The sequence below is a fragment of the Chelon labrosus genome (assembly GCF_963514085.1).
Source record: "Chelon labrosus genome assembly, chromosome: 15".
NCBI classification, from domain to species: Eukaryota; Metazoa; Chordata; class Actinopteri; order Mugiliformes; family Mugilidae; genus Chelon; species Chelon labrosus.
In genome coordinates, this window is record NC_140348.1 from 17,119,784 (window position 1) to 17,366,429 (window position 246,646).

Sequence of the window (246,646 nt, forward strand, 5' to 3'; positions counted from 1 at the left end):
AAAGTAAATTACACACCCACAGTGGAGCCTTAGAGAATAAAAACACAGCCACAGAAGTCTGTGCTGCCGTTCACGGTCCTGAATCCACCTCAATGGGATTCCTCTTGACCGTGTTTCATATATGCTGTCATTTTTCATTAGATGTACTCTACATTACAATGTGCCATGAGAGTAAATGTTCTATATCTTTAATTGTTCCCCCTGTGCTCCGTCCAAAGGGTTTAATCACACTGCTCTTAGTCTATTCTGACATCTTTATTAAGCAGCCTCAAAAGAAGTTTGGCTCTGGTGTTGTGGAGTTTATGAAAAGTGGTTGTCCCTCACTTGTTTTCCCACGTTAGTTGCTTAATGAATGTATCTCAGGGTAATATCATTTAATTATAATAAAACAAAACAAGCGATGTGCGTACTAAACTTTTACAGGGTCCTTTGGTGCAATAAAATGTATGGCATTGTCTGTTGGTTTAGTAGAAAACAGTCTCCTAGAAATAGGTTGGAATAATAGATTAAGAGAGAATAAAAGATTTTATTTATTTATTTTTTTTACCTCCTGCCATTTAAATTATGGCTGAAGAAAGAGCTTTTCGGGGTTGAAGTGAAAAGTGAAAAGTGAATTAGTATCTTTAATAAATAGATGTTAAATGATAAAGTGAATATTAACATGAAACGTTCATATCTCCCAGGAAATGCCTCTCTCGTTACCTTGCCACGATATTGACTGGAATCCAAAAGTCATCTTCAGCACAGCATGCCGGCTGCTTTACTCACTCCCAAATTAGTTTTGAGCAGATGAGGCTGGTGAACGACCAATTCTAGCTCCACTTGACCTTTAGAGTTGTCTCTCTCCGCACTGATCAGAATCATAAAGACTGCAGGAGTGTGTGGGGTGGTGGTGGTGGGGTATGTTTCTTGTCGGTCTGGGTGAATGATTTATTGTTAAAATTAAAGAGCTTCTACTGCGAGTGAGAGCTCAGTTTTTGAGATGTTCTGATTCAATAAGAACTGAAGCTATTCTCTCATATGACCCATTGACACTGAGTTAAACATGTCTTACCCTAACCCTGTGGAATACCCATCAGCTGGTGTTCTCTTTACATCTGTATTCATATTTATAAGGAAATATTCCATTTTATAATTCTTGCTATCTTTTCTGTCCTTTTCTGTAATGCTATGCAGGTTCAAAGGACTCTGTATTGATCACAACTTCTCACGTGCGTCCCTTCGTCATTTCTATATTATATATTCTCAAATAGACTTTATTTTTCTGCTTGATAGGTTAAAACAAGTGGCATGGCCCTTACATTGCAATACAACGTGGCGAGGTCTGTTACCCTTTATAACCCGCAAGACACAACTCCGTTACTGAAACTATATCTTGGGTGTGATGGATTTTTGCAGCCCTCTACTGGTCAAAATGCAACATTACACATTTCACTGCAACGCCAACGTGAAATCTGACAATTTTCCTTCTCTCTCCTCATCCACACATCATATCTCAGTCTCTCTCTAAATTTGGGCTGATAACTCAATTTGAAATCACAAAATGTACACAAGTGTGATCCTTGCTGGAAGCGGGGAGATTAACACATCCTGGCTGCTAATTTCCAAAGCCACAAACCCACTAGTAGCCTGTTTCAATTTACAGTTTATGGTAAATGTAACTGTTTAATGAAGAGATTAAACAGCCAGTAATGATTTCAATGGCCTGTTCAGATGAGATGGACCTTTAGGGTTAATTCAGTTATTTGATTAGATTTAATTCTGTGTAAAACAGTTAACATGCTAAACAACATTCAGATTAAGCTTCATAAGTAAATGTCACAGAAAAAAACATTGGGATGTGCCCAGTTGACCGATGGCCTACTTTTACATACAATTTGGGGGACTTGAATTCTGTTCAAAAATCAACACTTCAGAGTTGCCTAATCTACATCTCTGTGTTTCTGTGTTGACTTAAATAGATGTTAGGTCTCTTTTTTATAAGGTAACATGAATGCACTATTGGTACACTTCATTTCAAGAGCCTTTGACGTTGTCCACGTTTACCTGGAACAAGCTGCCACCAAGAATTAAATAATTAAACAATATCTCTCTGCAGATACTACAGGTACCTGTATGTATGTGCACGTGCATGCATTCTGCACCTGAGTCTGTCTGAGATGGTGATGGTTGGTTGCATCTTGTGCCCAATGGGTGCGTGAAGACTCTGTTATCCAGGTCACAGTACATCCAAAAACAAAGCTGGACTTGGATGAGAGGTGAGACATCTTCAAGAAAACTCAAACAAGTAGCTTCATCTGCTCTAAGCTAGGGAGTTTAGTTTTATGCAAATACTGGAATTTGTTCACAACATGGGTGGTGTCTAGTTGTTAACTGAAATGTCTTCAAGAAAACTCAAACAAATCCAGTTGCCTTGGCTTTGTTCATGGATGCCTAAAATGTCGAATGAATTGTAAGTAATCTGTGGCACAATCCACCCGCCATATCCCGGGGTTCATGTCTGTACGGTTGATGTTATTCCTGGGCATGCGCGTTCTCATCCCCGGCATGAATCGCTGCCAACACCAGCCCCAGCGTCACGTGTGCAGCACGCCGTAGTCTCGTAATAACGTCAATGGCGGAAGGTTTCTGATCAGAGAGCAAGTGTGGAGAAACGGGAAGGTAGGGAAAGTTTTAGTGTTCAGCGAACTCTACGAAATAACGTCTTCCTGTCAAACATTAACGCTGTGACAGCTAGACCTCACATCGGTGCTCCATAACACGTATGAACATGCAGCGTACACATGAGACGCTTTTAAAATGAAACTTGATTATAGTTTGAGTGAAAGTGTAGCCGCAGTGTACAAAGCTGCCGCAGCCATAAGGTGTTTTATTACGGCTTATAATACTTTACTGGAAGCTAATTACCAGATACAAACTATAAAGAGCTACAATGCATTTTGATAGAGATAAAATTGGATGCAAGCAACTGATGTGGTAAGATATTTTTGCAGATCATTTGCAGAAGGCAAGCCACAACTGAATTTCATTCAAAGTGTAATAATCGGTTGATGACTGGCAGAAGCGTCCAGTTAATTTTAAGCTAGTTCTTCTTCTTGACAGCTGCTTAACCAGGAGTTTAACCTTGACTTTCAGTCAAAGGTGCAAGTAAGACCACATTTATTACTGTTGTTTGTTCTTCCTGAACTTTACTTCTGCCCATTTTTCTCTTTCACCTACACATTAAACGTAACAACAGTACTTATACACTGAATATGTGTTGGAAAAGCCATTAATGACCAACTTTTTATTGCAGTGAATTAAAGATGTCTGCAGTGTTGGTTGTGCATGGTGGTGCTTGGGCCATACCTAATGAACTGGCCAAGGCCTCTGTTGACGGAGTAAAAGCTGCGGCATGCGAAGGGTTTTCAGTGCTGACAAGAGGAGGAAGTGCACTGGACGCCGTGGAGGCAGCTGTGAGGGCTTTAGAGGACAACGCCGTGTTTAATGCAGGTAATTATTCTCCCCCACTTGTTGCCACACATTTACGGCCACTCATGATGGTGTTCTGGTATACCTCTGATCTGTAATCCAGTATCAGCTGGATAAAATTGAATTTAGCAGGTCATCGAAGCAACACCTCCAGATTTTCTCAATTAAACAGTCATTTTCGGCTTCTCAAAAGCAGCATAATTGATGTTCATTCCTTAGTAACAAAAGCCTTTTGATTGATTTTGTCCTTGTAGCTTTTAACAAACAAGAATAAATTAACATATCACATGAGTGAATGTGAATAGTCTGTTGTGTGTCATAAAAAAACAGCACAGCAAGTGCTTAATTAGCCTTGTGTTCATGTTGATGTATCCAGCATAGCCATGTGAACTGAAAAGGTTCGTTTAGGGTACTGCAGGACATAGACGCCGTAACCTAGGTACGTGACCTACGTATGTAGCCTACACCAGTGCAAGCCATTTATACTTGTCCACTCGTCAGTCTGTCTCGCTCTGTAATAAACACCACCAAAATGCTAGTCTATGCTGTGTCTATAATTGTTGCTCGTTCATTAGCAACAAAAGCCTTTTGATTGATTTTGTCCTTGTAGCTTTTAGCGAACAAGAATAAATTAACATATCACATGAGTGAATGTGAATAGTCTGTTGTGTGTCATAAAAAACAGCACCAGCAAGTGCTTAATTAGCGTTGTGTTCATGTTCAAGCCATTTATATTTGTCCACTCGTCAGTGTCTGTCTCGCTCTGTAATAAACACCACCAAAATGCTAGTCTATGCTGTGTCTTTTTTGCCTGTCGGGTCGTCGTGGTGCGTAGTTACATTTCTGGGGAGGTGCACGTCATCTACAACACTAGGGTGTGCGCAGGGTGTCACTGTAGCTACGCCGTCAATTTGACGCAGAAGCCTAAACCGCCTATTAGTTACCACATGTCAGTTTCAATGCAGCATAGAGTAAGTCAATAGATGGCAACAACAAATTTACATGACTAGCTTAAGGGAGACTTAAGGAAGACTTCTATAAGAACACTTAACTGGATATTAAATTAATGTTAAAAAGTCTTGAAGTACAGAACAGAGCTCCATTGTCTTGATTCACCATCTTCCTACTAGCTACCAGACAAAGTTTAATGCTTGGCTTACTTGCAGGTATGCCAGTAGGAACTATGAACCCTGGGACAAAATTTAACAAATAGGGTCTAGCCGTCATCCACGCCCACTCCAGCAACACAATCCACACTTAATACCAACACCACTGATTTCAAATAGGCTCTGGGCCATTAGCCTTGCAATGATGTCTAAAACCAATTTTTGAAATGCAGTGTTGGACTCATCCAGAACATCATTTGTTTCTCATACAAATATTTGTTATGATTATAAAGCACAAAAAGTCAGGTCACTTATTAAAAAAAAACAAAAAAACAACATTCTTTCAGGTTGGACTATGACATTTACACCCAAGCAGGATATCAGTGACAATCAGCTTTTCTGTGCCCTGTTGATTGATATTCTTTTACTCTGCTCTGCCTCCACCCTGTGGACTTTTGAGGATGTAGCAGGCAAAATAAAATGGAATAAATGGCAGCTATATGGCAGCAAAGTTGGAGGACAAACCAAGATTCAAAAATTCAAAGATTTTTATTGTCAATTCTCTATATTGTCAGGACAGAGTAGAGTCGAAAAGCGGTTTCTCTCTCACCTTAAACTAAGTATATATATATATATATATATATATATATATATATAAATAAACAGACACTCTAGAAGCAGCATGTTGAGGTGTACATGGACAGTAGTAAAAATGATACAGTAAGGTGCAGGAGTATGACATAACTTATAGTGAATGTATGAAAACGTATATGTTTTTATTTTTTGAGTTTGTGACATTTAATTTTAGGGCACGGGGCAACACTAAACGCTGACGGAGAAGTGGAGCTGGACGCCATCATCATGGACGGAAAGATGCTTGCCTGTGGAGCAGTGTCTTCAGTGAAGAACATTGCCAACCCCGTATCACTGGCACGGGCAGTGATGGAGAAGGTCTTTTTAAAAATACTTTGTTTTTGTCTGTTTTAAAAAATAAAACTTCTGTTGAATACTGAGGTTTAAAAAAATTACAGATATCAATTATTTTCCAAAATTCTTCAGTAGCATACAATTGTGTAATCATTTCACTAATTGTCTTGTAACTGTTCAGAAAAATTATTTAGTGTCGGTAGTGTCAAACGGAATTTAATACTTGGTGTACTGTTTCCCTACATTACTGTATGTGTTGTGAGTATACTTTCATACCTTACATTTGCTTGCTCTGGTCAATCTCAGACGTCCCACGTCATGCTGACGGGCCAAGGTGCAAACCTGTTTGCAGAGAGCATCGGCACTGCCACTGTTCCCACCGAGACGCTGGCGACTGAATACGAGAGGAGAGAATGGAAGAAGCACAAAAATTATTCTACCGGAGTGAAAGAAGATTTCAACTCTCAGTGGTATGTAGCTGCAGTGTTGTGAATGTTTATTTGGACAAAATCAGACAAAAACACAAACAGATGCTTTCATTAATGTTGGATCACTGTGACATTTCAGTGGCCTCTTGGATGAGTGGTGAAACCTCTTTAAGGAAGTTCAAACAAGTCCAGTTGCCTTTGTTTTAGCTTCGTTCTGGGGTTTTTAATGCTATTATATTCCAGTACAACTAACTATTTCTTGTTAAATACTGAATTTGAACAAACCAGAAGACTTTGTCAGCTACAGCAGCAACATAATGCATCAGGTTGCCTCAACAATAAATACTGTGCTCTTCCACATTATATCCTCCCTATTGTGTCTGCGAGTTTATTTGCATTTTAAGCTCTTATTTGGATAATATCGCCTGTTCCCATCCTAGGGCCCATGATACTGTTGGGGCGGTAGCTGTGGACTCTGCCGGTAATGTGGCGTGTGCGACGTCAACTGGAGGGATCAGGAATAAAATGGTGGGCAGAGTAGGAGACTCCCCGATCATTGGTATGGCTTTATTTACTTACTTACTTTGAAGAACTGCTGTTATTACACTGTGAATAATGCTGTCAGCTACCACTGAGAGTTAAATCATGATCACGATAACAAACAGCATAGGATCAAATTCATCTTTTATACTCTCTGCTCTTGTGTTTTACTAATCATGTTTTTGCAAGGGGTGGAAGAAGTATTCAAACCTTTTAACTAAATGAAAGTACTAGTACAACAGTTTAAAAATGAAAATTTGTTGGAAGAAACACTATGCTAACTACACACTGTTTGTTGTAAGACGTCAGAAGCCAAAAAGGTTGGAAACCACTGGTTTGGACTTTAATAATAGTTTTATCTTAAAAGATTTTATTTATATAATACATTATGTAAAATCATCATCTTAAAAATAACTAACGCTGCCAAATATAGGGCGGTAGAAAGTGGATTTTTTTTCCTGGAAACCATTGCTTGCTCTTGGGGCAAGTAGCATAAAATTGAAATGCTTTTTCTTGAGTTGGATTTCTGACTGTATTATGGCGCACACACGTGTGAGAATTGTTTTTTAATGTCCTTGTTCTCTCTCGCAAACAAGGCTGTGGAGGATTCGCAGACAACACAAGTGGTGCAGTTTCTTGTACCGGCCACGGAGAATCTATTCTTAAAGTCACACTGGCCAGACTGATTCTCTCACATATTGAACAAGGTAAAGTATCACAGTGTCAGTGTCTTTGCTACATACCAAGACAAGCCACATGAAAAAGAATTTACGCTACTTTTTTTTCACCAGATAAAGTTTGTCAGGTTTTGTGAAGTTTATTGTAATTGTAGTTTTGCTATGTTTCTACGCAGAATTAATGCAAGTGTACATTTGTGAAGGCACTGATTCTAAACATTGTATTTTTAAAGCATGTTTAGATTTGATCATTTGAATATTTGAATTACGGCTGCATTTACTGAATCTGTAGTGTGATGCACTGTGGAGTGTCATTAGTCAACTATATTCATATTTATTATTGCCCTTGCAGGCAAATCTGTAGCAGATGCTTCACAGTTGTCTCTGCAGCACATGGGAGATCGTGTTCGAGGAGCAGGAGGAGCGATTGTGGTTTCTCCGTCCGGGGAGTGGGCTGCCACATTTACCACCGAGCGAATGGCTTGGGCTGCTGTGGAAGGCAATGTGCTGTGGTACGGATTAGACCCAAACGAGAGACTGAAAGAGGAGTTGTCCCAATAATAGCGTTCTCACTTTTTACTGCATTTAGCAGTGTAATATAGAACTGTATTTCAGATGTTTTCTTCTAATTCATTTTGAATCTGTATTTGCTACTGTTAACTGTAGCTGAATTAAATTAGAAGTTCTTATCCGATGACAAAGCTACACACTGTACCTTTGTATGTCACAACGGTTATCGTACTTATAGTTAGCTTTAGCACAATTGACTTGTATTTCCTGTCCTATAATTGTTACATGTGAAAATATAGGGTGTCAAATTAATCATCTTAACTTTGGTCCTGTGTTCTAACAACATGGAGGCAACTGCATTAAATGTAGATTTCCTTTTTTAGATCCAAAATGCGGACCATACAATCACAACAAATGTGAACGTAATAAAAGATGTACTGTACATGTCTACATGTGTTGTTTCTCAAACTTGATGGCTCCATATGAACACCTTCTTTAGTCAGTGTTTTTCATTTTTAGTCCTGGTTTTCAGCTGAGCATGGTGGATTGCCATCAGCTGCTCTTGACAAGGCGGGAAAAAAAAGCAGCTGTCACCCACAGGGTTAAACAGATTTTAGTCATTATTGACACTCTATAAACAACAAGGTAGATTACCTGAAGTCTGTGAAACATAGCTGAGCTTTTTTTCACCTAAGGTTGCTCACTTTTGTAAAAAGGTGTTTGATTTTCAGTTCTCTTTTGAGCACCTCTTGTAAAATGGACTCCTAGGGGGCCATTAACATAAAAATAACCTTTGTCTTGAGCTTCCATTTCGCAAGCAGAATTGTTAGCCTCACTCAGTTCTTCGCAACAATGGCTACTCATCAGGAGACTATCATTGTATACAAACGGGTTTTGTAAATTACAATGAGCTCTAATGAAGATTTGCTCCAGCTAAGGTCGAGAAGCAGTGTTGAATGCCTGAATGATTTGTTTGAAGAACCAGAGACTGAAAAGGCTACCTAAATATTTCCTAGATATTTACTAGAAATGTTTTTATGCTATAATAGATGTATACAGTAAGTATTTGGGCACTAAAATCCTAAGACTAAAAGAAAGCAATCCTGAAAGATCATTTGTGACTTTGTGATTTTGACTTGATTTATGGTTTCTTGAATTGCAAATATCCTCTATATGTTATGGATCCTGCATATTTTTTTTAAACAAATTGCAAATATTATAACCACCTTTCACATGTTTCATCTTGGTATTTTTTTTAAATTGGGAATTAAAAATATTTTAACTTGAATGACTGGATGGCTAATCTTCAAGTTCTCGCTTCCATTGTTTGAAAACCTGACTCTTAAGACACTCGTTGCTTATTCGAGACAATCTGAAGTCTTGTTAACACAGCATGCAGAATAAAAGCATGTCACATATATGTGTGTAGTATCTCTACTATCAGCTGCCACGCTACCTGTAAACAACAGAAGCCACGTGACAAGCAGCGTTGCCTGTCAGGGGGCTTTGCAGCAGCGGGACGAAAGACGGCTGACTTAGAGGAAGTTGCTTGGAGCAGTTGTGCTAGTATGTAACCTTAAACGAACTGGCAGCAGCCTTGGGGTACGAGAGAGGTAAGGGCCATACATATATATATATATCTACGAACAATGGTTTGTAAACATTTAAACTGCAGGCGCAGGGACAGCTGTGTGTGTCATCACCTAACGTCCGTTAGCAGCACTCAGGCTGCAAACAAACTTGGTTTCTAGGGCCTGTGCTAAAGCGACTTAGCTAACCCGTCATACATATTTAGCATCGTCCTGTTTATTTAAATATGTGCACATTTTCAAAACGCATTTTAGATGTTTTTGGCACGAATGTTTAACGGTGCATGCACCATTTATGGGGACGGCGATGGACTTTATAACAGTGACGTATCTTGGGTGATAACTTCCTCTGTAAGTTACCGTTAGCTTGCTAGCATACGTGATAAGCGTTCTGCAACGGATGGCAGTTAGCCGTCTCGCAGCGCTAGCATGCTAACTAGCTAACAGCTCATTGGCAAAACACTCCCTCTGTAACGCCATGTTTCATATGGACATTAAGTCATACTAGAAGCTATTTAATAAACCATATAGAGTTACAGAACTGTTTACGACAGGGGTTATATTTTATTTTCGACCACTTACTGTTTAATTTTGGCCTTCTCCGGGATGTGTAGTCGTAGCCTTGCTTGATTTAAAAACATTGAACAGGGGGGGGGGGGGGGGGGTGCGTTATCGTTAGCTTCCCTCCCGACTTCAAGTTGGACACGGGGATAGTTTAGTTGTCTTGCACGCACTTAAATAGCCTCAAACTAATTGGACAAAAAAAAAAAAACCATGAATGGCCAACAGGAAATAGCCAAGATGCCAGGCGACGTTGGCTCAACGTAGCAGGACAGCAAACAGGGTGAAGTTTAAAACTGTCTGTCACTTTGTTCAACAGCTGCTATATTTATCTATTGTACAGTAGTGTGTTTAATTAAAGCATCACCCACAGCAGACATTATTTAACTACTTGCTTTCTTTATTATTAGTTGCTAGTAATTATATCGAGTTTTCTCTGGCACTTAATACTAATCCTCTTTAGTTTGCTGAGATTAGACCATAATGGCCCCCAGAGCCCAGTTTAGACAGAGAGCCAGTGCAGCTTGGTTTATGATCATGGTCCGTGATAGCAGTCTTAAGATAATGTTATATGTTTTTTTTTTCCCCCCTCAATTAAAAATTACTTATTTGACACGTGATATTCTGCCTGTGTGTTTATGCAGGAAGGCAGCGGCATTCATGGATATTGTGGACACCTTTAACCATTTAATACCCAGTGACCAGTTGGATGACTCTCTGGCGATAGGTCAGAATTTGGAGTGTGAAGCCAGTAATGAGTTTGGGACAGGAGTCAGGCCGGAAGATTCACTGAAGAACATGCTCAGTGACAAAGATCCCATGTTTGGAGCGTGTGCGAGCACTCAGCCTGGCTTCAATCTGCTGGACAGTGAAGACCCCACTTTTCCGACTGCTGACCCTGCAGGTATGTCCACAGACGAAAATAGCGTGCGAAAAAAAAATGCCTGAATGTTGATCAGTACTTAAAGGGCTGGGAAATGTGATGAAGGAAGTTTTAAATATGCGTCAACAGCTTGCAAGTGTAAATTATTCACCAACACATTTTCTCTGTACTAGTTATATTGCTTTTCTTATACCATTTTGGAGCATAACTATAAATGTGGCGCTTTCAAGCTGTTGTGACTGCCACATAGCTTGAACTACTAGTGTTTAAGATTGTTTTATAGCAGATTATTACTTGCTCCCTCACACACAAAGAGTAATTCATTTATTTTGCCTTTTGCAGCTTGCAAAAGTGGTTCAGCATCCACAAGCCCCAATAATGACGTGAAAGTTGCACAAATCACACAAGTCAAGAGGCCTGTTGGCAGGCCAAAAAAACAGCCACGCCCTTCAGAGTCTTCAGGTAAGTGGATTTTTATTTGTGTTTCCATTAGCACCCTGTAATATGTTCAATTTATAGACTTCAACACTTTTGTTTTTTTGCTTTCACTTGTTGCAACAGTACTTAGCGGCGGCTCTCAACCTACCGTGACGACCAACACCGTGACCCGAGGACGACCCGGAAGGAAACCAGGCACAAGGCTACGCAAGTCATTTCTTATTGAGAAAGGAGTTAAAGGTGCGCAACTGAAGAAAGAATTAACTCTGGGCGGGCGTATTAACATTGAAGACCTTGATGGGGGAGTGTGGCTGAAGCCTACAGTTATTTTGAGACGACTAACTGTCACAATCGGAGGATTCAAGATTGAGTTGCTTCCAGGACCCTCTTACGCAGAAAGTGATGAAGCAACCCAGTCTGCCGGCCCTGATGGTGGTTCGTCTTCTGGTGGGCACGTTGGTACCGCCATTTTGCCAGATGATGCTGTCAAAGTAGAGAATCCCGTGCCAGAGAATGTCGCAGAGATGGATGTAAATGAGAAGAGCTCTACAGACGACGCAGCCATTGGGTTGGGTCCTTATGTGAATCCTAATGATGTGCAGACCTCCAATGGGACATCAAAAACGAGCCCCTCCACACAAGAGACAAAACCTGACAGTCGGAGTATTTCTGGAAAGGAACAGCCAGTCGGTAAAGAAAAAGTCAGCATCAAACAGCCAGAGAGCAATGAGAATAACACAGCTACTGTTAGAAATAAGACTGAAGTCAAGGAAATGCAACAGAGTGTGGCCAAAGCACTGCCGAAACAAGGACTGGCATCAAATAAGAACAAGGACTTGGTGTCTTGTAAAACAAGCAACATCATTAAGGAGCACAAGATGCCCCAAAACATACCATCCAAAATCATCCAAAAAGGAGACCTGCTGAAAAAGAAATCTCTAAAGGAAAAGCAAGACATTACACCTTTAAAAAGGCCTGCAGACACCCAAAGTGAGCATGCTGCTAAAGTGCAGAAGATACAGGGCACAGGTGACATTAAAGTGAAGCCAAAATTGCCAAGTACGCCTGAAGTGAAGAAGATCCCGCCATCTGCCAACCGTGCTGGCGATCAGCAGACACAAGACAAACATACCAGTCCTCACAACAGCTCCAGAGTTGAGACCGCTCACCCGGCGCACGCTCATCCGGTCAATTGTTTAAAAACACTAGAAGAAATAGGGCAGGATAAATTGAAAGCGAAAAAGGTGGAAAAGATTCTTCAAAAACAGAAAAGTAAGAATGCAAGAAGCCTCTCTGTGGATGAGCCGCAGCTGTTTATTCCAGATAACGCTCCTGTTGTGAAGAAGGAAACTGCCGAGGAGCAACTTGCTAATAGCGAGCCTACGTGGGATGGAAACAACTGCTGCGGTCTGTGCAAAAAACACCACAATAACATGTAAGTGTTGCTCTTCACTTAATACAAACAAGTACTGCGCAATATAACAGTTTAATCACTGAGCAGGAATTGCAGTGTTGGTGCTTTTTCTGTTTGCCTGGTGTTGAAAGGCTAATTTGCAACACGTCTTTAATAAAATCTGTACTTTGTTTAGGTTCATGGTAGGCTGTGGTCGCTGCGACGACTGGTTCCACGGCGACTGCGTTGGTCTTGACCTGACGAAAGTGCGTGAAATGGAGGAGGAGGACCAGATGTACGTGTGCTTGAAGTGCTGTGAGGAGGAAAGCAAGAAGGTGGAGCCGGAGCCACCGAGTGCAGCTAAGCCGGAGGTTCAGGCAAAACCTGAAGTGCAGGATCAGAAGCCTCCTCCCAAGCCCCGTCCAGGACCCTCGCAGACACTCACATCAGGGGGCGTCAGACCAGTAAGAAAGGTAAGCGCTACCTCTGTGAGCGCTCATAATAAAACGTTCTGAATCTTATGAATGTGAATCTTTCATACACAAAGACTACCTTGTTATGTGTTTCCTCCAGCTAATACATCCTCTGATATTAATCATAGCCAGTGTTACCTCTATACAAGGGTTTGTTGTCTTTTTTTGCTTTTACTTTTTCTGTACAAGCACATGGGTGTGTGGTTAACAGGGTGCGCTCACCGAAGTTTAAAATTCACATCTCACTGTTTTGTTTGTACTTTCAGCTACGGAGTTTTGATAGGTCAAGTGTCATTTTTTTGGTGGTTGTCATATCTTTGACGGTTGTTCTTTTTAATGTTCTTTTTGCTCTTCCCTCCTAAATTAGGATTCGGATCGAAGGCAGTCCGCAGACGTCAGAGAAGCAGCTCATAAAACAGGTACTTTACTGACTGTGAATGTCAAATGAAGACAGTTTTCGTCTTGTTGTATGTGCAGCGCTTTGTGTTCAAAGCCAGGCTGGGTTCACAACAGATGAATATATAGTATACAACATATTATTGGTATTGAAATCTTTTACACCTTTTTACTGCCTATTCAGAAGAGACATGTGACAAAATTTCCATTACATATGTGTCTATACAGCCTCATAAGAGCCTCAAATAAGACAAGTAAAAGTGCTTGCGACAGGCGAGAATTTGGTGGTGCCACTTTCATATCCTCGAATATAACCTCTCCAAAATTGCCTACCAGCTCATTGTTGATATTTCAACAACACAAGAAATATCACCGTTTCAAAAACATGAGTGAGTGGGTGGTGGTTTCCTAAAATAGCTGCAAACAGTTCCTGTTGTGTTGCTTCAGTATAGGGAAATAAAATGTGGTCCACAAAAAAACAAATACCAGATTCCCCTCTGAAGTTTGAAGGAGAACACATGGTGACTGTTAGGTGCGTATAGGTTTTTCCAAAGTAATGCCATGTCTACTACAGCATTTAGAAGTCATAATACGCTGTGATGTTACTTTAAATAGGCATTTAGAAATCACAGTTTTTTAGTCGGTGAAACTAGTTTCCATATAGGGTGACTGGACTTGTTTTGCATTGTGGTATTGTTTGGTTTGTCTGTCCGTGGCTATTGTAGGGCCATGGTGGGTAGGGCTCAGTGTGAGCTAACAAAACATAGTGTAGTTACAGGTGATTACACAAATGAAGTTATGAATGAAAATATGTTTATGTTCATATTCCAGTCTTAAATACGAAGTAACAGCTAAAGTTTAAAATCACAGTTTATACGTTACTTTCTTGTATCACAACTAATGTATAATTTATATTTTGTTGTCCGTTGTGACTCACTATATGTTGTTATTCTGTCCACAAAGGTTCACACCTGAAACATGAGACAAAAAGTAGAACTCATTCTTCATCTTCAAAGAAACCTGTGTCTGTGGAGGCGATCAGGCGAAGTGTGCGTGATTCTCTGAAAGAAATCCTCATACAGAGGTGAGAATTTCACGAGGAAAAGTAATTGACAGTTGTGTGAATACTTATATTTACATGGATTTAATTTTTTACTAACAATTACACAAATGCGATGTGTTCCCCTCAGGTTGAAGGAGTCTGATTTGAACATCTCGGTGGAGAGGGCCTGTGAAGTTGCCAAGAAGACAGAGAGAGAGCTTTTTCATTTGTATAAAGACACTGACAACAAGTACAAGAACAAGTACAGGAGCTTAATGTTTAACCTGAAAGATACTAAAAATAATGTAAGTATCATTTTACATCAGTCACGGTCCAAATGTAGAGTTTTCCGTTTTAATATGAACATAGTTTCATTTGCTTTATTTATATTTTTTAGATACTCTTTAAAAGGGTTCTCAAAGGGGAGATTTCTCCTGGTAATCTAATTCGATTGAGTCCGGAGGAACTGGCCTCTAAGGAATTGGCAGCTTGGCGACAAAGAGAGAACAGACACGTAAGTTTTCTCATATTTTATTGGACATATTTAATAGTTTAGCAGTTAACCTGATGTTTTGCCATTTTACTAATCCCTTTTGTTGCATTTTGTCATGCAAAACTTTCAGCAGCCACCTAAAAAAAAAAAAATTATTTCCTCATTTTACAGACAATTGAGATGATTGAAAAAGAGCAAAGAGAGGTGGAGAGACGGCCGATCACCAAGATCACACACAAAGGGGAAATTGAAATTGAAAGCCAGGAACCAGTAAAAGCACCGGAGCCTATAGAGGTAGGACAACTATCACTATTAAGTGTAGTAAAAGAAAACAAAAAACAAGATGACTTCTGGTCTAATTTAGGTATTTTGTTTTTCCTGTTTTCAGCTTGAGCCTTCTCCCAAAGCTACAGAAGTCTCATCAGAACCTCCAATATCCCCAGAGAAGAAAGCAGAGATTACTAAAACAGAGAAAGACACTACAAGCCTACACAAATCTCACTTATTTGATCTACACTGCAAAATCTGTACAGGTAAATCCTGACATCAGCACATAAAATGATATTGGTCATTAAGCTCTGTTTTTATTGTACCTATGTCTTTAGTTACTGACTTGCGGTGTTACATTTTCTTGTATAAGGTCGTATGGCGCCCCCTGTGGAGGAGGCACCAACCAAAGTGGTCAAAGTTGCCACTACAGTTGTCCGGAGGCAGTCTTCCAAAACGGAGGAGACGAAGAGCACGCCGAAGCCTGCCGCCGACGATGATCTGCACCTTACTGTTTTAGAGGAGAGCTTCCGAAGCGCTCAGTCGGGTTATGAAGGAAGGTAAGCAGTTATCTCAAGCACGTGGTGACGTCCTGCTGTATGACAGGTGTCTGCATGCTTCCCTCATTGCTGCTGTATCTGTTCCAGGTCGGACCACACCGCTGGAAGAGAGGAAGAAGCTGCTTTCCTTTCCAACCTGAAGTCCCTGTGGCGAGGATTCATTCAAATGCACTCCGTGGCAAAACTTGTGACAAAAGCTTTTCCTGTCTCGGGCATTTTGGACAACTTGACTGAGGTAAGGTGGAAACGGAAGAATGTTTTTAAAGTGTGAATCGTTTTTGCAGTGTCCAGTTCAAGTATTTTCAAGCTACTATCCTCCCCCTGAGCTAAACACACACACAAAAGCACTTTGGCCCTTTTCACACTTGGCATTGAAATTAGTCTTGGGCCATCTAATTACAAGCAGACAGCTTTGAGTACAGGTGTGAATGCACCCAGGACGCATTAAACGTATTGATATCTGATTGCTCAGGCTACATTTGGAGGGGTCTAGGCTGCATATTATCATGTGCATACGAGTTCTGCTTCACTCACATTGCTCTACACAATAAGCCTTACAATGCAAACTACTTGGGATCCAAATGTGCGAATACTATATATGCTTTGATGTCTTTGTTTTCCAATAGGACCTTCCGGATAGCATTCAAGTTGGTGGTAGGATAAGTCCGCAGATAGTGTGGGACTACCTGGAGAAGATTCGAGCAACTGGAACAAAAGTGAGTTTTGTGCTGCTTTGCTTTTTAAAATCAAGTCAAATCCAATCACCCGCAATTGCGTCCAATTTTATGTGGACATGAAAAAAAACATAATACCAAAGCTGTGGTCAAACTTCTGGTACATTCATTTCTTTTGTCTTATTAAAGGAGGTGTGCCTGATTCGCTTCTCCCCTGAGACGGAGGAAGATGAGATCTCCTATACTCTTCTGTACGCCTACTTCAGCAGTCGCAGGCGTTTCGGGGTGGTGTCCAATAACCTGAAACAAGTTAAGGACATGTATCTCATTCCTTTGGGTGCCACGGAAAAAGTTCCACATCAGCTCGTTCCTTTTGATGGGCCAGGTAACACTAGACCTCTTTTTTCCTGGGCTAATTATTTTCTTCTGGCGAATTACACAAACATTACTCATCTTTCACACTTAATTACTCTTTCTGACAGGTTTAGAAAACAACCGTGGCAACCTTCTCCTCGGACTCATTATTCGCCAGAGGCCGAAAAGGGACTTCCTTCCTGTGGACGTGAACGAGTCTGCGAGGATTGTTCCCGAAATCAAGCCAATCACCATTTCCATAAAAGAAACCAGAGCAGCCGAGGAGGATGAGAAGTTTTTCCTCTCGTCCTTGACGGCTCCACATAAAAAAGAGAAGGAAAAAACACTTAAAACTACTGAAGATGTCGATGAGCCAATGACGGAGGCTTTTGAAGAACCCCCTGCACCAGAGGAGACCAACAGTCAGGAATCCCAAAAACCACTTCGCTTTCTTCCAGGTGTGCTCGTGGGCTGGGGTGGTGAATTACCACCTCTGCCAGATTTTGGCACATCACCACAAGACACCCAGAAGACGCAGCCTGCTCCGAAAACAGAAGCACCGACCGGAAACGTAAAAAGCCCGACAGCTGCAGCGCCACGAGATCGCTTTGTCATCAAGAAGAAAGAAGCTAAACCTGTTAAAGCTGAACCGGAGCCATCCGGCCCAGCTGATACACCTGCTGCTAACAACACGCTGAAAAAAGATGCTGCAGCAGCGATCCACAGTGCAGCAGTCTCGCTGAAAGATAAGCCTCCAGATGTATCGACTGAAGCGTTCCTGGCAAGCTTGTCAGCGGCTCCGAGCGGGACTGAAACTAGCAGCGCCGCCTCGACAAACAAAGGCGACGCTGGCCCTTTGTCTGAACCTGAGAAAGGAGCAACTGAAGGGAATTCCTCGCCGCAGTCGAAACCCCAGGCTGCTTCAGATCACACAAATGGCTCAAAACCTCCTTTAAGTGGAATATTGAAAAAATCTTCAGCATATTCCACTGTGAATGAAGATAAAACAACGGTGCTACAAAAGGATAAAGCCAGTCTCCCAGATCCTTCGAGTTCTAAACCCGCTCCCTCGTTGAGCAGCATTAGAAACAATCCAGTCGTACCATTTCACCAAGGTTATTTACAACTTTCTCAGGCCAAGCGCAAGCCTGAAGAGCAAAGCCAAACTGTGACTCAGTCATTACCCAGCAAAACGGATGATCCTGACACCGCCCAGGCCGGTGCTGTAGTAACTCAGGCACCTCCTACAGTCCAGGAACCTCAAGCAGAGTCTAACACCGAAGCCCCTGAGCCCCAACAGGACTCGGTAACGGCACCAGCTCTCCCAGCATACAACAGCGCAGCACCTTTGCCCTTGCAGCAGCAACAGCCTCAGGTACCTGGCAGCTGTGATTACCCAATCACCCCTGCTCCAAACACCTTCTCCACCCCAAACATCCAGGATCAGAATCATAGTATGCAATGGGCACAGGATAGCGCTTCACAGGCTCTCCCTGGAGTTCAATCGCAGTACCCCGAGAGTTACTCGGAGCCGCCCGGCCGACCCCCGTCCCTGGCCAAAGACTACAAGCGCATAGAGGAGCGATACAGCGACCCGTGGGAGAGGCCGCGCAACACCGAAGACCGAGATCACCAGGGGAGGCACAGCTACCACCGGGATTCGCATCACAGCAAGAAGAGCAGACACCACGACCGGGAGCGGGAGAAGAAGCACGACCGCGGCCAGGATGACAAGTACAGAGAGAAGGGCCGGCACCACGCACACTCAGACGACCGCTACGGCGAGAAGAGGAAAGACAGGCACCACAGCGATGACTACAGCAGCCGCCACAAGGACAGACACAGACACAGACGGGACTCTGATTACGAGAACGGACGGAGAAGTTCAAAAGACAGTTACTCATAATCCGGTTGTGTTTTTGTTTTTTTTAAAGCCCTAAAAAAAAGAGTTTGGGCTCTTTAAAAAAAAAAAAGGACTCTTCAGCTTCTTGGTCACATGGTACAAACCACTTTACCATTTTGTACACCGGTCTGCTTCTATATGCCATGTCTTTCATAGAAGTTGCATTTTAGGTTAGTGACAGTACAGCCAATATGAGATATCATTTCAGTGGAATTATGACTACTGCTTAATTTCTGTTCAGACCAAGAAAAAAAGCTCAACATTTTCACCTTTTTAACCTTTTATTGTATTTATCTTATTGAGCTGCTGTACTTCCTACAAATGGTTAACGTACAGTACATCACGGCTGTGGACCATTTGGTGAAAGATTTAAGTTCACAAACATTTGGCCTGAATGTAACACAGAAACTATTTAACTAAAGGACAAATCTAAACAGCAGCTTTGTTTTGTTTTTCCTTTTTTTTTTTTTTTTAAATTTCTGAAATAAATATTTTACAAACGTTAATGTACATTTTGGCTTGTAATATACTTTAGAGATGAAGTGTGCCTTTGCACCGTGTGTTTATGTACAGTTCGTAATAAAGCTAATCTTTTTTTATTGTTGATTATAAAAGGAAAAAAAAAAAGTCTCACATTTCTTTGTAAAAGTTTTATCTTGTGCTGTTACAATAAATGTTGACTGTAAAGTTATTTACAGAAATGGATGAGTCTGCGCAGGAATTGAAACAGATTTGAATTTTGTCCTTTTTTATTAATGAAAACTTTTAGATAGTTCATCTAATTTTGTTGGCAGCTGAATTACAGTGAAATCACTATGATCCATAAAAACCTAATGGAAATGGAGCTGGTAAAATACAGTTTACACACTTTTCTTTAACGTAACTACAGTCAAACATGGACAAATCTAACCCACCAAAATAAAACTGACCCCTAACTACTGGCTAGTTTATAACGTTACGTCACAACAAGGTAGGAATTGTCAGTGAATTTTCATTGCCATCAAAAATATTAAAACCCTCGCTATTTTTAAGAAGCTGAACCGGTTTCGTATCTCCAAACAAATACACGTTTCGGAGACTACCTTGGAACCCCTTTGAAAACAGCCCAGAGGTCACAGCCGCTACGTTCCTGTGTAATTCGAACCCTCCAAAATAAAACCGACCCCCGTAATTTAAGGCTACGTATCGCTCGAATGGGTCCACGTCTTCAGAAAGGATTCTCTTGTTGTTCAGGAACACCTTAATAACCGTGCTGTTAAGAGACACGGAAACATTATGCCACCTGTGGCAGCAGAGTGCGAGGCTTCTGAAAGTTAACGGGAGGGAAAGCCTTTCTCCGAGATTGATAGCGATTTTAAGATGACCCCTCTCGAGTCCGACCGCGAGGTAGTCGTCGTCGTCTTCGTGCTCGGCCTTTCCCATCCACATGATCAAACTGTCATTGGCGCTTGCGCGGAAGCTGAAGGAAACCTGCGTGTATTTTAAGTTTCTTGCGTTGTATCTCGGGTCCTGGTATTTAATGTAAGAGTTTCCAACGAACTTGAAAGTGTCTGTGGATATTTCTTTGTCGCAATACATCCCTCCCCAACCCAGAGGGCACATGCAGACGTATGAGTCGACGCCTGACGGAGCGCAGGAGGAGCCGTGCTTGCAGATGTTGTTCACGCAGTTGACAGACTGGTTGCACACAGAGCCGGTCCACAGCGGTGGGCACGTGCATGTGGAGGAGTCACCTCCTGTTGCCCTGCAGCGACCTCCATTGTGGCACACCTTGTACCCGCAGGCTGTCCCATCCCAGTCCCCTACGTTTGCCCCACTTACAGCTCCCATCTCTGTTAACTCAAACTCCTGACCGTTGACTATAAGCTCCCTCAGGCCACCGGTGAAGCTCATTGGCTCCCCTTCAGTCGCGTCCGTGGAGACCAAGCTCAGAGTGGACACTCCTCCGACGAAGACGTCCGTAGCAACGTCGAGGGTGGTCATGCCTTCACTCGCATTCTCCCTGACCTCCCTGCCATCCAGAATGAGGTAGCCTTGGTGACCAGTCCGGCCCGCCGTCACCGTGTGCCAGGTCCTGCCTCGCAGGTCCACCTTCTGAACAGACTGCAGGACGTGGGTGTAATCTCCTAGATTGTACCTCAGCTGGACAAACCCAGAGGTCAAGGACAGACAGAAGAAATCTCCTGCAGGAAGAAGATAAACACATTTTACTCCATTCATCTGTTATTTCCGTGGTTACGGAGCAACCTGTTCAGAGCAGCGTGTGTTTCTCAATCAGAGTTACAAGGACGGTACTGATTTTAAATGTAATGGTTAAACGGTCAAACACGAATCAAAACTCTAAACCTCTGACACCGATGTATTAAAAATAAAGGCTTAATTTTCTGCATGACTGAATGCTACAAGGTCCTGTGGGCCGGGAGCATTTCAGAGAGAGAATTCTTTTCCTCCTCTAAGCCTCTTAGGCATAGTTTATATGTTGAGTATTACTTACAGTAATTCACCTGAATATAACAACTTTCACAAAAGCCTAAGCTGTTTTTTTTCTGTGGTAGTAGAAATACAGAAAACAGATAAGAATACTGCTACTTAAAATCTGCCAGGGATGTAAAATAAAATACTGTCAATCTGGTGTTACCGATACAGAAATTCCTGGACTTCAAAGAATATTTATTTTTTCTTTGAATGTACAGAATTAAAAACTGAATAATATCACAGAGTGAACAAAGTTTAAATAATCAAATATGCTGTCACACTTTGGGAACAGTGATTAGTGTGTATAATGGAAACCGAGTGATATTCAGTGATCCTAGTTGTTTATACGTCAACACACAGAAGATACGCACAGTAAATGCAAAGTTGTCCCCCTAAATGTGGAATGTCCTCACCAGCTCTGGCACTGAGATGCTGTGCAGTGTAGACTAGGACGCCATCGGGTGACAGCGGCTGGAACTGCAGCTGCAAAACAGTCCTGTGCCTGATACTCATAGGTGGGAATGACATCCATGAGGACTGGTTGGCCGTGAAGAATGGGTCACTGATGGTCACGGCTGGATAAAAAAAAAATAATAATAATGTAGCAGTTAATTAAAAACACAAACTTATTAAAAATATTAACAAATATGCAACATGCAGTTGGGGTCCAGAAGTTCTACGGTGCAACCTTTCTCGCAGTACAGTCCCGCTGTCCCCAGGGGGCAGTAGCAGGTGTATCCATTTGGCAGGGGGATGCAGGTGGAGCCGAGGGCACACAGAGGAGGGGGGCTGTGCTCCACATCACACACAGACACGGTCTCAGAGCAGAGCGCTCCCTTCCATCCAAATGGGCACTGGCAACTGGGGGACGGACACAGTCAAACACTGTGCAACTCTAGTAAACACTTCAATGTACACTCAGCGGCCAGTTCATTAGGTACACAAGTGAAAATGAACGTGTTCCAGCGCCACAGTCCTGCACTGAATCTTCAATCGATTCATAGATAGACAGATGGATAGACAGATAGATCATCACACAGATACAAGGGGAATTACAGTCAGCAAAAGGGTCAAAAATAAAATAAAAGGACATGTTTCTATTATTTTGACAACCCTATTTTAGTGGGCGAGGCTAACTAAGCTAGGCTTTAGTGTTTAATTCCTTCCAGTTCAACAGCACCACAAACTACACCCTCCAAAATGATAAGACTGTTTAATTTCCAGTTTTCTTATGCTGTTTCAACATAAACTGAACATCAGAAAAAGTAATGAAGGGGGATTTAGTGCAGGACTGTTATATTGCAACGTATTCATTTTCACCTAATGAACTGGCAAGCGAGCGCACTTCCACTGTGCAGCTGATTTTCGGGCGTGCTGCTGAAGTCCCGCAGCGTGCACGTGCAGCACGGAGCCGCTCCGTGCTTTCCACGCCGGCATGTTTTATTCATGAGTGGGCTCATTACGAATAATCAGAAAACAAATGTAAATATTATGACTTACTACACGGACGAGCCGGAGTCCACACACGTCCCCCCGTTCCTGCAGCGAACATGAGCGCAGGGGGTGACTCCGCACTGACCCACGCTGCGCCCGAAGGCCGGGCGCAGACCCGCGGGCTGTCCCAGCGCCTGGAACTTTCTGTCCCTTCTCGTGCGAAACTGCACATCAAAAATGCACCCTGTCAAAAGAACACAAACATGTCAGAGGGCCACTTCTCTGGGAAGGGAATAAACAAGAGGAAATGTAAAATTCATTCTTCTTCTTCCTCTGTGGAAATCAAAGGTGCACCTATTGTGTTTTCAACTCAAATGAGGCCAATACGAAGGCAAACACCTCTCTCAGCGTTTGAAATTAATCTCTTTGATGCTTGTTTATTTCACCACGTGAAAGCACGGGGTTTCATATCAGGACACTTAAATCAGCCAGCCTTCATGAGATGTTAACTCTTTAATTTGTTGGAACAAATGCTCTCTCACATCTCGCATCCAAAGCCGCAAGAGGTTTCAAAATCCAAGTTCCCCCCCCCCTCCCCCCGTCATCACGCACCTCCCTCATCATATTTGCTTTTTGCTTCCCTAATTCAATTCTATCAAGACAATATTTGCTTTGGCCTGTACCTGCAGAGCGCGGGGCCTTCTATAAATATAAGGCCTCAAAGTCATCTGCACATGCACGCTCCCTTCCCTCTGCTGCATTAGTCACTGGCATAAACAGGATGCAGGGGAAATGTCATGCTCGCTCATGAATATTCATGGGGCGATGCTGTCTACTTGGCAGACTCAAGTGATGGCTGTGTTGGTGTTGCAAATGCGGAGCGGCGAAAAGCGAGGCAGATTCGCCGGGAAGATTAGAAAAGATGCTTATTTTGTGTTTTGTGTCTTCAGCTGCGCCTCACATCTTGGGAGAGAACCCGAGACACCTGAGGAACTAAGTCTAGCAATTATGCACGTCAGAGAAAAGACAAGACATGCAGGTAACACGCGGTAAATTTGTTTTGGGGAAAATATTTTCTTGGAAAACCTGCAAGACGTTTCAAAAGAAAATCAAAAAAAAAAATGTAAAAAATGAACGAGGTTTGAAAGAAAATTACCCGCAGCAAATAAATACGTCTGCATCAAAGCAGGTGATTTAGGACTTTTTAAAAGCTCGATGAACACAAACTTCCCCGTTTCTGGTTATTTGATCAACAGCTTAAACTGAGTAGCTGATTTCTTTGCCCTAGCAGACGCGCGAGCCTCCTCTCCCACCTCTCCACAGGGGAGTGTGGATCTGTTGATAACTGGGAGTGAAGTGCATTATCAGAGTGTTCACTGCCAGCCATCATGATTAGGGCTTGAGGAAGGTCACACAGATCTGATTAGACGCTCATGAGTTCTCATTACATCCTGAGTAGAAAGGTTATGGTTCCACCGGCGTCGCCTGGTTCAGGTAGTGCTCACCAATACAGGACACTATGACAGGCTCACGCAGCGTGGGCGAACTAATGCTCAGTCTGGGCTGATTTGATTTTTGGGGTTTTACTTGGTGAGCAGAGAAATGAATTATATGATGACAAATAAGCAAACGCGCAAAAAAAAATAAAATAAAAAATGCTCCGGTCCTTAAAGATAAAACGCTTTTGTTCACCTCAAATGGATCTGCCATGACATTTAGTATAACAAGCTTCACCGCTGTAGTGCAGAGGCTGCTGAACATGGTTATGATCATATTCATAGCTGTTTTCGACATTACCGTTACAGCAATTTTGCAGCGCAGCTCCGCGCATTAGCAAGCGCAGTGAATGCTCTCTAAAATACATTCTTACGCCGGGTCACCTGAGAGAAACCAGAAACGATGCTGATTACGGCCGAGATTATTTGGATAGCACCCTTGTTCCGAGTGACTTATCAGCGGTGGAATGGATTTGCACACAGTGCACTGTATGGGCCGTGAAGCAATTACAGGGCGCAGATACAATCAACCTCAAAGCTCTGTTCTGGCCTCGTACACGGTCCGAGCCTGTAACTCCCTTTTCATTACACACCTTTCCCTCTGCTTACAAAAAGACAGAGATCCTGGGAGGAAGTCCAAGCCCCAGTGCTCTTACTCCAGATAGCAGATGTAATAAAGCCGTCGCAGTCTTACCCTGAAAGCCATGACGGAACCTGGAGCCAAGTGGCAGCAGTTCAGGGGTGTACTCATTATATCCACCAACAAATAGCTGGTTGAAAACATTGAGGCCCACCAGAGGTCCTGGAGACAGTCCCGTCCTATTACGTTGCCCATCAACCTGAGGGAAACACAGGAAAATGTTAATATTTAAGCTGGAGCGTTACATCTGTACGCGTCAGTGTGGGGGGAGTATTTACTTAGCAGTCTACCGAAGGTGACAACATGTATGACCTTGCATTGATTACCGAGTTATTCAGCCCGCGTCCATTTATTAGCCATTGCCGCAACTCTACTCGTATGTTTTTCGCCTCTGAACAGACTCCTTTGAGGCGCGGAGTCGCCAGGGATCTCGGCCCTTGCTCTTTTTGACAGCATCTCACCGCCTGCAGATGAATTTCACCCAGACTTGGATGATGCAAACATCTTGTTTGTATGCGGTTATTGGACCCAAATGATCTGCTGGCATAAGAAATGTGCTCCGAGAAAACTTCAGAAGGCCACACGCCGGCCTCGACCACCCACAGTGGGCGAGGAAATTCTATAGCATTTGCACAATCTGTCGTCAGATGACAAGTTGACGGAAAAGATATTTTAAAGAATGGAAAACGTGATCTCTGAATGGCTTGTCGGGAGCTTGTCCTTCATCCTATATAGTTCCGCACTGATCTATTATTCCTTCATTACATGAAGTCATCTTTTTGTGCACACCGTCAGATCTCACAGTGCTTTGTGTTGTGCTGGTGCTTCATGTGTGCCGCACACACGTTAGATAAAGATGAGTCTGATCTAATCGAAAACAAAAAAAACAATGAAAGGGATCAAGATTGACCTGTGACCGTTACATCACACAGAACATGAGCTTAACCGAAGAGTTTTCTTCTCCGACGGTTTCGTGTGAAGTTTTCAGAGAAAAGGCTCAAGAAAAAGGGCTAAAAGTCCCCATCTAACGGCTAGCAGAGAGACATTTGCGTATTCACATTCATGTGTTTCCTGTAGATACAGAGCTCACGGGGCCTCATATTTCACTCCCATCGAAAAGCCCAGTCTACTCTGATTGGTCGTCTCCAACGGCTTGAGCAGGCAACGCCCATACATGTTTGAACCAAAAGCAGAAAGCCGGCAAAGATGAGAAGCAGGCGGACGGAGGAACATGCAAATTTAAGATTTCAAGTTTAACTGGATGTGAATTTAGTATACGCCCCCAAGTGCAGGATGAGTCATCAACATTTTTATATGGTTTTGTGGGTAAATTACAAACTCTAAAATACCATTTAATCCACTTATAAAATAACAACTTATGTAATTGCTGGGCCAGAAAGTGCTACGTAGGTGACATACGGTGCAAGATGAATATGAAAAAACTTAAGCGTCAATTTGCAAGGAGACTTTAAATTGTCACCCAACTGGAGTTTTACATCCGTCTTTACAATACAAAATAACGCTTCTCATCTTCAGATCACCTTCAGCCATCCTGTTTTCTTGGACCTTCCGAACGTGACAGTGTGGATGTTGATCTGACGGTCGAGCCGATCGCTGACTATGGTCGCTATTCCTGACCCGAGGTTGAATCTGTGCATGACCCTCCCGCCTCGCAGTCCTAAAACGAGGAAGTCATCGCCGTCATCTCCTGCAAAAAACAAGAAACAAACAAAAGAAACAAATGTCAGCCCTTAGTAGAGCAGACTCCATATAATATATAATAAAAAGCAGTTTTTGCTGAACGCTCCGAAGAACAAACTCAAAGAGAAAGGGCTCTGCTTTCAGTACAGTACATTCATTACAAACATTTTGAATGAATAATACATTTGTTTGCCTAAAGATTAATTTTGCGTTTGATGCAACGTTGTATGTTCCGTTTCTGCTCGTTTAATTCCGCGCGACTTGATCACAGCAATCAAATAATTAACTCCGCTACATTCCTTGATGGTGTTGATCAAAGATGCCCCCTCATCAAAGCAATCATCATGTGAATTGTTCATATTTCATCCATTCTTACATTGTGCCTTTGTACCATTCTTACAGCGCTGCTCACTCTTCTGACAAGCGCTTAATTATTCATATTGCTCGTTTTTTTTTTTGTTTTTTTTTTTACCTTGATGAGTTGTATGCTCAGGAGAAAACGAGAGCAGAAGCAAGATATTGTGTATTTTTCTTTTGCTGAAATATGCTGATGACAATGGCACAGCGGTTACCTGCTACCAAATATGACCCCGCAGAGAAGGAGATCCTAATTTAACGTGACGGCTGCTGACAGCATGGCAGTGCACGCCCACACCTCAAACTCTGTTTAATGCAATTTAACGCTTTTAAGATATGCCTGCCTCACATGTGCATGTTATGCTAGTCATGCCAAACATGGTCCTTTTGAAAATCAGGAACAACAACAGTTTAGCTGCAAATCAACTAATTGCTGGACTGCGGGAAAACTCATTATTAATGTCGCAAACTCTGCCAAGAAAGACAATCCTGAGGGAACACTCTTGATTAGAGGATCTCATAGAAGAGGGGAAATCTGTTAGATAGCACATTACCATACACAGCAGGTGAAACAAAGTGACACTAGCATTTCTTTTCAAACCCTTAATGGAGTTTGACGACTAAAATCCGACTAAGGAGACATCTGAGAGTGGGTTTTCATCCCTCCTCTGGACCGTGTGAATTATTTTAAATTGCCATGAGCGTGTGGTAGTAAGAAGAGAGCTCACCTTGTCCTTTATGTCCGGCAAACAGCATCAGATTGTCTTTGACGGCAGATGAGTGGTTCGCGAGAGTGAACTTCAGCTCGAACTCGTAGAAGAAGCTGAGGCTGGGGATGGAGGAGTAAGCCACGAAGGAGGTGTAGCCGAACTCGTCGCTCCCGCTGAATCTGGGACGGGTTATATTGATGGCTGCAAAACAAACACATTTACAAGATGGTGATTGTATGCACTGTATATATGGATTAGCTGCTGTAGACTCTGCTCTGTGTGGTGAAATCAAGAGGTCTGATTCGTCATCTGCCTCACAGGCAGCCAAAAGATGGCACTATTGCCCCGCACTACAGAGCAGGGGGCTGGTGGAATATTTTCTTTTCTGATGCTATTAGATGATGACCTGTTTTCAAATACCTCTTCAGTCCTATTCTATTTTCATTAGTAGCTGTTTAGGAAGGATTCTGACACGCAAGCTTCACTCCATACCCAGTGTTCACAAGGGTAGCACAATAATCCCAATAATATTCAATTACAATCTCAAGTTTACTTATTCAGAACGCATGGTTGATTCAGTAATGCTTTTGCTTGTATTCCATCTCTGCATACCCATCTCCTTGATTTTACACGGGGGACTCAATGTAAATTCGCCCACGCTCGTTGAAAATCATATGCGGCTATGTGTCTTTTTTTTTTTTCTTCCCTCCTTCCTTCACAGCAGCGAGGATTCAAACACAAAACTGCTCTTCTTCTACCGGGAACACCTTGCATATTCTTCTGCAGCCTCAGGCGATGGCTAAGAGGGGTTCAGAGCACCCCACCGCCGCGACTGCCCCCAGCTCTGTTTGGCTGCTAAATTATTAATAAAGCTGCAAATGCTTCTGTTATCATCTCCAGTCTGCTGCTAGAGCTGTATCGCCACGTTGAACGGCTACAGTGCTGCAGCTGAATCTTATTTTTTTTTTTTTTTTTCAACACTGCGCTGTGTTTGACTTGAGCTTACACGTGATGGTATTTTTTTTTTGCCCTGTGATAACAATACAGATCTGTGCATGCCATTCCCCACTGGTGCAGACTGCACAAATAAATCTACTGTATTAAACCTTCTCTAAATGACACTAAATATTTGGTCCATAAATATATAGCTCTACAGCACAGTGTTGCCTTTGGGCAACAGAAAGTTTTTTTTACGCCCCATGCCCAGTACATGTGAATTTAAATGATGCCAACCAATCAGATTGTTGGAAAAAGTATCAAGTGTCAAGCATGATTTGAAGGAGGGGCATCTTTTTCTGACACATGGTCACAGGAGGACATGGTGTGAGAAGAAGGTAAGAATATTTACCTTAATAATCATGTTTAAAATGACATAAACCGGAAAGAGAGGGTTTTTGTCAGGTTTGATGAAGTATTTTTTTATGTTGCATGTTCAGAAATTCAGCTTTTCTTTTGGTTGCATCAGGGCGACGTTGTGTGATAAGGGGTACTTCTTGAGGGAGACTTTGCTAACATGTTTTTGAATGTAATCATATATTATTTCATGTATTTTTGCACATAACTAGCTGTAAATGCAATAATATTTGTATATTTGTATTGAATTTTACTTATTTTCACACATTTTGACAGAAAAATGGACGTAAAATTGTGTGGGAGGACAGAACAGGATCGGCATGTTAGGGATATCTATCTGACCATGAGGACAGTGTCATAGACAGCAATGACAGTTGAGGAAGAGTGGAGAGGATAGAAAGGTTTGAGCAAAACAGAAAAATAGAGACATAATTTCATAAAGCAGGCAGCATAGCTACAGTTGTTCTGGTTGTATTTTAGCATTGAGAGCTTAGTTTTTATATATTTTTTTATAGATACTCAAGATACCAGTGACAGTGAAGATGATCAAGGAGATGATGACGACAATCCATCTGAAGATGACAGCAGTTCTTCGAAAACCCCTCGATGGAAAATATACTGTGGCACTGACTTCCAAGTGCAACCTGAATGGTTACATATTGCTCCATCGGCCTGTGAAATTCCGTATCCATACCAGTATTTCAAATCCTTTCTCTCTGACAACCTCCTTGATCTAATTGTTCATGAGTCAAACCTGTACAGCATCCAGTGCAATCCCGCAAAGCCGTTCAACCTTGCTGTTCGAGACCTTGAACGGTTCCTTGGCACGGTGCTGTACATGTCATTATTTGGTCCTCCAGCCACCCGCGTGTTTTGGAACCACAGCAGCCGCATTTCACATGTTGCTGATGTGATGCCTCTTGCTCGGCGGGAGGCCTTGGAAAGATTTCTCCATTTCAGCGACAACGGTTGCCAGCCCACAAGAGATATGGGTGATTATGACGAGCCGTACAAGATTCGGCCTTTCCTGAATCACGTCCTTGTGAAGCTGAAACAGCTTCCTACGCAAGAGACGCTGTGTGTGGATGAGCAAATGGTGTCATTTAAGGGCAAGAGCGAATTCAAGCATTGCCTACCCAGTAAACCAAGAAAATGAGGTTTCAAAATATCAGTCCTTGCCGGTTCAGATGGCGTGGCCACACAATTTTGAAGTTTACACCGGGAAAGCTGTCCATCCACCTGAGCTTCCAGATGTAGAGATGTAGGGGCAAGTGGGAATGTCGTACTGCGCCTTGCAGAGCCAATAGCAAAGAGCAAAAATTTCAAGCTGTTCTTTGACAAGTGGTTTAGTTCAGTCCCTCTGATGCTTGCACTGTCCCAGCAAGGCATTCACTCTCTTGGTACAGTGTGCTCTAAACGCTTGCCAGGCAGTTCCATGAAGTCAGATGCTGATCTGAAAAGATGTGGTCGTGGATCCTTTTAGGAAAAAACTACCAATGTTGGAGATACGTAAGCAGCTGCATGCAGTAAAATGGTATGACAACAGGTCAGTCACCCTCCTCAGTAGCTACGTAGGCGCTTACCCTGTCTCCCACAGATGGGACAGAAGCCAAAAGAGAAGAATCAAGGTCCCATGTCCGGCAGCTGTGTCCACATACAATCAACACATGTGAGGTGTCGACTTGCTGGATTCACTGATTGCACTGTATCGCATCGACATCACATCAAAAAAGTGGTACCACCGCCTGGTCTTTCATTTGACAGACATGGCAATGGTGACATGCTGGCTGCTCTACAGACGGGACTGCACAGATGACAAAGGACTGCAAGGGATGACAAAAAGCGGCCACATGTGCTTGTATGCATTCAAATCCCAATTTGAACAAAGTCTGTGCAAATCCAAAAAGGAAGGGTAAGCGAACCAGTGGTGAGGACAAGAGGAAGAAGCAGGGACCCACGGCTAACATTCCAAATCAGGATGTCCGCTTGGACAACACATCACACTGGCCAACAATGTGTGACAACAAGGGAAGATGCAGGGTTCCTGGGTGCACAGGAACACCGAAAGTGATGTGTAAAAAGTGTAATGTGCACCTCTGTTTCACAGCACAGAATAACTGCTTTCTGAAGTTTCACACTGAGTGACAGCGATGTCTAACATGAGAATAAATATGACATAACGATGGACTATACAAAGCCAACCCTGTATTGAGTTAGATATGTAAATATGTTTAAAGTGTTTTAAATTCTTTGCTTCCTGATTTGTTGACATGGTCCAAAGTGAATCAGTAAATGACTATGAATCATTTCCAGCATGTACCATCAAAATCTGTGCAGTAGAGGGATATAATTTCATCTGCATTTCTTGTCAAAACTGACTTATTTATTATAAATGTATTTTGAGTGCCTATTAACAGCTGTGCTTTTGAAAATAGTAATTATTATGCATTTTTATTTAAAAGTGATCCTTGCCATCTGACTGATTAAACAAACAAACAAACGGCTCTGCTTTAATTAACGAGAGTTTGTGCGACTTTTTTCAGCCTCGCTGCTGAAAAAGTGAACTTCCGGCGCCGCGGTTGGCAAAAACTTGATTGTTTTCTGAAGCCTTCCGGCAGTATTTTCGAACATGTGGAGGTTAAAGTACAAAAACACAAACAAATCAACACCGCTCCACGCAAAAACTCGACACATTTGTGCACGAGCTGTTGATTTTCTGCCTGCATCCTGTAATTTCTGGAATAAAACTCCCTAGTGCTAAATCAGAGGGGTGATGAGGATGCTCCATGTTTTCGGGGGAGACGGGACTCTTGGCCCGTAGAAAGGTTATCTCTCAGATACCTTTGGTTGTGTGCTAAATAAGATTTAATATGCAAAATCACAAAGGCACATAATGATTCCTGAGATGTTAGGTAGTAAATTAAATCTTCTGGTTTCTGTCACTCATTCTTTTCATAAAGCCATTTGAGGAGTCTATGTATTCAGAAACATGTCACTTGCAGCTGTACCACATACACAAATATATCAACATGAATGGGAAAAACAAATCTAGTTTACTTGTGTATAGTTATGTTTTCCCACTCATAGTTTGTATATCTTATAGACTGTCTACTTGAAATCCACCGTGTACGGATTTTAACGCCGCATTCTGTCAAATAATATTACGTGTTGTTTCTACATTGCCATGTATTTGTGTAATATGGTGCAAACCAACGTGAGCAGAAGGAAAACAGAGCGACAGCGCAGCACCCGGACTGTGAAATGAATCCTGACATAACGCGGCGTGTACACGGTGTGCATCTTAGCTGAAACGGAGAAGCCGGGAAGACAGCACGTCACCTGAGTTATGTACTGTATACAGCACGCCATTAGACTTTTTTTACTTTCAATCGCAGAACAACGAAAGGTTAACAAAAAAATTCACTAAATCAATACTGAGCTAAAGTGCTGACGCAGAGCAACCCCACACAATGTTTAAGCTGGAAACACTGACATCCTTGAAGAAGGACTGTAAAAGAAGAAAAATGCAAAGTAAAGGTTTAGGCTGGAAGTGAACCGCTGCAGCAAACATACACTGAAATATGATTGAAGAATTCCTAATTGTCCGCTGGTGACTACTACACAGCTGATAAATTCTCTGACACTTCAAACCTCGTGGTAACACTCAGCGACCATGGACTCCTCCGAGCGACCAACCGAGGATCTGAAAATGAAGCTAATTGATGCCTACAAAGCCGGGGGAGGCTATAAAAAGATATCAAAGCGCTTCCAGCCTGCAACTTCCACTGTCTGAAATGTCATTAAGAAATGGCAGTTAAAGGGAAGTGCAGAAGGCAAGGCAAGATCTGGGAGTGGAAGAAAACTTTCAGATAAAACTGCATGTGTCCTGCTCTACAAGACAACCCCCTCCCCCCACATGGCTGCAGGAAGGTTTAGCTGATACTGTGCAGCACTGATGCCTAAACAGGGTATATATGTTTCAAGTCAGCAAACCAACACCTGGATAAAAACAAGTGCTGCGGATAGATGAGCTCTTTGTCCTCAGTGACCAAAGGTATATACCTGAAGATAAAGGAGCAACACCTTACCTACCGTTAAGCTTAATATTTCAAATACTCTGCTTTGGGGTTTGCAGCACCCAGAGGCACGGGAAACTTTGCATGGATAAAAGGAACAATAGGTTCCATTAAATTCAGCTAATGCAGCTAATTCAAAAGAAAGTGAAAAATGAAAAGATGCTCGCTCCTACAACGAGACAATGATCGAAAGCAGACCTAAAAAACCCACCACGGACTACTTGAAGAAACAGAAGCTGAAGTTTTTGGGGTTTTTTTGTTATTTTTTGAACGGCCCTCGTAGTGCCCTGACTTGCAAAATCTGTGGGTAGACTTTTAAACATGCTGTGCGTGCAAGACAGCCTAAAAATATCTTTGAACTCGAAGTGAGCTGCGAGAAAGAGTATCTTCAAACAAAAACAGAAAGACTCTTAGCTTGCTCAGAGTAACCGGGCATTAAAATTTGATGAAAAGACTCATTTGTCTGTTTGGGGGAGAATTCAAACATCAACTAAATACGTAAAATGACCAGGGGCGCCCAAATGTTTGCAGACGATTACGATGCACAGACTGCATTGCATAGCTGTGTGCCTACAATCGGTTGTTTTTATTGTGTGACTATGTTAAATCAGCATTAAGATTTTTTTTCTTGCCCGTTTTTTTTTTCTTTACTTTTCTTTGTGCACTCAAGACTCTCAACGCATCCTTCCTTGACTGGAAGAATTTAACATTAAAATGATAATCACAGCCACTGGCTTTGTAATTTCCAAACAAGACTAACACTTAAGACAGACACCGTGACTGGATGTGAGAAAAATCTCTAAGAAGTTGCACTGTGCCGATAGCACTGTACATTTCACATGCAACGTGTCGTGTTTCATTGTTTTTTTTTTTCTCTGTTAATTCTAAACATGAATATTTCACAAGAGGTGTGGCCAACTTGTGTACAAAGGTAGGTCATTAATATTTCTGAGTGAAGACATCTTACACATTCATTAATGTTTCATGAGCTAGACTCTTGAGGCAATCCAGCATCACTTCCTACTCTTCCCTTTCCTTCATTTCCTGCCTGTGCACAGAACAATATTGAGTGCATGCAACCAAGAACTGAAAATATTCCATTTAGAAGAAACACATGTGTCCTGGTGAGTAAATAACATGAGCTTTTTCCCCAGTAGAGAAGAAAAAAAAAAAAAAAAAAAGACAACCAGGCTACTGTCAGTATTTTGCTAAGGGCACCACAAGAAGAAGTAAAGTGCTAGAAGTAAAAAAAAAAAAAAAAAAAAAGCCCCGGGAGGCGAGGGACCTTAGGAGTGATCAGTTTTGACTCTGATCTTATCTGATGTTGTCAGGATTAAAATTAAAATGTCAGCCATACACTTAGTGTGAAACTGGAAGGTTAGATTTCTCTGTTTGGCATGTGGGCGCTGAGATTCTGACAGCGGCTGTGGCATGGCTGAGCAACTTATATGCCAAGCACCCTGCTGCTGCTGCAGTCAGTTTAGTCAAGCAAAACCTTTTGTTTCTGAGGAACACAATGGTGTGTACCCGCTCCCCCCCCCCTTTTTTATGGCTTTGCTATTTGGAAAATAAGCACAAAAAATGGCATAAATGGAATTATAGAATAGAAGGTTACCATTTGCCATAATTTCTAGGTCGTCCTGCACCCATACAGTACTACAGTAAGACAAACTGTGGGGGGTTGTTTTAATTTTTCAATTGTAAACAAGACCATTTTACAGCCCTGTTAGCAGCTCTGGGAGTCTGTACTTACACAGCTGTGCTTTATACGTTTGCAGGCACTATATTCAATGTCTCACAGTAGGCTGTTGGCCATTGTTGTGCCATTGGTGAGCGTCTGTGGCCCTAGCTTTGGTGGTGCCTCCCGCATTGTTGGTACTAGTCGGACCCCTGTCGGCGACTATTTCGGTCGATTGAGTGCGAGTGTGCGAATCAGTGGCGGAGCCAGTACAAGAGAACAGAAGTGGCAAAAGTGAGAAAACAATACAACCTGAAAAAGGCACACATAGAAGGCTTTTCTTATTCCTCATCTAAACATCCCAACAGGTAGACATTTTCCCTAAATGGTCATCGGGAACATAGACTGTATATAAATATGGACACTAGGGATGTAATGGTATTTGTATTCGTCACGCAGTGTCACGGTACAGGCGTCACAGTTCGGTGCACGCATTCATACGATGAATACGTCAGAGTGAGTAGCCTATTAAAAAAAAAAAGAAAAAGTCGAGTCCTTCAATCCAGGTGACGGTAATGAGCCTAAAAGCTGCCAGCTAACGTCATCAGCCTATAGAAGAATAAAAACAAACGAAGATGGCCTGGCGCCATCTTACAAGTTAGGATTTGTGCAGTATGGCCCGAGAGCGGAGCCATGCGAAGCTGCGATAGCAATGACCTTGGCAACACTCCAGATTCACTCGACTTTTCCTTTTTTTTTTATACTACGTTCTGCTCTGTTGCCAACTGGCAGTCATCATGACATTACATCCTGTTTCTGTAGCGTCAAATAACTAACTAAAACAAAACTTAACCTAAAAAAATGGACACCTGAACTTGCATCAACATTATATTAACAATCTGAAATGACCGGCCCAAGTTCCATCCACTAACATGGAGGAGGTGGAGCTTATGACCTATACTGCAGCCAGTCACCAGGGGGAGCTCTACTTGCTTTGTTCCGCTGTCCATCTTTATACAGTCTATGATCTGGAATAAAAAACTGAACTGATTGGGCATGATTCAGGAGAAGCAAGCTATGCACAACAATTTGTAGCTTTTCTTATCAAATCCTTGTTCTACCAGTTTCTTCTTTTGAATGACAATCCAGATGACATGATACCAAGTGGGTGGCGCTATGGCATTATTTCATTTAGATGCAGAAAGTATGAGGTAATTGGCATGTCATTTTTGCGGTGTGTTCAAGTGCAAAGTTTTGACCAGGACTCCATTAGCTGGTGCCAGTTGTCAGGTGTTGGTTACGTGAGTTTGGGCCCTAAACACAATAGCATCTGCAAAAAAAAAAAATAGTGCAGAACACAAAGTATGATCATATGGTCAGCATTAAAAAGCAATCAGAAGAACGCCAATATAATTCCAAACCAGCCCAAATTTGGATCACCCAACCCAAACATATTTTTATCCACAAAATAAAATTCAAAAGCACCCAACTGAGTGTGAAACCTCCTGATCTGATAACACTGACCAGTTTAGGACACTTTTCATTTTATTTATTTTTTTACAGCTGTGGAATTGTCTGATAGAAATACAAAACTACGCATTTCATCATACATTTCTACAGTGTGCAGTAGCCTAAAATGAGTGACTACAGACAGGCAGATGTGACAGCAAGATATCTTATTATCATCACTGCTAAACACCCTGCTAAAGTACAGCGGAAGTCTTACCAAAGACATGAATATCTGAGTCATACTGCTGAAATTACAGTTATTGAGATATAAGATTTTATAGACTTAAAATGGCGTTTTAAAATTTGCTTTAAAGCAGCCACGAGTTTTGCCCTGATTATCTTACTCCTATGCTTGAGGAGGACGTTTCTGCCTTTTCAGCAGAATTTAGTTTCATTAATCCCTTCATTTAACAACCGACTCCAACTCCACCAAGTGCTCAAGGCTCTCATTCACCAACTGTTTGCAGATAAGTCTCTTAATAAAGCTGCTAAATCTGCACGGCATTGTTCTATGCAACACTTACGCTGGTCGCACAGCAGACCTTGCCTTCCGAAGGGGCAGAGGCAAACGGCCTCCAGTGGTGACTTCGGGATGCATGTGGCTCCGTGACTGCAGGGGCTGCGCTCGCAGGCGGTGAGCTGGCACAGCAGGCCTGTGTATAGCGGGGGGCACTCGCAGAACCAGTCCTCGGCATCACTAAATGTGTAGAGAAACATCATTAGGCCGAAGGTTAAAATGGACCATGACATGTCATGCTTGCGCAGCGGTGACCAGAACACACAGGGAGAGGAGTGAGGATAAAACAACCTACTCTGAAATGTATGAAAAGATGTTAAGAGTCTGACTATTTGCAATGTAGCAGATCTACTGGAACACAATTTGAGGGACTGCAGATAACGGTGGAGAAAAACATGAATCCTGTTATAGACTTATTCATTTCAGTAGGGGCAGATATTTCTTTGCGTGTCTTTTGGTAAATGTAAAAATGCTCACCTTGAAAAATAACAGCAGAAAGCAAAAGATTAGTAGCAAACTCAAAACCAGTTTATAAGTCCTACTCCCTCATTCTTTTACGTAAGCTTCCTATTTTGCAAGAAGAGAGGGGTGCTCTAGCATGTGAAGTGATATCCAGACAGGGACTTTGAATAAAATGCTCTAAAATGCACACAGCTCTGAAAGGTACAATCTCAGATGGGGGAAGCATTGGTGGGGTTTCAAATCCATAAATTAATAATGTGCTTTGAGAAGCAGCACTGCAGGATGTATTGCTCCATGAGAAAATGGCTTCTAAAAATGAAATATTTACATTCTGTCACCAAAGTTGAGCATTGTTACATATGACGGTGGTGAAATACAAGAAAAACACTGAAACTTCTGCCATGTGATTATTAACAGGCTGCTTCGAGTTCAAGATATTTTAAGGCACAGCTGCACACTGTCGCTGCCAATTGTGACTATTACTTTTAAGGGAACAGTCAAAGATGGAACACGTCATGTACCGAACAGAGCAGGGATTGTTATTTTTTATAGTCTTTGACAACCTACAGGAGGAAGAATCAAATATTTAATGACGCTGCACCTCCTGGTGCAGCCGTGTTGACTCTGTGCTTTGAGTGCTGCTAATTTGTCCCTTGCATTGTCACTTAGTGTTTGTGTTAAAATGTTGGTGACATACGAAATTGTGTGGCTTTTCCTCCAGAAGCTCCAGTTTCCTCCAACAGTCAAAAGAATTCCTTGAAGCGGAGATGGGTGTGAATATGTTGGTCTGTATTCACGTTTTCATTGGGATAAACTAGGAATGGAAGCTACATGACTCTGCACAGGAAAAGTGAGCACTGAAAGTAGAGACACACCTCAGCTAAGGTTGGACAAGCACATAAAAAAATAAAGAAATATAGCCTGGTGTAGTCAGGATTTCATTTGGATTTCATTATGGGGTGTGTTTCAGAGAATAGAGAAAAAAGACTCTGTTGGCAACTGGTTATTCCTACAATCAACCCCAGCTATTTTTTGTATGCAAATTCAACTAGATGGCACTCAGATGACGTGGATGGCTATACTGCTGTTATTCTTCTTTCCATCACTACATAAAGCCCAAATCCAAACGATGTGTTTGGCCTGGCAGACCTTTGTGGGACCATAATCAGTTCCCAATGGAGGGGTTCCAGACCAACTTTCCGCTAAAAAAAATTTGCCAAGTTGGAAGTTAGTCTGCATCTATTATTTATGCATGCTGGACTTCATCAATATAGAACATACAACGGTCAGGCATAACATTATGACCAAACTGTTGTGATTCATCAGAGAATGGACATGGGCCTTCTGAGGGTGTCCTGTGGTGTCTGGCTACAGAATGTTGTTAGTGGGGGGCTTTGGGTCTTATGGGTTTAGGGGAGGGGTCTCTGTGGATCAGGCTTGTTCCAGTGCATCCCACAGATACTGGATCAGTTTGGGATCTAGTGAATTTGGAGGCGAGGTCAACACCTTGTGCTGTTTATCATGTTTTTTTTAGTTGTTCCTAAACCGTTTTTGTGTGTGCCTGTGTCAGGCTGCATCCTGCTGGGGATGGCTGCTGCTATCAAGGAGTGTCATTGCTATGGGGTGGGGGTGCCTGATCTGGTCTAGGTGGGTGGCACATGTCTAAGAGACATCCACATGAATGCCAGGTTCAAACTTATGTACATAATTTACTCAGCTTTGACAATTTTATGAAATAATCCAACTTCACACTTACATTTAAGTGCATCTACCATCTAGCTTCACCCATTTTGAACATGCAATGGAAATGAACTAATTACCTATATAATCTCATATATCATTTGCATTCTCTTTTAAATGAGTATAATTCTGTGAGAACCCACAGAGAAGGGTACGCTTGGAATGTGTGATGGCTTCCTTGCATGTGCCATAACTGTCATGATAGACAAGACAAGACTTGATTAAACACTAGTAATCATCTCACGTGAAAAGCAACTCCATATATGGCATTGTTGAACCTTGCCCTTCTTGTATTTCAAATGTTTCTCTGTCCCCAAATAATGACAAATATAGTGTTTCTTATACGGTATAAGTAAATGTTAATTGTGGACTGGTTTGTGGCTCAGCTGTGGATTTATTTATTAACTTATTTAAGCCTTTTGTCATGAAGCAATATTAATGACATTTTACTGAATTTACTGGGGTAAACAAAAATTCCCATTCACTGAAAGCAGAAATCTTTGTCTCCCTGTGAATGTCCCATTTAGATCCCCAAAAGCATTTACGTAGATAAAGCATTAGAATGAAGATCCAGATCATGTTAAATGACTGTGAGGAGTAAACACAAGCAGCAAATCGTTCTGTCCACAAAAAGGTAACGTGTAGATAGAGCAGGGGAAAGAACACGGTTCGAAACACTTGAGTTTTAATTGGCCTAATCAAAAAACTTGATGTGTGGGGTGACAAAAGGTTATTTTAATTTGCCAGAGGCAATCACTTTGATTACAAAATTGTCGTAATGTTTGCAGACTAATTTGAATATGTTAATCACAAATGCATAGAGTCGGAGCCCGCCTTATCTCACGCCGTTCAAAAAAAAAAAGCCCACCGCCACAGCACGCACGCTGGATAAATTATTGAAGAACACATACATTTTTAATCTAATAAGTACCAGATAAAATGATGAATAATTGACCGGTTAGCTTATGATATCCCTGTCAGCTGGAACAATAAGCTGCACAGCCACATGCATTTCTCAGATTTCATTCCTTGTAAGTTATTTACAGAGCACTTCTTTTCAAGTGTTTGTTGGTATGCAAATATGCTTCTACAGTAAAACACTGATGAGGCTCTGCTGCCATGAAGTCTTCAGTTCTCAGGATGAAAGCATTTAGCCCCCTTCATCCTTTGTTAAAATGAAAAAGGACCACTGGGTTTAGCAGATATTATTTGTGGAGAAAAAAAAACAGCTTTCAATTTGCTTTCCAGCATTGTAAAGAGCCAATTGGACACTGTTATGCTACAGAAACTATAATTATTGGGAAGACGGCGGGAAAATCATTTGAAAAGCGACTAGTGCTTCACTCGGTTATTTGTCATTTAAAATTTATTGTCAGCAAAGGCAAGCGGTATTTATGCATGGCATTCACCTGACATACTCCAGCCAGAGTGAGCTTGTACGAGTGGACGGCTGTTCAATATCTCCCTGACCTCGTCCAGGCACCCTTGCAAGTACTGCCTTGGTGGTGAAGAAGAGTCTTTTGAAACATAGTGCTATAGAAACACACACAAAGATGGAACTTGAAATAAAATCCTTAAAGAAAAGAAGCATAAAGTGAGAGGGAACGTTTTTTCAGGGGATGAGGGAATATTTCAACAGTCCAGCCTAGAACATGCTGTGCTTTCTGTAACACTTTTGAAACTATACATTCACATGTTAACACTGTGCACTTTTCAAATAAGCCAGGGTATTTATTTTGACTTCATCTTGTACTTCTACTCCTCCCGATACACTCGCTGAACAGGAAAAAGCCTCATGTAAGACAGTCCTTTAATACACTGAATCCACTGCCTCAAGGTCTCAGAAAGTTGTGCAACAATAAAATTTCTTGGCATCTCTGTATTTTCACTAACAATTTAACCTGCAGGTACGTGTTGGATATGCAATAAAACACAGACACAGGACCCAGAGAATCATAAGGACCAGAGACAGCGGCCCTACTCGACAGTGTGTGCGCATTAACACCAGCAACAGCAACGGTAACCTGGTCGGCTCACAGTTTAGCGACAAACCGACTCCAGACCCATATTTCAAATGACAAACGGCTGAGTAAAAGCATTAACCTCCAGCTGGATACGGCTAATCATATAAACGGTAACACAGGGGTTTATGTATTTAACATGTGCATCAAACAAGCTGTGATTTACTGCGTGTGGTGGACCTGTGAGGGATGAACATGTGTATCAAATTAGTTCATGGTGCCTGATCCAGGTGGGATGGACTAAAACTTGCCCACTGACATGAAATTAACAGGAGAAATTGATTTTTTCATATGATCCCTATAGCTGAAAATCACAACATTTCTATAAAAGCTTCACGGAGGTCTAGCTGCACACAGAAACACACACATTTATTTAATTTCCATTGAATTTCCTCTAGTCTTTGATTGGTTGTATCAAGCGACAGGCTCAGGTCAAAAGTGAGTCAATCTCCATAGACTTCCTTTTAAAAAAACAGAAAAACTTCACAGCAGATTTACAGCACGGTATATTACAACGTAAAATATGAAAAATTTTGGGCGTGGCCACTATCGCTCCCCCCTCTTTGCCCATTTTTGAGCAGTCAGGTGCTGCCAAGATGGCGTCGACCTGAGCCACCACCCCGAGCTTCAAAACTGCCCCTTCAAGACACCTATGGGTTTCGCTCCCTGATAACCTGTTGAGTCTGATGCTGCTCTGGCACAGGTTTAATTCCAGCCTGTGTCCTTTGCTGCATGTCATAACCTTTCACACCCCCTATGATTTCCTTATGAGGCCAGAAAAATACTGAAAAATCAAAAAAAGAAAGCTACGGCTAATGTCACAGAGGATTCCTCCATCTTTATCTTCACTGTACGGTTTTTCCTAGGGCTTTTTGCAAGAATGGCCTCTGATTGTGTCTGACTTTTAACTGCTTTTGAACATAAACATATTTGTGGGAGTTTTATCTGAACTTAATAGAAAAAAGACTGAACAATTTGATGGTTAAATCCTAGGCTTTCAAACACAAACCAGCTGTAGAGTAAACGATCACCCTGTGGTTTAGCACACAAGCGTCTAGCAGACCTTATCAACCAGTTGTCTTTTTTTTTATTTTGAATAATAAATCATAGGTCCTGGAGCGGTTTTGGAGGAAGAGATTACTTGAGGATACTTTCACACTCATCCGGTTGAGATGTTACTAAAGTTTCCCTGAGACATCATCAATCCACAGAGAAGAGAGTCCTCATCACTGAAGCTGTTTTTCCTCATATAAGACACAGAAAGATGCACACATTTGTGTATTTTGTGTATCAGTCACATGCTCAAACCCTCTCCCGTCAGGCTCTTAAAACGATGAGAATCATTTTTTCTGACAGTTAGCATTTTTCAGACTGTCTTTTTGAGCTCATCACCCGTGACAGACGTAATTCTTGCAGACTTTCCTCGCTGCTTCATTTCGGCGGTAAAGACGTTATGTCCTCCGCGGCTGCAACACGTTACACAATCCTTCAAAAACTCCCGCAGGCCTAACTGGGCTAACAAATAACTTTTACTGCCAACTGCCTCGACAGAAACCCACTATAAACTGACTTCAAAACACTGGCTAACCTAGCAACATTAAGGCTAACACGTTCTGCAGAAGGGATTAATGACATGGTGCTCAAATATCAGACATACCCTCCCCCACTGTTTCAATCCTAATCCCTAGATAAAAAAAGAAAAATATGTGTCTGGTATTCTTTGTCATCAAATTCCATGGAATGAAATCCATCTGATCCTACTAATAAGTGTGTAGGCCTGCAAAGCCTCTGAGACCATGCGATGCATTTTTGTCAAACACACATTAATAAGCCACATCACTGCATTGTACGGCACAGTCTGCATAGCATCGTATATTGATATTAAATTATCTCCCACAAGCACAGTCTTCCTATTGTAAATACCTATTGCAGAAATAAATGTGTCCACAGATTAAAAAAAATAATTATTCCTGCTTTAGTAACATTTGCCAACACCACAGTACCCTGATGTTACAGGAAATTTCTGGGACGTTTTTCATATTAAACAACTTTTTTGCCCGTTTTAAAAGATTTACATCTGCTGCAGGACACAGTGAGCTTGGGGGTGAATGCCAAAGGCACGATAGGGATGTTGGAAATAGACTGATTAATACATTATTGTTTTTGGTTGGTTAATGCATTTAGTTGATAATAAAAACTATACTTACCACCTTGCGGCTTTACGCCTCCGCATACAAGTCGAGTCGCAGTTTGCAAGTCTGTCCAGACTTGTATAACACATGTAGTAGTGAAGTGAACATTTTGTATATTAATGACATCACTTAACTTTTGCATAAAAATTTGCCATAAGTCGTACGCGAATTCTTGACTTACGGCTAAAGACATGTTTAAATGAACGTTTCACTTTCACATGTTTCTTTATGGCTAAAATTTACTTTTGAACACCAATTTCCAATCAGTTTGTCCTCGAGTCCAAGCGGGCATTTGTGCCAAATTTGAAATAATTCCCTCAAGGCATTCCCCTGATATTAAGTTCAAAAGAATGAACCATATAGTCTTATAGAAGGATGAACAATCGGAAGCATAGTTTATCACATACGTGTCAAACATACGGCCTGGGGGCCAAAACCGGCCTGCCAGAGGGTCTAATCTGGCCCGTGGGATGAATTTGCGAAGTGCAAAAATTACATTGAAGACATTAACTGCAATTTTACCAATAAAAGTAACTGCTATTCCTAGGGTTCACACAGATTCATTAAGACTTGTGGACATAACACAACACTGAGACCTGGAACTAAAAATTGCATTTCTTTTTCTTGAGAAAATGCCCAATTGTTCATTAAATGTAAACATTTTAATAATGTACTTCTTTGCACTAAGACAAAGGGAAACATTTGGAGTTGTCGTCATTTATAGGTAAATACGCTATCATGTTATTGGTCCGGCCCCCTTGTCATCAAACTGGGCTGTATGTGGCCCCTGAACTAAAATGAGTTTGACACCCCTGATTTATCATATAGACAAAGACTAGCCTGAGCTCTTAAAAATCTCTTTACAGAAAAAGACACCATGGTAAAATCTCTTTTCTGTTTAGTTCCACTGGATCTCATTTGGTATCAGAGGTCGAACTGATAAAGAAAAAAAAAAAAAAAAAACAACAAACCAGAATGATGAAATGCAGACGAATTTCTTGCCACCATGTTTTTTTTTTTTTTCATATTGAGTTGTGCAATTGTTTCCATTTTAATAATTATGTAATTATTATCAGTTACTTCTAAGTATGTCAAGGTTACACCGAGGCTCGTTTTTAAACCAGCAAACGTCTCCATGTGTAAAAATAACTTTAAACATAAGTTCATTTGGCCAGAAAAAAACACCCTCATGCACTTGTTTTGAAAGTCCTCGTCCTCCAAAATTCAAAGACGCAAATGCAATAAACTCTGTAATGAGCAAGTATTCTGGGGAAATATTCTTCAGGGACTGCGATCGCACACAGGATGGTGTGCGATCGCGATGTTTGTTTCTGATGCTGAATTATAATAATTGTTTCTTGGACCTTGAGTTATTTTACAGGTACTTTGAAACAAGTATAGCAGGAACTCTGATTAAGATAAAGATGGTTTCACTTTCTTTGTGAAGAACTCTTGCCGGCAGTGAAATTGAGCATCGGGAGAATTCACAGTTAAGTGGTGGACTGAAGTTGGGAGAGCACAGTACAAGCAAGGCGCCGTCTCTACTGAAGCCAATTAGTAAAAAGATTTTTTTTGTCTGCACAAGTTCTGTTCTGAGTGAGAATATACTGTAAGTCTGCCCCATCTTCTCTAACAAAGTTAGTTCACACAAGATAACCATTCTCATAACCATTATCAAGTTAACTTGCGAACAAGTCCAACTTAAGAGACCTTGGTATTTGGGTAACAGGCAAGGATATAAGAGGAAGTTTGTATGGCAAATATGAAGCTACTGTTTGAAGCCTGATAGCTTAGTCAGTGGAGATTTAGTCATGCAGGTCATAGTGTGTCTGAATCAAAGCTAAAATAAAAGCAACTTGATTTGTTCAAGTTATTTTTGAAGACGTTTTGAAGTGGCAAGTCCAGTGGTCTTTGTTTTAGGCTTACCAGTTACATCCATCAGGCATAACTTTATGACCACTGACAGAAGAAGTGAATGACATTGGCCATCTTGTGACAATACAATGTTCAGCTGGGAAAATTTTGGACCTGGCATTCATGTGGATGTTGCTTAGACATGTAGCACCCACCTAGACCAGACCAGGCACCCCCACCTCATAGCAATGACACTCCTTGATGGCAGCAACCATCCCTAGCAGGATGTAGCCTGACACCGGTACACACACAAAAATGGTTTAGGAACAACTCAAAAAACATGATAAACAGCTAAAGGTGTTGACCTGACCTCCAAATTCACTAGATCCCAAACTGATCTCTGGGATGTACTGGAACCAGCCTGATCCACAACGGTCCCTCCCCTCAACCCATAGGACCCAAAGGTCCCCACTAACAACATCCTGTTGCCAGACACCACAGGCACCCCCTGAGAAGGCCCATGTCCATTCTCTGATGGGTGACAACTGTTTTTGAGGCACACAATATTAGGAAGGTGGTCATAATGTTATGCCTGATCGGTGTTTATCTAAAAAAACATGAATACAAGGGAAACTTGACGTGTAGAGTTTTTAAAGTGTTTCACCACTCATCCAAGTAACTTCTTCTGATCTAAATGACTGGAGGGGTTTAAATAGGAACATCTTTGGATGTTGCTCATCAGAAATCTTCATGATTAGTGTCCGTCAATGACCAGATACTTACCTATAGTTGGAAGAAATCGTTTCTCCAATGAATGGCAATCTAACAAACTCTTATCAGCCAGCGCCTACAGTCTCAAGGTGAGACGTCTTGGGGACTGATGAAGGAGACTCCCCATCAGTCTGTTAGAAATGAGGGAGCTACTTGGATGAGTGTTAAAATGTCTCCAGGAAAGTCCAGTTGTCCTTATTGTCAGCTTTTTTGTATAAACCGTGACCTGGATGACTGGAAACCTTCACAGCACCCACCAGAACTTTTAAATATCACAAAGTAGCATGCCATCTCTTATTGGTTTCATCTGCACTAAAAAAAAACAAGAACAAAAGAATTGTAAAAATACCAAGTTTTACAGGAGGAACTAATGCCTGGATGTAAATGTTTGTCTATTGACAAGTCTACACCAAATAAAAATGTTAAAATAATACATTGTTTACATGTAGTTTCTTTTAAAGTAGATGTAAAAGTTAACCTCCATGTGTATATAAAAAACAAAAAAATAGACAAAAAAGCTGAGTTTTACTGGGAGACTTTCTAGTTCCCATGCCCTAAACATAGACACCCTACAGGCTGCTACCACCTGCTCCCACAAAAGGTTCACTGCATGCCCAGACAGAGGCCTAAAGGGATGCCATCAGCATCAGCACCACAGCAGGAAATCCACAGTCAGAGACCAAAGCATCCAGGTGCAAGTCACTTCAAAACTGGTCACATGTACATCTGTACCTGGATAATAAATCTCTGACTGGATCGACACAGGTGTTCACATTTTCCCCTAATGGGATCTTCTTAGCTTTTTTTCTTGGGTTTGTCATTGAGTGTGTATGGTGCATACATCTTGAAAACTATTTCCCTTTTAACATTTCCACCTGCTGCGTGCGGTCGTTCTAATGACGTATGCGCAACCTGCCGCTGAGGTTTATAAATGACAGACACCAAGCATCACAGAGCTGGCACTCAAGAATAACAAGGCCACAGTCTTGAGGTGCAGATTGCCTGGCTTTTAACACTAGTGTCCCTTAAATACCTGATATGTATGTATCACTCACCAACCACTAGCCATTATCCTCTCAGCCATAATATCGATATTTCTACATGGCCAAATGAAGAGAGAAAAAAACACAGGAACAGTGCACAAATCACCCCAACTGAACCCGTGATAAAAATCCTATTATGTTGTGGCGGTGCAATCCAGGACAACTAACACAATGAACAAAGCTCTGTGAACTCGCAGTGACCCCGGCAAGCTGTGTGGTTCGAGAGGATACTGCAATAACGCATATTCATCACGCAGATAATTGCCAGGCCTACTCTGTCCCACATGACAAGCCAATGTGACCACAATGCCACTGGCTCCTAATTGGTATTCCTAGAGCTATTCATATTCCAATATTCATAGTGCCCTTTTTCATTTCCTGTTTAATAAATGCTACTGCTAATCGATAGTGTCATAGCACAATGAAGAAGACATTTAGAGCAGCTATTTTGCAGATTACCTCAGGTGAAAGAGCATCATGTGTGGTTAATGCATACTTAAAAAGACCAGCAAGATTGCTGGTAAGTGGGCTGTGATGGCAGCCTGATGTGCTGCACTCTATAAAGATGAAAGAAGAACAGATCTACATGTATTTAGAGTAGCATGAGAGACAGCGACCACTTTTCCAGGATAAAAAAAAAGAAAACAAAATCACATAATGTATTTTACTTTTCATTCTAAAATGAGTCAAAGGTGATTTAAAGGGGGAATAAAATACTTTTTGGCCACTGGAGGGCAGCACAAACAAGTTGTAAACAATACTGAAAGCTTGGTTGAGTGTTAACATTAATTGAAATTTAAAGGACGCAGACGAGGACAGTTTTTCTTTCCTTTATTCACCTCACTACCCACAATATACCACCCTGCATACAAAAGCTAAAAGGGGGCCGTGTTTTTCACGTAGAAAGGCAGAAAGTATGTCAACCTAACGATTATGGCGAATTATGTCGCCATAACCCTACAGACTAAAGTTAAATTGATTCGTAGTCTCTCTGTTTTTGTTTTCATGGTCGCCTGCTGTTTGCTAACTTCATCTGTGTAGTGTTGGATAGGTAGAGCACAACATGTTTTTTTAGAGCTTCTCCACAGAAAAAAGCTGATCGTTCCGGCGGGAAATTATGTCGGTAAAGTGTAAAGATTAAAACTGAGTGCTGAAAAAAAAAACAAAGAAATAAAGCGAGATGCTCAACCGCTCCTCACAGCTGAGATAAATTACAAGAATAGTTTTTTGGCCAGTTTGTCTCTACGAGTGACCCCTTTCACCTTTAACTGCATTTTACATTTAGATAAAAGTTCCTCCAGTGGAAACAACGGCAGGACTGGATGGCTCTTTAAATGTTATATAATGTCAGACCATCAGCAGGAGTGAGAAAGGACTGAGCAGGGAGCTGAAGAAAAACCAAGACATGGCCAACATTTGGCTGACCTCTCTTAATGTGCTGACTCCTCACAGAAGTGCTGCTGTCCTGAGGGAGAGCAGGAGCCATCACGGTAAAGACAGCACTTTCCTTTTCACCTGAACTTCTGTTGCTGCACATTTATTGTCTGTTGTGCATTTAACCGGGGTTTTGCTACAAACTCTGCTGAGAAATCAAAATACTCGTAAAATTAATCAGCCTGCAAAGCTGCAGCCTTTGTGAGTTTGTTTATAGTTAAATTAAAAAGGATCTGCTTTTCTGCAGAAATACACTACTGCGCTTCTGACTCTTTCCAAACTTCACCATTAACACTGAAATGTTGCATAATGCACCACGGCTAGGAGATAAATTTGAGAATTTTAAAATTGCAGATTCATTTCATCCCTATACGATTATGAAAACAAATCATTCATTGGAATTATTCATTAGAATTCTCCAAATCAAATTTTCACCCTGAGAGTCATTAATAATGAATTTATACTGCTTTTCTGCTGGTAACCAGTCCCAGCCCAATATTCCACAAGATACCTTTGAGTACCTCCACACTGAAATTAATCCAGTGCCGATAAGATAAGCTTGGCAACTAAATAGCTCTGCATTAAAAAAAAAGGTCAGTGCAAGGGAAAGGAGCTGCCAAACTGTCATTTCTAGCTGGGCTGAGAGCGTTAGTGAATGTTCAAAGCATGCACAGCCACAGTTCCATTTTTTTTGGAGATTGGAAAAAACAATTTAAACTGTTTCTACAATGGATAAACAGTCCTGCACACATCAAGTGTATCCAGTGCTTCTTTTGTTTGCTGCAGGCAGAATTGTACCACTAGTTCTGCAGCGGTACTGCAATTCACTTTATATCTGGATTCCTTTTGTGTGTGTGTGTGTGTGTGTGTGTTTTATTTTTTTAACAGCAGGAAAGTGTGTCTTTGTGACTTTTGAGTTCAAAGGTAGTTAAGTAATGTGTAATTAGGGTAAAGGTGACCTAGTACCTGACACAGGTTCCTCCGTTGCGACAGGGAAGGTGTTGGCAGACAGGCGGGTCACAGTTCTTGATGTTTCTCCCGCTCAGCGCCTCGCCCACCAGGTAAATCTCCTTTGAGTTGACCTGAAGTTCCCTGATACAACCAATGAATCTCCTCTCTCCTTTTGCACCCCTGTCATGCATTTCCCAGTGGGATGAAACATCCCCAAGAAATATCGGTCCAAAGGTTCCCTGCAGATAAAAAAAAAAAGAAAAAAGAAACGTTAGAAGGCCAGTGATCAGTCTTGTGGTTTGGTAAATCACACTGAATCCTACCCCGAGTACATGTCTCCCTTTAAGCTTTGCAGAAAATATAGTAATCTTGTTCAGTTTTTCACATTATTTTTGCATAAATTTACCACTTTGCATCACGTATTCTTTTATTTCTTTTTTTAAGTCATTTGCAAGGGAAGGTACTGGGAATGTGTGAAGCGGAGAATAATGGGTGTTGTCATTCAGCCATGAATTCATGATTGAGTGACTGAGCCCTAAAAGAAATGAACAACCACTGTCCTACAGGAACAAACCAGTACTCTTATTTCTCATGACTTCTCACACCAAATGATAATACACATCCGGACACACCGAGAGAGAGAATACAGTATCTATAAAACACTGCAAGCTTTCTTTGATGTGCGAGGTAATTGGGTAGAATTAATAAAGATAAATTCTGCGAACTCGCAGCTCATCCTACCATAACGGTCAATTTAACAAGTATAATTGTGTCTGCTGCCAATGTAGAGCTGCATAAATAACGCAGCGAAAATCTCATATTAGCATTAAATTACATATATTTGATTCCCTGCAGTGACCTCTGGTTATTCAAATGAATATTAAATACTACTTTCACTCGGTTTACATAACTGCCATACTTATGCCATACATGACTATTCATTTGGGAAAGACAAATTAACATTCACCACAGCTACCTTATACATTCTGTTAAGTGACATATTAACAGAATAGATTTTAAAATCGAACTCCCCTGCTTTATAGTGATTTTCTGTTAAATGCATAATTAGGTCAATCATTTATTGTACTTTGTGTAAATGAGCTCCTTTTACAATTTATAATTTGTTGTTAAATAATAATAAAAAATACTGATCCAGATCTGAAAAAAAATGTCTACTCTATTCCTATGGCTTCGCTTAAAGGGGAATTACCGTTTTCTACAACCTGGACCTTATTTCTGCCATAAAATACGATCGTTTACTCACCCATATAACTTTGGTGTCATTTGGAGTCGTTTGGACGATATTTAGACCCGCGTATATCCATATAGTGGGAGTGACTGGGGCACCGAAAAGCAGCCTCTAAATAACGCATTATCTGCTGCGAAACTCGTTCATTTCACCAATATTTTGTTATGATACGCTAGTGCTATTCCCTGTTGAGTCCAGAGTTACCGTAAATGCATATAAATGTGGATGAGTGATGTTAGCCTTCCTGTCGAGCAATTTTGAAGCTCAGTGTGGTGGCTCCATCCGCTGCCACCTTGGAAGTGCCTGCCTCCGCCTAAATACAATAGACACACGGCTAATACAATAAAATACACCTCCAAGCAGCTGTCACTAATGAGGATATCAGCTATAAAGACAAAATGTTTTTTTTTTGTTTTTTTAACTATGTTGTAAAAATGGTAAAAATGGTAAAAATGGGACTGACTCATTTTTGGAGTCAGCCTCAAGTGGTCATTTGAAGAACTGCAGTTTTTCTCAATTTCACGTTATCTTTATTTTCCAGCCCTGCAGGTCGTCACTTGCATGGAACTCGCACGTAAAAACCGTGAAGATGTCAGACTGCGCTGTATCTTATTCTTTACCGTATCATATCTGTCATAATGTAATCTGAGCAGCCATGTCAGAATTTATATGTCTTTAACGCCCCTCCAGTGTGACATCCGTCATGGCCGCATGCCGGCACCGGAGGAGAGGCGCTGAACAGCTGCAGAGGAGGTGTTCAGAGGAGAGACTGCAAGGTGCTAGACCACATAATCATCTGGGATGTTGGCCTAATGCGCGCTTTAAATGACATGGCTGCTGCACATTTGAAAGCCTATAAAAGACACGGATGACGGGGGGTTTGCGGGGACGCGTATGCAATATCACTGCAGAGTTAAGAGCCCTGCAAGTGTCTTTAACAAAACCGAAGTCTCAAATAAAACAAGCGGCCGCGGTCGGACACGTTTACAATGAGCTTAACTGTATTTGTATATGATACCGCTATGAGCCACTGAGGCTACTTGATGAGGGTGGGCTGATATGGAATGACTTTATGGTGCCTTCAAGTATGTTTACCATGTTTATGTGAAGAGTCCATTTGAAAGGCCCACTGATGTGATATTCATGGCTTCGTTAAGTGGACTCACTCAGCTCACAAGAGCCGTATGCTCATTTATGAATTTTATTTGAAGGCAGCACAGTGTGGCATCTATTTCATTATCATACGTCTAAATATTCGTCTTATGGGCATGTAGGTCATTTTGGATGAGTAACTCAACCATAAAAAGAAAACACACTGTCGCCTGGCAATATGTGAGATTTAAGACAAAATACTTCTAAAAACTCTCCTTCCTGTGATGTCTGATGGCTTCCAGTTAAAATTACTATGGGGGTTAAGCAGTAACGTTGCATTTCTGCGACATTAGTTAATGTACAAATTACATCCTTGGTTAACTTAAACATACACATATCAATTTGAATAATTCCACATTAGTATTTCAGAATCAGCTTATACACATAAACTTGCTCATTCATGTCCCAGTTTCTTCCCCACCTTATGGAGGTTTGCAGCTGTCTCTAGTTTATAAGCAGCACTGGAAGGGAAGTGCGCCGTGAACCCTGAGAGAGTTCAGTTGCGTGTATACGGACCGTATTGCCATGTTGGCGTCAATTAAAGAGGATAATTCAAAGAGAATCCATAGCTCGCTCATTACCCCGCAGCCCAGAGTGACCGGAGAACACTACCCACCAAGAAACATTACTTATAACTTAACATATACCAACTTTAATAATACATGTGGTCAGTGTTTCACCGAGAGCCTGATGAGGCTCAGCCGCCTAGACCGGAAACTGACAGTAGCTAACTGCATGATCTCTCTATGTTTCTGCAGCCAGGATAGACTTTAAGGAGCTTCAGCAGCTCAAGTTCTTCTTTTAGGAATGAAGTCATTTTATTTACGCAGTGCATCGCAAAATCACCCTATTTGCGTCCAAGGACAATTTTAACATTTTACTACAGATTCTATCCTAAGCAAGGCATCCTGCAAGATGCTTCTTTTATTGTTATGTACCAACAAATTTGATTTTATTCCCTTTCTTCTGCATATAATTTCAATAAATTTGCATTAATGCCAAACTTTTTACATGCCAGCTGTTTAATCTGGCTTTAATTTGATTGGTGTTAAGTGCTTTTGTCAAAAACACTTAATTCACGATAATAATCATACACGCCGGCAAAGGTTAACTAGCAGCCATCGTAGTAAAAATAGCCCTCGTGTAATGAATGTGTTACCAACAAAAAACACATCTTAGCGTCTCGAATTAGAAGACCATAAATCACGCTGAGGGAGTGGGGGGAGGAGGGCGTGTTGAGCCGGTGGGAAGGTTGAGCCCCTCTCCTCGTCTTTGAACGTGAAAAACAAAAAATTATTAATTTAATAACAAATATAGATGTTGTTCATCAAATTAATGAGCCAGAATGAAAAGACCTGCCTGTGATTAACAAGTGAAACCTAGCCTAACGCTACTTACATGCTTGCCAGTTCTGATCATCTACAGTAAGCACCGTAACAGGTGCACATGTTCTTAAAGGGTGCAAGGGCACTTCTGTTTTTTTTTGGTAATTTTTCTATTCATAAAGGACCTAATGTTACTTAAAAACAATGTTTTAGGCTTGCTCTGATAACATGTAGTTATCAAACAGCGCTGGTGATGTTGCTGTCATGAATTCTATAAGTCATTAATATGAATGATGACACTCCGTTGTTCAACGTTGCCGATGAGAAAAGGTCAATCCTTCTCAGGGACTGACCCCTTTGATTATCCTTTGAATAGGAAAACATTAGCGCCTAATAGCCATGTAAACACTTGATCCGATTGTTTCCCTCTGTGAGGAATGAGTACGCCATTTCAGACTGTGCCTGTCCCACGTGTGGTAAAAATCTAATGACGTGATGAGTTTCTGGGGGAGACAGAAACACGGCTGCAGCTAAACAACCAGTTGTTTTAATGAGAGTCTGAAAGGACGAACGTAGCTGGAATCGATGTGGGCAGCGACGTTGAAAATGTGGGTCAGCCTCAGTCTGCCTGTCATTAAAGTGTGTGGGGGGGGATTCTTCTCCTTCTGTTATATTTCAACACTTCACAGCGAGCAGAACCAATTTGCACATGTTATTAAAGTTCCATTCTGACTGACATTTTGGGGCATGTAAACATACACCAATCAGGCATAACATTAAGACCATCTGCCTCATATTGTGTAGGTCTCCCTTGTGTCTCCAAAACAGTTATGACTCATCAGAGAATGGACATGGGCCTTCTGAGGGTGTCCTGTGGTGTCTGGCAACACAATGTTGTTAGTGGGGGCCTTTGGGTCCAGATACTCAATCAGTTTGGGATCAAGGACTGTCATTACTATGGGGTGGGGGGTGCCTGGTATGGTGGGTCCTGGGTATAGGTGGGTGGTACATCCACACGAATGCCAGGTCCAAAAGTTTCCATGGTTCATGCTTTGCTGGATTGGTCAGTGGTTTTAATGTTGTGGCTGATCGGTGTATACATCTCATCAGATCATTTATTTATAGCATCCAAGTAAACAGTTAAGCTGGACTCTCTGATCAGAATGAGTTCAGCCAGGCGGATGAAATATTGCCAGTAAAAAGCAGTGATATTTTAGTTTAACTTCAAATTCACCTGAATCCAGAAAGGTTATTTAATAATGTACTAGCTACGTGCATAGAATGCCATTTAATTTAATCCAAACTGCAAACTGCAAAGTGACACTGAGTGAAGATGGCAGTAGCATAGCACACTGGAACAGTTCTCTGTGAAAACACACTGCAGGTAAATGAATTAGTTAATCCAGACATTAATTATGAATTAAAATATGATCATTTCTGATTGTGTACTCGTAAATGACCAAATCCTGTCACTTTTTAATTAACATTTTAAACCGTAGCGTAAAAGGACACACACAGAAAACACATGATTATGGGTTAGAAACGGACATCGAGGGGTTGATTTGACCGCAGGCGGGTCAGCGTACCTCTGACACGGGGGACGACACGGACTCCTCAAGACGCCGAGCTGTGCCATTATCTGCTGCTATTTCAATCACGCATGACCCTCCTTGTTTGCCAACAGGCAGATTGTATCTGTTAAGAGAGAGAAGACGGAAGGACCGGGGTTAGCAGGAGCGGGCGCTCCCCACAATATCTGATGGAATAAATCCAGCAAAGCATGAAAAATATTCTGATGGAGAGACAGACAGAGCAGTCGCAATAATGGAGCTGCTAATACGACCACTGAGGATATACCATAAGCTGACTATGTATGACTGGGTATACATTAAACACTTTTTTTTCTTTTAAGAGAACCTTTATGCACTGGTGCACTGAGCTTGAAGCGATGGTGCATCGTGCGTATCCCACACTATCACTTAAAAACCCCTGAGACACAACAAAAACAGAGAACATTTTCCACAGCTGGATTTAAATAAGTCCAGAAATAGGTTGCTGCTCGGCGCCGCAGAGATATTCTTTAAGTTGTTGTGTTTCTCAGCAAATGTGAAATTCACACAATAATGCAATAAGATGAACGGTGGACTCAGATAACCAGTCGTAACCAGTTTAATTTAAAAGATTAAGCAAGTAATAATAATAATAATAATCATGATGATAATAATAATAAAGAAACTAAGTAGTCATAAAAAAATAAATAAAACACGGTCATGGGTGTAAGTACTCATTGTGTCATTCACGATTAATTGATGATAAAAACGAGGGCACAAACTAGATATACATTATAACCCTAATGAGAAGGAAGACAATTTTATCATTTGACCCCCTGCGTCTCTCTGGGGAAATATACAATTGTACTAGTCATTAATGTTGCAGCCACAGTGTTAAGTAGCTGGTCTACTTGTGTCATATTCCGGCTCTGGCAAAGTCAAGTGATTCCCTCTCACCAATTCATCACCGGCTCCGTGCTGGCAATATACTATAGAAGCCCCTTTACAGGACTCTTTAGATTGTGCAAAACGCTGTGCAGTGCATGTAAACACAATTCAGCCGGAGAGCAATCTACACGATGCACTTTTCGTCGCTTTGCTTGCTCGCAAACACGCAAAACGAGTGACGCGTTTCAGCTGAACTGCTATTCTGATTCTGCACAATTCATTCATCCATTCCCTGTGATTGTATCAGTGTTGATGAGGGGGGGAAAAAAACTCAAATGTCTGCTTTAACGGCCAGATGGAAACAATCAGGGCAATCGCCCTCCTGCTAATTTGAAACAGCCTTCCAGGACACCTCCCCGAGGCAATCACACTCATACAACTTCAGGTAGGACTAATTACAGGTATGGAAATCATGAGAGTTGTTTTGTACACACTCGCACACCCACTGATAAATTAAGGCACGTTCGAGATTGCAAAACGTGAAAGGCAGCCTAATGTCCGGAAGAGACATCCATCACCATCCTCTCAGGGTGCCCGGTGTGCTTCTGAGGTCAGTCTCCCAACATTAGCATAACAGTACGTGATCAGCGAGTGATTTTGTTGCCACACTGTTTATCTCCACGTCGTATTAATATGACTACAGCCTAATCACAACTCTGAAACCACCCCCAATTTTGCAATCCACGTCTTTGTGCGGCAGCAATGAACTGCTGAGCGAGGTATGAAACGCCACAATGTCGTTACAGAACTCTCTGTTGCCGAGGGCATTTGTTGCACATTTTGTTGCTCGGTACAGTAGCTGTTTATTTGGGCTGCTAATGCTGCAAAAACTGTCCCCTATGAGACACGGAGAGCACGCTCACAAAGCAAACAGGATGATGTTACTTGATGAGCTCTTGTGAACACACCGAATGCTCCACTGGGTTAATTTGCATTTTCTAAAGAAAATATGACTATTTATAAACCAGTACTATAACTACTTTACTTGGTCTATTAGCAGGATAGCAAGGGATGTAGCCCACAGCTCCACATTATCGTCGCCGAACAAACAAAAAGCCACAATGGATTTTATTACCCAAACAAACATATGAATGAATGAGAAGAAAAAGGAGGCTCGGGTTTGTCTAAAGCCAAGATGAAACACTATGTGATTTCTTCTCGGGCTCCCCGTGCACCGTTCAACTGCCGGGTCTCATAGGACCAACAGCAGTCCCAACTTGAGGTAAACAAACAAAATCGTATGAATATTTCATTCTCCCCTAACACACAAAACCGCAATATGGCTGTGATCGTTTTTTTTTTGTTGTTTTTTTTTTACTTACTCAGTCATCATTTATGCATTCGTTCATCTGGCTAATGCTCTAATCATAAGTGATTTGTCATCTCTAACGTCCTCATTTAGACCATGTCTGGCGTGTGACTAATTCAGGGCAACTTGCGTTACGGCAACTTTCCCGAGGTTCGCCTCTGAAATATTACCCGCAATGTTAAGGGACCCTGCAAATACTTCCAGCGTCGCACCTTTGCGCCGAGGTATTTGTTAAACCTGAAGGTGGGGTGTTTGTCTTTGCAATCCTATCTGAGCGTGCCTCCTTCACAGTCCCCTGCAGAAAATTAATAATGAGGGAGGATCATCATTAAAATATTACTATTGCATAAAACATCTGAAAGTATTGGCAACAGATGGCAGTAAAACATCATGCACTGCACTGATGCCCTCGAAACAGTTCTCTCTGGCTGATAGGCAAGATGTAATGCCTTTTTTAATGGCTTATTATTCTAACCATATTTCAGATTCTTATAAAAAAGCAAATGATAATGCGGAGCATGTTAGTGGCGAATTCATAATTTGCGAGTCATTTAGTGATTTAGAGTCAAGAGTCTATTAGTTCTGGAAATAGAGACTATGCTCGATGGAGTTTAATATCTGTGAGCAGACAGAGCAACTGCCTCACACATATTTTATATATATATATAGAAAGAAGACAAGCACCACCTGTTACTTTGACTCTTATTAGCACAACAGGTTGTAGAGTAACAGATGTGACAGAGAAGATACTGCTTAATAATCATGAAATGTCACATCACACCCGCGACACAAGGCATCTATCTTGAGGTATCTGTTTGTTGGTTTTTACCGTAAGTGCAACGAGCCCCGTATCAGACCACAATCTACACCTCCACTCACTGTAGAGCCTGTTCTGGCTCTGGTGCAGTGACTTTCTCACACGCAGCACTGCAGCATTTGCTGCATAATTTGTGCTGTGACTGGCAAGCCTCAATTAATTTGGGTAGCCTGTGTTCTATCATTATATCTCCAGCAATACAATTAGACAGCGCACAGCAAGGCTCTCTGCATTGTGGGGCTTCACAAAAGAAACTCGGAGTGAGCCGGCAGGGCTGCTGGTTCCTTCTTCAATGAATCTTTTATGGGAGGGCTTGTCAATACAACGCTGAATACTGTTTAATTGATAAACATACCTCGCCTCAGATTTGGCACTGTGTCAAGAGGATGTGGATTTTATTTTTTTTTTTAAAAAAGCTCCGTATAAAGACTTTTTAACTAGGTGCACATATGGTGCAGCTCTTCCCTAAATATGCTTCCTCATTAATCTCCCAGAGATTAAAACCCTGTGGGAAAGTGCTAAAGATGGGTCCTGTCTACTGTTAGTGTGGAAAAAAAAGCAACCAATGGATGTTTACTAATTACGTTCATGAGCTGCAGAGGGATCACATTACCCATATCTTGGCTAAACATGAATTAATAGTGTACGGTATATGTTGTGAATGGCGCATTGTTACTGTATCTGTATGTCTTCTTCCAGACTTCTCTGTCTGCAACATTAAAGACCGTCTATCTTTTACCCTGGCAGCAAGCTCACATACAGATGGACAGTAAATGGCTCCCTCTATTCCCTATTAGCAAGAGTGTTCCTGGAAGAGTTCACAGAGGTGAACAGGTGTTTCTGAACTGAACTGGTCTTGAACTCAGAAAGCTGAGCTTCTTCTGTTTCTGTGACATTAACTCAAAGAGCTCCTGAAATGTGCTACTATTCTGAAATTCCTTTCACTGTATCTTCTCACTGCACAAGTCTGTTTTCTTTCTCTTACAGCAGTGGTTGCTAGGCGACATTTCACACCCACTCTTGCATTTTTTATTTTTTTTTTTTACATCAAAACTATTCAATGGTCAGTGAATATACAATTAAATACAAGTTGTACATGCAATGTGAGCAGCAGAGTGAGCAAACGTGAACATCATTTATTCATGTTTACATTTCATTACATTAGTGAGAAAAATACTTTAAATTACGAATGCATTAACTGTATCCTGCTGATCTGTGTTGTGGAAGGAACACATTGTTTTGGGAGGTTTGAGACTTAAGGCAGAGGAGGGTGAGGGAAACCTAGTGGTCGAGCTTAAAAATACGGGCTTTTACCAAGCAAGAAGGGTGTAAAATAAGGTGTATTACATGTATTAGAGAGGATGTTTATCAAAACCTATTAGTATTATCTAAGTCTACCACAAAGCGAAGGTTTCACCACAATATAAAAACCATTCAACAAGAGGAAGACCAGATTATAATTTGCCAAAAAAAACTCTAAACTCTAAAAGAGATAGATCAGTCATAGAGCACCATTCTATGGACAAAAGAAACAGTGCCACAATGACAAGAAGAAGAAATTAAGAATGTGGAGAAGGCTTGGAGTGGCTCATGATAGCATACGACATCATCTGTTAAAGGGGACGAGACAATGTGATGCATAAGCATGAATGTCTCCGATGGCCCTGGGCCTCAAGTGTTGGCTGGAATACACTGTCTGCTTCGGCTAAATGAAGCAAAGACGATTGGGAGGTGCCTGACAGCACAGACCAGCCCAGAACATTTTGAAGGTAAAAAAGTGGAGCATTCAGTCTCCTGATCTCAACCCGATCGAGCTGCATTTCACTTGCTGAAGACAAAAAAAGACTATGGCTGAAAGACCAGCAGACAAAAAACAGCTGAAGACAGCTGGAGCAAAGGTCTGGTAAAAGATCACAAAGGGGAAAAAAAAAAATACTGTTTTATAGCGAGTGGGTTCCAGATGACGTTTTACATGAGCCCCTGAAAATATAGGATTCCTCCAATTTGGATGTGGAATCCCTCAAATTAAAGCAGAGAGCCTGCACTTTAAACCGCATTCATTACGTAACTGTAACTTGAAAACAAGGCAGCTAAAATAAAAATAGAAAATTGTGCCAGTGCCCAAAAATGTATTAACGATCTCACAATTATCTCTTCAGATACCGAGTACGTTTCCGCTTAAATCACCGCGGCGCACTTTTGTTGAAACAGGGCGCTGATGTAAGTTCTTTTGACTTGGAGCGAGATCAAAATTTTTAAGAACGTAGGATAAGGAGCAATTGAAGTCTGAATAGTAATAATAATAAAAAAAAAGACATGAAACAATCCCGCAGTCCATCACTAAATGAGCATACGGGCAGGGCACTTTGGATCTTTTTCTTTCTGTGATCGACCGTAACAACGACATTTTCACAGCATCAAACAGAGACGTTCAGAAAATTGGGAGAAAATTGCTGATGTGATGGCCAGGTATTCGGGCACGGAAATAGAACATTAAGTGCATTTTAAACCAAAATAATGTGACGGTCTATAAAAAAAACAAAAAAAAAACATGAAAATGAACATCAAACCCCATGAGGTGCTGGACACAAAATCCTCTGTCATAAGAAAAAGATATTTCCAGTAAGATAGAGCCATACTTGAGACATCACTCCCATGCCTTTGAGTGGAGAGAGAAAGAGAAAAAAATAAATAAACACCCACAAAATTGGCATAAATTTGAATAATTTATAATAATATCTGCCAGGGACTCAGAGTTCACCTATGACAAGGGAAGAAATGTGATGCTGCAGAATGCTATGTGTCATCCTCGTTGATCTTTGACTGCGTATTGAATGGAAATGACTCCAGCAGTGAATGCCAAGCACAACGAGAGTCAACCAATAATGTGCGCGGCCTCACAAACGACATGGGGACCGTTTGGAGTCTGCCACTCTCTGATTTAATCGTAGCAGTATTGCCCCCACAAGGTCCCGGAGGAAAACTTACCGGCATCAAAAACCGAGCCAACAAAAAAACATGTCCTCCCCAAATGAAAAATGACACAGCTTCCCCCCCTCGCACACTCCCCTTTGTGAATTAATATGGCAGCGCAGTGCATTTCAGTAGTGGCCCTTTTTGTCTTGCCAACTTTTGCCAGTATTGGAGTGCTACAGCCTATTTGTGCTGCAAGTGAAAAAAATGCAATTAAGGCTTTCTAGAGAGGGGAAACACAATTTAAAGTCGCTGTGTTGCGCTAGTGTTTTGCGTGCTTCACATCTGCTATTAGACTCCTTGTCTGTTACACATTGCTTTGCTTGGAAACACAATGCAACCTAAAACCATAATGCTCGGGGAAATATGCATAACGACCGATAGTGCGCCTGAACAAATGTAAGTTATAATACCCCGCTTTCCAGCAGCCAACTCCTGCATTTTCAGACAAATTATAAAGTGGATGTAAATTAAGCTCCTCTCTGTACATTTTAAAGAAACGGTCGGCACAGCGTGTTTCATCTACGCGGCAGCCAACTTGGATCATTCCGATCGTTTTAGCGCTCCACAAACGGGAAGTGGGATTCACTCGGTTATGTTTTCTGTCAGCACAGGCTGCTAAACTGTTGATTAAATATTCACAATGCCTTTTATCCCTTTATAGGGGGTGATTAGCAAGAGGGAGCGGTGAAGCATTGTTGAACAGCATTACTCTGTAGCAGAGGGAATTTCAAACAGGGCTGGGTTAAAGGAACCAAAAATTCCTTGGTTTGTACACAATTTCTTTTTCTTTTTATAAATATAATAACTTGTGTGCACACTGTAGTGAAAGGAAAGCAGAGCCCTAGGCAGCAGTTATCAAAACGACAGTGCACAGTCCAACACGGATACTAAAAAAATAAAATAAAGTGGCAACTGAACGCCGAACTGGAATGTCACATCACCACTTTATGTCAACAATGCCGCATCAGTGAAATAGTGAGCCGGCTATGTGCAGGCTATTACATGAGCAAATAGGTGTGACTGTATTTGTATGAAAGGAGAAGGCGAGCTCTCCTTCTGACGATCATGTGTGTCAGCCCCGCAGCGCTCGGCATGACAGTAAGATTGGTGGCTTGAAGATGCGAGGGGGTGGAAGAGAGAGAAAAGAAAAGAGGGAGATTCAGAAAGTCTGTGTTACAGCGACATCAGGCAATTTGGATTTCCGCTGCTCGGTCATTGGAGCTTGGATTATTTACAGTTAAATACAACCGCCGCCCCGCTCTGCACAGGTGCTGACAACAGCAAGTTGAGGCGGCCGCATTCAGAGTTGCCAACTATCATCCAAGGAAAGCGGGTATTCGGCGCTCAAACACGACTAGGTGATGTCACGCGCTCATTTGCATATGAATAAAATTGCTGAACCGATCAAGAATAAATAGAGGCAGAGCCGAGCGGCTGGCCCTCTCTCATTTCTCCCACTGGCTCACTCTGCCCCACAGTGATGAGCTGTAAGCCTGTGTGTGCACTGCGGAGACAGAAGATCAGCTGCGCATGGGGATGCACTGTTGATCGGAAATATTGGGAAGAGACAAGCAAAGTAGTGAATGCGGGTGGATCAGGTTCAACATTTGGTACCAAATCTTTTGCCAAATGTTTACGAGTCGACTGTTTTTCTTTGATAAACCGAAGGCAACACTCGCTTGGCTTTTCAAGGAACCATTTGCAACCAAGGAGGCGTCTAAAAATGTTAACTGTAGTGATAAGCATGGTGAAATGACAAAGGCAATTTCTTTTAATAATTATTGTTATCTAACTAAGCTAAAAGCATTTAACTCCAGCTGAGTTATTGCTAAGCTATTCATGCACTATGCACCAGTTTCCTTGGGCACAATATAAAACCCATTCACACTGACCCGTTTACTGAATTATTTCCTTTAATCTGCTGTATTATCATGTCACACTGGATGATTTAGATAAATATCCTATTCTTAGTATGAACTAATACACCGATCAGCCATAACATTATGACCTAATATCCTAATATTGCGTAGGTCTCCCTTGTGCCTCCAAAACAGTCGTGACTTATCAGAGAATGGACATGGGCCTTCTGAGGGTGTCCTGTGGTGTCTGAACTTTGGGTCCTATGGGTTGAGTGAGTTAGGGTTACCTCTGTGGATCAGACTTGATCCAGTGCACGGATACTTGATCAGTTTGAGATCTAGTGAATATGGAGGCCAGGTCAACACCTTGTTCATGTTTTTTTGAGTTGCATGCAGGCTGCATCCTGCTGGGGATGGCTGCTGCCATCAAGGAGCGTCATTACTATAGGTCGGGGGTGCCTGGTCTGGTCTAGGTGGGTGCTACATGTCTAAGTAACATCCACACAAATGCCAGGTCCAAATGTTTCCCAGTAGAACATTGAATTGACACAAGATGGTCAATGTTATTTACTTCTTGCACTAAGCCGCACTTTATTTACATTTCTTCTTCTTTAAGTGTGTTATATATTTTTCATAAGTGTTTTATTTAAATGTTACGCTATTTATACGTGTACCTCTTAAGCCGGGAGTCTGCAAAATTTCCTTATGTTCTCATAATTACAATAAAGACTCTTGATTCTTGATCTCCTGTAAGCGGTTTTAATGTTGTGACAGATCAGTGTAAAGTGATCTTATTAAACATTTGAATATGCATTTTAAGTGTTTTAACAGGGTTAAATCTAAACCAAACTAGTCTTGTCCCATCATGTGTGCTTTATTTTGAAGTAGGGAACCATCACAGACCTTTGTGCGGTAGGACCTATACCTAGGCCGCAACAAGTCCTGAATTAGAAAATGACTGGGTCTGGCAAGATGTAAGGATTGTCCTTTGTGTCTAGCCAAGATTAGACGGTCTCAGCCACTTACAAGAAAATGCCCCACAACCATTTGGTGAAATGACCAATTTTCTCAGCAGACTGAACATCAAAGGTCAATGGATCTAGATCTCTGTGAGCATTATTTGTAAGTGATCTACAGATGACAGGAATGGTGACAGAAAATGAGAGCGTAATTATTTTAATGGTTTTTAAATGTCGAAAAACACGAAACAAATAGTTTGAGATAAAGTAGGCGTTAAGCAATAACACACATTAATAAAATATGTTTTAGAAATTTGTATGTCTCTGTGTACTTTCCTGCTGGGCGACATCTGGCTTTTATCACTCAGCGCGCCAAAACTGAAGCTGCCAGTCGACTGGACAGTTTGTTTTGCTTGGACACTTCGACACGAGTGTCAAGGACTTCACTCAGCCCAAAGTGCACAGAGATGCAGGGTATTAAAGTTGGAGCTTTCATTGCAAATCTGTATAATCAGCTCTCTGGTTAACATTAATGGGGTGAGGTAATGGACAGACAAGCTTTCAGAGGGTTTTATCAAAAAATGCCATATGACATCAAAAACTCCCACTGAACAAAATCAAAGCAGAGAGCACTAGATACAAATGTGCACAGTATTTTTTTTGGATTTTATCTCGTTGTGCTTGTTTCATAATGAATAGTAAGACTGCTGATGTGTTCAAAAGCTAGTATAAGGCTGGTATGTATGAAAGTGTATCTTTCCGCTGCTCTAGTACGCAGCAAAGTCTAAGCGCCTGTTGTATTTTCTATTTTACATGAAAACGAACGAATATCAGGGAACAGATAGGAAAAGTAGAAAAGGAATATCATACCGGATTGTTAACGGTGTCCATCTGTTATTATTGATGCTCTGGCCAACAGCTGCGCTCAAAACACGGCTGCCCCCGCAACCAAGTTTGGCGACAGGACGTCCGTCCTGAAGGAACACATGAAGGAACCGATCCCCAAAGTTCAGCTCCTGAGCTGAAACGGTAAGAAAACGTGATTGGTAAAGACTCTCTTTTACCAAATTCAATACATTATTAAAGCTGCAATACTTGTGACATCCTAAATTCGGAGACTGAGTCACCTGTGTGCGAGAGATTTGAAATAAAAAAAAAATAATCTACAAGAAGGTGCTGAGAAAGAGATAATGGTTTGACATTAGGAGCACAGTGTTATATAACTTTGGTAGCAGGGCGGTGGGTGGAGGGATACGTAGGATGTTTTCCTTTTGTTAGGAATGTGGCCACAAATTCCTCAATGGGCTTTTTTCATAGAAGATATGTTTGTTCTATTCAAGGGGCCACGAGCCAGTGAGCCAGAAAGCAAAGTAACTAAATGGAGTTCAGCCATAATGCATTTAATCTTTTTTCATCTGTGACATGTCCATCACGAAAAACATCTGTGATCTGTAAACCCCAATTCATCTTTCCTGCTTAGCAGCAATAACAGGTGCTATACATGATTCAGAGGGTGTTGTCTACAAGGCAGTACTCGTTGTGATCAATACCTGACAAATGAAGACCAGGGGAAAGATTCCTGTCAAACAAATGCACTTTCACAGCCAGTAGGTGTTAAAGAGCACCTAAATCACATTGCTGCAAACTCTATAATTAACAGAAACAGTGCAATGTTCCCTCCCCCAAGAATAAAGTCTAGTGAGGAACTGACTCACACCTGAGTCAATACTTTTCCTTCAAGGATTCGGCTTGGATGGACCAAATGACGTACAAGTCAATCGGTCTTAACAAAGTTAAAAGTAGCAACAATTAAAAAAAAAAACAAGACAAAAAAAAGAGAACTCATTTGAAAATGGTCTGGAGAATAATCATCAATTCTCACCGAGGGACAGAGGCACTTTGCACTGATTCTCAAACCTGCAAGGGGAAAAAATGGTTGAGGAGAGGAACTGATTAAAGATTAATCCTCCTGATCGCTGTTGCAGAGGCTGTTTAAGTAGACGCTGTAGGAAAATAAATGTGGGTCTCCTTGACCCTCACACCACCGGTGGAAACAGAGATGATGGACCAGGAAGTACCCTTTGGACCTTAGTGTCAGAAAGACCTCGATACACAAACCTACTCCTTTCAGAGTCCAGACTGTAATAAGCACTGTTCACCTGGGGCTGCTAGGATAACAGTCAGCTTTGTAAGTCATGTTATTGTTTAACGGAGGGCAGTGAGTTCTCTGCCAGAGGAGATAAAGACCAACATATGTGTCCCAAAATTCATAGGTTTCCAGTTGCTTTCTTGTAACTCACAAGGGAGTGAATGTTAGCCTAGGTAATGTTTGTCAGAGTCAGTGTCTAAAGTCTTTCCCATAGCCGGGAAGAGCCTTCGACCTCACCACATGCAATTCAGTGCATTCGGTTTGTTTTTTTTCCACTCTCAATGTATTTATTGCAAAACAGGCACATCAGCTCAGTCTCATATTGGAGGCTGATACCGGTTCATGTAGGATGCTGTTATTGGTTATATCACTTCCACTACTTTGTATCACTCCACTCCAGTACCTTTTAGCACAATGGGAGTTTCTGAGGCTCTTGCAATTGAGACAGTGCAGTAGGGGAGCAGCAGACAGCAGCAGCAGCATTAATCCTCCCACAGGCTACTACGGTCTTCGGGAGGGAGGTGGAGAGAAAACGCACACCAGTCCAGCTCTGCTGTCTAAGAAGACATGAGCAAAGGGAAGCAACATAAGAATGCGGCTCTTTGAGGGAGACAGAGATAGAGAGGGAGTCGGCCACTCTTGCCCCGCTGTCAGTGAAGACATGGTTGCAGGGCAGGAGACAGAACAGCAATGCCAACAAGGCACATAGGGCAGCTGAAATAGAGAGTGTGACAGGGGACTGCAATCCAGACGGAGGTACTGAGCTGGTGCAAAATAAGCAGGGGTGACCTCTTTGATTTCACAATGACAATGGTAATTGAGACAGGACTCTAAGAAGCAGGGCTGATGTGGCTTCCTGGGTTAGGACTAGGACAGAGGTGTGTGGGCTGCAGACAGTCTTATATCTTCGCAATGTGTGTGTGTGTGTGTCGTCTTTCATGAAGTGATGGCATGGGTGGAGGATTTAGATGTGAGAGAAAAATGGTGCAAAAGCTGAGCTCGTTGTTTCAAGGCTGCATGGCAACGATATGAGAGCTCTGAACAATTCCTTGAGGGTAAGAAGGGCATCAAGAAAATCCCCAGCTCTTTGTCGGAGGGACGCTATGCTTAGCTTAATATGCTTCACTCTGATAATGCATTTTCTAAGCCGAACTGGAGGTCTTCCTTGTAATAGGACTCAACAGGGATGCACTTAACAGTGCTATATTAGTGACCACTGCTGCAGCATGGACCTCCAGAGGAATATCTTGCTCAGATAAACTACAGTTTCCTCATAGTTGTTCTACAGAAGGCTATGAATCTTAACCCCTGACAAACAGCAGCTATAGGAACAAAGTAGTTAGTCAAGGCTTTATTCACTAGATGTAAATATTTTTTTTAAATGGTTTCGTTTGCCTGCAGCACTTAGTTAAATCCAGCTTTAAGTGACTGAATTACACTGGGTCATTCAGTAATTTAATTCCTCTTCCTTTTTCTCTGTTCCTCAGGGATCAATACTTGGTCCTCTGCTTTTTAGCTGGATCACGCTGCCAGCAGGTCATTTCATTCAGAGACACAACGTTTGCCATCATAGTTATCATACTGAAAATTGATTGAACATATTTCTATCTCTTTGAGACATAAAATGGAGATCCAACATGTTATTTATTTATTTAAACTTTGAAATCAAACTGAGGTCTGAAATCTCCAATTTCTTTTCTTGTCACCACAGGAATTCAACAAATCTAGAAAATATTTAAGCTGGGTTAAATTCCAAACAGTCTGATCACATAAAATTTATATACAGTATATTTGATGTAAGAAGCTTCTTGTAAGAGACAGAAGCAAAACAAAACCTGGTCCCGTATTCATCTCTACTTGCTGAACTATTTCTACTTCTCTACCAGTAAAGACAGCAGGCTGACTCCAGCATATTCAAAATGCAGTTCTGTTTAAACAAGAGGAGGAGATTTGATCACATCTCAGCAACGCTACAATCCCTGAATTGGTTTCCTGTTCATTTCATAGAACTGATGTAACATAACTGCAAAACACGGCACGCATGTTATTATAAGACCATTAGGCGTCCTAGGTCATTTATCAGACCACAACTTTTTCCAAGCGTTAAACCAGAAGCTGACAAAGCTTCTTTTACTAGTACTCAATCTTTTACCTTAAATGAAATCGTCCCTTGGTATAAAATTGCTTGTTTGCTTGGGAGCAGCTGGAGAACCGGCTACCATGCACTGTTTCATGTGACCACAATAAAACTGATGAGTTGTCATTACCAACGTAACTTTGCGTTTCCCCTCGAGAAACGGTAATTTGTCATATTTGTACCCACTTTTGTAGCTGGTATTCTAATTCTGCACCTTGTCAGAGCAAGAGGAAGGGTTACTGAAAATTTCTCATGTTCTTTACTCGTAAGCAAATGTTCAGTTTGCAGCATGGAATGAGGGCATCTAGTGATGCCTGCGAATTCAAAGAAACAAGGCTCTATATCCCAACCTCGACTTCCCTGTTGCAAATAATTGCTTTTGACACTTTTTGCTTGTGGCATGGTTAAGAGAGCTGAAAGAACTTGTGATGAGAGCTTTTTCTGGAAAGCCTGAAAATGAAAATATGCACCATGTTATGGTATACTGCAAACATATTACGGCTGTCGGGGATGGTTCCTGGCAGCGCGCACGTTCCTCGTGGCTGAGAAAAGCTTAAGACAAAACTGGAAATACAACTCGAGGTAACAAACCAGCAAAGATGCAACGTTTAACACCGTCATTTGATGATTATTTTCAGCGAAGTGGGGTTATCGTTCTGCAGCAAGAAGCAGGTCTCTCCACGCTATTGTGTATCGCTGATAGGAATGGAGTAGCAGCAAATAAAGTCACCTTGAATAGCACGGAGGGGCTGAAATGTCTGAGATTTTTCAACTGCACACAATACCACAGAAACTAAGCAATTTTTTAACTGACAAGAAAAAAAAAAAGGTTACGTCTAGTATATCTCTGAAGCATTTTCTACACAAATGGTAAGACACACTGCCTTAAAACAGAGCACACACAATATCGAACCCCGAAAACAATTAAAAGTGTGTTTTTATGGATAGATGGCAAGTAAAAACATAATTATGCCTGGCACATAATCATCTGCATTATTACCAAAATGCATATTCAGTGGAGACCGTCTAGAGCTAATGAATGCAGCAGAAAAGAAAAACCACACAAATGCAACCTCCAAATACAAGAACGAGCCTTTGTCTCCCCTCAAAGACGCTGTTTCCGCTTAGCGCCATAACTCATTTGTTGACAAATATTATTTACTATAGACGTCAATGTTGCCCCGTCTTTTATTTTTCTATTTTTCTTCTGTGTATATTGTTCCCAGCCGTCCCCATGGCCCTGTTACTCCTCGCCGAACCTAACAGAGCGTTCGTCCTTTTGTCAGTGCCTGTCACCTGTTCTCTCTTGCTCTCTTCCCTCTCTCACCCCCACCTCCTCGTATATTTTCTTCTGCAGCTGACAATTGAAGTCCAGGGGGAGACGCACGGGTTTGCTTCGGGGAGAGGTGTAGAAAGGGGAGCGGGGAATAAGGAGCAGGTCTGGGGAAGAGATTCGCCGCATCTCAATGCATGTCTCTCGGTTTTCTTCTGATTAACTTTGTCTGTTTGATCTCCAGAGTTTTCTTTTCAGTTCCTATCCTCTGATGTGAAAAAGATGGTGCGCTATAAGCCAGGAAGCATTACTAGATAAAAGGCAGCGCGCCCGCTATATATGCTTTCTGAACATTCATCTCCCTTCATGACAAGGCACGCACTCTGCTTCCTGGCTTCCACATTCTGCTGCGGTGAAATATTGTAAATATTACTGAGAATAGAGAACAGACTGTTTTAAATGAAGCAACTAATCTAATGTTTTCTAACTTACACTGTGTTCGCATCTGGTGAAAGCTGATTTTGGATGGATATGGTTTAAATCTGTAAATCTGTAATTGGTGGCACTTCATGACATGAATAAGGGGCAATTCATGTCAAGGTGGAGGTGAAATTATTTTGAATCAAGCCTCGAGTCACATATGACTTAAAAAAATATAATTTTTTCAAATATATATATATTTTTTAAATCTAGGAATAATAATAGAAAACAGAAGTTTCTATTTCTATCATATCAGTGATAAATGCAAACATTTTTCTGTTCTCTGCGTACCAAAGGAAATTGAAATTATAAATCACAATAAAGAAATAAAGAGAACAACTTTCATTGATTGAGCAAAATATCTAGGTGCACTTATAAGTTTATAAAATCTGAATTCTTCCATGTGAGGTGTATGGCGTTTGTCATTTGTAACTGGAGTATATCCTCAGTCACACACTGAAAAACATTTCTAGGGGATGAAAACATGAAAAATATACACCTATATTCCCTGTAGCTGTATTCATTTTTTATTTTTTTTGTTCATGCTCTAATATTCTGAAAACACGTTCCAAAATCAACATTAATTCAAGTACGGGGTGGCACGCTAAGCGCTTTGCTTTGTAATTATTCTGCTACCCTGTTCTCAAACCTATCATTTAACATTTTAATTTCTAACATTTTAAATAAATATTTCCCCGAACAATGTGTCCTAAACTTTCCAAAACTCTGACTTCAGCCACAAATCACTTACCGGCCATAGCAAACCGCACACTTACACTATATCAGGTATGTATGGTCTGAGAAATGCTTGTGTTAGTTAGCCACTTGTGTCAGACAGGATAGTTTATAGGTCCCTACAATTGATACCGCCATTGTGTATGTGTATTCAAGGCTTAGCTGACTGACCTTTCAAGAGCACCGTTCTTATTTAAAACACCAATTTCGAGTCCTATTAAGTTCTGAGGGCTGGCTAATTAATTGCTCCTCAAATACAAAGATTTAAGTCTTTGGTGGATCGCTGAGGCACTCAGCAGCCATCATGGGAGGCCAATGTCAGCCCAAAGTAAGAAAAGTCGAGCTATTTAATAGTAAAACTACTAAAAAAGAAATGCACACTATAATTTACACTGTTGAAGGAGTCTAGAAAGTGGAAAGAATAAGTCTCTGTCGGTTCTCTGCAAACAGCTGTATGTTAAAAACACAGACAGTACTAACAACGGTTCTTATATAAAGTGTGACAGTTTTGGTTTTAAGGGGGCATTTGACACTTGGATTTGAACTTACTCCTCATTACTGACATCACAGCTACTCGAAAGGGGAAAATCCATTTTCTGATCAAAGGAGAGGAAGTGTGGGTTGACCCTGAGGTGTACTGCAGTGTTTAATAGGTCTGTAAATGTAAATGAGCAGCTGTGAACCTGTAGACGATGTCACGGATAAGGGGTTGATACACCAGCAAGATGAATGTTATGATGTCCGTGCCCGGTTGGTGTGGAATAAATCACCCGTGATCGCCACACAATGCACGGTGGTTACAGTTTTGTTGAACTTGCACCTGACTTGCTGTAGTGTAAAAAAAAAAAAAAAAAAAAAAACGGGGACCAACAGCAGCCTCGCGAAAAAAAAAAAAAAAAAAAAAAAATCAAGGTGGCTGCAGTTTTTAGAGCGAGGAGCCGCAACTGCAGTCCACCGAGACGCAGAGTTTTTTCATAGTCACAAGAGGACCTATAGCTCAAAGCGTTCGTGGACTGGCTTCACCTCTAAACCGGCTGCTACTTAATTTATGCATCCACACTTTAAGCAGATGTTTAATACACACAAAGCTGGGTAAGTGAAGAAAAGTTCTCATGGCTCAGCTTTCTCCCCCACTTAAAAAAAAAAATAATAACCACCAATCCACCGACCCCTCTCCTCCAAAACAATGCTCTATTGTTAAGGGGGTCTACTCAGGGGCTGTCTGGCCTACCTATCCCAATCTTCTTCTGTAACAAAGGAGAGTGTGTATGTGTGTGCAGGTGCGGGAACAAAAGAGCCCGGCAGAAGGCAGACGTACGATGCTGGAGCTCACGATTGACGAAAAAGGGTGAAACAAACCCTATCTCTGCACACGAGTGACCGGCTCTTGCCTTATGAGGATTCCTTTGTTCGCTTTTAGGTTATAGCTCAATCACCAGCAGTGAAACAAAACAAGAAGAAAAAGAAGCTCCCAGCTGTCCACAAAAGGCTATCTGTAGTTCTCAACAGAGTACCATTCTTCCCTAATCACATCATCGCATTATCTTATACTTTATTAAGATTATGGTAGAGGCCGACTGTGATTTAAGGTCGCCCTAACGACAAAGAAGTGAGAGGAAGAAAAAAAAAAACATGTCAGTTTTTTTAAAAGATACCAAATTAAGTCTCAGTGCTTCCTCCTTGCCTTCCTCTCGTGTCCTTGGAAACACAGCCCAAACCTTTGTGTCCCACAATTCAATGCAGCGGCAAGAGATGACTCATGTTGCTTAGTGTCCCCGCATGGCATCTTTCAATTAGGCCCCACGATTTTTAACACTAATATTTGGGTCTGACTGAAAGACGTGTTTGTCAAAGTGACACTGAAGCACCACAGACTTTTTAGCTTTAATGCGCTACTTAACATATCTCTTGTGTAACGGCCCTCTGCTTTGCGAACACACTATTAAAACGTACTAAACTCCGGCTCTCGATTCTTCCAGTCTCTTGACAACGTCCACGCTCGCTAGAACTCAGAAACAGCAGCATACTCTCAACGTTTCATTGTAATCAGCTGGTGATTTGTAAGCCACAGGCCCACAAATCATTCCAGCGTTATTAGTGTTTCGAAAGACAGAGGAGGCTGAGAGCAATAATAATCGTGACGGCGAGCACAAAAGCTTGCCTTATTCATGGCGCGTCTAGACGGCATTATACAACACAGACCTTCTATTTTGAGGGACTGAATCACAATGGACGCAGTCCTTAGGAGTATATATTTAGTTTCTGCAAATAAACAGTGCTGCACTAAAAATATCTTGAGACGACATTGCAAGTACATATGTAGGTTGAGTCAAACTGCCAATCAGCCAGCGGTTCTTGAAAGGGCATTTTCCAGAAATGTATTCACAATACACATATATATATATATATATATATATATACTGACCAGACAAAAAGCTAGCTAGCTAGCTTGGCATAAAGGCTGGACGTTATGGAAAGAGGTAGCCTGGAACAAGAGGTATAATAAACCATGTCTTAAGCTCACTAATCTTTTTTTTTTTTAAGTTTGGGCCTTCTGAGGGTGTCCTTTGATGTCTGGCAACACAGTGTTGTTAGTGGGGGGCCTTTGGGTCCCATGGGTTGAGGGGAGGGGCCTCTGTGGATCATCCCACAGATACTTGATCAGTTTGGGATCTAGTGAATTTGAGTTGTTCCTGCAGCATTTTTGTGTGTGTGTCTGTGTCAGGCTGCATCCTGCTGGGGATGGCTGCTGCCATCAAGGAGTGTCATTGCAATGGGGTGGGGGTGCCTGGTCTGGTCTAGGTGGGTGGTACATGTCTAAGTAACATCCACATGAATGCCAGGTCCAAAAATTTCCCAGCAGAACGTTGTATTGTCGCAAGATGTTCAATGTTATTTACTTCTCCTGTCCGGTCATAATGTTGTGGCTGATCAGTGTAAGCTGCATGAAATTAAGATTTTTTTTCTAAATATGTACAATCCAGATGAGACTAGTCCAACCGAGCAAAGGCTTGTAATGGTTAATGAAAAACTGTCCTCTATGGTGTATCAGATGCTAACTCGATGCTTCCTTGAGACAGCCGCTTGAGCACTCACAATAACCAGCCTAAAAGAAATGCTGTATGAAGTCTAAGTATGGCACCTAACGGCACCTAAGTATGATATTCAAATTCTTTAAGCTCGTTTCTATACTCACTCTCAAAGAGTTGCAGGGCTTTTAAGCAATAAAAAGCGACTGTACTCACTGTAGAGGATGGTGCCCTGTGCGGATCTTGTTTTCACTGTCAAATAGAGAAAAACAGTGGTGTCCTTGACGGGAGCAGGTCGATTATTGCTGTCACCAGAAGGCTGGAGAAGGACTGCGAGAGGCTGCAGCTCCAAATACGATGTACCATCGAATGAGGGGATATATACTGTGGTATCTGGACACAAGCAAAAGAAAAAAAAAACTGATGAAATGCATTTGAATGGAGCAGGAAAAAGAGTAGAATCATAACATTTATCATAAAATATATATATATTTTTCCACATTTGTATGGATACATTTGTACAGATATTGCACATTAGGCTTATATCTAAATGAAGACTAACATCTCTACTAAAAGCAACATCCTGAGTGCTTTTATTAGTATACAGAGCAGCAAGTATTGGCTGCAGCATGGTGATGGCTTGTCCGTGAGCAGAGTCAGCAGGGTCTTGTCAGAGCCGCGTGCTCGTGTGTCATCTCCCATCGGAAGACAAAGCGATATGACTTTAAGGAAAGGTGGAGGAGGTACGCACTCAGGTCATCAACTCCGCAAGCCACTGATGGCCTTTTACACAAAGGACACCGCACACCTGCTGGATAGCTTGCTGTTCAGGTGCATGACAGTCAATTCAAAATAGGCCACCCCGGCCTCGGCTCGGGGGACTCTGCCCACAGAGCCCATCTCTCAAGGAAAACTGCAGTTTATTCTTAGCTGAGAACTCATACCATACAGTATGTGCAGGGATCCAAAAATCACTTTTTACGGCAAGAGAAATACGAGTGTCCTCCCATGACTCTTGTGTTCAGCTTTTTTTGAGCTTTTGATGTTGGATCAAATGGATTTTTTTAGTAAGATATGAATGACAGACAACATTTAAATCAGACTGGAAATAAAAAGAAATGGAATAACAAGAGAATATGATAAATCTGGCAAAGTTTTAAAGCTGGAGATCTACATGGATGGCTTTATGGCGGTCAACGGTGCGGACTCGAGGTCACTAATGAGTGAACAGGGGTCCGGGTCAGGATGCAGACGCTGCCCGTGGGGCTATGAGTGATGACCTGATGAGAATTATTACATTTCCAGCCTTTATGACACTGATTTAGCAGCCCGGGACGCTGACAGACCGACTGCGCGTGTTGTAAATATTCTCACGTGATGCTTACTCTGTAAATCAAGGTCTGTGTGTGCGTTTCGGTACGCACTGCATCTTGAGCCAGTGAGTCACACACACAAGCGTAGATGAGAGATGGGAAAACAATTAGCAAGGGCAAGAAAGAACTCACATCTCAAACTGAACGAGAAGGAGAAAGTGGGATAAAAAAGGAAAAGAAAGAAAAGAGGTGTTAAAGCTCTTCAATTGTTAAGACTGTTAGAAAAACTGGGTGAGACTATTGAGTGTGGAAAAGGGGGAAAGTCAAGTAACACGTTTCCTTCTTTTTTTTTTTCTGAAAATGATGATGTACATTTTTCAAAAGCCCTCTATTATGTATTTTAGGTTTAAATATAGCCCTTATTTCACATAATTATCTATTATCCATCCAGCTTAATGTGGAAACTGAACTATTGTGCTTTCCTTAAGGAGATGATACAACTTCAAGACTATCTCAATATACCATATACCATAACACAAACTTTTACACAGAGGAACGTCACAGCTCGGTATTTAAGACGACTATTTGGAATCCTATTAAAGCTTGTCCCTGTGTACATGTATCCAAAATAACAATCCATGTTGGGAAACATTTAAACTCTTTTCTATATAATTGTTATTCTCATTTGTGCTCAGATTTACAAAGATTATGGAGCATATTTTCAATATTCACTGATAGTGTAATCTGCTATTGGTTAGTAAGACAGAATAACAGTGCCTGGCAGCAGCTTCCTTCCATAATTTACTGTCGGACTGCTTGACTGTGAGTCAGGCACTAACCGTGGACAGTTAGTGCTGTGTTAGTGGGTTTATTCGCGGCAACAGGGATAACGCAATTCCTGGGTATAAGTCACTCTCGTCAACAGGCCATCATAAAAATGGCCTTAATGAGCCTATGAAAAGGAATCAAATCATACGGCAAGAGAAAATACCAGCAAGGTGAATTGCAGGGTTTGACAATAAGTACAATTTAGTGGCTTGAGGGACAGCAGGATGCTGGCTAAATCCAGATTAATAATCGGCCACCGGACCAAAACCAGAGAACATTTTCCGTACCATTTCTCAAACGGTCAAAAAACCCGTTTTCTTCGCCCGTACTCTGTGACTGCTCTGCTACTTTTCCGACCGCTCAGAGTGGATGACTCCTCTGAGTTGCGCAGAGAATTATGTGGAGCAGACATGACAGCCAATACTTCAAATTACGAGTAGAAAATAAAAAACTGCGTTTCTTTTGTTGCTGCAAGGAGCCGTTTCCTTCCGCGGGAAAAATGACGTATCGATACTGTAAGATTTGTTGGCTGTTTCGGACTAAAGCAGATTGAGCTGGCTCATTTTTAAAGGCCCCAGCAATTACAGAAAACACACATTAGATGTCCGCAAAAAGAGCTGGCAGAACCGAGCCAGTGTGCTGGCAAATCAGGAAGCCGACAACCCCTCATCAGGTCCCATTAATGTCAAACACAAAGACAGAAAGGCTCGACCGCCCTAAAACAGTCTTTTCTCTTTGCCTTTTAAAAAATGGTTTGTTATTTTTCCTGACTACATTTACAGCCAGGTTTCTCTTTCTGGCATTGATCTCTGAAAATATAACCTGTGTCGTGGTCCATTTCATATTTTAAAATGAGATTTTCTTGAGAAATAAACAAGAAAAAAAGTATTTAATTATATTCTGTTGTTGTTGTTTTGTTAAACTTTTTTTTTTTAAATGCACAAATGAAAATAATATGGTAAGCACTTAGATTAGATGAGGTGAAAAGAAAACTAAAAAAAACAACAAAAACAAATTTGAGATAACTATGTTCGAAAATAGAATACACCAATGAGGAAAAATGTGCGCACACTCATATTTGGATGGATGTCGTGATTAGGGAAAAGTTGTTGAAATGACATAAATGGGACAAACTCACGCTCTCGACTTTTATTTTATTATTACTTTCTGGCGAACACCCTACATCGCAGCTTCAAATATATGAGAAGAAAGGACACGAGGCAATGAGCCGTAAAAGGAGGTCATGATCAATACAGACCAAGCCTGAATAATTTCCTACCTCACTGCTTTCGCATTTTATGCCTTGTACTTTACCTGGCAAGCCTCTCGCTCCGCAACTAATTTTTGTGATCGCCTTCAACTGGATGCTTACATAGTTGAGAGAATGTCTTTGGCAAGGTCTACAACCTACGGTGTTGTCTTTGAAGACACAATTCATCAGCGCTTTAAACCCTGACATGCCCAGTTGAACTGATTTTATCTTGACAAAACCTGTCTTATGGTTGGCTACTTGATATCAAATACTTACTCAACCACCAGGGAAGGGCCTGGGTTATATTACACCCTACGAGAGATGCAGCCCCTGGTTCCTAATAAGGGAGCAGGACTTTACGAACCAACAGCACATAAGATATGTCCTGAATCTGACTGAGAAATATACACTGATCAAGCATTACATTATGACTTTTGCCTCCAAAACAGTTGTGACTCATCAGAGAATGGACATGGGCCTTCTGAGGGTGTCCTGTGATGTACGGCAACAGGATCTTGTTAGTGGGGGGGCTTTGGGTCCTATGGGTTGAGGGGAGGGGCCTCTGTGGATCATCCCACAGATACTTGATCAGTTTGGGATCTAGTGAATTCAGAGGCCAGGTCAACACCTTGTGCTATTTTTCATGTTTTTTGAGTTGTTCCTAAACTGCAGAACATTGCATTGTGAAAAAATGGTTCTTCACCTGTCATTGGTTTTAATATTGTGGCTGATAGGTGTATGTGGATGTTTCAGAGCGACAGCTCTGACGTGGTGGTAAATTAGACCTGTGTCGTCCTCTTGTGTGTTATACAACATGATTTAAATCTGTTTTGTAATACATTTGACAGTATAACGAGCCAAAAATGTGTATTGTGCGATTACAGTGGTAAATTAGAAGAAATCCACTCAAGGTGTTGCTGAGACATCATGTTCACAAGTTGAGTTACAGACCTTGGCCTTTGTCTTTTTATCACCAATATCTAATCAGCTCATCCCTGAGGGAACGATTTTGCCACATTTGAAGAAACCCTTTTGTGAACACACATGGAGGAAGAATCACCGGTTACATTTTAGGGCTTGTATTACTGACTTAATCACGAGTAAGAGAAATAAAAAGCAGCTGCATCGACTGGTGCGCATCATGATCATTCTTTTAGATACACACAGTGTGACATGTCAGCGTTTCATCTAGGGCACAAACAAGTCCGCATCATTAGTCACCGCGTTGTATGACGTATCTATAATTAACGGAGAGCAGGGGTGACATGCTCCACTCTTCTCTTGTGGCTATTACTTAATTCAACTGGATGTGAGGACAAGGTTGTCACCCAGCAAAGTTGCTGCAGCAATTCACATTTGCTGACGATGTCAGCATGTAAACAGCCCCTGGACTCAGAGGTCTGCAGGCTAAGAAGCGGCGCTGCAAAGCACATCAGTGGGTGAGCACTCACTTGATGCTGCACTCTGTTAAACCTGAGAGACCAGACTGATTTTGAGGAGGAGCAATTCCTCAAACTCAGCACAAATTGCACTAAAAGGCCACTGCTGGCATTTAAAGGAAAAGTTTATGAGTGTGACAAGTTGAGAAATAAGCAGGAGCTTACTTTATGAACACGGAAGGAAAAGGCTGAGGGCACATTTCCATGATTGTTGAGAACCAAATCAAGTATAACATTTGATTCATTTCAGATATACCGTGGGGGGAAATTACTATATCATCCTTTACTATGTCGTGTGGAATTGCAGGTTTGAAGTGAATTAATTTGCAATTACAAGGTTAGCCTTAAGCTTGCTAATGTGTGGCATTCACATGAGATGAAAATTTATGTCACACCAGTTACATTTTTTTTTTACTCTAAAGGTACAATGGTGAGAAATGAATGAACAAACAGGTCGGTGAATGAATCATATTCCTCGGTCTCGACTGCAGTTTTAGGTGTTGGCCAAAGGCTCTTTAATAACTGGCTTAACAAAGCAGCGTCTCTGTCATGAGAGCAGAGGGGGGCAACGCTTTCCGCAATGTAGCTGTCTCCCACGGGAAAAACAAATGAGAGTGACGACTTAAAAATAGCACAGTTTTTGTTACAGTGCCCGGAGAGACGAATAACATTTCTGTACATTACTTAAACACCTGTAAATTAGCATTTTGAGAATGCATGGCAGACGAGTCAAATCAGGGTCCACCTGTGCACACAGGCTGCTCAAGTCGTGTTAATGACTGTTAACATTAGCTCTGAGGACCATTCTGTCAGACTCACACGTGTTCTGCAAATATGAAATTACGTCATCAGCCTAAACTGTGCGCAAGGCTGCGAAGGTGAAGATCAACTTCCATCCTTGAAACTCCTCAGCGCTAATAGGAGTTTTCATCACCAGCACTAATAAAATTTGGTGGCTACTATTATCCAGAGCTCATTATTTAGAACCCAAGCCTGAAAGCATTGTCAGAGCAACACATTGAGTTTCTAAGTTCCTTTTGAATCAAGGGAGCAAGTGAGAAAAAAAGTCTCAACATTGATGATCTTGAAAAAGAGTCATTGGAAATTGTTGCAATTTTATAGTCCCATAGAACATTGGTTTTCTTATTACAGGTAATTGTCTGTTGACTATGTTCTGCCTCCTTAATTGCTCTGCTGGCAAAGCTTTCTATTCTTGCACATGGCATGTGTTTACAGTGTAAAAGTGGCAGATTTCAACACACACAAAAAAAAAAATTTCTTGAAATAATTTCAGTCAAGCACAAAAACAGGCCTATCATTTCTACTTGACGACTGCAGAGTTTTGTAGAAGGAAATCACAGTTGTTACTGGTGGATTTTGTTGCTAGCTAATGAAGCTATGAATCACTTTTCCGCAAAGGACTAAATCATGGTCGGCAAGTGCATAGACTGTACATAAATATGGATGACGTCACACATAGGTTTCCTGAAGCTCAGAGTTGTGGCTTTGTCCGCAGTGCCAGACTCGGCCTCACTTCTGGCTGATTCAAAAATGGGCAAAGAAGAGATACGTGAGTGGAACGGGCGGTTGGCGTCTTGGCAGACAGCTAACAACTAGTAAGGGCTTTAAACGGGTGAGTTACATACAAATTCCACCTCTTGTAGAGTTGTTAAGAATGGCGAAATTAACTATAGAGACCAAAGCAGAGCCCAGTATACACTGCTATCAAAATGGGGACTTGGGGACTTTGGGAATTGACTTGCTTTGGGAGCCTGCCTCAAGTGGACATTTAAGGAACTGCAGTTTTTGGAAAATACTCGCCTGGGAGCAAGACCAACTTCATTGCCCACACTTTTGTTGTGTAGGGAAACTTGATCTGGAGTCCTTCCACTGTGGCCCGATTATGCTCCCGAAAGGGTCTGCCGGGCCAATCAAATCAGGCAGCTTTATGCGACGATCGACAGAATAGCAACAGCGTCGTACATGATACATATGAGCTCTGTCAGGTTGAATTTGTGCACAACAAGAAGTCCGCTATCACGGCTGTTGTAAAAGACAAACAATTAACAATGTGACATAGTTGCTGTGGTTAATTGTTTGACTACCCAGTAGTAGGTAGGTATGGTTTCCTCTGTATCATCTGAAACCCACTGGAAATTGAAATCCAAATGCAGTGATTCCAGATTCATTATTTATAGCTATCAAAATATTTAATTTATATTAGCAGAACCATTTTAATCCATCTTAAAGGAATAATAATATACATTAACGCTGCATGATGAAATGTCTCTCAGTTGTAAGCAGCTTGCCTTGTGCTTTCAAGCAATTAATTCCCACATTCTAGTGTTGCCGCTGTCGTCACTGACAGAGACTGACTACAATGGCAAAATATAGGTTGCTCTTTTTCTGCACTGTCAGAATATCATGCGTGACGGCAGAGGTAAAAAAAAAAAGAAAAGAAAAGAGGGAAGTCAGTAGCTACTTCAAGTGCACTGTGAAAAAATCTGCAAAGAAAAACCTCTTTAGTATGTGTGTCTAGCACTGCCGTCTCCTTAGTATTAGTGTCAGAGTGGTTGGTACAAAATAAATATTTTTGGTTGGGACAAGGATGAGAGCTTTAGCTGAATGTTGAGCGGGTGCTGCAAGGTCGATTTCTCATTCTCGGTGAGCGTTGGAGGTGAACATGGACACACGACACTGGTTCAAGCTGCTTATATGGATCCTTCATTTCATTAATCATATACTGAATAATTCAAATCACTCAAAATTCTTAATGCAGCTGACTCCATTCTCCCTCATAGTGAAACCTATTAGCCAAAGAGGCTCAGCGTGTATTAGCCAACGTAATTTGTTGGCTGGCTCTCGATGATACCACCGTGGAGGTCACGGTACAGTAGGTTTTTAAGCCTTTTGTACAGAATGTGTGTGTTTTATGTATTAGGTATTAAAAACTGGTTAACACTGCCAGCTAAATGCAATAAAAAAAAATCTTCAAGCCTACCTTTCTCACAAAAAGTTCCAGTAAAGTGAAGTGGGCAGAGGCAAGAAGGCAGAGCTCCACCAGGCAGTTGCAGCTGTTGACACGTTCCTCCGTTGCGGCAAAGACCATCACGGCAAACTTGGAGTTGTTGCAGAGGATGCTTTGGCGCTGGTGTGGGAGCTGCCAGTGATGTTGCGCTCACTGTGTCAGAGGGAGCTGATTGAGTTGTCAAACTTGAGGAACTTCTCGTGGAGGCTTCTGTCGCATACAAAGCAGATCTGGAAGATTGGACCAAAGTTTGAGTACTTAAAGTGGGCAAAAATCCAATTTAAAACTGAAATTATTTGCTTTTAAGGCCAAAGTTATGAACTAGATCCCTGGGAAGTGAATTTACCCATAAAAACGAGAGGTAAATTTTAAGTGCAGCCATTTACCAAGATGACATATTTTTGACTGCAGTCCCAGGGAAAGAGGAAAACTCAAACATTATTTATGACAGATTTCCTCCGGTACAAAATATGACATTTGTAAATATCTTTTGTGTGATCGCTTTACATGTGTGCTCAATAAAATCCCACTGCCAATGCCAACAAAAAAATAAAAAAAGGCAACAACTTCACCTGCATTGGTCTATGTTGCGGCCGGCCATGGCATCAGAAGCGTAGAAGCTCCTCCGTTTATTAATTTCAATGACTTCAATGCAGCCGGTAAAGTTGTGGAATGGTTTTGCTCTCTTAGGTTAAAAAAGACAAACAAAGATTCATTTTACAAACAACTTTCTGGACCATATAATTTGAACAGGTTGTCAAAAAACATGTCATCTTACCTGACTGAGGAGATACTGTTGTGGCAAACCGCCTGTGAAGACGTGGTTTGTTCTTCGTATCAATTGTCCCAGCCAGTAATTACTCGCTGTACTTTTTATTTTCTCATGACCTGAAAGAGTTAGCTCTGCCTCACAAGGCGTCAGGCGTTGCCTATAAGAGAGCAGAAACTCCTCAGGTTCAACGAACAGCAAGCACCGGTTCACTAGCTGCTACACTGAATTGAATATTTTCCACGTCATGCCATTTTTCTGTTAATGTGTTGTAGCAGTTATTAATATTGTTAACATTTCACTCAAGCATATCTGTTTTCTCTCTGTAGAAGAGTGTGGAAAAAGAGCGTGAAAATAATTTATCCTTGTAGTAAGTTTGTAATGGCGTAACAAAGGGATATTAAAACTTTAAATGAATCCAGTGAAAGGAACTGCTGAACTGGGGCTGCATTAATTTCATGTGTGTTAACTATGAAATTGAAACAAATAACAATAAAAAAAAACAACAATGTGAAATTCAGAAATGTCGGGTGATGAAAAGACGAGCGCTGAGTTTTTAAAATCTGCTGCAAATGTGTCTAATTGTTTTGTTTCCTCGCAGTCGTTTTCTGAGGTCTTAGGAGTCTCCGCACAACTATTCTGGACCCACCCCACAGCCATTCATAGATTTCAGAAAACCAATTCTCCTCTCTGAGACAACAGGGGAGGGCAGATAATTACCTAAGTGCAGATTCTGGACTAACAGTCTGCAGCTTGAGGGTACTCAGGCCACAGATGCACAGTCCGATCTCCAGCGTCTCCTGACACCCCTTGTTCCCGGAGTGGAAGTTAGGAGGTCCGTGAAGCAATCTAGTCTGATTTGTTAAGCCTGTACTTTGCGGGCTGTTGCATATGCCGGCTAAACACTCAGGGCGCTAACTCGGAGCTGCATAAGTCCTTCCTCTAGAGCCGGCGTGGAGAAGCGGTTAATTTAGAAGCAGTCTGCCAGAGCGGCCTGGCCAGCAGCCAGAGGGCACTGTGCTCACTGTCCTTGAGAAGTCAGCCCCACTGGGTTTCTATTTAACATATTGAAAAGCGTCTTTGACGGGAAGATATATTAAAAGTCTATAATGAGTTAGGCGGTGACGTTGAGGATGGCCGTGGTGTTGTAGCTCTGGGTCAAACCAGACAAAGATGGACGGACTCAGCCATCAGACAATTACAAAGAATTTGCTTTGTGACACCAGAAACCATTTTTCCACACTCCCAACCCTCTAGTTATGACAGCTCTCTTTCTTGCAGTGTCTCGAGGGGTTGGCACGGAACATTATGATGGATTCATACCGCTGTTGTATTTTTCTTGCTGGAGAGGAAAAAAAATAAAAAAACAGGTGTGGAGCCTTGTAGCACCTTAACCCTGATAGGCCCCTCGCATATTTAGGGCAGCGCAGCCTTCTGCCAAGAAAACACAAGACGACCTTCCCACTCAGCATTGTTTCAGTCCAGGAAATAATTTATTCACCTTTGGCACAGTAATCACCCTCAGTACCTAAACTTTTATCTGCGTGTGTGTCTTTTAAAACGGCATCTTCAGAAAACTACATCCATTCTTGTCTCAGTTGTTTAACTTTAAAGATTAGCCTAAAAATTGTTGACAAATTATCCTTTTTTTCCATAACTTAATTTAAGGTAAAAATGGAGAAACAGCCTCTTTGCACAATGTTAAAAAGCCTCTAAACTCTCTCCTGTAGAGCAAACCGCTTTTGATAAAAGCCGAACATTAGCTGCTTTGTTTCAGCTTCCAGCTCATACATAATAAACTTGGTGTCTTGAAACCAAACCACAATCTTCTTCATGTCAGAATATAATGGAGAGGGCTGGCAGCGAGACCGCGCACGGGCTTAGGAACAATATAACCAAAGGGGCCACAGCCTCACTTTAAATCATTTAAACATTGATTTTGTGCTCGGCCCTTGCTTGTTAATCTTTTCGTAATGAAAAACTGCAAATGAAGACTTTAGAACAGCCAATAAAACATGGTCAGTGATCACTAATGCATTTTAATAGGCACATTCTGACGTTTGTTTTAGTCCTTCAAAATGTGAGCCCATTCGCTCATTCGTACTAACATCTAAATTCTCAGTCTGGTGATTCCTGCCTCCGCTGGAATTAGTTAGGCTGCAACATTTCCCAAAAAAATAAAATCTGACGAACTTGGAATGACTATGGATCAAGCTAATACCACCTGAAGTGCAAAGATGTTGTATTACTTAGACCTAAGGAGCTTATCATTGTGAAAGTGCCTCTTTAGTCAACAGAAAATGTATTCTTGCCTAAAGCAGAAACATACTGCATCTGGTTTGAAATCTATGCAAATACACCACGTGAATATAAAAGCACGCAGCAGCAGAATATCTGAATACCAACTGACCTCAACACACCCACACGCGGTTGAATCGACGCAAAAAGAACGTACCTGATATTTACGATGTGAGCCGTGCCATTGTCCACGTGAACTGAAGTACTGATGAGTGCGACCTCGTCGTCTTCGTTACAGCAAAACGCGTACTGAAACATTTGAAAAGTAGTTCAAAGGGGAGATTTTTCATGGCGCTGCTCTATGAACTCCATGAATTGACTGTGAAATAGCAGCCCTTTTAAAGGAGACGAATTTACAACCTTGAAAAAAAAAAAAAATCGTGCATAATAAAGTTTTATTTATTTATTTTCTTTACCTGTAAGATCCCATCCCGAATGAAGAGTTTCATAAAAAAGAAATCACCGTTGGCGGGTCCTTGGTCCACATACAGTATAGTTCCCTGGGCCGCTGTGGTTTGAAATCTCACAGTAATGTTGTTGAGTGCGCTGAGGTCAATACCGTGAAACTCCAGGTATGAATTCCCAAAGTAATGAAGGAAGCTTGAATCTGGGAAACACGGAACGGAAAGGTGAAATTGGGGGAAATGGTAAAAGTGAGACAGATTGCAGTTTATGCATCGTTGCTGTAAATTCTGCTGAGAATCTCTATCGATCCCTGAAAGAAGAAATTAAACTTTTCATTTGCTTCCTCTAAAGAGAGGTCAGTGCACGGGTTGGGATACGAAACAGCAAACTCAGTGTTATTAAAGATTTCAGAGTGTGGCAAAGTACCCCCTCAGCGGGGCAGGTGCTTGTTGCCAAGGAGGATTTAACACGGACTCCCTGGCTTTTGTTACTCTCCATTTGCACATACACTCACTTGTCAGTTCATTAGGTACACCAGTGAAAACGAATGCATTCTAATAGAATAGTTCTGCACTAAATCTCCTGTTAATGCTCAGCTTATGCTGAAACAGCGTGAGAAATGTGGTAATTCAACTGTATGGTCGTTTACGAGGATTTACTTTGAAACTGCATTGGATTAAACACAAGTGTTTTTGTTATTTAGTTTAACACACTGAATAAAATGGGGCTATCAGAATAATAGAAACATGTTGGTACAACGAAACAAAACTGAATAGTACCACAAAACGAAGCCTCCAAAATGAAAACATAGTCAAAACAACAGCTCTCAGTTAACCTTCATTAAGATAAGATTTTGTAAGCAAAAGTATTTTTTTTCTCTTTATTGTCTGAAACACGCTCCAAAATGAAATCTAAATGGAGTGATACCAGACTCATATTCTGCTAAGAACTGAGTGTAGGGAAGTATTAGTATAAGTTTACATTTCAGTGCTTATTATCTGTGCCTCAACAGCCCAATACACTGCATCAAGAAACAGATCGAACACCACAGTAGGTTTAATGCATGCCGATCAGGCAGAACATTATGACCACCTTCCTAATATTGGGTAGGTCTCCCTTGTGCCTCCAAAACAGTTGTGACTCATCAGAGAATGGACATGGGCCTTCTGAGGGTGTCCTGTGGTGTCTGGCTACAGAATGTTGTTAGTGGGGGCCTTTAGGTAATATGGGTTGAGGGGAGGGGCCTCTGTGGATCATCCCACAGATACTTGATCAGTTTGGGATCTAGTGAATTTGGAGGCCAGGTCAACACCTTGTGCTGCTTTTGAGTTGTTCCTTAACTGTTTTTGTGTGTGTGCCTGTGTCAGGCTGCATCCTGCTGGGGATGGCTGCTGCCATCAAGGAGTGTCATTGCTATGGGGTGGGTGTGCCTGATATGGTCTAGGTGGGTGGTACATGTCTAAGTAACATTCACACGAATGCCAGGTCCAAACGTTTCCCAGCAGAACATTGTATTCTCACAAGATGGTCAATGTTATTCACTTCTCCTGTCCGGTCATAATGTTGTGGCTGATATACTGTATACTAGAATGCATTTGTTTTCTATAGAGTACCTACTGAACCGGCAAGTGGGTTTACATTTCTGCATAACAATTAAATGTGTCCTGTATCTGTTAATATAATAATCTTGAAAACATGCATGGGATTACATGTTAAAGAAATGAGGGCACAACAAAGTCAGATTAAGTGGCAAAACGTAGAGAAAAACATTAACAATTATTATTTTCCAAGCACAAGAACAGCTTTGAGGGCTCTTGGTAACATCACAGTTTTTCCCCTCTGCTCACTGTACAGTCATACTGTAAATAGTCTTATTTGCCAAAAAGCTGTGAAGCATGCAAATGGCGCTATATTAGGCGAGAGAGGAATCTTGGCTGCAATGAACATAATCATACAAGTTTATTACATGCCTCATTTTATAGCAGAATAACTTGGCTTATATCATCCATGAGAATGGGCAATTACGGGGGGTATTTCAGTAAAAGTTTCACTGCCCGCAAGCTTATTGGGGGTAGTGACTCAGACAAACTTAAAAGACTGAGTCAGGCTGCAATTGGAGGTGGGCATTAGGGGCGCTCATGCCCAATATATTCCTCATTTGAGGGAAGTAGCGCAATTTGTCGCACAAAAGTCAAACCCGGGAAGCCCGTTAAAAGGAAAAACCCTTCCTGCATGCACCTGTCCCATGGTCGGTCTGTTCTTATCTTAGAAAAAAAAAAAGCATTGCTCCAGAGAAATCAGCAATGCTCCTTTAAAGTTGTTGCTACGATTAATCGGGCAGCTGCAAGAGAGACCTTTATCAATATTTGTTAGACGTCAAGCCCTAATAGGTCAGACCCCCTTTTTGATCTGACAACGGGCCCCTCAGGGCATCTGGCGAACAAGCTAACCTAAATACCCCATTTTGCTCAGGAGAGCAATATGACCAATACCCTGAGGAAAATCCCATGATAACAAAAAGTGAGAACTATCAGGAACAGATCTACTGTGATCTGTGAATTAATGAGGATAAATGCGCACGGTGACAATGCTGCACTGTCTCCTGCTTCGCTCCTGACAATGGGGTTTGCCAATGCTGATGATGGAAAATTACCCCTCAGAGACAAAGCTATTCATTAATTTTAAAGCCTTGTTTAGTCTGATGTAGTCTTTGATGCAGTCTGAGGCTGCTGCCAGGAGGCAGTATCATGCCTCATTAGCAGTTAGCTTCAGCCTCCCCTTCAAAGGTCTCCAGTTTTTACCATTACCTTACATTCTCATACCAAATTGTTCATGCATTCGCCCCAAGTAACGACTCACACTGAATCTAAATTTTAAATGTATACTATATAAACTGCACTTTGCTTTTTTTCCGCCTACATTTTAATCTCCTGTTACGCACCACATCAGTGTATTTTTTTAATGTTAACATAACGCTGACCAAGGAGTTTGCCACTACTGTACTCCGTTCAAAAGCTCTTCTGGGGGGAAAAAAGGAAGAAGAAGAAGAAGAAGAAAAAAAATAAAAAGTCGTCTCACTGGGAATATTCCTTGATATAAATCTTCCAGATCAGATTTAATTAGGGACGGTCTTAATACACGGCCATAAAAGAGGAGAGAAAATTGATATGAGTCATATTTAATGTAACACAGAAAGGTGGAGCGCCGCGCTGCAGCACACTGGCTGTAGGTGGATGTCAGACAGGTTAAACCACGAGATATTCTTCTAGAAAAGATATATTTGGAGGAACGTGAACTTAAGATCAATTAATAGGAGGAAAGTCTTTGGACGGCGGGATTTAATTGATATAGACTTAATGTCCCATTCGTTTTGAGAAAAAAAAAAAAAGGCAGGATGTACGTCCTGTTTCCCTCCCTGATTTATTGGGCAAGGTAATAGACTGACTGATTGAACTTGTCACAGGACAGAGATAAAATACTGCTGAGGATCATTATTGGACCTTTGCAATTTCAGAGCCCTGTGGGAAGGCAAAAGGTCATTCTGCACTGGCAAAAAATTTGCAGAAAAATATCTTATATTCAAGATGTCAGAGGATTAAGCAGAATATCATTAAACTGCTGAGGCACACAGAGGAATTACATCCTAAATATAATATCGTTGTTTGTTTTCAGATCTGGTGTCTAATTATATCTCCGCTGTCTGCTTTTTAAAGGAACTGATACAGTTACTCCCGTGCACCGCTCTGACAGCTACTGTACAGGAGGAGCACGGAGGCCATAAACTACAGCTGACAAATTTAGACGCCGCTCTTCTCATCTCGCCGAACCCCCTCAGCCTCTCACTCATGAATATTCACAACTCTGCATATCTCGTGAATGTCATTATGACTCACCGGCAAAGTTGTGTCACCGTATACGTCTGAATAGTTATGGGGCCACTAATCAGGTGCTGTCATCGCAATTACAAACAAAAGGAAAACATAAACGAGCGGCACGCGTAAAAACAAATGCACGCGTGTTAAAGCGAAGGTTAACGAGGTGACTGGCCCGAAACGGGGCACGGCGGTGGCGGCGGCGGCGGCATGCTTGAAATTTTAACTTCTTACTCAGGCTTAGGTGATTTCATTTTGGCTGCACGTGGCGGCGAAAGATAACGGGCGCCACCCGCGCTGCGGTGATCACTCCGAGGAAAGTCAACCAGATTGTGGCTTAGCTGCAGTAAGCCTCCCTCCACAAGAAATGTCCTCTCTTAGATTCTCATCTGGCCTCACAATGCTAGAGTGAAATACTGTGAAGCTAAAAAAAAAAAAAGAATCGTAGCACTTCATGAGGTTTATTTTTGTCGCTATTTTGCTGTGAAACTGAACCAAACTCAGCTTTCGCATCAAAATTAACGCATCGACAACGTTCTGTTTAGTTGAAAAGAAAATGGTACGCTCTAATGTCAGTGCACCATATTAACTAGCCCCTCTGTGTTTAAATTCCCATTGACTTGACTTGTTTCAAAGGTTGTGGAGCAGTCTTAGGTTTAAAGGAGCACTGTCTGAGTCTATTTCAAGCAGCACCAAGGGCACTGCATGTGTTTAGATGGTGACCTAGTTAGATAAACTCACGAGTTTCTGGGTCCTCGCACTTTAAAAAACTTGTTTACTTTGATTATGCACTTACGCGTGAAAGGATAGCGTCATGTTTCGCCGCGTAAACGCCCGGGTTTGTGTCTCTTCACCGGCGTTCTGTGTGTGTGTGTACGTTTAACCCCTCCCGAGCCAGAGCTCAGGATGAGGGCTGGATCAGGTGCTGCGGGGGAAGACTCCATTATGTTGGGCCCACAGTGATTTTCAGAGTGTCGCAGTGAATTGGTTCAAGCTCGTCTGTGTTCAATAGGTCTGTTTTACAGTCCTGTGAGCAGTTTCAAAGGTAGACAGAGCTCATCTGTCAAGGAGTAACAATCTGCCCGGCGTCCCGAATTCCTCCTCTCACATAGATGACTGAATCCAGGACCAATAATGTGTAACATATTGTGTTCTGTGTCTATCACTTGAGTGTTAAAGGATATAGCCCCAAATAATGATTGGACTTATTACTCTTTGGAATCACCGTCCTCTAAACCAAAATAGAAAATGCACTTTAGTGCCAAATAAAAAAAAAAAAAAAAGATTCTAACAAGCTTTTTTTTTTCCCCCCATTGCAGCTGCACAAACTCTGACAATCTCTGAATCAAGCCTTATATATCATCGCCTGCTATGTTCCAAAGGCTCTAAAATCACATTTGGAGTGCCAGCTCTGTGGGAGTCATTCGAAACTGGCAAACCTTGTGCTGCAAAAATGTTTGGTAGGAAGGACAAGGGAAGGGTAGGTTTGCAATTTGTAAAAAGTCCCTCAACGGCAATCAGTGCAAATGAATTGCTGTAATGGATTATCAGTTTAAATAATATAGTGTCAACACATAATGTTAAAGGAACTGATAGCCAAGTAATGGGGGCCATGACTTGATGGAACAGCGTTGATACGTGGGCATATTCGAGATGTCTATCGTTGAGATTCCAGTCCTAATTCACGAGTCGGTGATGCGCGCTCAACACAATTATTAATCTGAGTGTTCAGACGCGTCCTGAAAATGCAGACAAGTCAGAAAGTTAGACGATATTTCAATAGAGGCAAAACTTTTTCAATGCATGCAGCCTTTGAAGTTGTTCATGTGTCTTTCACGGTTTGCTTAGCTGCACTTAGACAGCGGGAGGATACTGCAGCATTCATATACTCAGTGGTGGAAGAAGTAGGTAGATATTTTACTTCAAAAAGTAGCAATTCAACAATGTCAAGAAAGCTAGATAAGTACTACCGGCCAAGTGTATTCATCTATTGAACATAATGACCACTCATTTCACTGTGATGATGAGGCGCTAAATGAGATGAAGGTTTTGCAGCCAGGTGGAAAGGTGGAAAAACAAGATTTTAAAGAAATGCTGCCAAAGTTTAACAAAGAGAATGAAATCGTTTTCAAAACTTTTTTGTATACGTGACAAGATGGAGTTAGTTCATCTAGAAACCGTTGGGGGTTGTACCGAATAGTCGACCAGTCGACTTTACTGCTGCGCCATAACAGGGAAGCGATTAGTCGCCGATCACGTGACAACAACAACACGGACGCCACCCAGAAATCAGGTGAGGAGCCCAGTGGGTCATTGCAGCAAATTAGCAGCGGTTCATCGAGCGTGTGAAAATACTTTACTAAAGATGAAGCCCATTCTACCATGACATGCAGAATATGCGAGTCCTGAAATACAACAAAAGTACTACTGCAGTGCACACTCATCCGAGAAGGCATCCACTAATGCTAACAGAGGAACGGTCCAACTTCACCTGTGATAATGGAGAGAAAGAGGCTGCAAATAAACAAGTTATTAGACCTTTAGCTGCTATACATGGAAAATCCTTCGGAGATATACCGCTTTTTTTTGTTTTTTTTATCCCGGCTACATTATCCTATCTGACAAGTACTATTGAATGCTATTGACGGAGACGATTTCTATAGGCTCTCTGCAACCCACAGTGTTGGTAAGTGCATGTAGTCTTGTTGTGTTCTAATATTTGACATTGCTGCTGTGTTTTTTGTCCTTACGGGAGTTATGTTAGAGCTGAGAGTTTGCCGAGCGCGAGCCGCCTATTAGAAGTGTCAGGCTGACGGTGTTTATATGGTGTTAACGTGGGCTACGACCGACAGTAACCTGTGTTCAAGCTTCAATTACCTAGCTGAAAAGCTTCCATAGCTTCCTTTGTATGAGAAGCTACAATATGTATTCAGGCCTTAGCAATGCTTTTTACTGTGTTTGACGTCACTGACTAGTCGACGTCGACTCCACTTTCACCACATATTAGTCACTTTCATAAATCAGAAGTCGTTCAACGCCTAGAAACCGTTAGTTTAGGCCTCTGGATCCAAGTTACTGTATTCAAGGCGGATGGTGGATCACATGTGATAACCTTTCGTATCCAGTGATTACATTAGCGGCCGTAGGTGGTAATTCATCTTATAATGATTTAACAGACATTTATTTAAATGAAAATTGTTAAGACTGACACCTTAAATATTAAACCATTTTAGCTTATAGGGTTTCAAACTGTTTACATGAAATTCATTTATTTTTTGGGGGAAAACTGCTAATAGGCATCAGAGAACTGACAACTTAATCTCTTGCAATGCAATTTTTATTGGCAAGTCTAATTTTTATGTCTTAATCTAGAAAGTAGCCAGCAATTATAGCTGTCAAATAAATGTAGCGGCCTTGAATATACTTCCTTCCGAGGGGTAGCACAACATAGCATTAAATCCACCTCTACCACTCTGTAAAAGTACTTACATGCACGCACAGCATGGTCCATACCTGTGGACGGCTCAGCGGACGGCGCTGGGCTGAGTGTTGGCGTCAGCGCCCTGGGTGTGGAGCCGCGAGTGATGTTCTCGACTGCAGTCGCCAAGGGAACGGGATCCGTAACAGGAGGCAGGCAGCTGACCTTGTTGATGCCATCTACACAGGAAAATGCTTCCGGACATGGATTCAGCAGGCAGTCATCATAGTTGTGCTCGCAGTTCCTCCCCTGTGTATGTAAAATAGACAGCCTTGAGATGTGTCGTGCAACTCGGCGCTGGAACGCTAAATGGAGTCTAATGTTTACAGCTTGAATAATAAAGAGTACTGGCACTATGAAAACACACAGAGAAAAAAAAAAAAAAAAAAAAGCCAAGTGATGTGGGATAGTTTTTGATCATTACGATTATTTTTCTTTCATGTGCAATATTGAAATCAGAAATGTGTCATACTTTCTTAATCTAATTTTTGTGTCTATTTGTCATACAAATGTGAAAAACACCAGAAAAATGTTCCTATATGAATAAATAGAGAACGGAAATGGTTTGACTTCAAGCAACAAAGCAAAAGTTGATCATGCATTTTAACAGTTCAGTTAATTAGCACAGAGCAATTGTTTAAGGGTCAAAGGAGCAAGAGGGCTAAAGAGGTTAATGAAGTAAAAAAAAAAGATGGATATGGGGGGATAAGGTGGGGATCCTCACCACAAATCCAGGACGACAGAAACAGGTGTAGCCATAGCCTGGATCATTCTGAATGCATATCCCCTGGTTGCACGGCTGTGGAAGGCACTCATTAATGTCATCCTCACAGTGAAGGCCTGTCCAACCTGCCAGGAACAAAAGCCCACAGAGTGCCGTGGTGAGCCCAGACTCTCCCACTTCCACCCTCTGAAGTGAATATCAATCAGATTCTCTTACATTGATTTGCTTCTTTTTGGATTCACACACATACACGGACAAGAAAAGGCTTTCACTAAAGAGTAAGATGCCGCATACATTTTAATGAGCCGAGGCAGTATCGTCTTTTTATCACTGTCTTTTTTTTTTTTCTGGTACTGTATGCCTACAAATTTCTCCCTGGAGAACTGTGGCTTTGAATGGCTTTGAGGCACTGAAGCTATGTAGGCATTATGGTAACCTTTAGTGACACTTTATATGGGCCCTTTCAATTCAATATGGATGTTCTGTAAGCACTAAGATGGTTTACATAAGGTAAACTGTACTCTTCTACATCTGGGGCACAGGAAGAGGCTGAAGCCTTCTTGTTCACTTCAGAAAATGTCACAGAGGCTATGTTTTAATAATATTGCTCATGAGCAACAAAGGTTGTCCCTAACAGGTTTTTACAAAGGGGGAAAAGAAAAAAAAAAAAACGCTTCGGCCGCCTCATTTCAAAGTAAACCAAGAAACTTGGAGGAGGATGTCTGAATGACTCACCTGACCTGCAGTGACAGACGTAGCTATTAATAAGATCTTGGCAAATGGCACCGTTGTGGCAGGGAGCTGAGCAACATTCGTTAACATCCACTTCACAGAAATCCCCCATGAAACCTGGTGGACAGCTAAGAAAACATATCATAGTTTAGAAACTGCACGGCTGTCTCGCAGGCCTGTCACTTCCTTCATGTGGGCTTGACGCGTCGCATCCGAGAGCTGTTCCTTTTCGTTATTCCCCGTCAAAAAACACCGCAACAGACATTCATTTTCGGGGGGGATCTGAAAGGAGGCAATAAAGCTAAGAGTGGGTTCCATTAATCAGAGAAAAATATATAGAGAAAATAAAAGAAATGCCCAAAAAAGCATAAAAACATATATCATCTGCTATCTTTTTCTCAGATACAAGTCATTAGAAAGGTGCACTGCAAAGCAACGGCAATCAAATGTAATTCAACTCATAATAGTAATAACCCTTAATATATAGAGTACCCATAATGAAAGTAAATAAATACATGCCTTGATGTCCAATTGCTTTGTGTGTCAACACAAGTACTGCTCTCACCCTCTACGTGCTACGTTTCTCCTACAGTAAGTGGGTGTGCCAAACATTCGCTGCTGAAAATTAAAGTTTGCCCACCACAAACTTGACATCACACAGCTTATCTGCAAGGAAGACTCAGCAGTGCATAAAACCCACAGGTATACAACAAAGTGAATATTTTGTGTGCAGTGTGTGGTAATAGTTTGAGAGGGTGATTTACACAAGGTAAGCGGAACCTCAAGCTAAGAGAGGTACAACTCGGTTCTGCAGATGTCACCCCCGCCGGCTTTAAGATTTTTGCAGAAGAGCAGTCATTTTCCAGATGGACAACGGGGCCGAGTGCGCATCGACGCAACCGGAGGCCGAGGAAGAACAGGGTCTGCTGATTTGCGCGGACCCTTAATTTCTTAAAACTACTGAACACAGACGTTTAAGTAAATACTAACAAACTCTTGTTGCTGTTTCTGTGTTTATGAGGCCTTGGACGCTGACGTTATGTTGTAAAGTGAGATCTGCACGGAACAATCAATATAATCATGTAATGCTACAACATCGGAAAACAGGCCTCTAGGTTGACCACCATGAGAGAATGGATCTGGCGCACAATTGACGTGCACCACAACCTGTTGTATTTCATGTATAGTAGAGGTATTTTGGACAAGAAATGATTGCATGACTGATTTTTACCCCATCATTCAGTGTACTAGACTGACTCACCAGATGTTCTCCATTCAAGTGGAAAGAAATATGCAGATGCACAAAACATAAAAAAAAAAAACCTTAACGTGTCATTTTAATGTCACAGCTAAAGATGTAAATGTGTACACAAGCCGAGATACAAGCTTGGAGATTGCTTCCTGATGATGTAAAATGTGTGGGGGTTTATTTGCACCAACGGTATTAAAATGGCAAAATGTTGGCTTTTCATCTGTAACTAAAGCGTTTAATCTCTAAAACCGCTCAGTTAATAAAACATTAACATAACTACTAGAGCGTTAAATTAAGTTTTATGTCCAAATCACATTTAAAGTCAGCAAAGGAAACATCTGGCGTGGTGTAAAGTGCACACAAATCATCCCATTGAAGATCAGCAGGACGCTATGAGACAATAATTAATTAGAAAGTGTGTGCATGTCCTAACGCTGCCTCTAGCGTGCACATTTATCTGTAAATGCACAACATATATTGCCCACTTGTATGCAAATAAGCGCAAGATGAAGGCAGCGTCGTAAAAAATGCAGAGGGTGTTGGCAGTCCGGTGCATCAATATATAACACTGTAAAGAGCAGCAACCTATTTGGAGTTGTGGTAGTTGTTGTCACATAAATCACAACACGGAGAATATAGCGGCACATCAGCGCGCGAGCTTGGACAACGTAATTAACTGTAAGGCATCCAGGGAGCTGGTGTGTCAAATCGGCTCACTCTTGCTACATACACCTTGTGTTCAGATGCACTTCATCACTCACGCGGGCAATTAAAAAGCAATGATTCAACCTGGAGGACTGCTACTGTACGGGAGTGTGCACATGTACAGCAGCAACTTTATTGTGAGGCAAGATGCGTTTTTAATTGGGACGAGCTGAAGTGTGCAGCGCTGACGCTGATTGGAGTTGTCAAAAATGCAAATTAAGATTTGGAAATTATCGCAAACATCTGAAGTTAATATAGGATAATGCAACTCCCCGGTGTTCTTGAACTGTTCCACCTCCCCTAGCTTCTTGTATGTAGCCAGAGGCAGTTTAGAAATGAAACAATGCACTTAACAGTCCCTTCCTGTATTTGTGTCACATGGGTTTTGCCACTGGCTGGCCCTTTAATGAGACCAGCAGTAGTCTTTAGAGTTTTTCACCAATGGAAATAGTGAACACGTGCACAGATTCTGTCTGATTCCTTTGTCCATAGACGTCAAACTGAATACTCAACCCATTTTTCACACGCCATAAGTCTTAAACACATTTAAAACAGACAAGAGTATTGAAGAATATTAACTTCGTTCAAGACCTGTCTTGTTTCTGCAGCCCGCTCTTTCAAGCTCTGGCAACTCAGATATTTCTTCTAAAAATATATAAAACGATGCAGCCAATATACAGTACATAGTTACTGCCTTCCCGTTAATCAGATATATATTATCTATTTTTATACATGTTAAAATATCCTACTTGCCTGGCAAAAGCCAAACTAAGCTATGTTGAACTTCAATTTGCTAAAGGCCTAGCTAAATAATGTTGGTAATGCTAAACATGGCTAGCAGCTGTGTAAATATATATGATTAGTGTAGCGTTCAATGCGCCATCTTTTATGGTATAGCCTCAGCGATGTGGCACATATGCAGGTTAAAATGATGTATAGAGGTGATGTATGGAGGACCAAAACTGTTCTATTTAATAAATACTAAAAATAAATTAATATAATATTAATTGCACCAAATCAAATGAATACATTGATTACAATATAAAATGTGACATAAATTGACATTTCTTTTATAATTCGCATCATGATTTATTTAATTCATTAGGCTGGTGGGTGTCATTTAAAGTATGTCACTGGGTCAACTGCTGATTGTTGACTGTTATCATATAATTTGTTTAAAACAACAGGATTCAATGTAATAAGAAAAAGTAAGGAAAAAGTGTTGCTTGCAAAAATTAGCAGCTGTAACCAGTCAGCAAACATTAACATAAGCTCTACAAATGAATGTAAATGTTAGCTTACTAGCTCATGTTTCACTTTATCTTCAACAAAAACGCTGAAAAAGAGGCCTTAAATATTTTGGCTACTTAAGTATAAGTAAACGCTCTCATGCAAAAACATGAATCTAATGCTAAATGTTCCATTTGAAAAAATCTGCAAGGTCAGTCCCTCTGATGAGTAGTATGTTGAAAATGTGCTGCACAAAGCTGTGATGAAGTAATGAGGCAAAGCCTAAAAATGAGTATTATGTGTCATTTTACCTGATTGGGCACAAAAGAGTAACTAAAGTAATGAGTAATAAATGAGGCGTTACTGGTGCTTTCTGGCTCAGCAGCTGGTTTAGAATTAATCAGGAACCACTCGGATTGGTCCATGTCACAGACATTATGAACCAAGAACTGCCTAAAGATTCATTAATATAGTATTTCCCAGTTGGTTTGCTGGCATCATGATGATTCCTTGATTTGATTAATTTATTGTTAGGTTATTCATTTATCATTTACTGTGTAGGGGCAGTTTATACAGCATCTAAATATGATCCTGAAAATTCCAGACTAATCTGCATGTTTTGACTTTCAACTTTACAAAATAAGAATAAGTCTGGTAAAATCAGCTTTTATTGGGAGCTGCTAACGTTAGTCTAAACTCTGACAGCATTCAGGATCAGCTCCCACACTGATGGGAAACACAACACAATGGACGTGCTGTGCAAACAGTTTTTAACATACTCTATGACCCTACACACTAATCTAACCTAGTTAGTAAACGACGTTTATTTCGGCCTTTGGCTAAGTGACACTACGATATAGATGGTCAGCTGCTAGCATTATGGTAGCCTACATAAACACACTGACAAATATGTTGTTTAGTTCTGCCCCATATAAATCTCCTTGCTAGGCCTGTCGTGTCTTGTTATGATTGTGAAGCTGTAAGAGGTCGGCTACAGTTCACACAGGGTTTAGCGATTGGTCATTTACACCGATCAGCCACAGCATTAAAACCACTGACAGGAGAAATAAATAACATTGACCATCTAATGTTCTGCTGGGAAACTATTGGAGCTGGCATTCATGTGGATGTTACTTAGACACGTACCACCCACCTAGACCAGACCAGGCACCCCCACCCCATAGCAATGACACTCCTTGATGGCAGCAGCCATCTACAGCAGGCGACACAAACATCGAAGGCCTTGATGCTCACCCGTTTCCCTCCACTGCTAACTTTCAAATAAAGTCATAAAAATAAATTGTGAACAAACTCACCTGCATGTAAAGTTTGATCCTTCACCTTCAAGGCAGGTGGCTCCGTTGAAACACAGCGATACATTAGAGGTGGCATCTGTGCAGACATCTACATCGCTCTCGCAAGTTTTCCCCGTGTAGCCGTCCTGGCAGAAGCACGCATATTTATCAATGAGGTCCACGCACGAGCCTCCGTTCAAACAGGGACTGAAGGCACAGTCCTGGATATGAAAAGACATCAAACATATACACAGGAGTCAGAGTCACAGCCATAATACTAAATATTTTAATAGATACAACAGCCTTCAGATTTAGAATTAACTGTTAGCAGTTAGACAGCAGAAGCTCAGATTAGTCGCTGTACAAAATGCTGGCAGAGACCTTCGAACCAACACAATGTTTTATCTCTCGAGTCCACCGCAAAGCTGTGGTTTGAATCAATTAGGTATTAGACTAAGCAATTTCTTTTAATCAGGTATTTGTACAACGCCTACATGATCCTGCTAGTTCAACTGACTTATCTAGAAGAAAAGTCGATAGAGTTAATGATACCAAAGGCCACACAAAGATTACTAAAAATCTCCTGACATTTCCCAGCAGGTTCATTAATTAAGCTCAACTCACGTCAATGTTTGTTTCGCATCTGCTGCCGGTCCATCCAGATTCACAGAGACAGGTGTATGAATGTATTCCATCCTCGCAGCTGAGAAGGCCACAAAAGACGGGGTCAGAATTGATTCATTAAAATTATAATGTCTTCAAAACATTTATTTATTTATTTATGCAGGTCTTCTTCTGTATAGTTGCAGCAGAATCCTCTGAGAGAGATATAATCTTTTTGAATGAAGTTGTAATTCCACTTCAACGGAATTAATGACTATAATTTAACCACCACTGAGACAACCTGTAAGTGCATCGCATTAGCTCCTTACAACACATGACATATGTCTCCAGTCACTGCGCTGGCGAGGAGGGTAATTAAAAATAATTCCATGCCACTGCGGCGCAATTTGCCGTTTTTCCGTCTCAAATGACGGAGAAAAATCTGTACCTCCCGCGGTGACAAGGTGCTGACACGCATTCATCAATGTTGGTCTCACAGTGGAGCCCAATGAAGCCGTCAGGACACAAGCAGTGGTATTGATTAGGCGCATCAATACATCTTCCACTATTTTGGCATGGGTTTGAAGCACACTCATCGGCGTTAAGCTCACACCACGGCCCTAGGAAATAAAGCATATTTAAAGACATTACATAAGTGACAACATAAAAATACTAATTGCAGTCATTTGTACTCAAATTGCTGACAATATGGATAAACAGAATATTAAAATGTGATGTATAGCTGCTAGGAAGTCAGTTATGTGAGCGACTGCCTTTGATGCCTCTTTCAAGTCTAGCCCAGGTTTATTTGCTAACCTCTTCCAACTTTGCAAGCTAGACAAGCAACATAAAAAGTTAACAGTTTTTCTGTAATGTTAAAACATACCCATTCTCGGAAATTCTCAACAGGCCCTTGAGCCCATTTATTAAACTAGCCCCCTCTTTTGGCAAACACATTGCCATCAAGTTAGACATAACCGATTCCAAAACTGACTCCCTGCAACACATTTTGCACCGGGAAGCACTCGCGATGCGCGCAGCCCACAATGACACACAACCACTCGGGATTCTTCACACTTGTTGCTAATGATGTGACGAGCCAGTTCAGAGTGGGTGAGAAGAAGGTTGATGACAACAGCGTATGGGAACGACACGAGAGGCAGAAGAGGAAAAGTGGCGGACTGCGCCGGGGCCGTGTTGTTGTTGTTGTTGGTAGAATTTCAATGAGCGGAGGGGGTCAAAGGGTTCAACCCAATCTCAGCAGATTCTTTGTGGCCATAATCAGAAGAGTCCCTTACTGTTTGTTTTCTACAACTGCAACACGGACAAATAGGAGGGTGGAAGGACTGCTCTGCTAACAGCACTTACGCTATGCAGTGGTAAAACATATATCCAGTTTTTGTTTTATTCTGCTACGTGTTTTGAACAAGTATTTTCTGGTGTGGTGTGTAATGGAATGTAAAGCAGTGTTCTTGTTTGGATTGGCTGTGTGTATGATCTGAACATAGCGTAGATAGATTGGGCCTAGATAAAACTAATAGGCAGTTCAGACTTCTGCGTCAATTTGACACTGAACTACGCGCTGCTGCGACGCAGACCGCAAGAGCTATGATTGGTCCACTTGATATAAATGGCTCACACCGGCGTTGGCTACGTACGTAGGTTACGGTGTCTATGTCCTGCTGTACCCGAAATGAGCCTTAAAGGGGAATTACCGTTTTTTACAATCTGGGCCTTATTTCTGGCATAAAATACGATCGTTTACTCACACATATAACTTTGGTGTCATTTGGAGTCGTTCGGACGATATCTATATCCACGTATATCCATATAGTGGGAGTGACTGGGGCACCGAAACGCAGTCTCTAAATAACGCATTATCTTATATTATCATATCACCAATATTTTGTTATGATACGCTAGTGCTATTCCCCGTTGAGTCTGGAGTTACCCGTTATCATCATCCGGGGTCTGTGGATCGACCTACTATAACCGATAACAGATAACGCGTTATTTAGAGGCTGCATTTCGGTGCCCCAGTCACTCCCACTATATGGATATATGCGGATCTAAGTATCGTCCGAACGACTCCAAATGACACCAAAGTTATATGGGTGAGTAAAAGATCGTATTTTATGCCAGAAATAAGGTCCAGGTTGTAAAAAATTGTAATTCCCCTTGAAGTTCCAGAAAAGTTAGATGATTTCTTAATGTTGCGTTAAAATTAGATTTTGCATTTTGAAAAAAGTTTCAAGAAATAAGTTAAATAAACAATTATTAAAAAGTAGAACCCTAACCCTAAAATATCTCTGCAACTGTACTTGCAACCTCCGGGGTCATTCCTGCACATGCTCCGTGCCATGGTTGCATTTTTACCGAGAGAACTAAACTACAGTTGCTATGCTCACCGCTGTGAGTGAATGTGTGGATGAAAAGCATCAGCATGGCTCTTTTAATGTGGAGTTTTATGGAACAGATAACCTGGAACTCATTCGTCCTTCACTGGTAACCGCAGGGTTATCTGCTCTTGTCAAGCGACATAATGATTATCTGCAAAACTGTACATCCCAGTTGACTCTGGCAACTGCTTCGTCAGCAGCATCGCTCATGATTTTCAATCTAGAGGATGCGTTTCGCTCCTAGGTGACTCTGGTGCTCTAAGGAACATCCCCTTCATTTACAGTGAGATCCTTTTTGTCCTTACTGCACAAAGAAAAACATGTGTCTGCATTTCTTCTTAATAAACAGAGGCTGATGGAAATCTGTGAGGGCCACGCTGACACATGTTTTAACCCAATAATAATCATTTCGAAATAACACTTTGAGTCAAACCACTCCCGGGAAAATTGCACAATGTGCACAACTATTCTCTTCTGCATTCATTTTGAGATTATTTCTGTGATACTGTACATGCTTGCAGGCACAACCTTCAAATACTTTACATGAAATAATCGTATGACTCCTGTGTTGTCTACAAGGTGTACTACATAGATGGAGTACGTAATTATCAGCAAATCAAATATAGGGGACAAACAAAAGACACGCCTGAACTGTTGTGAAATGTTATGACCAGATTTTCTTTTTTTGTTGGCACATGTAAAAATCACACCTTCCTTTAGACTTGCTGGCATTTTCAAATGATTAATACTGCGTTCTGCTCTACCTCTACCAGTTGCAAAGAAGTTAGAAAGAAAATAGACATCAGCCTTATATTAACTACCTAAAATGACAGAAACATCCTTGAAAAAAAATGTATTTGACATGTACTTCAGTGTTTTAGTTTGGCGAAAGTCCCATCCACTGACATTGGGGGGGGGGGTGGAGCTTATGACCTATACTGCAGCCAGCCACCAGGGGGAGCTCTACTTTGGCTTCACTTTTGAGGAGCTGTTCCGTGTCCATCCTTACACAGTCTGTGATACCACTTGGTAGTTTGGATAGAGCATTAAAATGCTGCCCTAATCAGGTCACGATGGAAAACACTAATGAAAGATTACTGCGTGGCCAAACATCAAATTTAAATTAGTGGATCTGGCCCAGCAACTTTCACTGAACTTTGGATGACATACTGTGGCCTACTTGGTCACTTTCCACTGAACAGCACAGAAGGCGGTGGTGTAGATCAAGTTGGTCAAGTTCGTGTTCATTTACCAGAAAACTAAATATTTACCACAAATACTGTATATGGATTTGAAAAGTCAGACTTGTCCGTGTTTCATGTAAACACCACATCTTGAATACGATCAAAACCAGCCTCATTACTGTGATCCATGTAAACACAATCTACGCTAATCTGAGTTGACAGTGTCATTCCTCTTTTTTTATTCTTTTTTTTAATCTCAGACCATTTTCAAATTTCCGCAAAATCAGTCGACAAACTTATTTAGGAAAACGTGAAGCATGCACTTTGTAGTAAATAATCTAAAGCCTTAAAGAGCAAAATACTGTCCTGACATCAGAGGGCAGACTGTCCAGATAACGCTGCCTCGAAATCATGACATGTTTTTCCTCTTTGGTCTCTTTCGTGATCTTTGATATGAAGTGATCACAGACTGGCAGGAAGGGTAAAGACGAGCATGCTGTGTGTATTTCATTAAAGAATCTCTGGGTTGTGTATCGCTGTCTGTTAATACCAAGTTACCTCTTTCTCGCAGTATTACTTATTGAAAGTTTTAAACCACAGTTTTGTTTTTTAAATAAAATATCACATATACAGTGAACCATTACTGACGATAGTAGGATTAATGACTGTGTCTGTTAAAGTGGTATGCAAATATAAATATAACTGCAGATCTGTAAGGCAAGAGAAAATGACACAGGAAGCCGTAACACCCACTACTACGTCCCCAGAGAGGATCTTATTTTACCAGATGGCTTTTCTGCTTTGTTAAAGTAAAGATTCTGGAAATATTTACTCAGATATACCTAAATAAGCGTTAAAATTAAACACTTAGGTCATTTATTAGACAAAAGATCTTTTTTTTTTGTTGGTTTGTCAGTGTCCGAATTTATTAACTAGGGCACTGGCAATTTAATCATTAGTGGACAATTAAAATAATTGTTTTAGCCTCAAAATTTTTCATATTCACATATCACGTCTATATATAGCAAAACTTATCTTGGTTTGGAGTTTGAATTAATATTATAAGACAGTAGAATTATTAATATAAAGCTGCTTCTGGTCAGTTCACCCAGGTTATGAAATTGCTGTCTCCAGCACAACACATCAGAATTTAAGAGGTGTGTTCCTAGTAGTGGGGGGAAAAATAAAAAAAAAATCACCAGATTACCTTGGATAATCCAGGGAATTTGCCATCACCATTTTCTATTTAGAAAAAGGGACTACAGTATTTCCTAATCAGAAAGTAGTTCCAGTGAAAACGGTTCAGTGAAGTCTGCAAGTTGTTCAAAAAATGCGTTGCTCTTGGATTTTTTTTTTTAGTGATTTTTTTACATTTCTGTGAACAAACTGAATTCCATTTGCCTTTATTATGTTGGGATAGCGACAGAGGTCTCTGGGGTGGGCAACCCAAAATCTGTAAACCTTTCTGTCTGATGAAGTACCACTAACAGGTGGTCTATACTTCTGCATTAAGTCCACTTGGTAGTAGAGTGTTTCCGCTTTAGTATTTCTGGCTGCTTCTCCATCTTCACAATTTCAAATTGCTTGTTTTGGATCAATAAAGATGGAACACATCGAGGAAAGGTTAACTGAGGAGGTTCGGAGATACAAACATTTGTACGACTCGTCTTTGGCGAAATTTCAGAGAAAGTTTCAGCCGCCATTGTTGAAAGTCAAGCAGGAAGTAGAAACAAAGTCTGGACATGTATTATTTGTACTTTGGGGTGATGTGGCCCTGCAACTGTAGTTGCTCCTGAGAGGACCCAATGAAGTGCTGCATGGGAAGTAATAGAAAAGTGTGTCATATATTGTATATTCTTACAGCTGTGACTGCAGTAGCCTGACTATAATGGCGCAAGCCTCCACACAAACTGTGCTGCACCAAATGTTGCTGACTCAAAGGAAAACTGTGCGTTAGTCTCAAAACGTGTATCTTAGCTGTCAATCTGACACGTTTAAGATGAGTCACAATAGTCACATAATGAAGTCATCTCTCCTCACAGCGTTGATCATTTTTGTTATTTATGCAGACCTCTGGAAAAATAGCAATGAGATTAAAGAGGAAATGAAGGGGCGGAGAGAGTTCAAGCTGTGAAGGAAACACCAGATAACACAAACTGTCAAAGCCTGTCTGCCTCCTGCCAACAGTTCAAAACACAAGGAAACACACAGTTGATGTTTATAGTTGCCTAAATTACATCAGGTAACGCCTCAGAGAGATCCACCGACTCTATTTACTGAGGAATTAAAAATGAATAAATGGATAGTGGCTAATTCAAGGGTTTCTATGATGTTTATTTTCACTTAAGTGTTAAAAATATTGTTTACTAGTCCTAAAAACTCTTTTTTATTTAAGACTTGAAACATTAAAAATGCTGACTGGCCAGTCATTAATCATTTGCTTAGCTTTTTATCTGTGGGTAGAGTTAGACGTAAACAAACATAGTGACAACAGGAGCAAGAATTTATTTATTGCCTCCCGCATTTTTATCATGAAAAAGAATAAATAATGAACTGTCTCTACCGCTCACAAAATCTAACTTTCTCTCGCGTTGCAAAATGTAAAATGAGTCCTTTCTTGTGCCAAAGTGGTAACTCGTTTCATTCAGCCCAAAGGGAAAACTATACGGCAACTACTTAAGCCAGAGGTCACGACTGCAAAGGTTGAAAACAACTCAGAAGGATTAGAATAAAGCTGGGACACAAAATGAACTCAAGACTCTGTCACACAGAAGTGTGATGAGGGAAATCAAAGCAATAAGGCTGATGGTGGAGGAGTCTGCGTTGTAGAAAAACTTCACCTGCTACCGGGTCGCATGGAGGAGGAAAAGAAATTCTACAAAAGGTCAAGGCTCCAGCAGGACTTAAAATGTATGGAACAACTTTATTAGACTGACCCGTTTCAGCTCGTGGCCTTCATCGGGGTCATCAAGAAACAGACTGCAAGTTTAAATAATGTATGAAGTAAAATATGTGCCATTTTTAAATGAAAACAAGCAAACATGTATAGACATATAACCCAATGGGGCACCTGCGAGGTGGGTTCGGTCATGTGGTTCGGTCATGTGGTATCTGGTAGCTACTACCAATCACATACATCCACATACAAAATAGACCAGCCAGGGAACACCTAAAATTGTGGGTTGGGCATATAGAGTGGGTCTTGTTGTTGGGAAGAATTTGGGTTCAAATAAGATATTGAGCTTTGAAAGAGAACTTCTCAAATAGTTTTAAAGTTTGTAGCTGTAAATCATCATATGAAGGCCTGAAAGCTCAAATGTTATTGACTCTTATCTGTGGCTATAGCAGGTTCTGTACACGTAGATACACAGGTCTGTGTTTCACATGTTTCATATTATTATTTCACATCAGATCACATCATATTATTATTTCATAAACCAAATGCTAGTGGGTTTCAATGGTTTCTGAATCCTAAATATACTCTATATTAGGGGAAGTTGTGGAGTAGTAGTTAGAGAAGCAGCTGGATGGGTCACTTCGGTCCCAATGGATGGGTCAAATTCAGGAAAATATTTTCTCCATGTGGGATCAATACAGTATAATTTACAGTATAATATCTTACTCAGGCAAACAGGTATAGTAGTTACGGCGTTCAATATCACCCAATAGAGTCACCCTGTTTCATTTATGTGATTGATTTATTTTAGTCAGTGCACACTGCAAAAATAATTACCTGCCAATTTACTCATATATCTTTCTATATAAGATGCACATTCATTCAAAACTAGTTTCTAGAGAGTTCTAAAAAAGTTCTAAAAACAGACGACTGCATAGATGATCGGACACGCATTCTCATTTAATATTAAAATAACAGATGGCCAGGTAATAAATGACTATAATCATATGATGCACAGAAATAATTATGCATTTTGGAGGCTAGGATTGGAAATGTCTATAATGAAAGGCTATATTAATATTTATATACACTATTAATAAGACAGGGTGCTAAAAGGCATTAACTGAGCGGTTTGTTGATTAAATGAATTCTAAATTAATTAAAAACTACAGAATACAGACGATTATAAATGTCAGCAAATTAGTAAATCATCTTTTCATCATTTATATAGTGAACAAAAAAAGCTAAATTGAATTAATAAATGTTCTGTTTCAGATAAAACGATTCAAACTTTTTAAGCACTAAGCTTAGAAACTTGTGCAATAGCTGTCACACAGCAGAAAGGACTTGAATCACAACTGGTTTACAATTGGCACAATTATTAAATTCGGTGGAAACGTCTGCACGAGCGGTCCAAGTTATTCCAGTCATGTGTAATACGCGCTTACATCTTCAACATGCCACATCCCTGCAGAGACTCTGTGGCAAAGACAGACGCCCGCCACTGCATTCTGTTTAACAAGTTCACCAGCCAAAAAGACTGAATTTACTGAAGCCTTAACTGCAAACAACACTGCGAGGGGCCCGGACATCATCATCCGACAATGTGCTGACTGAGGAAAGTGCAGCAATGTGGTGATTGCACTGTACTATCACTCAAGGGAACGCGCTCGCTAATGACGGGTGAAGAAGAGAAAACAGAAGGTGACGGATAGTGTGCTTAAACTGTGATTTATATAAAGACAATTACCCATTCATCATGTCACTGCGATGACCTCTGACCTCTGTACGGAGCGCAGCACCTATGCACACGTTGCTGCGATTACACAGGCGCTTAAACCGGATGTCCTAAACAACAATCTGGCAGCTAAGATCGAAACCTTTTTTTCTTTTAATTCATTTAAAAATAAAGTGAAATTACGTGTGATTAGGGTTGATCCATAGCTAGAGTTGAGCAAGTAAAACACACCTGACTCTAAGTCATCTTCATGTTTACCCTCAAAGTGCAGCATACACGCTTTTAGGAAAAAAAAAAGAAGACAGAAACAGAAATAAAACTATTCTCTGACTTCTTGCTTCAATCATGTGAAACTGCCTCATTTTTAAAAAAAAGGAATATCTCACTCCTCAGAAAAAAAAACCTGCTGCTGCTCAAAGACGCGTAAAAGCCATTTTTAATAAAAACGCAGAAAAGACGAACGCGCTGGAGTAAATTCAACACGGCCAGTGATGCAGGTGCAAGTAAAGTGTCATTATAGCTTCATGAAAGTGATAGAGCACTGGGCTGATTTATTAGCAAGCAGCTTCAGCTGTTCCAGTCAAAATGAAGTTTGGCACCCCGTACGCAGAAATAGCCCCCCGACTGGCCTGATGGCTGAGGCAAATAATATGTTAATACCGTCGAGTGACACAACGAGTTACAGAATCACCGGGACAGGAGAGATGACACATCATACCATCAAAGCAGAATAACATTTCAATCCATTCCAATCAGGCTGAATGATGAATCACCCGAAGACGGCAAATTTAGACGAGCGCGGGAAGAACACGCGGCGCAGCCACGAGAGCCCGCCGAGCCTATTACTTTGTGTGTTTTCTGTGGAAAGTTGCGACGGTGTTGTTAGACGTGTTACTAGAGCAAATATTTTGTGTGAGTTCTACTTGGTTTGAGCCGATCCAAACTGTATCCTCCGGCCACTTGCTCTCTTGGGGAACCCTGTTTCCTCAGATGAGCTTAGAGCAACAGAAAAAGTAATGACTTGTACTGTTCTGTGCGTAGGCCTAATAATAAAAGCTGCTTCTGTGGGAATTGGGCCATGCGTGTCAGGTTCTGCTCTCCAGAGTAGCAATACCTCAGAGATTTCCCCCTTCTCTCTCAACTGGGGAAGGATAAATTGATGATACAGTGTGGAAGACAAATGAAATTAATCTTCCCGGTATCTGACAGGAATCGGCTTTAGATTGTGTGCGCACGCACACACACATTCGCACACACACGCGCGCTAAAATAGCTCGATATCCTTCCGGGTGGAAAATAAGACAAATGGATTGAAGTAAAATAACAATAGTGCGCCGACACTAAAGAGGCAGATGAAATGAAATCAAAGTAACTAACAGACAGTGAGAAGTTTTCATCAGATAAAACAGGTGACACGAATTTATCTCTTGTTAGCTTTAGCGAAAAGCAGGCACTGTATCTTGCAGAAGCAGGCGAGCTAATTAAAAGCAGGCATTGTGAAGCTTTTTCTTTTTCTTTTTTTTTTTTTTTACACTAAGCCAGATCTGTGTCAGAGTTGCCTCAATGGCGTGCAGCCGCGGCAGTCATGATAAGCTTTTTAGACTCTCATATTGATCTTCGTGTCACCTAAGGGCAAAAGAGCTACCTGAGTATCCAGGGCGACAGACACACTTAAAGCCCCCGGGCGTGTTGATACAGATGCCCTCGTGTAGGCAAGGTGAAACTTCACACTCATTCACATCCAGGTCGCACAGCGTTCCAAAATAACCAGGAGGGCAAATGCAGTGGAACCTAAGGAAGATGATAACACTTAATCATTACGGAATAAAGTGAAATCCTGCGAAGAGAAGAATGTTAGACGACATTGGAGAACTTTCTTGTTTAAAAGAAGAAAAAAAAAAAAAACACACTCAAAAGAAAACCCACAAAGACAAACTACAGTGCAGAAAAGTAACACAAATCTTGTCACAGAAACAAAAAACAAGCAATTAAGTTTCCTACGGTTAATTTAAATTATGTTTAATGACTTATTTCTAAAGGGAAGAGCTTAACGTGTACAATGAGACGCTTTACTCAATTTAAATCCCTCTCGGCAGCTTTATAGCACCTGACCACACACCTCTGAGGAAATGCTATCATGCCGGGAAGTGACATAATAAGAAAACAGGCAATTAGCCACCTCTGTCTTAGCAACTCTCACACGTTAGTAGATTATTCACCAGTAAACCAGTTATATCTTATCAAATTTCTAAAATATGCTAAGTGGTATTTATTGTCAAGGGGCTCCTGAGAACGGAATTGAATTAACGCCATTGTTGCACTCTCATACTTCTCGTACTTTAAGAAAAAATAAAAGTAGTGTAAACATAAGACAGCAGTGAGTACACGGCAGCGTCTGATTCATCAGAACGGCACAGATGGACCCGCTTGTTTGGGTCAGGGAGACGGAGACAGAGGCGTGCGGTGGGCAGCGAGGTTAAAACACACCTGATGTGAACTCCCTGGACTGTGCAATCAGGGGAGAGCTCTGAGCAGGGCCGGGTCACATGGGAACAGAATCATGACGGGAGACAAACTGGAGACAAACCATTTAGGACTCAAATTGGCCCTGGGACTTCTCTACCCATCTGTCCGACTAAGCCCCGGAAGCCCCGGGGCTCCCATTAAGCACAGCAGAGAGAAGCACCGGCGGTGTAAAGCCCAATCTAGATACATGATGTGTTCCTGCTGAATTCGCTCTCTGTCTTCGGAATAGCAGCTTATGTGTGTCAAGGATGAAGACAGGCTTGTTATATAAACCGGCTGGCTTTGAAGAGGAACACCGTAACCCTCGTATGTTTTCTTTGGGTTTTGTTCGTACGCCTTTCAAAACAAACTCAGGAAATTAGATGCGTCTGGCCCTTACTGGTGCTCACACAAAGAAAATTGTAAAGATAAAAGAAATATATATATACAAAGAAACACACAAAATTTTTTATTTTCCTACTTACTTGTTCACAAGGTCCTGACAAATGCCTGCATTGTTGCAAGGACTAGAGGCACACTCATTGATGTCTTCTTCACAGCGAAGGCCAGAAAATCCCATCGTGCAATCACAGCTGGAAAAGAAAAATCATTAATATTGATATTTTTGTCTCAGATGGAAAATAGAAGGTCGGTCTGTTTCCTACAGGCACAGACAAAGTGCAAAAAAAAAAAAAAAAAAAATCCATAGGAATTAACTGATATTAATTACATATCATATTTAGTCCGATTGCCCAAAATGTGCAATAATATCTGCAGCGACTGTTCATTATTTGACCTCATTTCAGTCTGAAATAGTTCATTGCTGCTATCTAAATATGAAGGCAGGTTGTGAGCTAATAGCAAATTTTAGCTTAAGGTGATCTGCTATCAGCCATACAATATAATATCTTGAAGCACACAGACTCCACATTTAACAAAGTCCATTACAAAATTGTCTGACCTTATCTCGCCTCCTAAGAAATGAAAACCTGGTTATGGATAACACTTCTATTCTATTTTTTATTTTATTTTATTTTTACCTGTAACTGTTGACCTGGTCCACACAGTCGCCCTGGTTTTGGCATGGATTTGAACTGCACTCATTGGTGTCAATTTCACACCAACTTCCTTCAAATCCTGAAAGATAGATGAGATGGTCATGGATCAGCAAACCCCACTACATCCTGAAAACGTCAGGGCCGATGATAACAAAGGCCCCAGTGAATGCCATTTTAATGGAACTAGTAGCCCCTGTAGCATATCTCATCTTCTAGCTCTCGGCACTCACTGTTTCCCCTTTGAGAGTGTGTAAGTCTAATAATACTTTAGTGCCACAGACAGATTGGTCTGAGGGTTAGTGGTTTGGGGTTTGGGAGGTGTGTGTGTGTGTGTGTGTGTGTGTCTTGTGTGTGCAGAACCATGCATATGTGTCTGTGTGTGTGAGGGAGGGAAAGCGAGGGAGCAGGGGGACATCTTGTTAAGTTAGGGTAAGAGGGAGAGGCTAAGCCCAAGAGGTCTTTTGCCCCTGTTCATTAGGGGGTTGAGGGGCAGGATGGCTAAGCAGATCAGCATGGATGTTTTGTTGTACATTTGAAAGCAGCCTGGGAGCCTGTGATGTTCTGCCTAGCGGAGGTATTCCTCCACTGCTCGGCCTGGGTCTGGTCCATTAAATGGTTTTCTGCTGAACAACTCCATGTGTATATGTCGGTTTTGTTAAATAAAATAATTTCATGAATGCACAGTAAAGATTTAAATCTCAAACAACAAAATCCTGTGAATTTTAATCACTCCTGAAGTACATAATTTAAATATCACAGAATTTATAGCACAAAATATTATTCAAAACCATTTACTTTCAACTGGCATTCAGAGGCCATCTTATTAAGTGCACTAATGCGATCCATTGAAACTCAGTACCTCAGCGCTGGCAACAAATCTGCTCTTGCAAATGGTCATAATTTTCAGCGTTTGAATGTGTAAATTTATGTATTTATTTACTGAGCGATAGACTGAGCTGTGGTAGACTGGCGACCTATCCGGGGGTAGGCTGCAGCCCCCCCGTGGCTGTCCGTAGGATAAGTGGTTATGGATAATGAATGAATGAATGAATTTATCACTGAGGTATTTGTGGTTAGTGGTGGTGAGATGGCTTGAATTGTGTTTCAACAGAATACAATCCAATCCAAAACCTGTAACCACAACCTCAGTGCTAAAACATATCACTTAATTATGAGCGCTGTGAGATATTTAAAGTTGTCAAATAAATACTTTATAAATGATTTTCTTTAAAGCTGCAGGACTTAATGAATTAACATCTGATATGTTAAAGACCTTATTATTAGAAGAGAGCACACGCTGCTAATGTCTTTGTTTTAAAGCTGTTCGTCTGTGGCAATGTTCCCACACACCGGTGCACTGGTTGCGATGCGTTTTACAATGACCAGCAATGATGGTTCGCCAGAGCCAAAGAGTGGAGCCACTAAATTGACGGAGAAGAAATTGGCTCCAGCTAAAAGGCGCGTGGCATAAAACAAAAGTTATTAATGTAACTAAGGTTCTATGATTTTTGGCAGTCTGGGGGAATGAGATAAAAACCTAACAAGCTTCCAGGGAAAGTTTCTGATGCTCCAGATAAAAAAGAAACTCGGTGTTCGGAGGGAGGCTTACAGTCTGAAAAACAAAGAGAGCGACGGTGAGGACAAACATAGATTAGTACCGGCGGGGCTTTTCCTTGGTGGAGAGTGCTGAAAGAAGAGATGGGACTGAGGGGCTGTAGTCTGCAGGCTGATATCACACACTTGTGTGAACAGTGTTTGTGTAATAACTCACCGTCAGAAGGGTGGGACGAGATTTCTGCACAGTGGCTACAAATATAATAATTCACATACGATATTCAACAAAATGAATCAACTTCCGCCACTAAAGTCAAAGACCAGACATACAGAACGGATACCATGGAAAACAATTAAGCCTAGCTTATTGATTCTGTATGGCCACGGTTTGCCTCCATACTGTTGCTTTCCAGCATCGTGCGACTATTCCTGCCACTGCAGCTGACACAGTATGAGCAATTATACACAGATACCATTTCCTGTACAATGCTGCTATCAAACAGCTTTAAGCTCAGAGCTCAGACTTCAAAACCCCACTGTGTCGCCCCCGCAGAGCACCATCTGCCATGCATAATTAAAAGTGGTGCAAGTATATAATAAAGGGTTAATAAAACTAGCTCTAATGCGCGTTGGTGCTCTTATTGTTTCGTTGTCTCATTACGCTGCTCCCGCTGCTTCAAGTTAAAGTGACATATATTTGAACCATTTCTTTTTCTTTGGTTCATGCAAATGATAATGCTCAGCTGAGGATAGGCGCTTGTTTTAACAATGATATGGTCGATAATTATTTTTGAAACAAGTTAAATGTGGTTTAATCTTGCACATGTGAGAATCAGAAAGCTAAAAATTTCATTTTGCCTACTTCTGGAGGATCTCCTGTATGGTATGTAATCATATCAGGAAGTAATACTGTATAATAATCTGTAATGGAAATAATTTTGTATCGGTGCCTTTACAATATGCTGTACTATAAATGACGGATGGAAGAAAATTACATAAAAGCAGCACCAATAAGTCATTATTTAAGATAACACAAGGTAATCCTTTATTTATTCCTCAATGTGGATGTGTTATATAATAATAAAAGAGAGAAACTTAAGTGACATTAATGAAAAAATAAATACAGGTAGCTGAGGGCTCTGACACTGGTAGGAGAACACCGGGATGGAGGAATGGGAGGGAAACCGCAAGACCACAGAGAGCACAGAGCATCTGGTGAATTATGGGACAGCACAGGTTTCCCAAGCTGGTCTGTCACTCAAAGCAATGGTGGAGCACCTTGGGGACTATTTCGAATGTCACTGCAATGTAATGCATCTTCTGCCACTAAGCAGTGACTGGAGGCTTCTCTTTGACAGAGTACAGAGAGGGATACCCAAGGCGCGTGCTCACGTAGTCATTCCATCATCTGGCTACAGCTACAGTATGTGATCACGGCCGCTGCCAGTAAACGTCTCAGAGGAGAAGAAATTGTGGGTAATCCCCGGTGGATCGTGAACAAAGGTTGATTGACATTTCAATTGAAATATGAGGGACATCTTCATTTTAAGACAGTGAGTTTGGTATGGGCAGCTACATTTGTGACTATTGTCTTCCGTCAGTCTAATGTCTCGGCAGGGGCTCATTTTAAATTATACAACTCGCCGCTTCTGCAATATAGATCACAATCTTTGTCTGTGGCTGGGCTGTCATATTTCAGGCGGCACTGTGGCCTTAATCTGCGCAGGGTTTCCTTGCTGAAACCAAAATGCATCATGAATGGGAGTTTTGTGTCAGAGCTCTGCCCTTACAAGTTTTTAATCTACCGTGGCCTCAATCTTCCAGTAAGTTTTTATGACACAATGCGGCGCACAAATGCCACAAGAACTTAATCGTGACCCCTGTGGCAGAAGGGTGGGACGACTCAAAAACAGATCTTAATCTAGTTGGTCATAAATGCTGTTAAAAAACATGCTGCAAAATGAGAAAACACAACCGAGATGTAAATGCAGAAAATAGTTCCAGATAGAAAAGCTGCGAAGAAGAAGCACAGACTGCAACTTATATGTTTCCACACGGCTGGGACGTGCTCGTTGCTACTATGATGACTCATTAGGATATTGAGTTTACTGACAGTAGAGTTGGAAAAAGTTTTGCTTTAATCCCAGAAGCTGAATTTGCTCTTAAGCCTGCAACGTTGCAATGCTTGCATTTAATTCTGCACGTCAAGACAAAACCATAAAAAAAAAAAAGACTGTGGCCACATTGATCCACGCGGAGAGTTACTGTGCATCTTCGCTGGAATCCCAATTACATAATTTACAGTCTATACACCGATCAGGCATAACATTATGACCACCTTCCTAACAGAGAATGGACGTGGGCCTTCTGAGGTTGTCCTGTGGTGTCTGGCAGCAGAATGTTGCTAGTGGGGGCTTTTGGGTCCTATGGGCTGAGTTGAGGGACCTCTGTGGCTCAGTCTCAGTCAAGCATCGCACAGATACTCGATCAGTTTGGGAACTAGGGAACTGGGGGCCAGGTCAACACCTTGTGCTGTTTTTCATGTTTTTTTGAGTTGTTCCTAGACTGTTTTTTTGTGTGTGTGTGTCTGCTGGGGATAGTGCCATCAAGGAGTGTCATTGCTATGGGGTGGGGGTCTTAGTAACATCCACATGAATGCCAGGTCCAAAAGTTTCCCTGCAGAAAATTGTATTGTCACAAGATTGTCAATGTTGTTTACGTCTCCTGTGAGTGGTCATAATTTTATGCCTGATCGGTGTATATTATGAATGCAGCAAAACAAAAATCTAGTTTTGTGTAAAATATTCGATAAAAAGAATAGCAATATGTTTCAACTCCAAAATGTCCAGAATTGCTGCCGAACAATTCACATACACATTAATCAGTCCGACCCAACAAACAGCAAGTAATTTTAGAACAAATTTAAAAATCAGTTTAAATGAAAATACCAACCAAAAATCCAATTAGCCATCACAAATATGTTTCTCATAACCAAGGAGTACATCTTACAAATATGTTTCTCATAACCAAGGAGAACATCTTGACTTTGTTCTTTCACATTCAAAGACCAAAAACTGGGTTACTTAGGAATAAGTGGGTTAAGAATAGAAATCTCTTTGCATGTAAACAGCAGCTAGTGCAGCCAATTTACCCCACTGCTCCACACCTGGACCACCTCCTCAGCGCAAATAATGATGGCCCCAAAATGATTAAACACTGAGTTTATTAAAATGTGTTTACTGCACAGCCGTTACCGGCCTATTTTCATACATTATGCATAAATGAAACCACTAACCTCTTTCTTACAGTATTGTGCAAGTGCTTAACCACAGCTACTGTCAAGGTATAACCCAGAAGTTTGTTTTGCTTTAGTCAGTTTAGTAGCTAATACACACACACACCCAGTACGATGCACTTTTAACTGCGGCTATGTTTACATGTAGTCAAGTTTGCCTGGCATGACCTGAACCTGAACTGTTCTTCGTCTGTCAGACTGTTTGCAGATGATGTACTTATTTTTGAAACTTTCTACACACTTTCTACACTGAGCTTTCGGAGCTGCATGCCAAAAAAAAATACAACGAATGTCGAGGAGAATGGCTCCACCGTGCTACTCTGACCGTGAAAAACACTATTGTAAAACCAGAGCTGTATTAAATATTGAAGAAGTGAAAAGGGAAGAAATCTGTGGAGCAGCCCGGGCGCAGGTATCTTCTATTCAAACTTCTATTCACTTCTACCTGACTTTATTGTGAACCTTAAATTTTTATTAAGCAATATTAAAAAAAGGAAGAAGAAGAAGAAGAAAGGACGATTTAGCATGGTTCCAGCTGAGAGTCAATACAAGTATCCTCTGTGCAATTTTCTGATATGTGTTTGGGTTTGACTGGTCCAGATACTTATCTCTGAACTTCATCACCTCGTCTTTCATTTGACACAGAGGGTCCATGATATTATTTTAGCAGTTTCCAGGACAAAAAGGAGGAGAAATGTGAGCAAATGGCAGGTTTGCCCACTCTTCTCCCATTATATATTTAACTTTTTGTTGGTTAACATGTTCACCACAAAAAAACATGAAATATTCATGGTGAATAATGGTTGCTGCTGCAAGCTGTGCCCATAGAGAACAAAATCAGCGTAATGCCCTCTCGGCTAGTCGCTGTAATTTAACATTTTAGGAAAGATAAATTTAATGTCATTAGTAAAAACTAATAAATATTTATTATGCTTATGAGCATACCTTCTGCTGGGAAATGGGGGGGGGGGGGGGGATTTCAAAAGACATAGCTCGAGCCAGATCTTCTCTTATCAGTGGTCCTCACTGCGCACCTGCCCTCATTTAAAGGAGAAAGTAGTCTGCCTTTATACAAATGCAGCTGCACTCATCGAGGTCACCCTTTGGGTATAACCCTGTGGTACCAGCTGTGTCATGAGATGAAGAGAGGCTTTTGTTCAGCGGTGTATTGCTGTAACCATAACAAAAAGACATTTTACTATTCACAAGAAAACTTTCCAGGTCTCACTTTACATCGTTTTTACTATGGCTATGGAATATTTACCGGGCGGCACAGTGGTGTGGCGGTTAGCACATACAGCGAGAAGGTTCTGGGTTTGAATCCATTGGCCGACTGGGGCCTTTCTGTGTGGAGTTTGCGTGTTCTCCCTGTGTCTGCGTGGGTTCTCTCCAGGTACTCCGACTTCCTCCCACTGTCCAAAGACATGGTGGTTAGGTTAATTGGTGATTCTAAATTGATTCTAAAGTGTACATGTACGCCTCTTGTCCATTGACAGCTCGGAAAGGCTCCAGCCCCCTCCCCCCACCATGCACCCTATGTATGACGTGCTGTACGTTCTGTACTCACATTAATGACCTTATTTTGTTAAGAGGAAGCACACGCTGTTCTCATTTTCTGGTGCTTTCATGTTATTCCGCCAAACGCGATAAACAAAGGCGCTCATCTTCCTGCTGTCAGGAGGTCGTCATCATCTTTTCTATAGTGCACCGCATCTGCGGTCAATGGACTCCGGCGTTCACATGCAGCTTTCATCTACCCTCGAGTATGATCGTCATGGAGTACGATCGTGATATACAGTACAGCCGCACATGCTACATAAATCAAGTATATCCTGTCGGCGCTGTATCCAGTCTACACAGAATTACAGAGACTCTTTGGGCATTTTCACCCGCGGTGAAACATTCAGGGGTCAAACGGCAGTGAGCTCCAAAACTATTAATTCTGAAGAAAAATCCTCTGATAGCACTATGCGATCATTGGTGCCTTTTTATGCAGCTGTTGTTTGGGCTGGAAACAGCGGTGTGGAAGCGAAAATGGAAAAAAAAAGAAACCACCTTTAGCCCCAAGCAATAGAATATCAATGGCGTGTTGTGACCTTTGCCTACTGAAGGGGCACACTCTCATGCTGGGCTTGAACACCTGCTACATGTTAATATATTCTTGCTTCTCTGAGTGCCTTCAGAATATTTGACAAGACATGAGTTGCGTGTGATTTACATGCTACTTGTACTTTGCTTCAAATTCAATACGGCCACTGAGTGCTTCTCTGTCATTGTCCATTATCCGCCATGAGTTTTTTGGAATATCTTTGATCTTAATAAGTGTAAAATGGGGACAAAAGGTTACTGTGGAGGCTTAAATTCACATTGGTTTGGCTATGTCACTGCTCCCCAGCCATTACCCCATGGACTGGCCCCTAATGATAATAATTGCGGACCTTCATCTCCTCTACAGACACATACCTGAGGTCATAGGTGTCACCAACCGCTGACATGATGCGCACACTGCAACTAGCTAACTAGCTAGCTTCGCTGTCACCGGAATTTGACCAATTACTTCAAACCACCGACGAACGAGGAGATGCAAACAACAACATCCCCGGTGAATTGTCTATCTCCGCGCGTTAAAGAGCCCATTCTTGACAAAAGTCAAGGCTGAATATCCCGAGGTCATTAAAAAAAAAAAAAAAAAAAACACCCACGAAATGAGGAACAAAATCTAAATAGCACATGAAGTAAGAAACATGGTTTTACATTACACTACATTCTATTGCAGGAATAAATGTCTAGGGCTCCCACTGCTTTAATAACACTAATGAGTTACATAATCATTATATGTTCAAGAACAAATGAGCGATGAGTGTTATTACAGAAACTTGAATAAACTAACATGCCTGGTCAGCAGGCTGGGGACCACCCCGGAGTTACATTATGCTGAAGTGATGAGTCACCGAACACATATTTAGCTTTTCTAATTATATACAGTGTGCACGTGTGATACAAGTATTTACTGTGCACTACCTGCTCCTGCTATCTCAGCTAGTACATTCATATACTGCACAGTACTCCGTGCCACTCTCCTGTCTATTGTTAATAGACAGCAAATGTGAAATGCATGAAATTACACACACAGCCAGAATTCATACTGATGATCTGGTCATCCTATAGGAGCACACTATAAATGACAAAGTACTGCTGACTTGAGATTTGCTCTTTTTCTCTTTACTGAAACTAGGAAAAAGGGACAGCAATGTTCTAATACATCTGCCAGGACATCTGGTTTATAACTTGAGGCACGTCTACTATAAGTCATACTGTCTGCCTCCTCTATTAAAGAGAATCATCACTTAAAATTAATGCAACGAGGACAGACTTTCCCAGCACCCTTTTGGCAACACATATTCTCAATACATCTTTTTCAATATCGTATTATGTATGTGTCAGTTCTCCTGTTGGCATGGCTCCACAGTAGCTCATTAACCAACTGTTTGGTAGGACACAATCTCAATCTTGTGGAAGGTGAAGGCTAGTGTAGCATGCCATGCAAATAAAGGGGTTTGTTCTCCATCTGGCCAGGAACACCTCTGGGGATATCCGGAGCCACGGAGACCAAATGGTTCTTGCGTGTAACGGGGCCGCACAAAGCTTTCCGAGTTAATTCCCTATACCGCAAAAATCACATTTCTCCACTTCATGCAATGGACTAGAGGGAAACTGACTGTACCCGTGTGAAATAGCCCCACATTTAACACTGAAATATGCCAACCGGTCACCCAAAACCCAACAGAAAGGCGCTACTGCAAATAGGCACAGTCACGTAGATGAAAATTATATAACACATTATCAAATCTTTAATAAATCTGAAACATTAAGTGCTATACTGACAGTGTGTCCTTTCCACTGTGCAAACTCCAGAACTGCCATTTCAAATCAGCCCATCTGCCATTTCAAAGAACCTTTGAATAAAAAGGATTTAGGAATCTGACATTTACGCAATATTACCGCTCTGCTGCAAATTAACATTGCAGAGTAACAACCACTAAATTATTATTATTATTATTTTTGTTTATTATGCATTATTGTATTATTATGTATTGCAAGTCTAAAATGTGAGTCATTCAAATCTTATTATGAAAAGTTATTATGTTGTCAGTCGTCTTTTGTGCACGTCTCCGCTATAATTTTACAAGCCAGCAACTACTGTGCACCCCTGAGGTGAAATCCTCAAAACCACTGAGTGGAAATGAAGATCAATGAGCCCACACTGGTGTCACCCATAGGTTTCCTGAACATCTTGAAAAGCTGCCGAGGCTTTGTTAGCAACTTTTGAAAGCAACCTAAACTGTCCTCCCCCCGTTAAAGTTGTCAGCCTCAAGTGGAAATTCATGGAACTGCAGTTTATGGCACTCCGAACTTTATTTGTATCCTTACAAAGACTGAAAAATAGGTCAATGAGTAAAGCTTCATATTTCCCAGCATTTTAATAGCAACATACTGAATAAAAAAAGAAAGCGGTACACATGGGTGGATTCTGGTCCAAAGCACAGAAGAGGAGGATACGCAGCAAAGGTCCCAGATAAGATTAAACCTAAGACATTATAGTTCATGTGTAAACGGTCCTTTCTCCAAACAACTCAGCAAACTGAGCAAAGACACCGAAGCCTATAAACTGTTTGCAGGAATCTAATGTTAGCTCTGATTTGTACTGCAATCTACGCTGAGTGATGCTGTGTGTTGTTTGTTTCATTTGTTGTAGTTGTCGGCCAGTAACCCTCACCCCAACCTCTACCCTTACTCTCCCATTTTCAGGTCGCTCTTCTATCAGGTTTGGCACTCCCTGCTGAGGCTCCTCATTAAGAGGAAAGTGGAACATCTGTGCTGGTCAGGCAAGATGACTTAGGCCTCCTGGCCGGGGCCTCAGAGGAGAGTCACTGGGAGCAAGAACAAAAACCTCCTACAGGAGCTCTCTACAATCAGGAGAGGAGAAATGCTTCACTTATATTTTCTTTTAAGAACATCCTTTCAACTGCCTCTGGTTTTATTCCGGCCTCCAGGTTCTCACTGCCTTTGTAGGCGAAACTCATTTCCATTGTGCCCCTGTTACAAATCTCTTTAATGCTAGTCCCAGTAGAAACCTCCTAATGGCTGCCTTTTAGATTGTGCTGAACTGATGAACACTAAAGTTGCCACATCAACCTTTTTTCCGCGAGACGGATATAGTCTAGTCAAGTGTCTTGGGAAAACTATGACCACACACTTAGCTTTATAACGCGTTCGGCGCGGCAAGTTTGAGAAAAATGATCATTAAACCCACAGTGCTTGTCTTTTTATAAAAGACCCCTGTCAACTGTCATCGCATATCGTCAAAAGATTGGCAATAAAATGTTTGACAGGGACATCCACTATCAGAGTATTACTGCCATCTCATGGGTATCATCACATTTGATGACACTGCCTCTTCTGATGCTTTCCACAAAAATTCTGCTCGAGCGGGAAGCGTAAGAACTATGGGGAGCATTACTGCCAAACGAAATGAACTACTTTAGTTGTGTTGCATTATTCATTTATAATTATAACATTATAAATATATATTATGTAAGTAAAGCATTTATACAACCATCTTGAATGAAGTCTGTAGTCTGAATCTAAACACATAACACATAAATACAGATATAAATATTGCAAATTAAATGAAGAAGTAAAGCTTTTTAGAAATGAAACTTTTAAAGATTAATGAGGAAGTGTTACCTATTTGTGTGACTTATGACTACTATTCACGGATTTCTTTTTTTGTTTTTTCAGATTCAAAATCAAATTTCAGACTGAAGTCAAATTGTTTTCACGCTAGGAATGAAACTTTATTTTATTTATTTTTGTTGTTCCAACATATTAAATACATTAGAACTGGTTAAGGTTTTCACTAATACAGATACTTGATGTTATTTTTCGACATAAACATGTTACGCAGCATAACATTTTGATCAGTTAAATGACTTCAGCCTTTCAAAATAATTACTGCGTCTTTGGAAGTCATTTACACAAAATGCACGCTGTTTGAGTGCTAACAGCCTAAGTCATGAAAACGTCACTGCCAGGCAATAGTTCGCACGACGGGTCAAAGACAACGCTCTACAACTAAATTACCATATATTAACCAAAGAGAGGGGCGTTCATATGGACTGTTCTTGGGAACACGGCAAGCACAGACCTATTTGAAACCATTATATGTTCTGAGCAGGATATTTTACAATCCAGAATTTTTAATCCACTCTGTTGAGAGCTTGTAAATATATCTATATATGTGTACATTGATCTTATTTTTTATTTTTTATTTTTTTTTTATTTTATTTCTTACAGGGACCATGTACAAAGTGCATTAATCACAGAGGAGAAGATACACTGTACCAGATTTAGCAAATTGCTAATTTCCATCTGCAGTCCCAGGGCAGGTAGGATATCCACCAAAACATTAAAACCACTGACAGGAGAAGTAAATAACATTGACCATCTTGTGACAATACAATGTTCTGCTGGGAAACTTTTGGACCTGGCATTCATGTGGATGTTACTTAGACATGTACCACCCACCTAGACCAGACCAGGCACCCCCACCCCATAGCAATGACACTCCTTGATGACAGCAGCCATCCCCAGCGGGATGCAGCCTGACACAGCCACACACACAAAAACAGTTAAGGAACAACTAAAAAAAAAAAAACATGAAAAACAGCACAAGGTGTTGACCTGGCCTCCAAATTCACTAGATCCCAAACTGATCATGTATCTGTGGGATGCACTGGAACAAGCCTGATCCACTGATACCCCTCCCCTCAACCCACAGGACCCGAAGGCCCCTACTAACAATATTCTGTTCCCAGACACTCCACGACACCCTCAGAAGGCCCATGTCCATTCTCTGATGAGTCACAATTGTTTTGGAGGCACAAGGGTGACCTACACAATATTAGGAAGGTGGTCATAATATTATGCCTGATTGGTGTGTACATATATAGTTTTATGTTAATTGCAGTTTGTATGGAATTAATATTTATGTAAAAACAGTTGATACTGTCGCACCTCAAGGACAACACAATCAAAGAAATATATTCAAGACTGTACGATGGACCGTAATAGCACAAACCAGCACGTGTTACAATGCTGCAGCAGCCATGACTACTACACTCTATCATTGAAAGGTCTTTGAATCGAGGACCTTTCCTGTCTCTTTAACTCAGCTCTTTCCAGCACCCTACACTTCCCGCCATACATCCTGCATTGCAATAAATGAGCATGACTAAATGCCACGGACTCGATGCCCTGTTGTTGATTTCGTAACAAGTTAACCTTGATAATGTTTAGTGTGCTGTGTCCATCTCCCATGTGTGGGATGGAATTCGCTTATGGCGTTAAGTCTGGTAGACACAGGCAGACAAATTCTAATTTAATTAGGCTTGGGAATAATGCGAGGCCTACACAATTTCCTTGACAAATAACCTACACTGAATGGTAAATAACAGGTCTTTAAAATTGCCGTACTGGGATCAAGCCATGAGGTTGTATAACCGCTCCGTGTTTGTTGAGTAGTAGGTATGTAGGATGAATTTATGATGAATAATAATGGGGAGTAGTGAGTCACAATGCTTGTGTGAAGTGAAAACGACCAAGCCCACGCAAAGCTCTTGGTGTAATGTATGCAGCCAGAACCTAATTTCCTATTCCTCTCCAAGGAAGCTTTCTGAAACTAACCCAGCCACTCTATTTATATCTGGCAACATCTTTTCATCTCTGTGCTGATAGAGACATTAGGTGCAGCACAACCCTATAGCATCTTAACCTGCACACTGAAAAGGCTGAATGTGAAAACACTATCATTTACAATAATTCAACAACTACTAAGGGCTTACTGATAAACATCTGAACAGGTCCTTGCAAAGAAAGTGGTCATTGTCACTGCTCCGTGTCTAAAGTGACATAGATTTCTGTGTGTTGGACTTGAGTCTGAGAGGATGTATTTTCTTGAGTAATTTATGAATTTGTGCGAGGGGGCAAGAGAACAAACAGTATATTTGACATGAAAAATGAACTGTAATGTGATTATTTAAAATATGTAAGCAATGTTACAACGGTAGAGTTTTTATGATTTTGAATTTGCAATAGTGCAGCTTCCTCCTTGTCATAAATACTCACCCACGCTAGCTTCATCCCACTGTGAGTGTTCATGTCTGTTACTATGGATTAAAACTGTGTTCATCACACGAGAGACGCACTCCACGACAGGCTTTATTTAGCCACGTTTCGGCATAATTTGGCTACAAATATGCACGTTTCTGGACACGTTGAGCACATGAATTCGAAGTGCAAAGAAGGACATTTTGCTTTGATGAAGGTTTTGAATTGTTTATGCCGGTTCTGCTCCTTAGCTAACGTTTTTCCACTGTGAAAACATGTTTTCATTTCAGTTCAATCCGCCATCACAGTCACCAATTCGGCAGGACCACAGCGGCAGTCTTCTGTGAACCACCATCTGTCAGTAGCCAAGTTTGCACGTACTAGAGACTTTGAAAAGTTTAACTAGAGAAAAAATATTTCTTTAATTTGACTTGTGATATTTTGTGATTTTAAGGATTATGTTGATAACCAATGAGCGTTTGTATTATAGTTTGAATACAGTGTGTCTGGCAAAGAGATTGCTGGTTTGACTCCTGGTTGATAGGATTCTTCTTTCCCATATTTCCTTTCCGTCTCTACTGCACCTACTGAAGGCAAAATACTCCCAAAAATATTCATTTTCACTGTCAAAATCAATGTCTGTGATGCAATGACCTCCATTTATCGAACAATGTGGAATGGTAAGACTGACTGGTATCTATGAGCTCTGATCAAAACATGGTCACTGGTGTGAGGTATGATCACAAAGGATTGGGAACTAATGGATTTACCCAAATTTGACTTGTTTGGAGAATGAAGAAGAGGTAAAGGACAGTTCCAGTATTTTTAAACATGCGTCCTTTGTCCTCAAAGTTTTTGGGACTGAATCATTTATAAGGACAAAAATGTTACATAATACTGAGCAAGCAAGAACTTCATTCCGGAAAGCACAAAATGGCTCAAATGGATTCAAAGGGGAATTTGTCCGCAGTCAAATAAAAGAGTTTGCTTTTACCGGTGACAGGCTCAGACTGTTATACAAGTTCCTATGCATGAGTGAAAGAAAGGAAAAAACTGTCCATATGTCCAATATGTCCAAACTTCTAAGGAGCTGATTAGGCTATCAAGATATAACCAAATGTATTGTAAACTATCGCACACTTTGCATTACGTATTTTAGATATATACATTTTCAAATAGGCGTTGAAGTCGACTAATATGTGGTCGAGTCGAGTCGACTAGTCGGTGACGTCACTAATACAAACACAGTAGAAAGCATTGCTTTGCAACAATTAAATCCATGTTCTTGACCTGAATACATATTGTACCATCTCACACAAAGGAAGCTACGGAGGCTTTTCTGCACGATAATTGAAGCTTGAACACGTGCTTCTGTCGGCCGTAGCCCACGGCAACAACATAAACACGGTCAGCCTGACGCTTCCGATACGTGTCTCTCGCTCAGCAAACTCTCAGCTCTAACATTCGTCTCTTACATGGTGCATTCACTGACATCAAGGACAAAAAAACGCGGTCTACAACCCTAGCAACGATGTCAGCTAATAGTAACCACAGTGAGGGCAGAACCGTGCTACTATCAAAGTCATTAAGGGAAATTTAAGTTGAAGTAGAGTAAGTTGACCAGACAAAGAAGAACAGTTGAGGTCAAATCTAATCATTGTCCAAGTCTGGCAGTAATTCTCTGCAAAACTGGAAAACAAGTCTTTCTGACACACTGAGGTTTAAATCACTGTTCAACCCATGACCAGTAAAAGACCAGCTTCCAGTTAAATTCTTCTCTGGTAGCAGCAAAGAATGCGTCTTACTTTTTTGTGTCCTGGTTAGGAAAAAATGTATTATTAATCATTTTAAATCATCCCAGAATGAAAAGCTTCTGTTGCTGTGCAGCACATTTTTAGCATTCAAAAAAATGCACATGAAAGCGTTTATTGTCTCTGGTGATACAGTAACTTTTTTTTTTGGAAAACCTCATGCATTTCACAGGGAAAATAAAAACAATGCATCCCTAACTGTGACTGGAACATGTTTCATCTTCTTCCTTTGAAATTAGGAAAGTGTGCTTTTATAAAGTACCTCCCTGCAAAGCATCGAACAAAACATTACAGCTATCCTCGAAAAGCGGGCTAGAGACAAAAGCTCCACGAGTATGATGAGGCTGTGTGTTCACTCACCAGCTGGGCATCTGCAGGAGGCTGTTCCATTGGAGCGTGTCAGGCAGGTGGAGTTGTGTAGGCAGGGATTGTGCAGGGGGTCGCAGGGGTCGTAAGCCTGGTTGCACAGGGGGCCGCTGAAGAAGGGGGGACAGGTGCAGGAGAACTCCCCAGGTATGTCTGACTCCTGACACTGAGCTCCATTTAGACAGGGCCCGGAATCACACTCATTCACATCCTCTGCACAGTCCACACCTGTCCAGCCTGGTGAGCACAAACACCTTGGATACACCGGAGAGGGGAAATGGCAAATGTAGAAGTCACTTTGGCATACATTAAAATAAATTCTAGATAAATAAACACTGTGCAGTTGTCTATGGATATCATACTCTCTGGCACAAGCATGGTTAAAAAAAAAAAAAAAAAACGGTGACTGTGAGCTGCTGCAGATAAACGACCATGTGGGGTTTATTTTTTTCCCCAATTCAAATTACCCACAGGACACATTTTTCTATATAACTATAGCATACATATTGGCGCTGCGCTTCTGGATCTCTGAGAGAGACAGTGTGGGAAATTTACAGGTTAATTGCACTTCTGGTCAGAGCAGCTTTTAATTCTGGACAGCTGAATGTAGGACACAAGAGGTTAGGGTGCCGAGTGCGGATTAAATGGAAATATATGCATGCTAGACATAGATAGAGACAGGGAGAGACGGAGACAGAGAAAGGGAGGGAGAACCAGATTGTGTGTGTGTGTGTGTGTGTGTGTGTGAATCTGAAGTATCTACTCTTAAGCCAGGTGAATATTCCACTTGGTGGCAGTGAGTGCCCGAGCGCTACCAACCACTCCACCTTGCATCCCTTTCCATCCCCCAACTTTTCCACCTGAAGCAGTTTTACGTCTCCCCCAGCGAGAGCAGGGCATCAGCCGAAGCAGATACAGCAGCTTTTTCCTCCAATGAGTCCCAGATCCCCTGGAACCTTTTCATGCTGTGAGCCATTGATTGACTCATTTGTTTTACCTGCCATCTGCAATTCATTATCTCCGCCGCCAGTGGAAGGACATATCTGAAATGCTTCCTTTTCCCCTGCATTTATTAAGTGACTGATGCACCTCGCGAGGACAGCGCCCTCGAGCCAGCTCGCACACCTACTTGTAGCTGTTGAGAAGGTCTGTGCAGGTGGCGTTGTTTTTGCAGGGCTGCGATAAACATTCATCAATTTCTTGTTGGCAGTACTCCCCCTCCCAGCCCGAGTGACACACACACTCGTAACTCTGCAACACAAAGAGGAAACGCTCTTAGACAGACAATGATATATGGCGACACTTTAAATCTGCGCTCGTTGCGGTATAGATAGTATTTTAGGTAGTTAAGGGTGTAATATTTATGGCGCCAAAGCACACCATTAAAACACAGTGTGGAAGCTGTTAATTAAGTAGTTACGGAGCAGTCGGAGGACTACTTTGTCAGTTATTTGTCTACTTATTTGTGCCTGCTTCATTTCAGAAAACAAATGGTGCAACGCTTAAAGGACTTGATTAAATTCATCCCGACCTTCTTAAAATATTGCAGAATAAAACCTCCCACTCAAACACACACACAATCTGGTTAAACTGTGGAAGAGTCATGCTTGTCTTACATTTTCACATTACCGCTATGCAGATGTATTCCTCCTACCACCCACCCTCTGGACAATATGCGAGCCTGTGTTTTTTTTTCTCCCCCCCCCCCCAATGCCATTCAAGGTGCACCGTACAAGCTTTCATCACGCGTACACTATTACCATAACATATTCTGTCTGGAAAGGAATTTTCATAGACATCAGATTTGTCAGGATACAGCCAGTGAATTGGTTGTGACTACTTTACAGTAAGAAACAGATGTTTATACAGCTCCTGATAATGCTCATATTCTCCACGTTCACTATGGAACCACTTGTCTTTTATTTAATCATAGCGGTCTGCATTATGATAATAAACCACGGCACGGGAGACGCATGGTTTGTTGTTCCCCACTTTCCAAGGTGCTGACTACATTTAAATTCCTCTCTGCATACATTATGAAGGCAGTCATATGGTCATGGGGTTTTTCAGGACTCCTCACTGGCAGCCTCTTGTCTAAAGGTCCTGGGAGCTTCTGGTTGAATGCATGCTAATCTTTATTTCATACACTGGAGGGGAGCCGTTAAACTTTGTCTGATATAATTTGTACACTGTAGGCCCCGCGGCGGAGGTGGAGGGGAAAATGCCGTCATCTCGTGATAAATTAGATACCTCCAGGAGACTCCAATTCCTTACCCCTGGCAATAGAACATAATCTCATTTTTGCTGCTAAGTCACCTTCAGGGACGGCAATTCTCCAAAATAAGCTAAAGCTCAGTGGGACACAATGTTCTGACAGAGAGAGAAATAGCTGCACAGTAAACAAGACTGTGTAAAGGGGTTTCCAAAAACCTGGCCCTATTTGAATAATGACTTGATATATATAAAAAAAAAAAACAACACTGAAATCGAGCGAGTAAAAAAAAAATATTGGTTGAAATTTCATTACATCCCTCATATCACATTCTATTCCCTTCACATGCAGTGCCCTTTTGTCTTTGGATCTGGAGGCTTTAGTTTCCCAGAAAATGAAAATTGCACTAAAATGCTTTAACCTGGTATCTGTTCCGCAGCAATTTTGGAACCTCGTCGTACTGTTCCTTGTAAACTACTTCATAATATGACAAATGAGCATCTGTCCTTGAATTATCCCTAAAAATTGCCGCAATGAAACTGACATGAAGGTTTGCTTTTGGAAAATTACCAGTACGAAGTATGTTTTGGTTGACATTCGCGTCCGTGCAGGAATAACCCTTTCAATTCCATCGTAAGTGAATCGACATTGTTTTTTTGTTTTTGTTTTTTTTTTTAAAGAAAACATTCAAATGTGAAGAATTTATCAAGTTACCTCTGAAATATCAATGTGTGGTTCAGCAATCCATAATGTGACTTTAATTATTTTTGACAAAAGGTGACCTGCTGGATAAAACAAGAACATTATTGAGTAGTTGCCTGGAGGAAGGTCACTCACGGCTACGAGTCGAACGTGTACAGCTTAGTGCAGAAAATCTTAGTGTCGAACCTTTCAAAAGATTAAAGTTGGGTATTGAAACTTAAAAGAAATCAATATGTATTTGACATTTTGCGTTGCGTGACAAAAGAGGACTGCTCAGGTCTCACGTACAATACGCTCTAATTTGAAGATTTACACCAACCCCAACTTTGAGTGCAGACTATATGGATAAAAAAACAAGACACAAAACATAGCCAAAGCTGAAGACTTTATCTTTGACACATCTGTTCCACTAATGCAATCTGTTAGCAAATACGCAGCTGTTGGAAAAAGGCCCTTGGTACTCATCGCACAGTTTGTGAGCAGCATGCAGTTCCCAAGGCCTTTTTGCAGCTGCAACAGATCAATGATATCGGCCTTAAAAGAAAAAAAACAAACAAACAAAAAAAAAAACACTTGAATGACTACAAAAGTAAAGCTGCGCCTTGGAAAAGTCCTTAATTGTCCTATGAGCAGTTTTCTTTTTGCGCCTGACATTTTAGACATAGCATTCGTAATTATGCGCAGATATGCGTTCAAACGTTTGAATCATCAAAGGTGATATTCGGTAACTTCTGTTATTCAGCTCCATCCATATTTTATGAAGAGTTACCAGCTGTGGTGATTTACAGAACACTAGGCCGTTTCCAAGGCTTTTAAAGGCCGCAATATCACTCCATTATACTGCCAAAGAAAGAAAAACATGTCTACTCACCAGATGGAGGTCTTTGCATACTGAGTTGGTGCTGCACAAACTGTTCACGCAGTCGTCAATGTCTTGCTCGCATCTCGGCCCAGCGTAGCCAGGACTGCAAAGGCAGTAAAAGCCGTCCACGACTAAAAGAAAGTTGGTAGGATAGTTACAGCAACTTGCATCAGTTTTTATTTCACTTACCTCTCAGTGGGTCCTACATGTCTACATGGCTAAGTGGTGATTATGGGCATAAAGCACAATGGCTCCATTTTTTAAATAAAAGTCTAATGCCGTTTAAAAACCTGTTGTTCTCAATTTTTTTGACAGTTCACCTCCTGCATTAGACTGACGGAGCTTGACACTTTAACCGCTGTTAGATGAACCTGTCTGCAGTGCCCATTCAGTCGTCTTTTCTTCCTGCACTTTCCTCGTCTCCCATTTAGACGTGTCCCATTCTTTCTAAGATTTGTCATTTGTTACCACACTTTCAGCATACTTGCAACACACTGAATGGGGGAGAGAAGAAATACAACCCAAAAGCCGTTTCAGTGGCCTGCTTTGCTCAGATGCTACCAACATGCCAGTTTCCTCTATTAGATGTTCGAATCCCCCCCATGTCTAATAATGCATTCCTTCCTGTTTAATTATTAATGACGTTAAAGAGGGATGCATCATTCGGTTCCTCCAACACAACACTGGTACAGGCAGCCAGTGACAGAGGTAATTGCAGTTCTTACAGGAGTGAATTTATTACTTCCCCAGTCAGGGTCCCAGGATTCTTCATTATCCCAAAGATTTACCACGTAATCTATGCTGTCACTCTGTCTTGGTGCGTGTAGATGCTATTACTCTCATTAAATGCTTTAGGTCCGGGGTGGCAGCAGCATTACTCATCTCAGCCACTGTGGCTATGCAGTGCCGTCCCCGGTGGCTGGCTGGCTGCCGCCGAGCACCGGCCAATAGGTCCTGGAGGCGTGCATCACTAACCTAAGGTGAACTGGCTGCACTCCCGATTGGCCAAGACAGCTGGTCAAGTGTAGCACTGCGAGGGACAGATAGTGATCCACTTAGTGATCCACTGCCCTCACTGTGTCATTACAAGATAAGCCAGCTGAAATAGCAGGATGCTGGAGCAGCCATAAAATGTGAAAGATGCTAATATTTTATTGCTCAGAAACTATTCCTTTCTGCAAAAACTGGCATATAGTAATTTCATGCTTTATATAACAATGCCTAGTGCATATGCACAGATCAGCCACAACATTAAAACCACTGAAAGGAGAAGTAAACAACATTGACCATCTTGTGATAATTCAATGTTCTGCTGGGAAACCTTTGGACCTGACATTCACGTGGATGTTACCTAGACATGTACCACCCACCTAGGCCAGACCAGGCACCCCCACCCAATAGCAATGACACTCCTTGATGGCAGCAGCCACCCCCAGCAAAATGATCAAGAATCTGTGGGATGCACTGGAGCAAGCCTGATCCCCTCAACCCATAGGACCCAAAGGTCCCCACTAACAACATTCTGCTGCCAGACACCACAGGACACCCGCCACCAAAGTTACTTCTCGATTGTTCACAGTGAATATAAAATAAGTCAACCAACACATATTACAATCAGGGACTAATGGTTGATAAGGATTCTTTACTTATAATTTATAAATTGTATAATTATGATCAATGCACTTTTAAATTACCACTGCTAAAGATGGAATACATCTGGTAAAATCAGATTAACCATACAGATTTCATCATTTATCATCCATTATTCAAATTATAACACCACATTGAAGCCTAATTGATTTCCTTTCACAGTCACGTTAAGGGACTAATCAAGGGTACTCCGGCAAGCAGTGTCCAAGGTTCCTCACGTCAGACGGATGACTCTACTCCCACAACACGCACATTAACTGAGATGGTGACCCAGTTGAAAACTACTACCGGACAATAAGTGAGGAAAATGAAATTAGACATATTCGCTGCATGTGCGCGTAAGTGTCTGAGCTCATGTATGGGGGCTTCCATCTTGAGTACCCATTATTAAGAATATTGGCAAGATGAGCTATTTCTTACCATCGTAGCAGAAGCCGTGAAAACAGGGGCTGGAGCTGCACTCATCCACGTTGATTTCACAGCGGGGGCCAGCAAAGCCCCGGCGACAGTGACAGCGGAAACCCAAAGGGAAATGGTCCTGATCCAACTCCTCTACACACACTGCGCCATTCTCACAGGGATTACTGGCCTCGCAGGGTAAGAACTCACAATTATGACCTGGAGTGAGGCAAAAAGAGAGAAAAAAGAAAACATACGAAGGAGGACTATTGAGCAGAAATGAATCTTTGTACCAGTACAATGGAACTGTAGACTTGGGAACATTAAAGATTATACCCATTGTACATTTGCTTGAATCTGTCCATGTGGGAGATTACATGCTGAGTCAATCTTACTCATTGAGTGGAAAAAAAACAGGAAAGGACACGTGAGACATCTTAAAAGTGTTGACATTAATCAGAAATGACTGTAATTTCTTAGCAAATCTTTCCCCGTGCAACTGTTTCCCTTTAGGCTGATTAATAACAAAAGTGATAAACAAAAACTAAGAATTAGGGTCACAGACATCACACCAACTCCTTTTCAGTATCTGAACGTTCAAAATGAAATGTCTAATGCTGTTAGAGTATCTAAAATCTAATAAGAAGGTAAATTTTGTGCTCCGAACACACAATTATGCTCCATGCCGACTTCAAACTACTGATAAAAGCACACCTGTGGTTGCTGAGCGCTCCATGTCATTACTAATGTGCTGCTGGATATTAGTGATTGCACTATTTTTGTGTCACTTAACTGACGCCGTTTTATAAAAATCACCATGCAGACAAATTAAATGGCCAGACATCATCATGGGCGGGCCATGCATGAAGCAAACGTCACTCGAAAAACATGCATGCGTCAATCAGACCAGGCGATGCACATAGTATATAAGTTCAATATTGCAGAACATGCAAAGCCAGACATGCAATGAATCCTACCTCTGATAATTTCTGCAAAAAAAAGTCACATGACAAGAAGAAGAATAGAGTAATAATAAGTGAAAATGTTGGTGAAATCAGTCTCTCATTTGTAGAGAAACCACAGAATCCAAAGAAAGGTTCAGTATGCTTTGATGTACTTAATACACATTACGGCTTTTAGCGCAGTCAGCAGAAGCCTCAGCTTGTTGACCCGAGAGATATTAAAGCGTCTGACAAGTTCAGAAAGATTAGTTCAGACTATGTTAGCTTATTACATACTGTGGATATCTGGGGGAAGTATTGACTTTGAAATTGCAAATACTTCCGACGTACAATAACAGCTTGCCAGTTACACAGCAGGAGGTAAACAATTGCACATTCATTCATTCATGTATTCTTCTTCATGACTAAGAAATGGTTATTTGCTTCGAGAAAGACATAGCCGCAATATTACTGTCCAATACTCTTGATTTTCAAAATACGTGTTGGCCATTGTATCAGTGAGAGATATTAAAGCTGCACAGATTTACTGAATCAGTTAAAATCAAAGTCAGTCGTTATTCTGAGTTGGCGTCATGTTATATATTTCCACGGTATAGCAAACACATGTGTATTACCATGCACATGAATTATGTACTTTGCTCTGTTTTATTTTATTTATTTTTTTACAGGCTCTCCATTGATCATCGGCGGTGTGCGGCAGATTCTCTCTCAGTTTACTTCAACATTCGGTTTTATGTACGGTTCCCTTTGACAGTGCAAACCACAGCGCATCATGAAGCTGCGACTACCACACCTTGCAGTAGAGATGGCGTCAGATGGGTAATCTTCGGCGCCTCATTTCTGCATTACTTTCCACAGTCCTTTGAATTACAGCTGAAGACTTCCATTTTCATTTTCATCAGAGCACTGAACTCCTTACACTGTCAGTATGTCTTTGAAGTGCCTTTTTTTTTGTAAATTCAATGTGCCTTTTTCAGGAGTCATTTCCTTCTGGCCATTCTGCTGTAAAGCCTAGATTTGTGAAGTGCTGCCCCGACTGTTGTCCTTCCAGGAGGATCTCGCAGCCAATGAGCTCATTAGATCTGTCAGTGGTCCTTGGGTTTTGACCAAGGTCCTTTTTGACTGGCTGCTTGGTTTGTTAGGATGAGTTTCTCCAAGGTGGAGACAAGCTGCCTGAATATTTTTCACATTTATTAATGGTTTATGGGTTTGTGTTCTTGTGAGATTCAACTACCAGCACGATATCCACCGACAGTTCTGGGAGCCCTACGGTGCAGTCTGTCCTCACTGATTCAAAAGATGTGGTTTGATTATTATCTGACCTATAAATATTGGATTATGTCGATACAGGTTAAGTAGTGAAATTTATTGGAATATTTACATGATTTAAATTCTAATTTAATACATTTTCAACTGCAGCTGAGTGTGACTAACCTACATGGAATAATATAACTCTAATTTGCTCTCATCATTATTATTTTAGCTATTTACCATCACCGACTCGATTATAGTCTTAAAGGGGAATTACCATTGTTTACAACCTGGACCTTATTTCTGGCATAAAATACGATCATTTACTCACCCATATAACTTTGGTGTCATTTGGAGTCGTTCGGACGATATTTAGATATGCGTATATCCATATAGTGGGAGTGACTGGGGCACCGTAGTGCAGCCTCTAAATAAGGCATTATCTGCCACGAAACTCGTTCATTTCACCAATATTTTGTTATGATACACTAGTGCTATTCCCCGTTGAGTCTGGAGTTACCTGCTATCATCATTCGGGGTCTGTAGATTGACCTACTAACCTCTGACCTGGATGATGTATGATTGTATGATGATTTATGGATATACGCGGATGTAAATATTGTAAATATACAAAGTTATATGGGTGAGTATACGGTCGTATTTTATGCCAGAAATAAGGTCAATGTTGTAAAGAACGGTAATTCCTCTTTAAAGCTAAGTAAGACTGCAACGATACAATCAATTACGTTGATTATTTAGTATCCATTTATCCCCAATTATGCCATCTCCTTCTAACAGACGCGCTGAAAACAATGCTTGCTTTCTACGGAGGAGCCCAAAGCTAATTGTCAAAAGTAGGGAATTCGTTTAAACAGAGCACACGTAAAATATGCGGTTTGTGAAAATGTGACGACCCATCAGAGTACCACAACTGTTATATGCAAAAATCTCAACAGAGAACATCCACTGGCTTTCAATGCTCAAAACGAGGCAGTAGCATCAGTACTATCACTGCTACTGCCTGGGAGTCATTGCTGTGTCCATTTGAGTTTCAGACCAGAGCTCAACAAAGCCCCCACAGAGTAGATGTTAATGGCTGATATGTTCAAACTGCTTTCCAGTGTATATGTTAATGTAAAGAAGAATTTAGTAACGAACGCACACTGAACAGTATTTTTAAGTAAAAGTAAAAGTTTCAAATGGTTCATGTAAAAATGTGCTTTGAATAAAAGGTTGAAAGGTTAATGGTATAATTTTATGGTTAACCAAAGGACTAATAAAACCGTCAAAAGACTAACAGGAAAAAATTATTGACAAAATAATAGTTTGCTGTAGCCTTAAAATGAAGTGAGTCACCGTTGCTCTAATCTTCCATTACCTCAAATCATCCAACAGCATTTAATTTCTATTGATATGCCACTGATAATGCTCTGGCAGTGACACTAATTCTCTCCTCAGACAAACTTGTCACTTGTGTGGCAAACGCATCCACAGTGGCTTACATCTCCCTAATTACTCAAGTTTTCTTTATTTAACTACAGGTAGCGAATGGAAACGTACTAATTTTGTTGAGACATGTGAAGTGGGTTCAGACAAGTGAAAATAATACTATGTGAAGTTAATTAACTTTGCTTTTTGTCCCCATTCCCTCAGTGCTCATTACCTTTAAAAGGAGCCACACACTGGCAGAAGTAATTACCAGGCTGGTCAATGCAAGTGGCTCCATTCTTGCAGGGAGATGAAGCACACTCATCAATGTCAAGTTCACATTTTGTACCTTTGACAGAAAAGAACACAGACTGATAAATACCTTATACTGAAGGGTGACTGACATAAAGGTTTGACATTTAAACTAGTGACAATAAACACAACAACTGAGATAGTGTAAGTAAAACAAGAAGAGAAGCTGGGTTTTCTCTGCGAATGTACCGTATAACTGATCCCTATATATTCCCCTTTTTTCATCTGGGTATAAATAATATCTGAAATCTGAAATAATTAGTGGGTTTTTTTTGCAAATTACTTGATTTTGTGAAGATGCAGACCTAAATACCATGCACACAAGTTGACAGTGGGCTGGAATGCTGCATGCACCTATAATACCTGATAGAGGGGTTCCTACTGTGCTGCAGCAAGGTACAAAGAAACAGCAAAGAGCAAACTCCTTCCATTTCAGATATATGTTCTAAACATTCACAAGAGTTCTAGTCAACGGATTATTAATACATTTGTTTTGATAATAGGGAGATGCTTTCTGATCACAAATTTCAGCCCAACACCCTCTTCTATTGTTGGTAACGCAGTGCGAATCCTTCTCTGTGGGGATTATTAGCACTTGTTAGGAAACAGTTTAAAAGGCATTACCACGGTTGAGTGGAAATGCCTCATCTTTGGTTTGATCTGGAGTTGTATGTAGACAGTGATTACAACAACACCACATGTAAAAAATGTATTATTCTGCCAGACTTTAAAGTGTGTTTAAAGTGAGTATTGCTGCTGACTTCTGAATACGTACTCGGAAATACATAATTCATGGGAAAAATATATGAATGAGCTATTTTAACTGAGGACGCAAGTAAAGCATTGATTTTCCAAATCCAAGAGTGCCTTACATTATTGGACGACACTGCTGCAAATTTGTGAACAGCATCATGCTGGCTTGTTGGGCTAAAATGGTCACAGTGCTAACTATGGTCCATTATCTATGGGCAATTCATAAATAAGTGTTTTCGTCCATTTTTTTGTTCTTGAGAACCGTCATCAGCCTCTGCCCAGGTACTGTTCTCATTCAACCAAGCATGGTCACGCCTGTTTTATCGATGACGCAACAGGAGGCCACTTGTGTGGGCTTGGGGCAGCCATGTCACAGATGTCAATGACTGGCCCCTGTCTGAACTTCAGAGGTGAACTTCTCAAGTCCAAACTACCGTATACGCAAGTTTGAATTTGGCGTACTTGATATTTAGAAATGTCCAGGACCAAGTATGCAAACTTTGGACTTCTGTACTTGGTAGTCTGGACTTGATATGTCTGACTCTGAAGTACAGACAGGAGGATGTCAGATGAATTGGAACAATACTCGGCCAGTGAGTGACGACATTTCACAAAGACAGACAAGGACACATACTGAGAAATACCTTCAATCTTAGTCTTGTTAAAAAAATACTATTACTATTTTGCACATTTAAATCAATTTTGCAGGGTGTGCACACAACCTGAAGACGTTGATTTTGTTGCACATGCATGAGTTTTCCAATTATAAGGTTTCTACCCAAGTTACATCTGCACAGTACATGTGAAAACAAAGATACTCTGCTGCTCTACCCCAACATGCATTTCGGATCAAGTACATTCACTAACCTGTAAAACCGGGCTTACAAACACATCCATAGCCGGGAACGAGGTCAATACATGTGGCGTTGTGCAGGCAGGGAGAGGACATGCACTCGTCTACGCTGACTTCACAGTGGTCGCCTGTGATGACATGACACGAAAAAGAAGCAGTGGTCATGTGCTGCAGACTTGATTTGTACCATTTTATAATTCCATTTTCCATTCAGGAAAAAAATAATAAAAAAAAAATGTTAAGACTGGCTTAAAGCCTCTGCATGAGGCTTCTCATTTTGATGACTAGTGGCAAGTTGAATTCCATGGTTGTAGGTTAATATGACAGCGTGAACGCACAACATGCATCACACATGGAAACACTTTCAGTGTAATGCTAGCAAAATTAATGTGACATTGATATTTTGTCTTGAATAATCAAGACAAAAATAAAGTTTTAAAAGGAAAAAAACACTGTGCCTGTTTCTGTAGGAGCAAGTAGCTGATCTATCCTTATTCCATATAACACAGAAAAGAAAATTTCAAGTAATATAGTGTATGGCTCACACTCCTGGTGTTACCACCTTGTTTTCTCTGAAAGTACAAAGCAAATCAGCTGCAAACAAACTAAGCTGCAAGATGTTCTTTTTTATTTATTTATTTTTTTGTACTATCACTGTTTCACACATTTACAGTCTCTGTAAGCTTTTTGAGAAGACTGTGACATAGTGTGAAAAGCCAGAGTGATAACGGGTCTCTGAATTACACCAACATTCGGTGTAATTACAGAGTGCTGTTTGTGCTGCTCTTGTAGCACAGGAAAAAGATGGGGTTTGTTTTGCAGCCTCAACGTCTCCCATGCGGATGAGGCCTGAAGGTTCGCGTGAGGTGAGTGTTGACACACCGGAGAGGGCAAAAATAATTTGATCTCTCTTCAACACACCGGCGACATTTCAAGATTATATTTTTTATTTATTTATTTTTTATTATTCTGCTAATTAAACATTGCAGTTTCTTCAGGAAACGGATTATTACAGCAGGTTTGCTCAGTCATCTGCCGCACACATCATTATTTTTTCCCCCCCGTCTGTTCTCAGATTCTCAAGCGCAAACACAGCGCTTAAAAAAATATGCTTAATTATACGCATACAACAACAAGAACTGAGGATACAGTTTAGATGGTCAGTGGCATTATATCTCATTGGCTGCATTTACATGATAGGGAGATATAAGAAATACGTACATAAATGTGATTCTTTTAAAACAGAACAAATTGCTGTTTTGCCACCTAATTATTGGTGGAAATACTGGCGCCCGTATAAATGTTGCCTATTTACCAGATTAACATGTTATTTGCGATGGATTTTATTATTTTGTACTATTCATGAGTTTCCCTCTAGATTCAAGCTCAAGTAAATTAGGTAACTTTGCCATCACGATTTTAAGATTAAATTGATGGATCTTATGAAGAGAAATGTTTGTACAATTTTGCATTATGCTATTTTGCCAGCATCAAGAAAAAAAAAATGTTTACTTGCACAGAAGTATAAGTTGAGAAATTTCACGGAAACACTGAAGCTTCCAGAGGGATAAACTCTGGCTCTACCCCGAAGATGAACCCACTACAGCTGAGGATAACTACAGTCAAACTGACAAGTAACAGCTTGTGTTCATTTCAGGCTCACCATAGGCTGCTAGAAAAATCTCACCACTATAAATCTTATGAACTGCAAGTCATACATTTTAAAGAAGAACTCCCTCGTGCTGATTTGAATGATACATGAATGATACGCACGCTGCGAGGAGGGCAAAACTTTAAACTATCTGTGACACCTATTTTATTATACTGTATTAATTATTTAAATTAATGGCAGAGGATAAACGTTGTCTATGTTCAGTCTAACTGGGAAAAACATAAAGCACATCACCTGTCATGCCCTTTGAGCTGACCTCAATAATTGATTCCTGTTATTTGAGACACCAAGGTTGAATGGAGTCTAACCAAAATGTTGGTCAGGTGAACATACTGATCAGGCATAAATTATGACCACTGACAGGAGAAGTAAGTAACATTGACCATCTTGTGACAATTCAATGTTCTGCTGGGAAACTTTTGGACCTGGCATTCATCCGTGTGTATGTTACTTAGACATGTACCACCCTCCTAGACCAGACCAGACCAGACACCCCCACCCCACAGCAATGGCACTCCTTGATGGCAGCAGCAATCACAAAAAAACGGTTTTGGATCAACTCAAAGAACATGAAAAACATCCGTTCTCGACCTGGCCTCCATATTCCCTAGATCCCAAACTGATCAAGCGTCTGTGGGATGCACTGGAAACAAGCCTGATCCTCAGAGGCCCCTCCCCTCAACCCATAGGACACAAAGGCCCCCACTAACAACATCCTGTTGCCAGACACCACAGGACGCCCTCAGAAGCCCCATGTCCATTCTCTGATGTGTCAGAACTGTTTTAGAGGCACAAGGGAGACCTACACAATATTAGTCATAATGTTATGTCTGATCGGTGTATTTGCAGTGCTGCATGAGCTGTGATTTAAGTAGTAGAGCTAGGAGTATAAAATATTAATTGCTGTCAGTGAAGCTGGTCGGTTCCAGCCTCGAGCCTGGAAAGGTAAAATGTAATTCGCTATAATTTCCACAGTTCTGCTGTTTCTTTGCTTCTTTGATTTCCCAGATATCAACCGTGTTCCAGATCTATCACACTTCATGTACAGTGTTTGAATAGTATCCAAACAGGAAGTGATCAACACCTGGCCAAACAGACTCCAAAACAGACATCACAAGTGAGTAGAAGCTGAACACAGATTTGCCGAACAAACAGATTTGCTGAAACTGTTTCACGAATAACAGGAAGATTCATATATAACAGGTGCTCAACTGCTATGTTCTGTATGTCCAGGGAGGCTTTTAGGTCGTATGTACTAAAAGCCTGCGAGGACACATCCATCAGGCCATCTATATGTCTTCCAGAGAAGGCTCTCCTCGCCCTGCCCCACTTTCATCAAAAAACACCAAACTCTGATAAACTCCCCTGTCTTTGGACACGAATGGGATTAAATTAATGACAAGAGGTCAGCGCTGATGAGAAATCTTTCTAAAGGGCGTGATATGGCGAGCCGATGGTTGGTCATTCGCCAGTATCGGGTACATTGGTACTCGTCTGTGGTTATAGTTTTTGCAAGCATCCCTAACCCTTACCACTAGTAGGATGACTCCTCTCAGGAGCTTTACAGCAGATTCAACATGTTGAATAGGTTGTGGAGTTTGTCAGTGCAGATGAATAAACTGCAGACAAACTGATGATTCAAGAGAAGCCATACTCTAGAATCCCAACTGCCAAGCTAATGGTAGCTATCCCAGTTTTCCCTTTTGCCCTTTTAGCTGCCCATTGGCTATAGGCTTTGCGATGTGTTCAAGTGCAACTGCGCCGTCAAGACATGGGTGACATGAGGCAACGTCAGAGTCAGCATTCATTGCTGGCATTTCTTTGATGCCGGTCTGGTGTGTCCGTGCTTCAAGGTGTTTTGACAAGTGCCATTTATTATTGTGGTTACTTCGCCGTCTAAGCTTCGGCGAAAGGGGAATTGCCGTTTTTTACAATCTGGACATTATCAGGGACGCAGGGCAGGACTTGTTGGCACTCATCATCCGGGCAAGACACCTGGTCACAGAGTGAGGTTATTACACCATCTTGATGCTGGGGAACTTTTTTGTGGTTTTGTGGCAGGTGGCAGGTGGAGCGGACCAACATTTACATGACACAACATATTTTGGTCACGTATAAACTGATATAAAGCTGGTTGTTTTTCTAGTGGTTTTGTTTTGTATTGTTCAGTTATTTTACGTTAAAGTCCATGGTGAGCCATTATTGAGATTTATATACGTCATATGGACTCCTGTTGAGAATTTATGGTTGTTTATATTCTATCTGAAATCATGTTAGAAAAATACAGATTCAGGATTAAATCATATTTTACACTTTGACAGCTTTATTTACATTCGTAAGTGTGAATAGTTGTGAAGAATATAATACCTGTGATCCCAAGAGGACACTGGCAGCTGAATGAGTTGAGCTCATCGACACAGGAGCCCCCATTCCGACAAGGCTGGCTGAGACATTCATTCACTTCAATCTCACAGTTATTTCCTGAGAAAGTACGAGAGGAGCACAATGTGTTGACAAATCGCTTCTGTGAATAAAATGCCACTTTAACTCGCAACGAGTAACTCCCAATATCGCTTTCACTTACCAATAAATCCAGGTGCACAGAAGCAGTCGTAGCCTTTGAGAGTGTCTTTACAAATACTCAGGACTCCGCACGGCTCTTTTTCACAGTCGTCAACGTTCATCTCACAAAACTGCCCTGTTAAACCTGCGGAGAGAGAGGACAGGGTGTTCCACGGCATTCTTACAGAAGTTTTATAACACAGCCGCGTAGTAAAACATCTCAAAGAAACTTAATAGTAGCTGTAAGCAAATAACAAAGCGAACACAACGAACGCCCTGAAACAGGGGAAAAAAACTTCAGATGTAACAGCGAATACTTCAAAAGTCTAATTTATTTAGTGACTACTGTAACTAGGTGTCCCCTGCGGAGTCGTGGACAAATAGTAGCGGACACAGCATGTGATGCATGTTCCTGCTGATTGTTTTCTTACTGCTGAATATTTGGTAGCAGTAATGTAGAAAGCAGCACAACAATACACCTACAAATGTGTGCTAGGATTGTTTTTTTAAAAAGAAGAAACACTTGAGACTTTTCTCTTCAGTTTTCTGATAAAAACAACACGCTTCATATTGGCCCTCATGGTCATTGAACACTAAATTCCTTTTGCGCACTCCACTTACAGTATGCTGTGAAGGAACTTGGTAGGTAGCAGGCAATTAGGAAATTTAATTGTTATGTGCGCATGGTTGTTAACTACAATTTACTACCTAATTAGACAAAGTAGAATTGCCACCTCATGGCTGTATGCCTCCGTTAACCAGTAAAGTTTTATATGTAGTGAAGAGTTAAGGAGTTAATGCATTCAGCTTATTACAGTCCATCTTGTGAGTGATTCCCTGCGAGAAACATGCCGTCTTCACTTTAGAGGCCTTTTTTACGAAGCACTGTACAGAGCTTCGTGTCACATGGTGCAACAAGAATCACCTCAAGCTCAATGTTAGCAAAGCCAGTGAGAATACGATTTTTGTGAGTTCATTGTGACCTTTGACCTCTAAATTCTGATCAGTTCATCCTTAAATCCATGTGAACATTTGAGCCAAATTTGAAGAAATTTCCTCAGGGTATTTCTGAGCTATCATGTTCATGAGATGGACGGTTGGACAATCTGGAAACATAACGCCACAACCGGAGGACAGAGTTGTAAAAACAGCAGTTAAACAGTGTTGGTCACTAGTGGTAAGAGCCGTAATTACCTGTGATTACATGCGAGTCATTACATCTTTTACAATGAAAAGTAATGATAGAGTAATTTAAACTAATGAAATGTAGTTATAGTGAAACGTAGTACCTTGAAATAGGTAATGGTTTCCATATGAGAGTTAAATGCTATTTTAAGACAGCACTGCTTTGATAGTATTCCATCAAAGAAACCGTTTACTAAGAGAAGACTCAGAGGCTGTAAGTGGGCAAATAGGCATCATGAGCATCGTCACTGCTTTGAAGTCAGCTCACAATCTGATGAACTGAGCCCTGACTTACACATTTCATAAGGATGTTATGTGTTGCTGCTTAAGGCCAAAGAGATTAGACTCCCACGGAGAAGACAGACGAACAAGTGAACGCATCAGACCAGGAGTGTGTCTGCTGTGTACGTGATTCATCGGAGGAACTGTCTCCAGCTGAACGGTGAACCCACCTGGTAAACAATCACACTTGAACCCTCCCGCTAGGTCCACGCACACTGAGCCATGTTGACACAGGCCATCAGCACAGTGGTTTATAGGCGTATTGCAGCGCGGCCCAGTGTAGCCGTGTTGACACACACACCTATAAGTATTCTCCAGCCCTTCACAGAGGAGAGTCCCCTCAGGGTCGCACGGATTTGACACACACTGGCTCGCCGGCGAGGAGCAGTCTTTGCCGCGGTATCCTGTAAGAGGTGGGATCAAAGAAGTGAGTGACGCGCTCCGCCGTGTACAGTTGTGGCAAAAAAATAAAATCACGGGTTGCGATTTCACATAACGCTCTCATTACCGGTGTTTTTCGCCCCTGCTGATTTACATAATTCACCCAGCCAGAGCATAAAGCACTAAAACCAAGGAGGGATTTCAGCAGCGGTACACATCCTGTAGTACAGAGTGTGGCTTTTTATCACCCATTCTAACTAATTTGTGGATTTGTCCGTGTGCTTTTTAATGGTTTTCACTTAGAGGTAAAAGCAGTGTTGCCGATTCCACACTTACCAACAGCACTAATATGTTTTCACATGCATTAATGACTGACTTTCCAAAAACCAATGATGCGCAATTAAGCAAGAAGAGCACATGGCACTCTGCGATGATAATGATTATCAAGCTCAGTATTATTCTTACGGAACACAAACATTGATTTTTTTTGACATTTCTGGATGAATTAAAGATGAAAAAATGTCACCAATTTACCAAAAAACAGAATATTTAACAGATCCATACCAATAAAATGTAAACAAGGCTCTGTTTGATACCTGGAGGGCAAACACATTGGGTTTCTCCAGCTAAATCGTGCATGCAGGTTCCTCCATTTTTGCAGAACGCCACATCCGATGCACACGCAGACAGGGATATGGAGCAATTCTTTCCTGGAAGGTAAATGTAGATTGTTAACCTGTGTTCATAAAAAAGAACACAAACTAAGAGAAAAGATTGCAGCACCTACATTATGTATCAGTAATGGGTGATACAAATGAGGTTGACTGCAGAGAGGAAGAACCATTAGCAATATGTGTTCAGTGATGGAGCCAGTTGGCGTGGTGCTGCTGCAAAAATCTCTTTGTGCTTTCGCTGTCAGTTTCTTTTCACAATGTAAAGGTGCGCACTGTTTATCTAGCTTGATTAAAATGTAAAAATACAAACAATATGTTAAAGTGATCCTTGCTACAACTGGGCTGCAATGAAGGATGCATTCATTATTAGGAATTTAAAACAAGAGAGAAAATGAAAATGTGTTAGCACAGTAATGTACTAACTGTAATATAAATGTTGGCTTTTGTCAACTTAAATTAATTGCATATGTCTAAATATTGTATATCTTTTAGATTTTTTATAACCCATCATTTATAAAAGCTTTGTTCTATTTTCTTTTTCCCCACATTGGTAGAAACAATTAAATCTTCATCCTCAATCAGCTGCAGTCCGTGTGAAACTGGTGAATAATCCCTTACATTAGACACCGAGTGCAGTTTGACGGTTATCATGTTTAAGAGTCATCAATCCGCGCCGTGTTCATTAAGGCCCGCGATGAAAACGATAACAAAGATAACTCACCGGCAAAGCCCGAAGGACAGATGCACTCATAGTCGGCGACCAAGTCAATACATGTGGAATTATTGGCGCAGAATCCATGGACACATTCATCATAGTTGATTTCACAGTTCAACCCCCCAAACCCTGGTACGGAGACAAAAAGAAAAATCTCATCAGAGACGGCGTGTGAATGTCTTGAAAAGATACAAATTAGTATCAATTTGCATCCATAAGGAATTTATTGCTGTGGTGAAATTCTGCATGACTTTTCACAGCAAGCTCATCACAAGTTAACAAATACAATTGAAGAGCAGGCTGCGCCGCAGTCTGTATTCCAGGAAACATTATGTTTTTGTCACATTGTGCGGCGGCATGATTAATATTTTTTCCACGGTGATTGATTCCAAGTTATATCAGCACATTTGATATTTTAAAAATAAAAGGTTAAAGTCATCAAGTAAAAGTGAGCGCTGCCAATTTCTGACATTTTAGTCCCCCATAAATATATTCCACCGCATGGTCACGCTACAAAATGACTATCATTAGCACTGTCACACACTGCAGCTACAGGAGGCCCATGACTAATGCCTGGCTATCAGCACCATCGGTGCAGGTCAAATTCTCATCATTTCTCAAACTGACCATGGAACCAATTTCCACCTCTCTCCACATCATAAAATTTGACAATTATCCTGACTTCATTAAAAATGCATAACAGTCTTCACCCGCAATCAAGGTTTAATCAGAGGCATGTCTCACAGGTAAGATGTCAGCTGGACCAAGAAATTATTGGGAAAAATAGCTGCAATTTCTTTCTTTCTTTCTTTTTTTTTTCTCTTTCCCCATCTCATACTAATGACGCGGGTGACAACTTTTGATGGAATGATTTTGTGGGATCTGAAAAATAATTGCAAATGTTTGTCAGACAGTATTCAACCACAGGGCAGGACACACGAGGAAATGTGGAATTGAAAATCATCAAGTTAGCAATCAAAGTCATCTGATATATATAAAAAAATAACCTTTTGTTGACAGTACACAGATATTTTTTTAAAATTCCAAATAAGCACGTTAGACTGATTGGTTCCTGCTGGAGTTGCGCTAATCAGCACCTGTTGTGTTTGATTAGGACTGAATTCTGTTAACCCTCAACATCGCATGAAACATGATGCACGGACGTTAAGGTCATAGAAGACGAGACGACCAATAATCATCTCCAGTTGTGTGAAATATTAAGACTGTGCACAATCTGGACAGACTCAACCAAACTGAGTCTACATATCAGGTAGTCTGACTGTATTGTGCAGGAACTGCCCTGTTCATTTAGAAGAAACAACCTTATTTGTGCCAGTATTTTTTTTTATTTATTTTTTTTTCTTTCTGATTCTGTAAAAACTATTTTTTCAGAAAGAGACGGGATTTTTGAGGATGTTCCAATTCATTTTATGCATTAATGAGTTGTTCGGTGGAGAATGCTGGAAGAAATTGGTTTGAGGTAGATACAATTTTGGTTGCAATTTCAGATTAAAAACATAATCGATGAATATAAATCTCCTAGACGCAAAATACTTGTGACTGCAAAGAGTAAAAAGAGAGTAAAAGTGATGTAACTGACTATACGTTTAGTGTTGGGTAGAGAGAGTAGATATAGGAGATTAACTCACAGTTAAAGGGGAACTACTGTTTTTTTTTTTTTACAACCTGGACCTTATTTCTGGCATATGATACGATCGTTTACTCACCCATATAACTTTGGTGTCATTTTTAGTACTTTGGAAGATATAAAGTTCCAGCGGAGCGCCGCATATATCCATACAGTGGGAGTGACTGGGGCACCGAAACGCAGTCTCTAAATAAAGCATTATTTGCCGTGAAACGCGTTCATTTCATCAATATTTTGTTATGATACGCTAGTGCTGTTCCCCGTTGAGTACCTGTTATTATCATCTGGGGTCTGTAGATTGACCTACTAACCTCTAAGGCTGCGTTTCGGTGCCCCAGTCACTCCCACTATATGGATACACGCGGCGCTCCGCTGGAGCTAAATATCTTCCGAAGGACTAAAAATGACACCAAAGTTATATGGGTGAACGATTGTATTTTATACCAGAAATAAGGTCCAGGTTGTAAAAAAACGGTAATTCCCCTTTAAGAATCAGGCCTAAATTAAGGTTTTCATCAATTCTTTAAACCATTCTGTTGATACTGATTGATATGACAAAGTCATCTACTGAGATCCGTTTAAGTACTCCGCGCTGAGCGTGTACAGTATGTCTAAGTTGCAAGGCAGCTGTATCCTCACGAGATCACACGACAATCCAATGGAGCTATGCGCTTGGGTCAACAGTCGTTCAGACCCTTCAGCATCTTACGGGAAACTATCAGAGACTATTGACAAGTCACAGACAGTTGGTTTGTCCAATCACCTGCCAAGCATTTCCTGAAAGTGCTTTCCTTTTTTCCCCAAAGTGTTTCTCTCCTCAGATGGTCCTGTGTACCAAACCATCTGGTGCGTCACTTCAACAGTTTGTATTGACTCATTTGGATTTACACACCTAGGTACTATAAGAACGATCCGTATACCGTGTTACTTGAGACAGTATTGACATTCGGAGGTTCTTCTGGCAGGGAAAAGTTAAGATTTGTGTCCGCATTCAAATGTTTTCTGGATACTTGTGTAAGGTTTTTGAACACGAGACGCAATTATAAAGTTGTGCTTGACTTGACTCGAAGCTTCAGAGGAAATAACTTCATGTTTTTTTCATCCGTCCATTTATCCGTAACAAAAAAGACCTCCAAAGAACAGGAAAAAAAAATAAATAAGAATGATTGTTAAACTGTTTCTGAATGGCTTTCTCATCAAAGCCAGGCTGACATTTGTTAGTCGCACTCTTAAAAATCAACTGAATCAGCTGCATAATCTTATCACATTGACTATTGGGGGATACAATCACATTATAACTTACCCTCTGAGCACAAGCATTGATACAGGTCAATGCCGTCCACACAAATGCCACCGTTCTGACATGGCTTTGACTCGCACTCATCGAGATTCACTTCACAGAATGGCCCTCCGAACCCTGCAGCACATGTAAAGAAGAAGAGGGGGGGGAAAAAAAGATCAGGGTTATTGGAATCCTTTACGCCCGGTTTCATTCCTTAGACAATTAGGATCAGCATGACTTTGTTTTCACAAACAAAAGCTGGTTTTCAAAGCTCGTATTGATTCACAGCGCTCGCCGGGCACATGCAGACTCAGCTCACTGGATCATTTAATCATGTTTAATAAGAGCCAGTCATTGCCCCTCTGATTTATTACATTAAACAAGCCAAATCTAGTGATTTTTAAGATCAAAGTCAATCTACGGACAAAGAGAACCGCATGAAACAAATAACATGCATCGGCGCACACGTGCAATCACACTTGCACACGCATGAACTCGCGCACTCTCGCGGGCCATTAAAAAGAAGAAACATGCCAGTGTTTAAGGCGCATTATCGCTGGTGCTACACAGGCTGTATGTGGGTTAACCTCACACTTATCTACCAGAGAGCGTTTGTTATGTGTGCACAACGCTGCACACAGTCAGCCAAGGACTAAAGAAAGCACGAGGGTCTGGAGACGTTCTTCACAATAAAATGAATAGAGAAAGAAGTCGCTGCGGAATAAGCAGTTTTCCTTCAAAATAAAACCGTGCCGCTTCACAAAAACAAAAACAGAAGCCAAATAAAAAGAATCAGTTGCATTGAGAAAAACAAGCAAACAAACAAAAAAATAAACTGCTGGATGGCATACGCACACTATCTCATGCCAAGAAGAGCTTTAATGGAGCTCAAATAATTTTATGGCAAAAATAAGACTAGCTCTGCAAATTTGTTCCTTTCAAATAATGCAAATGTGCAACAAAACAATAATGCCGTCTAAAACATTTGCTTCAGGGTCCAAAAGAAACTTTTATTGTCTCGCAAAGTCTGTCCTTTGAGAGCCGCAAAAAGATTGAGGGAAAATTTCATAAAAGCCAGCAACGTGTGTCCAACTGAAAAAATCCTGCATGCAAAATCTGCAATTTTGAGTTCATCCAACACACTCACTTCAGGAACGTGATACAGTGTATGCACTGAATACTAGGTTAAAAAGCTGACAGCGTAGGATATAAAGTTTAGCGAGCAAGTGTACGGGGAACATGTTTTGCAGCACCTAAGGTTGGCAGGCATTAGATTATAAGGATGCCAAGGCTGGCGACCTGAAACATCCATACGAGAGAGCATCTCACGGTTTGCCCTTGAGAAGTGGAGGAGAGCAGCTCACCGCAGGTTGCTTTCATTTACATAAGAAATCACTCACGATCCTTCACTTTGACATGTGCCGAGCATAAATGCAACAGGAGTAATGAAGTTACGGTTATTGATTGGGTTACATGAACTCCTATGTAATAGCTCTTCATTTGAAAAGAGATACTGGAGCTGCAGTGGAGGAGTGTCGACTGAATTATGACTGGTGTGGAGGGAGAAATGTTTATTTCCAGGAGCCTAACTGCGTCCAGGAATAAGCTATACGACTTCCTGCGCATGCACACAGCAGTGTAATGACATTTTGTCACTTACAGAACGTAAAGCTCTGACTTTCAAGTCTTGATACCCCTGGCAGGCCTCAGAGTAAGTCTAGCATGTCAAGCCTCTTTCACCCACTCATGAGCAAATGGTGTGATAACATTATTATTGTCAAAAAATCAATGTAGAGGAGTGACACACAAAATAAATTACATTTTTGGAAATGGTGCAAAATATCTGCATCTAACTCATCTAATAGCCTTTCATTACTAGATGTTAAATGTTAGATGAATCGTCATTTTTGGGATATTTTTTATGCACGGTGTTGTAAGAAGGCCTTGTCAGGACATGGAACTTGAGAAGGACTCATGTGGAGTCTTGTGAGTTTACACCATAGACTGTATAAAGATGGACGGCGGAGCAGCTCCTCAAAAGTGAAGCCAAAGCAAGTAGAGCTCCCCCTGGTGGCTGGCTGCAGTATAGGTTATAAGCTCCACCTCCATCATGTTAGTGGATGGGACTTGGGCCAAACTAAAATGCACGTCAAACACAAGGATGGTTTCTGTCATTTTAGGTAGTTATTATGACGTTGATGCATGTTCAAGTATCAACTCTTTGTTTAACTTTCGTTTTAGTTAGTTATTTGATGTAAAAGAAACAGGATGTGACATGATGGCGACTACCAGTTGCCATGCCAACCGCTCCGTAAAGCTGTCCCGTAGGACTGCGAGAGTTGTACAAAAAAAAAATTAAAAACAAGTACAGTGTATAATCCAATATTTCCTTGTAACTGGTGGAGGTAGAGCAGAGCATAGCATTAATTAAACTAAGACGCGTGTGAGTCTGGCAGAAGTGTGGACGGGTCACCGATATCGCGACTCTCAGAGAGTACTGCACAAACTCTGGACCCGAAACTCGCAAGATGGCGCTGTCCATATCCCCAGGAAAATAGCATTGTTTTGGCCAATGAGAGGAAGTGGTGACACGCTGTCCATATTTATATACAGTCTATGTTTTACACACAGCTTAATATCTCCTGTATTTACTATACATCACCATATCCCTTCAAATCCGACAACTTGACTCTGTGTAAGTCAGTGAGCACGAGCAATAAGCTCATCCCCACTCTTGTCGTGTGCTCGTCGCCCACCTGTTAAAAGGTCTTGCTCACCTTTCACACACATGCAGGAGACGTTCCGTCCACCCTTGGTCTCTGTGCATATTAATGTATGTTCACTGCACATTCCAAATGAGCAAAGGTCAATGTCCACAGAGCAATCCTTCCCCTTGAATCCTGAAAAACAAAACTGAGAACATTCAGCAAAACCTTCGGGCAGCAGGCCACGACGCAACTGAATCTATCACGGTAACAGTAACACACGGGTTGGAACACATCTTTACGGTTGTATGTTTTATTGGGTAGAGACACCTTTTCTTCAGCAGATTTATGAGGGTATCGATTCTTCCTCTCGCAATCTACCTTCTATGCAGTATGCTAATTGAGAGAATCATTGACAGAGACCTACCATAGCAGACTGATCTATATCACATTTATCTGCCCCACCAAATGCGCATCTGAACGCCACTGATAGATACCCATGTCAATATCCATTGTTGTAAATAAAGCCCAGACAGATGGTGTGACCGATACTCATTACATGTGTATGCACAAATAAAGAAGACTTAAAGGGATAATCCTAAAATAGATTGTCGGGTGTTTTGTTTTTTTCCACTGATATCACAGAGTTTAACCTGTGACCATGTGGGGATGTAGGTGAAAAACATAAATATCAATATTTTACATTTAGCATTAAATTGCCACATTAACCCATGAACTCTACAAACCTTAAAGTGGATGCACAGTATAAACTGGCAGAAAATACAGGTACCTGAAGTAGGTTTCAGTGGCTGGCAGAGGAGTAAATATCCCTTTTAAAATGGTTTAAATATACACATAGGACAACCGCTATGTTTTACTATGTGATACATTCAGTTCTTTGCAGACTTCACTTCTCTTTACATTGTAACCTGTATCTGGAGCAGCTTACATTGCACCGACACATATATCTAGATGGTTGATGACCTTCCAACTACCCTTTTGCCATCATATTATGTATTGCCTTGACTAGTTAATGGACAGCTATTGCCTCCAACAGAGTGTTTCGGAAGTGTTTAATAACCAATTGTGCATGCAATTCACTCTGAGGTTAATGTTGCATGAAGGAATGTCACATTTACAGTGTCACCGTCTCCAAATGGGACTCCCTGTTCTATCTGACGGCTTACAAGGGGCTCAGTCCCACTCTGGTGCAGGGAGAGAAGGGCAAAAAAAAGTGGAACTCCCAACTCCCAGAAACGAAGACATGCTACGATGGTTTGTTGAATGCATGCATTGAATTCAACATGTGTCTCTAAAACCAAGCTTTTGGCCTTCATTGTTGGTCTGCATGCAAGGTGACTCAAGAAAATGTGGTGACGTCAGGGCAGTGAAGAAGTACTTAATTTAGGTTGAGATTAAATTTCTTCCACAGATTACTTAGTTTGAGAACATTTACACCTAAACAGACTGAGCAACATTCTCAGGGAAAGCTTAACATTTGTATCTTTATTAATTAATCTGGAACCTAAACTAGATGACATGGTGAAAAAGCCAGGAGAAAATGTTATGATACTGCTTTAAACCTCCTTGGCTTGAACAAAATATCAGTTAAAACATTGATTTGCAATGATCTAAATTTGGATTTAGGTAACATACAAGTTGCAAAATTTGGTCAAGGTTTTTTAGGCCCTCAAAAACCCATCAACAACTACCACAATCAATGTGTGGATCTAGATGCAAATTAAACATTTGATTTTTCTATCACTAAAACAACTAATGTGGAGGACCGAGTAACTGGGAATAATTACTGTGAGCTTTCTAATAAATGTGTGGCATTATTTTATACATACGAGTTTAAAGTCCACATGAAAAGGCCAGCAGACTACTATTTGTTTCTACATATTTACCAGTATCCTCTGATAAGTGTTAGGGAGGCCGCTCCTCATTTCAAAAAGCCTATTTTGCTCTGACTCATCAACTACATTGGCCTGAGCAGACATTGTCCATAGTGAGATGTAGAAAGCAAGAAAGCATTTAATTGGACACAAAATTAGTATACGCCCCTGAGTGCAGGATGACTCGTGAAGTCTTTAAAATGGTTTTCCAGGAAATGACAACCTCTAAAATACCATTTACAATACTACACTGCTATTGCTGGGCCAGATACTGTTGTATAAGTGAATTACAGTGCAACACAAAATTAATTAATAATTGGACACCAAATTAGTATACGCACCTGAGTGCAGGATGACTCGTGAAGTCTTTAAAGTGGTTTTCCAGGAAATGGCAACCTCTAAAATACCATTTACGATAATAGCTTGCCATTGTTGGGACAGATACTGGTGTATAGGTAATGTACAGAGCAAGTCATACACTAAAGCATCAAATTTGATTTCGAAAACAGATGATATAACAATACACCGTGTTCTGCTGCAAACAGAACACGGTGGCAGGAACGTCTCTCAATGCAGGATTGGAGAATAGTGATTTCTTCTCGGTGTGTGTTTTTGCAGGGAGAAGCACATAAACTTGACAGACCATTTATCTAATTGAATTTCTGAAAGGATAAAGTGATCAAAAACACCTGTCTATAAATCCGTCAGAGAAATGAAACCAGTAATGGAAGGTTTACACACACAAAAGGTGTTCTGTTTTTGCCCAAATCTTATTTGAGTAAAAGGCAGAAAATAGTAAGAGCAGATTATTTACAGTGATATATTCGCTGTGTCCGTAATGCCATAAAAACACCATGTAACAGGCGCCGTACATGTTTCAAGTTAGTAAATGCTTTAACGCCCTCTGCCCCATTTGTCTTGATTTGTTGCTCAATAAATAAGAGGCATATTTGGCAAAGGGAAAGGGACATTGGAGTGATGCACAATGGCAAGGGAAAAAAAAATAACCTTCTGTCTTTGTGGAATATATTAAGAAAATAATTTACCAAAACTGATGAATTGCCCAGTGCCAGAGTTTATTTTCATGTCCTGTCACCACCTGTGTTTTGTGGATTTTATTTTTCAAATATTTGTCTGTAAATCCTGTTCTGTGGATTGTGTCTGTTTACAACTGAATGTGACATTGGACTTGTAATGCCAAGTGGCCTGGCTGCGGCGTTCTGACTTGTGCAATCAAGTGGTGATTAAGTATTTTAATACCAGAGGGCATCGTAAAATCAGCCGCACACAAAGGAATGCAACACCTCCCTCGGTTATGGGCTGATTATGGATCCCTCCTGAAACATGTGTTGTAAGGAAATGTCAAATATGTATACGTTTGTAAAACAGGCAGCGACTCGATTATCGGACAAGCTGAGTTACAGGAGGGATGTCATGTTTGCATGATTAGTGTGTAACAAGATAGAACGCAGCTTTTCTTTGATTTTAATCTTGATTAAAACAAAAAATAAATATGAAAAACAACAGCATTTTTTCCAGGTCTAATGTTCCTATTTGCTTCATGTAGAGGCTTTTCAAAAGCCTGCATTCAGAACACTCAAAGCGCTCTTGTAAATGATAATTCCCTCCTCTGCTATCTTTGGAAGTCCATTTTAAGCGAAAAACCATCAAAGCACACGAACAAACAAGTTGTATGAAAAGTGGAGTAGAAATAAACTTTTCATGTATTCCCAAGGTACAGTATACAGAAAATTAATGGCATGATATTTTTGTAAACATGCTCAATAATACACAAATAGATGGTACTTACCAAGAGGACAGTGACAAATGTAGTCATTTATCAGATCCATACACGAGCCTCCATTCAGACAAGGCTGCGACCAACAATCATTTACATTCTCAGAGCAGGTCCTTCCTGCAGGATGAAAGGATAGAACAAATAAACTCTATTTAATGTTACAGGGAATACAATTTAAAATATGTTCCTTACAACTCACTCGGAAAGCATTAATTACTGTCCTGAAGCTGCAATATGTGACTAATATGTTTACTAGAACGAGACTGGGTGCACATTTCTGTTTACTGTGTTAATAAAAAGGTGTATTTTTTATTTTTTTTTAACTAGGTATCTGATTACTTTCGATTGTACTGCCTCAAAATATAATTAAACGTTCAGCATGTTTCAGCGGCATGTACGCACGCACAAATGAGGTAACCTCACTTTTAGTATCCCCGGGGCAAGAGTCAGATATTGACTTGATTGAAGATTTTACTGGCAAATTTAAAGCTCTACTAGCTCTGGCCTCCGGCAATATATTAGACCTCTTATTTCTCCATGAGCCAGAGAGCTCATAGAGACCTAACAGGCTCACAACCTAAGGCAGGCCTCTGCTATCTGCACGACCATCGGCATAAAGAGGTACTCTCACCTTCACGACCCCACACGCCGTCAAGCACTCTGCTAATCAAGTATTGTAAGGCAGGCGCATAATTAAGGCAGCTGCTACCTTCTGCCTACATGTACAGTCGCATTCTGAGCTTCATACTCTATGACTGGTACAATACGGAGCCAGACCCCGATACATTTTCATATTACTTCACCGCTGCCTAGTTTAGGCAGTCAAACGACTTGTGGCTGTGATTTTTCTGTAGTTAGGTCCACATATCTCTGGACACGAAACTGTTTTTGTCACCAGAGCTGTTTACCAAAACATATTGAGCTTGAGCTTGGGTATGGTGCAAATGAATTCACCGATCAGGCATAACATTATGACCACCTTACTGATATTGTGTAGGTCTCCAAAACAGCCTTCTGAGGGTGTCCTGTGGTGTCTGGCAACAGAATGTTGTTAGTGGGGGCCTTTGGGTCCTGTGGGTTGAGGGGAGGGGCCTCTGTAAATCAGGCTTGTTCCAGTTGATCAGTTTGGGATCTAGGGAATTTGGAGGCCAGGTCAACACCTTGTGCCGTTTTTCACGTTTTTTTTTTAGTTGTTCCTAAACCGTTTTTGTGTGTGTGCCTGTGTCAGGCTGTATCCTGCTGGGGATGGCTGCTACCATCAAGGAGTGTCATTGCTATGGCGTGCGGGTGCCTCTTCGGGTCTAGGTGGGTGGTACATGTCTAAGTAACATCCACACCAATGCCAGGTCCAAAAGTTTCCCAGCAGCACATTGAATTGTCACAAGATGGTCAATGTTATTCACTTCTCCTGTCAGTGGCCATAATGTTATGCCTGATCAGTGTATGAGGGGTTGAACTAAAACAAATCGTATGAAACATTTAGGAGAGGCAATGTTGTTATTGACAGCCCCCTATTTTTAAATGTAATTGGACTCCTGGATTTAGTCTATAACACATGCACATCACCAAAAAAATGTGTCCCCTCCTTTGTGTTTTCAATTTTCCAACATTTTCACACTAAAACCAGCTCTAAATCCGGATACCGCTGCGGCAGTCCGGACTAATGTCTGTGATTAAGCTCGCGTTCCCATCAGATGGTCTCATACCCTCAAATCCTGGGGGACAGTGGCACCGATAATCACTGATTAGGTCCACACAGGTGGCACCACTTGAGCAGGGGAAGCTGTTGCACTCATTTGTTTCCACTTCACAGAGCGGCCCTTCAAATCCAAGCGTGCAGCGGCAGGTGAAGTTATGCCGCTGGTCCAGGCAAACACCATGTTCTGAGCAGCTATGGCCAACACAGTAATCAATGTCATCTTCACAGTAGACGCCTGTGTATCCTCTGGGACAAAGGCAGCTGGAAACAGATTACAGAGAATTTCTTAACACTGTATAGAGTAAGAAGAATTTTTTTCTTTTTTCGCCCTGGAGGAAAGGAACAGTAAATGTCAAGGCTTTTACAATCACTGACATTCTGATGCCAGAATGGCCCAGAGACAGTCAAGATTTGAACACTCACCTGTAACCATCAATCTCATCCACACAAGTGGCTCCATTTTGACACCAATGTCGAATACATTCATTGACATTTACACGGCAGTTCTGACCGGACCAACCGGGTGCACAGATGCAGGCGTAGCTACTGGCGTCGTTCAACACGCAGCGTCCTCCGTTTGCGCACGGCTGTCGATAAGACGATAAATTTGTTAGCCGCATGTCGAGAAATCAGAGATTCTGCTTCTCGTGTAAAGATGAAACTGCTCCAATTTTACACGGTGAAAGCTTAGATTGGACTCAGCTAATTCTGGTCAAAAACATACCAATTAGTTTACAATGAAACCCCTTATCACGTCTTGCTCCTGGCTGCCAGAAAATGAGCTTCATTACAGCCACATGACACACTCATGAATACTGATTCATGATTTATACAGAGTTCACTCAGTGTTCCTATGTAGCATCTACATCATGTCTTACAAGGCACGATCAATGGTCATTGAGGGATGAACCTCCCAGGAGCTCTTTGTTGCAGAAAAAAAAAGAATACGCCTGCTATCTGGTGCATGTGTGTGTGTATATATATATATATAGTAGAGGGGAAACAAAGGGGCAGAGGAAGCGCTTGGCTTGTGGGAAGGTTTATAATGCAGACATCATGGCATTTCTGTACGGGGGCCAACACAAGCCTTGCTCCACAGTGAGTGATCATCTCCATCTGTCATCTGTAGTAGCTCCTCTGCTCAGGTTTGGTTGCCTTTTTTAAAAAAAAAAATGCAGAGCGGGGCGATTCAACCATACGTAAGGAATGCACGTTCAAAAATACAGACATTGCAAATCTTCAGTGGCACTCATCCACGTCAGGTGGCAGAGGTCTTTTCAGTTGTGTAAATGTGTTTCCATTGTGCATGCCAAATGCAAAAAAAAATAAATAAATAAATTCAAGCTTTGTCTCCTTCTACCATGGAAGACATACAGCCACATGTAGGACACTCTGCACGGTACGGTCACTAACCAGCTTTTGTAATGCATCTAGAGTCAGGTCGTTGGTCAGAATCTGTCAACCGTGTTTACGTGCTTTGCCCTTTTACATATCACACAGCAAAAAAAATTCAGCTGTGTTCCTTCATTAGCCTTGAACAAAACTTTCCTCGCCGTGGTGGACCGGCATACTGTACAGCTTCACCACCAGCTGATTGCTGTGTTTATGGATTATCGTATTTGCTGTCAATCTTCCTGCGGGGCTTATTTTTATCCCCCACATACAACAATGGATTATCCTACATTTTATAAATAAGACAGTGAATTAAAATTTGATACCTTCAAATCAATATGAAGCAGTTTGTATTGACATTTCTTGCTGGAACTTTCTTGCAATGCATCGGGAAGTTGGACATGTTTTAACCAAGTGCTTTCTGTAGTTATATTTAATTGTGTTTTTAAATTTTTTTTTTTGATTCTCACGCTCAAGTGTCACACTGTTCATTTAGAAATGCAACCATCTAATCTCTGTGATTGTTCTGGTGAGATCTACATGAGTTCTGTTTTTTTTTTTTAAACACAAAAAAATTTTCAAACTGAGTGTGGAAACCTCTCTAATTACATAAATAGATTCTCATTAGTGTCATTATACTTCCCCGCTGTTGTGATAATGCAGCTGCACTGTTGAACTGAGAATAAATTGAAACTTCTTTAAGCGAAACGAGCTTAATTTATGCTTCGAGTATTGCTCTTTAGATTCACGCCGACACGGCGCGTGTGGATACGGAGCAGGGGGCGAGCCCTTTAAGCTGTTTTTACCCACTTGAAGGTTTTGAGGACAGGGCAAACGGCAGGTGTATTCGAGGCCATCGGGGAGATCCAAACACTGCGTCTTGGGTGGACACGTGTTGCCGGGGAGGGCGCAGGCATCTATGTCGACTTCACAGTTCCTTCCCCGAAAACCTACAAGAAAAGATTTGTTACATGTAACCTGACTGATGGAAAACTTGACCGGCAGCGAGAAGATCTGAATTCAGCGTCGCCAACCCATGTCTAATTTATGCGACTGCACCAGGCCTGCTCCTCTTTATATTTAATAAACAAGGCCAGATCTGGGCCAATTGTGGGTCGACTGGAGGATTGGCCCAATTTTGAAGCCCAGCCGATGAGCCTCTGATTTTTTATTCATCTTGAGCCTCGATTTAACTTTTAATTTGAGCTTGAAGAGGCAAACGGGAGACAGGGCTCTGCTTTCTTCTGTCTCCTTCCCGTGATACTCGTCCATAACCATAATCATACAAAAGAGTTGAGGGGTATCACAGCAAAAACTTTGTCTTGTTGTTTTCAGTGGTTTCAGGCAGTTTGATATTTCATATTTTATTGGGAAAATATTAAATGTATTATTGAGGTGGTACAATATAATGTATTCAGTGGTAGGCACAGCTTGGGAAAAGAAAACTGTCATAGCGCATTATAATTCCAGCCATGCCTTAAAACTTTGCTTAGTCCTGTGGTCCAGCACTCGGTGGACTGTTTTTCCTATATGGCAGAACTCACTTCAGCATAAGGACACAGAGCAGATGAGGCGGAAGAGGCTTAAGTTTACCGAGATAACAGATGAGATTTAGCAGCAACGTTGGAAAGCCGGGGTCTGCCCGGTGGAATTTTGTTACCATGGATCTGTGGCCACATCTAGTACCAGTTTACTTAGGGAGTTAGGGATTCATGATCGGGGATTACAGCAGGCTGCAGAGGCAGCTTCAGAGGCAGCTGAAAAGAGCAACTGATGGCTCTGGCTGAAAAGAAAAAAGGCAACAGCTTGCGTGCAAAGTATGGATATCTATCCCAGGTTTAAAATAGGAGAGACGGCAAACATCAGTGTTAAGTCAGCGGTCAAACAACACTCTGTATAATCATCTTAAGAGATTTTTAGCTTAAGCCCGCAATGTGCTGCTTTGAATTACTGTTGATATTAACAGTCAGAGTGGAGAATATGGTCTTTATACCGTAGGTGAGTCAGTGAAATGTGTCCCAAATGCACTGAGAGGCTGGTGTGGACGGGCACAGTCCTGATCGGTGTCCTGAGCAGGTGTAACGGGGGTGGGACACGCTAACTGTTGAGCCCTCTGGGGTGCCGTGGGTCTAATTCAACTTGACATCTGCGATGGGAGGTTCCCAGTCAGTGACGTTATCGTGAGCCTGCCCCCGTCACCACTCAAACATCTCAGCCAAATTGCCACAGAGATACTACTCGCTCAAAAAATGTACAAGGGTGCATTAAAAACATATGCACTGGCTGAACTCTGACATAAAGCCATAGATTTTTTTGACAAGCTGAGCACAGACTGAACATAAGGATAATCAATAAGCCCACTCTCATAGAAGATCCTCTTTCTCAAATGTTGTTAATACATTTTTTGTTTGTTTGTTTGTTTGTGAAGTAGGATTAAACTTACAGATGCTGTGATGTTTTTCAAGCTTATTGTACATTATTTGAGGTAAGGTTTCTATGCGCGTATGTATTGCGCCGTCATTTGTCTTCGAAAAGGTCTTGATCCTGTTGGCCTTTAAAATTGCTCTATTTATGTCAGCTTCCACTACCCTGAGTAAAAATGACAAAAAAAGACATGCCAGATAAGTGAACTGGAAACTCTAAACTCCCTGGAGGTACGACTTTGTTTTTATGTCTGTGCGCGTTCGCTCTGACATCGACTGGCAAGCTGTCCAGAGTGTGTGCCCCACTCGCCCAACACAGGCTGATGTAAGCGCGCCTGTATGTAACTAACTATATTCAACTCTTGTAACGTGTGTGTTCTGTATGGTATCAGGTATGCAGTTGTTTTTATGATGTAACTGTGCTGCTATAGACTGTTCTGGTGCCAGATCTACTCACGTTCCCATGTTTAAAAAAGGAGCCACGCATTATAGATGTTAGACTGGAAAGAGTATGGATGACCCATGTAGAGTTTAATTACAGCTGAGCAAAACTGACTTCCCTTCCTAGAAAATGGTCTAAATTTAATTTTAGCCTTTTGTGGAAGGTGTGAAACAGTGTGGAAGAGGACGGCAGGGAGTAAATGAAGAAAATGGCTTTAAAAAAAAAGATATTTTTGCATAATAGTAAATGATCAGAGGCAGTTTAGCCTAGTTCTTAACATAATTCATTGTTTTGAGGTTTTTGTGTTTTATGGTAGCCTGAAAGCCCGCCTGAATTTGATCCATAAAATTGGCTACGATTGACAATATACACTGATCAAGCATAACATTATGACCACTAGACAGGTGAAGTGAATGACATTGGCCATCCTGTGACAATTCTGCTGGGAAACATTTGGACTTGGCATTCATGTGGATGTTACTAAGACATGCACCACCCACCTTAGAACAGACCTGACAGGCACGCACACAATAACGGTTTAGGAACAACCCCCCCCCCAAAAAAACACATGAAAACCAGTACAAGGTGTTGACCTGTTCTCCAAATTCACTAGATCCAAAACTGATCCAAGTATCTGTGGAATGATCCACAGAGGCAACTTCCCCTCAACCCATGGGACCTAAAGGCCCCCCACTAACATCATCATGTTGCCAGACACCACAGGACACCCTCAGAAGGCCCATGTCCATTCTCTGATGAGTCACATGATCAAATCAACTGAATAAGTCTGTAAGCCATTTACCGTTTGCATTTTATTGGATGTCAGTCTCTTCCTCTACACAAACACTCACATAATCAAAAGTTGCTCATTTAAATGGGAGCCACAGAACATCCAGCATCTGTACACTTTCCGACATACAGAAAATAATAATGGACCACAGGCACATCTGGTGCCTACACCTACGAGTGAACTGAATTAGACTGAACTGAAGAGTCCTAAGAGTCTTCAACTCCTAATAAGACTGAACAGAACAAGTAGAGTAGGAAATGGATATATGAGTAATACTTTAAGCTACCACTCACAATTTTTAAACTTTGAAGAGTTGTACTTTTCTTTAAGAGCTGGCGTAGTCCAGCGGTTGACAAAAATACCATCTCTGAATATCACTTTAAATAATGACTGTAATGTGCCTTGCATCACCCACCGATGAGCAGAACGGACTCCGTGACCTGTATGCCGTAAGCAGTGTTAAAATGCTTAATTGAACAAGAGTGAACGGAGTTTCATTACCATCCGAAATACACTTCACAGAAGAGCCTCAAACACTAGCTGAGAACAACAGCTAAAAATAACGGGAGCAAGTTCTTGCGAGAAAAACATCACCTGGACACGAGGGCTGCTCTGCCCACTGCGTCTCGGGCCTGTATGTGGCGGCGAAAATGTTCCAGTGAAGTGGGCAAGAGCAAATGCCAGCCACACGAGCCGCGCAGTGCCAACAACGGAGACCTCCCACGCGGCGTCCATTAGTTTACATTGAGTGGATGTAAATTCAGACTCAGCCGGTGAGGCACAATAAGCAATTATATGAGAATTATATTAATGGGAAGTCCATGATATAATATTTGCACAATTTGATCGCATTATTGAGCTCTGGCAGTGGGCTTGGTGATTTTTTTCTTGGCTGTCAATCACAGTGCAAGGCTGTGAACCGATACTGTGAATACTGTGACAAAGACCCTGGCCTCTCTAATTTACAGTAGAGCACGTTGTCAGCAGCGTGCTGTGGAGTTGGCTTTTTATAGCAGCTTTCTTTATAACACATATGATGAATTGCATTAGGGCTTTAGAAAAATAAATGGAAAGCAGTGTAAACATCATTTCAAACAAATTAATGATAATGTGCACTTTAATAGAAAAAATAAGTTTTTTATTAAACATAATAAAAGTTGAATTATGATTCATGTGTGAATTAAATCACGCCGTCTCTAGCCTTACTTCCTCAGGCGGGATGTGTGTCACAGTGTGGGGACCCTGCTGGCAAAAGCTAATCACCTTTGGTTTTCAGTCTACACCGAGATGGCCAGAGGGGCCCTGGCTGCGGATCTAAGGCCACGTTCAATGCAGACAAGTTTAAAAGGTCTGCAACAGTGGCTGCCACCACGGCCAATACAAATATCACTTAAATGTTATTACAGAGCTCCGGTTTTGGACGTAGCCCAACATACCTGCAGGGCATTGGCAGTGGTAGTCTCCCAGCAAGTCGGAGCATGTGCCGTTGTGCTGACAGGGGCCGGAGTCACACTCGTTGATCTCAGCCTCACACTTTGTTCCTGAGGAAAAATGATGCAATTAGAGGGATTTATATTGCATCACCGTCTTCACACCGCTCTCAGATGTCCTCCGTGCGTAGTATTGTTCAAATGCACCTTTGCCAAAAGCTCCTTTTCCTGTTTTCTAACCCCAGAAAAAACATAAGTTACCGTATTTTCCATTTTTAATTTATTTGGCACATTTAAAATATGATAAAACACAATAACAATAATGGAAGTACATTAACAATAAGTAATTAAAAAAAGAAAAGGCATGGAGGGGAAACTCTAAAGGGCCTTGAAAAGCAATCAAGACAAAAAATGGACGACAAAACAACAGAAAATAAGTATGAAGTTAAATTCAGTTAACGTAAGACTGAAAGCAAGGGGAAGCAAAAGGTTAAAAATAATCAGCAAAGACAAACTTAAATACAGTAATGTGTATCTTCTTTGTAACAGTGTAAAAACAACAAGTAGTGGCTTACTGAGTTTTGGGCCAAACTATTTATTTTTTATTTTTTACAGGAAGCAATGACAACCTGGAGTTGTGCTGGTGCCAGACAGATGGGGGTGCCAGATGTTTTTTAACCTTTGGACAGAGCCAGGCTAATTGGTATCCACAGTTTTCATTCTTTATGCTAAGCTAAATTAACTGGCTGCCGGTCTTTAGCTTCCCATTTAGTGTACATATTTGAGAAAATGTTCCACAAGTAGCCTTGCCACATTTCTCTCGAAAACACTAATTAGGCTGCAAATTTCCTCCGCTACGACGCTGTAAGATTCAAGTGGCCAGCTCAAGGGTGCGCAAAAAGAGAAAATGTAATCTTGATTGGACGGACTCAGTTTCTGGACGCTTAATGGAGAGCTCTTTCTGACTGGAGGGAGCAGATGAGGTGGGGGGGAGGGGAGGGGTTGCAGGTTGACACGTCGGAGACTTGTTTGGTGCTCAGCTGCTTCGGCAGCTGCCGGTTCCACTGCTGTGGTTGGGGGTGGGTGTCTTCCTGTGCAGGTTATTAATTTAAAATGTCCTATCATCAATAACGGAGCAGCAATGACATGTAGTGAAAGTCCCTTCTTGACAGCAGCAACCTCATGCTACGGCACAAACACTATGATTGATATCGGCTGCACGGTCGTTGCTACAGGTCATTATATATGAAATATTCCAAGCTGCGCAGCAGAAAATTATACGAATTTGTCCTACAAAAATCTTGGAAACGCCTCCAATCATTTGTGGGCGTAAATAAATTCAATCAGTTACATAGTTTTGTAGCTGTTGGTAATAAAACGTTGTGATTTAGGTGGCAAATGTTAGCAGTAAAGTAGTACAGAGCAAATGTAGACGAATAAAAACAGGATCAGTAATGTTCTTTTTATTGAGGTTATGCTGCATGTCATGCTGCATAATTGTTGCAAGGTCTTATATGTAATAATTACTCTTAGGATACATTTCCTGGTACCAAACATATTCCATGTTTAGAGTTTTATCATTATTTTTTTAAGCACACTCCTGAATCTTAAGTAGATTCTGCATAAAGCATTTTTCTTTCCATCAAATCCCTGTGTCTTATACTGTGATTACATAAACAATTAAAAAAGAAAGAAAATAAAGGGTGCGCATGGGTGAGACAGCTGCCGTTCAGTGAAAACTAAAGCCTCCCAAAATGAAGCTCAAACGCCCGGGTTGGAGTATTGTATCCTGTGTTATGATCTAAGATAGAGTACAGATAGAGGGTTTCTGGGCCAAAGCCTGAAATTAAATTGGCCTTTCAATGCTGCATGACTCGAAAATTCCAAAGCAAAAATCCCAAGATGCCAGAAAATGATGAATTCGATCAGTCACTAAGAACTGCCACGGTGTAAGAGACAATTTTCTATTACTGAAGTGGCAACGGATTTTGGCTTTGAACAGAGCGGAAAAAACTTGTCCGTGTAGTGCTATGTAAGGGCTTATCTGACTGACAGCTGAGCGTGTCAGGACTTAAGGCTAGATTGTGAAGTGCTGTGGGCCAAAACCTGAGTGCACTGCTTTCACAACTCTTATACATATAATGATCAGCAAGGATCACAATCTACATCATTCAATTATATTAATGTCTCCAATACATACTGATTTGCTTATGATATAACATCTTGATATAAGGGGTGATATAACACTTGGGCAACATGAACTTAGTCAACCAACGCCTCAAACATGGTCTTCTGTCATATAACATAATTATACAGCTGTGAATGTATGATTCTCCTATAGAGATTCTGCAAGAGAGGAGGCGTAGACACTGCTTATTTATTTATAGGTGACGCGTTGATTTTTCTAAGTGAACCACACTCTGCTCTTGTACTCAAAAACTTGAACCTGTCATTAACAAAGACGCCGAGCTCTTAACGCAAGAATGCACTAATGAAAAATCATGTTTCTGCGGATGTGTTCCATCTCTTTAAGTCCGGTAATTAAAAACTCTTTCTTTCTAAATCTAAACAACCCCCTTTTTGTTTTTTTTTTCTTTTCTTTTCCTTTGTGTCTCTCCCTTGCATTTTTTGATAGCTGAACAAGTTGATAGCCATGTTCCGAGCAGGCAGCTAATTAGGAGGCAGTTTGCCAGACGACTTGGATTAAATGCAATCAGCAGCAGGACTTAAAAATGTCAAGCAGGCAAGGCGACTGGTAAATAAGCCTCAAGGTTAAAATTTAATCATTTCATGAAGAGAAGTGGCCTTTGCTTAAAGTCTGTGGTTGGCTCACCACAGACCTGAAACACTTACTTTCTTATTCATTTCCGCCTTAAAGACATTCCCCTATGTGGTAAGCTGTAACAGATGCTAGTTTTTGTGCTTCTCTGTTTGGATTTAGACAAACTGAGAGTGTTTTGCCTCTAGGCTACATCACAACACCAAATGCAATGAATCAACAACAAACGCTAGTAATACTACTACTGATAAAAAATGTATAGATCACTGTAGGGAGTTCCTGTTTTTTTTTTTTTTAATCCACCGCTCTGGGGTGGTCAGAGGTCAGATGTGGAACAGCAGCCCTTGAGCCGACTGTGACTCAGTCTTTTGAGACATTAATCAAAGCAGATGCTTGCAAACGTGGCATTTTGAACCTAAACCTGACAGCTAAAGACTGCCTTGCTGACCCTTGTGCAATCAATGTACTATACCAGAGGCCTTTGACTGAACACAAACAGGAACCCTTCTTGGCAAACCAACTCTCAGATTAATCTTGTGTCACAAGGGAACAGAACTGTCCAAGTTACTCGCTGATTTAGGAAATTAAATGGACCTATTTTGATGGATGTTTTTTTAATTTGAATTTCTATGACAAATGTACACAAGAAATTAGTGATGCACAGATCTGGCGCCGTTTGAATCAGCATGTATGCATTAATTATCAGCCCACTGACAACTATATGGTAGCACTGCTCTGAAACTAAAATTTTTCTCATTATTGATGAGGGACTGATTCCCTCACAGGGAAACCTTCCGCTGTTGATCAGAATACGATAATTGAGGCTTTGACTGTAGTGTGCATATCACTATCACTACACTTTTGAAAAAAGTTTTGGACTTAAGTGTGGTTTATGCCTCTGCGGGACTAGACTTCGTAACCTTCGCACATAGCCTACACTGGTGCAAGCCATTTGTACTCGTACGCTCGTCAGTCTGGCTCGCTCTGTAACAATGTCACCCAAACGCTAGTCTGCACTGTGTCTTTTTTGCCAGTCGGGTTAATTTTTGTTTCTACTTCCTGCTTCACTTTCAACAATGGCAATTGAAACTTTTGCAGAAATTTCGTCGAAGACGAGTCGTACAAATGCTTGTACCTTCGAACCTCCTCAGTCAATCTTTCTTCGGTGTGTTACATATTTAATGATCCAAAACAATCAATTCAAAAATTACGGAGATGGAGAAGCAGCCGGAAATATTAAAGCAGAAACACGCTGCTACCAAGCGGACCAATCACAGCTCTTGAAGTCTGCCTCGTCGTGTTGATAGTTACATTTCTGGGGAGGTGCACGTCATCCTACAGCATTAGGGTCTGCATAGGGTCTGGGCTGTTGCTGTAGAAATTGACGCAGAAGCATAACTGTGCATGTGAAAAGCAAAACATTTTTCTTTTAAAAGAACATTTTTTGGTGGTTTAATCTAGGGGAGCTTTGGGCGAGCTACGGGCTATGCCCCCCTATGTCCATAGCTGATGTGCCTTGAGCAAGCACTCAAGTAATCCCAAACAGCTCCCCAGATGCCTTGCATGGCTGCACACTGGGGGTTAAATGCAGAGATACAAATCACTTGTATGAGTGTACATACTGTATATACATGGTAAATAATTTGGTTTTATTTCAAACATTTCATCAAGGGAACAATAAATTCTTATCTCAATAGGGTTTTGGTGTGTTTGAGATTGGACTGACCACATGGGTCCAGTACTCCGCACTCAAGTTTGTGGCTTTCATGTGACCTATTCCCAATAAATAACAAAATAGCAGAGACAATTACTTTCTTCCAGCTATGACATGATGAGAATGTTTAATGCAACCCTGTCAACCAATAAGAAATCACTATTTTCTGTAACCATAAAATTACTGCATTGGATCGAGCATGACGGAAATAACAGTGTGACTATCTCATGGCTTGTTTTTACACGATTTTTTTTATGCAATCCGCCTTAAAACAACAACAAAAAGCAGAGAGAAATAGAGAAATTTATAATTTACAGATTGTTTATGGATTGTCCTCGTCAAATGTCTATTCCATGCAGGCTCCAGATTCACTCCTGCCTTCACTACCCCTGTTGTAGGTCTGCCTCTAATCTTTGCATAGATTTGTGTGTATATTCCATTTACGTGGTATTTATATAACAAGGAAGCCTGTAAATATGAACAGCATGTAGCTGTCAAGCTGTGCCACTTCCACATCAGATTTTCCAGAAACATTAACCGCCAGTCATTCCTTGCCCCATAACCAACCTTTCCACAAGGGTTTGTAGAAATCAGTCCAAATTCTGAGAGGCTTTGCCAATAGACAGATGGACAGGCAGATTGAAAGGGCGCGAGAAGAGATAATAAAGCGAAGTTATCTCACCGATGAAGCCAAGGGGACATCTGCAGGTGTATTGTGGGGGAGATGATGGCTGACTTGTTGTAATGCATGTGGCTCCATTCAAACAGCTGTTTGGTTTTATCAGGCAGGCGTCACCCACATACTGACAAAACTGTCCAATCCAACCTGGGGCACAAACACACTGTAGGAACACAATATTCATGTGATCAGCATACATCAGCCCGAAGCAAAAGAACTTATCATACAGAGCAGCATGTATTAAAGCAGTGGTTTACCCCCTTACTTGCATGTGTACAAACATGCACACACAAATTCATACTCCTGCTTGTGTACAAAAGCATCCAGAGGGTCTTTGATCGATTCAGCGTTTTGATCGAAAATTGGCCAAATCTGGTCCTGTCCTTCAATAAAACTAAAGTTAAAGTAACCCTTGAGATACAGCCTCAGTTTCTTTTTTTTTCGATACCGATGAGTCATCCACACTTTTATGTTTTTGAAACAGTTTGTTCCATTAATAAAAAAAAGTACACCCAGTCTTCTCAGCTAGTAGCTAGAGGACCCGACGAAACTGACTGAAAGCTGGTGTCATGCCAAGGTAGGTAAAACTGAAAGAAAAAGTGTCACTGGACTCACATTACCGTGCCCCAATGTCATCTAGCTTTGAACATTTTGCAGCGGAACACAGGCTGTACTGAAAAACTTAGGCAATCATATATTTTCCTTCATAAAGCAAACAGTTTTCATGATAACCTGGCAACACCGAATGTTCTGTGATGCCAATGCTTGGTCAAAAACAGTTTAGAAGATGGCCAAACATTCTGCAAAACAGCTTTTTCTAAGGAACTGGTTCATTCAGTTCCACGCTCATTAATTCCTGTCAGGGATACCTGCGTTGGCACGAAACCGGGTCACAAAGAGTCAGAGGTCACCGAAGTACCTCTCACTTTTGACCATCCAGCAAGTGTGTCAGTATGATTTTATTTAACATGTACCTCTGCTCTGAGGTTGTGAGGTTGGCAATTTCCTTTGGTACTCCCGTTACAGGGGTTCAGACTCTGGTTGGGAACTATGGTATTAGAATAACAATGAAGAAAAAAAAAAATCATTGTTTTTATCCTCTACGTCCTCCAGGTATAACATCCCATTGTACCCTTGGGAAGCATAATTAAAAATGCCCTAGAACAAAAGGGCCAGTTCACAAAATGTGCAAAAAGCTCTATGTTCTCAGTTACATCCTAGCAGATAGAAGATTAATCTGCTTTGACACGTTCTCTTTTTTGATTTCTCTTCAATATAATAGAGATGAAACCTCATAGCATTACAAATGAGATAAAATAACCTTTAATGTCAAGAAATCACCATTTCTAAATGGTAAGATCATCGACAGATTGATTCTCAGGCAGACAATAAGAAACTAAAAATTGTCTAAACTGGGCGGACTTAGCCCTTCAGTGATTACTTTATTATAAAATCAAGGTGCTAAAAACAATATGATTGCTCTGTATATAGACCATTAAAATCTCTTTTTGTGGTTTCCACTATCAACAACTACCCATAAATAAAAAAAAAACAAACAAACAAAAAAAAAAACAAGAAGAAATGGCCCATTTGCAATGAGCAACAGACTTTGATTACGTCTGACCCCAGTTGGAGGCGCACCAACACAAAGCATCTAAAAGTAGATTTCAGATTAAGAACACTCTCAGCGGTCTAATGGAACAAGACTGATGGAGAATAATTAGGAGCTATGGGGCATTACGGAGCAGTCTCAGGTGTTGTAAAAAATGCAGACATTTGAGAAGACTGAGCAATACCGAGGCAAATTAGACCAGAACCTGTCTGTCTGAACAAAGTGTCCACGTACTCACGGTGATTAATGGGTTAGAATTGGATTACTGCTGTCTGTAGACATATTCTCCCAGAAACGTTTCTTTATTCTCCTTGTTTTTAATTTCAATTAATGACAGGTTTTATTATGCACAGAACTTCAGAGACCATGGAAAGACTTTTTTTTTTTTTTCTTCTCCGTGGCAGGAAGCAGAAAAACCAAATGCATTCAACAGACCGTATGCACGCTTACATTTAAATTTCATACGTATTCAAAAGAATCGTAAGAACATCCCGTAGTAGCTGTCAATCTGAAGCCTTCCTCAGTAAAATGATTATGATGTATAATTTATCAGTTAATAATTAAACAAGATCATGTAATTCAGCCTTTAAAAACGAACAGATGTGAAAACAGAAAAAAAGGATGCACGTCAATTGAGGAAAAAATTATGTATGTGTCTAATCCAGAAATATACAATACAAATTGAATAATTATGCTTTTATCTTTTATTTTTAAAAGATTTATTGCAGGCATCGCAGCTCTGCTTATGAACCAGTTAACTGTGTGTTCTTACTGTAACCCCCATTAAGTTGCAGCATGAGTCATGTTTTGCAGGCCGCCGAGTATTTCATTATAACTGAAACATTGAATTACTTACCTGATATCCGCCAATTACACTCAAGCACAATCCCTCATTTAGGCAGTTGATATTGAGCAGTCTGCAGTAGTCAATTATTTCTTCACAATTCTTCCCAGAAAACCCACTCAGACATCTGTTGAGAGGAGGTCAGTGTCGTCAAAATCAATTCACCCAGAGCCTTAAGCGCTAACAAGCCACACTGCATTGTTTCTTTTACAAGATACACGTGGTTATAATTCAGTTTTCCTTGTTATTTGATTGTAACATGGAGCTGGGAGAAATAGTGGGCGCATGGTATTCTGTTTGACCTGGATTGTCAGGTAGGTGGAGTTAGCGTATCAGGACAAATTAAGGTTGGTTATAAATCAAACTGAGAGCACTGTCCATATAAAAAGAATGGGCCTCTCTTGCGGTTTTCAGATACTGTACGTTATTTAATTCTAATTTTCTTCTTTAAACAAGATGTCTCCCAGGTGTCAAGAAAAAATCCGTCACAATTCAAGTACCATACGTCAGTTATTAATTAAAAAGCCATCACACAGAGTTGAGACAACGTCACATTGTACAATATTGGAAAGAGGGCGTTTCTACATGTGCAATATCGCCGTCTTAGAGCCATGGTCAAAACTGGTCCGCTTCAAACTAATCAGTCCTGTGATCTGGTACAGTATAATAATTAGATCTGAAAAGCAGCAGATGGGAGCCCTGAAAAGCAGCGGCTAATAAACATGAATTTTCTCATAAGTCCCATTGATGATTAACATAATTACGTCTTGTGTTACAGGGAGGTGTTTCAGGCGGAGATGAGGCTGGATGCCGGAAAAGACTAGCTTGAAAAAGACTAGCATGAGTTTTAGACTGCATTACAAAAAAATAAATAAATAAAAATCCAGTGTGTCGATAAGTATCTAGAGGGCATCGAGGGCAGATTGTAATCTAGTAGGAGCCTCTGAAAAGCATCTTGGTGAAAACGGTTTCAGGATTAAAGGCCAGGTATCTTGGCTTTCACTCTTGCTGGTTAAGAGTGGAGATGATAAAATGCTGTGACGCTGTTTTGAACAGTTTTCCTTTCTAAACATAATTTGATCAATGTATTTTATTTCATTTGTTTTTACTGCCAACAAACCCCATGTACAGACTAAAGCCTACAATGCATTGCGCACAGTGGCAATCTAAGCTACTGGGGGTCGCAGACAAAGACATACATGTGCCATCACCCCAGTCCAAACTAACCAATTCTGTTATGGGATAGATAAAAGGGGGGCCCTAGGGGGGTTATGAAGTCTTGACACACTGTAGAGTATTCATAGCTTTACGGCAGTTTATGGTTGTCATTGCAAAATATGCCAGAAGGTAACCATCTGGCCCCTTTTCTCATTTTACTTCATGGGGTTCAAAACAGTTGTTTGAGTTAAGTGTCATGATGGTGCACCCCTGACTGTGCAGTCCCTTCCAAAATTCCCTACCATGCCTCTAACATGCAGCCTCAAGCTGATTTGTTTCTGCTGAAGACATGAATCTTTAAAAGTGCATCCAATTCAAAAAAGCGTACGCAGTTTTACTTATAACAAGAGCAAACGGTACATTTGTTTGGGCCTATTTTAAACTGTAGATTAACACATATTGGATGTGCAAGTTCGTGGTGGACAGCATATACTGTATATAGGACTGTATATGCTATTATCATAGCCGGACTGGATCTAAAGATGGACGAACCTACTGCGTCACCCATAGAATTCCAGAGGGGTGAATTTTGAAGCTCAGCGTGGTGGCTCCGGGTGTTGCCATGTTGGTAGTACCTGACTGGCTAAATGGCAAAGAGGTTGAACATGACTGGAAGTGACGTGTGCAGGTGATGCGGAGATAGGCAGGTAGCAAATCATCAGGGAACCCACCTGTCACTCAAGGCAGTCACACCCTTAATTATGAACAATTATAAGCCTGATATAATTAAAAGAAATGAGTTATATATTAAAAAAAAATCACTACTGTATAGAGGAACAGTGTTTTTGTCCCAGGCTTTTTATTTCCACTGTACAGTTGCCGCTTGGTCTATGGTTGTCGAGTGCATTAGTGTGGTTCCTTGGTGTCGTTAATAGGTTTCTTTGGGAGAGATCCTTAAGAGTTTTTGCTTTATACCGTTCAAAATAAGAAAAAAATAAAGAATTTCAGAAGGTAACAATGAGGCTGACAGCTATGTATTAATCCTAGAGCTGTGAAGAGAGATGTTAATCCTAATCATATCAAAAGGTGGGGGAAAAAAACAAAAAGATCCCTTTTTATTCCCTCTCTCAGAGAGACGTATTCACAAGACACTCAAATTATCAAGAAAGGGGAGCAACGACATGGGCCTCCATTAGATCCCTCTCTATGTCTTACCTGCAGACATAATCATTTCCCCGGGACACACAGGTGGCATTGTTCAGACATGGTGACGGGCTGCACAGGCTCTGTTGCTTCCTGCACGCTGGGACCGCATTACCATCTGCACAGACACATTTAGAGGCCTGCATGCAGAAGCAAAAACAAACCAGGTCACCTGCCAGCTTGGGAAAACAGGGTTAGATTAGACAAAAGTTACATCAGATCACTAACGGCATCGACACGGCTCACTGTTGTGATATAAATGTGCCTTGATTGACTCGCGCTTTAATTTGCTACTGACCTCTATACTTCTATTCTGAACTCTGAGTAGGCAGATAAATAATAGGTTTTATCTACATTTTGATATGAGTTTTAGACATTATGAGAGGGCAATAAATGTTAATGTTCTTGTAATTCACAGTTAAACAGATTAGGGTCCCTGAAAAAAAATATCTATGTCGAGCAGCAGCAATAATAGGCATTATTTTGATAAATGTCCCTTTTAGTCAGCTCTGCTCTGGTATTCTTAGGTGGGTTGTGAAAATGTGTAGTGTACTTGGCAAACTGTAATGAACAAAAACAAAGGTCACAGAGAAAGACAATTAGACCACTACTGCATTTTCCCCGGAGTATCCTCCAGAGCATTAGAAACACTACTGCCTCTGCAAAATGTACCACCACAGTAACATTTCCAGTGAAAGGTGAAAATTGCAGCAGGCATCCAATTACAAAAAGGGTTTGATCAGAGCCATTTCAAACTGGCACTTAACTATGCGCTGGGTCATTCAATCAAAATGCTAAAGGAAGCAGGCACTCTTTTCCCTAAGCTCATCTTCAACAGGAAATATTAATTGCTGCTGGAGCCTTCAAGAATGAAGCCATTTGATCTCGTTTGCAGACAGCTATTAATTTTCATGTGCCATTTCTTGTTTACGTCCCACCGAGATAAAACAAATAAGAGAAATGAAGTCCTCACTTGCTCTCCCGCGGCGCAGATTTGTTCCTCCTGACATGAATATGACATGCAATCGGAGTCAACTCCAGAGTCGCAGTAGAGGCCCCCGAATCCATGCGGACAATGACAGACAAATCCTTCGGGGCTCTCTTCACATGCACCTCCATTTCTGCATGGATTAGGGTCACACGGGGCTTTCCTCCTCTCACATGGTGGGCCTGGAATAACCGATGACAAAAGATCACTGTGATTTTATTCAGACTGTGGAAATTGCATTTAACTGTAATACGCAAAAGCCTGACTACTGGTGTTGTTTGCCCAGCCACGTGTTTACACGTTCTACTTACACTTAAACCTCAAGCATAGAAAGTAGCATGTATGGAATAATTTCAAACCAAGAAGTATGCCTAAAATTACAATTTAAATGACTTACGATCCACAAAGGAAGGAGTGACTGACAGGTTGTACATTTACACAGGAAAAAGCTGTCTGAAGGATTATACATGTACGCAATTTAACAGTACATAGTGTCAATAATTTATCTTGGCCCCTGATTAATGATATTCTAACCTGTATTTCAGAAACAATGCCTCTGCAGGACTAAACGCCGTAACCTACATTACCAACTTCAGTTTGCGTGTCACTACAACAAATGTGTACTCTGTTGTTCTTAATAATCTCATTAATGGAAGGACTATTGAAGTTTTGGACTTCAGTGCGGTTTATGCCTCTGCAGGACTAAACGCCGTAACCTACGTACGCAGCCTATGCAGGTGCGAGCCATTTATATTTGTGCACTCGTCAGCCGCCTGGCTCGCTCTGTAAAAACGCCGCCCAAATGCTAGTCGGCGCTTTCTCTTTTTTGTCAGTCGGGCTAATTATCTTTGTTTCTACTTCCTGCTTCACTTTCAACAATGGCGACTGAAGTGCACGTCAGCCTACGGCGCTAGGGTCGGCATAGGGTCTGGGCTTTCGCTGTAACTACGCCGTCAAACTGACTCAGAAGCATAAACCACCTCTTAATGTGAATGAATGAGATTTTCTCGGTAGCTATTTTTATTAGGTGTCCTGACGGTCTACATGTTAAGGGACAAATCACATAACCGTACTGTCCATTGTTCAATTTCAGCCAAGGTCCCGGGTCACCGAGGACCCGTGTCTGTTCATTTGCTTGCCGCCTGCCAAACAAATATGCTCAAAAAGTAGGTAGTTTTATTCATTATTAATTCCTGCTGTATTATTCAAGGCTCATGTGCTCGCAGTTCAGTCCACAGAATATTCAATCACTTTATAAAAATGACTACAAGTTGAAACGGACCCAACGGTTCACACACGCGCTGCCATCTTGATAAGATTCCGATCGTGTGTGTATACTAAATAAAAAATAAGTTTGTGCCTCCATACCAACGACACCAATAAAAAGGGACGGTGTCTTAAAGCTGTATAAATGGTTTTCACTGAGGATTTTGGCTGAACTGTACCCTAAGAAGTCGCTGCTGGAGTCCGTTTCTCACTATAAGCATTTTCTTAGATAAAGTCATTTTGAACTAAGCTGCAGCCACTAGTTTTTTAATAAATACTCTGGAACCACAAGACTTCCACCAGCAGCAGCTTAACCAGAGACCGGGTAATGCTGCAGTGACATTGTGTGCAAAGGATAAAATTAGACTGAATTCACTGCAGGTTCAAGGTGAATAAAATTTGATGTTATTCCCCAGTGAGGGTTTTCATTTTTGTGTTCTTCACAGGGTGCCTACACATTTATCTTTCCACTGACTCTTTCTTTGCATATTTTCTTTAATCCCCCTGGTGATACAAGTGCTCATGTCCCAGAGGCTCCTCGTAGCCTCCTCTGTGGGCATCAATCTTACTGCGAACAACTTCAGGGTTTGCTTTTGCCTCAGCTCATTTTACAGCAGAAATGGGAGTTTCCATAACTGGCCCACTAAAAGCTGCGCTAATCCAAAACTGCTGTATCTTTCCGAGGAGCATTTCCATCTGTCACATTTATTCATGACACATATAATTGTTATAGCATCATCTGCACGCAAAAAAGAATACCCTAATAATTTTGGTTTATGGCAGAAATCGTTTTTTTATTATCATTTGTATTTCTGCTGTCATCTCAAACACCATTATTATCGCATTATAAGCTTAAGGCATCTAATATATATATTTATATATGTAAAGAAACAGGATTGTGTCTAATTAAATGGTTTAACACAGGAATGACAGCATATATTGTCCAAATTAAACTTTCAAAAATTTATATTATCACCAACAAGCTTGTAAAAAACAATTAACACCTAACACCAAATGGAAATGGCCCCATAAAGATGGTAATACCTTGCAACAAATACCCAAGAGGTAGTGCAGGGGAGAGTCAAATCAAAAGAAAATCTCATTTGAAACGTCCCATGAGTTTGGCTCATTATTCTGTGCGCATAGACTTTGGCCTATGAGGGCAGCCAGCACCAGAGCAGCCACTAACTTCCAGTTGATTAATGAGGCAACTGCAGCAGGGAGGTAGAGGAAGCACAAGCTCCACAGAACTCCCAAGAAGCTGATGGGACAGCGGGACACCATGACTATGCGAAAGCACCCAGTGGAGTCTGCTTACTTGAGAGAGCAACAGCAATTAAAGCAAATTAGATAAAAGCTGCAAAGGCAGAGGGAGCACGTACCTCACCGATTTGTTTCTGATGTGAATTGAAGGAATGATCCATTTAGACCAGGGCAGACATCTCATCCTTTTACATGGTTATTGTTATAATCAACACTGATAAGTCGGCTTTAAAAATGCAATGTGTTTACCAAAAATGCAGCACATAAAAATCTTAAAGGAATTAAATCAGCAATCTTAAAGATTTGATTTAAATAAATGTCTGTTCAGTCACTGTACACTGAATGAGGTAACACAATATTGATTTACCCCATGGCCCACTGATGAAAACACTGTGATGTTTATTTTGTTTTCATCATCGTTAATTAGACGTCTGTAGTGATGTCACCCACGCTCCTGTTAATGTCATCTCTATGAAACGGATATCTAGAATGCAGAATGCTAAATCCTCAAATGATATCTGATGGCTTCAGAGATTGCTTCTAATGCAGATCAAACCTCCCCTACTGCTGCAGATTCACATTTAAAGCCTTTAGCTGGCAAAACACAAGACAAGGCATGAGCTGACTGTTAATATGGAGCAGTCACCGGAAAGGCAGTACGTTTTATCAGTAGCACTTACCACTGTTGTTCACAAAAAAATGCATTTTTAAAACAAGATAACGGTCATTTATGGCATTTTATGGTCAATGTGAAATACTGTAAGGAGCAATGGAACTCGTAAGAGCAGCCACAGTGAATTGTTATAAACACTGCCTGGCCCAAAAAACAAAGTCGTCACCTGGATTTAACTAAGCAAATAGGTACGAGCCTGCTATTGGATAATTACTGCATGGGTAGTTATGTTTCAGCTGACAACAAGTTATTTAACCCCAACTGATGCAATGAGTAGCTTCTCATTTCTTAAACAATCAAACAAATCATTGGCATGGATCAAGCAGAGAAAACATCTAAGGAGATTCCAGAAACTACTAAAATTGGGTTAAGAACTGTCCAACGCATTATTAAAAACTGGAAGGATAGTGGTGAACCATCGTCTTTGAGGAAGAAATGTGGTCAGAAAAAAATCCTGATTGATCGTGACTGAAGATCTGACTGAAACGTTTGGTGAAATTAAATCGAAGAAAAACAACAGTAGAACTCAGGACTATGTTTAATAGTGAAAGTAAGAGCATTTCCACACGTACAATGTGAAGGGAACTCAAGGGATTGGGACTGAACAGCTGTGTAGCCTTAAGAAAACCACTAATCAGTGAGGCTAAATGGAAAAAAAAGGCTTCGATTTGCTAAGGAGCATAAAGATTGGACTCTGGAGCAATGGAAGAAAGTCATGTGGTCTGATGAGTCCAGATTTATCCTGTTCCAGAGTGATGGGCGCATCAGGGTAAGAAGAGAGGCAGATGAAGTGATGCACCCATAATGCCTAGTGCCTACTGTACAAGCCTGTGGGGGCAGTGCTGCAGTTGGTCAGGTCTAGGTTCAGCAACATTAAGTTGCCCAAAGAATGAGGTCACTTGACTACCTGAATATACTGAATGACCAGGTTATTCCATCAATGGATTTTTTCTTTCCTGATGGCACAGACATACTCCAAGACGACAATGCCAGGATTCATGGGGCTCAGATTGTGAAAGAGTGGTTCAGGGAGCATGAGACATCATTTGGATGGATTGGCCACCACAGAGTCCAGACCTTAACCCCATTGAGAATCTTTGGGATGTGCTGGAGAAGGCTTTGCGCAGTGGTCAGACTCTCCCATCATCAATACAAGATCTTGGTGAAAAATGAATGCAACATTGGATGGAAACCTTTTTTTTTTTTCGGTGGCAACTTTTTTTTTGGCCAGGCAGTGTATGAAGAGCTGCACACCTCCACCTCCTCACCAAAGTAACCAACTCCTTTCACTGTTTCCTGATGTTTGCAAACAAGTGCAGCATTAAATCAGATCACAGATGTTCACAGAATGACAGAAAAATACCAATTACTGCCCAACTTCTTTATTAAAACGGAAATTTGCTGTAGTAATAAACACTGAATAAATGGCTTTAACGCACTTAGTAACATGAACTCCTTGCAGGATATATTATGTTATTTAACTGATTCAACTGAGCCTGCATATGCCATATATTACATACAAGACAATGAAGGCAAAGCAATGTTCCCCTTTCTGATTTTGAAACTTCTCTTGGAATTTTCTGTTTAGCTCAGAGTGGTTCGCTAAATCATCCATATCCATTTGCACATTTAAGAAAATGCTTTCACTGTACGGCCTTAATCTGCTCTTGCAGAACAAGATGCCAGACAGTACTGGAAGTAACCTTGAAACCACATCTCTAAAATAATAAGCTGAAAGCATGGGCTGGACTCGGAAGGCGAAGCTATGACACTCCACGAATGCTGCCAGGACAAACTGTGCCGCAAACACAACGATGAATCAATGTGAAGAGCCACCTGGAGATTTTACTCCAGAAAGTTCAGCGCGGGCTTGTTTTTGCAGCAGACAGTGATATCCAGGGCAGCCTGAAGAGTATACAGGTCTTGTAACCCATTTGCGTGTGATACCCATTAACCTAACTGTACATTATTACAGCAGATGAGGCTAAATAATGAGTGAAGCGCTAATGTCTCCAACAAGTTCACCAGATAATGAGTGCCACCCAGTGTGATACATGAGCATCCAGAAACAGTCTGTAAATCAGTGTAAGGAGTTGGCCGGCGATGAAAAATGTGTCACGACTCTGTTTGGTTTGCCTCTGTAAGCGATTCATAGGGGGGAGATGTTATTATACTGTAGCAGCGACATGACGAACGTGGCAACAGTGATTTGTGCAAAACGGGAGTAGAAATTAGATAGAATAAAAATCCAATTTTAAACACTGACAGGAAAGAAAACATACAATAAAGGGCGAAGGTTGGCACGTTTTAGCCACGCATGCTTTGCTTTTGTTTTGCTCAGCCCCATCAGAGCCCCGATTTAACATGCTCAGCAGAAACAATACACCATAAATTACATTCTAACTGATTGCTGTAAACCTTTGTTTTATTAACTCCGATACGCTCAGTTGCCCCAGCAGTTTAGCTCCGGCTTTTTACAGCGGCTCACCACTGGTTGCTACCCGAGGTATCAGTCTTGAAGTGGCCGCTTCATATATTATGATGACAAACATCAAGTGGGATCAGGTTTATAGCCCATAAGGAAATGCTGATCCTTTTCAGATTTATGGCCTTTGTAGTTTTCAGCTTTGACCTTTCCACTGCCAGTCACCCCGATGCAGAAAACCTTCCGATTATACAGGAATATGTATGACTTGCCTGTTTAAAACTGAATCCTGATCTTCAAAGAGTATGCTTTCCTGGAGACTGTGAGAGTCTGTCCATCTATATATTATATCCCACCAATAACCATCCAAAAGAAAAGCAGCACTTACCAGAGAATCCAGTGTCACAGATGCATTTGAAGGTGGCGGGGGACATCTGAACGCACGTCCCATTTTCGCAAATGCTGTCACAGTTTGCTTTCCCAACAACTTCAGAGCAGTTGACCCCTAAGACAAACAGCAGAGCGGTCGAAAAACTACAAAAACTAAACTCTTAGTATTGATAATCCTGCTGCGGAGAGTTCATTCTGGCAGCAAAGAGAATAAGAAAGAAGTCATTTTGAATGCAAGAGGTTTTAATATTGATTCTGTTTGCATTATATGGGAGTGCTGGAGGTTATGGTGAATAACATTAACTTGATGTGTCCAGTAAATACAGTACATAACACAGAAATTTTAATTTGTTCTCGTGTTCTTTCAGTGCACATCCCATAAATAATTCTCTCAAGGAGAGAGAATGATTTAATTTGTGGCAATTACAATGCGCAGCTTAAGTAAAAGCAATAAGTGAATTGATCTAGTGCTGATTTATGATCTATGTGATTCAGCAGACGGGCATGTCATCTGCTCTTACCTGTAAAATGTGGCGGACACAGGCATTTATATGTTCTGTGGTTTGGATCTGTGGAGCCATTGCTCAAACAGACCCCTTTGTTTTCACAGGGGTTATCCAAACAAGCGTCAAACTTTTCACAAAACCTCCCGGAGTAGTGGTGGTGGCACCGGCAGTGGTATGCACCTTCCCAGAGGCCCGTTTGACAAACGCCGTTCCCGGAACAAAGCCGAAGCAGAGGGGACCCCTGGCAGAGTTGCGCTTTGACGGACACGTTGAGCCTCAAACCGAGCTTGCACAGCTGCGGGTCGTCTCCGTGCAGCGCGATGAAGTAATGGCGACCCGGGGCGAGCCACTTGGCCTCAACGTGCTCGCTTCCGTTTATATTGTGGAGGGAAAGAAACTGCTCTTTTAACGTCACGTTTGCGGAGCAGCTCTCAAAGCTGTCCTCTGACACACTGAGGAGCCTGATGCCATACGACTTGAGCGTTTCGTCAGCGGACATCAGCAGTTTGTCTCCATGTTGCAGCTGAAGCGGGCATATTTGTGGGAAGTTGAAAGGGCGCTCGCTCGATTCGTCCGCCCCGTGAGGATCCCAACACTCTGAAACGCTGCTGCAGATGTTTCCTACGAGGGTCCAGTTCATTTGGATCGTGTGTTTTTGAAGGTGCCATTCAACTGAGGCTTGTCTGTTGCAAACCGCTTGGCAGTGGATCACGCGGACAGCCACGAAAATGGCAATCAACGGAAACAACAATGCTCCCATGTTTCCCTTCTTTTGCAATTTAATCTTAATCAGTCTTGGACTTCTAAGGCAACTTCATCAGGAGCATGGAGGATAGGAAGACAACCACAGGTATGGTTTGTACCTGAAGAAAACAAAGATATTTATTAAAATATACAAAAGGAAAGTGATTCAGTCAGTGACGCTAGCCTCTTTCAAACATTATCACAGCATATCACCACTGCTTAAAAACTTTATCGAGCACATTACGAGTGGCTGAGCCCACGCTGCTATTACCAAGACTTCAGCGAGTCTAGCAGGAGCCGTCATAATCACACGCGGCGCTGCTGACCACCGAGCGTGTCACAGCAGCCTCGGCCTCCCCGAGGTTTCTACAGAGAGTGACAATGTCAGATAAAATATTCTCTCTCCCCTGCCGGTGCCTGATACCTCGGTGTCAGGCAGCGAGATGAGTTAAAGCAGACAGCATTGTCTTTCTCCCTCAGGCCCTTTTCATACGTGTGCGCCAGATAAAACAACAAAGTAGAGGAGCCTCGCTGCAAGAAGAAGAAGGGAAAAAAAAAAAAAACTCCAGCTCCTTGATCAGCTCACAAGGGCTGATATGAATAACTGCACGGTGATAAGTAATAAAACGCTGAATATGGAACACCAATATCAATAGAAGGGGGAGTGATAAAGTGAATGAGATTGCAAGTATTGTCATAAGGGCTCTGTGGGGACCCAGAAGACCTCATTTACATGAGACGAGGTTGACTATTGTGTTTCACTGAACAAATCGGCAAGCCGTCACCTGGCTTCTGAGGAAGAAAAATTGAAATTAAAATTCTTAGAAAGAGAACAAAATGTGAAATTGGTTTGGTGTTTGCAGGGTATTCATTATTAGGAGCAGTGCCAGACAGATTATACTGCAGTTATCCATCTTGTGTCCTTTATTTAAAGCTGCTCTAATCAGTTTCTCTATATGAATCAATCAGAGGAGTGTTTCAGATATGAAAGGAGTCGTCTGCAGTGATAAACCTACAGAGAATTGCCTGTTTTTACGACCTATGACTTATAGCTGTTTTGGATCACTGTCGGCACAATAACCATTGTTATTTTGGTCAGGCAGCTGTTTTCAGTGAGAAAGCTCCATAAACTCACTGTGCGCCGCTGCCCAACCCCAAAGGGCCACAGAGGAGACTTTTGACAGGCCGTTACCTCCTGTAAGGCGAGGTGTGTGTTACTGAGAGACAGCCCCGACCGCCACCGTTTGGGCCGGTGGGTAAGTTCAGGGGATATTGTTTCAGCAATGTTCATATGAATCTAACTTACATATTTAACCCGATTTTGAAACCACAAGAAAAGATCATCGCCTCTCACGCTGATTCTGTAATTTGCGCCTGTGGTCCAGCAAAAGATTTCCAGCAGCTCGGTTCACACCTCTCCGCAGAAATATCACATAATGGAGCTTTTTCACATCAGACATTCTGACTTGTCGCAGTAGGGAAAGCGCAGGTGTATTAATAATGTCTCCGTTCCATTAAGCTTCCCGGTAAATGACAGTGAACCAGAATGCATAAAGTCAGGGCCCTCTACAATACAGCCGCCATTACGACATCTCTACCTTTTCTCAAGCCACAATGTCTGCTGTGGAAATGGTCTATCAACTGGAAATATTGGTTCCGTTCCATGACCATTCACGAAAGGGCTCCTCCTGGTGAAAACAACAGCTCACTAAATGAGCGGAACTTCATGGCGTATTCACATGCTCCCTGGATGGTCTCATTTCCTCAGAGGTGAAATAGTTGTTCTGACTTTTGGTGCACTCTGATATTTTTATTTTTTTAGTTACTCAGACATTTGCTCTTTGTTCTCATGTTAATACTGGAATTGATGCATTTGCAGCGTCCATAATGTTTTGACATTCTGATTTAAAAGCATGTGAACACACTGAGGGCGAAGAAAAGCAACTTCCCACTTGATCATTAGACCATCCAAGGAACATATGAACACACTGCAAGAGAATTCAGCTCTTCTGTTCAGAAAAGAACACAAAAGCCAGTTCCAAGGAACTAGCAACTAAAAATATCTATGTACGCATCATGAAACCCACACGTGTGGTCACATGTGATAATGACAGCTATCCTGCTAGAAGATTAGCTCTTTTAGCAGTAGTTTTAAGTGCGGTTAACACCTCTGCGGGACATAGATGGCGTAACCTACGCACATAGCCTACGCCAGTGCGAGCCATTTATACTGCGCTCGTCAGTCTGGTTCGCTCTGTAAAAACGCCACCCAAACGCTAGCCGACAATATGTCTTTTTTGCGAATCGGGTTAATTTTTGTTCCCGGTTCACTTTTAACAATGGCGACTGAAACTTTCACAAAAAATTTGAGATGAGTCATACAAATGTTTGTAAAGTTGTTTGTTCTTGTGCTCTGCGTCACTGCAATGCGTAGTTACATTTCTGGGGAGGCGCAAGTCAGGCTGTAGCGTTAGGGTCTGCGTAGGGCCTGGGCTGTCTCCGTAGCTACGCCGTCAAATTGACACATAAGAATAAATCGTGCATTAGACTCGTCTTGCAGGTCGTACTAAAGTCGACACTCAAAGTTATTCACCAGCTTATATTATTTATACCACAAAAGTTCAAGATATCTATGGAGAGTGGGTCAGGAATGCACCTTCTTTAGATTTAAAAAAAAAAAATAATAAATCCAACATAGAAAACTGAGTCTTAACTATAGTTGTGACATCATAAATAAAACTGCCAGGATCCTATATCACACCCACAACGACCTGAGAGAAAAACTATCTAAGAAATGTATACATGTGCAGCGTATCTGACCATAAACTAACACCAGAGTCTAGTATGTCCAAAAACAGTGTCAGTCTCTGCAGGTATGAGCAGTACTGCAGTGGCAGTAGTGTTTGCCAGTCGCCTACTGGCAATATGATTTGGCGGGAGGTCATGGCTTGCACTGCGGGAAGGAATTGGACTTTCATTGTTGCTGCTGCAATTCAATAATACACATTGCATGGTAGTATATCTAATAATACGATGCACTTATTTTCACCTCAACTACCACAAAATAACAAGACCCCCGGTCACCGCAATAGCTATCCTGCCTCACCAAGATCTGTAATCCCAGAGAGACAACTGACAATGAAGACCAGCTCATATGTTCACACATGTGACAGCAAACCGGGAACATCCACAAGCAGCCTGACAAAATAGATAGATACTAGAAGAAACACTGAGGGTTGGACAAAAATAGCTTCTTTTTTTTTTTACCCAATATCCACTTGCAACAAGGATGCAATAAGCCTGAAAAGACTAGTGGGTTTACATTGTAGTCAATATATTTGATCCAAGTGTTAAAACTTCCAATATACTGCTGCTAATTTGATCAAGTGGAATCCAAAGTGAGCTATTTAGAGGCTGTTTTTCAGCCGTACCATGATGAATGCAATTTAGCCTCTAAACCACATTCATCCTTCTTAATTGTGAAGTGGTTTAAAGCCATTTAATCTGAATTACATTCAGAACTAATTCATACTTTTAAAGAAATCTATACGGTTGGTTTCCAAACAGACCAAACGGTTTTCTGGGATATTAAGTCGCCTCAAAGGTATTGATCACTCAGGATTAAACTGCGGACCGCACGCACACACTAGAAGCGGTTCGAGTAATAAGGGCCACGGGGTCAGAAGCAAGGTCATGTATGCGGGGGTCAACTAATTGTCTCCCTCGGCCTGCTGCTATCATTACACCTCAGTTCAATCCGCAGTTTAGGATGCCAATCACGCAGGTGTGCAGAGGGCAATGGATCAAGGGAGCTGTGTAAATCCTCGCTTGACTGATGACTGAGAGAGACACCAGGAGGACACAACAAATTATAACATCAAACTGGCAGGTTACATGTCAGTTCTCGTCCGTCATACGACACAAACGCCAAGAAAATTAATCCATTTATTGCAAACAACACATTTGCTCTATGCAGTGATCTTTTTTCACTATTGTAAGACATATTCCAGACAAAACAATTAATCAGTTATTCAAGAAAGGGATCATGCTCTTACGCCATAATAAAAAATGAATCAATATTTATGGCTCTAATGGCTTGATCACATTAAAATAATCACTACATGAGCCCCTCATCACACAAAAGCTCGGCGAATACAGTTCAATCACAAACTAGGCCACGTTCGAAAGCGTTTGCTAACTTGCCAAACGAATGAGAAACATTACATGTTCTTCTTTTCTTCACAAGTAGCAAAGTTTGGCTCATTACGCCGTCAGTGCGGTGCGCAGACAGTGATGGAGATGGCGGCTAGCGAGCGAGGCACAATTGCTAGTTACCGCGCAACGGCACTTAAGCGCGAATGAGGACACACAGGTGTAAGTTGAGGCAAACACTGTTGAGATAAATAGTGCAAGCCTCCTTGTGTATGGTAATTTCTCATTATCATTTACTTGATTCTGAACTTCTCAAACACTGACAGCTGCAGAGTAGGAAAATACCGCTGGTGTTTACTATGGTGCCGTATCGAGTGGATTGTACTTTTTTTTGGGGGGGGGTGGTTGCCGACAACTTCCTAAAGTTTATATTTGTGCGGCATGTTAACTAAAATACTGGAGAGCAAAATTAGAATTCACATTGTACGACGCCAACGCCGATGAAATCTGCTGCTTTTCTGTCGCGACATGTTCCTCAGGACCATCATCGGTGAAAAGAGTCTTTTACAAATCAGTTTGCGACAGTGAAGCAGCAGAAATGATTAAATCAGAGGGCGAAAGCAAATCATCTCCCGATTTATCACCCCGGACGACGGCGGCGTGAGGCAGGCGAACTTTACGTCTGCCGTGACAGAGTTCACGGTCTCTTTCTCTTTTCCAGCAATATATCGGCAGAGCAGGGGCATCGTTTGTCATCACCACGCTGACTCACTCAAAAAAGCTCTCTCTCTCTCTCTCTCGCCGTGGAAAACAAAAGAAGGGAGTTATTTCACCTGGGAAAGCCTCGCTGCCGAGCAAACACGCTGATTTTAAATCAGCTGGCACAGAACTCATTTCTTTGTCCACTCACTGTTAAACTCACTTCTGTCAACGGCCATTTCAGAGTAGCTCAGAGCGCAAAGAGGTCGACTGCCGTCATCATTAAGCGCGCGGGAATACAGACCTATTTTCTTTTTTTACAACACAAACATTGACATCATAAGTTAAGCATTTCTTACAAAAGTTGTGAACCTAATCTTGGTTGATCATTACAGTCGTAACATTCTGGGCCTCTGGCATAAGAAAAAAGAAAAAAGTCCCAATAGTCAGCATAAGGGCACTGAGGAGACTACAACGGCAGTCAAAGAAAAAGAAAGAAAGAAAAATATATTAATTAATAAATAAAAACAAGGAGTCAGGCAAAAGGCAGCTTCTTGATATTAGTTATGAGCTTGATATGAAGTTCTGTCATTTTTATCCTCCAACGGCGTGCACTGTGTACCTAATTTTTTCCCAACATCACCTCTCTAATCCAATGAACATAGGCAGGAGGGTTCTTCCTCTTCCAGTTCAGCAGTATCAGACGGCGGGCATGCAACGATGCAAAGGCTGCTGCATTTTTGTGGAGGCGGGACAACTTTAGCTCACTGCTACACAGAAGATAGCTAGCTACGGGTCAGGCTGCAATGCTTTTTTTTTTTTGCCAGGTATCACTAAGAGTGATTGGAAGATTGAAGACCAGAAACCACACAAAGATGGACATGACCGAAACATGTGTCCCAAAGAAACATGAGAATACTGACATCTAGGACAGTTTGGTGCAACATTGGAGCACGATTTAGACAATCTGTCATTAGGATAATGCAACCTGTGGACAACCTTAAACCGAATCAAGCCCTGCCTGACACAGAGAGAAGGAATACAGACCTATTTCTGAACACGTCTAAACCACTTCACCTTCAAGATTCACGATGACGCACCAGAAACATCATCATCACACGATAATGGAAAACATATTAACCCAGATGTCCTGCGGGTAAGCTTCATACCTATAGAAATCGGCTTAATTCTCTGCGTCCTAACAGCAGCAGGATGCCGCCGAAACAGCGCCGAGCCTCTGATGTCAGTGCGGATCCACTGGAGGACTGATTAGGCGAACACCAGCAGGCGGCTGGCCACAGCCGGCGCCGGACTCATCACTCGTGCTCCCTGGGTAGCTATGTGGATCACCGCTAATCAGTTATAACACTGATGAGCACCCGGGCTGTGCAACCCTAAAAAGCAGCCCCCGCGTCGGTTTTCTTTCTCGAAAATGCAGTAATTCAGGCCAACAGCAAAGCCAATTTTATCTCAAATTTCAGGGATGTTTTGTGAAACCCATCAATTATTGGGTCATAGAGGAAAAGAAAATCAAAGAGCCATCTCCTAGTAAAGTGTCTACATTCAACAACAATCTTTTTTTGTTCTCTATAACCCTGAGGAGCATTTCAGAGAACTGCCAAGTACATGACGTTTTCAAGAGCGTAATACCTCAAAGAAGGTATAACCATGGGTTAAATAAGGCCAGAGCCAGCAGCAGCACAGCTTTAACAGCATGACTTCACCTCTATGAATTGCGCCCCCCCTCCCTGTAGTATATTCTGCAGTGTTTCCTGTGTGTTTGACGCTCCGGAGGAGAACCTCGATAAGGTAAGGCTGCGAGTCTTTGTGTTTTTGTAACACTTGTGCAGCGCTTGGGGGAATTGCAGCGTACACTCCCTACGCCACACAGAGACCTGCATAAAGGAAAATTATACGGCAGGTCTGCGAGGCCGCCTGCTCATATTATCATGATTATCAAGTACGTGATACACCTGCAGACCAGAAAAACACTTTATGATTTTGTCACTCGAGGTCAGAGTTTAAATGAAAAGTTTTGTTCTTTTTTTTTTTTTTTTTCCACCAATACTCAGCTAGCGGCACCTTGGTGTTAACAGGTGCGGTCGCCGGAGTCAACGCGGTTCACTTCAATCAGGCAAACCCACCTCTATATCTTCCCCGGGAAAAATAACGACTCCCTGTCTTGTCAAGAGTTTTCGCTTTAATAAGAAATTCAAGACACGCAAAATCAACTACTAAACCCGGTATTACCAAAACACAGCGCATGTACAAAGTGAATTCCATCATGATTAAAGTAGTACAAATTCAAATCAACCTCAGAACATATTTCAAAGCTTCTCATAGTTCAATCCAGCGCATATAGATCAATGATGCCGTTTGTGACTGATATAAAATAGGTAGATATGTAAATAGACGTGGGAGTTTAGAGTCTTTCAAGGTTTGTTCCTTTCTTATTTGGGAGGATATCTTAGATAAAACAGTTACAAGATTTCAGATAAATTGGGGGTAAGCTCTGGCCGCCATCCCAGGAACAAGTGATTAGTTTTTGGTCTGGAACCAGAGGTAGGTGTGGATCCAGTATCCAGTATCCATCCAGTATGCGTCATTCATTCAGTATTCAGTGAATCAGACCCTTAGGGCTCACATCAACTCTCTGTACACTAGTGTATTGCTAATTTTATTTTTTTCACCACTTGTAATATCCGTAAAGGCCGACACCTGACTGAGCAGCTATGAGTCATACTTGGAGAGTTTTATCCAATTATTCCGCGGCGGCAAAACTGACGGATATCTGCCGAGACGCACATTTAAAGCTGAAGTGGTGGGCCTGCATTATGCAACAAGTCCTGCAAATTAAAAATCTACCTCTGAACATATTTCAAAGCTTCGGAATTATAGAGACGGATGTCATCTTCATGGGCGTAAAAGAAATCCTGTACATTGGCAATTCAGGTTATATAGATCAGTGATACCATTTGCGATTGATTTAAAATAGATAGATATGCAAATAGAAGGGGGGGAGTTTGAAGTCTTTCGAGGTTTTGGTCCCATATGCTCCTTTCGTTTTTATTTATTTATTTATTTTATGTGGGAGGATATCTTAGAAAAGCAGTTACAAGATTTCAGTTACATTTGGTCTAAGCTCTGGCCACGGTCCCAGGAACAAGTGATTAGTTTTTGGTCTGGGTCCAGATTTAGGTGCAGATCTAATCAAGCATTTGACACCATGAGATTGTGAACAACTTCTGCACTTACAAGAATAAAAATGGACGACATAAAGTTGTACAAGAAGGCTATGTCTTAGAGGTGAGTCCTATCAGCTCATAGTTAAGATGTGTTTGATTACTGACCACTAAGGGCAGAGTAGGAGGCCTCATTCATTCAGACTCTGAAGCAGATACTCACATCAGCTCTCTGTATACTGTAGTTTATTGGTCTTTATTTCTTGGTAAGACTGACAGGTAACGGCCAAGACCTACATTTAAAGCTGAAGCAGGCTTGCGGCCAAGAGAACTGCATCAGAAAACGGCTTAGCATTAAACTCCGACGCGTGTCTCTGCCCCCATTTTGCAAACGCTAGGCCCAGGATTTACTATGGACGGGTAATCTGACTAGTAGGGCGCACACATGGACCATCTGCCGTACGCAGAGCAAGTCGCCGCGTTACACTGTGAGGTTTCATCGAGTGTGCCGGTAGGATGCATGCTCACCATTAAGTCGAAAAGGTGTTCCGCCCTTGGACGGCGACTCGCAACATCATTTTGGAGAGTTTCTCAGATTCAGAGCTTGAGGCGCGTCTCTCCGCGGGGAGGGAGACAGCTGAACCGTCTGAGCGCACACGGGAGGAAACATGTTGCCAAGGAAATGTGATCAGACGCTGAGGGGGCTGAAGGCGTGACTGTGTGCGGAGGAGATGGCCCTCGGTGGCAGGGCAGGGCGGGGACACAGCCTGCCTGATTGATTATTTAATTAGGCTTAACTAAATATTCATTAGCCAAGCGGAGTCATTATCTTGTGTAAACAACTGCAGCTCTGCCAGTAAATGAAACTGATTTTATATATATTACCTGCGAGGTAAGGAGAGAAAGAAAAAAAAAGAAAAAGAAAGAAAGCCTAACTCGGTTTTAATTGGACCACAGGAGATGTGGATCAGGAAACACGTTTAATAAAAAAAAACGAAAAAAAAAAAACAGTTAATTCCATGAATTGATGTCTGCTCCGTGCATTAGGCTGCCTCCAGTAAATACATACACATTACTGTAGTACTTTGTCACGCATAGCTATCCCAGTTGCTTTAGCTGATATTTACACATATCACTAATGCAGCTATTCAGTGGCGACATTTGCATGGGCAATATTTCTTCAGCCTTCAAACTTAATTGCTCATACTGATGCTAAATTAAATGTCTTTACATGCCCCAAAAATATCACTCAGAACACATCTTTTTTATTTATTTGCAGATTGGTTTTGCCCACTGTGGAGCATCAAACCGGTGGGAAACATAAGAAGATATTTATTTTCCAGTTTTATTGACAACACTACATTCATTCAATAGATTTGGATGACTGGAACCATTTTTTTTTGGGACCACCATGTTTCAAAAGTGGCTTTTTGCGTAGCCGATGGTATGCCGCTTGTAGCCTTTCAGCATAACAAGAACAAGATTTAAAACACATCAGGACACACTGAGCTGTAACCAGCTGTAACTGATGTGCATTTTAGTTTTTATTCACCATACACACTTGAATAAGTAACAGTTTGCTGTCACAGTGGCACAAGCCGTTTTCTGACGGCACAGATATTATTGGCATTGACCTCGGGGTATCTTACTTTGGATTGTCTTAAATGGTATCTATGTACATATTCCCAAAGCTGGCGTAAAGCTACAGAGGCACATGTGACAGTATATGCTGCAGGAGCTTGAGTGGTACACCATCAGGCACCCTGAAGTGGCATACCATCAGTTTATGCCACTGGAGCTAAAACCATAAGCATGCCATAAGACACTTTTTGATCTCGGTACTACTGCGGAAACTAGTTGGGACATTTATCACAACATACAGAGAAAGAATTTATTTATTCCACCTGAGAATCCACCAGAAGTGTTTTCTTGATTATTAGGAACCAATATATATCAGTAGGCGAGGTGGTTAGCACTGATGCCTCACGGCGAGAAGGTCCCAGGTTCCAATCCATGGGCTGACTGGGGCCTTTCTGTGTGGAGTTTGCATGTTCTCCCTGTGTGGACACTAGTATCCATGCAAACGTGCACTGAATTGATTATATAAGAATACTGATATCATGTTTGTTTGACATAAAGTTTGATATGATATATATAAAAACAGAAACAACCACCCTGCTCAAAGATAACAAAGTCCACCTACCGAACACGTTATTTCTCCTCTGTTTAGACACAGTGTTTTCGGTGAGGTGAGGTGATAAAAGGAAAATCTCTGTTAAATAAATAGTAAGCTATACTTGAAAATTATCCTGCAAAATATGTGAAAACTCAGGCCTGTTTGCACAGTATTCACATGCTGATAGTTATATTTATTTGCTTACGTTCATTTACCATGCTGGTAATCTTTGCACTTCATCCATTCGGTGTTAACGAGGGTTAAAATGGCTCAGCTTTTATCAATATCTGTGATTGCTAACCGGCCTATAAGAAGCAGCGTTGGTTGGCGTTCGAATCTTCCACAAACCAAACAGCAACGGAGAAGAAAAGAAGTAGGAAACCCAGCTGGACGGAGGAACAGTGTTTGCTTCTGGCTCAATCGGTCAATGAGAATAAAAGTGTTTTGAGACGTAGATTTGGCCCCAGCATAACACTACAAGCCAAGAAGCAGGCATAGGAAAATATAGCACAACAGATAAATGCCTCCTTTCTGCCATTTTCTCCTCTGCTTAAGAAACTCCTAAGCCTCTTAAAAGTCCTCCTCCCAGCTCTTAACAGATCTCACCTTAGGAGCACTCTTAAGAGCTAAGATTATGTACGAATAGCTTTTATCTTTACCGGGATCTACTCTTAACTTTGACTGGAAATTCTAAGAATTTTCTTAAATACGTCTCACCTGGACTGTAGATAATTTGATTGCCAGGCAACCACCAGCGAGAGCTCCTCAAGGTGTATCATTGTTTGTGCGAACTAAAGAAATTAAAAGTGTTAGTAATTAGTAAGCTTGACAATTTGTGGTTAGCAGATTTGGTTGCCTTTGCTCAGAGACAGGGCGGCTGCACTGGTCTCAGCTAATTGGCTGCAAACCTCAGTACGTTTAATGAACAGCCAATGACAGTGCAGCATGGTAACTTTTCTCATCTGCACCCAAGAAGAAAAGTAAAAGGCATATTTATATATTATTCATATTTAAGTTTGGTACCTTTTCACGGTTCACTTCTTTTTTACATCAGCTCCTTCTACACACACACACACACACAGAGGCAGCAAGAGGTTGCATCCGAAGTTGCATTGTATTTATATCATATGTAATGTTTATTTGCTCAGGGAATGTTTTGACAGCTTGAGTATGATGTCTTTTTTATTTTATTTTTTTTCTTGCAGTGACCTACATCCTGTACAGGTACACTCACACCAGGGAGCTGCACTGCAATCAGTCTTGTGCTAGTGGTTGCTGAAAAACTGTATAAGTAAGGGGTTAAGTGCCTTGCTCCAGGGCAATTCAGTGCTAGCTGCCAAGGGAGTGGAGCGTGCTGGCCATCTACATTCCCAGGCCTGATTCCTCCATTTGGCCAGTGGCTCTCTATTCATAAGAATGTCACTGGACCGTTCCTCTGTCTCACCGGGAAATGCACTGTGTGCCCTGTAAAGTCACTTTAAACATCTTGCTTTTTTTTTTATTTGCAGTGGCACCAAGGACGCCATCTACAAACCGTGGTTTTCACTCAATTTAGATTTTCTAAAACTGTTTTTCATGTCATATTATATCGTAAGCACACATCTTTACGTGTCTTTGACCCACTTTCAGGTAAGGAACACAGCTACATGACAGATGTGTGTGGTTTCTTTTTACAAATGTCACAGTTACACCTTAACGTTTCATGATAGTTTGTTCACCCCAGCATTCGCAACACTTTACTATTTATTTTTTTAACAAATCTGGTTTCCTCTGTGGCGTTTCGTTCTCCACGCTCTTTCTGCCCTCTGCAAATCATCTTGTCACCAGTCAGGATCAATTTTAAGATGACTGTTCTTATCAAAATACATCAGTGTGAAGCACCTGCCTGACCTTAAGAGCTGACATATTCTATCTCCTATGCTTATCTTGGCGAAAGACATTTAAGCTCTCGAATTTGGTTTGCTTCCCCACTGTGACTAGATTAACGAGCTGCCCTTTTGCTTGTAGCATTGCCCATATTTCCTGCACCTTTAGGTAGCTTCATTATGTACAGAAATATTGTCCTTCAGTGCTTTTTATGAGAATATATACCAGGGAAAAGCAGGCATTTATCTATATAGCGCCGCAAACTACTGTCATTGCTCCACATCTTCTTGCACTGCGCCGAGTTCATAGATGACATTTTGTATAGCACTGTAGCACTTCATTTATGCAAAAAAGAAAAATGTTTTTTTCATTTCAATCCCACTTTTTCATTGAAGCCACTTTGTAATCATCATCTGTGCTCTCTGTCTCTTTACATCTCAGAAACGGCAAACATGAAACATTGTGTTGCACCCTAATGATTGCATGATTGTGTGAGGACGTGTTATTTACAGTGGCAGCCTTTAAGATATTTACATATTTTATATTTATGATATATTTGCACGCATTTAGCTACTGCAAATGTAGTCTAACAGATGTCTCAGTATCAGTGCAGACAACAGCCAATGGGTTCTTTGATAGCTGCTGATGCTGCGCGAACACGGCTGTTGCAGCTTTACATTAAAAGCACTGAGTTTTGTTTTAGCCACAGGAAATGCAATGTGTTCGTCAGTGAGCTTAGCACCTAATGCTAATCAGTTTGAACAAGAATTAGCAGCTGCAGTTAGCTGTTAGATGAAGAGCTGCAGGCGACAATCTGCACGCCTCCAACTCCTCCCACTGTACACTGTGCTGCACAAAATTATACCCTCTACTGAAATGCTCACAGAATGATAGAAAGAGAAAGAGACCAATTACTCTCCTCCTGCTCTTTTATTAAAACACTAGTTGTATTGTTTAGACGTAGACATAATCATCCGTGTTCAAACCAAGATATGTTTTATACACTGCAACATCCAGTGCATTTTAAATTTCACGAGAATCATCTAGAGTCACTGATGATATCTGAAGTGAGTCTTTTAATGAGTGTTCTTGTCACCCGGCGTTAACGTAGAGTCTGAAAAATGCATCCTAAATAGACAGACGTTAAAGACGGAAGAGCTACAGTGGAATTTATAGAGCCAAAACTGCCTGACGGTGCCTCTAACGATCAACTCCGAAAGTGTAAATTTTAAAGTTAGCTGAACGAGAGAAGGTGAGCACTGATTTCTGGTACTTTTTAGTTTCTTCCCGCAGGTTAGAAAGTCTGGGGGCTCGATGCGCCACACTACAGTATGTGCTGACTCAACAACTTGTTAATCAAGCCCACAGTTATGCACACACAGTCAGCTGCACAGAGCCCGCTGAGAAATCCCCGGATCCCTCTTGAATATAGATATAATTAGATTGTTGCACAAGATCTGGCTGGATGAATTATGAACTCAGGGACACGCTGTATGTTCACTAAACAGAATGTGGTGAGTGATGCAGAACAATATCACTGGGGTGTTAAAAAAAAAAAAAAAAGAATTTGGCATTCAGAGTGTCAAACCGTCGCGGCTTGTTTGTAATGTAAACCCATTTTTCACTTTATTACATATGTTAAGTAGCTTTCTCCTTTCAGTATTGTCAGCTGTTAACTCTGAAAAGCGGTGTAAAGTGTAAAACCATAACAGAAACAGCTGACATTTAAGGCTCATAATGTCAAATATGAAAAAGAGCCAGAAAGGTAAAAGTAATGAATGCAGAGCGATACTGATAAAATGTCACAGAAACATGTATTAATTACTGATTCATAGGCCAAATGCCATGTCGCAGTCGCCTCAAAACTTAAATGTTTAAGGAGATAAAATAAACATATTATATTTCATAAATCTTCCGGGGAGCTGTTGCGTTTAATCAACATTTACATGTACTCACTCTGCCCCTGAGTTATGTGACCTTTCCCACTTGTGCATACAGCTGAGCTCTGAGGTGTGTACGGTGGCATATTCTCATTGAATAAAATCCTGCAGTTCCCCAAATCGACCTGCAAAGAATGCGTTCACATGAGGCCCGGGGGGGGGGGGGGGGGAGGAAACGCAAACAACGTGAGTAATTGCCGTAAATGGCGGGAATGAATCTGTGTTTACACACTTAAGAGCGTCCTAACAGAGAGACGGCAAACACATATAATCACAAATACCACAGAGATGGGCACCTTAAGCGCCACTCGGGCTTCACGAAATGGGACAAATGGCGTTCAAGTGGACAACGTGAAATATGAGAATAAAAACAAGCAGAAAGCACCATTTCCCTGCCAATTTTGCATGCAAACTGGTTCGTAACGTCGTCTGTTTATCCCAATCATTATACATTTGTGATTTCCCCGTCCTCTTAACAGTAATCAATCTTAGTTATTTTGGAAAACATAAATTGTGTCTACAAATTGCGCCTTCCCGCGTGACTGATTGCTCTGATCTCGGCTGATAGAGCAGGGAGAGCGCTTGAAACAAGGACACCGCCATTTATTTATTTATTCTTTTCCTCCCCACCTCTGGGATTTGAATATTAAACATAAAGGATGGCAGATTATTATCCCTGTCACCTTGCCTCAAGCAATGATATTCTGCCTCAGCAGTGCCATCAAATACCTGCTGTGTCACATATTAGTGCGATTTCAGGTTTCACGGGAAAATAAATAAATAAATTAAAAAATGTTTATGGGGCGTGTGAATTGAGGGACAAACCCTTTCCCTGGAGAGCAGATATCAGTTACCGCTTAAAGACAGTCTGATTTGAAATTAAATATGAGTTTAGATGTTTTGAGCTCAAGAGGCTTTTTCTGCATCTTGCTCAGAACCTTTAATTTTCTGGGTCACAATACATTTAATACACAAAACTACTAAAATACTGTCCCATTTGCAGCAGTTGTAAATTTAGGCCTACTTCTCGGCTTGAAGTCAATAAAAAAAGCATCTATCAACAATATTCATGTGTTGGCGTGACTGTGTTTTAAAGAAAAACAGCTTACATAAGCAAATGCAGCCTATTGAACACATCAATATGAGCTGCTGAAACGCAGAGGGATTATTATTTTTTTTTTATTCCAGCAACCAACCACAGCTCTGCCACACAGTTTTGAGAAAGTGATGATAAAATCAATGCTCAGAGGTCATTCTACTTAGAGTCGGTAAAAACAAAACAAAAAATAAATAAATAAATAAGTAAAATGCCTGTGAGCGCTGGGAATAGAGAGCAAAACTGCACAATGGAGGGAAGGTTGCAGCGTTCACACAAAGCCGGGTGATGCACGACTGTGCGAGTTCATTCTGTCCTCCAAAACTGACACCAAAGAATGGCATTGTGTACCTGTATTTCAACAACTGTTTGTTGTTTTCTCTGATTTGTACATCTCGCACTGTGCACTTTTTGAATGCGAACAGCACTTTTTGTTGTTTCTTTTAAATAACAACGAGACCTTACAAGCACATAAAAACACATAATCCACAAAAAGGGGGATAAAGATCTAAATAAAAGAGTGAGTGCACATTAATTGCCATTTGCTGGTACTGAATTGAGCAGAATGAATGTATTGTTTAACTTTTTTTGTTTTCCTGTAAATCTACCCTGTTGTGTTTTTTTTTTCCTTTAAACATGAAGCACATCTCCACCAGGAAGAGCTCATCCCCAATGTGCTTGTTTTTTCAATGGCCCGTTTCCACGACAACGCCATCAAAGATGCTGTTGCCGCCTTCTTCCTGCATCACCAGCTGTTGACGCGCCGTGGACGTATCGTTCAATCCACCCAACTTTTTTTAAACTGAACATGTTTCTTTGCTTAACAGCTTTTGCACACGGCTCCGCATTAGAGCTGCTCTCTACAACACCAAATGGCTTCTTTTTTTTTTTCATCCCCGAGTTTGAAAACCACAAACTCTAAATCAGCTTTAAAGCTATAGCTTTTTTTTTTTTAAAAAAAAGGAAAAACTGGGTTATCTTAAATTCCACAATAGGATAATATGGGGCGATATAGTTAGAGACTTAACTGCGGTGACCATAAATAGACTCAGATGTGTAATATTCTGAACCACTTCAGCTAAAAAAAAAAAAAAAAACTTGTTTCCCCAAACTTTATTCAGCAAGCTGGCTCGACGGATTTCACGCTAGTTTAAGGAAAAGCTACGGAGTCGGAGGCATCACATTACAAGTATCAAACTTTGTGGTGTCCTGAGAGAGCTATGTGAAATCCTCAAAGCCGGCGAAACATAAATCATCATCACAGGAGCACAAGACGTATCAGTTACTGTGCTCTGCACTCACATGAAAGTCTGAGTCCATGCTGGGAAAATCAGTGAAGTAAAAATGTCACTACCTGTCTACGCCGGTGTGCTTTCTTGGCTGCGTCCTCAAAGTCTCGCCGTGGCTTCATCCATCCAGTCATTCGGATCCATGCATCGTGACACTAAAAAAAAAATAAAAAATGGAAAGCTACTGTACCCTAGTTTCTTTGAGACAGTGTCTTATCTCATAAGACCCACCCAGAAAAGAAGAGTATACTAGATTCAATAAGATATAATGATACAAATCTTTTAGTCGAAATGATGGTAATCAGCGGGCAAATGTTAGGAACACAGGAGGGAGCATCACTCCATTCTGTTAACTGCTGCTCATTTTACAATTGAATTACATTTCTACGAGATGTCGTATCTTTGATTAAATAGTTTCATGAAGAAATGTATTCCTCAAATTGCCTTCTTAGCTTTGTATTCCGTCTTCTAATGTAAAAAAATCCCTTGCAAGACAAATTTAACTCCTCGGTTTTAGCTTTCATTTGGCATCTGAATTAGTTTCTTTAATGAAATTCAGCGAAACAAGACAAGCATGCCAGCAAACAACACAGTGAAAAAAACCCCAAACCTAACTCCGGGGCTGCATTTACACATTCCTACAGTAGCTCTATCCTGAGACGCTGTGGGGGGCTATTCTCTCTGCGCCGTGCTTTTGTTTTGCCACATCTCCTTCTGCATTTCACTCCAACCCATACAGGCGAGCCTGTAGTTTCCCCACTGCCAAAATATTATAAAATATGCAGCCGTCCATGACATCCTCCACGTTGTTATCATGGGATGCATTTTTTTATTTTTATTTTTTTTACCATCGGTTGTGCCAACATCGTTTATTCATCTCTGCTGAGTGGTATTTTGGAGTAAGCGATGCTCTGAGGAGATCATTTATTCAGCTGTGAAGCAGCAACCTACCATTTCGTCTTTTGAAGTGAGCTCGGATGAGTGGGAGATCCGAAAGTAAGAACACATGCTTTTCTGAAAAAGAAGCTCCGTGGCGTTTGCACAAACAGTAATGGCGAAGGGACAGTTTTGGGGAGCTCAATAAAAGTGAACAGAATCAGAACAATTTAAACAATAACTCTCATGTATACAAATTGTAAACGTTAGCTCATGGTAACATAGTTCTTCACCACAGAACTGTGAAAAACTCTTTTTTTTTTTACATAGGTAAGCATTTGTCACTTTGATAACAGGAGAAGTCGGTTGAAAATGGCAGTTCGTTTCTGATGATTCGTGTGAAGGATGAAACCTTCAAGCAGACAGTAGGCGGCGTTTCCATCCTCCACATTTCACCCTGCAGATCTGTCAGACCCTGACTGAATATTGAAAATACATCTCGGGATACTTAAATAACGTACAGTTTCATTTCAAATTTGTTATCTGCAGCTTAGCCTGGAAAGTTCCTGCAGATCTGTCAGGAACTCACACTCCTGCACTTGTCCCGTGACATCTCTCCTCTGATGTTGAAGACTAAATTAAGCCCAACTCAAAGCTGTTTTATATATATATGTATATTTAATGCCATCCATAAGGTAATTACCCCTAACACGTAGATCATGACCTGCACATCCAATACTACCCTTTTAATTCAGATTCTCTTATGAATATTAATTTGAATAACCCATTAGTAAGAGAGCGCTGGTCCGGATACAGATGAAAAAGCTTTTCTTTCCTCTCTGCCGTTCTGATAAAAGTAAAACAAAAAAAGAATAATTGAAGCCAAGCTGTAGCTATAGGATCTGGGGAAAAGGATCAAGCGCATCCTCCGTTTGACCTACTTATCAGTCAACTTGGCCTCCCTCCAGCTGAATGATTACGTCTGTGGTGTGATCCGAACCTAACGCCACAACTGTCCATTACCCACAGGTGTCTTCTCCGAGTCGCTTCTGACTTCGTTCAGTCTTGCCGTAATTCCCTTGATATATTATCGGATGGTAATTGGACAGGGAGTAGCCATGACTCAGAGAGGCCAGAACATGAATCATGTTGGACAGAGCATATCTTTGTACCCAATGACACCTGAGAGGTCGTTGCTCTCAGAGTCCATAAGCACGGTTTTCTTTTTTTTCTGATGGGTTGTGACGTTTTTTCACTGTGATGCTGTTGTGACAGCTACTCTGACGTCCTGTGCTGCATCCATGACCTCGGTGGGGATAAGCTGTGTGATGATAATGCGTTCAATTGGCAAAATGATTTTAAAACAGTATGTTGCGGTGGCTAAATATGCATTTTTCTCCTTGTGGAAATAACACCAGCTTAACCCCGGTTGATCCTGAAGAAACCTCTTGAACATCTCAAACGCATACAGAACTTAACTTTATCACTTTGATTCGTCACGAGTTTGTCCGTCTGCCACAGAAAACAACAACACGATTTAATTTGTGGTCCCATCCACAGCTTTGAGACGTAGTTAAATGAATAGCTTGAACCTTTAGGAAAATTCCTGCCAGGACTTACAAGTCTTAGGAGTCTGATACCAGTTTTGTCTGCACAGTCCTGTAAATATGGAGCAACAGCGGAGGAGTCGGTTTGCTCAGGCGAAGACTGCAAACGCAACTAAACAGCTAGCCTGGCCAAGAGCAACAGCAACATGTTGGGGTTATGTGCTGGACTATTTGCGCGCCAGATGAAGTCACTTCCCGGAAATCTCGTTGTCGCCGTGAGGCTGCCAGAGAAGCAGCAGGAAGTATTTAGTAAGCATTAAAGGTCCTAGTAGGTGGATTTTGTTATCTCTGGAGAGCCAGGCTCGGTGCGTCCCCCAGTTTCCAGTCTTTGCACAATATTATGCTACCACCAGCACTAAATTATAGGAGTGGTACTGATTTACTCATCTAATCCAGCAGGAAGGCACTTAATAGCGTTTCACGAAATGCTGAATTTTTCCTTTGGATACATCCTTTATGTAACAGTGTTTTTTGTTTTTTTGTTTTTTGTTTTAAGGCATACTGTATGCATGGTGGCCAAGAGAGCTCAATGCACTGCAGCTTAAGAAAACACATGCAAATTAACGAAACAACTTCATCAATTTAACACCACAATGCCGAACACAGAAACGTGCTCCACACCGCCGAGGAGAAGCAAACACAATTCCTGAAATCATAAAGCTATGAACAACAAGTGCGTCCCAGCCAGGTTCATCACTTTTTGAGGTCCCACAGAAACATTGTCACCTGCGTTGCTTACATCACATCTCTGTACTTGCTGTTGCAGTGAGTTTGTGCTGGTGTTTGTCGAATTGATTCATTTTCCCATAATTTGCTTGTGTTTTCTCTGTTTTCATGTGTTTTCTTAAAGGGGAACTACTGTTTTTTTACAACCTGGACCTTATTTCTGGCATAAAATACGATCATTTACTCACCCATATAACTTTTGTGTAATTTGTAGTCGTTCAGGAGATATTTAGATCAGCGTATATATCCATATAGTGGGAGTGACTGGGGCACCCAAATGCAGTCTCTAAATAATGCATTATCTGCCGCGAAACTTGTTCATTTCACCAATATTTTATTATCGTACGCTAGTGCTATTCCCCGTTGAGTCTGGAGTTACCTATTATCATCATCCGGGGTCTGCAGATTGACCTACAGACCCCGGATGATGTCTTCGGCCCTGGATGATGTCATCTCTGAGCGCTGCGCGCACCCACGACAGTCATCCAGAAGGTAACTCCGGACTCTAAGGGGAATAGCACTAGCGTATGATAATAAAATATTGGTGAAATGAACAAGTTTCGCAGCAGATTATGCGTTATTTAGAGGCTGCGTTTCGGTGCCCCAGTCACTCCCACTATATGGATATACGGTGATCTAATTATCTCCCAAACGACTACAAAACACACAAAAGTTATAGGACACTTTTTTCAAACCAAATAGATGCATAATAGGTGGAATGAGGCCTTGATGGTCAGTTTGACATCCCAAAACACCAATGTATGGCAAAAAAGACGAAGAGCTACCACTTTGAAACATTTCTCTATAGCTACTGGTTTTTAACAAGGTCAGAAAAGAGAACCAGCGGTGGAGCATGTGAGCATCGAAACCAAGACGACGTAAAGCGATGCCAGCGAATTCATGAGTAAAGGTCATTAACGTCAGTATTTGTTGGCCAGCCCGAGAGCCTGTGATCATACTGTATCTCGAGGCGCTGCACTGTCTCTGCTGCATCCAGTTTGCAGCCTTCGGGTTATTTAACCAGCAGGTGCTTGGACTGGCTCAATAGTGCGTTTGCTAGGCATGAGAGGCTGTCCGCCTTGGAGGTTCCCTTAGTCAGCAGGATGCTTCCTTAGATGTAATATCCTGTTTCTATACTGTGTGCTGCAGGTTATTTGTTATATTTCCCCTGGCGCTCCGTACAATACAGAGTTGTGCCAGTGCGGGGAAATGACTGTTTACTTTAAATATATAACAATTTATTATATGAAATTAGAGGCCAGTGGATAAGAAGCTATAATGCTGCACTGATGTTATGAGTCTGCACTGATACTCGTTTGAATAATAAGATATTTCCTTATATTTTCTCTCGTGAAGCAGTAAGGGCGCTGCTGGTGTGTTCTACATCACTGTGCTCCGAGGATTTCTGTATTTCACCATCCACGAAGATAAAGTTGAAAAAAAAAAAAGAACCAAAACAAATAAATGCATACATTTTTCCTCTAGGCCTGTTACACATTTCTTCTACAACACTGTACTATATTTTGTGCAACCCAGTGTAAATCCCTGAAGACGAGCGTCGCCAAGTCAACCTTGCAATTGAAATGTGAATTATTTAACGCGTGTCATCATTTCAACATGCGCCACACTGCAGTGCTATCAGTGATAATAATATCAATAACATGGTTAACATTTCCTCTCGACTTAATGTGGTTAATCAAGAGCCATGAATTTCCATTAAAGTCAATATTTTACTCCACGCATGCTGATCAGCTCATAGTGGAGGGAACAGGAAGAAAAAAAGAACTACATAATTTTATAATGATATGGAATGCCATCATTTTGACCCATTTACCCATCAGACTTTATTTGCGCAGACAGCAACATCCTCTGCATCTGTGCTCGGAGGAAGAGATTTCCCCGCTCATTGCATAATCATTTCTTTTCTCGTTGCTCGCTATACTTAGCAGGCAACCTGACATGCCTCCCCAACAAAGGCCCACAGACACCTCCATCCTCATGTACTGTTTTCCAAGGACTTCGCGCTTTGATGTACGAAGGCCCGGCATTGTTAACGGCAGGAAGGTGTGCCTGGCATGCAAATGCAGCAGATATTTATTATTTGTACAGGAAAATCCGAGTGCTTCGGAGGAGACATTTCTCCTTGCTGCCTGCGCTGAAGGTTAGTTTCTGAAGGGCTGTGTTCTGGGTGTGTTTATGCTTTCATTTCCCCACTAAAAAAAATGATGTTTTCCGCAGAATGTGTGTTCCATCCCGAGCACATTTATTCCCAATATTCATCATATGTGCTCTGCATTACAGCTGTTAAGCAGAGCCTGTTATCTTGGTGCATATTGTCTGCATGGTGGAATACTGACAGGGTACTTATACAGTAGATGAATTAAATATATACCCATCCGTGCCTCTCCTATTTCTATGTGGGATACACAAGAATTATCATTCATTAAACTGACTGGAATTAAGTTTATCTTAAGTGCACAAGGGAAAATGATCAAAGTATAATGAAAAAAGCCATGATTCTGCATCAATATTTGCATATTATAGCGAAATCACTTTGAATTTTCTCATTGCTAATTCACTGTATAAAAGCAGAAACAGCAGCCGTGGACCTCGGATGCTTCGCCAAAGAGGTTCATGTAAAAAAATTAAATATTTAGCCGTCTCAATCCCTGCTGGATTCCAGCAACTGACCACCGGCTATAGTGATATCATGTACAGCAACAATCAACGAGCTGCGGGTAATGTTTTCCAACAAGCTCGTAAGCCAGAGGCTGAATAATAACGCTCCCTCGCGCTGAACCGAGGCGTCAAAACATGTAACAGATAGACAACGCATGACTCGGAGGAACAAACACTCCGAGGCTGCATTATTTCCTGCACATTTCTGTCAGGACAGGAAAAAAATAAAAAATAAAAAAAAGCATAAAGCAAGGCAACTTAAAGAAAAACATAGCATAACCAGTTAGAAAGAGTCCAAATTGACGATCACAAAAACTGAGGGAACAAGCAGCAGTTGCAAACATCTAAGCTGAGTTTAATTTGGAAAATGCTCTCCAGTGCCAGCAAACACGCCTTTGGTCACATCTCCAAGACAAACGTTCATAAAAAGATCAATGTTGCGCAAGTGTTACGCATAAATGGAACTCGGGCTGTAGATGTGAGGCGGCGTGCTGACCTTGCTCCAGGGTTTTTGCCAGGTATGGATGCGTGAGGTGATGTAAAGCTCAGACTGCTCGTTTCAAAGTTGCATGCGTTTTGTCTTTACCAGACTTTGGTTGGCAATGGGGGGGAGGGATACTAATGTCAGTGTCAGTAAAATATGAATCATCGCATTCTCTCTCTTTTTCCCTGCAGTAATAGCAGCAATTGTAATGGTATGGAAATAACAGTGCTGTGGAGGTTTGACCCTGAATTCTAGCCATTTCTGTGCGGCAAGTTCAAATGTCTGACATCAGGAAATTGTAGGGTGGAAATGCAATAGCATGTTAATGTGATTTCTGATCTTTGCAAAGCACATGGAGTAGGATGCCTTTTCTCGGTAAATACTGTAATAGCTCCTTGAATAGCACCCTTACCTTATAGAGCTTCTGAACCTGTTGACAGCCTATTTCTAACCCAACCTCGCCTTCCCACCAAACCCAAGTCCTATGTTCAATGTGAGTGGCACAAAAAAAGACTGCTGGCTGGCTGTAAGGCTGCAACTAAGATCAATTGTATTGAAAATATAATCGACCTAACCTTTTGTAATACTTATCATTCAGCTAAATGCAGTACGCTGGAGCACATTACTTGTTGCATGAAGAAAAAAGAAAAAAGAAACGTCTTCTGTTTTATTAGAACCACTTCTAATAGCTGCTCCGCTGCTCTCCAATCACAGTGACTCAACCATAAGGGTCTGTTTAGAAAGCTTTTTAACCCTCCACACTAATGACAGAATGAGCACTCAGACACAGCCACCATTTTATGAAATACACAGAGAACCTATACTCCCACTCGCGCTGCTCCCGGAGCCTGTGCTCTGCAGAAAATATCTCCTGCCCCACGCTGCCAGTGTGAACTGCTCCCACTGGGTTTCTGTCTTTGCCGTGCCGAGTGGACAGCAGATAGACACAGAGCCTCTTTCCCTGCCGCAGGCCATCCACAGCTCCTGAACTAAACAGCGCCACAACAACTCATGCATCTAACGTAGAAACAGCTTTTCCTGCCTATGTGTAGTAGCTGAATAAATGCACTTGTATTTTGGCATGATTGTAGTTCAGCACTCTGCTCTAAAGCAGCTACCCAGCTCACATGATCATATGTAAGATGTAGCAAACAAGTACTTTAATTGCACTAAGGCAAATAGACGGATGTGAACCAAAATGAACCCCAAAAAATAAAAAAAACATGTTATTTTCCAGAAATGCCAAATAAAGTTTCATCTAAATGAAATGTGAACAGAGCGTCACCTCACCTCAGTCAGGGGTTACTGCCGCCTCAGTCCTGGTTCTCTATACTGAAGTGGAAATATAGTCTGCCTCTGGGTTTAGGGTTATTGCTGCAGAAAACAACCCGAAGCACAAAAATCTTTGACAGTTTCATGATGTACTGTAGCTCTTGCTGTGTCTTTCTATTTGGTCCGTGGTCAAACAAAACGTACTCTGTAATATTTTTAGCTACACCAGCGGCATGGAAACATTGGGCAGCCAGTTCACCACCTTGGTTCGGGGAGAAATAGCCAAATAACCTTTCGACGGACTCCCAATGAAATGCGGTCATTTTTCACTCCCGGTGCCATTCACCTTTCACTTCTAGGCCAATGTCCATATCAACATCATCCTTTAGGATCATCTGGCCTACATTGATAGTACAAGCATACATTCATCACTCAGGAACCACAAATATCTATACAAAAACTTGCCTATGTCTATGCAGGCAGTTAAAATGCCTGCATATGTATACATACGAAGAAGCATAACATTATGACCTTCTTAATATTGTGTAGGTATCCCTTGTGCTTCCAAAACAGTTGTGACTCATCAGAGAATGGACATGGGCCTTCTGAGGGTGTCCTGTGGTGTCTGGCAACAGATTGTTGTTAGTGGGGGGCCTTTAGGTCCAATGGGTTGAGAGGAGGGGCCTCTGTGGATCAGGCTTGCTCCAGTGCATCCCACTGATACTTAATCAGTAATATATAAAGTATATTCTTTGTGGGTGGTGTTTGCCTCCTTCAAGCACACGTTCACTTCCGGATACCTGAGAACTTGAGGGGTCCTATTCAGTAACTTAGCTGTTCCTAGGACTCACTCTTCTGGACAGAGATCTCAGATGTTGTTCCTGGGATCTGCTGGAGCCACTCTACCTGCTTGGGGGTAACAGCGCAAAGTGTTCCTTTCATCATGGGGACCCACGTTGCTATCACACCATTTGGTCTTCTATGCACTATGTCAGCAACTTGGTTACGGCAGCCCATGCCCTGCCTGCTAGCATCTCACACCCTGCTGTTATATGCTGGATTGTTTCAGGAGCATCTTTGCTCAGCCTGAACCTGGGGTCACCCCCGTGTGTGTCGGACCCCGGCCTCAATTGATCTTGTACTTGGAGTCAGCTCCAGTGCTGCCATTAGCTCCTCTGTGCTATCTTTCAGTCCAGCCTCTTTTTTTTGGTAGGATTTCTCGATAACAGCCGCTCTTGTTATCTGCCGGTGGTACGTACCGTGCAGCGATTTGACGTTTAAATGATGGTTCCGGCTCTTCTGTCTCTTTCTCCCCTGGTTTCTGGAGTCTGAGGTATTGGCTAAGCATTTCATCAGAGGGGGTCAGTTTCCTGATGTGCTCCTGAATGTTTGTTGTTTCATCCTTGATAGTAGCTCTGACTTCCGTTTAGTGTGCCGTCTCAGGGTGCTGGATTTGGGGTGAAACCCGTACACAAGGAGATTCCTTGTCTTATTACGCCAGCAGAGTACGTGATGGCCGGCAGGATGTAGACGTTGACAGCCCGGATATTTGCACGTTCATTTGTATTTGTACAGTGTATTGTACTGTTTATTGTGTCCACCGAACCATGGAAATAAATATCCACCCCTTAAACATTGTAAACATGTTAGCATTGTCGCTGCAAGCCTGTGTACATACTAGCGTCAGCAGTTCGCTCAAAGAACCACTGAGCCACACGATTTCACAAAAAAAATAATCTGTCTCTTGTTGACCTGGTACTTTTCTACCTTTACATGGGACTAATGATAAAGATACAAATTAGGCTGACTTGTGAAAATCACACCTCTGAACAATAACCCATTTAACCCCTGTTGTCTTAAATGTTGCTGACAGCGACACAAAATAATCTGGTGCAACATAAAAAAAATAAATAAATAATCGCCTGGTTTGCACAAACGCATAATAATGATGTGGGGCTTTTACAGCGAGCGGAGACTGCGACAGAGGGCACGGGGAGGGTAAAGCAGAGTGACTTTATTTTATAAGCCCTCTGAAATAACCAAATCGTGATGCCCATACGCTGATTAGCTATGTAAGGTTGTCGACCTGCCCCGGTGTCTACAATTACCCTCATCAAACAGTGCTGGTTTATGTGAAGGTGAGCATGTAGGTTAGGCCTGTTTGTTCACTAAAATCTAATTATGAAAGGCCGTTTAGTGAGTTAGATTACAGATTGTTCACATCCTCATGTAAATGCTGCTTTCTTTAATGATTTTACATTAGGACTGCAATACAGCCACAATACATTCTGATGTAACAGCCAGATATTGTGGGGTAGTGCTTCACCTACCGACTAATTATTATACTGTAACTTTGACTGTTTGATAAATATGGGCAAGAATTGGAACGATGTGACCTTTTGCAAATATAAATGTCTCTCACAAGACGGTATAATTGGCTGCACTGAATACCATAGGGAGAACAATTAACGGCAACAAGCAAATATCGTTGTCCCTAAACAGCGCAGTGAAAATAAATGACTCAAAGCCGCGTCCCCAGCTTTTCGCTGTGACTTCGCACACGTTAGATCACTGTAACGCCAGATATGTACAGTATATGTGCACACTTTGCTGATTATAGGTCGTCCTCTTGAATAGATTAGACACACCGCCGGGGTTAAGCAGAGTGCCGCACGTGCAGGAAATGACAATGTAATTATTGAGATGACTGCAGCATCCTGGAGACTTGCTTTAGCTCAGCACGCGGCTGACGATAAACAAGCTCGGCGCCTAAATGCGTCTTGTCATGCCTGGAAGAGCCTGCAACGCAAATCAGTACACACATACGAAGTAATCACAGTCAATCAGGTATTTGCACAACATCGTTAAGGCACTGTGAGGGGCATGCCAACCGACTTTGAGCCCACCTCTGTTTGCATGACTTTTGAAGACAGAAAGGACACAAGGGAAGCTGCAACATGAGGATGAGAGCACCACAACGGATAATTTATAAATGACTTTTGTCTACTTACTTTTGCTCCTGAGGAGTTTGCGAGCACATGTGGCACTGCAGCTGCAATACAGCTACGCTTGTGGAGACTGTTTTTTTGTTGTCAGCAGGATTTCTCTCTCTTTTTTTTTCTTCCCCACTCCTACATAATTCATAACTCTGTCCTTCACTTTCATATAGCTCTGCTTGAATGCAAGTCAACCCGCTCCACAGAGACACAAAAATAGATTTTGGTTCTGAGCATCCTTTTTCTGCCACAGTGAACCACCCTAACTCACACGGACTGGAAAAAATTAAATATGACAGTATTTATGACAACATATATACATGACAACAGTAGATTAAAATGGAAGTAGCTTTGGCACAATGGATTAGGTGGTTTTTGTGTATTTGTGTGGGTGAATGACAAATAATAAGAGACAAGTAGCTACCCTAATCCCCCCGAAACCGGAGTTACCATAATGATTCACAGAGGACGGAAACACTGACGTTTAGACTATCAGCTATTACCTATTAATATGAAAAGCTGAATCTTCAAAGCAGGATTCTGCCAGTGTTCATCTCGTTCCATATGGGATCCACAGTAAGGTCAAAGGTCTTCCATTTAACGCGCTAACTCTGTCATTGCATGCGACGTGTCTGCAGAATAGGTCAAATCATGTTGCCATTAATATTTCAAACATGCTAAATGGAAAAAGATGTTCATATGGCCGCGGCGTCCAAATAGCTGTCCCTCCTTCTAATAAGATGATATATATGAAAGACAATTTCCTACATCAGATTGGCTAGATGGCCCTATCTATTACTTGTTGAGCCATTTATCTTACCCGCATTGATGAATTCATTACGGTGACAGTTCTTGCCACTATAATGAAATGCCACCCAAAAATTGGGCGGTTGAAATGGAGAGCAGAGATATCTCCCCCAATTATTGTAAAATTTCACTCCTTGGGAGATCCATCTTTCTTCTGCGGGCTCATATTACTTAGCACGCTATTGTGTCTGCCATTGCTGAAGGTCTCTTTGACATCTAAATGAGTTTAGAACATCCCCTTCCAGCAAAGATTTTTCCCTTTAATTTTGCCCTTGTAGCGGTTTAGACCTAGATCTGGTTCACACGAAGATAGGAAACTGGTTGTGGACCAGTACTGTATGATAAGGATCAATTCATTTGGTCATTTTATCAGGTAAAAAATATCTGTTTGTCTGAGATACATAAGGAGGACACTTACAGTGCCTATGATTTGCTTTAAGTTAGATACCAGTAAGTTTATGAAACCTCGCTGAATGCAAGAATGAAAGCTGGTGTTAATGGGACATAATGTCTCCCGATTAGTCATGCGATAAAAGATAATGCTCTGCAAAGCCATCTTTTCCAAAGGTTACACAGACACACGCCGCAATTCAATGCGCTTCCCTTAAAAGGACAAACTGCAGAGAGTCTAAATACACCGTCCCTCCCATGCTCTCGTCACTCCCCGCTGCACAGTGCTGTAAAAGTTTTGATGGGATGTGTGTCACCGGATTATCTCGCCTATACCCCCCCTTCCCACCCCCCCAGGCTTTCATTGTAGGTCTGTGACATGGGCACAGGCATTTAGTGAGACTCCCAAGTGTCACCGGCAGCACAGCAGGACCCTGTAAGGCTCCAGGAAACACCATCTATCATTGTCATAAGACCAATCATCCACATCAGCAAGGCCTTTCTTTCAGCAGGAACCATGACACCCATTAAGCGCTCTCGCTGACCCTCTTTCTGGCTCGCGCTTCCTCCCTTTTATCTTGTTTTTTCTGTCCGGGGCTAATATAATCTAAATAATGATAGGAAGAATAAAAATCACTGATTTGTCGAAACCACGGCAGACACTTCTTAATTAAATAGTCAAGATTTAGGGCAGAGTTGAAGTGAAATGATGAGTGGCTGCTAGGCATCAAGTTGTATTTTTTGCACCTTATAGTCCAGATAAAAGCCGGGGTCATTTGAAATCACAGTTATTTGATCATCCTACTTCGCTCCTCACCGGATAACGAACTGTTTGCATGACGAAAGTTAGCTGGATATTGGAACTACTGAGGGGAGCTCTACAAAGGAAATGAAAGTTCACTTGGGTAACGTCAGGGCAGAGAGAAAAGAAAATACATGAGATTAAAATTATCAGGCTTTCACTGAAGCAAATAAAATAACCTGCAGAACGCCCTGCTTCGGTCTGAAATGTTGTTTTAAAACTTGCTTTTATTGGATATTCTTTCATTTTTATTCTATGTGTATTTGTGAGGTCTGCAAGTGGCGCTTGGACCGGCTCGGTGGCGTGTTGATTTAAACTTGTCGCGCAGCAGACACTAAACCACTCGTGTGCTCGTGCTGTGATTTCACAACAACAACGAGCAGGGTGATATTCTGAATAAGTAACTACAATCCTAACAGCTCTATACATGTTTAAGTTGTGTGCTCAAGGGGCCAGAGTGTGTTCTAGCCTCAGGTGAACACATTAAGGGAACACGTAGACACAGACAAATCGAAGGAATATGTTCCTATTATAGAGATAAGTATCACGCGGCTATATAATATTCATTTTTCTTTAACGCCATCTAAACAATAAGCCCTCGGCTATTCATTTTATTTGTATAAACCTAATATAGTGATTCGAATTTCACCTCACAGCCTGCTGCGGGCAGTTATTTAAGGTACAAAAGTGTGGCGTACAAGTCAAAATTCAGTGGCTGCAGTGCTTAGTGAGCCAAAAAGTTAATTTCAGGCCATGCTGGCAGTACACAAATGAAATGCAGTTTATTTTTGGTCAGTTAAAAAGTTTTCACGGGCCTATATTCCTCGCATGCTTGTATTTCACTTTACACAGCCCGGAGCGTAACCATGAAATCCGACTACAAAATGTAGAATTACTGGTCAATCAAAACCGCACATCCCCGGCCTGGGCGCGCGGACGCTTCTTCTTACAAGACATTCACAAGCCTTATAGTACATGCAGAGCTTGCTGCCCACACCGCTCCCACGTTCCCGCAGCTTGTTAATGCAGATTCCAACGAGGAGAACCTTCGGCCTTATTCTCTCGGCGCGGATCATGAAGTAGGACGTTAGCCCATTCGGTTTGATGGAGCTCGCCGCTTTGGCTTACCGCTGCGAGATGGCGCCTCGGCCAAACTCGGTGCGAAGATGAGCTCGGGCGCTGCACACATCTGGAATAATCCACCTGCAACCTCTGGAGAGTGGTTCAATTCAGGGCACGCAGCCGCGTTTCAGATGACCCGTGTCAAAACAGCTTACAAGCAGGATCATGTGTGATTTTCTCTGGTTGTCCGAGCAGCAAATGGACGGTGTCATCATCTGTGTCAGCCGTTTGAGGAATCTAACTTACACCGGTGTTCAAATACTAGAATATTAATCCAGAAGCAATCATGACACACATTTACTGTTCCTGCTTAGTGGACATTAGGACAAGCACTTGCCTTGTTTGCCTTCTCTTTTTATTAAGTATGATTATTATTGTGAACACGGAGCAGCATTCATTTGGACAGACCGCGTACATCAATCCTAAATAAGAGCAAGGCTGCAGAAGACAGCTGTGTTGCCCCGAGCGGGAGAATAACCGCTCTTGTGCCGTCCTTTTCGCAGCTTTCCCTGTGAGGGTCTGTGCTGAACAGCAGAGCAAGAAAACATCCTCCAGCCTAACAGCCATAAACAGGATTGATGTCTGCGACCAAGACGTTTGACTTTATCCAGTGGAGCTTGCGAGAGATCATTCGGCTTCATTGAGCTGTACTGCCGTTCTGATAGAACTGTTTTTTCCCGTAATATTTTCTTCACCTGTTGCCAGCCATTATCGCCGGGCGATGTGTAATGGGAGGATCGAATGTAAGCCAGTATCATAAGTTCAAAAGCTGTGGCGCCCCTTGGCTTGAGACAACAGCAAATATTTTATAGTTTTATTGGAACAGAGTCCTAAAGTAAAGTGGGATAACGCTTAAAAAAACATGGAAAATGTGCTAAAATATGATTGGATTACCAGTGGATAATGTGGCTTTACTTTAAAATCAACACATAATTCAGTTTGTAAAGAGCTCTGAAAGAATGAGCTTAATATAATGCATTTATTGACACATTCAGTAATAAAAAGTTTTAAAATGGCACTCTTAAATTCAGGAAAAATGATAACGCGAACCTGCTTTCCACTCTGCACGCACATGAATATGAAACGATGCCTCCATTAAAAGATATTTGACTTCATCCCTGGTGTTCAAGAAGCCACTTTTGCATTCGTTTAGAAGTGTGCAGGGAGGTATTAGCATCGAGCAGTATGGGGTATAATGGAGGGACAAAGTGTGAATTCATACATGATGCATCCAGCCCTCTAAAATAGCCTCATATTCCTCGGAAGCTACTCGTAATGCATCACAATCACAATACCTATTGTCTCTCATGAGTTGTCTGTCCATACTATTATAGGACCACCGCTGTCATGTTAAACAGTCTGCAACAGTCATTGCATTTCGAATGCAGCCTTTTATTTTCTCCAGACGGGATTCAGAAAAATGGCTGAGAGAAACATATTTTACAGCTTTTCTGTTTCTCTACACTCTTGTACACTTGGTACAATGGCTCTACTGGATTCCAGTTAACTTTGTATAGATGGAACCAACAAAACAACATGACCCCTTTTTAGTGTCCATACTCTTGTGCCTGTGTACACCTCTGCAAATGAATTTCAAAACACAACGTAAAAGTATTACGTGGTTTCCTTCTCACAAAAGAACATTATTTGAGATTTTAAATGTGCAAAAAGTTGACACAAATGACACTTTTTGTCCATATTAAAGGGGAACTACTGTTTTTTACAACCTGGACCTTATTTCTGGCATAAAATACAATCGTTTACTCACCAATACAACTTTTGTGTAATTTGCAGTCGTTCGGGAGATATTTAAATCTGCGTATATCCATATAGTGGGAGTGACTGGGGCACCGAGACACAGCCTCTAAATAACGCATTATCTGTCGCTAAACTCGTTCATTTCACCAATATTTTGTTATGATACGCTAGTTAGCAAATTACAGGTAAACAAGCCAACTGTCAAGGTTGCGCGCGGTGCTCAGAGATGACATCATCCAGGTCAGAAGACTTCATCCTGGGTCTGTAGGTCAATCTACAGACCCTGGATGATGATAACAGGTAACTCCGGACTCAATGGGGAATAGCACTAGTGTGCGATAACAAAATATTGGTGAAATGAACGAGTTTCGTGGCGTGGGAGTTTCGATAATGCGTTATTTAGAGGCTGCATTTCGGTGCCCCAGTCACTCCCACTATATGGATATACGCAGATCTTAATATCTCCTGAAGGACTACAAATTACAAAAAAGTTATATGGGCGAGTAAACGATGGTATTTTATGCCAGAAATGAGGTCCAGGTTGTAGAAAACAGTAGTTCCCCTTTAACCATGTTCGTTAAAAGAATAATTATTTGCAAATGTGGCTAACAATACAAAAATGTATATTTATATATGCATATTTATTCAGGCACGTTCTTTTATCAGAGATGCAGCCCTGAAAGCGTTTCAGAAAGTCATGCAGTTTCCCAGATTATAAACACATAATGATATTATTATATCGGTGCCAAATACACAATGAGACGCATTAAATCACCGTCCTCTGCCGGATTTTTGTTCCAAATGCCCCGGTTAATGTGCCACACGTTAAAGATCTTATAGGTGCAGGTGGACCAAAAGAGTCTAAAATGATACTATGCCATTATCTAATATCCACCCCCGCCAACTGAAATGTGTTTGGTGTTGGAGCCGAGGCAGGTGCAAAGGTCTGGCCGGAGTCCCGGCTGATTTTCATCTTTGTCATCAGCGCTTAAGCAGGGCGCGTTATTATGTGCAGCCTCGGTCTGGCTCAGTTTCCTCACAGCCAGGCAAACAGTGCTACTGGAGGGTGCGCTGAAATGAGCTTGCTGTATAATCCGTGACAGCGCCGGCACACATCCCACACTCAGACGTCCCCCAGTCTCTGCTTATCCCAAGGAGTTGCTACCTGCCACTCGTTTTCAGCACCCATTCAAGACACGGGAAAAAAAATAAACCATCAGCTATTTATCCTAAAACTTCCTGAATGAATGAATTTTAAATACATAATTGACCTACATCCTGTTCTGTATTGCTTCATCGTATCACTTCTAGAAGCTGGATGTAACAGAGAACCGTCTAACGTTTATTCTCACTTTCCTTGACTCACCAGTGTGTCACAGGAGCATGGATTTGTTGAATTGCAAATATTATAACGGCACTGTACAAATGTGATTGCATGAAGCGTTTCTGACAGATTTTCTGCGAGAGCGAGGGCACGGAAACTTAAAGAATTGATAGCAGAAATAAAACCAAGATTAAAATGCAGACCCCTGTTTCTTGGAACTGTAACAGCAGCTATAACTATAGCACCATTTCTGTGATTTAATGCGTGCTGGATAATGCACCTTTAATGTCTGCAGCGTTTGCCGGGAACCTTTGCACTTCACATGCTTTACGCATCCAGTGAAGTTTTGACTCCCACGGTCTCACCATCTGTCTTTCTACCCATCTGTTATTAGCTCGTTTTAATCTCACACCGGACCTCACAAACGACGGCAAACACATTTGTTCTGTGAATTTAATTGTCATTAGTGCACGGGATAAACAGATCCTGGAGCGTGCAAGGCTGAAAATCTATTGTATGCAATTAAGAAAATCTTATCAATGTCTGTAGTGGAACTTCAATGTCCTGGGTGAATACTTGATTGTAATCAAAACTGTCTTATCTAATCACTGCATTACAGATGAGACCAAATTATCCCAAATCAAGCTTTGGGTGGGAAATGTTTGAAACAGGCCTGTGAGTATCATGGGAAGTGCAGCAAAACGTAATCAATGTGAGACTGCAACAAACACATCTGAAAAGATGATCAATAGAAATCTTTTGTCCTAACAAGATAAACGCTGGTTTCAGGGGGATTTTTTCCAATATCTCGCTGAGAAACCCTTTTCACTTAATATATAAATGCGCGCTTATAAATAATGAAAAATTAATGGCACGCGTCTCGCATTGAGTGAGCACAAAATCCACTGCTGCAGGGCGTTGCGGCTTGCACGTTCAGTGAGTGATGGCATCAAGCAAATTAACTGATCATGCAGGCTCGTGCACACACGCAGAAGCAATCATACCTCTAACCCACGGTGACATGTTTACCCCGAACCTCTGACGAATCATGTGCACCAGACTGCTGTAGCGGCAGCAGCGCAGATCACTAATGCACCATGCGATGAAGAGTGAATCCTTTTGGGATAAAAAAAAATCAAAAAGCCTCAGCCATAATATTTTGACTAATTTGAAGCATGGCGTCTATAATTACCATTCACCTCAAATTACCGAGCGTATTTGTCAAGTAATACAATTACTTAATATTTAAAATAACCATGGCACGAATAGATAAAGAGAAAAACAAACAAAAAAAAATTGAGTCAGCGTTTTCAATTGCTGAAAAGATGATGAATAATTAACAGGGGCTCCATTTAATGCTGGAAGAATGCTGATGAAATGCCTACCCACACACCTAAAGAAATTTATACCCTACATTAATATATATTGGAAGTCGAGTAGAACACATTAATATAGATTGGTATTTTCTATATGGGTCAGTTTAACTGGTCAGGTGTCATTAACATAACCCAGGTTTATGAACATCACTGTCTGGTTTCTAGTCATAGCCTATTTACAATAGAGCAGCCCAGAGTCATCTTGTTATAGAGATGTGATGCAGAAAATGCTAAGAGGAAAGTGGCATTCTGTGCAGAACTCATTTAGCTTTTAGTTGCTCGAGTAAAGATATAGGGGTTGTGCTGCCGTACCTCACCAGGGTCTCAAAAGCCTAAACACACTGTCATGTCATCATCACTGCATCGGCTGTTACGAACATCTTAGAAATTCCAAAGTCAAGAGTCCATATTCACAGACAAGAATCATGTGTCATTTCCAAAATCACCAAATTTTACTTCTAACATATCCATTTAAAGCGACACTTATGACTGTACGAGTTATTGCTCTAAATGAGGGTCTGAATGTTGTCAACCGTGCCACAGTGGTGAATCCTAAATCCCTTTAGTTGTAAATCACCTTCTTTTCTCTTTGTTTTTGCATAAAACCTGACATTTTAAGGCATTAAGACTAATCAAAATCCAAATCTGCCCACAAAAGAGCAACAGCAACATGCTGCATGTAATATACGTGGAATGTAAACACATTTAAATGTCAACGCCCCCATAATTCAGAGAAATGTTGCTGAGAAATTCACCTCTTTGTCCTTAAAGGATATAGCATTTGAAAGAAAAAGTGACACATATTCTATATCCCACAAGAGATAAGCTGAAATCATCTGACGTAAAATACAGCCTTGTTCAATTCTGTACGGTCATTTTATCAACACCAGAAGTGTTTTGCCGCTGCAGACCTGTTTATTTACACAGTAAATACTCGGCATGAGCAGGAGCTTATGGAGGCTAATGGTAGGTAACGTTTGCTCATTTTAGGTGGACATTTCTTCACAAGATTACAAAGAGAATTGTTCTCAAATCATCCCATACAGTATCTCACCAGGTGAAATGTTGATTTCAGTTTCAGTCCTGTCCCTCTGAGTCTGTAAATAATGGCATCTTTAAAGGAAATCACTGAAAATAAATAAGGACAATTTAATGTGCCATTATCCTCTGTCGGATGTTGGGTTTACAGCCTTGTAAATACTTTAAAGGAGCCATATTATGGTCATTTCCAGTTCTATTTTTTTGTATTCCCGGGACTCCTCTACAGTAGTTTTAAATGATTCATAGTGAAAAAAATAACCAAAAAAAAAAAAGAATAATCCCGTATTTCCTGTTAATGTAGGCCTTTACGTTTCAGTCTGTGTCAGAAATAGGCAATGCTAGCTCTGGGTTCTTTAAGCCCCTCCCTTTCTCCTGATTGGCCAACTTCTCGAGGCTCATCAGCACAGTGGCTGCTTGGTAAATTTTACAGTCATTGCCGGCTTATGAGTGACATAACAGTGGATTAAGTCTTTCAACCACAAGTGTTATGAAAAGTTTTCTACATTAATAGATACGGAAAATGCGCTAAAAAGCGTACTGGACTGGAAATGCTGTCTGCTGTCTGGAAATAGTAAAGGCAGTGTAACTAGTAAAATGTTATTCTGTTGAAGCCCAACAACTCTATATTATCTATTTGTTTTGGTCTGCTGGAGTACATGATGCGCCTGCAATTTTACTCAAGTAGACTCTTTGGCAAGAAATGTGTATGCACATTTACCAAGAAGAATTATTAGGAATTTTGTGCATAGAGTGTAGAGAAGGTATCTGAAAGCAGATTTTTTTTGCAGAAATTTGGGACATTTTAACTACCTGTCTTAATTCATACATTTATAATGCCTACACTGTTATGCTATATCCATATCATGTTGTCGGACAACGCTAGGAAGGTCATTTTCTACAGGCCGATATCGATGATCAGTGTCAAGACAGAGTTAAACCATAAATGCTGTTTTCTTTGTAACTGTGTAAACAACTTGGTTTCAAAGGACTAATTCTGTGAGATCTTTTACCTTCTCACCAACGCGTGGTGACAGAGCTCAATAGAAATGTGTCTATCACCATTAAGTCACTTCAAAGAGCAGCCTCTGTTGCCACTGCGGGGCCTTTCTGTGACTGCGTAAGAGGAGGAGACCGTTTCCCTTGAAACTTGCGTGCATGTGTTTTATTCATTTATTTTTTTTATATTTTCTTCTTCTTTTTTTTTTTTTTTACACAAATCATGGGTAAATGTCATATGCTTTGATTTCAAATTCTGCTTGGCATACAAAAGGAAAAGCTCTGAGCAAGTACACGTGTCTCTTGTAATCACCTCAGCAGGAATTCAAAACACTAATATTAAAAAAAATTTTTAAATATGACTGCACTTGTATTGAAGCTTTAAAATAAAGGGAAAAGGAACAATCCAACATGGTGTGCACCTTGTTGTTGTTGGAATAACACACATATGAACATGCCATGTGTTGAACTAGTATGTTAGTGACACTTTTATATCTGAGCGCCACCAACAAACAGATAACATTTTTCCCAGCAATAACCATGGAAGGCTCCTTGCCCTTTTCCCCAATGCTAAAAACTGTCTGTGAAACACACTATCGTCCCCATTCTGACTTTATGCTTTTTATCCCCCGTCAACAGGTATTATCTGTTTACAGCTCTCACTCCTGGGACCCAGTAAATATTGTTACTTTAGCACTCTGCAGCCTCTGAGCTGTTCAACAACCTTCACTTTCCACTGGATAAAAGCTAAGCGTGTTTGTCTCCTCTCTGCCACTGGAACTCCAGGAATGAATTATACACAAAGAATACAAACCAACCAGCTCCACCGCAACGTTTGCACAACTGCATGTAGAGTCAAACACACCGCTCATCACCCCCTGCCCACGTCTAGATATGGGTTAGTTTACATTAAAAATTAATGTCCCATTATGCCCCCAGGGCCGTTGTTGCTAACCTTGGTCCAGATACAGGCTGCACTGTGTCCTCGGGGAAGGACCTGTGCCACCTGGAGTTACTTGGCTGACCTAAATCCTGGGCAACAGCGGTAGCGCCTGCTGTGACTCACCTTCTGTCTTTTGGTCGCATAAAGAAGGCAGACTACCTGCTATGTCCTGTGTTCTTTGAATTCTTTGTGCCGCCTATTGTAGCTATAGTATCAAGACTAATGAGATGTGTGTCTCACCCTCAGAAAAGCCTGTTCTCACAGAAACGAACACGGTGCCATGAAATGTCTCCGCATCTAATGCCGAAGAACGGCGATTCAAAGTGATACTTACAATCCCTGCAGAAAATAATTATTATGATCATCAAAAAGAATATATGTCTTAAGTTAGCTTACATTCATACTCATCAGTGTATTAATTAATATGCATGAAATGTATCCCTTTTGCATTAATTTGTAGCTAAATGGAGGTCATCTGTATCGTGTATATCTTCTTTTACTGTGTTCGTACAAATAGGCATTTAAGAATTAATTAAGAATCAAGAAAAACCTTTATTTGTCCTGCATTGGGGGATTAGCAGTTTACAACAGCATACAAAGAGGCAGAAAAATACATCAAGAGTAAAAAGTGTAGGGTATAAAAGATAAATAATAAAATAGACTAAAAACATACAAGTACTGGCATATATACAAGAAGTACTGAATTGCACAGATGGACCAAGTGTAACTGGGTTATGAAGTTGCAAATAGATCCATAAACTGTTGGTAATTAGTGATTAAAGTCCCCATGAAATCAAAGTCAATGACAATCAAAGTGATTTTATATGTCTTTCATCTGCACTGAAGTCATTTTGAAGACACTGTTGATGGTATTTTAGAGTTTCTTGTTTTCTGGAAAACAATTTTAAAATGCAGATGAGTCATCCTGCACTTGGGGGTGTGTACTAATTCTGAGTCCAATGAAAGGCTTTCTCAAATTTTCATGTCCCTCCCTCTCCCTTGCATCTCTCCTTAACCAGCAGTGCAAATGACCAAAGATACTTTTATGACGCCATATTATAAACTCTATTTGTACTCGAACAGCTATGGCCAGTCCATGGGGACGTTTACCCAAGCCTTTGAAAAGGAGACTGGACAATACAATACAATATTATAATATTAAAGTTTAAACTATGCGTAATTAAAGGCAGAGCTGATTTGAGTGGCAGGCACGTGTTGTCTCGGGTTGTTAGCTGTCTGCCCGCTCCTCTCACGCTCCACCTCTTTGCCCATGTTTGAATTAGCCTCTCTCCCTACTAGCGACATCTCACATTGTTTGTCTGTCTTTATAGTCTTTTACCGTCAATGCGAGAGGCATATTGAGGTTGTGTCGAAAGCTGCCAACAACATTTGCACACAACAAGGTGTGTCTCATGTGTGATACTGAGATGGGATCAAATAAAAAAAAAAAAAAGTTCACATATGTTGCACAGAGAACACATTATCTGTTTCAAGACTGGCCTCACATCATAAACCTTCATGACATAAAGACATAAAAAAAAAAAAGATCCATTTCTCAAAACAGACAGCTTATTTATCATCAGCGCATCATTTCTTTGTTCTCCGTCACGGTGGCCAGCAACTACCGAATGAATCCGCTCTTCTCCGCAAATACTGCCAGCTGCGGCTCCAAGGAAAGATTCAGTGTTTGTCCATCTGGGAGACTACTAATCGCGGCAGACAACGTTCAAGATTTATCACCGTCGAATTGTTCATTTAGCCCTTTACCCATTGCAGTATATAGCATCTATAAACGTTAATGTATGCTATCCAGAAACTGAATGGAAATAATCACATTGAGTCAATTTGAAAATTGGAAAGCCGGGGGGTTACTTAAGTTATAGACAATGTAAAAGATTTTCCATTTTCTGTACTTCTCCACTGAGGTGAGCATTGAAGTGGATAATTAAATGTAAACTGCCCAGTGTAATTTGTCATGTCATGTGAAGGACCCAAGGCATTTTCACAGCGAGCAGATGCTACTCAGCACTTCTCTAGCAAAATCTTTCATGTGGGTCACAGTTTCCTTAGCTGTTGTTCGTGGCAGATGGCTAAGTTAGAGGGGTTTGCCTTTCAAAAACCACCTATGAGCATGTTTTAGTAGCTTAATACTTGTATTAATGAGAGATGTGTTTGTCCAGGTGCCTGTGAGCGACACTGAGCTGACCCCCAGCTGCTCAGTGATCCATAGCGGTTCCTGTGATCTGATACTTGGTGTAAAAGATGAAGAATTCGCTCCCTAAAAGTTATAATTACACAATACTGTTGAGATTTACAGAAAACACAAAGTTTTACTCTGGATCTAAGTGCTGAACGCGCACTTTTATTCTCAATGAGAAAACGTTGGAGGCACTATATAGTACAAACAAGACAAGCATGAGCCTTTACAATTCTTAACTATAAAGCCTATCTACGGTGTAGCCCACAGTATGACTGATAGGTTCTTTTGATTTAGCATGAATGAGATACTGAGAGCAAAAGACGTAGCCTGCTGCGAGTCCTCTGTTACCCCTTTTATGTTTTGCATCAATTATAGAAAACCCGCCTGTGATCGTAGTTTGAGTACATTTACTTTTATTGCAACATCAATCCAGCAGGAAACGTACAAAATAGAAAGTGATCCCTACCAATCTTGCTATTGCCATTCCCAGTATGAGGCCCACCAGTACAGCTCAAGTTTGAAAATGAATATCCTTCAACCCATCAGGGGCAGTTATTATCATACATACATACATATGTTTAAATGAAGACCTGCTCGACCTTTTGTTCAGCGGTGGCTATAATGAATATAGTTAAAGGTGATGTTATAATAATAATAATAATAATAATAATAATAACTTTATTTATATAGCACTTTTAAAAACAGGGTTTACAAAGTGCTTTGACAAACAAAGCAGAACAAATAAAAGGAACACAGTTAAATTATAACTCAAAACTTAAAAATTAATGAGTAAAACGAAGACGACATCACAAAAAGGCGAGTCTATAAAATTGAGTTTTAAGAAGTGATTTAAAAGAGGTTACTGATTCTGCAAGCCTTATCTCCTCAGGTAGGTCGTTCCAAAGCCGAGGGGCAATAACAGAAAAAGCTCGGTCACCTTTAGATTTAAGCCTTGACTTTGGAACCACCAGGAGGCCCCCACCCGAGGATCTAAGGCTGCGAACTGGCTCATATGGGGTCAACATTTCTGTTATATAGCGTGGAGCCAGGCCAAGACGAGCTTTAAAAGTGATCAGTAAAATCTTAAAATCAATTCTAAAACGAACAGGGAGCCAATGGAGAGAAGCTAAAACTGGGGTGATGTGATGTCGTCTGTTAAAACCTGTGAGAAGCCTAGCTGCTGCGTTCTGGACCAGTTGGAGGCGGGAGAGAGACTTTTGATTTATGCCGGAAAGGAGGGAGTTACAGTAGTCTAGTCTAGAGAAAATTAATGCATGAATAACTTTTTCCAAGTCAGAATGAGACAGTATAGGTTTAATTTTGGAGATGGTTCTGAGTTGGAGGTAGCAGGACTGGACAACTGTTTTAATCTGTTTGTCGAAGGTGATATCTGAATCAAATATGACTCCCAGATTTCTGCCCATATGCATGTGAACTATATGGGACCACCACATACTCCCATTCAGAAGTCTATTACTTGTGTCTTACTCTTTTTAGTTTTTACACTTTTTGGACTGATCAAGGGTTAACTTGGGAGTCCTTGAGCATATTTTTTTAACAAAACTTTAAAATGTTGGTCTAAAATAAGCATTCATACAAATTAACAGACTTACACACCTGTTAAAAATTTACTTAATATATCTAAAACTGGCTTTGACTGTATCTGATTAATGTCATCATGAGAACATAACATTACATTTGTGTACATAGGCTCACAATTACCAAAGTTGACCTTGCACCGCTCGTGCATCGCCTTTTTTACACATTTCTTAATTCGAGAAAAATGTCCGTGCCCAGACGCCGACAGAACAGCGAGAATGTGACGTTTCAATTAATGAAAGACTCTCTGAATTCAAATTAAGCTCTAGTAGTGCTGGAAAACATCTAGACCGGGTGTCACAGTATCTACTTTCAACCAGACATGCATGAACTGAAACCATAGTTATAACTCCTATAAAGGCTGGCTTTACTTTATTTTATTTTATTTTATTTTTTAAGGCTGAGACTGTTTCAGTGAATAATAAATGTTTTAACTCTTGATTAAGTAAGCGTATGGTCTTCTTTTATCCTGTTATCTTTCAGTTATTAGGCCCTGCAGACCTAATTTGTCAATTGTGCCATAGTAAGCCCCCGTCTTAAAGATTGCCAGTTGTGCGGAGGCAGAACATCTGCAGTTATTGATCCACCACACTCAAATACCCTTCTGATCCATATCACAGTGAGTCCTTATCAGTGACATGCAGGGATCTTCTGAGATGCAAATCATCTCTGCTGCATTTTTATGTATGAATGCCTAAAAGGATACGAGACTAGGCAACTTCTTGAAAGCCAGAGTGCAGAACAACATAGAGCATTATGTAAAAATGGATGTAAAAACAGCGTTTGATCCAGTTGCCTGTTTGTATATGCATTTAATTACTCTCAGTGGACTTCACTTGGAGTCCAGCTCTTTGTAGATTGTAGGTTGCAAATACAGTATAAGCTACAAAACATGTCTGTACAAGTGTAATTGATTCGTGATTAGATTTGACCACTAAACATATGCACTATGAAAACACTGCAGGACTTGGCTTAAGGCAGGGATGATAAAGCAAGCTAACAAGCGTCACTAAGTGCTCAGTGTACAGCGTGCCATATTCTTTGCACAAACCGTGTACAAAGCCAAAGCATGGTTTGGAGAATCAAGCACTGTGTAGCTCTTGTGACGATCTTCAACCAAACCAAGTAGAGAAGGTACTACTGGGCTTCAATATCCCTCAGACTCAGCCATTTCACCTTGTCAGATCCTTTGTCTTAAAAAAAACCCCCTATAAATTAGACCTCTATAAGACCTCTAGAGTCTGTCCACGCGTCCCATTAAACCACAATGCCTCAAATCCATCATGCTCATTGCTCAAGTTGAGGAACTGATAAGGCCTGGGTGGGTTGCTGATTCTGACTGAATTTCAAAGAGCTAGTTCCCTCCTTTTAGATACGGCCAGCCTTGGTCGTCATCCAAAGAAAGACTGGGTAAGCATTTTGATGGTTGACTACGTTCCAGTAAGACAGATAGTCTTCATCCTGCCGCTGTTGTCTTTATATTTTCTGGGCAAATGAGGGTCTAGTACACAAGTTCTACGGACAGGACAACTCTTTTTTTGCCGTTGTTGTTGTTTTCTTGGTAACTTTCAATGCCATAGAGTGAGTGACTACAAAACAAACTCATCTTACTAAATCTGAAACACTAGACAAATGTGTGCTGCTGTGCACAGCAAGTGGACTACCGCCAAGTTACACTGAAACAGAGTTAGCAGTCTATGTTTAGTACTACATTCACGTATTACTAAATTGCATTCCCAATTATGCTTTTGTGCCTATGAAATTAATGTTCAGAGGCAACGTTTTCTCAGGTGAAGAGTGCTACATTTCTGAAGTTGCCAGGAGGTGGTCATGCTGGAGACTAGGTTTGCAGATTCATACCATTCTCTGTCCAGCTGTACAACAACTCACCTTTCTGTAACAGATAACTCCATGTTATTAATGTTAATGGACACTATTGCACCTTACACCTTACCCTGTATATATAATTTATATTCTTCCTTCTCTATTTCTTGTACATTTGTACCATATGCTAATATGCTAATTTGTAAATTTTTGCTTATACTATTTTTATTTTATCTTACTAGATTTTATTTTACTTATTTTTTATTTCTATTTAATTTAATTTAATTTAATCTTTTTTTATCTGAGGTTCTTAAGAGTGTTTTTTATGTACAACTAAGCTACTGTGACCAAGCAATTTCCCTTGTGGATGAATAAAGTTTATCTAAGTCTAAGTCTAAACCTGACATACATCCTAACATTTTGATTAAAAAAAAAAAAAAGAAACTTTCTAGTAAGCAAAACTTTGATCTTTCCCTGAACTTTACAGTGTGCTGCCAGTGCCAAAACATAACAAAATATGTCATCAGTACAAATGGATATTATATGGCAAGATGTATTTAGCTGCAGTTGGAAATTAAACAGGCGCCCGATTTGGTTAGCTTTGTCAGAAAAGCAGCTAGCATGCTAACAAAAATATCAGAGTGGAGAGTATTATATAAATTATACATTATTTCACTTTGTAACATGCATAGTACATCCTGTTGAAGTGTTGAAGTAATCCAAAGTAGCCTATTTAAAATTGACATTTGCAGAACGTGAATTCTGTAATATTGATATGGACTGGATATGGTGCTTATCTTAGTGATACATTGGACGCATTTAATATATGTCTCTACATTTAAAACTACATTTTCTATCTTACTGCAGCTACAGTAACTTTCCTTCAAGACATATAACATATATAATTTTGGAGGAAACTCTAGGTTGCATCAGGAAATACAGTATCATTTCTTACTGTCAAATCTTGTCGTAGACAGAATAAGTCAGTGTATATATTTTGCTTTTAAATTTAAAGCTTCACCCTCAAACCTCATCCTCTATCCCTTCCCATACAACCTCCTGTTCAAACTATTTCCCTCTATTATAACGTACTGCGGGCATCTGTTAGAGCCCTGCCTTTGTTCCCAGCTCTCCTTCGCTGTCAGAGTTGGGTCAGGGCCGTATTAAAATATCATAAAACCCGTGTGGTCAGATGCACTGCTCCTTTCCACAGCGGCTCACTCTTTGGATGCAGAAGATGCAGCCGTTCCCATGGCAATGTCAACTCTCATTCTTTCTCTATGTATTCCTGTTTTCAGGCCCCCACCTCCTTCGCCCTCCTGTCTCCTGTCAGCGCAGAGATCTTACCTCTGATGAACTCGAGAATTTCTCTATGATTTTATTGCGAAAAACCAGCAGTCACCTCGCAAGATGCAGAAGAAGAAAATCCCCAAAAAACATTAAACCTCTCCAACTTAATGATCCCTTTAAAATGAAGTTTATACGCCAAATAAGGCTTCTGGCAAATTCACAAGAAAACTCAGAACTCCGAGTCACTAAGAGTAGTAAAATCTATCATTCACCACTGGGGTTCTTTTTTCGAAAATGCACTTCTTGATTTATGAGTATATCTTTGCACACATCAATAAGTTTGAATACCACAAGAACCTGTGAACATATCAATCAAGTTATTTTATTTTTCAAATAATACGTCTCGGAATTTTAACGAGTGGTTCAGTGTAAATACACATATGGCTGGAAGGGATTGAAATAGCCTTGTGTTGGAACCCCACTGAACAAAAAAAGATCTTTAAAAACTTTGCTTGAGGAAATGTGAAGACTGAAAACTACACATGTCACGTGTTTAACCAAAACGAGGAAGTTAAACCAAATATATTATTACTCGTAAGGTTTCCATGGCAAATGAAACGGGAAATGTATCATTAAAAAAAACAGCTTTTTTCATAACGAAAATGAGACTATATGGACTAAATATATAGTATACAGTATGCTGCACACTGTACTGTACAATGTACAGTATTATGCAATAGTTGGTCATTGATCAGCAGCAGTAACATCTCTGAAAAATGGTGTCATTATGTGGGCAAAACTGAACCACTGGCACTGATTTAATATGTTTGACCACTTTAGCTTTGCATGGTACTATATATGTATAATTTATATGGACTTTTGCTTTTTCATGAATTTTTTTACCACATTTCCACATCCCAAAATCCCACTGAGTGTGAAACTGGACTGAGCAGACCTTGAATGTTTGAAATGCAGGACCAATATTTGCAAGTGATTTGGCACAAATGTGTCAGAGGGAAGATTTCTGTCGACTTTCCTGGACATTTTTCTATTTTCTTTTCTCCCTTTGTTTTCTAAACCCAAAACTGAATATTGTACATTAAAATGGCTTTAAATTCCTCTCTCGCGTCATGTGTCTGTTTTAAAAACAGTTATTTGACAAAGAATGATATGTTATATAGTCTGCCATCTTTCCTAACTGCTCAAAATAAACCCAAATTTGGCCCAAGAAGAAGCCTAGGGTGGTGTTAAATCAAGTACATACATGATATATACATTATTCATTAGAAGTCGTCAAAGCTAAAAATAGTCATTGTCTTCCGACTGAAATCTGATTAAATTTGGACTAAATTTCAGCAAATATTGTGCCTGTTGGTAAGACCACTGTCTAGTAGGGGTTGATGTGGTGAAAGTCGAGTCGACGCAGAAAGTAACAATGAAATCTATGTTCTTGAGCTGAATACATATTGTGGCATCTCACACAAAGGAAGCTATGGAGGTTTTTCTGCAAGGTAACTGAAGATTGAACACAGGCGACTGTACGTCATTGATCACATCAACACCATAAACACCGTCAGTCTAATGCACGGCTCTCGCTCGGCAAACTCTCAGCTCTAACATAACTTCCATAACTGACATCATGGACAAAAACACGCTCTACAGCCACAGCAACAATGTCAGCTAATAGAACACAACAGAACTACATGCACTTATCAATACTGTGCACTGCAGATATGTTTAGCCTATATAAATCAACACTGTCAATAGCGTTTAATAGTACTTCACAGCATGTTGTTAGGATAATATAGACGGGACGTTCGCAGTCTACACGATCAACGTATAGGGCACCCCTGATCTAGGGTGTCAATGTCAACCCAACCGTCTGTCCCTATCCTTAAACAAATACAGTTATGAACTACTTTTTATTTCTTCTATAACATTGTCTGTGAGTTATTTTCCTAAGGATTTAGGTGCGGTGGATGGAGGGCAGACTGTGAAGTTAGAACATATGATTCAACCTCGACTTGCATCTACTTGTGTTTAGGTTTAGACAAGAAAAATGTTTAATACACCCGAGGAACAGGTTGCGGTTTTAGTTAAATGTCACAAAATATACTTGTGTCTTGACTCACAGAGAAATATAAACCAAGGCTGCAAACTTCCCTTAACCTTAAACAAGTGCTGCCACTGCTTTAACACAGACTATCCATAAATCAACAAAAGTGTATTCTCACATTTTTATGGACACATTTCATTTTCGCCACTTACCAATCACATTAATTAACACCATTTCCTCATTATCCTGACAGAAAACACAATCCAGTCAGCATGACATATCCTTCAAAATATGATTGCTGTTGAAAATCAGCTGCATGTAACCTTAATTTCTAGGAGTCTGGGTTTGTTGGCCAGGAAAACTAACAAAAAAACAAACCTATGCCTCTCTCTTTGTGGTGAGAGCTGCCACTTGTGGTGCCGCACCTTAAGGCTCATTGGCAGTGGAATCAGGTTTGGCCATGGTCGTGGCCACATGGCTTGCAGCCTTCTGATGGAATTCAGGGAAAGCACAACGTATGTCCTCCATCACAGTGAAGCTCATGGATAATGGTGGATCTCTGCAGCATCATTGGTTTAACAGTAAATCTGAGGTGCTCAACGTCAAGAAGTATTAAAAAGTGCAAATCTAAACGCGCCTACATGAAATCATACGCTTTGGTATATTTTGAGCTATTTATGTCGTTGTTGCCTCAGTTTATTTTTGTCTCTATGTGTACATTTACAGCGCTAATGAGTCATGAAACCACTGAAGTGCTATTAATTTCATCACCCTCCTGAGTTGACAGACTGACATTGCAGGCCTACACATATTATACCGTTCCCTTTTTTGTAAGGCCAATGACTCACTGGCATCATAGTCTGTAGTTTCATATAAAATATTAATGTGTCTCTACAAGTCTTTTAAGTCCAGCCAAGTTAACACTTGCAGCACACCTAAACCCCATATCAAACAGTAGCAGCTGCAGAGAAGCCCCAAGCCACCTCAGCTTAATCCAATTTGACTGGCCATCACTGTGGGCGATGCTGGATGGAACATTATGTGAGGTGGATGGAGCTTTTTACTCTGCATTAGAGGAAGGGGATTTATCAGTCCACGTTTTGACTTTGCTGGGGGAAAAAAAAAAGAAAAAGGAAATTGGTCAAACGCTAATATTTATACAGTTACGTCCTACCATTTGAGTGGTAAAATTACTTATCCGGCATTCATCAATATTAGTGAAATAGAAAGAAGACGTCTCAGTTAAGCATCTCTGACAGGTTTTTTACATACTGCAATGTGTTTGATATGTATCCGAGCACTGCGGATCATTTTTAATAGCTTTAACCTTGACATGTAATCGCCTGACTCTTTCCTTTAAGGGTAGATTCTCAAGTTGGACAACCTCTATTTGTGTTGCTTGGACGCTTTGCCGCCTGCACATAATTTGGAAACTGGTGAATTGTCTGAGGAGTCTGAGCTCCAGTGACAGAGAAAGTGCAGAAATAAGCTTTTAGCTAATCCATGCCAAACATATCAGACATCTGTCGCTCGCAGTGCCGGCCAGCCTTCTGCTCCGCGAGCTCGCCTGGCACTTGAAACCAAAGATTTCAGAGACGATCCTCAGATTATGCCGCAATATATCTCTCTGCGCTTTCATGCTACATGCATTTTATCCGTGCTGCCAACATATCAAGGGCTCCCTGCGGTTTAAATGTCAGGAAGACGCTCATCCCCACCGACAGAATTAACTTACAGGCGGCTCGGCGAGCGGGGGCTCCAAATGAAGGGATGCACCATCAGGAGATAATGTTGCTCACCTGAGCTGCAGCACTGTGAAAACAAATGAGATGTGAGCAGATGCAGCAGCACCGTGGCACCGTGATGGCCTCAAAACAAACAATTAGCCTCCTGGATTCTTTTAGGTAAGGGACGAGTATGGCAGAGTAGAGTCATGATCATGCTCTATCTTTGATAACAACAAATAAAGCTCTAGAAGGCACTGGCCCTTTATTTTCCACACACTTAAATCATATGTCCTTTCACATACTCCTGTTCTATTTCTCCTTCTGTTTCATAACAGATGGTGGGAAGGATTCACTCCTGGATCAGTCGCATGCACAGAACAAGGAGCATGAGCACCACTGCACTTCACCACAGCTCCATAGAAGAGTGTTTGTTTTGTTTTGTTTTTTTTCTACATTAGTTCGATTTTGAGGAACAAATGGTTGATCAATGGGATTGCCCAGCATCTTCACACAGTTGTTGCAGCACAGCATCTGTTGCTTCTTGCATGAGCTCTAATTATCAGAAATAAAAGTGGACAGTGCACTAAGAAGAGAAAAAAGGAACGCGCATCGCATACAGTAGACACAGGACTGGTTAAGTCACTTTAAAAATGCACCTGAGAGTGAAACTAATGAATTGTGCTGACAGAGAACAGCTCACAGGCATTATGTAATGTTGTGTTCACGGTCTGCTTGACATGGTTAAGGAGGCACAGCCGTTTTTTTCCCCTTTCTTTTGTGAAGCCCCTGCCCCCTTTTTTACGTTCATTCAACCGATACGATTGAGCCACTGTATTCTTGAAATTGCGAAACAGAAACATAATGTTGTGCCTAAACATGCGGCTTTAAAGGCAGCAGGACTCCGTTGGTCTGGGAAATGTAAAACTGAAAAGCTTTGGCACCCTCTGCTGTTAAAGGGATTTCCAGATGGCAGGTGTTTACACAGACCTGCTGTAGTGATGCAGACGTGCAGACGGCGGGAAGAATGACGTGCAGGTTGATGGAGAGGCTGATGAAAGCGTGCTCCTGTGTGAGATTTCGGGACATTATCACGCTCTAATTAATCTTCCTGTTGAAGTGCTTGTGGTCACTTTGGATGGGAAGTCGTTCTGATTAATATTTGACTCAAATGAAGGGCCTTGTCAGGAATTATATATGTTAAAATTAATGGTGGAAAAGAATACAATTATTCTACTATTATTTATTCTCTAGTTCCCAGGTGATGACTCCCAAAGGAACACCGGACTAATTGTTGCTGTTGGTTGCTTCATACTCTCATAATGCCTTGCATCTTTTTCTCCTGCTCCCTGGAGCACTGCACATTTGCTCGGCTGTTATTCGCCGGGGCAACTCTTTGCCTGCATGGTGCCACGGTTATCCAGGGTGAAGTAAGACAAACATTAATTGGTGGCACTGGATCCTCTGCTCCGTACCTGCTGTGAGCCCACACCACGCTTCGGTGTGGCAACCCCATCATCCCTCCCATCCGAAATCTCCTCTGACAGGGCCAGCAGCACCGAGCTCCTGGTTATCATTTATCATCCCAGCAGATTGGCTCGTGTAACACGCGGCAGACTGATGGGTCATCCTCATGCTGGGGACCTGGCTAGAGCGAAGCCGTGGCGAGTTGTCTGCATGATCGGAGAGCAGAGAAATGGAGAGGCGGGCTTGTCATTAAAAGCGAAAGGAGGGACGCTTCTAATTCATCTCTGTGGTCGTTGCTCTGCAGTGGAGGTTCTTCAGACGGCTCCAATATCGTATTAGCACACCTGCAAAGGTCCCAAGAGGGATGGATAAGGCTTCTTAGTGGTGTTCCTCACTAGCTCCCTCAGAGATGTACACCAGAGATTACCCCATTAATACGTCCCACTACTCACCGGGGGTTGTGTGAGGTAGTTACGTTCCAATGCACATCTGTAGGATACCACAGGTGGCCTCCTCCTCGTGCACGGAGGTACCCTGATGGGTTTTTTCAGGGCTTTCAGGGAGTGCTTTGTGGGCTCCGCCGGTTGCGTCGACACCGCGTTACATACTACACAAGCCATCGAAATCACTTTCCCCATCTCGAGTGCAACGCCGTGCAATGCTCAGTCAATTTGATTTTTGACTTAAAACAACACTTTTCATCTGCGCCCTAGTTTATTTATTGTGGATGCCTTGTGTTGATCAAAGGTTTTTCAGTTGACAGGTCATCATTTAGTCATAACGCCACCCCCCCCCCCCCCCCCCCCCAAAAAAAACCCTATGTTATTCTTAACATCTCGGGCAGAGGAATGAATGTGTCCTTATGTGCACGGACTGTTGTTTCGAAAAGGTCAAAACCAACACACTAATCAAAGATACTGTGAAGAGACGCGAGCCGCTCAATCAGCCAGGAGGTGACATTGCGGACTCATGGGGATATGTCCTGTAGCCTCTACACATTAATGAGCTTAATTTCATAGCAATGCTCAACTAGAGAATATTTCTCCCTCCCCTGAATGTCACCATGGATACTAACTCTTATTCAGTGTTAATGGGGCAGACACAGACAGTTTTGCTTTGATGACAAATTGAAGTATTGGCTGGCTTTCATCTTTTTTTTTTAGAAGAAATACAGCCTCGGACACAAAATTTGATTTCACTTCCCAAGTATCTAGTGGTAATATAAACTGTGTTTTAAAGTGTATTTTTACCTTAATGGAAATTACTTTTTGGCATCCAGCAGCTCTGCCGCCTTCCTGTTACTCATCCCCAAGGATGGACAGACTCTGACAGCTCGGACTCTGTGCTGCAAGGTGAGTGAAATTATATTATTACTGGTTTAATAAAGTAAGCTAGAGCACAAACAATAATTTTAATAGGTTGTAAAAATAGATTCCTGAGGGGTTCATTATTCATCTTAGAAGAGACTTACTAAATCAAAATGTGTCAAAACTCATCCAGCCACTGGGATACAGTACGTATGCGTTCATCTATAACAGCACTGGAATGCTAGTGGAGGAAATACTCAGAGAAGTTGTGCGGCACAATTTAAATGGACTGTCTGGCTGTGATGACAGAGGCACAGTTTACCATGACCATTCATGCTGCTGAAAGCAGCTCTCTGAGCAGATGTGATCAGCAGAGGCAGTGTCTCCCTCCAGCCCAGATTGACAAGCCAGACCACACTCAGGAGATGGATATCACAAGGGACAGCTGAGCTGCAGGAAACCAGTGGTGCAGGCAGTTTTCAGCCAGTCTCATTACAGTGGACAGGTTGAGCCAGGCAATTGCTCTTGAGACAAGGTGGACTCAAATAAACTAATTGTGCAATGCAGGATAGGATGACGATTATGATGAAGCTCCCTGGTCTAAAAAAATGACTGTAAACAGGAATTGGGATGTTTGCTTACAATATGCGAGCGGTATTGTAAGCAGCTTGGTTTGGCAGAATTAAACAATGAAGCGTGAGGAGATATATTGTTGAATACAATTACAAACCCTATTCCTTTATGTATTTTTTCAGACAGGGAACATTAGTCAGAAGTGAAACTGTTAATGGGCAATTTATCCGAACTGGGAACGCTACAATTGTAATGATAATTAGTGTAATGAAGGAAACATCTTGTCTGCAATTTGCTCCTTCACATCGTCTCGTAATCGTGCATTGTTTAATGCCCTGTCTACTACTTGGAACATAAAAGCTTCAGATCAGCAGCAGTAGCCTATATGCACTCCTTGTCTGCATTTCAGCATTCTCTCATGTGTCTCACTCAGCATGGCAAGAACATAATCTCTGAGCATTAATCTTTATTATTCAGCAGAGCCACTGCAGAATTCAGATAGCCAACCATATACTCAAGGTCACGGCGGGACAGAAAAAAAAAAATGACACAGATTAATAAATCAAAGTGTATGCCCCCAATCAAAATGTAAGTGGAACACTCAGTATTGATTGAGGTATCCTTCCTTTGCTCAGTAAAACCATACTGAATACATATTTCATAACACATCCACAGACATTTAATTGAATGATGCTTTTCACGTTCTACTTTTTCTATGACTCGGGGAGTTAAGCATTCTGAGGCTGTGGTCTTCATCTACTGTACTCTGGGAATGCAAACCGTCCAGTGAGGGCAGACGTCTTCAAACCTGTTGTGAAAGCAGATTACTGCTCAATTTATTCCTTGGACATCATTTTACGTGCACTGAGCTGGACTGGCCACATAAGAAAATTAAATAACCATCAGAGATATGTTAGAGGTGGCACCTTTTAATAGCACAAAATCAAGCTTTCCTGATTTCTCTCCTGAGAAATGATTGGCTAATCATTGCTCAATAACACTTACAATGCGCCGTAGCTTTGCGCAGGAAATTAGAGTGACAGTCTGCAACAGTTTGTCTGTTGTTTAAGGCTTTCCAATACAGAAGCAGGAAAGTGTACTCATGAAACTGTGTGCTAAACAACTCTAACGTGGAGTAAGTTGCAATCGCTCCAATTTCTGGATAACTAGCTCCACACCTACAGCGGTAACCTTGGCTCCGCTCCAACCACTCCACTCTCCTGCTCTGTCACAGACAGCTGTGGAGGGCACTACTCTCTTAGAGTATAAATATATACCCAAAAAAACTTTGGGAACCCTTTGCCTTTCTCTGACAGACACAAGAACTTTTGTCAGCATGGTGTCCAATCAGCATCTTTCGACTGAGGCAACTTGTGCTGCTGCCCGTCAACTGTTGGAGTATTTGAGGGCGAGATCTGCCAAATTATACATAACTATTAATCTTTATTAGGCTGTATCCTTAGGATTCGTTTTAGGTTGTTGTGTAGATTTCATTCAGTGCTTTATTTTAATAAAAGTTTTAAAATAAACTGTCTATTTAGATTCTGTAAAGCTACAACCAAAAGAAAACTGCTTTCTACCTGGTCTCTGGCTAAACATACTGTATGAACTCAGTTACTTATTTAGATTCTGCTTTTGAATACACAACACTGCCAATGATTTCATTTAATCCATTTGTAGGTAGGTATGTGGAGTTTCCTCCGACACAAAACAGGCGCTCCACTTTCGAGGAGTGTGGTCAGTTACCCAGCTTAAATGTGGACTGAGCGTAGAAAAGCATTTTATAACCCACTGGAATGGCACTTACTGTGGTGAATACTCCATATGAACATGGAAACACGATCTAAGTGTGTAAGAGAGGGGTGTAGGGGATGGAAAAGGTTTGAGCCCTAATGTTGGAGTACTTCCAAAACAAAGCGTTCGGTAAATTAAATCAGACGCAAGACCAAAGTGAAACTGGATCTGTTTCAAACCGACTATAAAATCAGACGAAACACTAAACATAAAAAATATCCATCCTGTGAACATAACCTTCCATATAAGTGTCTGTTTTTTTTTTTTCATCATTTAACCAAATAAGCTCTGAACATGCGCGGGCACCACAAAAGGGACAGATTTAGGAGGAAGCTGAGCAGCCATGGAGCTTCTGGGACAGAGATGATCAGTTTATTGTATCACAGAATACAGTTTTAGAGCTTAGCATGAACATGGAGACAACCACATAACAATGACGTACAATACCTTAGCCAATAGTCTGCTGACCGAAAAGTCTTATATAATTCTTATTGTTGCTTGGTTTAAGTTGCCCAGAAATAATTCTCCTGTTTAATAAATAGTAAAGACCTGCCATTTTATTTATAAGTAGGGGTTGAACGACTTCGGATTTTTTTTAAGTCGACTAATATGTGGTGAAAGTCGAGTCGACGTCAACTTGTTGACGACGTCACACATAAAAACACAGCAGAAAGTAATGCTTTGCAACAATCGAATCTACGTTCTTGACCTGAATACATGTTGTAGCGTCTCACAGAAAAGAAGCTACGGAGGCTTTTCTGCAAGTTTACTCAAGCTTGAACACAAACTACCGTTGGCCGTAGCCTACGTCAACAACATGAACACGGTAAGTCTGACACTTCTAACATCCGACAGCAAAAAAAAAACAAAAAAAGAAACACGCTCTACAACCAATAATAGAACACAACAGAACTGGGATCCTCACCTGTCTTCTTGGAGGCGTTCATGTTGTTATTGTCACATGATCGGTGACTAGTCAACTTCCTGTATAAAGCGTCACGGCACAGCAGTAAAGTCGACTAGTCGGTACAACCCCCTATATAACCATTCATTTTTAAATCCGAAATGCTGTCGACTTTATGACACCTTGTGTTATTCATTCAATCTCTCATATGTACATAATATGAGATATACAGAATATGAGACTGCAGACACAATAAACAATGAACAGCAGAACTGGAGCTTGGAAAATGACAGCGATCAAGTGCAGTGTATCCATGCACTGAATGGCACTATTGTCAAAGTACTGTACGCCAAAGAAGTGGCCTGAAGAGAAGCTGGCGAAGGAATCCCCTTTACAGTAGTTACCTCCACTGCCTTAATGCACTCACAATGTATTAATAAAACAAAGGAATAAGGTCTAAACATGAAATATAACTGTATACACTGAAAAAAAAAAAAAATAATCAATGGCCTTGATAGCAAACATATTTTCTATAAATAACTGTAAAGATACTTCCTGTGTTATTGTTGTTATGATCTAAAAAAAATCATACAGGCTTTATAATCTAAGTAAGCATTAATCTTCCAGACATACAGTATATGCCGGGTAGCAGCCCAACAAACACAAGAGTTAAACGCCGACCACCATTCGTCAAAGATTGCTATTCATGGTGTATGTCTTACTTGATCCACAATTGCATAACTAATCGTGCAGAGGGTGGACACTCGCCCAGGTAAATAATAAAAGCACGCATTCCAGTGTAACAGCGTTGGGGCTGTCCTGACGACAGCAAATCGTGAGGTGCTTTAAAAGTTCCTTATCGGTTCATGTGAGTGATTACGAAAGAATCCCATCCTCCATTGTGTGCCAGGGAGGCTAATTATTTTATCATAGAAATTTTAATTAGCTGTATCTCCGAGTTGTCCGCGCAGCTACAAATGCTAGATAGAGACGTGTGTGCGAGGCTTTTCACAGGAAAAAACTATGCTTCAGATAGGACGAGTACAAAGAAGATATGGACTGTACAGGATGAATGAGGAAATTGCACTTGTGATGGTTTAAAATATATAAATAAAGCAGCTTTAGGGATCGTCAGTATTAATGTAGAGAGCGTCCCGCAAGGCCGTCAATGGTTGCGTGAATGCTTGAGTTGTGAAAAACAAGATTTGTATGCACAGTAGCATAATTGAAAAGATGAGTGTGATGAAAGATTTGTGAAAACAGAGTAGGGTCATTAATAATGCTACAGATTCCACATCGACGTCACGTTGCCCAAGATTTGAACTTCATTTGACTGATCAGAAAGCCTCCGATCTACAGAAGACAACGGATTTACCAGTTCACGCCAATGACAAAATTACGGGGTCAACGCACATTTGTCTCCGTTATTAATGTCTCTTTTCAAAGCATCTCCGAGATTGTTTTTTGTTTTTTTTTTCTCCCCCATCCCGCCTCCATCACTCCCTCACTGCAGAGAGTAGAATAAATTATAGACAGGAAAATTAAAATGTGGCAGGTGATTTGTTGGAGAGGTAGTTTGTTATTGTGCACATTCAGAATTGATAATTGCCAAGGTGACCTATGATCTCCTTGATTAACAAGGACACATCTCTCTATCACGACTGCTCGGGGGGATATTTCCAGAGCCCTTTGTCAGCATGATTTCCTTGCCTTTCTGTACGGAGCGAATCACTGATATGCTATCAGTCATTCCATATATAGTACCCTGCTATACTGTACATAAAAAAGGAAATAATGATGTTATTTTTCTCTTAATATGCAGATCCATGGATTGTTTCACACTGTTTGACATAAACTATGACTATATACTATACTATGATAATAAGAATAAGATGGATTAATACATAATGCAAGAAGATGCAAACTAGGATTAAAAAGTTTTAGGCAATTACAAATATACAGTCGCAGAAACCATCAAGAACAATGATAAATACTTATAATACATGCGCAGTATATAGTATGGCGACCGCAGGTTTAAGCCTGTCATCCAACCTGCTGTTGAAAATAAGGTTTTCTAGTCAGGAATACTTGTCAATCCACAGTGTCAGGGCAGCGGCTCATGGAATATTTACATAGCCAGAGAGAGGAGGGGGTTGTGGGAGTCTAAGGCCTGGTTGGAACAACATTCAAAGGAAACGGATAAAGGCCCTGAGGATTCATGCGGTGCAGCATTGTCTCTGATGGAAAAAAAATAAAATAAAACACAAAACCCAAGAACACTGCTGGGGGAAAAAAAACACCTTGATTTAAAATTCAGTTCTAAACCCGGTTATGGAAAAGGCAAATGGGAGTGTGAGTTGAATGTAAAGCTGAGCTGTATGCGCCAGACTGGCATAGTTCAGGTCACACATGCATGACAGACATTTTTTTTTTTGTCTTGAATGATAAATTCCGGGTATAGAAAATGCGCCTGTTGAAGCTTAGCAGCCTCTCGTCCCAATAAGGCTGCCCAGCAAGCATCTGCTGCAAAGCTCACAAACAGGTTTTTCCTCGCATTTGATTTCCCCTCGCATTTTCATCATTCCAAATTATGCCCGGCTTCTTACGCATGTACTCGAAATGAAAGTGAATCTATTAATATTTATGCCGAGCCATTTGGTAAACAAGTAACACTCGTGGCTTTGTGATTTGGTCCGGTTTGGTAGCTGGCGGCATCATTTCAGCATTCTTAAATGAAGAATCTGGACAGGAGAAATTCCTGACAGCAGCCAGTAATGTTACAAATTACCGTTCTTTAAAAGTCACACTCAATTGCTAAAATGGAAACAACTTTTTATACCTCATTTCATAGTTATCTATATTACGGCCTACATGCACCAACAATAAATATCGTCCAAATGGTCCAAATCCAATTACTCGACTGTACCAGTGCATAAAACATAAAGCCAGTGACACCATTACAGGTTCCTGAATCCATCTATTTTTTCCCTCCAGCTCTCTCATCATATAAAATCTGCCAGAATTTTCAAAGCAGAAATGTAGTATGTTGGTGCGTGTCTTGGTTTGCACCTGCTTTTATAATTGTAACCTGGTGGCTGGGGTATGTTTATTTTTTTAGGAAACTTCCTCCAGAAATATGTCAAACCCAAGCAGGAAACCGCCAGGGCTGGAAAAACGAAGCCAAAGTACAAGTGCCAAAAAAACTGCAGTTCCTCAAATGGCCACTTGAGACTGGCTCCAAAAGCAAGGCAGTCCCCATCGCCCTGCATGGCAAATTGTAGTTCTCTATAACTAATTTCCCCAGTCGTTCATGGCAAGTGTGACAGGTGGTTGCTATGCCAGGCTGCTAACTGTCTGACTACTCTAGGTGCAGACAAGATGGCGACAGCCTGTGCATTAAAACCACTCTCCAGGATTCCTGTGGGTTTGTCCACCTTGAAATGGCATCAGTGGTCAAAGCCCTGCAGCAAGGCAACATCACTTTCCCCCGTTTCTGTGATGGACCACAAAAGTGTGACCATAGCTGTGTGTCTTCCTTCCTCACGGAAAATGCTCCGGTCTGTCGACTCATGCAAAGAGCTTTTAGTTTAAGTATAAGAATAAAATGGGTGGGGGAAGAAGATCTTTTTGCATAATTTTTAGGAAAGCATTTTCTGCCAATTGCAACAAAATGGCACCACGCGCAGACGCAGGCCTCTAGTGGATGTCCTAATCCTAAGATTCCAGTTTGAGCCAAAGTGGCATCTCACCAGACTCATATCCCGATAAGAATCGAGTCTAGCCATGCCAGGCAGCATATTTCCACTAATTTGGTTAAAATAACACTCCATTTGACATTTGTCACATTTAAAGTGTATACTATTATTATTCTTTGCGCCCCAGTACCAGTGACGACAGCACAACTACGGCTTAGGCCACTTCCACTTGCGCAAGTGTCTTTAAAGTTATTTTAGAAAGATTAATTAAAAACAACATCCACACTGTTGGAGCGCCTAGGCTCATTTTAAGCCTCATCATCTTTACTTGTTGTTGGCAGAGTGTTATGGAGAAACACAGTGTTTGTGACTGTCAACATTAATCAGACAAGACACAGCTAGTTCGACTTCTGAAAAGCCAGCCACCACCAAATAAACCCTTATTCTTATAAGTACTGTGTGTTTAGCTCTTGGCTTGCCGGTGCCTCCAAACAGATTCATCGGAGTTGTCAAGCATTTTGGGCAAGTTCGTTAACACATTTATGTCTTTTGCCTGACAACAAGCAGTGGGAAGGGTTAAAAGGAGCACACTCACTGCTGCTGAAAGATGAGATCATATCACCCCTATAAAGCATTTTTACACTGTTGACTAAGTGACTTTTAGATTTCCCAGATTGCTGTGAAGATGCCGCAGGGTCAGAAGCACAGTTACATTTAGACTGGAAGCTCTGTACGAGCGAGACCTTGGCCTAAAGTTTCAGGGAAGAGACATTTCAAGAGTCCTTTCTTACTGCTGAGGGTATCAAAGTGCACTCTTTCAGTACACCGTACAGTTCACCTAATTAATCAAGCAAGGTTATTCTGAAGCGGGGTTTGAGCTGGAAGAATGTGCCACCGCAGATAAGACAGTAGACACTCTGTAAAAACATTTGAAATACATTTTCACTTATAAAATTATGAAGTGTATTTAAAGTTTAATGTTTTGAGGACGCTAAATGTTTCATACGTGATAAAACTTTGATAAAAGTGGACCTCTGAAACCTTGATTTATAACTAAATGACATGTGAATAAGTTATCCGTGTCTGAAAGACGTCTCCGCGGACTCATTTCATTTGGAAACGCTCGGAGAGTGTTTTTCACACATATGGCAATAAATGCAAATGTGCGAGGCTTTATTTACATCGGTGCCTACGCTCGCACGGCAAATTATCTTCCCTCATCATTGTTATTGTCTTCCCTCATCACTGCATTTGTGTGAATGATAGATTTCTTTTCATTACATCCAAATTTTAATTGCTGCGGTTAATAATGCGCCATATCGACTAGCGAGGATCGTGGGAGCTCGGGAGTCAAAACGCTCATATTCCACACATGGGAAGTCGCCTTGATACATCGATCCCAAGTGCAGTATATCTTCAAAGAGCCTCAACTATGCATCTTTTTGACAGGCATTGATTATCTCATACAGTTAACATACATTTCCCTTTGCGCCCACTTGAAGTGTTTATGATTGCCATACAAGAAGAAGTGCAAGAACTGCCCTTAGCACTTAACCTCATCCAGACTACAGCACTCCGCAATTTCTGCAACAGTTTTTAATTAAATATGAAGAAAAAAATGGGAAAACAGCCCTTGAAGGGATGCAAGGAAAGCACTCACACTTTAATTTGTTAATAGAGTGGTACATCGTTAGTGTAATGATTGCATTGAACCATAAGACACAAGCCTGTATACGCTGATAGTGACATCCAGTATACATGACGCGTGAAGAACATAACTGGGAGCACGAATCCCTAATGCAAGCAGCTTATGAGTGTGTAGCTGCACATGGGGTCTCACAGTATGTCTAGACATGTTCACAAGTTTCTTTGGCACTGAGCTGTCCGTGAAAGTGATTATGCTTCTTCTTCTTTTTTTTTTTTTTTTTTTTAAACCGAGGGTTGGCTGCTTCTTTATTTAATCAGGTTGCTCTAAATAGTCTGAGATCTGGGAGTTCCTCCTGTGAGATCATTGTTTTTTTATACACGAAGCAACAAAGAAACCCTTTACAGAGCTATAGTTCACAGGTACAATAATAAGATACATCAAGAACTTTCCTCAGCAAGTCTGTATTTTCACACCAACTCTGAAACTTTGGTCCGTCGTTAAAGTTTTCCAAACACGCTCGGCATTCAGAGATTTTTTTTCACATCTGTCAGAAGCCTTTTAGATAACTCAGAGCCCCCCTACGTGCATTCTCATCGTCCATAATGGCTTCTAACAAACTGTGTAGGATCAGTCGGCTTGCAGTAATTGGCAGTCTACTTTTTGATATGTTGTTCAAGTATAGGTAGCAGCATATCAAACTGGATCATTGACATCCTGAAATAGACCTGGATAATTCAGAAATTCCATTACCAGCAGCTGAAAAACTCCTTCATCTTGACATTTCCTCCGTATTGGATGGATTTGATATTTTCTTTTTGTACTTTTTGTACTTTCAAGGACCACAAAATTATCCTCACAACCTGATGACTCCATTCCGTATCATACTGCAGTTTTATTAAACAATCTGAACAATAAAACCTGCCAAACTCTGTGAGTAACATTTTGTATCAGATGATGGATACAAAAAACACGTATAATAAGATTTATTGTTCGTTGAGGCTACACCGGGGTTGTCCAAACTACACTGGACTGTATTGTACTATTTAGTTTTAACAGTAGGTTGCTCTGACATCTTGAGCACTGCGGCATCTCCAGAAAACAAAATTGATCAAAGAAAACATTTGCCACAGGTGACAAAAAAACGGCAGTACCAAAGAAACGCAAGATAGCAAGTTCATAAAAGAGAGCCTCACTAAAGTTGCAGGATTAATGTGATCAACAACGTTAGCAAGAAGCATTCTGAAGGTGCTGTTTTGAAAATGAGCCGCCAACTCTTCTTGTAACAAAATAAAGCAAAAACCTTTAATGGAAAGTTTTGGTGTAGGCTGTTTTTTTTTCTTCTTTTTTTTCTTAAAGCATTTTCATATATCAAGCATAATTTACCTACATTTATTTGCAAATAAATGGCCCAGCCCTTCGTATATTTTCACATATGTGGCCCTTAGTGGTACACGTTTGGACACCCCAGGTCTACACCTATTCCAGCTGCTTTTAGAGACTGTACAACTGAGAATGCCAATAGTTTAGCTTGTAGTTAAATGGTAATAAACCAAAGTATTGGATACAAAGCAGTGTGTCAATATGTGTAATTGTCCCAATGGCGCAACATTAAAAATCTCCACCAAAATGCTCACAACTCATTGTGAAGACATTGTAAACTTGTGTGCCAAATTTCAACAGGTAAAGCCACAACCATATGAACCATATGAACCAAGGATGTTTACTGATGGTGCTTTAAGCGCAGTTTACACCTCTGCAGGACCTACGCACATAGCCTACGCCGGTGTGAGCCATTTATACTTGTACGCTCGTCACTCTGGCTCACTCTGTAAAAACGCCACCGGTGCTGTGGCTTTTTTTTGGCAGTCAGGTTAATTTTTGTTTCTACTTCATGTTTCATTTTCAACGATGGCGACTACAACTTTCTCCGAAATTTCGCTGAAGACAAGTCATACGAATGTTTGTATCTCCAAACTTACGCGGTTAACCTTTCCTCGATGCGTAGTTACATTTCTGGGGAGGTGCATTCAGGCAACGGCGTAAGGTTCTGGGCTGTCGCTGTATTTACGCTGTCAAATTGATGCAGGAGTATAAACCGCGCATAAATCACACCAAAAAAAACATTAGGGTGACATCTTTTGGTACCCAAGAATCACTAAACATAACTATCACTGTACTGTAGCAGAGATGGGCTGCTGTACCACTTCTGCATGGCAATTTGCGGAAGAAAAAAAGCAGCAGTGCAGTGATGAAAAGAGGAGAAAAATACTCCACAATCTGACCATTAAGGAGAGATATAACTTCTGTAATGACGACTGGTGTTATAACTTATTCCACAACAGCACAGGAGGCTACACACAGAAATCAGCACTTCAAGAAAAACTTCTTTCAGACAAGCTCATTTGGGGTTTACCAGTAAGTCATCCAGCTGAGATTCCTACAGGGAGGAGCCCATTATCACTGCGCTGAGACAAACGTAGCACATGGACTACCTGGCGCTGACTGAAATGACCTGAAAGTCTGTATACATTTCACTGGAATCTGGAGAATTTACCCTAACACGTGCTGGAGTTTGCGCCTGCACAAAAGGCAATCTTTCAACGAGAGTGATTCGGCTCATATCCTCTTAAATCACTCTGATCATAATGGTACATAATGGCTGCTTTACATCAATAAACAGATGTTTGTCACCTGATCAAAAGACTGATGTTCTTCGCATCTGGTTTTGTAGCAGACATGAATGCTGTAAAACGGCCATTATATCAGACAGACGTACTGTAGCCGGCAGTGGCACGCACACGGGTGAGTGCAGGCTCAGTCACACAAACCGGAGCAGGTGATAATAGGGCTATTCTTTATGCGAGGTCATGAATAATTCAAAATCCACGCGCTCAAACAGATTCTCGAGTTGACAGAATAATATGACGGATCCTGCAACTGCTATTAGATGAGAAATATCACAAATGTTTTCGAGATTCTAGTGGGGGATAAACTGATATGCAGTACGTGCCACTAGTGCACTCCAACTGAATGCAATATCAAGGAATTCTGGAAAACCTACAGGGCTCTTTATATGTTTAGAAATACATACTGTATTTCCTCTACCAGCTATTCAGTGTGCTGTTTACAGAGTCATCCGACATTCATTTGACTGCAAATTACTCTCATAACACAGATCACATCACGTTATTCATGTTGTTTATTTGCTCATTTTTAACTCCCAAACCACCGCGAGGAATATCAAAATGTCACATTGTCAGTGCAATTGCACAGTGAGGCACACTGCTCCAATCTGATCTTCTATCATGCCATTATTTCTTACTCAGCCTTGGCTACATGGAACCACATGCCCTCGTGACTTTAATCTTTTCTCCCGGCTGCAGAATGACCGAACGTGTAGGGTGCTATTTGGACACTGGAAAATGTCCTTGCAGAGGAGAGTGATGGCAGCATTCCTGAAGCTTGGCAATTGGCCTCCCCATGAGTCAGTGGAGAGATAGTTATTGTGTTCCCATTGTTCAACAAGACTTTGCACGATTTTCTTCCACCTCTTAGCTTACTGAGCCTAAAGCTCCCAAAACGCCAAAGTCTTCATTGTGGCCGTGGAAAGTGGGCTGGCTTGAGGTCACCCCTGATGTTCCACTGGCTGCCTGGGGAAGACTGGAATTAGAAAGCTCCCAGTCACAGGCCATGGAAACCCACTGCGCCGAACGCCTCCAATCTCCGTGATAAGTTTGGCAACGGATTAACAATGTTGTAAACGCAGCATGGTGCAGGATGTTGGGGATGTAAACAAGTTCTTTCAGATTCTCACAATGCCGCGGCTGATGCTCTCGGTGTCGTACTGGTGCATTCTTTTGGAAAGGCTGGCTCGCAAACACTTCAGACCGAAACTTCCTGGAAATAAATAAACAAATAGGCTCTTCATGCAGCATCTGCTCAGATGGATCGCATTCAGTCGGGGCCTGAAAGAGACGGCCAGGCTAATGAGAGCTAACTGTTCACAGAAACATGATTAGAGAGGTTGACCCCAACCCTGGAAAAAAAAAAAAAAAAAAAGTACAATTACAGGGAACAATTGGTCCTTTCTGGACTGACCAAGTTAATGTAAACCTTTTTAAATATGCAGATAATTCAGAATATGCAAATTGCCTCCTTAAGTCCAGCATGTGTGATGTGTCATGCAGAATCCTTTTTCATTATTTCTATTCACAAAATTGTAGATATATAATAAAGATTGGGATGCTTTTATTTGTGCCCGATGAAAAAGACCCACCTACGTGAACAAAATCATTCCTTCATCTTGAATGAATGTGGTGATCAGGCGAATCAGATGACTGTGAAAGTCCCCGTCCCCATGTCCATTATTGTTCCATTCTTTCCACGGATTCAGCCTGTAGGCAATGAATGCTATTGCGGAGCTATTGGTGCAGCATTGTCAATGACCAACTGCTGAAGCCTGGAGCTTACATTGGAGTTAATTGACTGTTGATTGTTGAATGAACGCCTCCAAGAATGTCAGGCCAAAGCATTTGAAAGAAGGAAGAAAAACGCATTAAGGCCCGCCTTAAAGAGTAACTTTGTGAAGGAGCACACTGGCTCCAGGCATAAATATTCCCCTGAGAAGGCAGTAAGGAGCGGGTGAAAGAAAATCAACCGGGAACAACTTTCCAAAGACAGCCCAAGTTGCCCCAATAAGCGTTTATTGTTCCAGCAGCAACGTGAAGGCGGCGAACAGGAGGACGCGCAGCGCGCACCACACCAGAGAATAAAAAACCAAAACAGCGTCTGTCACCCATCAGGAGACGAGGGAAAAATAACCAAACACACCAGCCAGCTTTCAGGTCCCACTGATATAATACGCTCGTGCTCTCCCATTTCCCTGAAAAACAAAGTCATAACAGTAATAGTAGTTAAAGTCCATGAAATATCCTTGCTTGGAGAACGCTGCAAAGCGCTGCGTTGTCTGAGCACAACTGAGCGGGTCCAGTTCAGGGGGGGAAACCCTTTTGACTCGAATTAAGGGGAGGCTGTATGGAAAAAAAGAAAAAGAAAAAAAGAAAAGCAGCAGGAGGAGGAGGAGGAGGAGAAGGAGGAGGAGGAGGAGGAGGGAAGGGAAGAAAGTGGTGGTGCCAGACGCAGCGGCAGTAAGAAGCGTACGTACGTGCTTTATCTTAGCGGCTGAGTGTGACGTGATATTGCAGCCTGCTCCTGGAGCTCTGCAAGCACCAAGCAAAGCGCGTCTATTTCTCTCCGTGTTGTAACTCACTAGCCCCCCAACATCTCACATCCACCCACCACGGATCTCTTTCTTTTCCTCTCTTCTCTCCCCCCTTTTTTTTTCCCCCAGAAGGGGGGTGCGCGACTTATACCGGAGAAACCGTATCAGTTGGAAATAGAGACGTGGAGTCGGCCGAATTAATTTATGGTAATACTGTAAGAATCGCTCTTTTCTTCTCATCACTCCAAGAATTTCTTCCCCTCTCTCGGTCTTTCTCTCCCCTCTCTCGCTCTTTCTCTCTCGCTCTTTCTCTCTCGCTCTCTCTCTCCTCTCTCTTTCTCGGTGGCTGTCGTGTGTTGTTGCGCTCCGTTTTGATGGGAAAAACCCAGAAGAGGAAGAAGGAGACGGGGGGATATGAGCGGGCAGACCGGAGTGTAACGCATTTTATTTTCATCCATTGAACCATCTTGTTGCGCCGGACTTCTATTGTCGGGAATGGGGAGTATCGATTCACTGGAGGGCTGCAGAATTTATTTATAAAGGATGTGGTCAAGTATGCTGGAAAAATAGCCATAGCTTCCGCAGTGTAAGGTAAGATATTATTATCATTATTATTACATTATGATTATTGCATGACTCTCCCGAAGCCAACTGAAACCCCAATTTTCGTATGTCATCTCTCGGTTAAAGTTTAGCCTCCCCTCTGTTAAATATTTGCCCTGTCTATTCAACACGATGGCTTTGGAGCTTTCATCCGCTCGCATTAGTCCAGGGTGCTTAACGGATGATTTTTAAGAGCTGATCTCTCTCTTAAGAGGCAAAAATCACTTTAAAGTGCCGTGCGTCGGACTGACACCGCATGAGATGTAGCCCGTGTCTCTATATTCTGATTCCCTCTCGAGACGAAATTGCTCTTGGAAGCCCGGCATTAAAATCAGCGTCTCTTGACGACCGATTTTTCCTCTCTGGAATACTGATTTTTACGCGTAGCCTTGGCCACAAATCTTGCGGAAGGATGTGGAATCATTTGGATTTATCGCATCCAAAAAAAAAAAAAAGGAAAGCTGGTCTAACTCCACACTGCTTCCACAAATCCTTATATAACGCATATTTTATTCTAATGTAGCGTGACGGGCAGCTTTTATCATTCAAAGGGAAATAAGTTGGAGGCACATTCATCTGTGGGAACTGGTGTCTATAGCCTACTTTGGATTTGAACGCCTACACAGACGCACACATACATGCGCACACACATGCACGTTCTGCTGTGACACCGCTCACAGCTGCATTGCCTGTAGGATTAAAGCAATCAGGACATCGCATTGCCTTCTCTCTCTTTCCATCTCTCTCTCTCTCTCACGCACGCACGCAAACACACTCACGTAGCTACATGCACACGCAGTGAGTGCGTGCGCACGCGTGCAAGCGAAACACACACTCGAACACACACAATGGCTCTTTATCAAATTGCATTGTCAAAATATGTCAAGCCCCGAATTTCGGAGGCATGCAAGCCTGTGTGGCGGACCCAAAGCGCGCAGAGGGACAGAAGCCACGGAGACTCAGACGGACGCAGAAATGCGTGCATGTTGTCTGCGAATTTGTCTTCCTCACATTAACTAACTATCCTGCGAGGAAGCAGCCCGAATCACGGAGAACACAGCTTGTTTGAAAAGCTCCTGGTTACTGCGTAAAATGAGCAGTTGCATCCCACAACTGGCGAGGGGCTGCACCGACTCGCGCCTTTCACAGTTTGTCTTTTGATGTCAGATATTCTAAATAGCTACATTTGAATATCTCCAGGGATTGTGCCATACCAAATACGACCCAATTAATAATGTCTAAATGACTCACATTATTGCACCCACCTCCCTCAGTAAAATAAATAAATAAATAAA

General features: G+C 41.3%; 3 protein-coding genes across 6 annotated transcripts; 2 read left to right on the plus strand and 1 right to left on the minus strand.

Moving 5' to 3' along the window:
* Positions 1-2,599: 2,599 nt before the first annotated feature.
* LOC311500828 (isoaspartyl peptidase/L-asparaginase) lies at positions 2,600-8,543 on the plus strand. 3 transcript variants are annotated; one of them, XM_084562433.1, is made up of 8 exons: positions 2,621-2,661; positions 3,103-3,147; positions 3,296-3,492; positions 5,386-5,528; positions 5,811-5,974; positions 6,373-6,491; positions 7,069-7,179; positions 7,502-8,543. In XM_084562433.1, the coding sequence occupies exons 3-8, from the start codon at positions 3,306-3,308 to the stop codon at positions 7,708-7,710; spliced, it is 933 nt and encodes a 310-aa protein (XP_084418559.1). In that variant the 5' UTR covers positions 2,621-2,661; positions 3,103-3,147; positions 3,296-3,305; the 3' UTR covers positions 7,711-8,543. The 3 variants fall into 3 exon arrangements, with proteins under 3 accessions (XP_084418560.1, XP_084418559.1, XP_084418561.1); XM_084562435.1 differs by having other exon boundaries at positions 2,630-2,661; positions 3,103-3,141; XM_084562434.1 differs by lacking the exon at positions 3,103-3,147 and having other exon boundaries at positions 2,600-2,661.
* A 532-nt stretch (positions 8,544-9,075) lies between these two features.
* phf3 (PHD finger protein 3) lies at positions 9,076-19,366 on the plus strand. Of its 2 annotated transcripts, XM_084562429.1 has the most exons (17): positions 9,076-9,272; positions 10,454-10,713; positions 11,035-11,154; positions 11,254-11,370; positions 11,512-12,565; positions 12,720-12,996; positions 13,364-13,415; positions 14,356-14,476; positions 14,583-14,739; positions 14,832-14,948; positions 15,099-15,221; positions 15,316-15,460; positions 15,568-15,754; positions 15,842-15,989; positions 16,381-16,470; positions 16,618-16,813; positions 16,911-19,366. In XM_084562429.1, exons 2-17 carry the CDS (start codon positions 10,470-10,472, stop codon positions 18,686-18,688), a joined length of 4,926 nt encoding a protein of 1,641 aa, XP_084418555.1. In that variant the 5' UTR covers positions 9,076-9,272; positions 10,454-10,469; the 3' UTR covers positions 18,689-19,366. The 2 variants fall into 2 exon arrangements, with proteins under 2 accessions (XP_084418555.1, XP_084418554.1); XM_084562428.1 differs by having other exon boundaries at positions 11,254-12,565.
* Positions 19,367-19,529: 163 nt separating this feature from the next.
* On the minus strand, positions 19,530-179,967 carry eys (eyes shut homolog). The gene is made up of 48 exons (XM_084562427.1): positions 179,119-179,967; positions 178,596-178,712; positions 172,566-172,762; positions 171,605-171,732; positions 169,244-169,358; positions 166,779-166,938; positions 161,610-161,714; positions 157,329-157,468; positions 155,550-155,713; positions 155,134-155,387; positions 153,440-153,544; positions 149,807-149,929; positions 147,051-147,164; positions 142,500-142,733; positions 140,885-141,007; positions 140,668-140,781; positions 136,643-136,756; positions 134,946-135,059; positions 131,091-131,288; positions 129,030-129,151; positions 126,374-126,495; positions 125,239-125,498; positions 110,032-110,128; positions 109,477-109,584; positions 108,132-108,277; positions 98,718-98,889; positions 98,291-98,369; positions 97,688-97,887; positions 93,188-93,312; positions 92,453-92,577; positions 91,764-91,977; positions 84,390-84,580; positions 84,131-84,222; positions 81,685-81,835; positions 81,479-81,591; positions 80,880-81,136; positions 73,263-73,439; positions 64,114-64,264; positions 54,412-54,520; positions 49,115-49,338; positions 36,639-36,811; positions 27,517-27,699; positions 26,272-26,438; positions 24,785-24,929; positions 22,661-22,838; positions 21,849-22,021; positions 21,574-21,735; positions 19,530-20,868 (listed from the first exon to the last, which is right to left on the minus strand). The coding sequence occupies exons 1-48, from the start codon at positions 179,861-179,863 to the stop codon at positions 19,646-19,648; spliced, it is 9,003 nt and encodes a 3,000-aa protein (XP_084418553.1). The 5' UTR covers positions 179,864-179,967; the 3' UTR covers positions 19,530-19,645.
* Positions 179,968-246,646: the final 66,679 nt, after the last annotated feature.

Coding starts and splice junctions, on each gene's coding strand:
- eys (XM_084562427.1), bottom strand. CDS start 179,863: ATGGGAGCATTGTTGTTTCCGTTGATTGCCATTTTCGTGGCTGTCCGC. Junction 109,585..110,031: donor GACCAGGTCAACAGTTACAG/GTAAAAATAAAA, acceptor TTTCTTTTCCAG/CTGTGATTGCACGATGGGAT. Junction 36,812..49,114: donor AACGGAGGAACCTGTGTCAG/GTACTAGGTCAC, acceptor CTACACATTTAG/TGATGCCGAGGACTGGTTCT.
- phf3 (XM_084562428.1), top strand. CDS start 10,470: ATGGATATTGTGGACACCTTTAACCATTTAATACCCAGTGACCAGTTG. Junction 12,997..13,363: donor GCGTCAGACCAGTAAGAAAG/GTAAGCGCTACC, acceptor CTCCTAAATTAG/GATTCGGATCGAAGGCAGTC. Junction 15,990..16,380: donor TTTTGGACAACTTGACTGAG/GTAAGGTGGAAA, acceptor GTTTTCCAATAG/GACCTTCCGGATAGCATTCA.
- LOC311500828 (XM_084562434.1), top strand. CDS start 3,306: ATGTCTGCAGTGTTGGTTGTGCATGGTGGTGCTTGGGCCATACCTAAT. Junction 3,493..5,385: donor CAACGCCGTGTTTAATGCAG/GTAATTATTCTC, acceptor ATTTAATTTTAG/GGCACGGGGCAACACTAAAC. Junction 5,529..5,810: donor CACGGGCAGTGATGGAGAAG/GTCTTTTTAAAA, acceptor GGTCAATCTCAG/ACGTCCCACGTCATGCTGAC.